The 243,980-nt window shown below is 36.6% G+C and overlaps 29 protein-coding genes and 2 long non-coding RNA genes across 53 annotated transcripts; 13 read left to right on the plus strand and 18 right to left on the minus strand.

Annotated features, from left to right (window-relative positions):
* The first annotated feature begins 4,002 nt into the window (after positions 1–4,002).
* On the plus strand, positions 4,003–25,036 carry LOC140777559 (subtilisin-like protease SBT6.1). The gene is made up of 10 exons (XM_073121751.1): positions 4,003–4,703; positions 7,032–7,160; positions 7,431–7,583; positions 8,688–8,804; positions 14,559–14,743; positions 18,000–18,263; positions 18,356–19,424; positions 19,708–20,232; positions 24,227–24,287; positions 24,379–25,036. Exons 1-10 carry the CDS (start codon positions 4,176–4,178, stop codon positions 24,468–24,470), a joined length of 3,123 nt encoding a protein of 1,040 aa, XP_072977852.1. The 5' UTR covers positions 4,003–4,175; the 3' UTR covers positions 24,471–25,036.
* Positions 25,037–26,266: 1,230 nt separating this feature from the next.
* Positions 26,267–29,259, minus strand: LOC140778221 (ras-related protein Rab7). The gene is made up of 7 exons (XM_073122828.1): positions 29,034–29,259; positions 28,909–28,935; positions 28,695–28,794; positions 27,405–27,551; positions 27,238–27,318; positions 26,970–27,115; positions 26,267–26,563 (listed from the first exon to the last, which is right to left on the minus strand). Exons 1-7 carry the CDS (start codon positions 29,084–29,086, stop codon positions 26,494–26,496), a joined length of 624 nt encoding a protein of 207 aa, XP_072978929.1. The 5' UTR covers positions 29,087–29,259; the 3' UTR covers positions 26,267–26,493.
* A 1,872-nt stretch (positions 29,260–31,131) lies between these two features.
* Positions 31,132–36,278, minus strand: LOC140779710 (uncharacterized). The gene is made up of 5 exons (XM_073124940.1): positions 36,002–36,278; positions 32,704–32,956; positions 32,394–32,593; positions 32,109–32,296; positions 31,132–31,697 (listed from the first exon to the last, which is right to left on the minus strand). The coding sequence occupies exons 1-5, from the start codon at positions 36,094–36,096 to the stop codon at positions 31,411–31,413; spliced, it is 1,023 nt and encodes a 340-aa protein (XP_072981041.1). The 5' UTR covers positions 36,097–36,278; the 3' UTR covers positions 31,132–31,410.
* Positions 36,279–38,047: 1,769 nt separating this feature from the next.
* On the plus strand, positions 38,048–43,592 carry LOC140777296 (serine/threonine-protein phosphatase PP1-like). The gene is made up of 4 exons (XM_073121317.1): positions 38,048–38,486; positions 41,572–42,131; positions 42,475–42,687; positions 43,362–43,592. Exons 1-4 carry the CDS (start codon positions 38,309–38,311, stop codon positions 43,374–43,376), a joined length of 966 nt encoding a protein of 321 aa, XP_072977418.1. The 5' UTR covers positions 38,048–38,308; the 3' UTR covers positions 43,377–43,592.
* Positions 43,593–44,541: 949 nt separating this feature from the next.
* Positions 44,542–52,455, minus strand: LOC140777295 (uncharacterized). The gene is made up of 10 exons (XM_073121316.1): positions 52,064–52,455; positions 50,467–50,603; positions 49,944–50,117; positions 48,986–49,222; positions 48,811–48,911; positions 48,665–48,737; positions 48,441–48,509; positions 48,253–48,360; positions 46,936–47,061; positions 44,542–44,817 (listed from the first exon to the last, which is right to left on the minus strand). The coding sequence occupies exons 1-10, from the start codon at positions 52,365–52,367 to the stop codon at positions 44,623–44,625; spliced, it is 1,524 nt and encodes a 507-aa protein (XP_072977417.1). The 5' UTR covers positions 52,368–52,455; the 3' UTR covers positions 44,542–44,622.
* Positions 52,456–53,267: 812 nt separating this feature from the next.
* Positions 53,268–55,396, plus strand: LOC140778163 (3-methyl-2-oxobutanoate hydroxymethyltransferase 1, mitochondrial-like). The gene is made up of 5 exons (XM_073122744.1): positions 53,268–53,691; positions 53,782–53,988; positions 54,070–54,216; positions 54,730–54,783; positions 54,869–55,396. The coding sequence occupies exons 1-5, from the start codon at positions 53,317–53,319 to the stop codon at positions 55,121–55,123; spliced, it is 1,038 nt and encodes a 345-aa protein (XP_072978845.1). The 5' UTR covers positions 53,268–53,316; the 3' UTR covers positions 55,124–55,396.
* Positions 55,397–56,022: 626 nt separating this feature from the next.
* On the minus strand, positions 56,023–79,064 carry LOC140777266 (helicase and polymerase-containing protein TEBICHI). Of its 4 annotated transcripts, XM_073121270.1 has the most exons (28): positions 78,955–79,064; positions 78,520–78,851; positions 77,132–78,395; positions 74,399–74,463; positions 72,888–72,993; positions 72,596–72,796; positions 71,414–71,614; positions 70,564–70,725; positions 70,216–70,455; positions 69,550–69,762; positions 69,030–69,380; positions 68,753–68,905; positions 67,456–67,677; positions 65,321–65,539; positions 65,092–65,209; positions 62,706–63,745; positions 62,341–62,538; positions 61,975–62,234; positions 60,338–60,527; positions 60,140–60,253; positions 59,698–60,050; positions 59,428–59,536; positions 59,218–59,355; positions 58,259–58,355; positions 58,048–58,184; positions 57,853–57,959; positions 57,299–57,683; positions 56,023–57,211 (listed from the first exon to the last, which is right to left on the minus strand). In XM_073121270.1, exons 1-25 carry the CDS (start codon positions 78,988–78,990, stop codon positions 58,114–58,116), a joined length of 6,453 nt encoding a protein of 2,150 aa, XP_072977371.1. In that variant the 5' UTR covers positions 78,991–79,064; the 3' UTR covers positions 56,023–57,211; positions 57,299–57,683; positions 57,853–57,959; positions 58,048–58,113. The 4 variants fall into 4 exon arrangements, with proteins under 4 accessions (XP_072977371.1, XP_072977373.1, XP_072977372.1 ...); XM_073121272.1 differs by having other exon boundaries at positions 56,023–57,683; positions 78,553–78,851; XM_073121271.1 differs by having other exon boundaries at positions 56,023–57,662.
* A 700-nt stretch (positions 79,065–79,764) lies between these two features.
* LOC140779384 (putative L-ascorbate peroxidase 6) lies at positions 79,765–87,602 on the plus strand. Of its 5 annotated transcripts, none has more exons than XM_073124416.1 (11): positions 79,765–80,022; positions 80,786–80,879; positions 82,791–82,918; positions 83,069–83,139; positions 83,309–83,351; positions 83,437–83,533; positions 83,706–83,789; positions 85,799–85,920; positions 86,271–86,337; positions 86,429–86,530; positions 87,232–87,602. In XM_073124416.1, the coding sequence occupies exons 1-11, from the start codon at positions 79,848–79,850 to the stop codon at positions 87,233–87,235; spliced, it is 987 nt and encodes a 328-aa protein (XP_072980517.1). In that variant the 5' UTR covers positions 79,765–79,847; the 3' UTR covers positions 87,236–87,602. The 5 variants fall into 5 exon arrangements, with proteins under 5 accessions (XP_072980517.1, XP_072980515.1, XP_072980516.1 ...); XM_073124414.1 differs by having other exon boundaries at positions 87,300–87,602; XM_073124415.1 differs by lacking the exon at positions 87,232–87,602 and adding an exon at positions 86,632–87,210.
* A 635-nt stretch (positions 87,603–88,237) lies between these two features.
* On the minus strand, positions 88,238–90,848 carry LOC140778416 (EIN3-binding F-box protein 2-like). Its single transcript, XM_073123116.1, has 2 exons — positions 90,713–90,848; positions 88,238–90,628 (listed from the first exon to the last, which is right to left on the minus strand). The coding sequence occupies exons 1-2, from the start codon at positions 90,735–90,737 to the stop codon at positions 88,791–88,793; spliced, it is 1,863 nt and encodes a 620-aa protein (XP_072979217.1). The 5' UTR covers positions 90,738–90,848; the 3' UTR covers positions 88,238–88,790.
* Positions 90,849–99,970: 9,122 nt separating this feature from the next.
* On the minus strand, positions 99,971–106,942 carry LOC140779599 (uncharacterized). Of its 2 annotated transcripts, none has more exons than XM_073124755.1 (6): positions 106,805–106,942; positions 106,553–106,698; positions 103,025–103,278; positions 102,249–102,339; positions 100,298–100,364; positions 99,971–100,207 (listed from the first exon to the last, which is right to left on the minus strand). In XM_073124755.1, the coding sequence occupies exons 2-6, from the start codon at positions 106,609–106,611 to the stop codon at positions 100,154–100,156; spliced, it is 525 nt and encodes a 174-aa protein (XP_072980856.1). In that variant the 5' UTR covers positions 106,612–106,698; positions 106,805–106,942; the 3' UTR covers positions 99,971–100,153. The 2 variants fall into 2 exon arrangements, with proteins under 2 accessions (XP_072980856.1, XP_072980855.1); XM_073124754.1 differs by having other exon boundaries at positions 103,025–103,283.
* Positions 106,943–108,816: 1,874 nt separating this feature from the next.
* On the minus strand, positions 108,817–113,808 carry LOC140777272 (phospholipase D alpha 1). 2 transcript variants are annotated; one of them, XM_073121280.1, is made up of 4 exons: positions 113,654–113,808; positions 113,273–113,372; positions 110,432–112,331; positions 108,817–109,509 (listed from the first exon to the last, which is right to left on the minus strand). In XM_073121280.1, the coding sequence occupies exons 2-4, from the start codon at positions 113,363–113,365 to the stop codon at positions 109,076–109,078; spliced, it is 2,427 nt and encodes an 808-aa protein (XP_072977381.1). In that variant the 5' UTR covers positions 113,366–113,372; positions 113,654–113,808; the 3' UTR covers positions 108,817–109,075. The 2 variants fall into 2 exon arrangements, with proteins under 2 accessions (XP_072977381.1, XP_072977380.1); XM_073121279.1 differs by having other exon boundaries at positions 113,273–113,378.
* Positions 113,809–119,098: 5,290 nt separating this feature from the next.
* LOC140779851 (DEAD-box ATP-dependent RNA helicase 41) lies at positions 119,099–123,550 on the minus strand. Its single transcript, XM_073125147.1, has 3 exons — positions 123,517–123,550; positions 122,294–122,379; positions 119,099–121,750 (listed from the first exon to the last, which is right to left on the minus strand). The coding sequence occupies exons 2-3, from the start codon at positions 122,334–122,336 to the stop codon at positions 120,210–120,212; spliced, it is 1,584 nt and encodes a 527-aa protein (XP_072981248.1). The 5' UTR covers positions 122,337–122,379; positions 123,517–123,550; the 3' UTR covers positions 119,099–120,209.
* Positions 123,551–124,304: 754 nt separating this feature from the next.
* On the plus strand, positions 124,305–127,580 carry LOC140779767 (uncharacterized). Of its 4 annotated transcripts, XM_073125021.1 has the most exons (4): positions 124,305–125,158; positions 126,219–126,358; positions 126,427–126,515; positions 127,200–127,580. In XM_073125021.1, the coding sequence occupies exon 1, from the start codon at positions 124,378–124,380 to the stop codon at positions 125,092–125,094; it is 717 nt and encodes a 238-aa protein (XP_072981122.1). In that variant the 5' UTR covers positions 124,305–124,377; the 3' UTR covers positions 125,095–125,158; positions 126,219–126,358; positions 126,427–126,515; positions 127,200–127,580. The 4 variants fall into 4 exon arrangements, with proteins under 4 accessions (XP_072981122.1, XP_072981121.1, XP_072981123.1 ...); XM_073125020.1 differs by having other exon boundaries at positions 126,219–126,515; XM_073125022.1 differs by lacking the exon at positions 126,219–126,358.
* Positions 127,581–128,901: 1,321 nt separating this feature from the next.
* On the plus strand, positions 128,902–131,163 carry LOC140777000 (polygalacturonase QRT2-like). Its single transcript, XM_073120899.1, has 10 exons — positions 128,902–128,928; positions 128,991–129,152; positions 129,243–129,380; positions 129,614–129,784; positions 129,893–129,916; positions 130,041–130,248; positions 130,383–130,464; positions 130,529–130,637; positions 130,741–130,857; positions 130,930–131,163. The coding sequence occupies exons 1-10, from the start codon at positions 128,902–128,904 to the stop codon at positions 131,161–131,163; spliced, it is 1,272 nt and encodes a 423-aa protein (XP_072977000.1).
* Positions 131,164–131,495: 332 nt separating this feature from the next.
* LOC140778002 (uncharacterized protein At2g34160-like) lies at positions 131,496–134,262 on the minus strand. Its single transcript, XM_073122501.1, has 5 exons — positions 134,047–134,262; positions 133,703–133,751; positions 132,110–132,172; positions 131,895–131,959; positions 131,496–131,777 (listed from the first exon to the last, which is right to left on the minus strand). Exons 1-5 carry the CDS (start codon positions 134,161–134,163, stop codon positions 131,682–131,684), a joined length of 390 nt encoding a protein of 129 aa, XP_072978602.1. The 5' UTR covers positions 134,164–134,262; the 3' UTR covers positions 131,496–131,681.
* A 5,171-nt stretch (positions 134,263–139,433) lies between these two features.
* On the plus strand, positions 139,434–140,868 carry LOC140779280 (glyoxylase I 4-like). The gene is made up of 3 exons (XM_073124293.1): positions 139,434–139,814; positions 139,906–140,014; positions 140,100–140,868. Exons 1-3 carry the CDS (start codon positions 139,666–139,668, stop codon positions 140,382–140,384), a joined length of 543 nt encoding a protein of 180 aa, XP_072980394.1. The 5' UTR covers positions 139,434–139,665; the 3' UTR covers positions 140,385–140,868.
* A 1,951-nt stretch (positions 140,869–142,819) lies between these two features.
* Positions 142,820–144,616, minus strand: LOC140778643 (RNA-binding protein involved in heterochromatin assembly dri1-like). The gene is made up of 4 exons (XM_073123450.1): positions 144,579–144,616; positions 143,586–144,000; positions 143,257–143,327; positions 142,820–143,167 (listed from the first exon to the last, which is right to left on the minus strand). Exons 2-4 carry the CDS (start codon positions 143,984–143,986, stop codon positions 143,154–143,156), a joined length of 486 nt encoding a protein of 161 aa, XP_072979551.1. The 5' UTR covers positions 143,987–144,000; positions 144,579–144,616; the 3' UTR covers positions 142,820–143,153.
* Positions 144,617–151,638: 7,022 nt separating this feature from the next.
* LOC140778978 (protein kinase PINOID 2-like) lies at positions 151,639–153,527 on the minus strand. Its single transcript, XM_073123903.1, has 2 exons — positions 152,937–153,527; positions 151,639–152,625 (listed from the first exon to the last, which is right to left on the minus strand). The coding sequence occupies exons 1-2, from the start codon at positions 153,485–153,487 to the stop codon at positions 151,767–151,769; spliced, it is 1,410 nt and encodes a 469-aa protein (XP_072980004.1). The 5' UTR covers positions 153,488–153,527; the 3' UTR covers positions 151,639–151,766.
* Positions 153,528–161,944: 8,417 nt separating this feature from the next.
* On the minus strand, positions 161,945–164,153 carry LOC140777001 (probable receptor-like protein kinase At5g20050). The gene is made up of 2 exons (XM_073120900.1): positions 163,702–164,153; positions 161,945–162,650 (listed from the first exon to the last, which is right to left on the minus strand). The coding sequence occupies exons 1-2, from the start codon at positions 164,151–164,153 to the stop codon at positions 161,945–161,947; spliced, it is 1,158 nt and encodes a 385-aa protein (XP_072977001.1).
* Positions 164,154–165,310: 1,157 nt separating this feature from the next.
* On the plus strand, positions 165,311–171,582 carry LOC140779940 (protein arginine N-methyltransferase PRMT10). The gene is made up of 8 exons (XM_073125284.1): positions 165,311–165,604; positions 165,690–165,882; positions 165,980–166,085; positions 167,439–167,628; positions 169,036–169,221; positions 169,306–169,389; positions 170,682–170,887; positions 171,336–171,582. The coding sequence occupies exons 1-7, from the start codon at positions 165,413–165,415 to the stop codon at positions 170,856–170,858; spliced, it is 1,128 nt and encodes a 375-aa protein (XP_072981385.1). The 5' UTR covers positions 165,311–165,412; the 3' UTR covers positions 170,859–170,887; positions 171,336–171,582.
* Positions 171,583–172,729: 1,147 nt separating this feature from the next.
* LOC140777688 (GTP-binding nuclear protein Ran1B-like) lies at positions 172,730–176,759 on the minus strand. The gene is made up of 8 exons (XM_073121976.1): positions 176,629–176,759; positions 176,455–176,524; positions 176,265–176,321; positions 176,059–176,176; positions 174,090–174,179; positions 173,819–173,998; positions 173,640–173,717; positions 172,730–173,105 (listed from the first exon to the last, which is right to left on the minus strand). Exons 1-8 carry the CDS (start codon positions 176,629–176,631, stop codon positions 173,036–173,038), a joined length of 666 nt encoding a protein of 221 aa, XP_072978077.1. The 5' UTR covers positions 176,632–176,759; the 3' UTR covers positions 172,730–173,035.
* A 1,002-nt stretch (positions 176,760–177,761) lies between these two features.
* On the minus strand, positions 177,762–181,908 carry LOC140777687 (3-ketoacyl-CoA synthase 11-like). The gene is made up of 3 exons (XM_073121975.1): positions 181,890–181,908; positions 180,163–180,235; positions 177,762–179,822 (listed from the first exon to the last, which is right to left on the minus strand). The coding sequence occupies exon 3, from the start codon at positions 179,631–179,633 to the stop codon at positions 178,098–178,100; it is 1,536 nt and encodes a 511-aa protein (XP_072978076.1). The 5' UTR covers positions 179,634–179,822; positions 180,163–180,235; positions 181,890–181,908; the 3' UTR covers positions 177,762–178,097.
* A 1,300-nt stretch (positions 181,909–183,208) lies between these two features.
* On the minus strand, positions 183,209–187,423 carry LOC140777689 (V-type proton ATPase subunit c''2-like). The gene is made up of 4 exons (XM_073121977.1): positions 187,204–187,423; positions 187,035–187,112; positions 184,193–184,363; positions 183,209–184,066 (listed from the first exon to the last, which is right to left on the minus strand). The coding sequence occupies exons 1-4, from the start codon at positions 187,311–187,313 to the stop codon at positions 183,895–183,897; spliced, it is 531 nt and encodes a 176-aa protein (XP_072978078.1). The 5' UTR covers positions 187,314–187,423; the 3' UTR covers positions 183,209–183,894.
* Positions 187,424–194,968: 7,545 nt separating this feature from the next.
* On the plus strand, positions 194,969–202,997 carry LOC140777951 (ABC transporter G family member 39). The gene is made up of 24 exons (XM_073122400.1): positions 194,969–196,021; positions 196,097–196,217; positions 196,311–196,399; positions 196,491–196,575; positions 196,738–196,897; positions 196,979–197,055; positions 197,372–197,422; positions 197,502–197,592; positions 197,697–197,998; positions 198,117–198,398; positions 198,487–198,803; positions 198,895–199,055; positions 199,148–199,251; positions 199,330–199,492; positions 199,567–199,692; positions 199,770–199,882; positions 199,963–200,295; positions 200,382–200,672; positions 200,763–200,846; positions 200,942–201,075; positions 201,185–201,412; positions 201,515–201,686; positions 201,803–202,057; positions 202,148–202,997. The coding sequence occupies exons 1-24, from the start codon at positions 195,696–195,698 to the stop codon at positions 202,403–202,405; spliced, it is 4,323 nt and encodes a 1,440-aa protein (XP_072978501.1). The 5' UTR covers positions 194,969–195,695; the 3' UTR covers positions 202,406–202,997.
* LOC140777952 (uncharacterized) lies at positions 196,062–197,825 on the minus strand. Its single transcript, XR_012107126.1, has 4 exons — positions 197,685–197,825; positions 196,759–196,864; positions 196,326–196,597; positions 196,062–196,201 (listed from the first exon to the last, which is right to left on the minus strand). It is a non-coding gene; the product is annotated as an uncharacterized lncRNA (long non-coding RNA).
* On the minus strand, positions 201,917–203,327 carry LOC140777953 (uncharacterized). The gene is made up of 3 exons (XR_012107127.1): positions 203,248–203,327; positions 203,054–203,173; positions 201,917–202,055 (listed from the first exon to the last, which is right to left on the minus strand). It is a non-coding gene; the product is annotated as an uncharacterized lncRNA (long non-coding RNA).
* A 1,026-nt stretch (positions 203,328–204,353) lies between these two features.
* Positions 204,354–209,047, plus strand: LOC140778382 (superoxide dismutase [Fe] 2, chloroplastic). 2 transcript variants are annotated; one of them, XM_073123062.1, is made up of 9 exons: positions 204,354–204,480; positions 206,064–206,141; positions 206,292–206,480; positions 206,787–206,958; positions 207,451–207,524; positions 207,616–207,642; positions 207,733–207,756; positions 207,974–208,147; positions 208,639–209,047. In XM_073123062.1, exons 1-8 carry the CDS (start codon positions 204,370–204,372, stop codon positions 208,097–208,099), a joined length of 801 nt encoding a protein of 266 aa, XP_072979163.1. In that variant the 5' UTR covers positions 204,354–204,369; the 3' UTR covers positions 208,100–208,147; positions 208,639–209,047. The 2 variants fall into 2 exon arrangements, with proteins under 2 accessions (XP_072979163.1, XP_072979164.1); XM_073123063.1 differs by having other exon boundaries at positions 207,974–208,135.
* A 793-nt stretch (positions 209,048–209,840) lies between these two features.
* On the plus strand, positions 209,841–215,162 carry LOC140776927 (uncharacterized). Of its 2 annotated transcripts, XM_073120779.1 has the most exons (6): positions 209,842–210,187; positions 211,554–211,724; positions 212,510–212,753; positions 214,187–214,354; positions 214,443–214,714; positions 214,815–215,161. In XM_073120779.1, exons 1-6 carry the CDS (start codon positions 209,897–209,899, stop codon positions 214,959–214,961), a joined length of 1,293 nt encoding a protein of 430 aa, XP_072976880.1. In that variant the 5' UTR covers positions 209,842–209,896; the 3' UTR covers positions 214,962–215,161. The 2 variants fall into 2 exon arrangements, with proteins under 2 accessions (XP_072976881.1, XP_072976880.1); XM_073120780.1 differs by lacking the exon at positions 211,554–211,724 and having other exon boundaries at positions 209,841–210,187; positions 214,815–215,162.
* A 1,248-nt stretch (positions 215,163–216,410) lies between these two features.
* LOC140778368 (protein PGR-like) lies at positions 216,411–219,214 on the plus strand. The gene is made up of 5 exons (XM_073123042.1): positions 216,411–216,712; positions 216,796–216,909; positions 217,509–217,731; positions 218,571–218,819; positions 218,957–219,214. The coding sequence occupies exons 1-5, from the start codon at positions 216,564–216,566 to the stop codon at positions 219,086–219,088; spliced, it is 867 nt and encodes a 288-aa protein (XP_072979143.1). The 5' UTR covers positions 216,411–216,563; the 3' UTR covers positions 219,089–219,214.
* A 1,857-nt stretch (positions 219,215–221,071) lies between these two features.
* Positions 221,072–227,702, plus strand: LOC140777918 (pre-mRNA splicing factor SR-like 1). Of its 7 annotated transcripts, XM_073122343.1 has the most exons (7): positions 221,080–221,227; positions 221,467–221,580; positions 221,998–222,049; positions 222,151–222,407; positions 224,772–224,852; positions 225,456–225,527; positions 226,524–227,702. In XM_073122343.1, exons 4-7 carry the CDS (start codon positions 222,177–222,179, stop codon positions 227,331–227,333), a joined length of 1,194 nt encoding a protein of 397 aa, XP_072978444.1. In that variant the 5' UTR covers positions 221,080–221,227; positions 221,467–221,580; positions 221,998–222,049; positions 222,151–222,176; the 3' UTR covers positions 227,334–227,702. The 7 variants fall into 7 exon arrangements, 4 of the variants coding, with proteins under 4 accessions (XP_072978443.1, XP_072978441.1, XP_072978444.1 ...); XR_012107115.1 differs by lacking the exon at positions 221,467–221,580 and adding an exon at positions 225,677–225,783 and having other exon boundaries at positions 221,073–221,227; positions 221,998–222,407; positions 226,524–226,663; XR_012107116.1 differs by lacking the exon at positions 221,467–221,580 and adding an exon at positions 225,650–225,783 and having other exon boundaries at positions 221,073–221,227; positions 221,998–222,407; positions 226,524–226,565.
* Positions 227,703–234,923: 7,221 nt separating this feature from the next.
* Positions 234,924–239,750, minus strand: LOC140779470 (palmitoyl-acyl carrier protein thioesterase, chloroplastic-like). 3 transcript variants are annotated; one of them, XM_073124545.1, is made up of 7 exons: positions 239,531–239,750; positions 238,425–238,944; positions 238,217–238,350; positions 236,764–236,877; positions 236,448–236,646; positions 236,283–236,351; positions 234,924–235,463 (listed from the first exon to the last, which is right to left on the minus strand). In XM_073124545.1, the coding sequence occupies exons 2-7, from the start codon at positions 238,935–238,937 to the stop codon at positions 235,200–235,202; spliced, it is 1,293 nt and encodes a 430-aa protein (XP_072980646.1). In that variant the 5' UTR covers positions 238,938–238,944; positions 239,531–239,750; the 3' UTR covers positions 234,924–235,199. The 3 variants fall into 3 exon arrangements, with proteins under 3 accessions (XP_072980646.1, XP_072980644.1, XP_072980645.1); XM_073124543.1 differs by having other exon boundaries at positions 238,425–238,989; XM_073124544.1 differs by lacking the exon at positions 239,531–239,750 and adding an exon at positions 239,456–239,478 and having other exon boundaries at positions 238,425–238,989.
* Between the last annotated feature and the right edge of the window lie 4,230 nt (positions 239,751–243,980).

Genomic DNA, 243,980 nt, shown 5'->3' on the forward strand with positions numbered 1-243,980 from the left:
TAGAGAAACTTGTATATAAAAAAAAAGATTAAGAAATAAAAAATATATATATCAACAACAAATGAAGAAAACGAAGATGAAGAAAAGGAATCACCAACAAGCACAAGCATACGAGGAAGAGAAGAAGGTATGAATCATTAATCTCTTACACTCTAGCATTGTTCCATTAATATTTAATAATCACTAAATAAAGAAGGATAAATTTAGAAGAAATAAAGGAAAAAAAAAACCTCATCTGCGATGGAACCACGTGGCTCATAAAAATAAAAACCAAGTGACTTTTTGATGCAAAAAACTCCTTTTTTTTCTATTATGTGTCTAATTTATCTCAAAACTTAAATACGAGATTAGATAAGCTATAACATATTTATATCCTCCCAAATGCATCTATCTAATCAAAATGAAAATTGCCTTATGAATTTTTAGAAACTTGACAACTAAACCCATATAGTTTGCTTAACATAAGCTAATTTGATACAAATATTATATACCAAACACATGAATAGTAAGTTATCATCATATAAAGTGAATTACTCCCATGAAACTAGAGAAAAATCTTTTGTCATTATTTCCTCTCAAGCTAACCTAAAAAAGGGATTGTCTTCATGTTATACATCCCATATATCTTACCTTGTATGCTTTCCCATGCCTCTTAACAGAAGAACAGTATCACTATATGTGCTATCTTACCATTGTAGATTAAGAGCTGTTCTTAAGACCTACATTGAAATAAACTCAGGGAGGAGATTTATAGGCTCCTATCGCTCTTCAACATCTTTCAAAGTTAAGAGAGGAGTTAAGGAAATATCACTGTTTTAATGGGTTATGAAGAGATGCAATATACATTTGTCTAATTAATTGCAAAATAAAGAGGTAAGTTTAATTAAAATTTTGACTAAACTTAAATACAAAACTAGATATGTTTGGAAATCGCTAATTTAGTTAACGACTTGCCAAATATAAATTGTGAATCAACGAGAAGTCGCCGACTAAATTTGTCACGACCCAAAATCACAATTGTAACTAGCTGTGTACTTTATGTACTTGAAATTACGAAACCTAAATTAACTATCTAAGTCCACAATGATAAAAAAATTAATGTGAAAATCTAACTTCTATAAATTTAGTTTGATAATAATGGAAATAACCAACATCACCACTAATGTGTCTCTAATCAAACTAAATTGACAGGTAGTTTTAAAAAATAAAGACCAAAAGAACTAAAAAGGTAAAAAACAAGTGTAGGTTCTAAGTAGAGGTGGGTTCCCGGAGTATCCGCTCAGTCTCCACGTTAATTAGTACCTGAAATGTTAAAAATGGATCCCAATAGCTAACAATTATAGCTCACTAAGTGGAATCCAATCAAAAGCCAAATAGGTATGAAATTCATAACTTTTAAATAAATATAAGCCCAGTGATAAAAATGACAATTTCACTAAGCATGTTATAACAGTAATAGCAACAATATAGGTAATAATAATATAAATTATAACTCATAACACACTTCGTACTAATATACTGAATTTATCTCAATATTAATATTGCCATATATCTCAATTGTGTCAATGCACTGTGAATCCACATCAACTAGAAGTTACCTCGACATAATGCTTGGGTCTTTTTCTCATAGCTAATCCGGTTAGAGTCACGAGGAGGTGTTATAGTGTGATAAACGCACCATCTTATATTTTCCCTTAATCTTCCTTTAAGGGTAGGGGGTGAAAATGGGTCAAATTAATTTGAATCGGATTTGGATAAAAAAATTTATCCGATTTAGGTGCGAATTTGGATAGAATTTTTAAAAAAATCGTGGATATGTGTTTGGATACGAGTCGAATATAATTTTTACATTTGGATACGAATATCGAATATCCATTTACCCGCATACTTTTTTGAATGATTTATAGTTTTTAATTTGTTTATTTAAATAATGAATATTGATATTGTTACTAATGATATGTTATATATTATTTATAGAGATTAATTTCTCTAATTTTATTATATATATATATATATATATATATTTGACATAAAAAAATTATTTTTTATGTTAATTATGTCTAAATAAAATATCATAATTCGTTTTAAATTTGATCAACATCTGTTTAAGATCTGATTCTTTATCCGAAAATTATCCGTATTCGTTTAAGTAGGATATGGTTTTAAATATTGCTATCCATCTAATATCCGTATCTGAATCCGTATCCAGACTTAAAATATAGATCCGGATATGGGTTAAGCACTATCCAGTCCATATTCGATCTATTTTTAGCCCTACTTAAGGGTCACTAAGAGGGTCACTATATGATAAACTCACCCTATTTCTTTCACTGACCTTTGAGAGAGATTGGAGTTATTGTAGGAAGTCTATCGATCTAATCTAGAACTGTCATTAACCTCGCTAGAGTCACCTAAGAAAGTCACTATAATAATCTTAAATATGTTTTCCGCTGGACTTTTAAGTAGACTTGAGTCATCGTAGAAAGTCGCAAGCGATTTATGCCATGAATGTGCTCTAAGTCATATTATATATTATGTATGTTTTTCCATTAATATTCTTGATTATTAGAATTGCTAATTTGTAGGAAGTATAGCAAAGCACCGACTCATATCTTTTGCACATAGAAATATGATAATTAAATTGCACATAAAAGTATGATTTTTTATTTGTATATATAGAGAAATACGTGATTTGATAAAAAAACACAAAGTATAAGACAAATAAATATGTAAGTAAAATCACTCACCTAAGTCTAAGTAAAATAATTGAAATCTTTAATCTTTAGTTCACATGCTAAACAAGCCCAAAATGATTGGGCAAGGTTGTAGTTAGCCCGTAATCTGCCCAAAAATCCACTAAAATGGATTGGGCTAAGGCCCAATCTATTAAAACTAATCAAGTTGAGCCCAATATATTAAAATTAATCGAATTGGGTTCGTTGGATTTGAAATCTAGACTCGAACCCAAAATTTAGGTCGGTTGACTCAGGCTAAGCCCGAGCCCAACTTCATCTCCTTTATCGAGGAGATCGATGAGAGAGAGAGAGAGAGAGAGAACCATCAATGATCATCGCCAACGGAGGTCCCCTTCGCTACCGTGATGATCTTGCAGCCTCATGGGGTGGAGGAAGGTTGTTGGGGGTAATCATTGCTAATGAACTTTCTCTCTCCACAGTCGACGTCGATCTAAGCCACGAATGCTCTAAAGAGAGTATCCACAGCATGAGGCTGAGGACGCGAAGTTCTATGAAGCAGCAATAGTGACCTGAAGTTACTGATCAGCACGATTCGCTGATGAAGCCACGAGTACCAAATTTAGGTATTTTTAAACTACTTCATTAAGTTTAAATTAAATTTGTGGGTGGAAGAGGGTGAAGGGTGTGGACTCTAAGGTTCTTTTTTTTTTGGGTTCTTTCAAAATCAATGACTTACATAGAAATTTCAAATCCTCTAAAAACATTGTATTAACTAATTTGTAAACATATATCTTTTTTGCGGTCGACAACTACTTATAAGCAAATTTATAAAAAAGTTATTTAGAAAATTATAAACAAACTTTTAAACAAAATCTAAGAAAGAAATTTTTATATAAATCATTGATCCAGTTAGAAACTACTTAAATTTTTTGTAAAAAATTTAAATTTTTTATATAAATTATTGATCTTAAAAGTGGCTTACTGTATAAACGATATCTAAACACAGTCTCATATATTAACTTTTGAAATAAGACCTCTAAACAAAATATAGAGGAAGATTTAAAATAGTCTAAAATTCAATTTAATTACTCAACTACTCTAACTTAAAAACATATTATTTTGTTCTCCAATTATTGAGGGTAATTTTATGGTCAAACTATAAGCGTGTATGATTAATTAAGCGATATTCATATAACCGTGCCTTGCTACTCGTGTTCTCCAACTATAGTGGGTAATTTTACGGTCAAACTATATGCGTATGATTAATTAAGCTCTATATTCATATAACCGTGCCTTGCTACTCGTAAGCATTCATTCTCCTCTTCCTTCCTCTCCTTCCTCTCGTATGTCCTCCTACAGGACCTACACTCCTCTTCAAGAACCAAGAGCAAAAATCTGGTGGGCAATACCATCATCGGCTAATGGGTCGATCTCCCTTTAAAGATTCAACCTCTTGATTCGATCCCTCACCACCTCCAGATGATCTCCAAAGGCCGCGTCTTTACCTCCTCCTTCGTTCTGCTCCTCGCTTTCTCTCTCCTCCGCCCTCCGATCTCCGAAGACGACGAAATCCCAACCCTAGCCCCAGTCCGGAACTACGTGGTGCGGTTCTTGGAGTACCGGCTCGCTGAGGACCACCGCGCGTACCTCGAGGAGAGGATCAAATCCTCCCCCGAGGTCTGGCGGTGGATCGAGCGGAGGAACCCGGCGTCCTCGTTTCCGACCGATTTCGGGCTCATTGGGATCCGAGATTCGCATCGGGCGGCGGTGATCGGGGAGCTCGAGAAGTTGGGAAGGGTGAAGGACGTGTACGCCGATTCGAGCTATTCAAGGAGCTTGTTTGTGTATGAGGGTGGGGAAGATGGGATCCTTTTTGATTCCAAGAAACGGCCGGGTAAGTTGTTCACTTCCATGTCGTTTGAGGGAGAAGAAGAGGAGGAACTGAAGACAGGTTATAGTCCAATAAGCAATGCTTCAATTAGCTGGAGGAGAAAGATTATGATGCAGGTATGTGTTCTTGTTCAAGCTTTGCCTCAAATTTTGCTGTCATTTCTTGGTGAATTTGATCCTGATACTTGAAATTTGCATGAAAGATTAAATCTTTGTGAGGGCCCTTGCCTTTTTGCAAATGATGCCCAAAACACTGAAATTACGCATCTGTAAAGTTAGTTGAGAACTATTGGGCAATTGATGTGGTTTTAAGTAATCAACTGTCATTGGAGTTTCTTAAAAGCAACTGCACGAAGATATATACAAGCTTGCCAGATAACTGATCTAATAGTGTAGAAGATGTATACATAATTTTGCCGGATAACTGATATAATTACTATCTTCATTTTTCCAGTGGACTAATTTAAACATAGAGACGTAGAATGAGGGATGAGCTGAGGGCAGCAAATGCAAAGTTGTAATGCTGTGTGTTATAAAGGCTGATGGTTTTTTTAATGGTGATCAGTTTAATTAATAAAGGACAAGATGGGGGAAACAAGGCACAAAAGTAGAAGAATTGTGCAATCCATGATAGATTGTGTAGCATCATTAAATGAGTATATGATTTTATGAGTTGAGGGCCTCAATTCAAGAGATGAAGGGTAGTGTAGCGCTAAAGTTATGCAGGCAAGAATGTAAATAAATGACTTACTTTTGGAACTTATTTTATGATTGCGATCATTCTTCTTTGTGTGTTTTTGACTTTTTTCTTTTTTTCATTTACATTGTATAACTGATTTTGGGATGTAAATTCTGGATGAAGCAATATAATATGACTGATCAAAGGGGAGCTATTGTCAGCAACATGTGGATTTGATGCCAAACTTTATTGCAGACATGTTCATCCATTATAAATATTTTATCTCTTCCATGTGTTTTGAGTAGTCCTGCTCCTTTCCCTAGGCTGGGAATTGGCTGTGGAGATGCGAAATTAGGCAAGACAAATTTTCGGTGAAATGATTTTATTTTAGTGCTAGATGTCTTGGAAGAAATAGATAGCCAAAACGAGATTGGAATTAATAGTAAGAAAATTATGTTGACACTTAGTATAATGGGGAATTTTACCTGAGGCAGAGCTTAAAGTTAAAGGCTCTATATAATTGTTGGAATTGAAGGTCTGTTTGCTGCTCATAGGTGCTCAGCTGGTGCCAAGGCTAGGTCCATTGATGTAGAACCAATACTCTAAATTAAACTATGGATGGAGAATGTATATGATGTTTATCCAATTAACTTCATTAGTAATGTTCCTGATATTTGAAGATGTATCAAGATCAGAATGTGGAACCTGCCATAGATAAAATTAACTGAACAGATTGTTTTCTTCTATTTTCTCATATCATCTTAACAGACAAACAGTTTAAATGAAACACATTTTTTATTTTACTCTAGTCTTTTATTAGATCTAAACTAATTTATGTTTTCACATAAGCGAAGTAATATTTATTTCAAATGCCTTCTTTATTTTCTGGAAAATAGGAGATTGAATAGAAGAAACTTAGAAAGAAAAAGCAAAAAATAATGAGATTTTGATGGTGAATCATTTTCATTCTTTTCTCTTGGTTTTGGACTTCCTATGATGTGGCTATACTTGCTTTTAGTGAAATTATGGCTATTTATGCTCTTGACTTTCACAACTAAGGTATCTTTCATTTACTAGACAATGGGAAAAAAGAAGTTTATGGGACAATTGCAAACTGTTAGAATCTCAGATAGAGTACCAATATTTGCATGGAGTTCTAGTATAAAACATGACAACTGAAATTTCCAAATTATGCTTTTACAAAAGAGAAGTGTTAACTCGCCAACTACCTTAACAACTTAAATTATTAGAGAAACTTTTATATTTTATATTCTGACATTTCTCTCACTTTTGGGCTTTAAATATTTTGATAGGTTCAAGAAGTGGACTTCATAGCTTATTTTGAGTAACGGATAGGTCTGGCGGTATTCGAATTTAGGACCTCTGCTTTGATATTATATTAACTCACTAATTCTCTAAAACTTAGGTTGTTGGAGAAATGTGTTTTTATTTATATTCTGACAAGAAAATTAACTTACCTTACCAAGACAAGGAAGATTGAACAATAAAACCAGTGAAATTGGTAGCATAGAAAGTTAGAAACAATTAATCAACTTGTAATGTGCACTTTGCTGAACAGCAAATATTACTATTGTTTGGTTGCTTTTGTTCAACTCATCTAGGTGGAACACAGCAGTCACATATTATTGTTTTATATACTACATGAATAAAGTGCATCTTGGTTATAGCTGTAAGTTTTTTTGTCAGAAACTTAGAATTGTTACTTTGCTGGCTCTAGAATTGTGACACCCACTATATTATTGCAGAGATCCCAAGTTACATCTCTTTTTGGTGCTGAAAGACTTTGGGCAAAAGGGTTTACAGGTACAAAAGTCAAAATGGCAATTTTTGACACTGGTATTCGAGCAGATCATCCCCATTTTCGTAATATCAAGGTACACACTATTATATTAGATGTGTTGGGCTTTTGATCTTATCATCTTTTCCTTGATTCATTTCTAGCTGGACTAACATTGCATGTGCAATCAGTGGACAAAGATTCCTTCTGACTATCAACCATTTGTTTTGGTATATCAAGAAATCATGAGGATTATTTATCTAGAATAATGTTTGAAAAGATGAGCTTGGCATGAATTTTCTTTTAGAAATTTTTTCAAAGAATGTGTTGTGTGAGAAAGACAGTAATTCTCAACATGACTTGTTAGGAGCGCACAAATTGGACAAATGAGGACACATTAAACGATAATCTTGGTCATGGGACATTTGTAGCTGGAGTTATTGCGGGTGAAGATGCAGAATGCCTGGGTTTTGCTCCAGAAACTGAGATATATGCTTTTCGAGTATTTACAGATGCTCAGGTAAAGCTGAATTGAGCTGTTGTCTTGTCAAGTTTTATACTAGTAATGTTCCTTTGCATTTTAGTTTTTGACATGTCCCATATTGTTCTATCTGTTTCTTCTATTTTGCTTATTTTAGAACATGTTGTTAGAACAAGTTCCTTTTCATGAAGTTCAAAAACCAATTACGGGCTAATTATCATCGCGATGTTGCTGCAAGCTATGCTTTAGCAAGTGCTCCTGGTTTTCTTTACAGGGGATGTTCTTACCATGTGTTCTGTCTCCATATCATTTTTGACATGAAGAACCACATTCTTATGTTTGTATTTTTGACCTCTGGGCATGCACTTCTTATATCACTTCTTGGATTTATAAAATATCTGGTAACAAATGAGCCAGTAAAGTACCACTGTTATAGCCATTATGGTGGGTAGGGGTGTAATCGAGCCAAACTCTGTCCAAGCTTTATTTGAAGTTTGAATTGGTTAGATTCAATTCGAGCTTATTCCGAGCCTCTCTCGAGTCGCTTGATAAGTAGATTCCAGCCTATTTCAAATCAAGCATAAATGCATAATTTAAACTCGAATCAAGCTTAAAATTAAATCAAACATATAACCCAATTGAATTGAATTTATTATATACAGTGTATTAGAAAGTGGCTGCGAGTGGTGGGCCATCACCCCAACGTCTAGTGCCAAGGCGGGCGCCAAGACGGGGTAACATTTTAATATTTAAAAAATAAAAAATAATTATATATGATATATAATTTATGCTAATATAGTATATTATGTGTAAATATAAAAATATTAATAGTGTAATTTACAACCATAACAATATATGTATAGATGGGGCCAGCATTGTTCTGGCTGGCTATCAGCATGATGTCTAGCGGCATGGTACCGTGTCAGGCACATAATTTCCTTTACAGTCTGGTATGCCATGTATGTCAAACTTCAATGAATCCTCTATTCTGCACCTGCAAAATTGCATATTTTCTTTCTTCGTCTTTAAGTTCTTATGAAGTTTGTCTCCTTGTAATCATTCTTTGTCAAAATCACCATTTACACCTTTTTTTTTTCTTTTGTTTGCAAGATTTTGAGAATTTCTTGTTCATCCTCAGTGCAGATATCTTACACATCATGGTTCCTTGATGCATTTAATTATGCTATTGCGACCGATATGGATGTGCTGAATTTGAGTATTGGTGGGCCTGATTACCTAGATCTCCCATTTGTGGAAAAGGTACATGACACTCTGCTTGATAATTGCCATTTAATAGTATGTTTGTTTCTTATGCATTGCTGAATTCTCTTCCAGTTCATGATTATATGAACATCACTCATTCACTGCCATTTAAATTCTAGGCAGTTTTATTGTAGTTATCAATTATCAAGTTTACAAATCTTCAATTTTCTAAAAAGCACGTAGGTTTAACTTTAATCATGTGTGATGGATGGTAGGCGGCGTGGTGGGTGAAATGAGCCCAAGGGGGGTCTTAAATAAAAATGTTACAAATATATTTTTCCTGGGCTATCTAACCAATATATAATTAAGTAAAAAGGACAGATTTGATAAGTGATAAACATGATATATATAATCAACAAATAAACATTTGGAAACATTTGCAAATAGCATTTGTGTCACGACCTTAAATTGAAATCATAATTGGCTATGTATTTTAATACGCTTGAGATACATGAAACCTTACTAATACTTTTTAAATACATAATGATATTAAAATTTTAATTTTATATAATTTAACTCTATATGAAAATAACCAATGTCATCACTAATGTGTCTTTAAGCAAATTGAATTAACAAATATTTTAAAACATAAAAACCAAAAAAATGGAAAGGTAAATGGGTAGGTCCTAAGTGGAGGTTGGGTTCCGGTGTATTCCGCTCAGTTGCCACATTGACCATTACCTAAAATATTAAAAGGGAAAAAAAATCTATGAGCAAACGACTAAACTCACTGAGTGGAATCCACTCGAAAGCCAATTAAATTCTAAATTTATAACTTAAATAAAATTTAAATCCAACGATATAGAATGAATATTCCATTAAGCATGTTTTTAAAGTAACAATAATAATGACAATAATAATAATAGAAAGTCATATCTCATAACATACTCAGTTTCAACATATTAAAATATTTCTCAATAATAAAAATAATGCTAGGTCTTATTTGGGTCTATACCCTGTGGATGCAGATCAACTAGAAGTCACTTTGAGATGATGCTCGAGTTTTTTTCTCATAGCTGATCCAATTAGGGTTGTTAGGAGGTGTCACTAACCATCGAGAGATTAGAATTACCTCAGAAAGTTTTTTGATTTAACCTAGGACTGTTTTTTAATCCCACCAGAGTCATCTAAGAAAGTTACCACAGTGATCTAAAATAAGACTTTCCCTTAGACTTCCAGTTAGATTTGAGTTATGACGAAAAATTGTAAATAATATATATCGGGATTGTTCTCTAAGTCATACCAAATAGTAGTTATATTTTTTCCCACTAAAATTTCGCAATCTGCATGAAGTATCGCGATGTATTGAATCATATATTTTGCACACATAATTACAATGATTAAATTGCACTTAGGAAATATAATAATTAAACTTATAGACAGAAAAATATGTGGTCTGATAAAAAATATAAAATACAGTACGAATAAATATGTGAGTGAGCCCACTCACTTGAGTCTAGATAAAATAACTGAAATATTTAATCCCTATTCCACATGCTAAAAATCACCACTTTTAATAATAAATAATAATAAAATTTTAAATTAAATAATATCATGATTTATAAAATTTAAAGCTAAATAAATTGTTCAAATGTGCCAAGGCCCAATCAAATATTTAAAAAGGATTGGGCTGCGAGCTAACTTGCAGCCCATGACCCAATACTAAGGATCGGGTCAGGTCCGAAACCCATACCCGAACTCGATAGGAGAAAAGGTTGGCTGAGTTAAACTCGAGGGAGAAAAAGAAAAATAGAGGTAGAGAGAAGGAAGGAAAATTGCCAATAGTCCACCTACCTCGCCAAAGCCCTCCTTGCGACCATGCCGACTACGCGAGGTGGAGGAGAAGCCACCAGTGATGACCCAAGCCTTAACCCTTGGCCGAGGGCGATTCGAGCCACAAAAGCTCTCCTAGAAGGCAACCATGGAACGAGGCCAACGACGTGGGGCTCCTAAGCACGAGCGGCAGCGAACCAAAGCGGTCGACTTGATTTGCCGACGAAATTGCGAGCACCAAATTTAGGTATTTTTAATCTATCCTATCAAATTAAATTTGAGAGGTGGGAGAGGGCTTACCGATGAGTCGCGTGGTGGTCTCCAATTGCTTAAGCAGTGCTCCAGTAGTTCGTTTTCACGGTGATAACTCCGACGGTAAAGAAAGAAGAAGAAGATGATGAAAAGAGGAAATAAGGAGGTTGGGTGGGTGGATAATAGAGGATTTAGAGTTTTTATAGGTAAGGTTTTAAATTCTAATCCGAATTTGATTCGGAGTGGCCAGAAATCCCGCAGCCACCCTTTGACTGCGTGACGGAGAACGAGAAGAAGGGAGGGAGGTTGCATGTACATGTGCTCTCTTCTCTCTCAATTTCTTTTTTCAGTTCTTACAATTTGGTAATGCTTTTACAATTTTGAAATTAAAACTGTGAATGTACTAGTTTTTATCTTCTATATCTCGGTCAAAAGTGAAAGGAAAAAGAATAAAAAAGAAGTGTCAGCTATAGGAAACTTTTATGGTCATCTACAGTCCTGAGTGTAACAATTTTCCGAACTTGTTACCACTACTAGGATAAGCTTATATTCCAATCACAAGTTTCAACGAATTTATTATCAAATTTAGATAAAAATCTTTCTAGTGCAAATTGATTTTTTTTTTACTAAAGATTCAAGAGAGTACAAACTGAAAAAATGAGTAAAATAATCATGGTTCGTCAGATCGGCCGATCTCGATCCTAATCTAGGACTGATCTGAACCCCTCTCTCTCTTTCTTTCTTGCACTCTTTTTTCTTTTTTTCTCTCTTTACCATATAATAATTGTTTTTTCTTACGGAGAGATCTAGCTCTGGTGAACTTTGATGAACTCTACTATATAATTTTTTAATTAATTTCTTTATTTCTCTCTAGGTTTTTTTTTTCATTTCTTCCACTCAATCCCTCTTCTCTTTTCTTTCTTTCTTTCTTTCTTTCTTTCTTCTTCTTTTTTACTGCACCATGGTTTTTCTTTTTTTTTTGTTTGATTTTCTTTCACTCACTCTCTTTCTAATCTATTTTTCTTTTCAATTTTTATTGCATCATAATTTTTTTTATTTATTTTTATCTTTGGTAAATTCTTTTTTAAATTTTTACAAATTTTTCTGCATTTTTGAATAATATTTATAATTTTACATAATAAAAAATTCAATCCGATTTGATCTAATCCAAGCGATCGATACGGTCGATTCGGCTGATACATATCGTTTTTCTGGAAGGCCGATCCCGATCTTGACCTTTTGGACCTTGAAAATAATTTAATTTGGCTGTGCTTAAAGTGGTAAGATGAGTCGCCATTTAGTCCACCATGATGAGCCTCTACTTGCTCAGGCAGTCTCCAAGTCCCCAAATGCCCTTTTAATCTTGCAAGTATAGCGTCGTGCTTAGAGTGCGAATCTGCCATGACGGCCATTGCAACTTTGTTTTAGAATACTGCAAGTCTTACTATTTTTATCTGTTAATTGCTGTGAAGTTCCTTGTCGTTAAGAAGACACTATTTGTTGGCCTTGATTAATTAATAATTATGCACTTTCTTGGTAGGATTGAAACATCTGTTACAAACTTGCTTCAACTTGAAAGTGGCCACTTGTAGGAGAGGGGAAAGACTCTTCTTATGTGGTACACTGACACTATGGATGCACTCATAGCCTATTTGGTAGGGATCATGAAAGTTTGTTGACTAGCACTTGAAGTCCTAGTCAGAAAAATTTTAGGCAAAAATTTAATGTATAATTGAATTAGAGGAGACTCTTTGATTTATTTGTGTGTTCTATCTACATTTATATAATTGGAAAACAATGGTTTCAGTTGTACGCTTAAAACAAGCTGTCATTATATGTCCTTTTCTCCTTACAGTTCCAATTACAGAGAAGTGTATCTCACTTCGCTTCACTTCACTTCTCTTTTTTCCTTTTTTTTCCTCTTATTTCCCTACATTGGGCGAGATATTACAGTGTGTTTCAATCAATTAAACTAATTAAATTTTGCTTGTCTAGATTAGGAAGAAGAAGAACAAATTTATACGGGGAGGGGAAAAAACATTTTTGCTAATATAATTAGAACCAGATGCTTAACACGTGTATCTGGGAACAGTAATGTGATTATTACCATCATGATCATTCAACGCTTCTAAGTTACCACCCATCCATATAAATTGGCTTAGACACAATCCAAACTTGAGAAGTCTTTACAAGAGAATTGACAAAGTCGTATAACCAGTTATAAGAGCGATGCTCTCTGGAAATTGGTTTAAATTCCTGTCAAAGCAAAATCAGGCATATATGTGATAAACTTATTGATGTAGTTTTCTCAAGGTTGGTCAGTTTATTAATCTATCATGCAGATTATATGACTAAATGAAAGATTAAGCTCTGGATATTGTTGTGGTAGGCTGGTAGATATTTGGGATATCTCAAGAGATAAATTTCTGTCTCTGAACTATAGAAATTGGTATCATTTCCAGCCAAAGTGAAGTCGGGCAATATTGATTAATTTGTGGTGAATAGCTTATGAATATAGTCCGTTCTGAAGTGGTTAGTATGTGAATCTATGATGCATATGAGATGACTATAGGAAAGGTACAACTTTGTGATGGGTGGTGGATATCTGGGATATCTTGAGAGATATATGTGTAAAATAATTTGGTAGGAGATGATTGGCAGTTGAATAGTTATCTATTATTTGAATATTAATGGAGCTGAAATGGTTGTGTGCCATCTAGGGGTTATATGGCTAAAGAATCAAGAACTTCCTTGATCTCAATTAGTTAGTCATTGAATGTGGCTAGTTTATCCAAAAAATTAAAATATTGCAGATAAGACTACTTCTAGGAAAATGCAAGTCTTTGGACATAGCATATTGGGAGTTTTGAAGGCAGAGAGCTCTTTCATAGTCACTAAAGAAGGTTTGGTTGTTATATAGTTACTGGATGCAGGGGAGCTGATCTATGTGCATTTACAGTGTAAAATGTTGCATTGATTAATAATTATGCCAAGTGTTGTAGATTATGGTTGTGCAATAACTTCTTCATTTAATATGTTGGAAATTCTTTCAGCAAAAAGAAAAATAAGTATGGAAGTGCTCATATTCTTATCATCACTTTTATCTGTGAATGTAAGGATCTCAAGCTTTATTCTTTTATGCCTGATCATTTGCTAGGTGGCTTAATTTCCTTTACTTAATTGCTTGAAACTGCACAAAACTAAATCTTTGCTGCCTCTGGTTATCTATCATTGTCTAATATTCCTGTTTTATGTAGATTAAATTTTTATCCTAATCGTAATTATCTACATTGTTTGGGGTTGCAGTCATATCTAGTGCTTCAAACTTTACCTTTTGTTTTGTTAAACCATTAGCGCATGTAACTAACTTGATGTATTTAATCATCATATCATTTCTAGACTTCTAGTGCATAAAAATGTTTATCTTTTAGACTGTAATTGTATAAGTTTAGATAATCAGGAATTGTTTGACATACCTTTCCTTTAGTAACAACAGAAGATGGTACATATAAGTATTGTTCCTAACTTCATACTACCTTTTCCTTCATACAACTTCCCTCATGCGAAGTTGTTTAATTGCATCGACAGTTTCCATATTTGATCCATAAGTGAGATTATTGTTAATAAAGCTCAGATTGTACAAAATGTGTTTTTGATTCAATATTAAGACAAATAACTTTTTAAAATTGATACTAAAGGTTTTATGAAACTGAATTGCTTATCCAGGTCTGGGAGCTCACAGCCAATAATATTATTATGGTATCAGCTATTGGAAATGATGGGCCTCTTTATGGCACTTTAAATAATCCTGCTGATCAGAGTGATGTTATTGGTGTTGGTGGTATTGATTACAATGATCATATTGCTTCATTCTCCTCGCGTGGCATGAGTACTTGGGAGATTCCTCATGGGTTAGTTATTTATTCATCTAACATGTGGACTTGCTTTAAATTTCTTTTGGACTGAACCTTTAGCATTTCTAAGAAAAGGTTGTTGCTAAAGGCTTTTGCTTATATAATAAACTTCAAGAAACATATTTCTCTTTAGTTATTATTCAAGAGGATCTATGATTAATGATAAGAGTAACCTAATTAACTTACTCCTTTGCTATAGAATAGTGTTGACAATGCCCTTGTTACCTGTGATTTAGTATGTCATGACCTGAAGCATACAACCTAAACTATTGAAAACCACTGGTTTTGCTTTGAGCTGGAGTTGCAGTGTTATATTCTGATGACGCCATCAAATTTCATGTTATTCACATCAAAAGAAAATTTACATTCTAGTTACAATTTTCACCTTCTTTCTAGGTTTTCTTGTAATCTTTTGTCCTCTCTCCGTTATTGAGTCATTCATTTTTTGAAAAATTGTATCCCATGGAGATGCTTCAAAATTATAGTTCAAATGATGAGATTCTCCAGAACAGTTTGCACTTTGCATGCAATTTTATTTGTTTATAAAAAAGTCAGCATCAAAGTTAGTTTTGAGGCTCGGTAAATGACTAATTGAGGTTCGCATTAAAGTCAATTTCATGGATCCAAAAATAGGCCAATCTTGATCTGGCTGGTATTGGTCGTATCTACCGATCTGGGTTGGGATCAACCTAATTTGATGTCCTTGTATAAGACCTAACAAGTAACAACTTGTTCCATTTCCTTGTATTTCTTCTCATTTTTCTTTTCTTCTCCTTATCTTCTTATGCTTATGCTTCTACTTCTCTTCTTTTTTCTCATCTTTTTTTCTCTTTCTCTGCCTTGGGAACCTAATACTAGTGAGTGGGTGCATGTCACATCGCACTTCTGTGTCGTGCTCTCTCTTTATATATGTAGATACATATATACATACATACATATACACATATATATAGTTAATTTGTGATTTTTTGTTGTTATGGAGGTAAATTATTATTAACAATTTTATATATGCTATATTAGTTTCTTGATTTTTTTATTTTGAGTAAGTGAATACTTTTTTTAGGCTTCATATGTTAGTGATTGTTATTTTCTTATTTTACTATCAATATTTCTAAATTTTTAGAATTTATTTTGTATTTTAAATAATATTTAGAATTTATGTAATTAAAAAATAGTTCGATTTGATTTGAGCGGCCGATACGGGTGAAATGGATTATTTTTTTTAGGCTGATCCGGATTTTCAGAACCTTGGTCAATTTGTGTGGTATGTCATTCAAGTGGCTCAGACGAGTTGAGTTTGAGCATTTGGATTGACGCTTTAGAGCTTGTTGTCACCCCTTTGAAATTTTGGCTCAAATTCAGGTGTCGAGGTATCCAAGGACCTAAACTATATTGTGATTAAATTATAGCCTAGAGGGACACCAATATAGCTTTGAGGGACACTCCATCATCTATTGTTAGATTGCTTTTGCGGTGATATGGGAAGAGCGACTTGCTTAAGCTTTCTTTGACCTTAGGGAAAGCTAATTACCCACTTATAGCTCTCTTTGACCGAGGAAGTGACCTTGTTGCTAGGTTCAATGAGACCTTGCCTTGATCACGGGTTGCAAGAAAAAGAGGATCTCATTGCATCTTTGGTGTTTTTTGGGCAACAGACCAGCAAGGCAAACACCTTGTCTTGAACCATCCATCACTCATTTTACACTTGTGTTCCTTTTGTCTCTATATAAAGGGCTAACCCCTCTGTATGTAATACATCCAATTTTAGTGTAATTGAGTTTTTACAATAGGAGATAATATCTTTACAATTCCTGCAAACTTGCAAATCCCTGCAACTTTTTTTTTTTTTTTTGTCTCTAAACACTGCTGCACTCTAATTGGGAGAAGATTGGCTCTACCTTGCGAAGTAGGTAAAGCGCTGCACGGACTCGTGAGCCTAGCAATTAGGGGGTGGCAATCGGGTTGTATTAAGCGGGTTTGTGTCAGGTCAGATTTGGATTCGGTCAACTTCATCCTAACAGGAATATGATTCGATTATTAAACATGTTGCATTTGGTGGACATGCCACTTTTGAGTCCTTAGTGCTCACCACCTGTTCGAACTTTGCTCTCATAAAAAATCATCTCGCCTTCTCCACTGCCATAGTCTCTTGGAATCACCTTGGCTCCTACGGAGATCGGCTCCATCGCTTTGAGAACACTCCAATTCACGGTCGAGCACTCATGTTGCACGGAGAAGCCACACTTGATCTCATTGCAATACGCGCGCCAGAGTAGTCCTTCGAGGAGTCTTTGAGGAGATGATTTCTTATCATACGCGAGAGCGATAGAGACTAACCCGAAGGCCATTTTAGCTTAGTAAGGTGCTAGACGGCATTGCGAGCTTGAGGGGGAGAACCGAGCCCCATGCCAGGGTCGACTTGGAAGGCGAAGTGCACGTGGTCATGCCAGTGGCGGAAGAGGGTGCCAGTCACGCACAAGCCAAGTTTGGATGCCGGCTATTTCGGTTGGTAGCCTCTCTTCTAGGCACGGCCTACCCAGGCCTAGTGGTTGCGGCGGGTAGCGAATTGGAGGAGGTTGGCATGGATGTCCTCCTGAGGGATGGGGTCAATGACGAATATTTGAGGAGGGAGAGTGAGAGAAATGTGTTAGCTGATGCTTGAGGGAGAGTGGGAGAAAGTGAATGAGGGTTTAAGGTTAGGTTAGAAATTTAGTATAAATATGGTGAGTTGGTGGTTAGCGGGTTGACCAGACCCAACTCGACCCGCATATTTAAACGGGTCCAATAGGGTTGGTGATATAAACCTGAACATGATTCGATTATTAAATGGGTTAGATACGTTGATCCGTTTATGGTCCGAACCCGATTAGACTAAACTCAAACTTGATTAAGAGGTGGGTTATCGAGTAAGGTTATTGGGTCGGGTTAATTTTTGCCACCCCTACTAGCAATGGTTAAGTATGTGACATCGTGCTGGCATTGAACAAACGCATATGCATATACTAGACCTAGCCTTGTGAGCACATTATTAGACTTGACTTGGTCTTCTATTTATGTGCAGATGATATCTGTGAATCTGTTTTTCTTTTCCCTTATTTTGGTTAGATATAACAACTGTTCAACATAGTGACCCTCTTGTGCTAAAGTGAATGCTGAGATGTTGACGTGTGCAGTAATCGTGCTGTTCCATTTATTTTTGAGATCTTTCTCCATGAATATTGTTGAATGGATTTCACCATGTACATCTTGACAGATATGGTCGCGTGAAACCTGATGTGGTTGCATATGGTCGTGATATAATTGGTTCAAAGATCAGCACAGGTTGTAAGAGCCTCTCAGGCACTAGCGTTGCAAGTCCAGTTGTCGCAGGCGTTGTGTGTTTGCTTGTCAGTGTCATACCAGAAAATAAGCGGAAAGCTCTCCTAAATCCTGCAAGCATGAAACAAGCTCTGGTTGAGGGCGCCACCAAACTTTCTGGTCCCAATATATATGAGCAAGGTGCAGGCAAACTCAATCTGTAAGTTTGACTTCCACTGTGATCCCTGAGATAGTTGCGCTAAAGTTAAACATACATGACTGATGAAGTGCCTTCTCATTTTTCTTCTCCAGGTGGGAGTCATATGAAATCCTGAAAAGCTATCAACCTCGTGCCAGCATCTTCCCTAGTGTTCTTGATTATACAGATTGCCCCTATAGCTGGCCTTTTTGTCGCCAACCTTTGTATGCTGGAGCAATGCCAGTTATCTTCAATGCCACAATCCTCAACGGTATGGGTGTCATTGGTTATGTGAAGACTCCACCTATATGGCAGCCTTTAGATGAGGTGGGCAATCTTCTCAGTGTTCATTTCACCTACTCAGATGTCATCTGGCCCTGGACTGGGTACCTTGCACTTCACATGCAGATTAGGGATGAAGGTGCTCAATTCTCAGGCACAATCGAGGGCAATGTGACTGTCAGAGTGTACAGTCCTGCACCTGCTGGAGAGAGAGGGCCAAGAAGCAGTACGTGTGTGCTTTACTTGAAACTAAAGGTGGTTCCAACCCCCCCAAGGTCAAGAAGAATTTTGTGGGATCAGTATCACAATATTAAGTATCCACCTGGGTATATTCCAAGAGATTCTCTTGATGTCCGTAATGACATTCTTGATTGGCATGGTGATCACTTGCACACGAATTTCCATATAATGTACAACATGCTAAGGGATGCAGGGTACTATGTTGAGACACTTGGGTCTCCACTTACATGCTTTGAAGCTAGCCGTTATGGAACTCTGCTTATGGTGGATCTTGAGGATGATTATTTTGAAGAGGAGATTCAAAAGATTAGGGATGATGTTGTAAATGGAGGGTTGGGTCTTGCTGTCTTTGCTGAGTGGTACAATGTTGATTCAATGGTAAAGATGAAATTTTTCGATGACAATACCCGAAGCTGGTGGACTCCAGTTACTGGAGGTGCAAACGTCCCTGCTCTTAATGAGCTTTTGGCCCCTCTTGGTATTGCTTTTGGGGACAAAATTTTGAGTGGCGATTTCTCTATTAATGGTGAGCACAGCCACTATGCCTCTGGAACTGATATAGTTAAATTCCCAGGTGGAGGTTATGTGCATAGCTTCCAATTCCAGGATAACTCAGAAAGTGCTACACAAAACATACTGCAGAATACTGGGATGACCAAGGTTAGCAGCCAAGGTTCTTTTACCTGAATTTCTGGTGATGTTTTTTCTTCTCTAGTATAAGTAAAAACATGAATGATTCTCTTATTTGCATTGTACTTTGGGTCTTTGCCTAGTTTTACTTGCTAAGAACACAAAATTAACTCAACTGGCTGCAATTCTAAAGTTGATTTCAGTACCTGAACCTTAAAGATTGTCAACCTTAAGAAAAATGCCTGATTACCTCTCTCCTACAAGCGGTATTTTATGACTTCATTCCCATTTATTTATTTATTTTTAATTGCAGCTCTCCTCGATTCTTGGTCTGGTGGAGGTGGGACGGGGTCGCATTGCAGTTTATGGGGATTCAAATTGCCTTGACAGTAGTCACATGGTAACCAACTGCTACTGGCTCCTGAGGAAGATTTTGGACTTCACTAACAGTAATACTAAAGATCCTGTCCTATTCTCAGAAGCAGCTAAAATAAAAAACCCAATCTATGAGGAAGATGGCCGGTTACCATCTAGGAGAACTGATGTGAACTTCTCGACATATTCTGCTGTAGTGGCCAAGGATTTAATTTGTCACCATGATTCTAGGTTTGAGGTATGGGGGACAAAAGGCTATGGTATTCAACTTGTAGGAAGAAATAGGAAATTGCCAGGATATCCTAGCATGGAGCTGGTTAGCAATTTCAGCACCACAAGGGAAGTATCTGATCTGAGATTGGATGAAGCTACAGCACAGAAGGCTGGTGGAAATTCTTTTGCAGTCACTGGTAGTAAATTTGGCAATACCCTGAATTTCTTGGATTTGCTCAACCATGATGAGGTATGCGGATGATTATTTGCTTCTGGTTTCCTTTCCATCTTTTCCTTTTTTATTTATTTATAATTTGTGATCAGACATAAACAACTTCTAAATTGTATGGCCATTTAAAAGTGAAGTAGCATAAAACACCTAGATAGATAGTAAATTTTCTGGAGATTAATTATAAACAGGCTTGGCTTATGACTTGGTTCTCCACTAATTTTACCTTCTACAGTCATTTGTACCTTCTATAAACAATTAACCTGAGCCTGCTATAAAGGATAGTAAATATGTGGACAATCTTGAAAATATTTTTATACCTGCTACAGTCTTTATTTTGTCTATCTACAAGGGAACTGCCGGTGCATAATATTCTGTTGCTTGGTCTCTTATTTATGCTCAGTTGCTCTACGTATCCATATGCCAGACCTCTAAGAAAAATTTGTTGTTTGGTAGGAAAAGATCTTTTGTGTTAACTTAGTCCAACAATGATTATCAAACTGTGCTTCTTTCATAAAAGACCTTATATCTAGTGCTTGGTGGGCCCATGGTTGCTGAGGTTTCATGGCTGGTGGATGTCATGAACACAAATCAAGACTCGAGGAAAATTTCAAATTTTATATTTCTAGATAGCTATCTACATAAAACTAAATCGCAGCTATGCTATAGTAACCACAAAATTCAAGCAAAATACAAGATTTAGGGAACAAGAAGTCAAAAGTTAAAAGAACAGTGTTAAAAAGAGTCAGTTTGAATAGCATCATCAAGAGAAAGTAATATCTCCTATTCTATGGTTCTTACAACTTTAACCTACGCACAACTTAATTAAATTAAACTTCATTATATAGTATTCTCTCCTCCTACTTGATCATAATAACTAGACGATTGAAGCCATCCATCACAACATTCACATCCACTTCCTCTTGATCTCTCTTTAAATGAAACTCAACTTTTATAATGTTTTTAGCCTTTCTTTCCTGCAGTCCTCTCTAAGTCTTTGCTACAGTCATGATCAAAGATCCCCTAAGGCACGGAGAGTGTCGACCTTGGTTTGGCATGGTACACATCATTGGCATGTGTCGTGCTGAACGAGTGTGCCTTTATCCCATTGAATAGTCTTGACTTGTCGAGAAAATAATCTTTAAACCTTTCTAGAGCCTTAATGTAGGTTTTAATGTTTAATATAAAGTCCTTAAATAATAGATATTAGTGTAGCATATGTATATAAGACTTTAAGCTCATCATTTTCCTTTACTTTTCTCTGATCTTCTAAGTTCAGTTAATTTTTGGGAAACAAAAAATTTTCCTTTGATATCTAAAATTTGAAGTATAAAATATACAAAATCAAGCACAACAATGCGAAGAGGTATCAAAAAGGGATGAAAGATAACAATAGATTAGGATGTCAAAAGGAAGATATGTTTAATTCCTAGTAGCATATGTAACCACTGGCAGCCATGTGAGAGTCCCCCACCCATTGGTGCCGATAATTTCTTGGTATGATACGTACTGCTCTGTGCTGATCATGCTGATTGGCAGGACAATCTATGGTTGTGATACTTCAGCAGCATGTAATTGGCAACCAAATTAGTCAAAGAATTCTCTAGCCTTAGTTGCTGCATGGTTAACTAGGAATTCCCTCTTTTTTCTTCCCCTTCCTTTTTCCCCTTCCTCTGGTTTATTCTCTTTCTCAAATTCTCTGGTCATTGCATCAATAAATCTTCAAAAAAGAGAAAAAAGAAATACTGAAACTATATAGCTATGTGGGTGACCGTTATATTAGGCCTTAATTTGATCATAGGATATAGGTTATCTAAATGGACTAAAAATCTTTGCATATGCTGCAATAGGCCACAATCTGCCATGCTTCCACCATACTCCTGTCCACCATTTCCTACCATGACAATAATACCGTGGCCGTGGGAAGGCAAACCCATTATGGTGGCCACTGCATTTCAGAAAAGTGGCGGAGATATGGTGGATTTTTTTAAAAAAAATCTTCTTTTCTCTCTTTTTCTCTCATCAATCATCAAAGGAGCCAGAGTAATTGCCTTGTTAAATTTAAAATATTCTTCTCTTAGCCTCTTAGGAAGTAGGAACTAGGAACACAATTACAGATAGGTCCTACATTCTAGGCTTCTAGCACACCAGATCCATCTAATATGCTAAATCTACTAATATTTATCACCTCAGCATCATGTGTGATGGTAAGTTATATTGGCCTTTGGTGTATCACCTAATTGTTTCACACATATGCAATCCACTTTTTTCGTCAATGTTTCATATAAAGACATCATATTAATTCATAAAGGTAGTTCTATTATCTACAATGTTTTGAAAGGCGGTCGTGGATAACGCACGATCACTCCACCATCTAGTGCCAAGGTGGAAGGGTATAAGAAAAATAAAAAAACTTATATATGATATATTTATAATTTTTAATAGTGATATATATCAATGATTTACATATCAAAGCATGCTTGTCGTGATATAAACTAATATAGCAAATTTATCAATGATTTACCTATTGTTGTTAGTAATTAGAGAAGGAACATATTGTTACTGTAGTAGTGAAGAAAGCCAACAGTGAAAGGGAGAAAGAGAAGGAGAAAGGGAAAAGGAAAAGGAAAACTGGGAGTAACCTATTATTATGGTGGCGGCCTTTCACTATCGGCGGCCAAACTGGGAGGTGGCCACTGAGAGTGAAAAGGGAAGAAGAGAAGAGTTTGAGGGGTACCTCGCTCGTTGCCACCGACTTCTCGCTGCTGCTCGGAGATGATTGAGAAAGGAAGAGTTTTTACTTTTTAGGGCTCATATCGAGAGAGTGAGGGAGAACAATGATTGCTTTTTTTCAAATGGTTAATGGGTTAGGCGGTTAGCGAATAGTGAAGGAGTCAATTTGCAAATCAGTAATGAATGCTTTTTTTTGTGTGAATATATTTGAAAAGGAGTCAATTTGCAATTATATCAAAAGGAGGAGGTGTTTTCACTTTGCAAGAAATACCTAATATATTTTTGTGTGGCTATCACATTATGAAAAATGTCACCCTTTTATCCCTTAGTTATGTATGGGGCATGTTTGTTGCTGGAAAATGAGGGAAGTGAAGTGAGTATTTTTATGATCTACACCAACTTTGTATTGTTTAGTTGTAGAAAGTAAATTGGGAAGTGATTTTTGTGGCTTTTCCTACATCACCAGAGTTCCTTATTTTCGGTCCTATCTAGTTTCTCTCCAGAGGGGAAAATGCACTTCCTGACTCTAGTTAACAATCACTTATAAAAAATGTGACTATTAAGTTCCTAAAACACTTCAAATCTCAATCTATAATATTTAATTTTTAGTTTGTTTTTTCCTTCATGAATATCCTTCTAAATTCTCTTATTTATATGTACACTCCTCTAAAATAATTTTTATGTTTATCTCCTTTAAAACTCTTGGTTTTTGCATTGATACCTTTTAAACTTTCTTTGGATACCCCTCAAACCTAAATAACTATTAAAATTTCATCAATTTGACATTAAAAATACAAAAATACCCCTAATTCTTGTGTTTACATGTTCTTTTAGTTAATGATATTTATGTCTTTTTATATTTTAAGTACTTCAATTTTAACTTATAGTTGTAAAAAAAAAAAACTTAAAAGGGTATCCATGCAAAAATTATAGTTTTTAAATGATACACACAAATATATGATAAGTAATTTTGGAGGTGTATAGATGTAAACAAATTCTTTTAGTTTTTAAAAATTTTAAAAAAATTCACAGTTCCAATCTTAGACTCTCTTTCTGACCAAATATCAGGAAGTGATTAACTTTTATTAGAAAGTAAAGTTTCCTAAGAACTTTCCCTTCCAAGATCACGTCATTTTCCTTCACTTCCCAACAACAAAACTCGCTTGTAAGCAATTAAGCATCCATCAAAAGTGCATTGTCACGTAGATCACCCACCTCTTGAGTTCTACATGGATAATGCTAATACATATTCATTTTACATCTTAGTTTCTACTGTTTGCAGGTTGACATACCAATGTTAGTGGCAGGTCAATGGATCATACCTCTTTTTGTTGCTGCTACTTGTAAGTACTGGATTCCTTAATCAAGTTGCAGTGAAAAGTTATTGAAACTTACCAAGTTCCTTCCTCATACATTGCCTTGTCCAACTGTCAGGTCTTGCATTATTCCTTAGCTGGCGAGCACGACAGAAACGACGACGGCGAAGGAAAGGATCAGTATCAGCCCGCTTGACGAATTTAGTGTAATAGAAGCTTACACTATATACAGAGAAAGATTATAGGGAAAGATTTTTTTCTGGCTGTGTTGCTGCCACTACAACATATAGAGAAACTTTCACCATTTGCCCTGCTACTTCTCATTACGAGGCCAATGTGTTTCAGCAGGAAACGATTTGTAGTCCTCCTGGCTGCATTTGAGAGTTTAGGCTATAAGCAGGTCTCATGGCTAGGGCTACTAATGCTTCTGACCCTAGGAGAGCTAAGTAAGAAGCTCTTGTTGTAACATCATTCTCAAGCCATCCTGTGCCGCTGGCTGTTCGTCTCCATTTATTGGAAATTTTTTTGCGGGCTATTGGGAATTCTGTGACTAACGAATGACAACAACATCCTAATTGCCTTTGGCATGGACAATGATTTGAAGTGTTTTCTTCTGAGTAGATGTGTATCAAGATACAAATTTATTAAGGACCAAGAGATTGAACTCTCTTTTTGTGTACAGGAGCCACTCTCCTTTTCATGTTAAAAGAATCTTCTCATCCTGATCAAATTACTGTAACAGATCCTACAAAAGAGCAGGGATTTTTCATATACCAGCTTGGTTATTGGCTCTTGCAAAACTTTCTTTTCTTCATATATGCAAATGAATATTCCTTTTTCAGAAATTTCAGGGGCAATCCTATATCTTAATTGCTGTTTTTAAATAAGGAGTAAATGTTTAGGAGCATTTGGGTTCATGTGTTTTAAGATGCAGCATTTGTAATGTAAAATGAGAAACCAGTGTGCCTTATTTTTCTTCCCAGTTAAAGGGCTGAGAGAATACATTCTAATATCTACTTAATTAAAGGGAATGCCAAGATGCAGCATGTAAGAGTCTATTTTAGCTCTTTAGAAAAAAATATTTCATGAGACTCATAAACTAAAAACTAATTTTTGTATGCACTTTATATTTCATAGATGCATTTCTTCTTCTTCTTCTTCTTCTTTTGTATTTTCAAATTTACGAAGATAAATGACCCCTCAATGATTTTCTACTAAAGTACTCTTCTTTCACTGTAATAAGCTTGTACTGACCAAAGAAGGAAAACTAATATTGAAATGTTTCTTCTTATTCCCAGCAGCGAATTCCTAGTGGGTTCTCCAGATAATACTTAAATTGAGAAGAGCCTGTCTGCAAATATGATAACGGACGTTTAATTTTTGTTAGTAATTCATTTTTTTTTTTTTTTTGATCCTCATGGATTACACGCTAATAATACAGCCTATGTCACCTAGCATGGGAGGCCCAAAAATTAACCATTGGGGCGACGAACATTGATGGATACTTATTTACAATAATTCACAAAACATCTTAAAAAATATATAATATCTAGACTAGTCCTGTTTTTCAGGCACCTTATGAGCTGGTGTTATCTCAGCATCTAAAAGGTGGAGAGAGGTAGAACTACCAAGTAAGTGATGCGTTCAACCTCATTCTTGCTCCTCTTCTGATGCTCGTCTCCCATCTCATCTTTTCTTTTCTTACACAGGTTTAAAATTGTATCTCTAGAATGCTTGCATGTTAAACTGAAAATAAAACCTCAGCAAAGAACAACAAGCAGTTTCTCCCAACTATTTGTGATTGTTACATGGATCCTTCTCCTGGTAGCCTTGATTAAGTTATGTGCAATCTCTAATGAACGTTCTTTTTTCAAGGATTTATCTCAATTTCTTGACAAAGATCTATGCAGATGTCGAGCTACCTCAATCAACCCTCCTTTACCATGTTTGAGAACTACTTGGAGACATAACACGAAGACACCAGGATCTGAGCTCAACAAGCAAAGTTTTAACAAAACAAACAACTCAAAAGTTATATTCATATAGCACAAGAAGATAGAAAGCAATTCATATGAGTTACTCAAATTACAAGGAAACAAAGAGGGAGACAACAAAACAACTGGGACCTTTTAAACATGGTGTGCTGAATATTGAACAAGGAGTAATCTAGCCTCCAACTGAATAACTATGTCAAACAGAACAAATCTGAGAAGTACAGTGGGCTGATATCATACTAGCATTCACAACCTGATGACCGTTGCTGCCGTCCACCACCAGCCACATCAATGGTGTCTGGAAGATATCTGACATAAGTAAATCAAACCATCAGTCTTAAGTTATCCACAGTTAAAAGGTTAGTTGAAAAATATGCTCCCTCTCAACAGTGTTCCGGGAATTATATCTGTGTCAACTTGCACGATACTACTAACCCTTATCTTCAAGAAGCCACTTAGCTGGTACAAAAAGTACTTATAGAACTGAAAGGATACATCTCTTTGATGTGTCCACACTTTATTGTAGAGGTAGTGATATTGACAGAGCAAAAAACACTATTGACAGATCACTTCTCCAAGAACACAAAAAGTTAAAAGGTGTGGAGTTGGAAAGTGGGTTGTGAAAATCAATTCCCTTGACAAGGATATTCTAAAGAATAAAAAAAAAATTTAATTAACAAAAAATGAACTTTTTGGCAACTAGAGAGGCACTCACATCTCTTCCTCTGGTTCGTTCTTCAAAGCATTCTTAGCTATGCACTCAAAAGCAGCTTCAACATTGAATCCTTCTTTAGCAGATGTCTCAAAGTAGGGAATGTTCCCCTTAGATGCACACCATGCCCTAGCTTTCTTCTCAGAAACCTGAAAACCCATGAAAGAAGGCCAAATCAATGTTCATAAAGATAACAAGAATAAAATGATTATTAAGAGTAATTTCCAATAGTTTAGCTATGATGTATGTAATATCACAGCAAAGTTCTCACCACTCGGCTATTACCACCATCAACATCTATTTTGTTTCCCAGCACTACAAAGGGGAAATTCTCGGGGTCGGATGGGCTAGCCTGAAATTAGACAATGCAAGCAAGTGTTCAATCAGCATGTTCTCATTAAATTTAGTTCAGAATGATGTCCTTGGAAGGTTAGTCACCTGTAGCAGAAATTCCTCACGCCAATTATTTAGGTTATCAAATGACTTCATTACATTAACATCATACACAAGGACACAACAATCAGCTCCACGATAGAATGCAACACCAAGACTCTGAAATCTTTCCTGCCCTGCTGTATCCCAGATCTGGATTCAACGAAAGCGCACAGACAATGAGCCTAAATCAAGGAGGTTATCCAGACATTTAAGCATAATTGAACAAGAAGAAGAAACTTCAAGGAGAAATAGGGGATAAGGAGACGAGGATTTAAAATAAGTTGTCCAAATATCCAGTATGGACGGGTTCTAGGATAGCAATTACACTTCATGCCTTTAAAGCACATTGAACAATACAACAGTGTAAATTAGCACAATGAAAGGCAGTATCCAAGCAAGCAAGAACCTAATTATTATCACGAGCTTCCTTAGTGCCTCATTCAAATGGTCTAGAAAAGGAAGATGTGATGGAGTTGCCTGGAGGTCCTCAATGTATAATCTAGCTTAGTAGCTTTACCATGATCTGCATCTATTACATCAGCTGCTACAACATGAATGTGCTATGGTGGGATGATTCCAATCAATATTTTTTTCCTGTTCACTTAAATTTCCAAATTTAGAATTTTCATTACGGGGTAGATCCTCTTTCTTGTCAATAGTAACACCTATATGTCCTAGGATACAGACTTCTGTTCATCCGAAGTAAAAGTAAATCCACATGACACTGAAGAACAAGAACAATAACAAAACCCTTTATAAAGTCTCACAGATAGAAACAAAACTCACTCTAACTGATATTGACCAAGTCTGTAAACAATGATCAATCCAATACTTGTAAGGGAAAAAGGAAAATCTTGTGCCTTTGTTGTTATTTTCCAAACTTTCTAGAGCTGCAAACACTAAAAAAAAGGAGACCTTTCCAAAGGGGGTGCAAACATAGATCAACATTCCAGTAAACAAAAAGTTCAAAATAAATTAAGAAAAATTATACTCTTCCATTTCAATTTTTATGAATGCATGGCCTCCAAAATGACAATAAGAGTAAGTGAATAACAATCCTAGATGCCTCAACAATTCCAAACTTCATGCTGAACAAATCAATACAAAACAAACACGTCCATGATCCAACTACTTACTTCTTCCACAACATCTTGAAGTATTGCTACCTAGTCAAAAACAGAATTCAGAGCTTTTCTTTTTTCTGCTAATTAAGTAATAATACAGAAACCAATCATGCAGAAATGCTTCTACAATTCTATAATCAACTTTTCAATACCCACAAATCAAACTCACTTGCAAAGTGAACAGCCTGTCCTCAAACTGGATTTCTTTTGTCAAAAAATCAGCTCCAATCGTTGCCTTGTACTGATTACTAAACCTCTTGTTCACATACCTAAACTCATCAAGCAAACAACACCAAGTCACACACGATAAACACTATAAATCTCAATTACTTCTAAAAAAAACCAAAAGGAATTTTAAAAGGTTTCCAGGGATTCGAAGATACTGGTTCATCAGAGACGTCTTCCCAACCCTGGAAAAAAGAGGAGAAAGGAAACGGGAGTTAGACATATAAGAAAAGAGGTAATGGGATCGAGATCGAGATCGAGCTGAAGCCGAATTGGGATTCACCCGCTGTCTCCGAGGATGATGACTTTGAGGAGCATCCGACGCCGGGAAGCCATGGATTCGAAGCCGCAGAGTGATCGAAGCAAGGAGTGATTCGATTGGGATCCCTCGAGCAACGCAGTCGTTGGTGTTGTTGGCGTTCTTCTGGGACTCCGACAGCGAGATCGAGTCCTAGAATAATCCCCAAATCGACCTGGATGGCTGGATCAGGGGGGGGGATATTCCTTATTATTGGTTTGTTTTTAAGACTTTACAGCAATGATGAATGAGAATATGAAATAGTTTACTACGATCAACCAAAAATATTGACGTTAATTAGTATTTAAAAAGTGGTTCTCTAAAAATAGAAAATTTAGCTTATTTCTTTGTTTTTAAATTTACAAACTTTAAGTTTTTTTTTTATATTTTTAAATAACCGAAGAGCCTGGAAGTCGGAAATGGGCTGAATATATGACTAACACTCCTTTGATACAAAGACACTTAAGTCTTACTAAGCTTTTAGCCAACAAATATAGTTATCAAATCTAAGCTCTAAGTTATTATACCGCCGAGCCACTGTTTCTAGCTGCTACGTTGTCGAGCTGTTCTTCTAAGTCAATACATAACTGAGCTATTAAACTGAGCCAAATCGAACTGTTAAATTAAGCCACCAATATCTAAACTATTTACCCGTAACAAATTTCTTAGAGGTGGACTTGCCCTCGTGACTTCCTAAAGATTACAAACTTTGGAAACTACCGTCAAAACCAAAGCACCGGAGATGGTAGAAATTATTTATCCATTCGGATGGATTTCATGCAACACTAAGTTTGAACATTTTTTTTTCCTAAAAATATTGGAAGCTCTTTTAATTTTCTTCCACCTTTCATCTACTATGCCTAACACTCTTTTTTTTGTTATTATTATTATTAGCTACTACAAAATAATATGTATTTATTTAAATTACATCAAAGAACACAAAAATATATTAAATATTAAGACTGATATCCTGAGTATCCATCCATACACAAAATTCCTAGTAAATCAAAAGGATGACGACTTCGTATATAAAAAAGTTAAAAAGTCTTACCTTTGGGATGAACTTCTTCTGCATGGAAAGAGAACCCTGAACAGAAATAAAAGGAGAGGAGATCATCTTCCTCACTAAGATAGAGCGGCAACGTGAAGGTTTTAGAGGCAGAGTTACTCATGCGCATCAATGGCTCAAGAGTAGAAGCGGATGATTGAGGCGAGGGCTTTCGAAGTAGATAAAAATTCTAGCAGAGTAGGTGATCCAGAGAGACTGGTGTTTGCGTTACAGAAATTTGGAGGTGTACATCAAACTATCAAAGCTCATTCCCTCCTTCATCATGGGCAATGTTTTGAACAGCGTCCACAAAATCATCTTGAGTCCATTGAATCCTTCCTTGGTTGATGAATGTCTCTTCTTCCTCTCAACCCTCTAAAATCATCAAGTATCTCACAACTCGTTCTTTGGGTTACAAATGTACCTGAGATGGAGCCCATCTGGTTCCCAAGAGAGTCGAGCTTCTTCTCAAATTTATGATATCTTAGGAGAGACGTCTACCTTCGGATGCTGGTTTGTGCACACACTGTAGGTAAGCATGTATGTTCAATTGTTTGCCCATGCTGGAGGTTATGTCTACTTAGATCTTTTAGTCCTCTTTCTTTTCTTTTTGTGTTATATTAAAATTGATCTTATATAATTATGCTTGGGTTGTTGTCATTTGATACATTAGATGTTACCATGCTAAGTTCCTCTCTTTTAGAAGGGCTTCAAATGCAAGATGTGAGAAGAAATGTGAATCAAATTATACAATTTCTTTTTTTTAGAGAGAAGCAAGAGTTTAATAATTTAAACTCAAGAAACTTTTATACAACATAAGCTCTTAAGCTCTTTTAACCAAAGGAACACTATTATCATATTGACAATCAGCATATACAATCACACTACTCTTTATTGGGTGAAGAGAAAACTGCTTTAGGAGAAACAAAAACCTGCTTGAGAAGAAATATATCTTGAACTTTTCCAGCCTTGCAAGTGTTACTACTGATGACCATCCAATTTTGCTCTGTCGTACAAGAATTTTAAGTCAGAAGATCTATGAAACTCCATCTCATTAGTTCATGCAAAGATACAACAATGGGTCTATGGTTTTGAACTAGCAAAGTAGCACTATTCTCAAATATAAAATTCACAAGAGATGAAAAGGGATGACAATTTTCATCTCAAAATGTGGAGAAACAGAAACAAATGATAAAAAATAGGCTAACTTGGACGATTTTGTTGGTATGATAGATGACTGACTATTCTCCCTCGACAAGAAATGGGAAGTTGATATCTGGAGTTTCTCGCCCATGATCTTCACCAATGCTAACATTACTTGACCTTCTTAAGAAGAGTTGAGGTACGGAATTCAGCATCATCCTTGATGAAGCTCCAGAAGAGAAAGGTGAGTGGAATCGTGCTCGCATGCCACAATGCATGGGCATCAACATATCCTTTGTATGGAGGGAAGTCATATATCTCAAGAAGCATCGCAAGAGCTCCTCCAAATACTACAGTCCAAAGCTTGAATCGTGAAGGGTGATGAGTAATACCGGCCCAGATTGCCCATGTAAGAAGTTGAACTACACCCATCAGCACGCAAACTTTCATGTTCCAACCTGATGGACAATCTCACAAAATTAAACAGATGGAGTATTTGCACCTAAATAACTTGACTGTGGAAGGATAACACCAGAATTTTTGCATTATTTGGGAACCGAACTGCAGAAATTTCTCCATACAAGTAAAACAAGTATGAAGATCAGGTAAGTAAGAGAAAAAAAAGAGTATATAAGCTTCTCTGGAAATGTAATAAAGGTACAGTTTGGTATACTATGTTCACCTGGAAGCTGTACATACAGCTTACGAATTAAAGAACGAAATATATAAACACTATTTAAAGAATGAATCTAGCAATTTAAAAGGATGTAGAAATGCTACCAGTTGTGGGCAAATTAGATATCATTGCATCAGCAAATTTAGATAGGTAAACCATGGCAATTCCCAAAGATAAGGAGGAGAAAGCGCACCATAGTCAAGTTCATAGAAGTTGAGATATAAAATGTGTGTCGTAACAAAGGCTAAAAGTGGGGCTGCAAACATGACCCTTGAAGCTTCAGTTTTCACATTAAATGTCCTCAGTAATGACAGGATTAAGGAATATCCAAGTAAAGCTACAGCTGACGAATAATCCAATTTTTCAGTCAGGTCAAAATCCCTGTGAAATTAAACAATGGTCATCATCACCAGAGTGGGGAAAACCTTACATTTTCACAAGTAGATATAATCAGCTGGAAGGGGAGTTGAAGACTTACCTAGTATGGAATATAGAACTCCAAAACCAAGCATTCATAGATAAGACCCCATATATATGCCACAAGCCAGTGTACTCATAGTATGTCCCCTTACTCTGAGGCCTAAGAGGCAATTTGTAATTCACTAACAAGAAGAAAGATAGCCACCCAGTGAAATGCATTATTAGATTGAGTGCAGAAAGGGCAGCAGAAAGAGGCTCCTGGTTGAAGCAGCATGACCATGAGAACAAAACCTTACCAATGAGAACTTGCTCTAGAATCAAATACGTGTAACTAATACAAGATACTACCAGCAAACAAAATGATAAACCTGGAAGACAGAGGCACGTTTGAAGGGCCATTTCCCATGATATTTAATAGGACTGAGGCCAAGTAATTGGTGTTCCTTTTCTCTTTGCATCATGCAATGGTAACGGCAGTCACTTCTGCAGTTTAATTGCTTCCACTGCAAGTAAAGTGGCTCTTGCAAATACCAGAAACCATTGACAGAGGTGTCATTGTCACAGTGCTGGATGGAGGTCTCCCCAATAACCCCTGTCTGCTCGCATTCCTCAACACAAGTTCTGGCAGGAAATAAAAAATTCTTGAGAGTCTAATTTTTTAAGCCAGCACAGGCAAAATCAGGTTTTCAGTACATCCTGAAGATCCCACTTTAACAATAAACAGAAAAAAGAAAATCTTGAGAGCATAGTACCGTTACAAATTCAAGCATGCTCGTCAAATCCCAAAGAAAGAAGAATTTGAATATTATAACCTACTCAAACATATATTCTTCTGCATATAACTGATTGTGCATATAGAAATTGATCTTTCAATGAACTAAATGGAGAATCTTGGCACGAGAGATCTAGTGTGATAGCTGATTTGATGGATAGAGTTGAGAATGAAGAGCTCTTATGAGCAATAGCTTTTCCAATCAGATGTTTCACATTTATAAAAGCTTTGAATCATCTGACCCAAAAGTTCCATGCTCAATAAAGGTCTCTTATCTTATTCTGGTGAGACTATGCTTGTCATGCTAAATGTAAGCAACACTTTAGATGGTCTTACATGAAGTCAACTTTTCATGCAGCGAGAACTCACATTAGGCTTTTGAGGGAAGGTATGTGTGCTTTTAGAAATTTTACCAAGTATAACTCAAAGCCTGTATGAAATTTACTTGTGAGTAATTGAAAATAAAGTCATTGTATGCAGCAAATCAGTAAGCGGAGGACTTATATGTTAATAAAAGGATGTGGGTTGAATGTTTGATTAGTAAGTGTAGGAGTCTATCTTTTCTTTTCTTTTCCTTTTCTATATTCTTTGTCTGACTACTAGTTCAAGATGCTTGATTAGAAGTGCCCTTTTACACTTCAAATTTCAAACACCAATCTATTTTATACCATAACTTGATAGTTTGGATTAAACATGGGTTAGAATTTATGATAATGTATCACATATGTAGGAAACAAAGCTTTCCTTAATTCCAGCCAGAAGCTGCAAACTCGGACTGAGGCTGCCATTATATATTGGACCAGGCTCCAAGCAATCATTTGCTTTTCAGCCAAAATCTTGGCCTGATCATGGCTAAGCTGAGGTGGCCTCAAGACTACAAGACTTTTTAGGCACTGGATCTTACTAAGAAATATTTAAATATTTCAAGTCTTCTTTGCCTATAAAGGTTTTTTCTTCTATGACGATATATATGAGTAGAAAAGATAGGTATTAAAAACTTGGACATCAGTTTGGTTAGTGAGTTCCAAAAATTCTCCTTGTTTCTCCTTGTAAGGTTCTCACACTTTTTTTCAGCCTTTTATTTGTATTTGGCCAACAATTTTCACCCTTATATTCTAGCATAATGTTAATAGCATTTGGCCAAATTTCTGTTATCAAACAAAAAATTACAAGGATGTTGACTTCCATACCTTCCTTTCTATTACTCAACCTTATCAAACTTCAAGATCCTCCTTATGGTGGTAATTGAACAACATTTAAACAAGAAATCGGAGTTGGGAAGGGAATATGTTGACCTTCTTAGGGACATTTTGGAACCTAGAATATATCTAAGAAGTAAAAGATGTATTATCCTAGGCTCCTAACATTTAGATACTATGGTAATAATATGAAAATATCCTAAATTCTTAATGTCATTACCTAACCCATTCCATCTTCAAAAGAATTAAAGAACAGTTATCTTCCAATGTTCTAAGGCTATAATAATTTCCTATAGACAATATACCTGTATGAGTTTTTGATAACCTGATGAAAGACTAGAGCATGCAGCCGATCCTTATATCAAAGTACTCCCTATATGTTAGTATTAACGATTTGTTATAAATGGTTAGCATTATTGATGAATATGTCAGAGATGTGTTTATTTACACACGGATTATATATATATAGAAGACCGGGAAGTGCAACTCAGATGCAGAATAATGGTAGATTAAAGGTAATTTGGCAATTACCAAATAATTTACCAAAGTTTCCAAGCTGGTAGAAAATGTTATATGAAGTTTCTTAGTTATCAAAATAGAATCACATATTAACAGGACAGGAAGATATCGACCTTCAACCAAAAGAGAAAAATGTTTTGAGAACATTAGATACTAATCACAGTACAATGGGAGAAGAGCGTTTCAGAGATGTTTTGTAGAATAACAGTACATTGGAGGCATACTGTGTGAACGGTTTTCAAAGAGAAGCAGCAATAGCTGGGTAGGCAAAAAAAGTCTAGTGCGTAGGTACTGATCAGTAATCTAGGGGAATCAAAAAGGAAGAAATATTATTTGAACTAAGAGTTTAAAAGGAGTACATAGCCCAAAATTAAAGAATTATATCTCAACTAAAAACATTGTTAATAATCTCGAATCCATCAATATAGGAACATCTACACTAAATATGAAGTTCAAGAACATCCTACATTGGACTACATAGAATATAATGTTAAGGCAAATGCACAGGCGAGGCCTAGGCATCCTAGCTTAGTTCCATTGAATCCAGGTGCTTATGCGACCAAGAAGGTTGCTCCTTTAAATGACAATCTTGTAACATTCAGAAGAGACGGAGACCTAACATTTAGTTACTCTATATATCAAGAAAGAAACGGTTACAATAAGGGACAAAATATTGATAATTGCGAATAATAACATCTACTGTATCTGCTGTAATCAGAAATATGCAGACAGCAACAATCAGAAAAGCCACTGGACCAACCAAGGGCACCTTCTCTCAGTTACTCACTTTAGAAATGCAGAATCAGAGCAGAAAGCATGTTCAACCAGTTAAAGTTCCACTTTTCTCCAAAGCTTACGGAATTGAAAATTTCCATCCACGGATTATTTTTGGAGTATTCTAATTGACTCATCTCATTTACCGTACTATCCCTAAATCTGTACGTCCATCTAGCAAACCATCTTGTCAGCTCACCAAATCAATGTCTTACGCCTTTAGTGTTAATTTTAATTGCTTTAGGAAGATCAGAAACAACCTAAACAGCATATAGAATGAATCAAACTCATATATGGACCATAGAGACTTTCCCTCTCTTGTACTTTTTCTTCCTTAGTTCGGAAGATCCTATCTTTAGGGGTTTGGAAGAGATTTCACACGGATCGGGAAAAGAAGAGTACCTATACAGCGGATTGGCGTCGCCAGGGCTTGCATCGAGGGCTTGGAAGAGGCATCCGAAAGCCACGACGAGAGCGATCCAGGAAAATCCTTGCATCTCAGCTCACGAGGAAGAAATCCTAGGAGACGGAGACGATATATCCAGAGCCAGATGAAAAGATCGAGGAGAAACCTCTTCCACGGCTCTCGATCTACTTCCTTTGTACCGAGGCCATCGGATCTGCGAACCGAGTTATAAAATTGTGAGCGAGAGCAGTCGACTCGAGTAGGGTCAACAATGTTGAATTATCGTTACAAAGTCACAGTAATAGGGTTTTATTGTCACTGAAAACTTTCAAAATATTATAATCGTCATTGCATTCTTTAGATTATTATAATTTTTAATAATTCTTTCATAATTGTCGTTGCAATTAACTTTTTAGTATATTCCTAACTGATTATTATTAAAATTAATAAACACATAAAAATGGCAAAAATATAGTATCTTTTTTTTAAGCTTACAATGTAAAAATATTTATATAAGATAGAGATATAAATAAGGAAGAGAGATAGTAAGAAAAGAGTGGAGGGGCTTCAAAAAGTACCCGCACTATTAGTGTTCGAATGTCCCTCCTTAGCGAAGCAAGGAGGTTGATAAGATTCGACGTGAGGAAGCTTGAAGGGCTTGACCAATTATAAGAGTAAAGCATCAACCAACTCTAGTAGAATTGGTAGATAATTTTTCTATGATCAAGGAGGTCATGGCTTTAACTTCAACTCTAAATAATATTGTGGAGAAATTATTCAGTGGTTTGGTGGGTTGGCTCGATTCGGTTGATGGCTCGGCAATACGGTTAGCTTGAAGGAATAGCTTGGCAACGCAACGGCTTAAAGCAGATCTCGACGGTATTTGGTTCGAAGTAATTGTTCAGCAATACATATACTTGAAGCCTAGAGTAGGCAGTTAAAAGCTCAGTGCGTCCTAAGTGACTCTATATCTAAGAAGGGTTGGCCCTTTTTGTCTAGCCCATATTTAACCTTCAGGCTCGTGAATAATAAAAAAAAAACTATAAGAGTAAACTATAAGAAAATTTTAATTAATACAAAGTATTTGTATATTCAACCGGTCATTCTTTTTAGCTAGAGAAAGGAGGAATTTTCTTAATATTATTAGAATACCAGCATGTCTAATTAGGTGCAAGATACATTTTGTGCATCTAATAAATAACTCATACAACTCTATCTCTTCTTTTCATCTAGCTGTTTGAAAAGAGAATAGTAAAAAAAAAAGGGGGGGAAATTATATATTAACTCTTTTTGATTTAGGCAAAAATTTACTTCACATGCTGTAGTTTTATTTATGTCATTTTATTTTTTTTATTATATAGACAAAAGTGTATTTATTACTTTTTCTAATATATTTAACTAAACCACAGATCGAATTTAAAGATACTCATTAGTTACAGAAATTATAGAGGATTGGATAAAGTTTTTGAATATATAAATATATGTTTGCTATCTTAAAACCCGAAAAGTATTATTTTATATGCACTATAATATCTTCAATTCGACTTGTGATTTGTCCAAATATAATAGAAATAATAGTTTTAATTTAAATATAACCGTAAGTTAATTACACAAATAAAATTATACTAGAGTAAATATAAATTTAGCCGGACCACGAGGATTAAATGATAGTGTTAGAACAAGAAGTAGATATCTCTTTACCAAAAAAAATGCGTTGTATTTTCCTTGCAAATTATCTCTATGTATTTTTCACTTTATATTTGACCGTGAGAAATTAGGTAAAGAAAGTATTCACTTTCTAAAAAAATTTAAATTTAAATTTAAATTTAAATTTTAGATTAAAAAAATAAATTGAGAAAGTGACTTCCTTACCTATCAAAAATAAATTCACTTTCTCTTTTTAATTTTTTTTTAATTTAAAAAACGCTTATTCGAATAGAGGTTTCATGAGACCGCTACTCCGAGGGCTGTTGTTATCTCAATACGACTACTCTTTATAAACCCTAATTTTCCCCTTTTTTTTTATTCTCTTTCCCTTTTGACGGAGGCGGGAAGTGACGCGCAAAGTGACTTCCCCCTCTCATCCCTTCTTCTCCACTTGACTTCCCCGTCTTCTCCTCAGTAAATTTCTTCTTCCACGAGAAAAAGGAGCCACTTTCCTTATTTTCCAATACCGGAAGTAGAGAGTGAATCAAAGTGCTTTCTTTTCTTCTTCTTTCTTTCTGAGGAGAGGAACAGTTAGGGTTACGGTTTTCTAGGCCTTTCAAGAGGAGGAGGGGGAGGGGGAGGGGGAGGGGACGGCGATGGATCAAAGAGTGTTGGATGAGATCATCCGGCGGCTGCACGACGCGAGGAATGGGAGGACGACGAAGCAAGTACAGCTGGCGGACGCGGAGATCCGACAACTGTGCCTAGCGTCGAAGGAGATATTTCTCAACCAGCCAAATCTATTGGAGCTCGAGGCTCCCATCAAGATCTGCGGTGAAATCATTGTTTTTTCAATTTTTGTGCGGTTTAGTTTTGGTTACTGACTGCAATGAATTTAATTTGGTTGAGGAATTTAAGGTTAGGAAGTTGTATTCCGAAATGGACTGACTTAATTTTTAGGGAAAGATATATGCAGAATTAAAACTTGGATATTGATAGCTCAATGCAAAAGGGAGCATTTAGACGACCTTGTAATATCTGAAACCAAGTTCTTATCAGTGCATCATTGAAGTCTGTCTGTTCAGACTTTTATTTTTTCCATTTTAGTATTGTTGTTAGTTGAGAAAGATTTTATTGTGGTATACCTAGCTTTTCTTTTTGAGTGTTACAATCTATGTATTGTACTTTTTATCTATTTACTATTGTGTCATAACTAATTATTGAAGGAAGCTATTCAGGAACAGATCGAACTGTTTCTACTGCAGGAACAAACATAAATTTATTATGTTTATTCTTAGTATAAGAGTAACCATTGAGAAATATTTTTCATTTGAATCATTCAAAAAAGGTTTATTAGTATAGCCATTTATAAAAATCACTGGAAAAAATTGCGAGGAAAATTTACTTTTATATCTGAAATAAGGACATTCCATTAGTAATTTACTTGTGTGGCTTGGCGGTACATTTGTCATTTCAAAAGAAAGGTTGGTTTCATGTCATACATTTCTATGGGAAGGTCATGAGGTAGTCAATTATGTTAGATTCCTGAATGTTTCACATATTCCTGAACAGACAGCTACATCAATCTCTGACTCTTTAAAAATTTAATATTCTTATTCATGGTAGTGATTCTTACAAAAGCTTTAACAAAATTAATTCAAGAAGGGGATCGGACTCCATATTCATGGAGCTTGTATTGAAAATTTTGGCGTAGTGAGGTCCTATAAGATCAGAACATTTAAGATAATGAGGTCTTACAATTCTTGAACTTAAGAGTAAAAGCCATTAAAGCCTTGTGTCATAGCCCAAATATTTGCCAAATGAGTCTGTAAGAACTTTTTTAAACACTTTGTAGGAGAAAAGGACCAGGGAAGAAGAAATGGGAGCAAAAAGAGCAACAATTTTAATGTAGAATAGATTAAATAATGGAGTTAGCTGATGTGTTTTAGCTGAATATCCTCATACATGTGCCTGCCTGCAAACTAAAGTACATTACTGACACAACACTTTTTGTATGGTTTTAAGCATATGACTAAGTTGAGCTTAAACACACTAAACAATAACAATTAGGTACAATATCTAATCTAGAATATTCGGCAGATGATAAGAGGACAAAAATCATAGCTTAGAATTCTTCTTATTTAATTACTTGTTGTCTTTGACTGTTTTCCTGGTTTGGAATGTTCTAGGTTATGTTACATGTATGCTTTACATTAGCCTTTTGTCTGTTTAGCATAGTAAAATGTGAAGCTGACAAAGGGACATCTTTGATAGTTCGAAAAGTGATAGTTGTAACAGTCAGATAAAAAATGTGAGATTTAACTCGTGGCATCTTATATCTAAGATGAAAAAGAAATCACTAATAGGATTATAGGAAGGAGTGTTAATTGAAGATCTAACAATTACAATGTGTTGGTAATTATCATAGGCTTCTTTTAGTAGTATTTTGGTACTTTTAGAAAGTCTTGCACAAGCATTAAGTATTGATTAAGGTTCACAGTTTCAACCAATCTCGACGTAATGCGATCTCAGTCGAGGATCAGTTAGATCTCTGCTGAAATTGGGTGAAATTGAGCGTGGATCGGTGGGATTGGTTGAAACAAGTTAATGGTTTGGATCGGTTTACGTAGACTTGATTTGACCTGATCTAACTGAGGACCGATTTCTCTTCTTTCTCCTACCTTTTCCCTCTCTCTCTTCCACTTGTGTTTCCCATGATAGTAATCAATAGATCCGGTGACATCCGGGGATTGTCTCCAATGGTTTTTGCAACCTTTAGCAACTCCAATGAGTTTGTTTCTCCCTTTTTTAATGATTTTTTAGCCTTTCTTCTCTCTCTCTCACCGGCAACCTCTTTTCCCTCTCTCTCCCCTCTCTTAGATGACCACCCTCTTTATAGTGATCTCTCTCTTGTTCTCTCATTTGGTCTCTCTATCCTTCTCTCAGTAGAGAGAGAGAGAGAGAGAGAGAGAGAGAGAGAGAGAGAGAGAGAAGGAAGACTAGAGAGAAGGATAGAGAGAGTTGGCAATAAGAGAAGAGGAAGGGACAAAGTGAAAGAAGGGAGGAGATAGTGAGAGAGGAGAGAGACTAGAGAGAGTGCTGACATACTTGAGGGAGGGGGAGTAGAGAGAGGGAGAATAAACTAGAGAGTTGCAAAACTCTAGAAAAGCAGGGAAATTATTTTCTTTTTTTTAGTTTTCAGAGTCTTTTTTGGAGTATGATGAAAATCCCATTGAATTCACATAGAGTAATTTTATATTATCTATTTTCTATTATTTAAAAAAAATTAGGAATTTTCTTATATCTTATAATATATTTTAGAATCCTATGTAATTAAAAATTAGTCGATATTGAAGTGGCTGATACGCATGGGCTATATGGGCATACTGCTAATCAATATCATTTTTCTGGGCAATCGATCCCAGTCTTGATTTTCAAGACCGTGGTATTAACATTAATGTATTCTCATTTAGGTAAAAAGAACATGTCTGGTCACTTGTGGGTCCTATTTTCATGTTATACATGTGCAGAATGGTCTTTTTAACAGTTTGTTACTCTCTTGCACACACCCTAATAATTGCCCCCTTTTTATTGATGTGGATTTGTTATGATGCACGATCAATAAAGGGGGAGACTTGTTTTGTTAATTCTGTATGGCTGCTTTACCTATTAGTAATTTTGGCAATCAAATATAAGTGGCATATAACAACACTTGGAGCTTGAGTAGAATTATAACTCAGCCGTAGTATCATCTTCGATGAAATTGTGTCTGTCTGACTTTTCACATCGACAAATTTTAATAGTATTTACTGGTTTACATATGCCCAAAGCACAAAAGTTCTTTTGTTAATATATATTGTGCATGTGATGCTAAGTGATCTGGACCATATAGAGCATTTGACCTTTCCTTTACTGGCAGGAGATATCCATGGCCAATACTCAGATCTTCTTCGATTATTTGAATATGGTGGTTTACCACCAAAAGCTAATTACTTGTTCCTTGGGGACTATGTTGATCGTGGTAAGCAAAGCATAGAAACGATATGCCTTCTCCTTGCCTATAAGATAAAGTACCCAGAGAACTTCTTTCTTCTAAGGGGAAACCATGAATGTGCTTCCATCAACCGAATCTATGGGTTCTATGATGAGTGCAAGAGGAGGTTTAATGTCCGCCTGTGGAAGGTTTTCACTGATTGTTTTAACTGCCTTCCGGTGGCTGCACTTATTGATGAGAAGATCCTCTGCATGCATGGAGGTTTATCTCCATATTTGAATGACTTGAATCAGATCCGGTATATTGCTCGCCCCGTGGATGTTCCAGACCAAGGTCTCCTGTGTGATCTGCTATGGTCAGATCCTGACAAAGATATTGAGGGATGGGGAGAGAATGACAGAGGTGTTTCTTATACCTTTGGACCTGACAAAGTTTCTGAGTTCCTCCAGAAGCATGATATAGATCTAATCTGCCGAGCCCACCAGGTAGTGGCTGCTTAATTAAAGCATCATAATTCTTGGTTGAAAGTACTATACAAAGTTGCAAGCTTTAATTTTAAAGTACCGAGTATGATATGGATTGAATCCTTTCAGATAGAATCACCTACTTTTTTTTGGAGTCTTAGGAACTGAACAGGCTAAGCTACTAGATGAATTTTGTGCTATCTATAGTAAACAAGTTGACTATTTCTTCTGACTCTACTCTGATTTTATTAGTTCTCTGGAGGCAATGGATTATTTGGAGTTGTTCTTACTGATCACCTTTTCCCTAATAAACCATTATCTTTCTTCCTTTTAGTGCATTCCATTGAATAATTTTCTTGCACAGGTTGTGGAAGATGGCTATGAATTTTTCTCCAAGCGTCAACTTGTGACTGTATTTTCTGCCCCTAACTATTGTGGCGAGTTTGACAATGCTGGCGCTATGATGAGTGTGGATGATTCCCTAACATGTTCATTTCAGATTCTTAAACCATCTGATAAGAAGGGGAAGATGGGATTTGGGAACAATTTGTTGAAACCAGGAACACCTCCTAGAAAGGTAATAATCTAGCAAATCACCTGATGTAAGATCTTGTTTTGCAGACTATCCATTTATTATTTTCATTGTTAAATCACTGTGTTCATGCTGCTTCATTCATTAGAACTTGTCGCAGTGTTTAGTTGTAATTATGGAGCTTTCATTAAAAGCATTTTAGTGCTTTTACTCCATGGCATAGAATTGGCCTATGCGGCCACTTCTGACACTGGATAAACTGTCCTTCATGGTTCTTGTATATGGCCGTGTTATGAGGACCACATTAATATGTAACCATATATGCATGCATATTCTTCCTGCATATACTTTTAAAAAAAATAACTTGAGCATGCACATCAATGTGCATATAATATCTATTTATAAGTTGTATTGTTGATTGTTATGCTCCTTTGCTAAGATTTTTGGTGTTTATTATTTGTAGTTATCAACTTATAATATTTGTTGGAAATAGTTGTTTGTTTATTTAAGTAATCATATGATGACAAAATACAATAGAAAACTTGGTATGATTGAAAGTTTTATCCCTTCCATCCAAGAGGTGATGGGCTTAAGTTATAGTAGAAGCTTAATAGCTTTATGCAATAATAAGGGTAAGTTTTGCCCCTCTCAAAATTTGCCTTCATCTATCTGATTATTATCGATCTTGCTGATGTTCGGTGATCTTTTGATTTCATCAGGGCGGGAAAGGTTAAGATAAAGTCAGGCACGCGCTCTTTTCCCAGGATCTCGCCCTTGGGAGAATTTCTAGTGAGCAGCTTTAAGCCTTTAATCTCATCCAATCTGTAGCTCCCCATTGTGGGTTCAAGATAAGCGACATATGTTTCTTTATTGCCTGACTATCTGTAAACAAAATCATAAATGTGTAAAGCTTATTGTGGAAGGTGATCTTGTTCTCCGGATTGTGATTATTGTGTAACAGAAATTTTAGCAAGACAGCTTTCATCCGTCAGGTAAAATTTACTACTCATACTTATTCCTTTGGCCAAGTACAAATAAAGGAGATAGCTGTGGATAAAATAGAACCATCTTTTGGTCGGAGCTATTTACTCCATAATAGGTACATTTGGTACATTAACAGAAGTAATTTGGGAGAAAGTTAGTCCTTTCCAAATGGAGCCTAAGATGCAATTCAAGTTCCTATAGCAATCTTGAGAGGTGCATTTGTTCTTACATAATGCATGACATGGTTTATAAATAGGGGAAATTGAATTGCTTGGGTTGAGCTGTGCATTAGAAAGAGAATGTAATTTATCAGTGAATTAACTTTTCAGCTGTTCCTTGAGCACTTGAATGTAATAATTTGAGAAATTTACCTAGATAATTACACCTTGGGAAACTTATTTTACTTCAGAAAAAGAAAACGTTATTATAGATTTTGAATTGATTAAGGATTTGTTTGGTTGCTAGAAAGTGAATGAAAAAGAATACTTATTTTTAATAATTTCTTAACTTTTTGATGTTTGATTGTAAAAATAAAATAAAGAAATGACTTTCTTACCAACTAGTTTCACCTCCTTTTTTTTTTCTTTTTTTAAAAGAAGTCTTTTTTTTTCAGGTGAGACACTTTAAAAGGAATAGGCAGAGTAGCATATTAGCAGATTAGAATGTAGATGCCATGTCTCTTTTTATCCCTTTGATAGGTCTGCACCTGCTTTCATAACTCAAAACCATAAGCAGAAACAGAGGATAGGGAGGAATGGGTGCAGAAAAAAGCAGCTACTCCAATTACTATTAGGTATTTCTACTTTCTTAGTCCAATTTTTTCCTATTACAAAGACATAGATTGACTGTCAGATACGTTAGTACTCTCATGCCAACAGATTTGAATCTGATCTATTTTGTGTAAGTCACGAAAGATGAAACTTGGATTTCTTTTTGTTAATTATTGCAGATGAATTCATTCACATTACTAGATGAAATCAGTGTTGATATCTGCAACTAAAACCAAGGCTTTTTGCCTTGCAACATCGCCATCAGCTGCTCAAAAACTTGAGAACCACTATCACGGAGCCCAGAATGCATATATTCATTGGTCACCCATAGCCTGATTCCTGCAATCTGTGAGGCCGTTTCCATGGCAAGTTTAAAGTTAACATACATATCTTCATAATAAACAGCAGCAGCAACTGGAACCTGCACGATGGAATGGACAATCTTTGTCAGGAGATGGCGATCAATATACAGGAGTAGAACCAGCAACAGAATCTTTGTATCGTATCTATTGTTGCATATGCTATAACAGGCACTAATATGACTGCAATGTTCTCCAGCTGCCAGAATTCAACAAAATTCGCAACAATGTTTACCAATTTATGATGCCCATCTAACACGTGAAAGTATCATTGAGGAACCAACAAGCAATATTAGAACATATTTCATCTCCTGCAAACCTAGAGGTACAAATCTACTTCTACATGTAACAAAACACTATGAAACCCAATAGTCGTATCCCTGGGAAGAAGGGCAATCGACATCCCACAAGGGGATGCGAAGCAGGGGGGTTAAATTTCTGCTAAAAGGCAAGAGGGCAATGCCAAGCATGTGAACAGAAGAGAAAAGCTCATGTGTTCGAATCACCTGTGATTCCAATGGTTGAAAAGTATATGCAATAGTCATTAATAAACATTTGAAACTACTAGTTCTGGACAGTTCGAGACAGTAGCTGTAGCTATAGATCTCTGATAACAATGGAGATGGAAAATTCTTTTGATCTGACTAGTGCTGCAAAAATTGTCGTTACAGAAAGTACCAGTTACACAGAGATTCTGACTTACCAGCAAGAATGCCTTGCAATATGCGCATTCCACACCTTTTAAGACATTTATTCATCCCCTGAATGTGGGGGTTCGAGCAACAAAATGCCTTTTTAAGTTATTGCAAACTGAATCTTAAGTGCGCAAACACCCAGAACTTCCGTTGGCAATTATTATGTTCGAACAACATTAAGCCACAGTACTCAAATACATCCTGAGTTTAAAATAGACTTAGCAAGATAAAAAATGTGGAGGTCAAGCCAATCAATTTTAACGGTCTACAGTAACATTGAGTGTGCAAACACCCAGAACCTCTGTTGGCAATTATTATGTTCGAACAACATTGAGCCACAGTACTCAAATATATCCTGAGTTTAAAAATAGACTTGGCAAGATAAAAAATGTGGAGGCCAAAGCCAATCAATTTTAATGGTCTACAGTAACATTGAGGCGAACAAACACAAAAGCCATGTTATACCCACCAAATCAAAGGTGTGCTTGTACTCACCAATGCAGGGTGAAAAGTTCAACTACTTTGTCCTCACACAAAGGTACAAAGATGGACCAATTCACTCTAGGTGGTGACAGTCTGCATCTATGTAATTACTCATGCAGTCCATTTTTATCAGCCCAAAATGTATAAGGTAGCTAGCGATGATGGTCACCAAATCTGACACAACCACTTTATAAGAATCAGTAGGTCAAATAAGGCATTGGTCCTAAATTGGTCTTGTCTTCCATATATCAGGAGGGGAGAACGCAGTTGGCAAGCTGACACCTCTAGACATGAACAAATCCTAAGTGACAGATGAAAAGGCATGGGTCGAAGATAAGAGTGAATTCTCAGAGTTGTGTTAATCACAGATTCTTATAGCTCTTCACAACATAGCTAACAGTCAAGTGTCATTGCAGTCAGAACAAATAGCCAGGGTAGCATATGGGTTGAGCCTGGCTTTGTGTTGATGGGGTGTGTCCAGCCAAGTCTTTTCTAGACTGAGATACACTTGCTGCAGCTCTCCCACCTACTTTTCACAGGTGTTCATTTCCCTGTGGGCCTAAGTAGCCCGCAAATTTTCTCCTGCCCGGGTTTAACCAGTGGTAGATAAGCTGTCCAATGTGATATATTCTCATCCATGAAAACTAGCCATCTGGCAGGTTGACTTACTCAGAATCCCAATACATGAGTAGAGAGCAATGTTTAACTCTGGAGGTAATATAATAAGGTTCAGATAGGAGAGGGACCATCTGCTGGATCAACAATATCAATAGCCCCATGTGAGCACTATGGGAATGAAACATCAGTAATAACTTATTATGTGCATTCATGCCAAATCAATGGATGTTATATGCTAGCACCTTACAAAGCTTGAAGTCCATTGATGAAGAGTTGTGGATTATGATATGAAATGACCAGCAATATGGTGAGAAGAAATAACGAAGGTCTACTCAGTAGTTTATAAGAAATTATTATATAATTCTAGCATGTAAAATGTAATACCTGGTTATTATTTAGCCTGTCAACATCATACAGGGGGGGCCAGTCCTCTTTCTCAGCCAACAGATGAGCAGCTTCTTTAAATTGTCTTAAAGCATTGATCTCGTCAAACATCCATGGAAATATCATCTGATAACAAAATAATACATACATCAGTATTTTAAAGCAGAAAAACACAATTCAAAGCAAAACTTGTGAGGCTCAAAATCTGATTATACATCAGATATAAGATAATTGCCTGAAAAATTCAGAAAACAAATACGAAAGCTTGAAATGTAACACAAATGATTAGATGTGGCTGCCAATTGGTGCTCTTCCATACCCATTACATAATGATTATCTGAAAAAAGATGTTCTTCTCAGAAAAAGAATCAGTTGCTTCCAAGCCATGGTCTAAGAGAAGCAATTGCGATACGTCTCAGGCATATTTTAGTACTATAATCATCCACGTGGAGCCATTAGATTCTGTGTCAAATACATGCTAACTAGGAAAGGTCAAATATGAGAACATAGGTTCTAAATCATTTTTCTTTGATTAATAAAGCTACCGATTATTTCTACCAATCATTACATTTTTTTACCTTTCAGTTTGGCAGGCTAATTAGAAAGTCAGAAAACTATAGTTTCATCACAGCATTGTATGAGGCAAGCTTCGAATTCCTGGATCTTTTCACATTATCACTGGAGTATGATAACCACATGATGTATTTCCTTAACATATACTGTGTAACAATGTTCCAATAAATAAGCTCGCAGGCTAACATTTGTCAACTTTAATCTACCAAAGGCATCAGTTTAATTAAAGCTGGCGGGCCCAACAATAAATGTGCAGATCATTGTCCTTATTCCCTCTCAAGTTATTTCTTTTTCTGTGGCTGAAATTTAGCAGTGCAAAGAAGACTGATGATCACCTGAGCACTTATCCAATATCCCATTAGGATCACAAAAGGAAAACAGAAGAAGGAAACACTCAAGCAGAACAAGTGCTACAGTGTGTTTTCCATTGGAATAAGCCTAAAAGCATATAGATTTTGGTTTGAACAAATAATGCCCTTAAGGAATACTAGAATGTTATCCATTCTACAGCAGAGCTTTTCAGTTGTTCTTGTGGTATAGTACCCAATCAACCTGCCAGCTAATGGATCGCCTCAGAATGTTCTATAAATGAACATTAAAAAGAAAAGTATTCGATAAATTTATATAAGACATGATGCTAAAAGATCAATAATTGTGTGTTAGTGCCTCTTGTTGTAAACTTCTCACAGTTGGTTCTAATTGTGTGGCTAAGTCACCAATTTAACCTTCTAATACCTAACTTACCTCCCCAGTAAAATATACAGGACGACCTTCTTTTGCAGCTTCAATTGGATCAAATAAGCTCTCATGCTCACCCCTGATCCTGTGTGCTGACCATTGTGATGGAGCACCCTTCACTCAGATGTGAAAATTATTAGAATAAAATGTAGTAGTGCTTTACATGAATATTGCTATCTAGAGTCATGAGTTACCTGACAATAAATGGCTTCATGCAAAAGTGCATATAGGGGATTCGAATCAAACTCAATCCAACTCTCAATCTGCACAAAAGTACTCAACTATTATTAAGTCAATCAAGTGGGAAGCAAATAGTAGATAATATACAGGATACACAGAAAAAATTAAGCTTGTCCCATAAACTCTCTTGTGATTGCCTTAAAAAAAGTAAAAGGAGATGAAAGGCAAAGAGGGTTACCGCTTTCAAGAAGGAATAACTCATACACTTTTGTGCACCTGGAACTAATACAGGATCCCAGACTCTCTCAAACCTGTAGTCAACCATGTCAAATACATCCAAAAGTTGGAATATATAAAATCTTATTAATGGTACCATTCTCTTACATGTAATGTAGACGTTCAAACCCACTACCAGAGCCTAAACCAACAAGTCCAAGACATTGCAACCCTTTGGGTGTTAAAATACCTCCAGATGGAAGACGCACCTATTCAGATGACATAAATGTAAATACTACATGGATAGAACAGGAATTTTTGTTTAAAAAAGAAGATGACTAACCCCTCCACCTTCAACTTCAGTCAAGTAATTTACAACTTCACAAACAACTGGAATATCTTGAGGAAACCTTTTATAGTACTTCTCGTTTTGATGGACAACCTGCTCAAAGCAGGCTCTGTACACAGAATTTGCAGTACAGTTGCTCCCAATTGGCGGAAGCCCTCCCGTTAAAAGAACAGATTTAAGGCCTTGTGGAGCAAAACTCAAATAGGTCACTGCACAAAACCCACCGTAGCTCTACAGAAATATTGGAGTAAAATCAAAAGTCTTATCAGACAAAAGTAATAAACAGGAAAGTATGTTAAGATGGATAAATGGTTCAATTGAGCTACTGTTCCATAACATTAATAAAAACTAAGATAAAAAGAGTTAGAAACAGTTTGATTAATATCAAGTGGACCTAAGAAAATCTTTTATTGTAGTAAAATACAGCTACAAAGAGATAGGTTTTATAGTCCTTAACGGGTGCATGCAATGACAAAGGTACACCAAAAAATGTCAATGAAAAAAATCAAAATGTTGCACTGTTGGATTAATTTATATTAATTTCAATAACTGGGGCCACATATGTAAATAATTAGAGTGTGTGCGCTATTATTTAATTAAGCCTAAAGTTAAATAATCTAATTAATTATTAACTAATTGGCTTAAGGGTATATTTGTCATACAATTTCTGTATAGATACCATTAAGTAATTTCTTTTTTCTACAAGGGCACATACAATTTTTACCATTAAGTAATTAATTTCAATAATTGGGGCCACATACAATTTTTACATATGAGTCAATATATATTTCAGAGCTGGGTGGGCATCCAGTAAATTAGGTGCGCACCCTACCAGTCTGATCAGAAACAAAAACTTATGAATCTATTTCAAATTTGGTGTTTCTTTTTGGGATTCTCCTAGAATGAATAATGGACGTTGTTATCTACATAGAGATTAAGCCAGAAGTCATACTTGCCCTAACACTGTCCATGATCCAGCATCTGGTACAAGATGTATGCGGATAAACTCAGCATCTTTGACTATGTTATCAGCTCGGAAATGTTTCAAGTAGTCAACTAGCTCCGAAGCAGATGTCATTTGTGAAAGAGAAGAGACTGTTAAAGGAGTTGATAAACCAGTTCCTCGCTGACAAGAGGAGATTTAATACATGTGAGAAATATTATTCAAGACAGTAAAGAAAGGAAAATGATATTTATAGATGAGAAAGCACTATTTACAGCGCAACAACAACTCAATTTATCTTAAAGATAAATATACCCATCAACACCTTTTTATGAGGGTACTTTCATCATTTCAAAGTTTTGCTCTAATATATCACTTCTTTATTAATCGACATTTTCCAACTCCAACAATTCTTTATAGTTTATTTATGCTATTACTGGAAATTTGCTGTCTAAATAGTGATTTTTTGCTTTAAAGAAATGATCACTCTTGAAGATGATATAGAGGATTTTGCTAAAGGTCTGGAACATACCTGATCTAGCAAGATAACACGGTAATCTTCGCATGCTTTCTTCAGCCATCCACTAGCATCAACTGGACGAGGGCTTTCGAATCCGGGCCCACCTTGTAGGTATAATAAATATGGCAAAGGTAGCTCTTCCTTTCCAGCTGCAAGAATAAAGAGTAGACATACAAATTAAGACAGCAGATTTAGGTAATCCTTTTTCAGATAGCATATCTTCTCATAATGGAGATCTCAACACATATGGACATTCTACAAAAATAACCAAAAGTGAAATTATTTGAAAAATTCAAGCATGTTCTACACTTCTACTAATGTTGGACAATTAAGAAATGTTCTTTTGGAAGATGAAAGATCCTGTAAAGAGAGTAAAGCAAGTCTTGTAAAAGGAATAAAGCAACTCATTCAGCAGCAGCATCACTAGATGGAGGCAACCACCTAACATGAGACTCCCTCCTCAATGCTAGTATAATATGATATGTAAGTGACCAGATAGAAGAATAAACTCTAGAATGAAACATGGAAGGCCTCCAAAAAATCAATTCTTATTGTGTGTACATGCTTAATGATGGGTGACCATACAGTAACCGAGAAATGTAGGGTGCTAGTGTAGTACTCTTTAATGTTTTGGCGTGCCATAATTGCACATAGTTACCTTAAAAGGTAGCCTAGAAGAATCCTCTAATTTTGATGTAGCATACATGATGAAAGATTGCACTTGGGTATAAGTCTCTCCCCAGTAACTGACCAAAAGCAGCTATAACAAATTAAAACAACATTGGGATTCTTTTATCTTAGAAAGGATAGTTATCTCATTCCTTTTCACCATATCCAGTCTTTGGCCATTCTAAGTTTCTAACAAAAAGCGAACCTCCTTTTAATGCATACTTTAATAGAGAAAATAATTAAAAGTAATTTCTGATCAATGCATACTAATCTCTATTCAAACATTATGAGTCTGTCACCATTCTAAATAGATATTTAAACATATCTGTTATGTTCACATCAAAATCAATAGTAATATTTCAGCTGAAGATAATGATAAGTTCCCCCACATTGGCTGATGTTATGCACATGGTACAACTTCCTGCTGCTTTGAGAAGAAATTAACCACCATTGATCAATTCCTTGCATGCCGCGAACTTAAATGGCAATCATGAGCTTTCATCATCCCACATCTCGTGGGAAAAAGTTCTGCATTTTATGTTGCTCCATCCTGAAATTGGCATTTCTAGTACACAAGGTAGCAAACGATATTGAAGGATTATGGTGTTCCCAATCCTGCACATAGAACCACACCAAGCATTGCACTTTCCAAGAACTTTGCATCTTTTATTACACCCAAAAGGACGATTTTGAAGTATTACCACTCAAACATTAGTATAGCTATAGAGCCAAAGAAATAGGTAACAAAATAGAGGATCACGCATTACAATCAAAACCCTCCTAATCAATCCATTTTAATTTAACCTCCAAAGTCTGAAATTCATGAAACAGAAAAGAGGAAAAGATTCGATCTTTAGACGAACCAAGATATGCACATGACCCATTCGTTTAAATTCCACAGAGGACGAACGCAAGCGATTCAGAGGGAAAGGATGCTCACCAGCGACGACCTCGCGAGCGAACACGGTGATCTTAACCGTAGAGGCGTCCTTGCTGGAGTGGTCGAGGGGCACCGTGAAGCGATGGTCGCAAAGGCTCAGATCCGGCACGGAGTACCACGCGCCGGCCACGTGCGGATCCGAGGCGGCGGCAGAGGCCATGACTAGGCTCCGGATTCGCGGGCGCAGGCGCGCGTGTAGGTGGGGACGGCGGCGGAGAAGTGGAGATGGCACAAGTGGGTTTGCGAGCGACGACGAGAATAACCCACTTACTATCCCGCGGATAGCGACGGAGGCGGATATCATATCCACGTCGTCAGCACCCACTGCGGAGTAGCGGCGGCAATCGAGCTCGCTCGTGTTCGACTCGAAGTAAAAATTTATGGAGCTGAGCTGCTGAAATCATAGCTTGTGTTCATCTCGAACAAATTTCGAGCCAGCTACTGTTTGCCTCTGTTGACTTAATGCCCCAAGTCAACCTTCTTCAAAATATTACTCATTTAATTCATTTATACAGCTCAACTAGCTCCTCTGTTCACTTAGTAAATAATTAAACAAATTAGATGCTATAGAAGTCATAATTCCGAACTAAATTTAAAACCCATAGCAATCTAATACATATATTATATATAGCTATTTTATTAAATGTACGAGTAGATTTGGTATAAACTTGTGGCCAACTCCCAACGAGCTAGATCGATTGGTGTTATTGTGGAGTAGGTAAGTTGTTGCCGAATAAGTTATCCATGAATCGAATATTATGACAGTAATCTTTGGATAGACACCCGGATAACCATATCCACTTGATTCGTAATTAAAATTAATTATAATTGTTTTTTTAATTTTAAGATATTTTGTTTAGTTATGAAAAAAAAGCAGGATATTATTCAAATCTATAAATAATTAATTAAATATATAAAACATTGATTACAAAAGGACTCCATTACATTGTGTGTATTTTATTATAAAAAATGAATGTATTTAATTTTAAGAGCCTAATCTTATAATTATTAAAATATATTATGATTAAAGAATCTTATAAAGGAACCAAACTAACATAATAAATGTCTTTATAAGAATAAGGCAAGTAAAGTAGTATAGAATGCTAAGCTGCATATATACTAAAATAAGTTTAGATGGCGAATAAGGTCCAAGTACAACGTATCCTTATCCGTCTCCTCTGCATAAATACTAAATAAGGGTTGTTTGGTATCTCCGCTTGTCCGCGGCCCACTTTTTTCCTAACCTCTCCAAGATGCGAGCTCTCCGTTGCATGGCGACTCGTCTCATGAGCAACGTCCCCGAGAACACAGTCTACGGCGGGCCCAAGCCGCAAATCGCGACTCGCCGAGTCACGCTGACCCACCTCCGCCAGAAGCACCTCCGCGGCGAGCCCATCACCATGGTCACCGCCTACGACTACCCCTCCGCCGTCCACATTGACGAAGCAGGGATTGACATCTGCCTCGTCGGGGACTCAGCCGCCATGGTCGTCCACGGCCATGACACCACCCTACCCATCACCCTCGACGTCATGCTTGCACACTGCCGCGCCGTAGCGCGTGGCGCTTCTCGCCCGCTTCTCGTCGGTGACCTGCCTTTCGGGTCCTACGAGTCCTCTCCTTCGCAGGTTTGGACCTGATTTGGCGTTTTCGATTTGATTCCTAATTTTTGAGAGATGCCAAGTTGAGATTTTTATTGGGCGCGTTTCGTCGAACAGGCAGTGGACACGGCGGTGAGGGTGTTAAAGGAAGGTGGGATGGATGCAATTAAGCTGGAAGGGGCGGCACCGTCGAGGATCACGGCGGCGAAGTCGATCGTTGAGGCCGGGATTGCCGTCATGGGCCACGTAGGGTTGACGCCGCAGGCTATTAGCGTGCTCGGTGGATTCCGGCCTCAAGGGAAGACGATCACCAGCGCCGTCAAGGTTGCTCCTTTATCCCCAAATTTCTCTTCTCAGTTATGTGTTTGATGATTTGATTTAGAACAAAGTTGGGTTTTTTTACAGGTAGTGGAGACAGCCCTCGCGCTGCAAGAGGCTGGTTGCTTCGCGGTAGTGTTGGAATGTGTGCCAGCCCCGGTGGCGGCTGCTGCTACTTCCGCTCTGCAGATCCCGACCATCGGCATCGGCGCCGGGCCATTCTGCAGCGGTCAGGTTAGTTTGTCTTCTGTCCAGAACTTGGGCACTTAAATTGAGTTGAAATTAGAATTATTTTGCTTTCATTCTGGTCTGAGCATAAGGTTGTATTTGGTCAATCTTTGCATATCTGCTGTGAGGTTGGTGTAAAGGAAATCTTGAATTGGAGTTTCAGATGATTCCTCAGCTCCAACTTAGTCAGTGAACTTATCCTTTATGCTACCTCTCGAATGTATCATCAGTAGATTTGCATGTCTTTGGTTAGAGTTCTCATTGACTGTTTTCCTGCCTTATGCATTAATGGCCTTTGATGCTTCATATGGATCATTCCCTGACAGTTAGTATTTTATTTCTTTTACTTGTTCATGGATTATGCCTTATGTACTTAATGTTCCTACTGAAGACATGATAAATATGCCTCACAGATGGTTTCTTCCTCCTTGAGAGTTTGTGCTGCATAACAGAAATATGCAAGCAAGTGAGTGGGAAGTATATTATAGATCAACCATTTAACATATTTTTTTCCTGCAGGTGTTGGTGTATCATGATTTGTTGGGAATGTTGCAACATCCACATCATGCGAAGGTTTAACTGAATGCCCAATTCTCTTCCATATGCACTTTCTATTCACCTTCTGAGAAGTTCGGATTGTCTATTCACCGTTAAACAGGTCACGCCAAAATTCTGTAAACAGTATGGACGTATTGGTGATGCCATTAATCAAGCTCTCTCGGAGTACAAGCAAGAAGTAGAGAACCGATCCTTTCCAGGTCCAGCTCACACACCATACAGAATTAGCGAAGCAGATGTTGATGGGTTTCTGGATGAGTTACAGAAGATGGGTTTAAGTGAGGCTGCCGCTGCGGCTGCTGCTGCTGCTCAAAATGTTGACACATCTGGGAGGACAGTAGACGAAAAGTGCTGATAGAGCAACGGCCTGTTTTCAACAGCCTTGCTGTTCTTTGCTTTTACTATACCATTTATTTTTCCTCGGTAAGGATGTTCTTTTAACAATAAAGATTTGAGAGAAGAGTTATAGTAAACATCTTTCCCAAAATAAATCCCTCCTTAGTGGAGATGAATTTTATCTTGTCACAGTGAATTTTGTTTGAGAATAAATTGACTATTTTTGTGTCTCTCACTTCTAGTTATTCTCTCTTTGTAAAAATTTGGCTTGATATGAGAAGAAATTACATATTGACGAACAATCTTCTTTCTTATAGACCTTCACATATTGTTCCTGAAGATCCTTTTAGGACCTTGTTGATGATTTGCAATGACAAATTTGACGAGCATTCCTATATAGACATGCGCATACCTAGCTAGATCCTATTACCTGTAGTTCAACTGTCATTCTATGTTCCATAGGCTACTTCATATATTCATTTAGATAGTGATTGGTGCTTTTAGCTGCGTGAAGCAAAAGTAGTGTGATGCACTAGAGAATTCCATTGTGGGCAAAAGAAGCTGCTAGGGAAATTTGAGAGAGATGTTCCCTATATCTCTTCTTATTTTTTAGAATGCTGTTAATACGATGAGATGATGAGATTCTAGCAGAAACTACCGGTTTGTGTACATTGGCATAACATGTGACAATCAAGGGCAAATATTACCTTTTTAAACTTTCAGTACCCTAACAAGCTAAATGGTAACATCTATTACTCTGATCATATTTGTTGTAATGCTGACCATGTTCTTAGTCAGTCCTACAAACTTCAAGCATACATATATAAACATATTTGAAGTTTCTTCATAAGATCAGGGGTTAAATCTGCTTGCCTGTTTGATGAGAATTAAAATCAATTTCAGAATCTAGACAACAGATTGATGACACTAGAAGACATTACAGTTTTATTTTGCATCGGGAGCAATAAATAAGAATCAGCTTGATTCTGTAATACAAGAACGTACAAGGACGGGCACTCCAAAAATTGGCTGGGAAAGTATTTAGAATGAAATGAACATTGAGGACTAAATGGGAAATTGATTAGTTACAATAGGAGTCAGTTGAACCTCTTTGCTTCGATTATGGTGCTTGATACATAAAATGGGCAACTTGTAACCTGGCTTCTAGCCTTCTGATCTGCTACATTATTATTTCGATAACTTGTAGATAAAATGCATTCTTCTAGAGATGCAATTTTAATCCTATAATATGCTAGGCTATACCACTAGCCATCCACAACAGTTTCACTCTGCAACACTGATTCTTGAGGCATAAATTGGAGAATCTGTGACCTGGCTTGTAGCCTTCAAATCTGCTACATGATTCTTCAGATGACTCCTACTCAGAATGATGATAAACTGGTACGAGTGGAACATAAAGTTCCCTTCACAGGTAAACTGTTTTTATTTCTACAGATCACTATTTTCATCCTATAAAATGCTAGCCTAACCATCAACCATCCACAAAAGTTTCTCTGCAACTGCAAGGATGGATCATGAACTTTGCGAATCTTTTGCAAGAGAGATTTCCATCACCTTCCATTCCTTTTCCACATGATCATTGTTTTCCTTTTATGGTGCGTGCTCTTTCATCCAGCATTACCATCAGACAAGCATAACGCTGCATGTAATAGTCCACAATCTGAGCATCCTGATAAGTGAACAAGCTTTAATATTCTGCGCTGTCATATGGATGATAGATATAAAAGAACATTTTTCATGCGTATGTCATATGATTGACTCAGCTACTGGAGTTTGAAAGTCAAACTGCGAAGAACAAATTTGTGAATGAGGATTCTAATTTCCTTGTAGCATTCCCATCACAAGTATATGATACCTTGCCTACAAGGTCCAAGATCTTTGATGTGGCTAGTCAAAACCTATCTTTTTGAATTCAATGCTTTCTGATGTCAAACTCAAAGAAAATTTGAAGCAAAACAAGTGATGGAAGCACATGTTGCATCTGAGATAATCCATGAGCAGCATAGAGCCTGTCGTTTCTTTTGCTTTTTTACTTCTTTTAATCCACATCTATAGCTCAAAGCCATCTCCACAATGTACTCACCACCTGTTCATATAAAGTAACATGTATTTCCAACAAGGATTTACTGAATTCCCAGTAGAAATACCCACAATCATGTTATCTAAATATTACCTTACAACTGTTTCTAGCAGGCAAACAATTCACTGAAGCCTTCTCGTATCTCCTTGTGGAAAGCATTAGATTAAGTATCAGCTTTAGCTCATTGGCTCATGATATCTATAATTAAAATTGCTGCAGATCGGACCAATGAATCATGCTTATATTTCTTCTGCCAAGTCTAAATTTGGAGGGTCGCTTTATGATTGCATGAGCTTCATTTATGGCAAAAATGATTGATCATCTTACAATCCAACTTTTCACTAGGTTTAACAACAGATTCCCGCTGTACCTCCTTGGTCATGAATTGGGAACTCATTGCCACTTCTGAACTTAAGAATTGACCTGCCCTTTAGAGATAATGGTGTCTCCATCCAAGCTTAAAAGCAACCACATTCACCTATTAATATTATAAATGACAATTACCAAAAAATGGAAGAAACATTTAATAACAATTAAGTATGAAGAACGCATATAAATGTTTCAGATATATATACATAAGAGCATCAAAAAAATTTTAAAATTAAAAATAAGGGGAAGTTTCTGAAGGTTTAATGACCAAGATATACCTGAAAGTAATGGCCATATGCAAAATCTTTTCATTTGTTGCAAGTTGGAGCCCCACTTGACAACCTATGAGTCCTTGAGTAAAAAGATAGTTGGACACCTTATGGCTCTGACAACACAAGAAAAATAAATAAGGCAAAATGAAGTATAACATTGATTGTGGAAGTTTATTCTGAACACCTGGAAGCCAGAGATACCTCATTGATGCTTGCTGTCTCATAGTATGGAAAGCCAATGAACCTTCCCATCCAGAGACCAATGTATCAAGGTTCTGGCTGAAATGCCTCCAGAGAACCCCAGCTTTTCCCAACCTTCAATTTTACATGCAATGGAACTGGAAAAGGAAATAACTCTAAATGGAATTGCATTGTCAACTGATTATGTAATGAATTCAAAGTCAATTGGTACCCAAAAGTGAAGCGGCTGTCTCCATGCTTATTTGTAGCAACTTTGCAGCCTCTGATACCACACATGGATCAGCTTCCAGCACTAATTCATCATGTACCTGATAAGCTCAGAGAAAGAACCATGTCATTGACTTGTTAAGCCTCACAAAAGAGGCATGTAGGCACTATGTATATGTAAAGATACAAAAAATACATGGTGCTTTTGTTTCATGTTTGTATGTCTCCCTTTATATAATTCAAATTCCATGCAATATTTTGTTCAGAAATCAAAAGCGATTGGTTCATGTACTTGGTAAGTGCACATAACTAGTCAACAGCTGAGTCAATATTCTAGAGAATAAGTTATATGCACACTACATGAATATAATATTCATACATCTATACATGCCTGTGTGCATGTTTGATATCTTTGGGATCCAATCATTCCTAGTTACAACAGTATGAAATGTCCTTAAACCAACTTGATTTACAGTCACATTAATGAGCATAACTTGTTATAGCATCACCTAGTGTGATGTAAGGCTTAAGCCGTGCATTTAAGATGCCATGGGTTCAAGTAATGGAAACAACCTATTCAGGATAAAGGGTAAGGCTGCATACACATGGGCAAAAGCCTCATGCGCTGAGACCTTTACTTTTAGCAAATGAGACATAATTTTGATAAAGTTGAAGCCAGATTTGATGGTTCAGTTCACGGTTAAGCAACAATGGACCCGATTTCTCAAGCTAAAGGTCATTTGATAAAGACTAAACCAAGACACATGACATGAGCATAATACTCCATTCTTCTAGGATGGTGGTAACCGGTAATAGAGTACTAATGTTTGGAGCTCTGAATGTTGTATCATGATGCTAGGAATGATTTTACGAGATTCTATAGAATGGAAAATAGCAAACAAAACATTTAGTACTAGTCTGAGTGACAATAGACATTCATATAACCCTTCAAATAATAATGACCTGCAAAATAATACGACAACGGCATCTAACTGCAGAAAATTTCCTTGCAAGTTCAATATGCTGAACAGGCTCACTATTATCAACAATTACAGAGTGAACAGTTATCATAGCCATCTTGATAATATCAGCAGCAGAGCCCTGAAAGCATGTAGTAAGAGTCAATAGAAATTAGTAAATAATCATTTAAACAAGAAAAAGTGCAATTATTACCTGGCAGATAGAATTAACGGCTTGTCTTTGAGCTTTAGCCTTCTCTTTGCTGTTTCCAAACTGTATTTTTGGTAGAAAGCGCTTTCGACCCATCAAGGTTTCCACATACCTGTACATTGATGAAAATTTATTCAGTTTCTACTTTCTAGTAAAAGTAAAACAACAAGCATAAAGGGCATTCTTGAAGATATAAAACAAATGACAAAGCAAAATAAACTATGTATCATCTAAAAGATGCTTTGCTTGCACTGAGAGTAAAGATAAGATGACCCTTTATGCCGGCAAGACTCAACAGCTTCACGGAGCCAAGAAGAAACAGCAGGGAACAAAGTTTTGAAGCTTCGAATTTTCTCTACAGCTTCCTCTGAGCTGCATTCCAGTTGCTCTGCAAGGGAGTTGGCACCCATGCCATAAAGGATGCCATAAATCAATCTTTTAGTATGGTCTCTCTCCTGAGAGCTGATTATAGACTCCATTTTACCAGTCCATCTTGCAGCTATTAAGGTAAAAACATCGCCGCCTGGTTTACTTAGAAGTTCAATCAATTCAGAATCTTTGGAAAAATGAGCCATCAGACGTAATTCTATCTGAGAATAATCAGCTGTTATCATCAACCAATTGTCCTGCAATGGCAGACAAGGAAGCAGTGCGCAGGTTATTGCAGAAAACAATACCAAAAATATTATCTCGTACAAGTAACAAGAACTATTACTTGCGTTGGGAGAAAGAAATCACGAGCATTGATTTGATGATGCTCGACACTTGATGAGCTTGAGGCATCCTTGTCAGTACCACTGGTTGTAAAAACAACCAAGTGTTCAACACACTGCACGAAATCAACAAGATTGCAGAATATTCAATTATTCAAGTAGAAATGCAAATAAGCATAACAGGAGAAAAACAAAATAACCTGGAGATTTGGCTCCTCCACTGAAAGACGTCCTGTGGCTGTTGAGGTTTGAAGCCAATGTCCCTGTATTGTATATTTTTGGGACTTCACACACAAGCGAGCCCGTGAACATATTGATCCCAATGTGCTATTTAAGAGCTTTGCCAATGTTCTGTGTTCTTTAATTACCGCTATTATAGGATGTTGACCTCTATTTTTTTTTCCAAAAAAAAAAAGAAAGAAATTAACAAACTTGAAATCAATAAGTGAACCATTTCAAATTTAAGAGATTACACAAAATTATCTAAAAGTATCAATAATATTTTAACATCAATCTTTCATCATCATTTTATAATACACAAGTTAAATGACAAATAGATTCCACATTTCTCAGGTATCATGCAGACAATCAAGCCCTAAGGATCAAATAAATGACAAAATAAAAATATCTAACTCATTATAAGCATTTAAAAGAATGATCTCTGAGAACCTCTATTTCCATAAACAAACAAACAGATCTAGAAACAAATAATAATACCATAATTGGAATGAGAGTGAGGTAGAACATATAAATAGACCGTAGAACTTTGCAAATAATTGAACATATGAATAAACCTCCAAATAGGTTTTACCAAGACCATGACTAGTAATGTACTCGGGCAAGTTGACATCACCCATCCGATCTTTTTTAAGAAAAAATTGAGAGTCTTATAAGAAACGGAAAAAGAAATATAGAGTTTGATTAAATCAAATGTTGAAGTTAATGGACAACTCTTCAAACCAGACTATAAAGTTCACATATTTTCTTTTCCATTGTGGCAAAAGCAGTCTGTGGAACTAATGATACTGATAGAAAATACTACTTGACTACTTGAGTGAGTGGTTGATGTTGGAATTACACAGATATTTTCTAACTTGTACTATGTCAACGGGTTATGACTATCAAGCCAAAAGAAATGCAAATATCACATTTTCAACAGTTGACATAAACATTAAACATTGCTTAGCTACAATACAGCTTATGTTTATATCATAGGCTCAGACTATACCTAGTTTGAATTGGAAAGTAGAATGTATATCTTTCCTAGCTATGTATTTGGGTGAGACAAACTCAAGAAGCTGAACCATGATCTTGAATAAAGTACTTTGATACAAGATTCTGTAAGACTAATCTCACATAGATGAGCCCACACATAGGGGAAAAGCCAGTTATTGAAGACTACAACTAACCCATATGCAGCAGCCATCTTAGTGTGAAATAGCAATGTGGTCTTCAAAAAAGTTATAAAGACAATCTGCACTCTGCAGTTTGTATAGTAACCATGAGTTTTTACACTACAAGGGTAAGTCCAAGAAGATATGAAGCTGCTACCAAGCCGTATTTCTAACACCTGCATAAACTATAACAACTACGTTAGCAGTAATCTGTTTTAACTCAGGTCACAGAATCCTGTCCATTTTACAACCTATTTCATGCAGTATAAATTGCAGTTTCTCAGATATAATTAGTATAAAACTTTAAAGATGCGCACAACCATAGCGCACCTGTCAGTGTGAAAGTTAAAATGACTGAATAAATTTAATAAAAGGTACCAATAAAGGGAGTAAAGCTATCCACAATAGATAAAACATAGAAAAGAAAAGTAGAAATATTTTACCTTAATAAGTCTAAAGAATGCTTATCCGTACTAGGATGCAACTTCCCTTTATCGCAACCCTGCGGAACCGGCAGTTTTAAGTAGTTGTAAAGAACATTAGCTATGTCTGCAGTTGTATACAGTGAAAATGGCCTTCCGGCAAGTGTATAAGCTTCCTTCTCAAGTTCCCTAAGCTTTCTAATTAAAAGATGCCTTGCACGAAGGCATGCTTCCATATCAACACCAATACCCCACAGTTCCATATCAGCAAGGACATTGACCTATAATGAAAGTACAAACGCTTATTGAGTATTAATTAAATTACATGAATAAATAGATGCTTAACAGACTTAATTTTAACATGATACATTCAATTATCGAACATACCAACGGACTCTCAATTTTGGAAAAAACTTCAGTGAGGTTCTCAGAAACAAGTATTTTCCCCAAAACAGAACCCAGTGCCCGTGTCTGTGCAACTCGCCGACAGCAACCATTGTGTGCAGCTTTATGCATTTGATTTCGCCATCTACCGTCACGATTGGCCGCTGCTGCAGCCTCACTGGACAGTCGTTTTTTGACTACCTACTCATTTAATGGAAAAAGAAACTCCAGTAATGATAAACTGCATAAAGCTTCATAACTTATAGTGCATGTTGTTAAGCAATAGTCCATACTATTTTGACTAGCCAAGAAAATAGAGAGACAATCCATGAGCACCAAATGGAAACAGAAACATTACACCTGCATACCTTATCAAGATTCGGTGTGGTTTTGCTTTCCTCGTCAGGCCAAAGGACCCATACTGCTAAGCATATGTCCATTCCATTATGCACAGAGATAGATGGTAATAAAATATATGAACTGTCAACAAGTACAAAGTCATTCAACTTTTTATGCTCGAGACCGAGCCTCCCAAACCTCTGAATAGAAATACAAGGATATTTAAGAGCCTGAATCTGAACCTTCAAATTCCATGTTATTTTTCTAACACCATTCTGACTCATAATTCCAGCTATCCTTCTCCATCTAGTTTTCGCAACTTCCCACATGTCACATGTACTAAGCTTCTCAGTGGACATCAGATCTTTTGAGAGGTTGCAATAGTAAACTGGTGAGTTTTCCCAACAGATGGCTAGGCCAATAACTTCAAATAGGACTGGAGATTGCAAGTCTGATCGTTTCAGGAAATGAACATCAAAAGAAAATTCACTAACAGCGCACCATTGATCCAGAAAGGGATCAAATCCACCTGGAAAGTTACATGCATTTATTGGACCTTTATCAATTACACTACGGATGCTAGGGCTGGCATCATTCACTATATCAACCTTTCCATTTCGATCATGTGCTGTTAACTCAGTAAAACAAGATGTCCCTGGAGTTATTCCAGCAGCATTGGTGATATTAAATTTACATGGCTTTACTCCAGATGATTTTACTTCTCTAGAAGACTCAAAAATCAGGTCATCCTCTGGTAACTTTTCTCCACATGCCTTTCCAGAAGTACCACCACAATTAGTGATTCTATCTTCTGTTCTAGTCAAAGCAGAAGGTTGAAAGCTCTTCTCAGCTCCATCTTCTTTGGGAACGAATGTATTCCCTTCTGTGAGAGAATCCTTAACTTTAGAGAGTAAGGGTTGTGAAAACTGAGGAACATGTATACCAAGTGACTTGAAAGCAGAAATTGCAGCAACCCTAGCTTCTTCTGCTTGGTCAAGGACAATTTTGCGAGCCCCATTTTTTATCTTCTTTGCTATGCCCAATCGCATGCGTTGTAGTGAAGAATCATCTAGACATCCATTGGTTAAATAAGAATTAGAAAGGAACATTCCAAAGGTAATTAATAAAGGAAGAAAAACTAAAACCTAAAGAAAAAATAATACTATCACAATAACTAGCAACTCTTTAGTCCCAAGTAATTGAATTGGCAATAATATATGATTTGTGACAAAATTTTGAAATCTGAATAACATGCACTAAACTGAATTCCAAATTTATTTTATTAAATAAATGCTTTACAAAAAGGGAAAAAAAAGAAAAGTTGTACGTCACCATTGACTAAAAATGATTAGGCCTTATAATTTAAAGAAATTATATTGGATCAGTCAAAACTAAAGAGGCACATAACTGCTAGTGAAATATAACATTCAATAAACTTTCGTTTGAGAAGTATGCATATCTTTAGGCTGATACATATACATCAAGGCACACAAGAAACTTTAAACTAACATGCCATTAAACAGATTTAGAATATGCTATCATGCCTTAAGATTAGGGGTGAAAATAGATCGGATATGGCTCAACCCACGTTCTGATCCATATTTCTGTTCCGGATGCGGATTTGAATACGAATATTAGATGGATAGTAAAATTTAAAACAATATTTTAACTAAACGGATATGAAATTTTTTCGAATAAAGGATCAAATCTTAGACAAAGGTGGATTGAATTTTAAACGACTTATGACCTTTGACAATTAACACAAGATATTTAGAGTTTAAAAAAAATTGCATGTCAAATACATATAAAATTAACAAAATCAATCTCTAGAAATCATATAGCACACATCATTGTAACAATATCATTCATTATTTAAATAAGCAAACTCAAAACTGTAAATGGATATTTGATACGCATATCCATATAGAATTATATCCAACACGTATTCGTCATCCATATCCGCATTTTTTTTAAAAAAAAAATACCCATATCTGAATTCGTATCGACGTTTTTTCCCAAAAATCCTACCTGTATCTGAATCCATATCCGAGTCGGGTAGAAATTTTTTATCCGAATCCAGTTTGAATTAGGTCGGGTTAGAATTAACCTAAACCGTTTTCAACCCTACTTATGATACATAACAATAGGAATGATCTTTGTGATGAGGAAGTGAAGTCTAAAGGTTTCATCTCTCGCTGGGCTACAACCATTTTCTGATTTAAGGGCAGCAGCAATATAGCAGGTATTATTCATAAAAATGAACTCCAAACTATAAGAGCTTCAAAAAAACAAAAACAAAAAAAATCCAACTGTTTAGATTAGCTTTATTGTTTTAACTTTTAGCTTATCAAAAGAGACCTATTTTGAGTATTCTTGATGAAATTGACAAGATTACAACTGAATCATGAATCTCACCTTGACCAGACCATGCAGAAGACTCAAAAAGAGCTTTTGCTATCTCAGGAACAGGTGCTTCGGCAATGGCACTAGGAGTACGTAAACCAGCCTTATAGAGAGCCCTTGCTCGTGAGCCCTAATAGAAAATAAAAATTGTAATACTTTTCTAATAAATAGCACTCAAATTGTAAAAGTATACCGAAGATCACAGCCCAAGTCATATAACAAGTTCATCAGGTAATAAGACCTTAACGAAAGGAATTGTTGTAAGTTCTACAATCTCAGCCCTGACTCCAAATGAAACCCGATTCTGGAACTTGGCAACAAGACCTTCTAAGTCATGCCAACCAAGTCTCTCACAAAATACAGAGACCATCATAGCAAATCTTCCAGCATTTTCTTGTAGAGCCTGAATCATGCCTCTGGCAACCTTAAAGGCCTCGCAAACATCAGCAATTGGAACCTCCTAAGAAAATAAGATTTAATAAATAAGAACAACCTTTATAAAGAAACATGGAAAAAGCATCGTGGTTCTAGGAAACATCAAATGATGGGACGACGACCAAGTAAAAGCGAGCTGACATAAATTGACCAATTATCTTCGTCAATTCCTAAGGTGAAATGTTGAAGCAGATAGTTTTGACAAAAGTCCATGAGATCGTTCTATCATTAGACTCAAAATTTTACATCTGCATTTATCCAGTAATCCCAAAAGGAGAGAATGCACTCAATGCAGAACTTATGCCTAGTTAAGTGATTGCTTCATTGTTTCCAGAATTCAATAGAATTAAATCTACAGAAGCTCCTTTTTACGTGGAAAGATGTAAGAGAATGAACCATCTAGAGAATGTATATCTAAATTTATGTTTGAGCAGATTTTTACGATAAAAAGTATGTCTTTGGCTCTTCATTTTTGTCCCTCTGGCTCTTTGTTTTGTCCCTTGAAACATGAGACCTTCTAGAAAGGCTTTCCTTGGTTTGCTGGATACATGTGTACTAACTTTTTCTTAAATTCAGATTGTGATAAGCTATTTCAAACTAATGCAGTAGTCAACTAGTAGTCCATCAGAAGCATACATATGTCACTAGACTCACTACCTTGCTTGCCTTTACAGGAGCAGTGATTTATGTGAAAATAGTAAAATTGCTATGCCAGTAGAACAAAAAAAATGTTGAGGTGAAATATAAGAATGGTGGCATCTCTCTATGGGTGCAGTGCAAGGAAATGTATATTGGTGCTTAACAGTGTCAATTTCAAAGGTTATCATTGAACCCCTGGAACAAGATAATAGTCAGCTGCAGGTTGCACATTGATAGACATTTAACAGTTTAAGTTTTGTTATACAACCAAAGCTCAATTAAAAAATAGAAATGAAATTTCAACTGCAATTGTTTAAAGCACTTACACACTTGTAAAACGGCTGCAGGTTGCACATTGATAGACATTTTACAGTTTATTGTTATGCACAACCAAAGCTCAATTAAAAAAGTGACTTGAAATTTCAACTGCAACTGTTTGAAGCATTTACACACACGGAAAGAGGGCATGGTCATGTACTTAAGACTGCAATATTGGAACATTACAGTACTCACATACTTCTACCTTTTTCTCCTTCTAGTTAGGCTCAATGTCATAAGTTCACCCTATTTCCAATAAAATATAAATACCCTTGTTATTTGAAAGTGTTGATAAGGTGCATCTCCTTACTTTCTGCTGATATACCTTATCTCTCAGTGTCTTAAAACATTACCAAGAGTCAAGTGGATTGTTCTACTAGCCTTAATTCACACTTTAGAAGTGGAAAACCATCCACTGAAGGGTAAAACCAAATGCTAAATGTGAAATGTGAAAGAAAAAAGGTGAAATATTCTAACAAAAGAAAAGATTATAGAATCACCAAGCAACTTAGCATATCAATCATTCAGCGAATAAGTAATATAATAGAAGTAAGAACAAAGAACAGACCAGGGGCCAGGCCTTTTTTGCTTAATCTAGATTGTAAACTGAAAGAATAAAATTATATCTATATTTAGTGTTAAGTAGAGATACATAAAAGGCAGCAAACAATATAGAACACACACACACACACATATATATCTATATATGAATACATAAATACATAAAATACCATTTGCATTATATATCAAGTCAGTGTCAATGGAGGTGTAAAAACTGATCAACACTCTAAAATTGTTCTTGCTAGAAATGTGTACACGTGGACGTCCCTAAAATGTATAGGGTGGAAGAGTAGTATGTATAATAGTGTAGGAAACTGCTGTTCAATACTAGCGATTCTCCTCTCACATAGATGGTTGGAGAAATGGCACCAAAGCAAAACTGGGTATATATTCATATATCTAGCCAAAAAAAAAGGACATCACCTGCACAAGTCTTGATAACATCAGTGCTACATAAAAGCGTTTGGACACCCGAAGCGCTTGATCATTGAAAATTGCACCATTGCTGATGGCTACACTCCGAGTTTGCAACCTATTATGAAGGCCACTACTCTTTCTCTGCAGCTTTCCTTGTACAGGTAAAGGTACCCCATGGGCCATGTGCATCAAGAAAGGCTCCATTACTCCAATGCGATTGCCAACTGACTACAATCCTCAGATATTCAAAAAAATGTATGCATCCATAGAACAGAAAGAGCTTAGCAGTTATGGCATATAAAGCAAGAGAAAAAAGACATGCAGAAACATGCTTCAGTATAACTAAGTATTCTAGCATATACATGGACACAGACATGGACATGGGCACACACATGCAGCCAAACATGTATGCACATACACGTGCATACACATACACATACACACACACATGAATATGTGGAGAACAGAAAAGCAGCATTTTGCCATCCTGATACAGTAGTGTAGCCACCAAGTTAGGCATGTCAATAGCCTAACAGATATATGATAGATAAATCAGACAGGTAAAAATTGCTCATGGGCTGGAGCCACAAACATGAAGCTTCATTAGATAAGCAAGACATGAAGAAACCAACAAATAGATCTTAGTAAGACTGACTAACTACACTTTTATGCCAACCAAGTATAACCCAACGAGCAGCAACAAACTTGGGTGGCATAAGATGTGTTTTCAGGCCAGTATCATGGTCAAGCAGGAGCCAAGGGCCCAACCCATAGACCGGCTTTACCCTGCCATAACCTACAAAAAGCAAATTGCTAGGTTGACTTCTTAATTAAACTAAATCCAACTCTAGCTGCACATGAATCAGCCACAGCTTTGGGCAATTCAGAAATGCTAGCTACATCATGGTCAAGCAGGAGCCAAGGGCCCAAACAATCGACCAACTTTACCCTACCCATAACCTACAAAATGCAAATTGCTAGGTTAACTTCTCAACTGAACTAAATCCAACTCTAGCAAAACATGAACCAGCCACAGCTTTGTGCAATTCAAAAATTCACTACATTATATCAAAAGCTTTCAAGTTGCATCCTAGAGATAAGTCAGAAAAACAAGAAATATATTGCAATAACTTGTAATATAATATATAACTCATGCAGAATTTATGTACAGATTAAGAATCAACAGATGGATTAAAGCTTGAACGAGAAAAGGTATACCAATATAGCATTGTAGCATACTAGCATGTATTGAACCAACTTCAAAAATTAGAGTTAAGTTACAAAGATGTAAAGGAAAGTCTACCTGGTCAAGGATTGATAGTTCCATAAACCTCTCATAATACAGTTCCCAATCTGGTTCCACCTCAACATTAATGGGTGTCACTAGGTAAACTAAATGCAGATCAGATGCCAGAACGAAGCCTTCTCTTGCTCTTGAAAGATCATCTAAAACGATCTACAGTACAAAAAATGTAGCAATATAAAAAAAGGTGATAATGAGAATGACACACTATAACAATGACAATAGTAAGCAGAAAGTTTTGGCAAAACATTGCATCGTCAAAATGCTCAATCCCTACAAGTGATTCCTCGGGAGTAAGTGAACTGCCAAAAGCCGCATGCCCTAGAGGAGTCACGTTGTACAACTTGGCCTCCTCATTCCATTTGAGAAACTTTTGGTGGCATAACCATCGAAGTGAATCTTGAGCTGATTTTACAACATCTTGGAATGGTTTAATAGAATTGAGAAGAGTACATCTAACATATCGATGAATGTCACTTGCAGTTTGAACTATTCCACCAGCAACAACTTCCATTATTGCATGAGTCATGCCATTTTTATCTTCTGAAAGGCAAGACTGCAATGGTGGACAGCTACTATTGAGGATACCAACAATCCTTTTGACCTCATCAGGCTTACATATAAGTATCTGGTCATGTAAAATATGACAGTTATCAGAAAACCAATCCTTCCACAACACGCCAGCTCCAAGAGGAGTAAAAAGAAAACTAAATACTTCTGGATTAGAATAATTAGATAATCAGATTAGTTAATCTTGGAAGTAGTACAGCATATGGAGTTAAGCCATAGTAACTTACACTTTCCCCTCTTGTATCTATTCCAGTTCGACCAGCACGACCAGACATCTGTTTATATCGTGTTCCATCAATAAAATCACGACCAACTCTAGGTTGTCTAAATATCACTCGTCTAGCAGGCAAATTAACTCCAGCAGCTAAAGTAGATGTAGCAGTCAAAACACGTACAAGTCCTTTACGATAGCATGTTTCAATAATTTCCCTCTCCTCCACCTGTAAGCTATGACAAAACAACTTTTACCATGGATGCAACAAATTTACTTCCTCTTCTATACATGCATAGGACAAAATCATAAATGTTGCACTGCAAAGACCTAACATCTACAAAAGAAAGGAATGTGTGTACATATGTGTATCATTTCTCAGGTGGAGCAGGATAGGAAGATGAATGCGGGGGCATGGAGGTGATGGTATCAGCGTCTTACCAAAACAATGGCCAAGATTTTTATGTAATATTACCAAGGAAGTCACATCAGAGTATCAGACTAGCTGTTTTTCACTATTTAATGCAACTTCGCAGATTTAAGCAGCAGAACTATCCAACTATTCTCAACTCTTGAATATACAGGATGGAACAAAAATAGCAAATGCATGAACACGACAGCTAAATGCAGCAAGAGAAATAAACACAAAATTAAACCATAAATAACCCATAAATAACTCTACCGTGAGGCCAGCATGATGATAGGCTACACCAGAAGGCAGTGTCTGTTCTAATATAAGGTCTAATCCGGCAGGACACCTTCGCAAGGCTTCAACAGCAGAGGAAACATCACTGAATTCAGAACCAGGTCCACTTGTTCTAAGAGAAAATTTCTGCAGAAACCTAGAGATATGCCTTGCAGTTGACTCACATCCTTTTCGACTAGAACAAAATATAAGCACTGAGTGACCTTTTATAACAACCTGCAATGTGAATATGAAACAGCAGAAGACTATTTAATCTACCAAAAAGGTAAAGTAATCATTCTTATGTTTGTACAATCGTAGGAAAGGTGCAAAGGTGCAAAATACCTCGTTACACAGTTCAACAATGTGTTCTGGATCTTTGCCCCCCAAATCAGCTGCTTTTGTAATCTTTCGGACCACATTCATTTTTTTGTCAAAGATGGTATCTCCAACTTTAATGTATTCCTCCAAAGGAACAGGCCGAAAATCAGTTTGATAAAGTGCTGCCTGGGAGCATATAACATAAAATGTCAAGTCAGAAGTTCAGATGCATCCGGTAAACTGTTTGAGATGTGTAATATCTCCTCCTGCAGAAATGTAACTTACAAATTGTAGGACAGCAAATAATTCATTCCACCTAGCATTTTGGCAATCAAAACATATATGCCAATTTTCATCATTCATTGCAATTGAAGAAACATCGATTAAAAACTTAAAATTTAGTTTGTAAATATCAAGTAAAGGAAAACAAGCAGAGCAGCTAAAGAGAGTGAGGAAGCATAATCCTCCTTGGATGCGATTGTCTATGTCCATTCACTAATTCAGTGTGACACAATAACTCTAGCTAGACAGTCAACACCCAGTAGCTACTAGCTAGTATCAAACTGAGCAACAATATTATGTCCTTTTCTCTCATGGAAGAGGATGATAGTCCTAGTACAAACCAAGAGGAAAAGAGCAAAAAACAAGCTGATGTCCCAAAGCCATATCTATTATAGTGAAGAATTAATTAGTCATATGGGCCACAATTTGCTGATGAGAATAATAGTGTGGTTGTCATTTACTACAAGTCTTTTTTTTTCAAAAATTGCACTAGTAAAGAATTGCATTGGATGTTTACATAAATTTTCGAGAGCTTGAGTTTTCAGAAAAAAAAAAGTACTTGGAAAGAGACCAAGTAGTAAGTCATACTCACTCGAAGCCAATCAGCTACAGCTGCAACATTTGGCATAGTGGCACTCATACCAACAATCTGTAGACCATGGGTTGCATTAGCCTTCCCACTACTAGAACCTGAACTTTCCCCGCTGGATGATTCTGAGTTTCCTTCCCCGGCTGCATACCGAAGTTTAGTCAGCAGTAGCTCCAAGAGATACCCTCTATGCTGGTCACCAACCTATAGTAGCATAGGATAGTCCAACTATCAGAAATGAAAAAGAAAAAGGAATATGAGAATGCACAACAGCCAAAAACACGATACAAGAAATTAGCAAGGTTTTGGGATCGGGATCGGGATCGATTGTTGATACGTATCGGTTGTACGGATCGTATCGGCTGCCTATATCTGATCATACTATTTTTAATTTCGTAAAATTTTAAATATTATTTAAAATACAGAAAAAATAAAAATAAAAATTTATAAAAATAACATAAATAAAAGAAATAAAAATTAGTCACATATGAACTTTAAAAACCAAAGAAAAAACTCAATCAAAACTATAATGAATTTCGACTTCAATTAAACAAATTTTTATACTCGTAAATTATTACTGCAGAACAACATGAAGAGAGACATCTCTCTTCATTGTTGTTCTATAGTAATCAGAAAAGAGGAGTTAAAATATAGGTGAGAAAGAAGAAATTTTTTTAAAAAAAAACTCATATGAGTTCACCAAAGTCTGGACTAGCCAGAGAGGCTCACTGGAACAGCCGCCAAATAAACTCGATGAACATATCTTAAATTAGAACTGCATGCAACATACAGCTCATCAAGTTTTATGTTAATATAACTCTTTTCAATATGAGGACATGTAGACCCGTGCTGATAAATATAATGATATACAATGATATGATCATCAACATGTGCATAACAAGACGACTAATCATAACAGAATACAACAAGGTATACTCCAACCATGCAGACCCAAGTTGGAAAAAGCACAGTAAGCAAAATCAAATATTTGATCTCCCCAATGACTTGATGCACAAAAGTAAATGCAATTTATGCACAATTGCGTAAGATGATATATCAGGCAAAATAAATTTCATATGAATAGTGAAAAGTGCAACATAGTAAAAAAAAGGCATAAACAAGAATAAATAATCCCCAAAACAAAAGAATGAAAGGTGGAACGCCAACATAGAAGAGATAATGTACCATATGAAGTTCATCTATTACAATAATTCCAAGTTCAGAAAGGCGACCATCCTCTAGCAACCTGTTAACTAGAGAATTTGCCTTCTCTATAGTACATACAGCTACTGATGTATCTTTAGGGAGTGACCCTCCCCCCTGATTTCCATAGAAGCTGCGAACATGTTTACCAAGTGGCTCAAGAAGCAGCTCTAGGTGCTCAGCCTGTACCACAAAAAAAGGAAGAAGTATTCAATATTGCAAGAGTTAATGGAGCCACTCTAACAATCACTAGAGTCAACATATCACAAAGAACCTTTTCAGCACAAATTGATACATAAGGGAGGACAAGCAGCGCCATCTTTCCAGTTGATATAATTCGCCTCAACATCAAAATTTCAGCTACAAAACTTTTTCCAGCACTGAAATGTAGACGAATAGAACCGACATAACCATCAAGACATAAAAAGAAATGAAAAATGATCCCAATATATAGATACTAACTACAAGCGAGCTTAATCGATCACCCAAGTTAGAAATCTTTCTGGCTACTAATAATACTTCATATATGGTACAAAGCCAATACTTGGCAAACAAAATCAACTCAAACTTGATGCTGCATGCTCTTGTCTACTAGAAATCTAGAATATAGAGGTGATGCAACCATAAAAGTGGAAGGTTTAGTCCACTTGTTTCTTATTCAATTCTCTCTTGATCTAACTATGTGAGTTTCCTCTCTGAACCAATCTGTCTAGCCATATGATCATTCTTATGGCATAGGAAAAAGAAGATGGAAATGATAGATAAAAGGGGACCTTACAATGAAAAGAATAGTATCAGGGTCATAACTTCCTGCACAAAATAATCTTACTTATATGAAAACTTTTAAATATAGTCCATGCAATAAAAATGTCATACCCAGTGTAACGGCAATTAAGTTAACTTCATCTGCAACCAAAATAGTAAGATGCAATAAAAAAGTTATACACAGCATAAACACAATGAAGTCAAACTTCATTGACAACCAAACTTCATGCAATAAAATAGTTATACATATCACCTAATTATTCATGTTTTAGAAGATATAGCTCGGTCAAACTTCTATCAATATAGTAATATCAGGTTCAACCGAGCAGTTACAAGGCCTAAATGAACTCAAATCACCTTGATTCATGAGTTTGCCAACCAAAAGGTTACTAAAATGTTTTTGATCTCATTGAGAAGTGGATTTTGGCTCTTGAAACATCAAAACAAAGTATCATATGACAAAGTTAGTACTTTCAGTTTCAGGCTTCACAGGTTTAGGCTGGCAATTTGGGCTAATATACATTGATATTGCTCCTGAACCCTATCAAAGACCATCCTAATGTGGCCAAATTGGACCACAATGTCTAGCTCCTCTTGACCAAATAAATGCTGAGGCCCAAATTGGTCTTCTCCTGGACCACTCCAGCATTATTTGTGAAACATGTGCTGCTACTCTTTGATGTCAACAATCAATATCTAGTAGATGTGAAGTAATAATAAGATCCAACAGGTCTCTGCGATAAATAACACAGTGACAAAAGATTGCTTGCTGACCTTCAAAGAAATTAGTTAGGCACAGCCCTTCATAATAATGTTTCAAGACCTTGAATTTTTCCAACAATACTTAATTCCACTCATTATACGAAATATAACGACAATATGTCAAGCAATTATGAAAAACATTTACAAACAAGACCATACCACCAAAATTCTGGATATATTTCATTGTTAAACAAGGAAATTATATTGAATATGTCAGATCATCTATTATGAACCATAAAAGCTGATGTGGGTAAGTACCTAGTAGATGCACAATAAACAAGATTCCTTTTCTCCAAGACACCCTCCACAAGCAGGCACTCCACCTAAATTTCAACAGATCAAAGTTATAACTCTGTTTATTAGAGGCCAGCAATAAAATAAGTTGTAAGTGATATCTTAAGGAATGCAACACTGTAACTGAAAATTAAAAATATAACACCAGTAGTAAGATGATTCCCATATTATAAGTTGGCCAAAATAATCATGTCAATAAAAAATCCTGACAAGTGAAGAATATAAAACAAGTACAAAGACGACATACATATAAGCAGAAGATAATATATCAAGAATCAACTTCAAAAGTATATCAAAGAACAGAAAGTGTTCAGTTGACACGCCTTCAAGCATGATGCAGAATGGTGCAGGTTCCTTATTTAAAAGAAAAGTCTAAGAAAAGCCACATTGTAAATCAATAAACACATAACAGTATATCCAACCAAAGCATAGTACAAACATTGTGATACATGAGCATGAGTAGGCATCTCAAATTGATTCTGAGACACTCAATCGGGAAAAAAAAAGGTCTAAAAATATTATTTTACTGATAAATCTTGGTGAATCAATTTTAGACTAATGATAAACAGCAAAGGAGAAGATGGGCTTACGGATCAAGCAAATCATATTTTTAATAGTATTGCTTAGGACACCAAAGAAATTCTGTAAAATGTCTGAAATAAAGTATTTTAAGGCTAGATACCATCTAATTAGCTTCTTCAAACTTGCTTACTTTTGACAACATATGTTTCAATTTCAGATTTGAATGTTTAGATCTTATGATGATGATAGAAAATAGATAGTGTTTGCTTTCAGAATTAGCACTAACGGTTGATTAATCAGAAAGTTCCAATAATTACTGGACTTCTATTTAGTCTTTTCTATACCTTTTCTCTCCAAAATATTCATCTAGCATAGTTTACACTGAATTGGCAAGCACGCATAACATTGAGTGACCTCGTCAACATCAATAAGGACTAAAAGCTCAAGACCAATTCGAAATGAGGCATGAATTCCCTTTATCTAGTTACTTGAAAATATATGAAAAGCTTAAATAGTAAATTTCAAATGGCAGAACCAAGTAAATAAATCTAGAGAGCATTTAGCATAACCCTTTGATATTATATCTCTTGTCGTTATTTAATTATGGTTCTGAGGCAGACAACATGCTTTCGGTTTGTTTAAATTTCTGTGTAAAGCTTAATGTCTTACAGTTCTTCCAATTCATTTATTTGGCTTCTGCACGGAAAAATAATTTCAACTTTTTGACAAGTAACAAAATCTTTAGTGAATTCCCTACTCCCTCCCTCTGTCTTTTTCCACCAAATTAAAAACACATTAGGAAACATGTTAATCTTCTCCATTTTTCAAGGTTAGAACTTAGAAGTAGCAAGTAGCAAAATACCGAAGATGTCTAATTAGATGACTCAAGCACACACAATTGAGTCAATGCCAATTAGTAGGAAGAGTAAGACTGCAAAGTCTTCCTTTACATTAAATTGAACCTGCGCACTCAACTAAGAGCCCACTACATCAAGTTAACTAATTGAGGTTACCATCAGATACTTTAACTCTCAAATCTAGATTAAAATTTTATGTTAGCATCTTGTTCCTATGAAAAGAACAAAAAGGGAATAATTTTTACTCCTGTAAAAACCACCCTACCAATGAGCTATATCCTTGAAAACTACCTAAATATCAACCCAAATCTGGTACAGTAACAAAGGAATAATGAGATAAAATAGCAAAAGAAACAGGTCATTGTTGTAACATTGTTTCATGTACATAAAGTCCAAACTGTGTGGATATCCTGATAATGATAGCCTACCATGATAAAAAGTCTGATAAAATAATTTAGGCTGCTAGTAGGAGTGGTTAGGAACAAAGAAAGTGCAGTATGACAAGCACATCATGGATCCACATTCGATATGAACCAAAACAGTGAAACACCACAACAAGATAACACAAGATAAGGCTACATTATTATCCATAAGACTATAAGTAATCAAATTATAGGAAGAAAATCTAAACAAGGAAAGTAGTTGGTACTTGGTACTTGGTAGCCACATGAATGAAAAAGCATATATGAACAGCAAAAGTATGGGCAACAGAGCTATAATTAGTACATTAGTAGAAAATAAGATTGCAATAGCGACAAAATGAATAATGACTTGGAAACAGACACAGTGATATGTATGCCTGAAAATGATCTGACCAGCAGTTTCTAATCATTTCAAACTTTCAATGTCAGTTTTCAACTATCAAGGAAGAGGAGAGAAGACTTCATGTTTGAGAAAGTATTTGAAGTTATAGAACTGCAAATAATGGTTCAGACTTACATTCTTGGGCTCACTTAGTTCGACAATATGTTCTTAAAGGTAACCTCTGAGGAACTATTTTCTACAGTAGATAAGAAAGCCTTATTGCACACATTCCCACCCCCATTCTAACCGATGGCTTTAAGACTTATGAGATTACAAAGTCCCCTAGGTAATGAAACATCAATTAAGAAGTTGCCCCTAGATAATGGGACATCAATTAAAAGTTCTCCAAATCTAATGGTGACACCTCCCAAATCTTGCAGAAAGAGAAGCAATCAGGTAACAAAATATCCAAACAGTCCAGTGAATCTAAATATTAGGTTTATTACACGTCTTCTCTGCAGCTGTATGCAAGAAAAAGAAGTTCAGAAAGACAGATAGAAAAAAGAAAAGTAACCTGCCAAGGATATAGTTCTAATATGCCTTTTTTCATGTATATGCTACAAAGTTCCAATGGAAGCCAACTGGTAAGCTTCAATTGATTCATCAAAGGCATAAAACTGGTAGGAGTGCTGGCTTCCGCTCCTTGAGATGTTGATTTACTATCAATTTCCTTCCCTGTGTTAGCAGCGTTACAAACATGATTCTGCAAACCAACACATAAAGTTCCCTCATTATGATTGAACTTAATGGCATTTCCCTGAGCTAACAAGCCACCTTTCTTTTCATGTTTGACTAACTCAGAACCACTGTCATTTGCTTGATTTGGCAAACTATCTTCCCCTTGGGATACAGCTAAAGCAGTACCATTTTCAGAATGACACCAATTTCCAACAGAGCTGCAAGAATCCTTGTCCAAAACATCTAACGAAGATTTAGGTTTTCCACTTAAAATAGAACTTTTAATCTTATCTATACAGTTCATCAGATCTTCTGAGCCCTGAAGGCTCTTGACCTTTGATGAACCTTTATCTGCACATTCGACAGAACTTGCAACCCTTGTCCGACTGTCATCTTTTCTTGAAACACAATTGCAGGAGCTATCCTCCTCGTGAGAAAAATCTAAATGCTTTACTGGCAAAGGGGAGGCTTCCTCGTTCAGCATAATTTTCCTTCCTTCAGCAAGTTCCTCTGTTGGCTTAACGCAATTACTGGCCACCATATTTTGCCCATCTAAATCATCAATTCCTGGTCCAGGAAAACTTTTAGAACACTGAGAATCTTCACAGGATGACTTTTCTTCCTGTAACTTGGTGCAAGAGTTTCCACTTTTTAAAAGGCACAAGCTTCCCTGGACCTTCTCAACGGGAGCGAATATACCATCAGCAACTTGAATCGCTGCATTCCAGAATTCCTCTCCTGGGGAGATCACGAGGTTCCTGAATGCTGATTTTGGGGTCTCACTAGAAACCACGGCACACACAGATAACTCAGGTAGACAGACTCCTGTCTTCATAACACTAGAACAAGGGGTATTACTGCATCTTCTCAAGCTTACGAATCCATCACAAGTGGGTTCATTTGCAGCAACATGATGCCCACTGGTTCCCGCTCCTATCGCATCCCCAACAACCTCTGGTTTAAACTCCGGCTTCACATCTACAAAACATTGCTTCTTCCCAGAAGTTTTATCACACGCGGCCAGGAGGGACGGACTACCATTTCTCTTCTGCCCCTTAACCTCATTCTCCTCATGTAGATTAACAGCGGACGGGAGATCACTAATTAATAAATAGAAGAACTGACATTAAAAATAAAAAATAAAAAAGGAAACAAAAAAAGAGAACTTTAACTCACCCAAAATAAAATCTTGACACTAAGAACAGAACAGAACACAACCGTTACCTGCAATACAGAGACAGGAAATCGGTAGCAAACCTCTTAAGCTCCAAATTGCCACCAATGGTTTCGGAACCCAAAGAGCATGCTCTCACGGCAGGCTCCGGTGCCACATCGGACACACAACCGATCTCGTTCGAAAGATTTAGACCTCTCCTAACGGCTTCATGATTCGACGATTCGTCACGGCCGGCGCACGGGGCGGCATCGGGGGACTTTACCAAGAAGTTGTCTAGGGTTCCTTTCGCGCTCGGCGACGCAGCGTTCGGGCTCTTGGGATGCTCCTCGTGCTTCTCGTCCTTCACCAGCGGGGGTTTCCGCTTTCTTGAAGCAAAGAACTGGATATTGGATCAAGAAGAGAGAGTATTAGTAGTCGAATTAAGAGGAAGAAGATGCTACGGATCTACGAATACATAAGATAGGATTTTGAGAAAGAGAAACCTGATCAATGCGAGCTCTTGGGGAGCCCGACGCCATTGGAGACGAGGAGGCAAATAGGGCGAAGAATTTGGTCTCGTTTGAACGGGGAAATAAAGGAAATTAAAGCGCCAATGGCTACACAGTACGGAGTACAGCAATACGGAGCCTCCCAAACTTACTGAAGAGATTTACTTGACTTTAGACACGTCAGATATAATAGTTTAAAATTCTTCAGTATTTTTTATATAAAAAGATAAAATATAATTTGATTTGTACCTATCTTATCCAAATCTTTATCTTTTTTTATATATATATTGCTAATAAGAATAACATTTTGGATAAATTCAATTTACGTTTAGAATAATAAACTACTCAATTTTTAAGCGTTTTATAACACACGTAAAAATCTTCAGTATTTTTGGATTGAAATTATGAGTATGTATCCAAAATACACCTAATTTTATTCTTTTGAGATGGCATACATTGCCTAACATTGTTTATGTAACGCATTAGCCTTATATATATATAATATATTAATTTATTTATCATCTATTTCATCGTTATATTTTAAATCAAACTAAAAGCAATTTAGTATTTTTTTTTTAATTTTAATCATATAAAATATAATTATTACATGTTTATTTGAGAATATAAATAAATATAGATATAACGATTCCTAAAATAAAATTATTATTTTAAAAATAATAAATTAGGTTTTGCTATTCCGATAGAAAAAAGAAAATGTGGGGGTGTTTTCATAAATTTCCCAATAGTATAACGGGAATACATTTACAATCCGATCCGTTATCATCTCTATCCGTTTGTGCGACTGGCAGGAAAACCGGGAAGGGGGGAGAGAGAGAGAGAGAGAGAGAGAGAGAGTCCGAAAAGAAGAGGAAGGTGGAGTCATCACGATGCTCCAGTTAAGTTGCATTCCATCACCATCGTCGAGCTTCTTCTCCCTGGCTCTCAGTAGGAGGAGAGCAGCAACCAGAGGAAGAGAGAACTCTTTCACCTATCCCGTTCCTTGCCAATGCCTGCGGCAGCCCGATGTCGACGATAGAGAAACCACGAAGCAATCGAATATATGTAAGCCACACTTTTTCTGTCCTTGTAGGTGTTATCTTTTCTTTGGCTCGAATCACAACCTAATTTTTAAGTATCTCTAATTGGAAGATTGCATGAATTTACAGACCGAAGACAAATTAGCAGTCAAATGATTGGATTGGTAGATCTTTTACTGAGATTATCAAGATTTGTGTCAATACGATAACTCCTTGTGAATCGAAAAGCATCAGCTAATTCATATCTGAGCTTGTGATAGTTCATGTTTAGGTTCTCAAGCTACTGCGTTTTTTAAAATTGATTTTTTTTTTTGAAAAAAAAAAGTCCGTAGACTTTTCAATGCACACTTGGAATTACATTCAAATCTGGCAGTGGATTAGTCTACATAATTGATCTCGAAAGGCTAGACTGGCTAGGTTGTGAGGTGCGAAAATTGTTTAGTCTGCTCATGAAGGAAACATCGATATTGGGATATAAGTTCATCTACCTAATACTATCAGCAAACTAGCGAGGATATGGACCAGTCAACCATCTCATTCAGCTCGTTTACTTCTTTTACTACTATTGTGAGCAAGTCACTGAAGAGCCATGCATTCTGGGAGTTGCATCTGGAGGAGAGGTCTTTCAGGCCAGCCAAGATTGCCTTTTCTTCACAAATTTGAGCTTTTTGAAAGATGGTTATCACAACAAATATTGGCCAGCCTCTTATGCTTCTAAATACAGAGCTTTTTCATTCTCAAGAACTTGTCTAGATTGGTAACAGCGTTTGCCTGATGTCTGACCACAGGTAGTGACATATCTTCCCACTTTTATGGAAGGAGAAGCCTTGCATCTATAGCAGCACTTACTTTTTTGGTTCCCCAGCTTCACACAGCACAAGCGTAATTTCCTGTTTTCTTCTTCTTTTCAGTGTCTTAGCCTTGCATTTGCTTTCCTCGTACATCTGTTTATATTCCTATTTGTTTCCTCTGCAGGCAGTATCTTTTGTAAGTGGTAGTCCATTAAATCGTTATTGTCATGCATTTGATGTATCTCAGGAAAATACAACAAAAACAAACTATATCCTCGTCACTGCACAAACATATGAATACTTTCTCTTTAATCTCTTAACTTGAACAAGCTTAGTTGTATTTATAGAGGCTTCTTTAGTGGATTGACATATATGGATAAAATGAATCCATTGTGCTGTATACTTATTCAGTTGGACAAACATTACATTTTAATCCTCATACATGTTACTTTCTTGGAGTTCCCTAGCTTCCGATAAACATAATGGCAACCTTAAATTTAGTAATTTATTAGATGATAATCTGGTTAGTAGTATGATTGATCTGATTTATGGCAGCTGAAACAAAATCAAAGTTCTCCTGAAAGGACTTGAGAAACTAATTACAAGGTAAGATTTATAGGATCAGAAGACTAAGGAACATAAAGCTGATCGATGAAAAAATTTGGATTATCTTTATGGTCACAGCGGAAATTCCAAGGAGCATTGTATCCCACGCGCATTGTAACTCATAAAAGGAAGCTAGATTAATTCCAAAATGATCCCAGCTGGTAATGAAAGTCAATGGCCTTTAATTCAGTTTGAGGGTGAAAGTGAATCTTCAGTTACATCCTGCTTCTTTTCCCATTGTATCAGGGTCCTTATCCATCTGATCAACAGACAGAAGAAGCTGGGTTGAGGGGGCATTGTATCCTGTTACAAGTCCTAGTTATATGACAAGTTCTTTTAAATTTAATAGTTTCAACACTATCATGAGCAATGATGAAAGGTTAGTAGGGAAGAAGCTTAAGTGAAATCCTCTTTATTTTAACATTTTATCATGCATGCTCCTTATCATCTTATTGAAAGTATTAGAGACACCCAAAAGTGGACACCTTAAGAGTTAAATCCTTGTCCTTTTATCATCATCCCATATTAAGTAAAATAGACCAAAGAGGAAGTCCTCACCTATCTAATACTTTTTCAGCCTTGCCTGCAGTTGTGATGGATGTTAAGTTCGGTATGTATCCAGGTTTTAAGTCTTTGAGACAGACATCTTCAAATGCCTTGTGATGTCCTTCAGCCATCTGATGACTCTAGCACTGACAACTGAGTCCATAAATACTGCCAAGCGTGGAAGATAGACAAAATGGTTCCCATGCAAAAAGGGAAAAAGGAAAGCTTATGCAAAGCTGAATAGATCCTTGCTGAAGATAAGCTCATCCTAATTTTGTCCCCAAAGTTGACTTATCCAAACAATACATACTTGAACAACTAGTTTTGCTACTCCACAGAACATACTCTTGCCAAGCTAGACAGCACTTCTGAACAAGCTTGTTCTACCCTAACTACTTTCGAGTAAATCGTATCAAAGTGTTAATTACTTAAGTATGATAGGTATAACTCATTCCTGACTGGAACCAACAGGAATCTAAACTTAGTTTAACAAAGCTTTCTATGGAAATGGTTGTGATTTCGCCATTACATTGATTTAGAAACACTAAAAATAAAATATGATTGAGTATAGGTTGATCAAAACATTAGAGTTGATTTAGAACCATCTATTCCATGACAATACTTCGTCAAAAAGACATATGTAGAGTTTATGACAGATTGAAAGATGTATGATTTGACCTTCTTGGTGTCTGCCTCTTTACCGGGCCTTCTTTCTTTTAAAACATGAACTGATGGAAATAATCTTCTAAAATTCTTGCTTAGAAAGTTGCTGTGTCTATATGGCTCCAAAAGCATCTAGAATTTTTAAATGTTTTCCCTTCTTTTAAGATCTATTATTGTTAATTTGTAGGGATACATCATATGAAGAATCAGTTATTCGAAATGGTGTAAAGAATGTCATATCCAAGGCCAAGGCTGCTGGCATACTTCGTTTGGCTTTCCATGATGCAGGGACGTTTGACATGGAGGATAATTCAGGTTCTTGTTTCACAGAGTATTATTAAGAAGGTTTTAGTACGACACAAATTGTCTATATCAACTGAAATGATAAATTTTGCTTGAGATTATTAGATCAACTTCTGCAATTTTGTGTAAATTATAATGATTCTCCTTGGTAATCATTTGCAGGCGGTATGAATGGCTCTATAGTTTATGAACTTGACAGACCTGAAAATTCTGGTCTTAGTAAATCTGTAAAGGTACTTTGTCAGTTTCTTGCATTTGTTGGATCCTTCTGTTTTGTCTTAACAAGAATTGTAATTATGAATTCCTAGCAATAAGGCCTTGATTATTTGTTAATGATGATGGTGCCAACTATCTAATTCTACTTATTTTGCCAATTTACAAACTTGGTTTAACATTTAATAGGTATTAGAGAAAGCAAAGAGGGAAATTGACAACGTTCAGCAAGGTATGGTGTACACCATTAAAGGACAGGGTTCTTGGTTTTGGTCAATTTTGTCTCTTTTCTAATTGTTATGGATTTTAACTGCTAGTTTCTTGGGCCGACTTAATTGCTGTGGCTGGTGCTGAGGCAGTTTCACTATGTGGAGGGCCTACCATCCCAATTAGACTAGGCAGACATGATGCAAGGTGCAAGACTGCTTTTGTATTGTTGCTGTCTTAGAGATGCTATCTGTTAGCTTTAGTTGAGCTTTTGACATTTCAATCATGCTTCTTGTTCCTTGACTTGTTGGGATCTTTAAGTTTAGCAGATAACTGTTTACTTGCTCTCTTCTCATAGATGACAAAACTTGCCTTGTAGAAATGCTGATCCTGAAGGAAAACTTCCCCAGGAATCACTGGATGCCTCTGGCTTAAAAAGATGCTTTCAAAAGAAAGGCTTCTCGTGAGTTCCCCATTTTAACAACAGGCGTACCTGGTATTTCCATCAGTATATAATTAGTTGTTACATCTTGCAATGAATAATACTTGTTGATCTTATTTCTTGTATTTATGGAGGAATTCATTTCCTTGAATTGTTCTCCAATGCCACTTTCTTGATATGCAGTTCCATAGCTCTTATGCAGTCCATGTTCCTTAATTCATTTCATGTGTGTTCTATTTGGTTACCCACCTCCTACAGTCCCTAGAGCCTAGGGTACTCTTCCATTTCATGAAAAAGGTACATTTAATCAAGAATGGCCATGTTGGTTGGCACGACCCAATGCCAAGCCGTGCTGGTCTCTCTACCGATGCTGAGCTTTTTTTTTCTTAAATTAAAAAAAGTTATTACCTTCTCTCACACCAACTCTCTCTCTCTCTCTCTCTATCTTATCAAACTCTCTTCTACTAACTGATACGGACATTAGTGATATATTACACAAGCACATATAGAAAATTAGTCTTAAGTCAATTATTTTTATTATATATTTGTTATTTATGGCATTTAGAGTTATATTTGTTTTTTCACAATTGTTTAGGGTGTTATTTGTTTATTGTCATTTGTAGATCTATATATAGACCAATTCTATTTTCTTTCGAGGTTAATAAAGGAATATTTTTTTTAAAAAAAATCTCCAGAGGTGTGAAACCCCCATTTTTTTTTCTTTCTTTCACCATCATCGATCCTAGAATCCTAACGATCTAATTATTTTACATCACTAACTCTTTCTCTTATTAAACTTTTTCCCACTTTCTCTCTCTCCTACTAACTCTCTCTTATTAACTCTCCCTGAAAGAAAAAAAAAAAAAACTCTCATTCTCTTCCTGCCCCTCTCCTTCACCGACTACCACCTCTCCCCCTCTCCAACATTATTTTTTATCTTTTATTTTTCTCCACGTCTCTCTCTCTCCTTCTCTTCCTCTCTCTTCTTCCCTCCCCCTCTTATTGTCGTAACCCACAAACTCTCTCTTCCTCCCTCTCTTTCTCTCTCTCTCTTTCTCTCTTACCCATACCTGTCTCGAGCGGGATCAGCCAAAACTAGGATCCATGAGAAGAATACAGAAGGGCCTTTTTTTTTAAAAAAAATTTGTTCAAATTGAGGAAGTTTGTAACTAATGGTGCTTACAAGAGAAAAGCACAATTAATCAACTCATGCATTGATTTTGATTTTGGCTGTAATATGCTTCTGCTGTAGCTTAACAATATTAATAATGTCTTCTTTTTTAATATTTATTACCAAATCCTAGACAAAAGATGTCTCAGGTTCTCAAATCTGTGTTCATTTATCTATTATGTTCTGGACACCTGCAGTGAGGTCTGATTGTAACCTGTATAAATGATATGGAAAGCTTTCATTATAGTAGCTTAGTTTTGTCTTACAGAATTTCTTATTTGTGATTTTGGAAATTACATTTTAGTTCCTTCTCCCTAGTGTAGCTAATTAGATTTTTCTCTCCAGTGTTTCAGCATTCAGAGTATGGTTACCAATAAGTTAAGTTACAGGTTACCAGTTAAGACAAACTGTATCAGATTTAGCATTATGTTCTACCGTAAGAGCTGATAATTGCAGCTATATGGTCAACTTCATAGAGGCTTTCCATGTGCTGACTGAACTGCAACTAGAAACTTATCTTTTGCTCTTGAAGAAATAGATTCTGTTGTATTAGCTTATCTGGTGGTGCTGGCTAATTGTGGCATGTGTTGTTCCAAAATGATTTTCCCAGCACCATTCCAAGATGAAGTTATTTCTTTCCTGGTCCCATAAATGAGATTTTAACAAAAAGTATTAGTTCCATTAGAACTGTAGAGTACCATTATTACACAATAATAGAAAGATATATTGTGTTAACCATCTAGGGAGGGGAAAGAACAAGAGCAATCATATGATTATATGTCCCAAAAGATACATACCATCAACTTACTGAATATATATTTCACATTGCTAGCAAATTTTGACTATCCATATTATTCAGGGCACAGGAGTTGGTTGTATTATCGGGAGCACACACAATTGGTGGTAAAGGTTTTGGAAGCCCCACTACTTTTGACAATGCCTACTTCAAAATACTTCTTGACAAACCATGGACCTCTTCAGGTGAGCGGTTGAACTACATGTTTTTGTTGTTTTCATATGTTGCTACTGTAAAGCTTACTGCATTCTGATAATCCATATGTTGGATATGATATAGTTGCTTGAAACACAGTAATTGTTATTTTGGTGTTTGGATCCATGCACATTATCACTATCTAGTATTCTAGTATAGGAGAACGAGTGCACTAATTGCATGAACTATGACTGTATTTAAAACTTTTGTTGTAATTAGTCCTTTACCTTTTAGACTTTTAGTTTAGTCTTTTCTTTTATATTTCACTCTTATGGTATCACTGGTGACTCGTTCGAAGTTTTCTGAGAGCTAACATAATTTTCCATTGTTTTCCACAAAGCTGGCATGTCAAGCATGATAGGGCTGCCATCGGACCGGGCACTTATCGAAGATGATGAGTGTTTAAGGTTTTTCTGCACATCACCAGCTTTCTTTTGTTTTATCTATTACAGAGATAGATAAGAAGTAATTGATGAAAGGGATACTCATCATTTGCAGGTGGATCAAAATTTATGCAGGTGACCAAGTCAAATTTTATGACGACTTTATGACTGCCTACATCAAACTCGTAAACTCCGGTGCTTCATGGGAACCACTTAGGTAAGGAGTTTGTTACGATAAACCTATCTCCATAGCAAGAGCATGTTTTATTCTGTTTCTCTATCGTTATCATCATAACAAGAGCACTTTGTTATGTATAGGTCCACATGAGGTTACTGTTGAATTGGATCAGTTATCTTCTTATCCTAGTTGATTTGTCGTCTGTTACTACTGTCAAATAATGATAGAGGACCAATTTCTCTTCACTTGATGTGCCTGTTGAGAAACATGTAGCCTCTTCGTTATAAGCAATGAATTTGGACAGCATCTCTATACTAGTCGTTTTCATATCTTCTTATTGATGTTAGATTAAGTAGCACTAACTATACTTATCTGACACATTTATTATACGTATAATTGTGTATCACAATATTCCTGACAAGTAGGCATTGTAGAGTTTTGTTTTATTTTTTATGACAAAGAGTGTTTGGTGGGATTCGAAATTAAGAGAGTGACCTGCTATGATACCATTGGAGAAAAACTTTTTTATTTTTTATGACAAGGAGGTTTTGGTGGGTTCTGAAATTAAGAGAGTGATCTGCTATGATACCATGGAGAAAAACTTTTAAGTTACAAGAGAGTGGAGAATGGTTGATTTGAACTTTTGTGTCTAGTATCCAATGTATGTGCCATAGTCTAGAATGTCCTGCAGCTAACCTTGACACCTTTACGCTTTTCTTTTTTTTTCTTTATCAATACAGGTAACCTTGATTATTGCCAATATTAAGATGAAGTGCTGGTAAAACGATGCATGATTTCATAAGTGCAGTTTACAAGTGAAGGGAGCTTGGAAATAGAAACAACTTCCCAGAAGTATATGTCAAAAGAGCATATGGGAAAGGAAGTTGAAAGAACTCCAAATGCCAACAACTGCTTCACCACAACCCTCAATAAAATTTCTCATCCAAATTTTGTGACCCTTTTACCAGCAATGCTCAACTTTGCAATGGAAGGGCAAACATGGGATCTTTTAGCAATCAAATTGTATGAATGGAGATGTTGATATTAGGGTTTTTATGATATTACAGTAAAATTCACATGCAGAATGCATTTTGATAGTGCATTTCTCTTACTTTCTATGATCATTAACGACTCTAGAAAACAAAGTTGTTCACCAGCAAACCCCTAATAAGATAAAACTATTATATGGTGTGTCACATATTGTCTAATTTATATTAACATTTTATAAATTTTTAAGGTCCTTATTTGGAGTTTCATCTGGAGGCTTAGGAGTAGCCACAGTAGATTCCAATAAAGCTCTCCATTCAACTTTAAAGATCCAATCTAATTTATATCAAAACGATAAAAAGATCCAATCAACCACAAAATTAGGAATTATAATGCCTTGATGATGAGAAATTTGAATTTGAACGTACCAACTTCTAAAGTAGCATAAAATTTAGTCCTCTCTTTAATTCATTCTAGTGGGAATCTAATATATGCTCTCTTTTTCCTTTACCTGTGTATCATTAAAAGTACTCCCAGTGAGCTATAATTCTCCTCACATATATCCAGTTAGATGGCAAACCTACTCAATTGTTCATATGTCGTCTACATGGACAACAAGTAGAGAGAACAAACAAAGCTCCAGAAAATTTCAAATCATTCTTCCAGCAACAACAAAACATAGAAAGGAGGTATAATCAAACAGTCTCCCAAATAAGAACAACCCATAAGAACATTCTCAAAAAGAGAACCACCCACCTATAAGAAGAAACAGTAATTTATTTATAAAGAAGGTTGCAAAGATTACAGTCAGCCATCAGCCTGCAAAAGAGGGGGGGCTAAAGGGAGGGAAAAAAAAGGCAAACCAACTAAGGTTGTCCTGCCTGGCATGCTCAAGAATGTGCTGCCATAACCCCCCCAAGCCCCCATGAATCCCAGGCATACAGACTGCCAAAAGCAAACCAACCATACAAGAAGACCCACACAGACCCACTGACTCCTACAAACATTAAAAGTAAATAACCAAGAACCTTATACCAATAGAAACCACTCAAGATATGGATAGGAGACAACCAGGACAAGGTGTAAAAGTAGTGTAATCACAAGGACCAAGGCCAAGATGAGAGGAAAGGAAGCTTAGCCAAATTCAATGGCAAGCCAACAACCTCAAACAGATCCTCCCATAGTCCCATGCAAGGGAGAGATCTGCCAAAAAGCGAAATAGAAATTGGCCATTGGAGCTTGGAAAACTAGGCTCTCAGCTATGCCAAGAGCCAAAAACCAAGTCATATGTACTGTAACAATCTTCTTCTCCTCAGGAGAGGATATCACACCACCAGAGCTTCTCCTCCAGCAATCCTATGTCTTGTGCACTGATGAGGTTGCAGAACTGAAGGTTGAGCCCCTCCAAGGATCGCCCCATGTTGCCCAACAGTGGCACGCTCTTCTGGGTCACCTTGCAACAACCTGCAAGAGAAAGGATGCGAAGGAGGCTAAGCTGCCTCGCAGAGGCCAAGATCGCGACACCGTAGTCGGTGATCGCGCTTCTCGACATGTCGAGTTCCTCAAGGACACAACAACGATCTGAGATTTCCAAGACGCTGTTATCTGTTACATTCTTACAGCCATCGAGATTAAGTAACTTCAGAGTAGCTCCATGTTTCTCGGCCAGAGTAGTGATGGTCGTATCCGTGAGATTAATGCAGCCGCTGAGGTTGACTTCCACGAGCCCCGCCGCAGAATTCCCGATCAGAGGAAGAAGCCCGTCGTCGGAGAGACTAATAAAACCACTCAGGTCAATGGCCTCTAATTGAGGACACAGCTTGCCGACCAGAGCTAAGCTGTCGTTAGTAAAACCTGGGCAAGAACAAATCTTGAGCGATCGAAGAGACTTGCAAGAGGGGAGTTGAGTTGCAGGATGATTTATTGTGTCCTTGACGCCCAAGCATTTCACCAGTGATAGCTTCTTGATCTTTGTAACAACGAGGACGGCGAGAACGCCGATAAGAGTGACTCGGTCGCATTCTTCCAGTTGAAGAGACTCGAGTTCCGTCGCTTCTCCGGCGAAAGCTCTCATACCAGCATCCGTTATATAACAACACCTTCGTAGGCGAAGGTGCTTCAAGCTCGGGCAGCACTTGGCAATCGATCCGAGGGCCAAATCCGTAACCCCGCCGCAAGAATTGATCGCCAAAGACTTGAGCTTTTGCAACCGGAGGGCGTTCGCCATGACCCAGAAGCCCCTCTCGCCGACGTTCTCGAGGCGGCTAAGGGTTAGGTCGACGACGGCGTTGCCGTAGTAGCCGATGAAGCCGAGAGAAGCGTCGCCGATGGGCAGGCCTTGGAGAGTGATCCTGGCCAAGGTGGAAGACGAAGAGGAAACGAGACCGGCGATACCTTGGTCACCAACGAGAGGGCAATCCTTGATGGTTAAAGATCTCAACTTTCGGCAGTGACGACCTATGGCTTGCAAACCTTCGTTTCCCACATTAGCACACGACTCAATCGTCAGCGACGTCAAGTTAAGGCAATTCTGCGCGACGGCGATCAAGCCCTTGTCGGAGATCAGGGGGCATTGGCTGAGATCAAGCTTCTCCAACATCCGGCATCCCTTGGCGATCTCCGACAAGCCGGCGTCCGTGACCAACGGAACGCTCCAAACCGAGAGAACCCGAAGGGAGGGACAACCACTGGCGACGGCAGCGAGTCCGCAATCCGTGACGCCGCGTCTCAGGTTACTCCCCTCGACCGAAAGCTTGCGCAGACACCCGCGAGTAGCGATAGCCATGGCGGCGAGGCTAACATCGGTAGCCACCTCACCTTCAAAATCCCGGGTAAGAAATCCATCGCTCTCGACTTGCTCCTCTCCACCCTCTTCATCTTTAACGATGTCGGAAGCACGGATGGTAGTCAGAACCGCAAGCCACCGCTTGGACACGCAAGCGGAGGCGCTGCGCTCGCGGCTACCGGGGAGTCGTCGGAGGATTTCAAAAAGGATCTCGTTTGGAAGAGAATCCAAAGAAGAAGGCTTCTCCTCCTCCTCCTCCTCCTCCTCCTCCTCTGCAAAGAGGGCGAATCGAGGTTTCTTGTGAGCCGGGTGGTAGAATCCACGGAGCTTGGGAGCGGCAAGGAAGAAGGGAAGAACATCATTTCCTGAGGAAAAAGAAAAAAAGAAACACGATTTATCGAACGTCAGTATTATACACATATATAATAAAAGGAATCTAATTTCTTTACCTCCATAGTTGAGGAGAGCCGCCATGAGTGTAAACTCAGAAGGAAACACCAGCGGCGACGACGAAGACGAAGGTGGTTGTGAAGGAGAACAGAGGAGATGGGATGGATAGATATAGGAGCGAGGAAGGATTCATTATGGGATACAATGTCATGATGATATGTGGAGGTATATAAGTAGTACTTTTGTTGTGGGGACCACGAGGACTAGTACAAGTACCTATCCGCACCCACGTGATCGTTTCTCCCAGTTTGGCCAGGTGCGTTGCATTTGGCCCCACACCCCACACCCCTCCCACCGTCCCCCTTCCCCCCTGCCGGATTCCTTCCTTAATAGAGGAATTATGATACTCTTCTCTTCCTAGGCGCTCATCGGGTTTACGCGCACCTTTCTCTTTCTTTCTCTTTCTTTCTCTTTCTTTCATTTTCCACCCTATGTTATTAGAGAATTCACGACTCGCCTTTTACCTTGCAAATTTCCTTGACAAATTTTCGATTAGTACCCTATATCTTCTTTTATTTTCTTCTTTTTTCTTCCGATTAATAGTTTTATCTTTAGGAATTTTTATTATAGTCCAAAAGCGTACTTTTTTAAGACGTGTCCTGTCTTAACCCACATATCTAATATTTATAAAATTAACTCTAGTATTCTAATATTATATTTTTCTTAGTTAATGTCCTTTTATTTTATATATAAACCCAATATTTTCTACAATATGAATAAATAAAATTATTTTGTATCATTATTTGGCTTCCATTGGAGTAACAGTGATAAAATAAACAAGCGGCTCGGACTCGGCTCGACTGAAGCTTAAGCTAAATCTAAATTTTAAGCTTAAAATTTATTTCGAGTCGAGATTGAGCCGGAGCCGACTCACTCAGGCTCGACTCTATAAGTTCACTATAAAATTCAAAGTGTAAATCCCTAAACCCTAATTCCCCCAAATTCTCAAATCTTAATTTACGCGATCATGCTCTCCTCAAATCGCTGCCTTATTGTCCTCCCCCTTCACTGTCGGCAACAACGATAAGCTCAATTTCTCCTCCTCCAATTGTTAGCAAGCCTCGTCCTCCTTCTCCATCATCACAAGCTTGGCATCCTTTGGTCCTTCTCCTCCACTATCGACAAGCTCAGCTCCTCCTCCTCCTCCAACCATCAGCAAGCTCGACAAGCCTCCTCCTTTTCCACCAACGGCAAGCTTGGCCTCCTCCTCCCCCAACTGTCGACAAGCCTCCTTCTCCACCGTCGGCAAGCTCGACCTCCTTCGATCCTCCTCCTCCAATCGTCGACAAGCCTCCTCCTCCGTTGGACCCTCAATTTGATTGTCCTTTGTTCTAACTACACGGGTTAAAATTTAAACTTCAACTTAGGTTATGGCTTGGCTCGAGCTCGATTTGGCTCGGTTTGAATATTAATAATATGTTCATTTTATACTCGAGCTCAACTCAAGCTCGGTCTGGCTCGACTCAAGTTGAGCTCAACCGAGCCTGAGTACAGTTTGAAGGCTCGAAATTAATTTCGAGCTATATCATAGTATTTATAAAGAAAACCTTTTAATTTTTAAAATAGTAAAATTAGCTTACGTAAATTATGCATATTCACTATAAAAAAGCTGTGCATTTAGTATAGAAAATAAAAGTATTCAGGTTCAAAAGCCCAACCTTGCTATTATTAAAATCTAAGAGTTTCTTTTTCAAATAGTCTGCTCCTACCATGTAAAATTACTTCTAAATATGCTTGGTTCTCTCGATATTGAGAACCTATTTCAATTCCCAAAATAGTTTCAATACAATATAATATAATAAAAAATATCAAATTATAAAACTTCTTATCGTATAAATATTTAATACAATACGTACCTTTAAATAATACTAAGTTCTAAATTGGGCTATACCTTATAAGTGCCACAAATATATATACGTTTCTACGAACAATTTAATGTATTTATTGTCATAGTAAAGTTGGATCGAAACTATAGGTCAAATTCTTTGTCAAAAATTGGCTCGAGATCGTATCCTAACCATTTCTGATAAGATTGGTCCAGAGTAGCTCCAAATGAATTGGAAGGAGAATAGTGATCGAAACCAACGCATACAGTCTATCATGTCCGTTTTGTTGGTACTGTGGAAATAACATAAAAGTGTGGTGTTTGGTGGAGTAACCCATCGTGCTGTGTATATGGCGAAGGAATATGGGTTGCATACCGCACTGCCACCTCCGAGGACAAAAATCTAGGTGAAGTGAACAGCTCCTTTCCCGCCTTGTTACAATAATCTAAGATAAAGTGGAGAGCTCCAACCTTGGTGTGGTTAAAACTTAATACTAATAGGGCATTAATTCCTGCGTGGGAGTTTCAACGTCAAGTAGGTGCTGTAATAAGGTCAGATTCAAATCCCACGGACGCCATTGCTTGGGAATTGAAACCCTAGTATTTCTGCTCTATTGACTGAAACATGCATGGATTGTTAGACTATCACAAACTAATTGTTGATCCAGCTTTTTTAAATTCCACATATGTTGAGTGTGGGTCTTTGGCGAATCATGATAATTGTGGAAATATGCTTTATTTTTTTCTAGAAGTTTTTAAAAAAGTAAAAAATAATTTATAAAGAAGATAATCGGGTGACTGATTGGGCGGCCCAAGAATACTAGATTTGTATCCCAGGGTTGTGTTTTAGGGTCTACAAATTGTTCTCTCCCCCCACCCCACCCCACCCCCACTAACTTTGTAACATCCTTGTGTTTTGACACTTGTGGTGCCACCTTGTTTCCTCTTTAATCCAAAATTGGCTCACTTTGTCCTTCCTCTTTTCCTCACACGTCCAGACATACACCTAAGGGAAGAAAAGGGGCCAAAACTCAAAAGTGGAGGTGGGAGTAAGGAGTGGTACTACGTGCGACTACGTGGTGGAAACTGGAATCAGGAGTTTTATCTTCTCTTTATTCGTTCAAACAGAGACAATTTTGATCAATGTGGGCCATCAAATAGTATCCACCAATTCCTTTTTGTTGTTGTTGTTGTTGTTGTTGTTGTTGTTGTTGTTGTTTTATTCCACTGGCTGTTGTTGAACTAAGGATGAACAGTTCCAGACGTGATGGAAATTGGAATACTACTGTGTGGCTACGCAGTAGTAATACTTAAACATAAATAATAGATTGATGCTAATAAGAGCCGGTGACAATGAGAGGAGGAAAAAGTTTATGTTTATCCTTACATTGCCAATATCACATGAGAAAAGCTCTTATTTTGACTAACTTCTCCTTTAATAAATATAAACTAAGAGAAACATTTTGGGTCTCTTTATAGTGTCCTTGTTCAACGTTCCCAATGAATTGGATATCCCAATCATGGCAAATATTTAATTAGCTATTTAGTTTAAACAGTAAGTGCCACTGTTTTCTTAATGATACAACTATTTAATTAGCTATGTATGGTATCATATAAAGGGATTAAAGTTTAAAGACCACCACACTTTTTACTAGTTACAAGTTTTTTTAGTGTAAGCTTAATTTGATTAAAATTAGAGATAGTTGTTTATTTTACCCTCTCATTACTAAATTCACTATCAATAAAGTAGAGAATAATGAAGACTAATTTTTTTAATTAAAGGGAGGGAAATAGACATAAATAAAAGGATAGAACAAAAAAATACTTTGCACTACTGTAGTAAATTAAGATTATATTATGTTTGATTGCTAGAAAGTTAAAGAAAAAAAAGTTATATTTAGTAGGTAAGAAAATTACTTCTTTAATTTATTTTAACGATCAAATATCAAAAGTAATCTTTTTTTTTTTAAAAAAAAGTGAATAATTTAGTCTTTGTTCATTAAGAAATATTAAATATATATGCATATATAATATTCTATTAAGGAACAAAGAAAAAGAATATTCAGGTCCCCTGGCCTGAAATCCTATTCCAGTATCTTGCATGTATGTGGATGGGTGCTGCTATTAATTTAGTCAATGCATTGGATTTTCTAGAATCCCTTGTCTGCTTGTGTGTGTATATCCCTTAAAATCTTTAATTGTGCATAAAATATTAATAAAAGTATTGTTGGGCTATCTCATCTAGTATTGTTGGGTCAATTTAATCAATTTAATAAAGTAAAGATAATCTGGTTATCTAACATCAAATATTGTTGGGTCATCTCATCTAGTATCTAATAAAAGATTAAAGTAAGGAAAATCTAAGTACTGAGTATATAAAGTAGAATCCATATTACAATCAAAATTGAGGAGTGGATTAGAACTTGGGCAATGATGTTGTTATACATGCTTCATGGAGTACATTCTTTGTGAGCTAACAATGCTCTTGCTTTCCCAAAACAAATGATTTGGCATTAGCTAATGCAAAATTATGCAACCCTGACACCTCCAACAAAATTGAGAAAATAGTTTAAACAACTCAATAAAGGAAGAGAAGCTAAAAGAAAGCACTTTTAATGAAGTCCACTGCACTTTAAGACCTTTGTCATTTGTATATCTCCAAATGCTCCACCCCACATTGAAGCAATGGGCCTGCAGTCATGAGGGATGATAAAAGCTAGTGAGTTGATCCATTCATCGAGCAGTGCAATAGTAACTTGTCCATAGATTTTGAAGCCTCATGTCAAAAAAGACTCAAGTGAGATCAATAATTGATTGTCAATGGTGCAGTGCAATCTTGATAGGGGGGAGCTCCTGCAACAAACCTCCAGATAAATATGTTCAATCCTAGGCTATGAAGCTTTATAGCTCCAGAAAGTATGAGAAGTCATTGATCGCATTATAACAAAATAGCCTAAGCTTCACTATAGAATACATTCTACCTATGCTATAAAAAAGAATGTCTTTTTCCAAAACAAATGATGAAAGGGTGCTCACAGAAAAAGAGATCGCTAAAGAAGGAGAAGCTGAAGAAAGCAAAGCACTTTAGTGAAGTCCACCTGCCACCTTAAGGAGTTGAATTTATATCTCTGAAGGCTTTGTCATTTATATATCTACAAATGCTCTACCCCACATTGAAGCAATGGGCAAGTCAGGATAGATGATAGAAGACAAGGAGCCAATCTATTCATTGAACTGGTTATTGTCTTGCTTCAGGCCAAGGCTGCAGTGAAACCAAACAACTCTAGCAAATGGGCAGTGCAATAGTAAATGGTCCCACATATTTCAGAGCCTCAAAAGATGAGTGGGATCATTGGGTGATTGCTGGTGATGTAGCAATGAAGATTTCTAGAGCGTGCAGTAAGCTAATTTAGTTGAGAAATTGCTAGATCGTCTAGGGAATAAACTCTTGATAAGATCTTGATTCCAGTCATGCCTTAGAGAATGAGGTCTTTTACACTATTAATGCTGGGAATCTCCAAGAATGGTAGGGAGAGGCAGCCGAGGATCATGTACCGAAAGAATGAGAGCAGCGTTGCCTACCATGCATTTGACATTAGATCTTAAGGACTCCCTCAGACTTAAGATTAAAGCCCATACCCACAAGGGGTGATGCCTAAGTTTGGCTTCCCAGAAAGAGGTAAGAGGAAAGTGTTTTGCTTCTAAGAAATTGGTACGTGGGTTTGGCTTAGTTATTAGAGAGGAGTCTTCATGCTAACTTCATATTCAAACTCTTATTTTACCAACTCCGTCTTAACGGATTCTAAACCCTTCGTTAGTAAGAGGACGGCAAAGAAGGCCCCAACTTCTTTTAAGTAGATGGGAGATGATCAGGAGTTGCCTCTCCACCCCCAGTGCCTCTCATCAACTAGGTGGTTGAGAAAGATAGATGCCTTTATGAAGTAGTTGTTGTGCAAATACTCAAATGGGTCAAATATCACAAATATGAATAGTGAAGGAAACCTAATGCAATGTTGGGGAAAAACTCTAAAGAGGTGTTAATGGTAATAGAATACACTAAATAAGTTCTAATCACTGATTAAATACCTTAATATAAGCAATCACCAAAATGAAAGTAATAGAGACAATAAAGAGAGAGACAATATTTATGTGGTTCGGCGATGTGCCTACATCTACGGGCGAAGCAATCTTTTTTATTTTACAAATCCCTCACTTACAAAGAGTTTAATAACTCTAATCACTTTCAATACAATGGTGGCTCAACCCTCATAAATATTCTTCCAACTACCAAACCTTAAAAACACATTTTAGTATTTATAGGCAGGTTCAAATTTGGGGTTTTTCTGCATCATGTTCGAACGCCCTCGGGGGCGCGTTCGAATGCGCCTAATATCAATGCAGCAGAACCAAAGGGGCGTTTGAATACAGGAGGGGTTGTTCGAACGCCTGCATCACAGACTGCTCTCGGGTTGGATTCGCATTCGAACACGGTTGGGCCGTTCGAACGCCTATATCAAAGGTCGCTCTCGGGTTGGTGTTTGCGTTTGCACGCTACTATGCCATTCGAACACCTGCATCACTGCCATCTATTTGGAACCCGTGCTCGAACGCCCCTAGGGCCCGTTTGAACGCACTGGCACAGAAAAAAAAAAAAGTAATGTTTTAGACACCAAGGAACCAAAAAGCAGTAATTGAGGTTAACATATAAGAAAAAAAAAACCTCATTTGACTTTAAATTCTAGTCTCCTTAACCTAAAAACTACTAATTTAAGATTATTACAATCTTTTGACTTCATAGTTATTTTAACTCATAAAGTAAAAAGACAATGGCATCGATTTAATTGGAACACCGTTAAATTTTTATTATATTAAACATGCAAGCAAAATGCATGGCATTTTTTATAAATTTTCCAAAAATTTTATACACATCTATAGGAAAGAAGTCTAGCATTTTTTAAAAAAAATTTAGCACTTTATGGTTTAGTATTAGGAGTTTTGCAATTTAATTATATTTAAATTTCTAATTGTCAATAATGAGTTCATCTGACAATATATGTATATATATATATATATATATATATATATATATATATATATATATATATATATATATATATATATATAGCATAGAAAACATGGTAGCATTTTGCAAAACTATTGCCTATCTATCCAAGCACTATCCTGTTTCCATTGGAATTAGTTTAGCAAACTGAAAAAGGTCTTCAAATAGTGAGTTAATGCCCCCCAACAATCTATTTTTTCCCCCCCAACAATCTATTTTTTCTCTCTTTATTTTCTTTATCTTCTTTATTTTCCCACATTAACATAGAAGTATATGCTCCCAAATTATATATATAGGTAATAATTATATGGATGAAATGCATCTGTACAGAGTTGCACCTACAACAAAGTTTATATATATTTTTTATAAATATAGTGGGCATAAAGGTCTGACTATGTATGCATGCACCTAAACTAGCCTCCTTCAGAACTCCCTCCTCATCTGCATCTAGTCCACTAGCAAGTTCTTGTAACTAAGGTTCCAAGTATACACCGTTGGAAATTAATATGTAGACGTGCCACTGACAAAGCCCATCATGAGATTTATTTCTTCTCACTTGGTTGTTTGATTCTTAAACAAAAAAATTATTTCTCTCTTTTATAGATCCTAAGTCCGAGTTTGTAAGCTAATTATATGTTTAACAACAACTAAGCAAAATATAAGCCCCCCAGAGTATCTGTGAAGGATTCCAAGACCATGGTCTCTATAATGAGATGGTAGGAATTGGTTGATGTAATCTTCTCTTTTTTTTTAAAATAAAAAAAGGCAATTAAATTACCTCAAAATGCATGAGGTATCTAAAGGTGATACTTATTGTGTTCCTAACAATAAGTTAACCCCATATTGATGAGAAACTCTCTTTTTTCCTACCTAAATTAGCCAACCAATTTTCTGGCTGGTTAATTAAAATAGTGGGTAATAAGGGCAACCGAGAAACGTGAAATAAGATGGAGAAGATTTTTTTTTTTATTTTAAAAATAGTGTTTTGGACGCCAAGGAACAAAGAAGCGGTAATTGAGGATGTTAATAAGAACTTCATAATCCATTTTGATTGCAATCTTAAAAAGATTGAGGTTTCTCTAGCTTTGAGTAAGGCTAATTTGAGTCCTCTACATAGGAATGACCCTAAGAAATAGAGGAGAACCATCTCTAGCTCTACCGAGGAATCTAACCCTAGCTTTAGAATCTCGAATAGAAAAGGAGCCATCAAAATTGATCTTGATGATATCGTCGATAGGAGCCTTTGATCTTGCCACCGCACAAGTAGGCTTGGGTTTTTTGGTGTTCTTTTGATCATACTAAGAGAAGTCGAGACCGTAGTAGATGATCTATAGAGGATTTGCTTCGAGTTGCTTTATTTTTTCTTTGGGAAATATGGTCATTTCTATTATCATTAGCTCCTTCAAGGATCTCGGAGCCCTCATAACCGAAGTGCTAAATTTTGAACTAAATATCTAGATATTGTTCAATTCCCTTCCACATCTTACAAACCCTACCACAAGTGAATGATAGATGGCAAAGGAGAGGATGTGCAACCAGACTCAAAATTAGTATTAAGCCCAAAAAGGGAGGTAAAACACTAATTTGCTACGATTAGCACGTTGATTTGTAAGTATAAAATACTTACCCAAAACATAATTCAAAGCATCACAACTAAAGGAGTTAGCTTTAATAACAACTTGAATATCATCAACAAACATAAGATGTCATCATTTAACTGAAACCCATCAATTAAGCCACTGTTCATCTCTTCATTAAGCACGGCAAGATAGAATTATAGGAGTATATTATCACTACTACAATACAAGCTAGACCTTAGACCCTTGGGCACAGTAACTACAACCTCAGATAACTCTTCATATAGTGGGTATAAGTAGGAAACCCAAATCTGGCCTTATCATATCATGAAATAATAGTCTATCTTGGGGAATACTGTCCTGATTCATGCAACAAGCAATCCTCCAAAAAGTTTAATATAGAACTACAATGTGTACAGAGGAAGAAAAGGACACAAGTTGTCCAAATCCAGCTGGTGGATTACAGAGGAAGAAAAGGAGACAATGTGTACAGAGGAAGATTACAGTGCACCAATCTGTGGTTAGGCTATCTTTGTCTGTTACTTTTGAATCATTATATAGATATACTGAAGGGAAATAAAATTTAAAAAGTATATCCTAGATGTCATATTCAAGTAGTTTAACTACACATGCAGCTTTGAAAGGTCAAGCCAATATCATAAATCAGAATAGGTAATCTATCTGCAATTGAGCAGATAAAAGGTCACTACCTGAATCTCCAACCAAGATCACTTCACATTTTTCCCAAGATCACTAATGCCAGTGATCCACAATTTGCTAATCCATAACAATATAAAATGAAAATTCTCTTCTACCAGATGAGATAAGGTTAACAAGCCAATAACATAATGAGATGATTTGATATTTGATGTATGAACTACATAAGGATTTTGAGAATAGCATAAAAATTACAATTGCTCCTGAAATTCCCCATCCAGTCTGCAGTAACACAAATTTAAGAAAATCTTTCACCTAGTCAATCATACATCCCCTCCTGCTCCCAGACATCCACAAGAAAATCGACCATTTCCTGCAACATGAGAAGCCAACCTAAGCAACAACCTGATATTGAAAATGGCGACTTAAATTATAGTAAAACAATCTATTCATAAGGTCTTACAGATAGAGGGATCGGCTGAGGAAATGGCTTGCTGGTCCCAAGCAAACTCTCATAAGTCGCATTCCAACTGCACCCACAAATGCCAAGTAAATTGCATCTCAATATATGGGAGCATGGCTTGCGCAAGATAAAATATCTCTTGATTTTAATCGAACCAAATGATGAAGTAGTTTGACATACTATTACAGGTAGCCCCTCTACTAGCACAAAGGAAATAAAAGAGTAAAAAAAAACAACAATTGTTGGTGGTGGCTGAAGGTATTCCAAAAAGGATGAGACCATTGACAAACTATAAATGCCTGAAGGCTTCAAAATTGCTCCAACTTGAACACAAGGTTTCAGTGTTACATCTCATATCAATATACTTGTCAGGCAAGCTTACATATCAGTAAATTAAAAACTGGAATACAACCTGGTTCACTACTAGTCAAAGATCCCTCTCTCAAGGGTTCAATCATTGGTGGATCAATAAATGTGAGCAGCCTGAATTTTCTCTCAATAGGTTGGTCTTTAATGGGTTTCCAAGTCTTATGGATTCATCCAAGGTTCAATCTAAACTGGTGTGGAAATTCCAATGTTTGCTCATACTATTAGTTGGTTAAGAAACAGAAACTTGAACCAAGCTAATCCAAATTGAACAAAGGACTGAAAATAATAATAGTATGGAATTAACATTTAATTGGGGCTGATGGCTGCATCAATATTTCATTTCCTTCTATAAAAATGCAAATGACAAATCTGTGAGCTTCAATCACTCGTTAATACTTCATGAAGCATAATGGCATCTTGCTTAGTTTGCACAAGTATTAATGTTACCAGACAACTATAGTAAGTTAGTACCTTCATGTTCCTCATTTGATTTTTATAACTTTTGTTATGCGGCCACTTCTCAAAACTACGAAGCCATGTTTGCTTTAAGTTTAGGGACCTCCCATAAACTAGTTTAGGGACCTCTGAACTAGTTTAGGGACTCCTAAACTAGTTCAGTAACTAAATAATTTTTTATCTTTTCCACATCTAAATAAGTTTACTCTCAAAAAATCAGGACTAAAAAATGAAACTATCTAATCAAGTTTGGGACTTAGTCTCAAACCAAATAAGACCTAATATAATAGTATATTCCTCGTTTAATTCTCATAACTCAACAGAAGAGAGCTTTCATCATGCTCAAAATCAGAAAGTGAATTATAAAAAGGGTCTACAAAAACCTAACTATAAGCCTTGTGCAAGGTGACCAGATTAACTGAACTCCAAACTTAAGTCTCAAAATAGACAAGATAGCTTAAAATTTCATTGTTATATTAGCATTCTTTCCTTCAATTTCTTGCTTATAAATGATAGTCCAATAAATGTTCAAAAGCTTCAATTTTTGATTGAATTGATAAATACACTAAATCAATTAATGTGCATGAAGACCACATTTTCGTGACATAAAAGATAACAAATTATTAATGTGAATTCCCTAAGCCTCTTCTTTCATATCTTCCATAGATATGCAAATGTTACAAAGGTTCAAATGTTGCACACCTTGTGATAAATCTAATTACAAACAAAAGCAACATTAAACAGTATATCTTTGTATTGTTTATGTATTTTAGGCTTTCTTGAGAGAAAATCTCTTAAAGTAATCTCCTATTTGTCCAGTTCAGCTTTTCAAGTCATAAGTCAAATACTCACATAAGTCTCACTACATAAGGGTTTAACATCATTGGCTACATGATAGCAACATAATTTTAATATCTAATGAAACAATATGAAGTATATATCTGCTTGCTTGTATAAGAGGTATACATTCATGGTTTCTTTTGGTGCTGCTAACATATATAGTCTATGTCTGATGAAAATGTGCTGCACTTTATACAGATTTATTACAGGTAATGAAGTTTCAAAAAGCCTGTTGACTTACTCTTTCTCAGGTCAAAACCATATTACTATTTTCTAATAGACATACCTTAACCTCGGCTCCTGAACTTGTTGTGACCTAGTGTCAGGCCTTCTGTTTCCAATCCATTGCTGTCTAGTGTGATTCCAGAGAAGAAGACCTACAGTTCAAATTAAAAGTGGTTAGAAATTCTAGATCAGCAAAAATTTCTTTTCTAATAAACCAGTAAATTTTCCTTTTCTACTCCTTCTCGTGCTAATCAAATAGAGAAAGCAGACCAATCTAACATAATTATGTCAAAGAAGAGAAATACATTTGTAGCAGATTTGAGAAATATTTCCCAAAAGTATTCAAAGATTCTTTGTATCATTGTCCCCATTTACACAAAATTAAGTGATTAACTGAATATTTCTAACCAGGGAAGAGAGAGAGAGAGAGAGCTCCCTGGATAATGAAAAATGGAAAAAGATAATTGTAGGCACTTAACTTACTGGGTTCTGTAAGCAAACAATCATCTCTATAGGGATATAACAAGAGCAATAGTAAAGAGTGATAATAAGGAAAAGTTTGTTATCCCTTTCTTATCGAATGTAGATAAACCAACTGTGAAACAATTTAAATAAGTGCCAAAGCCAGAAAACAAATATCAAATTAGAATAAGAAATTAGCTCTAGAATTTGTTCTTCAAGAAGGTAAGGCAGACAACCCTCTTTTTGTGTTCATATATATGTCAACAAAAAGAACATAAAGTATGCAAACAAGTAAATAAAAAAATAATGAAGACTGCGCCATTGTTAACCTTAAGGAGATTGACAATATTCAATGGATAGTTAAAAAGCAATTACCATGGTTTACAAATTCTGGAGGGTTACTGCTGCTTGCTGCTCCATGTTGGTCAAGGGGTTGTGCCGATGTACTAATTGAAGAAATACTCCGTTGAGATTGAACTGCACTGTTTTCCATCTCATAAGTGCTCGTACTCCAGAAGTCCTCAGAAACACTGGGCTTTTTTACTGTTCGACCTTGAATTTTTAAACCCTTTGAAGGCTCATCTACTGCAGTTACTGGAGTGGGCTTAGTACAACATCCAAGACAACCTCTGCTCTGTTACAAACCAGGTTTAACCATGTAAACGATTAGCATCCGCTTCCTCAGATAAGATCCAGTGATTAGTGACATACTAACGGAATGAAGAGAAACTTGTTTGAAGATATCTACTAGCTCAGTTTGCTAAAAAGGCTGAGGCACCTATATTAAAGTATTAAACATTTGCTTCATATGGCAAGTTTTCATATATTGAGAGTTTGACATAAAATAATTTACACGTTAATATATAAATTGCCATCAGATTACATAAAAAATTTCCCTATCAGTATATCCGTTAACCTTCAGCTGGTTAAGAATAGTTTCCCCAAAATATAATCTAGCAAAACAGAAGGAAAAGAATGGAACACCAGAGAGGCACTGTCTTCCAGAAAGGGAGCTTCATTAACTATTATTAATCAAATGACCATATAATCTTAGCCTTGAAACAATGGAAGTAAAGTGGTCCTTGCAAAACTTGCCTACTGCATACTGCAAGTCAACATGATGAATGATAATTTCCAGTTCACCAAGAGAACTTTGACAAGTACACAAATAGTGAGAGAAAACAACAAATAAATAGCATGACAGCATATCTGTCATTGTTTTCACTAAAACGACAAGGCCAGTACTTTCCACAATCTACATAATAACATTTTTATTTTTATATTCTATGTAACTTCAACAACTAGGCTCATCAGTAATATATTGTAGCCAATAGTAATACACAAAGTAAACAGACAAATGAAGAACAACCAACAAAAGAAATAAGCTAACATATCTGTCGTACACTTTATGAGAAGCCAATGTATCTGTTGTGCACTTTACACAAACAAGAGCAATTTCCTAGACTACAAGTCAAAGCCAAAATGTGTATAAGAGTTAGTTTTCTGGAGTCCATTAAATATCAAACTGCTCCAAAAAGTCCCTCTGTCCCTAAAAATTCTCTATTTATTTGAACTAACTCATATGACCACCACAAAGTAATGTTCACTAGATGGATAGGCTGCAGCATATCTTTTATCTATTATAATTTGTCAACTTTGATATTGTTTCCTGATGCATTATTACATGATTTGACTTATCTTTATGGCAAACGAGCAACTATAGCTAAGTTTCAGCGGAAGCATTTCCTACTTGACACATTTGGATGATTTGCGAAAACACTGAAGCCTATGGAGTAACCACCACTACCCATGGCAACAAATATCTGCATGCAAGTATATGTTGACTACACATTTCATGTTAGACAAAGATTAACATATCTAGCATTATGAAGATAGTTAGATACTCCATAATCTACCACAAACAATCAAATAGAAGATGCTAATGGAGCTATGGAAGTACACAAAATGTCTTCAGTTATACATCTAAAGTACACAAAATCTTTCTTCCTCCTCGTCATCTAGGGCATGCCGGCAGCAGAGATGGCATGGCCAGGTGTGTGGCCACAATATTGGTGAGCAATGGAGGCTCAATGATAATGGCTTGAAATGCAGTTAAGTCTCCCTTCTCTCTTTGTATTTCCCCTCTTTAGGATTTTCTTGGTTGTCAAAGTAAAAACATCAACGTAAATAAAAAAATATCTTAAATTGGAAAATTCCAACAAAAAAAATGAACAGGCCCAAGTAAATCTTGGATCAGATCTACGGAAAGAAAATAACAGCACGGTGCATCAGCACACTACATGCTGCAATATGTGTCATGTCAGCTGCGAAACCTGTGCCAACAGCAAAAAAGATCCTTGTATCCAATAGCCACTTTACCTTACAAGAGCAATTGTTCCTGTTTCTTACTAAAAGGTTTCAATATGATGTTATGCAAAGAAATCCTTGTATCCAATAGCTACTTTACCTTACAAGAGCAATTGTTCTTGTTTCTTACTAGAAGGTTTCAATATGATGTTATCCACATAAAAAATAAGGAACCTATACTTGCCAAGACAAAATAAAAAAAATTGAAATAATGCAGAGCAGTAGCATCCTTCTACTTTTTGTCATTGAAACAAGTAAATTTAAGACCGTAGCACGTGTGGGTCTATTGCATGGATAACCCAATAAAGCCCTTATTTATGTGTATATCCCTCTAATCAAGTTATTTTTTGCTAAACAATAGTTAAAGACCTAACAATTAGAAGTACAATGACATTTGTACATATACATCTCCCCAAGGAGTATGTTGCATGCATCTTTTTACTTTTAATGGTTCAGTTTAACTAATAATTGACAACTAATAATATGCAACAACAAACTATGTGACAACAAAAAATATGCAGGCTATGCATACAAGAAAAAAAACCTAAGGATTTTGAGAGTATATACAAATAGTTATCAGAATTAGGCAGGCATTCATCCTGCTTAGTGGTCGAGTCATTCGGTTACTGGTTCAACTAGTGGGTCACCCGATCAAAATCCTAGTTTATTTATAATTAGATATTTAATAGAAATTTAATTCTCAAAACTAAAAGATATCCATAAAAGCAATCGAATTGTATTTCTTCCATTATTTAACTAATATTTAGGTTTAGGTATATCAAATCATATGACTTGTTTCAAATTGTATCTTAATTACACTTTTAATTTTTAAAAATATAATTACTTTTATTAAACTAAATTACCCTTAGGATAATAATAGAATAGTTCAATATTAAGGACAATAAGGTAATTTAAAAAAAGAAGAGCAATCCAGTCAATTCGCAAAAACTCATCCAGTTGCACGGTTTGCTGGTTGAACCGTCGGGTCAACCGATTTTTACTAGATCAATTGTATTTCTGGTCCGATAATAAAACCAAACCAACTTATTGGTCAGATCACCGATCCGACCGCTTGGACAGGTCAGGTCCAGTTATGATAACTATGACATAAAGCAATATCATTTAGATGCGTATACATGTAATAAGAAATTTAGAGAGGTATAATGCAAAAAAAGGTTCCTAGATTTTTATGACATCCTACTCAGGAAAGACCAAATTTTTTGATCTTACACCAGGGAAGGAACGCCATCTTGCCCTGACAATCTCCATCAACGGTCTCTTTGCTATTTGCAGATATCTCACAGCCAACCCCATTAATGAGAAAATTGATCTAATCGGCAAGCAATACCTCATCCTCACCAGTAACTATAAAATCCTACCAACCAAATTCCACTGGGGAAAATAGCAACAAGAGAGAACGCCAGAGAGAGAAATCTAACAAGTTGGAATCTTGGGATGGTTTGCTTAGAACCAAAGCAATCCCCAAAAGCAACAAGAGGAAGAACACGGAAGGAAGAGATCTGAAGGAATGATTACCCCATGCAAACCAGAAGCTGGCCGATCCAGGCAGAGAAAGATGTGATTCTGAGGTGCATCTAGCATCTAACCCCTCATCCAATCCACCCCCACCGCCACTGCAACCGCTCGAGCCCCTCAGGAAGAGAAAGGCTCAAACTTGAATCCTGGAAGCAACAAAAAGGCAAATAAATATGGAAGGATTCATATAATAAGGCATCAAATGGATTATTAAGGAACCCTAGAGAAGGATTGGAGAAAGAGGTATCTAACCTTTCCCTCCCTTCCCGAATCGATCAGGCCACGAGAGCTCGAATTGAGGAAGAAATGGAGTAAATGGGGAAGAGAGAGGGGGGGTGGAATGGGAAAGGGCTTTTTCACTTTGTCCTTTGGGCTTCTATTTGTCCCTTTGGATGGTTGGTAGGGTTGATTGGTTTATTATTATTTTTTATTATTTATTTATTTATTTACCAGCCAGTGATATAATTTACATAGTAACGGTAAGAGGACATTTTTGTAGGAAATTTTCTAAAAATAAGAGAAATATTTTATGAATTTTTTTTAAAATTTTCCTAATTTTAAACTTTTTTTGCAGTAATTTCTCATTTACTTAAAATGAATTTATAGTTGCTCCAATAATAATGTCTTTTTTAATTAGGTAAAAATCAATTATTTTGTGTCTCATTTTGAAATAATGATATTAATGAGATAGTACTCGAAGCCTCAATTAGCTAAATAGACGCATATTGTACGAATATTTTCGGGTTCAAATCTAAGCTATGGATTTAAGTATCGACTTATCTCGATCTATATCGTTGAGACAGAATATTTGTCTTTATAGTTTGTATTATCTCATCGAGCATCATTGGAACCTAAACCTACTTTAACGAATCGATCAATATGGCTGATTTGATCGATCCCCAATTTTAATCATCTAAAACGTACTATTTTTTTTTGGGCACTCTGAAACTCATATTTAGAACCTTGATCTCAACACTGTCAATTTAATTGAGACATCGCTTAAGTTAACACATCTCATTATGAATTCATTAGGAAAAAAAAGGCAAAATTTCAAGATTAATTGTTTTGATTATAGTGTATCAAGAATAGAATAATTAGAGAATGAAACCATTTTAATCTATCAACCAAAGCCTTTGATACAAACCCTACTACATGTCATTTTCCTCCCTATAATGAAAAGGTGTGAACTGCTGATCCAAAATAATTAAAATTATTGTTTTTTATATGGTACATTGTCAGTTAAAGATAACTATTTCTCCATAATAATATATAAAATGAGTAACAATTATAGCTTTATTGGTACTCATTCCAAATTATAATCTCCATAATTGTACGTTGACGCAATCATATTGTCATAGAAAGGAGGCTATGGATGACCGTATCTAGTAGTCAATCAGCCTGCGAATAAATTTATATATATAATAAAATATCCAAGGATTAGAGGAGCATATAAGTGTTAGACTATTTAGTAGACTAGGTGAATGGTGGTGGTTTGCCAAGTTTTAGGTGACAATAGAAACTCATTAATTGTTTCAATTAGTTTCCTGGGCCATCTATTTCTCTAATTATCTTTGAAAATAAAGAATTAATTATGCTTAAACCCCAAACAATTGTCATATCTTATATAGTCTCCCTCTGGGGTTTTTTTTTTTTTTTGGGTGATATTTTGATTCTCTTAACTATTTAATATCTATCACTCTTTTAACATCATTGATGAAAAATATTAAACCATCATTTTACTCTTAATTTTTTTTTCAAATAAGAGTCAAATGGCACAAAAGAGAACAGAGAACTAATAGAATAGACCATTTAGAGAGTTTACATAGTTGAGAGATTAAAATGTCACAAAGAATAAATAAGGTCTATAATGAGGAATAATTTAGAAGATCTAAGTGTAATTATGCCAAAAATAAATATATTTTGTGCAAAGATAGCGGCGCAACTGTATGATCATGAGTAAAACTAATATGCAAATCTTTTATTTGCATTAAAAAAAGTGTTCTTTGCAAACACCTGGTTAAATGCCAGTGAAAAGATATAACATTAGCATAATACTCAATATGATTAGATGCATCCTTCAAGAACAAGATTATATATGTATCTGTGTGTGTGTGTAAACTGTAAAGGGATGAACATAAATACAACACGGTTAAATGAATATTCAAAGCGACAATGCAGCACCAGAGTAAGTTGAGAAAGATATTGTCCTTCACCAAATCTTATCATATCAAAGCAAGAAGAGTCTCAAAAGTATAAAACATGAATGCCAGAATGAAGCACATAAGATCTTTCACTACAATCATATTACATAATCAACGATACCCAGACCTCACAGAGCATGGCTTGAACTGGATACTTCTAAGAGATGCAAAACACATAAGAGTTCTCTAGCTCCTATCAGGTCAAGCCTTACCATTATTTCTGAACCCCTTATGTCTGTTATTAAGAAAGAAACAAACAAACAAAAAAGCAAAACAACAAAATAGAAAGTAAGGGTTCCTGAGGAGAGTGCACAGATCACTACTAGGTGGTGAGGATGGGAGGAAGGTAATCAGACTTGGTGCCGAGTACACGAGCCCGGGTGTCAGGGAAGAACTCCATCCCAGGCAATTCTGTCACCACACCTTCATTAGTGATTGTGATTGGGTAGCTGAGTAGGTGTCCAGGGAGATCGCGATCAAGGTTATCACTTGAGTAAAGGTCCCAGTACTTATCTGCAATCTTGTTCACCTTCTGAATGCACTCCTGACTCTCTGGGTCTAGGAAGAGATCATCAAGCATCCCGAGGTGCTCATACCACAAAGCCATACGGAAACCATGAATCTGTCCCCTAGCTGGTTGCCGGGTTGCTAGATGGAATGGCTGGTAAGCACCCATGGCAATCTCTGAGTCCCTGGCTCCATCCATTGACCTCTGATTGATGTTGGCAGACCCAATGATGATGTACTCGTCGTCAACTGAAACCAAAAATATGAAATTAGCACAATAATGCAGAAAGCCAGAAACTTATCACAAGGAGAAATCAACCAATGGCCTAATCAAGTTAATTGCTTTCACATAAATACTAAAAACACAAGTACTAAACTGTCGAAAGCCAAGATGGAGACTGTCAGACCAAAGTAGGAGCATAATACAATAACCATATAATTGTGCAATAAGAGTATTTCAGAAAAAGGTATCTCTAGCATGTAAGACATAAATTAGGGGACAAAAAGATTATGTTAAAAGAAATGATCTCATATCCTTCTAACAAACTTTGATAATAGAAATTAGCTCAGCAAGTGTCTTGGAAACTTCATTTTATATGATACATTATATCAGTATTGTAAATAACTAAAAGTAGCCTAGAATAATATAGATAGTATAGAACTAAATAATAAAATCATGCATTGAATGATGAAGTTTAGCAACCTTGACTTAGCTTATTAGGCTGAATAAAACTATTGAAGAAAATATAGCAGTAATGTGAAGTTCTTTCTACTACAGTAGCACAATAATCATGCAAAAGAGATGCTTAATTATGCAAGAAATTATTAAAAAACATACCGCTACTGAATCATGAATTCAGACTTAATGCAGAATTTCTGCACATGCTCATATTCTCCTGTTTTCTTAACTTATTCCTCCCTATAAAGGATCCGTAAATCCTGGATTATCTTCTTCTCGGTAGGAGCACTTTAATCAGATTTTTATTTTTAAATTTTTTACTTATTTATTTGGCTACAAAAAATAGATATAAAAAAAAAAAAACTACAGTTCGTTAAGACTGAACCTGAAGTCCGGCCGCAGATTATTACAGGGCACAAACCAAATTCAGCCTAAGGTTATATCAAAATCAGGTGGCTATTTGCTCAGTATAATGCTATAGTGAACAAGTACCTATCATCATCTTGGTGTGAACATAGATCATGAATCGCCTAGCCTCTTGAGCTCTGATATAATCAGTGTCTGGTTCTGGGTGCTCCTCATGTTCATATTCTCCACTCTTGTGCACCTCCCGGTTACCCAAGCAAAAGAAGGTGAGATAGTCCTTGGGGTTAGCTTCAATCCCTTTAGCTTGAAGGGCTTGTATAATGTCGGTATACATCATCTCTAATGTCCTTCTTTGCCAATCAAGAATTGCTTGAACAGAGCCACTTTCCGGAACACCCTCTGGCCACATTGGGACAACAACATAAACAGTAAACCTTTCCCCAGCTTCAATCTTACTGACAATCTTCAAAGATAGCTCCTTAGGGATCAGATGCAATGCTCCGATGTCTTCAGGTTTGATGTCATCAGCTTTCCAACCATATGAACTACCAAGGAAGTACTGATTCTCAATATAGATAAAATTCTTTGCTCTCCGAATGGCGTTTATGTAAGCATCCTGAATGCTTCTATCAATGATGTTATCTTTACCACTTACAAGTCCAGCTCTTGCAGCACCTTCTGGAGTATCAGGGAAGCCAAAGGCAGCACCTTCATCAATGGATCTGAAAAGCTGAACATGCCATGATTCTTTGTCCTCCGGGAACATCACAGGAGAGGGTGGAATGATGATGTCAGAAAGATCCCTCAGCTGTACAAGAAGATCCCTTCCTCCCTGCTTTCTCCATCTCTGCTCAAAGTTGTAAAGAACATCCCAAGCAATGGGCCCCTCTAGCCGGGAATGAATATCATGCCATGGCTCTCTTGGTCCACCTTTTGTGATAGATCCATCTGCAAAGTTTGGCTGATGGAAGTCATCATGATGAACTGTATCCAAGGTCCTGAATAGAGAATGGAACTGTGTGTCATATCTACCATCACAGAGGTCAATTCCCCCGACAAAGCTAACGATTCTCCGCTGTTGAGAACCATCGTTGGGCATCTCATGATCAACAACAACTATTTTCTGATGGTGAGTGAACATAGTTGATATCTGCAGATCCTGAACAATGCTACCTCCATCATCAGGATTTCGAGGGCACAAAACACAGTGAACATCTGTGTCACGGAAGTATATTTCAGTTTCTTGATCATGTGTTGCCATGAGACCATCTTTCTTTAGCAAACTCACTGAAGTTCTATCATCCCACACTAGCATAAGGACTCGAACACCTTCACTAGCCTTCTTCTTGAGCAGCTCACCAAGAGTAATATCTCCTCCTGGCTTTTGCCGCTGAGAGTCCCTAATCAATTTAATCTCTGTATATACTGACCAACCAGTGATGTAAATCAAATGTTGGGCATTACTGATGGCATCAAAGATGTCCTCCCAACATCTGTGAGGTTCATAGTATTTGCCATCAGCCAAAGGAATCTTAGGAATGAAATTGTCAGGGACATGTGCATCTTGGTAGAGTGTAACTTTGCATCCTTGTCTTTGTGAGAAAAAGGTATAAGGGACACCAGGGTATTTTCCACTCCGTATTCCTCTTGCCCAGTTACGGTCTTTTGTAATATCAAAGAATTGAAGTTTCACATGGATCTTAGCCCCTCCATCGAGAGGATTGCGGTCCCCATCACAGATTTCAAGCCATCTATCCACTTCCTCACCATCTAAAATCTCTCCAACAGGCAAATACGCTCTTCCAATTAGAGATGCCCCAATAGCATTAGCAATCTTGACAGTGAATATGACATTGGAAGCCATGTGCGCACAGTAAATGTGAAAGGATTCATACCAACGAGGGTTAGCAGGTTCTTTTTTTAGCTTTCTAGTCCGACCAACTCGGGCCTTCTCTAAGTCGATAGTTGCATAAAGTGCGGTGGCACCTTTGCCAAGACCCACGGTATCCCCAATTCCTTCAACAAGCTATGAGGAAGAATTAAGCATGGAAATACAAGTTAAATGAGGAAAATGAAAGAAAGAACTGGTGCAATATATCAGAAAGGAAGTTGATGCACTGACACAATGTCAAAACTCTTTGAGATTTCTAGCATGAAAAACTTCTTTAGTACTGCTTATCTACAAATTATTAGTTAAGAGAAACTAAGAACATGTAGAATTCACAGAAAAAGGATTCTCATATGTGCTAGGCTAATGTCAACTAATTAGATTTTTATGCAAACTTCCAGAGAACAGTTGACAAAATTCAAAAGAAGAATCGCATAAGCTCAAGAGCAGGAAATATAACCGCAGATTTTTAGATAGAAGAGGGGACTAGGCCAGCATTGCAACTGCAGAGAACAGAATCTGGATTCACCTAAAATCACATTGGGTTATGAACAGAAATCACCTAAAGTAATGTTGCAAAATTTGGCCTTTCCTATATCCAAGTATCAAAAGCCTAGCCCAACTAAGGACTTGTAGATTTTAACTATGCTCTAGATGGTTTTCACTATAGTGTTGCATTGGAGGATGGAACAAGTATAAAGATGACAGTAAATTAGAAGACAAACAATAAGCCAGACAAAAAAGATGCAGCAATAACCAAAGAAATTTCTGATCCTTACTACAAACTACCATAACTATGTAAAATAACAAATTCTCCACCGTCAGAGAATTAAACTATGAACTTACCATGCTAAGGCCATATTCGTCAAATTTATCTAGAAATCCATCAAATAGTAGGAATGTACACACAGATCGCTTTCATATTACAAAACAGAAATAGCTTTTGTTTTCTTTTTTTTTTTTAAGAAAACAAACTTTTTTTTTGTCTAGATTTCTTTGTGCGGATCAAAAATCTTTTTATTACCTAGATCAGTTACGACTATTAGAATATTAGACAAAAGACTATGCAAGCGGGATACCTTGCGAAAGAATTTTGGACCTCCAGCGTGAGGAAGGGAATCCGCCTCAAAGATGGTAGCATGAAGCGTTCCATGGAGAAGAATCTGAGCCATCCCTTAGCTGTAACTAAGAAAACAACACAAAATAAGACACCAAAACAATAACCAAAGAGAGCATCGACTCGTTAATCTAATCATGCAACCGCACTGAAACCAGCAGATCTGGCTTATCCAACAATAATGATACGACCAAAGAAGCCATGATCCGTAAAAATTCACTACAGAAGGACATCTATTGCTCCAAGAAGGATCTCCACTCGAATCATAGAAATAGCTACAAGAGGACCACGGAAGCATTTCCAAATCGAATCTCTAGGAGAAGATCGGAAGAAGAAGACTTACCAAGAGGCGATCGGAGATCGTAGTAAGGAAAAAAGATCTAACAAAGCTTGTGAGGTTGAGAGATGGAGACTGAGCAAATGGGCTTTTAAAGAAGAGCAAGAGGATGACACCAGATCCGAAAGAGGAGGAGAAGAGACACGGGCAACGAAATTGAGTAATAAGCTATTTGCCTTTTACCCCCTCCATTTCAGGCTTATTGTAAATTTTGAATATATAATATTTACAAAGAACACCCTGGTATGGTATGTTTAATGAAGCATATCATATCATTATTTAGGGTAAATTATAAATGGCCCCTCCCCTCGTTTGGTCTTAAATCATACTACCCCTAATCTTTCATTTGTATAGTTTATATACTAATTTAATATGAAACGATTTTCCATATAAAAATTTAATAATAAAAGTATAAAAAATTAAAAAGGAAATACTGACGGATTTAACGCTAATTTAATCATAATTTTATGCGTGGCATAAAAGAATATACTAAGAAACCATGTTTATCTTTTTTTTAATATTTAATTAATTTTATTTTTAAGAATAATTAAGACTAACTAATTAAGTTCGGATTAAAAAATACTAGATAAATCACTGATAAATTTAATATTTTACATAAATATGTTGATTAGATTAGTGTATTATTTCATTAACTTATACATGTTACTTTGAATTTATTTGATATTTCTATCTAAAAGTAAAACATTAATTTTGTCAGTATTTTAGTGGCATCTCAGCAAGATGTTATTCATTCATTAGTTTATGATTCTTTGGTTGATTGAATTTTAGGGAAAAATACAAAATAAGTACTTGTTTGTTTTATCCTTTTGTTTTATTCTTCTTAAAACTACTTTATATAGTTTGATATTTTTTTTTATAAGTATAATCTATATGGTTTGTAACTTTATATAGGGTAATTATGTCTGCACCTTCTGAACTATATCCCATTTTTATGGGACCCCTAAACGTTTTAAGGTTATAATGTCCCTTTTAAACTTTAGATCTAAATGAAAAAGGCAAACGCAAGTGACAAAATATACCTAATGACAATTATACCCTAACATATCATAATTTTTATTAAGTTTTAAATTAAAATATCAAATAAACTTATTCTCTTCTCTTTGTCTCCACTTGTCTTAGACCTCTGTAGGCATCGGGCAACAGGGCGACAGCAGCGAGCTTGTCAAGACCTCTCATCACATGTGGCGCGGCAGCAAGCTCACTCATGGTGGAGACCTACCAACGCCCTCACTTGGAGAGGGAGAGAATGGAAGCGAGGGAGAAAATAGAAGGTAGAGGAGAATGAAAATGAGGGTCGTGACGGTGAAGGAGAGGGGAGAAAGAAGATTAAAAATAATAAGAAGAAAATTTAAATTTTCATTAAAATATTTTTATCATAATTTAATTAATGGGTCATATAAAGATTACAAGAGCATTTATGTCATTCGAAATTAATTACGTCTGATATAGCTACCACGTAAGCTGACTCACCCAATTTTTTTCACGCTATACTAACAAAAGGGTGACATTAAAAAATTTCTAAATTTCAAATGGAACATTATAACCCCAAAAAATATTCGGAGACCATAAAAACCGGATATAATTTAGGAGTTCAGACATAATTAACTCTTCTATATAATCGCTCGTTTTGATTTTACTTTTATAATTGTTCTATTAAAAAAATAGAACAATTTTTTAAAAGGTAATAAACTAAAAGGAGGGATTATTTCTCATGAAAATTAAGCCCTCATTTACTTATAATATAAGAAAAAAAAATTATTATGGTATAAATCTCTTAACTAAGCAACCACTTATCTCAATATTAGTATAGTAATATCCTTTTTCTCTTTCCTCATCCTTTATTCAATATTTTTATATTTGTCAATTACTATCTTACCCTTAATGTTATCAGTAGGTATCAACCATCATTTCAATCGCTATTTTCTGAACTATTATTTCAACTTTATATCACATCAAATTTAATTATTATATATTATATAATTTAAAAATAAATAAATTAATATTTTATATTAATATTAAAAATTAGTATAACTGTAATTGATATTAAACTTATTTTAGAAAATATATTCTTTATAGCATCTTTTATAATGTTATTAGTGATTAGAGTATGGTTAGTACTAGTATTTAGTCCCTAAATTATTATTATCTTTTAATTTTGTTTTTAAAACGTAGATTCTTTGACTTATTAGTTATAAAGGGTTTATATAAATATTTTTCTTAGTTCAAGGTTGAATATGAATAATAAAACAGATTAAAAAGGGTGTACGCGTAAAGTTTAATTAAAGTCGCGTAGTTTAGGGGGGGTAAATGTAATTATCATAAAGTTTTAATTAAAGTGATCGATCCAAATATCCAATGTCGGCAGGAAGGGGAAGAGATAAAGGCATGCTTATTTAATGACTAAAGATAAGGGGGGCCCACATGTGGTCCCCACCATTTCTCGCTTTTCTTATTGGAAGAAGGGGAAAGGCCATGTCCCTGTATTTGTTTCAATTACATTTCCAACCCTGCATTACGTGTTTATTATGTTTGCTCAAAAAACACCCGATATTTAACTATTATTATCGTTCACATCTTACTATAAGAAAAGCAAAGCAAAACTTTTTTACATGATAGGATGTCGACGATAATAAGAGTAAAACTAGGGTGTAAGTTGTAAAGTTCCGGAGATACAAAGAAAAAAAGAAGAAGAGAGAGGGTGTGAATTAAATAAAGTTATCCAGGAGTTCATTTGCTGTGAGAAGGGTACAGACGGAGACGTGGTCACGTGGACGGGAAAAGGTCTCGATCGGAGACAAATTGAACTAAGAGGAAAGACGTGCGGCTGCCGTCGTGCCAACCCATCGATTTCTAGTTTAATTCCTATTTTTGACTTTTGGATAACGCCAATCCCTCATCCACTCATTTTACCTTTGGATATTTTACATAATTACCACTAAAAACTTGTAGAATATCATACCAACCCTTAATCCAAGAAGATGTAACATGGACTCAGATCGGAGGAGCAGTTCGATAGTGCGACTATATGGAGCAATGTCTCAACGATATCTAGTTCGGAATGATATATATAATTTGAATACTAGACTGAACGGCTTAGTATATTGGTTAAACTTTAATAGAACCAAAATACATCTGTATCGTTGTAATTTTTAGGTCAATTTGGATATAACTAATCAAGATTATAAAAAAGGGAGATCTAACTAATATAGTAATGTTATGTTTTAAGTGATGGGTCATGGCATAGAGAATTAAAGTATAATTTAGTTAACAGTCAATTGATAGGGCTATCTAGTCTTAGTCTTAGACAGGTGACACTAGGATGCCTTAGAATATTTTAGTACTTAGTCAGATAAGAGTGTAGTATATAAAAATATACAGACTATGGAATAGTAACGTATGATATCCTACACGTGGTTAGGATGCCTTGGGTGAAAGGTAAAATATAATTCATAGAAAGATGGTAATTATTAATAATGATAATAATGCATTACGTAAAATATACAGTGGGTTTTAGTAAGCTATTTCTCTAGATATAATATCAGGCAAATTACAATTTATTCCTCATTGATTTTAACACTAATATATTTTTACTATGAATAAATAGCAAAATGATTCAACTACCTCTCTATCTACAAATAGGGGTGTAAGCGAGCTTAGCTTGAAAGTAATTTCGAGCCTTAGAATTGGTCTCAAGCTCGGCTTAGCTCAACTTTGAGCCGAGCCCGAGCTGAACCAGATTGAGCTCAAGCTGAGCTCGAGCTTGAAATGAGTCTATTATTAAGTCTTATTCAAATTGAGCCAGACCAAGCTAGATTAAGTCCAAATCGAGCCAAAGAAGAAAGGAGGAGGAGGAGGCGGTGGCATCGCGGTGGCTTGCCACTTCTGAAGGAGAAGAAGAAGAAGGAGGGGGATGAGGAGGAGGCGGGGCACAGCGACGGCTTGCCACTATCGAAGGAGATGGAGGTGGAATTGCTATTATAGAAAAAGAAGGAGGAGGAGGAGGTGCAACACAGCGGAGGATAAGACGGCACCCTTTATATTGAGCCAATCAAGCTGAACCTGAGTGAGCCGGTTCCAGCTCAGACTTGGCTCGATATTAATTTTGAACCGGTTTTAGTGACTCGGGCTCGACTTAGCTTTGACTGAGTTAAGCCGAACTTGAGTTTCAACCGAGTTGAGCTCAAGCCAAGCTCAAGCCACTGGTTGAGCTTGATAGCCCTATCTACAAATCAAACTATATTTCTATTAAAATAATTAAGTTTTTATTTTAATGTCCCAGTTAACTGTTGATCAAACTTGAACAAAAGGCTGAGAGAAACTAATCAAACTACGGAAGAGATGAGCTCGTAGGCGATGACAAAGTTGTCAAGAATATATTGACCGTTCATTTGCTATCCCATCATTTCAATGCCGACAATGGGTCGGTAGTAGAATTACAATGTGATTATTTGGTAAGTAGAATGAATGCCTTCTAGATGATGAAATGATGAAGATGATGATGATGATGATGATGGTGGGGTTTTGACAAACTTTATAATTTATATAGGAATATTTTAGTCCAAGTAGAAGCAGTCGATGAGATCGCATTCACATCAGGAGCAGGAGCAAAGTAATTGGATGGATTTATGGCGGGAAGTCCAATTCAAAGTTGCAGCTCCAGGCCGGCAAATGGCTGATGTTCTCACCTTCATTCTTTTTTCTTTGGGTTCTTATAATTCCTTTTATTTGACTGTTTCTTTCTCTTATGTATTGGCTGAGTACTGCTCCAAACTCCATAACTTTCATGTCAATTTTTCCTTTGTTTTTGTTTGATGGGGAAAGCTACAGGTGAAGATCGAAGTATAGTAGTAAACAAGTCGTAAAGACAGGAGAGGTTACATGTTTATCTGTTGGTTTGGCTTAATTGTATTAAATTTCATGTAGTTTCAAACTTAAATATTTTAAATTAAAGTTTAACTATTAATTTGTCATAATCTGGGGTATGTTGACGCAAATAATTTCTATATGGATCTGATTAGATTATTGAACTTAAATCATTGAACAATTCTCCCCCCCTAAAGAAGCCCCTTATTTTATTCTCCTGTCCCATCATTGAGCTCTCTGTTTTTCTTACCAAGGATCGAGAAGCAAAAAACTAAGTCTTGGATTGCAGCTGAGGAATAAAACAGTGGGGTAATACGATCTGCAAAGAAGATATCAAATAATAACAGTAGTATAGAGAATTAATAACTTGATGACATGAACATCTACCTAACATTGACTCATGCATGATAGCCTTTCAGTTTATTTTGCCGACAAAGTTAAGAGTTACGATGCACCAAACAACTTGACCAATAAACTTCTGATTTAGCAGTGACACAAGGCATTATAGATTAAAAAGGGAAAAAAAATGCAACATTATGCTATGAATAATTAAATAATGAGAAAAGAAACATACAAATCCAAGATTTATATCTCATAGTCACTTTTCCTGTTAGTTTCCTAGATTCTACCTGAAAGAAAATGAGGGTTGATATTTCAAGGTAGCATTCCCATGCATACCCTTTCTACAATCAAGTGTTCAGGAGCATTAAGCGATAACATTCCACATCATACATCAACTCTTATCCTCCAAAAAGTTCACAATCACCTACATGATCCTTTAAGTTCATCTGTTACATTTGGAAGAATGAAAAAATAAAACCTGCAACTTCTAATATATACACGTGTGATGTGTCACATAGCTCACTTCATTCATCAAAAGTACTACCGAGTTGCTAACTGTCAGAAGGCATCTTGAGCTACCGATCCCAAAATGAACTTGTTACCCATGATTCCAAATTGCTTAAATCATCATTCCGGGTTAGAATTGGCACAATTAGGTAAAATCCTTGAATTGCTGCATTGGCAAAAAGTCGCCAAAGTGAATAACATTTTTCTTCTCAAATGGTTCAAAAGAAAGTTCGATTCCAAATATCCACTCAAGCATACTTTCTATTCTTTCCATTACTAACCAGTTAAGGACCGGGTAAGTACTTCGAACTCATGGGCTCCCATAGAACAGCAGCCCCAACAGAGAACAGCTTCTTGTTCCCTCATTCACGAAAGGTAATTGTTATTAAATCTTCCATTCTAGATGCCCTTCCAACCTGACGCGCATACTCATCCATAAAATTTGCCATGTCAAAGATTATCCCTTGCTTCTCATTCTAGCAACTGCAACAACATATGATAAAAAATGGACAGAGCCACCTTTCCGCCAGAGCAAGAATCCCCATAAACCAAACTCACTCTTCTTTCTATTACTGACCAGGTAAATATCAAATAGTTTTGAATTTGCATGCTCCTGCATACTTAAGATATTGCATGAGGTCCCAGGACAGCTTCCTGTCCCATCTTTGACAAAGACAACTACTTGTTCCTTCAATTTCCAGATTCACATCCAAGTTGACGAGTACACTCAATCATGATATTCTGCAAGCCAAAGATTATCTATCACCTGACAATTCCTTATGATAACATGTAGAGTTACCTTAGTTACATTTCTCCAATAGCAAGAACCCTATAAACCATACTTTCTCTTATTTCTATTATTGACAGTGTATGTACTGGCTAAGTACTTTGAGTTTGCAAGTTCCCGTGGAACAACAGTTCCTGCAGATTTTAGATTCTGCACAAGCTCCCTGAACAGCTTCTTGTCCCCCTCATTCACAAAGACAATTGCTGTTCCTTCTTGTCCCATTCTAGATGCCCTTCCAACCTGATGAACATATTCATCCATAGAATTCGGCATGTCAAAGATTATCACCTGGCGTACCTTCAAAAGATCTACTCCACGTCCCAGAACTCCAGTAGAAACAATCACTGGGATTTCTCCCATCAAGAACATTCTCAAAATGTCCCTCCTATCCTTCATTGTCTTCTCTCCATGAATAGAAAGAGCTCTCAACCCAGTAGCAACATTAATTGCTTCAGATAAAAGATCAGCTCCTACTCTTGAACCCACAAACACTACAACAGGAGGCTTATAGTGCTGCTTGCTCATCAATATCTCGAAGAGCTTTTGCTTCTTCTGTTTAGATTCTACCCAAATGGCAATCTGCTTCACGGACTTGCTTGATCTACTTGGCTTCCCACAAGATATGTATATCAAATCTTTAGCAATTGTGTTTGCCATCTTCTCAACCTCTCGAGAAATCGTTGCTGAGAACATCAATACTTGAGGATGTGAAAGTGCTTGAAAGATTTGCATAACCTGATCTTGGAATTCTTTCTGCAACATACAATCCACTTCATCCAATACTAGGAGAGAAACCTCGCTAAGTTCAACATCGTATTTGGAAAGGAGATCAATCAATCTGCCTGGTGTGCCCACAATTAACTCGACACCATTCTGTATACGGTAGATTTGCCCAGCTAAGGCTTCTCCACCAACAACAAGGGCAGTCTTAAAAGGCAGACCCTTTCCAAGCACCTTTGCTTGCTCTTCCACCTGCACACATAGCTCTCTAGTTGGAGCAAGAACCATTGCCAAAGGGTTCTTCTCCTCTGTGAGACACTTTGAACGAATTCGTGTACAATGAGAAACAATAGGAACTAGAAAAGAAGCTGTTTTCCCAGAACCAGTGTCAGCAGAAACAAGCAAGTTTTTATTAAGCAGTGCAGCAGGGATGGATTGCATTTGAACTGGAGTTGGAATAATATACCCTGCAGTTTCAAGATTTTGTTCAAGCTTTTGAGGGAGATCACATGAAGTGAAAGACAACACAGGATCAGGAACGAACTGTCCCTTCACACAGATGTCAATCTTGCTTCTCAAAGATTCAATCTGGGCCCTGTTTAAGCCCTGCGAGATAGTTATATTGTCATCTCTGACATAAAAACACTCATCACTCATGGGAATATTTACACGGCGGGGAGGTCTCAAAGCTGGCTTTGTAGTATCAGCATGCCTGGAAAGGAGAATGTTTTTGCATTCCATGCTGCAAATGTCATCATCAGTCTTATCACATATGTACTCCCCATAACGTCCACAAATAGCACAACGTGGCTCCCCAGGAAGGGCTTCTCTCTGTTCACAGCTTCTCTCCTTCACAGGTAATTCTGAATGAGAAACTTCACAGTTAATCGATGCTTTAAATTCTGCATTTCATATACAATGCAGGTATAAAAATGCTTTCTACTTGGGATTTATGGGCCAGCAACTAATGCAGTAAATTCACAACTCTACGGGTAATGTTGAAGTTCAGTTGTTGGACATGAAAGGATGATAGAAATATCATTGGTGAATAACCCTATCCAAAACGACAACGCAATTAGAACTTGTAGGACAAATTACAGTGAGCACTTCTTATGAAAGTCCCAGGTCTATTTCCTTCAAATTACATATTCTAGCAACCGGAAGCATTAATTTTCTTTCAGTAAAAGTTTCATGACCTAAAAGAAAATATTTATGAAAAGCATATAAAATGATGCACATGATTATTCTACGTTATGCTTATAAGATGAATAAAGTTGATGTAAGTTCAACTAGATACATTTACAGAATCCTGAGATGGGATGTGAAACCAACAAACTCTAGGCACCACACACAATGGAGGCAGTGAAAGGAAACAAACAAGATCATAGTATCATACTAGTTATTACCTGCAGCAGAAGAATCAGTCAAATTATTCTCATTGCTCTCCATTCCGGTGCTAGCAAGACTCCCAAGAAATGATGAAACAAGTGAACTGTGTAAACGACAAATAGTTATGTTAACAGGGTTCAATTATTAGTTTCAATCTCTCCTCTTAGATATTAGTGTATTACCCTTGAAATTAAATATGAATAAAAGAAAATAGTCAAGAAAAGAAACAATATAGTCACTTACAAAAGTTCATGCACAGGAAAATGGTAGTCACTCACAAAATTTATGCACAGAAAAATTATAGATAATGACACCTTATCCAGAAGATCAAGCAGGAACAGGAAAGAAAAAACCCCTGGAATGTATAACCAGAGTGTTGACAATGCAAATATAAATGTTCAAGGAAATTGAACAATAAAAATAGAGTTCTAAATCAACTGCAGCTCCAAAATAGTCAAATTACTAGATATCCAAAATAGCATTTTAAGGGTATCGATTTTGCTGATTAATTTGTATATAACCAAAATGGCTCTGTAAAATATTCACAAGAGTTCTAAGGGTTAGAAATTTACCTTCCTGTTGTGAGAGGAAAGATATAATCCATCATATAAAATACTTTTACATAGTCAAATACAAAATTTAAGACCATCAATATAGATCGACAAACAATATATATTTCTTATTTTTCATTAAAACCATACCAATCTTAAGGCCTGCCATCAATGTTGTGAAAAGAAATTATGCGAGCACCTATGTAGTTTAGCAGTAAATTTATTAAAAACAATCTATATTATATATATAATTTCAAAAACATAGCAAATTGAGCATTTTACAGGTTATTAAACTAATAAATAGGTATATGTAGCTACAATGTATACATAGACAATCATCTTTATAAAAAAAAAAATTTTAAAAAAAAACTCTCCTCGAACAAGATTAAACTTCACAATCATGCGATTTTTTCTCGAGTAAACCAACAAGTAGACATCTTTGACAAAAAAAGATGAGTTGATTACTCCCCCCACCACCATATTAATCAGTAAATAGGTATCAGCAATGTTATATGCATCATTTGCATCCAGTATGTAAATGATTAGTATTCAGTTAAACAATCTCATTCACACGGTCTCAAATCGGCCTTTAAATCCTCAAGAATTGCCCCCCGCGAGAAGCGGAAGAGGACGAGAGGATTTAAGAGAAAATAGAGCGAGTTAAAGAGAGAGAAGAATTGGGATCGTACCTGTGGAGGTCTTGTTAAAGGAGAAGAAGGCGAGGATAGTAATGGGACTTACTTGTTCCTCTTAGAAATAGGGGTTTACCGGGTTGGGCATAGTCAAAACGGATCGGATTGTGGAAAGCTTATATCCGTATCCACTTATATTTTCTATTTTCCTTATAGCATAATTAGTATATATTTATGAAAACATATTTCAGATTCACATAAAAAAATAAAAATGATGTCATATTCTTCTCTTATTTTAATATTTTATAATATTTTAAATTATAAATAAATAAATAAATCAGATAATATACTTTATTTTGTAACAATTCTCTAATTACTGCTACTATGAAATTAAAAATATCATTAATAGGATACCTAATTACCAAAATGCACTATTTTGTTAGAAATAATAAGAGAGTATGAGTACTCCCTTGAAGCTATGTTACTGTAGTTAGAAAAGATTTCAATGACATTTTCAGAATATTTTATTTTATTTTATTTCCTAGTTTATATATGATCATTATTAATGGATATTTTACTCTGTAAAATATTAAGAATGACTGAATTATAATCCGCTATAAATGCTACTATTTTTTAGAAATTTTAGGGCGATGTTTGAGCCTTAACATTTTGTATCGATTTGCTAGTCTGCGTGACACTCTACCTTCTTCACAAGATAAAATAAATTTTAAAGTAAAGATAATATAAAAATAAAAATAATATTTTAATAAGAGAAAAACAAAATTTATTGAAATATATTTCAATGAATTTGGATCCAATTTCACAATCTACTCGGTTGGATCCGATCCACTTACACCCTGACCTTCAACTTCGACCCTTCTCCTCTGGTGCTATCCGCGTTCTTCGTCGAACTCAACCATGAGCGGCCGCTCCCCTATGCTACCCCAGAAGCGTCCCCGGCCACCCTCCTCCGCCTCCTCTACCCCATCCCTCCCGGAGCCGGAGCGCCTCATCTACGGCCTCATCAAGCCCCGGGAGAACATGGGGATACTGATCGCCGACATCAGGAAGGAGACCAACCTCCCCTCCGCCATCGTCCGCAAAGCCCTCAAATCCCTTCAGTCAAAGAACCTCGTCAAGGACGTCGTCAACGTCCACAACAAGATCCAGAAGATTTACATGGCCGTCGAGTTCGAGCCCTCTAGGGAGATCACCGGCGGCACCTGGTACTCCGACGGCAACCTCAACATGGATTTCATCAGCGATGTGCGAAACAAGTGCTTGGCGCAGATCACGAAGCTTAGGGTTACCACCATCGAGGGCATTTGGAAGGGGATTCAGAGATCGGAGGGTAGTAAGATGGAGATTACTCTCCAGCAGATCGTGGAGATCGTTCAGGCCTTGGTTTTGGATAAGGAGGTGGATGAGGTGAAGAGCAGCGGGGTGGGAGAGTTCGCGGCGGTGCCTGCCGGGAAGATTTGCTATAAGAAGTCGGAGCGAGCGGCTAGTAGCGTCGGGGCTTTGGCTATGTTGCCGTGCGGCGTGTGCCCGCGGATAAGTGAGTGCACGCCGGATGGGGTTATCTCGCCGAAGACTTGCGTCTACTACAACAAATGGCTTCAATTGGAGTTTTAGATTTGAAGTGGTGAGTTCAGGGGAGAAGAAGTCATGGTCTCTTTCTGATGAATGATATGCAAAGGTATAATTTTGTTTCTTTCTTCTGCTATTTATTTTGATTCCACTGCATTTCTCACTGAAAACGGTAACTGTATGTTGTATACACTCTATGTAAGCTTTAGTGGTAGAACAAGTAGAAACATCTGAACAAGATTAAATTAAAGAAATAATGTAATCACTTATCACTTGTCACTTGATCACACCTGCCATCATGGCATATAAAATTGTGTTATGGAGAAATACAAACAACAAATGTTTTCATATATAGCACACAGTAGAAACCATACACGCAACTTTATTTGTCTTAAATTGTAATAGTTTTATCTATGGACTACTAACTACTAGATGCACTTGCCTACTGCTTATTCATCTTATGGTTCTTTCACTTGATACGTTATTGATTTGTGCACTACTTTTGGTAGTTGAATGCCATAAATCTATTTTGCTGATGATGTTTGATAGAACTTTTCATTTATATTTGTATATCATGGTTAATTATGGGAGTTAGAACATATAGTCCAATATGACAGTCTTGTTCTAATCTATTTAGCTACAAATTACAAACTTCTATGACTTACTATCAAGAGACTTTGTTAAGGTTGGAGTCTGTCAGAAGACTAGCATTATTCTGTTACTTGGAAATTTCTAGGGAGAGGCAGTTTTGATTTAAAATGCCAGGAAGGCAAGGTTTGAAAATAATTTAATAATGTAGGATGCGAGGTGGAAATTTCCCTATTGGATATTTATTTTGTCAAAATCTATTATGAGGTTCTTGTGATAGCTGAAATGATAATGTTTTCTCTACGTCAATCAAAAGGATGAAAGCGTAAGCTTTGCAACTTTTATTTGTGTAGTAAATCTGACAGAATCATTAGGTACTGGGGTGATCCCCGAAGTGAAAACTTAGATGGACTCAGATGGAGTAGTCTTTTCTTCCTCTAGGAGAATCTTCCATCAAACCCTGTTTCTTTTGGATAATGGGGAAGTAAGAAACTGCTCCAAGTTATAACCTGAATGAATCAACTACTTGTAATAGTTTGAAGCAAATATATTTACAAAAATATGGTCATAAAATGAACCAGTCTGCTGCTTCAAAACCAGAACATTGGAGTTGGAGATTTTGGAATCTTACATGCTTACTGCTTGTTTATCTGATGCGAGTTGTTAAGAGGAATTGTCAGGTTTATAATGCTCATCCTTCTAGGAAAGCCTGATTGTGAAGGTACTACATCTTTTTTGTTTTTACATCTAGATTTGGTGGAAGAAGTCATGAGTAAGTGTAATATACAGGTATTTCTGTCATGAAGCTGAGAAGCTTGGACAACCACAACTAAGATGATTAACCCTAGTGGGATACACAAAAGTTCATGTGCTTGCAGGTTCAGACAGTATACGCCTAGCTTGTAGCAAGTTTTTATATAATGTATTGATTTTGTTGTGTATCTCTTTTTTGCTTGCAGCTACATGATAGGAATTAACATATTTGAAATTTAATTTATGGCTCCTTGGATGCCATCCATTTCAACTTGATTTTGCATATTTTAAGCACTAAAGATAATTCCAGTAGTGTCCTTCTTTTGATTGATGATATTACTGCATGCCGGTATATTGAGTTGTCAAATTCTCTCTCCCTGTTTGTACGAATTGTCGTCATTGTATACCTCTATGGTGTCACTTAAATTATACATTTGATTTTTGGCATACTGCCGCATCTGAGCATGATGTCAGACATCTTTCTCTTTATAGTGCATCTATCCATGTGAATATAATATTGGTGATGCATTACTCACGACTGCAGCTTCTAGGATATATATCAAGTATCAACTGTTTACTTATATTCTGCAGCATTTTCGCAATAACAATTCTGAGTGTGATAATCCCTGTCATTATATTCATAGCTTTATAAGTAGTCATGCTGCATGTTGTATAGTTTTTATTGTTAGGATATTTTTTTTTGCAGTTCGCTTCATAAATTGCATGTGAATTTTCTCGTCCAAAATTATTCTGACTTAAGAGTTTGTATTTGCATATTTCATATATAACTCAAATCTCTGACACTGCAGAATTATCGTTCTGAGCATGCTCCCCTCCCAAACACTGAAAGGGGCATCCATCCTAAGCTTGTGGATCCACTTTTATGCACTGAAAGTGAATTAGTTTTCTTCTACAAAGGTGGACTTCTGCAATGAAGTTCTATTTGCAGTAATCCATGGTGAAACAAGGCGACATGATCAAACTGTTCCTGTAATTTGCCCATCAACAGAGTAGTTGCTATTGCTATGTGGATAAACAACTTTTCACATACTTAAACTGGTTCATTCATGTTTCTTCTTGTTGTATGAGTATACTCTTTTAAGTAGCTTGTTCTTGTATTCTGTTGGCTAAGATTTGTATTGCCTTTATTTTTCAAGTGAATAAGAAGTTATACTACTTGAAGCCAAAAATGAGCAAAATCTATTTCTCGCAGTTACTTGATCCATTTTCACAGGATCTCTTTTTGGGGATATCTGGGTGATTCGAACAAGAATTATCCCAAGGATCTAACACTTGTAATAGAGCTTATGACTGGCTTAGTGAGCAATAACCATCCTAATAAAGACCTCAATTATAACATCTCTAAAACAAAAACAAGAAAGAAATAATAATAAAGCTTGTCCGAGCGGAGAATGAACAGTAAAATGGGTTCGAAATTAATTTATCTATTATACTAATATATATTATGTATAGATCTAATAGTTCTTAACACCGCATAATTATTATTTAAAATTTTAATAAACCTTGGTCCAATTCAAGCTTAAATCAAACTTGAACCTACTGACTTGATTAAGGATTAATTTAAGATTGAATTGGACTTGCGTTTAGCTCATCTAAAGCTCGAGCTCTGATCAAACTCAAATTCGACTCGAATTGAGCTCGGTTTGATAGAATCAAATCTGAGCATGAACATAATTTTAGAGCCTAAAATCTAATTTCGAGCTAAATTTAATCATACCCAGGCTCCCATAGACCCTAGCTATATCAGATTTCAAGCCAAGATTAAAGATAAATGCAAGGGGAAAGATAGGTCGTAATTTTTGCATGCATGTTTTCTGCCACTTTTCTACTTGATTTATAGTTGTTGAATTAAAATGTAATTAAAGTTTCTCAAGGACTTGTGTAATAATTATAACTCGATTACACTTGAGGACTAAACCCTTTTAGGTTAATCCTAGCTGAGACTATAGTTGCACTTAAGGAGAGTAGAAAACCATTATGGCAAGCATTAGACAACCCTAATCAACAATGTATAAAAGGGAGGCCAGAGAAGGAGGAGGTAATTAATGAGCCATTGTTTTGGAAAGAAATGAAGCAAATAAGGAAGCATCTAAAACGCTCCGGAAGGCGAATAATATATCCGGGAAACTCTCGTTATCCTAGCCGGATAACTTGGTACTATAATTAATTAGTTTGAACTTTATCCCGAATAAGTTTAAGAATATATGACTAGTTTGGAAAGGAGGACTTCCATTAATACACAATGTAAGTCCATATTAGCTCGTAATGGAGATCCAATTAATGGCACGAAATTTTCCTACGTAAAATAAGAAGATTAATGGAGAAATCTCCGGAGTAGTAACCGTTAGTCTTTAGTCTTAATTAGTCTCCAAGAACGTTTCAATTCACCTTCGCAGTTAATATATATATGAGACGAGAACACCTAGTGTTGATGTCAAAGAGTTAATTACTACTACTCTCTTCATCTTCTTCTCAGTTTAAGCTACAAAAATGGCGAGTGTTCTCTCTAGCTTCCTGGTAGTAGTTTTCACGTATAAAACTAATGAAGTTTTTATTTAAAGTTCCTTCTTCTAGTGCAGGATTTGTGCTACTTTGCGATCAAATTCCTGTGGGTAGTTTGTTCTTTGATGGCTGGAGTGATCAATGATGAATACGAAACTCCAACACCAACACCAACACCAAAGGTCTTTGATGTGATAAAATTTGGAGCAGTGGGTGATGGGAAGAATGATGACACTAAAGTAAGGGCTATTTCTCTTATAAACATCTCTTTGTAGTGGTACTTTTGGCTTGAATTTTGTTCTGATACATAGTTTTTTTTTCTTTGCCAGGCCTTTGCATATGCATGGGCAGCTGCATGTACTGCAAGTAGTTGCTTGCCTACACTGTTTGTTCCTGGAAACAAGAAATATTATGTTGAGCAAATTGTATTTGATGGTCCATGCTCTTCCAACAATGTCACTGTTCAGGTCTGAGTCTTTTCTTTCTCATTTCTTTGGCAAATGGCTGATGTACACTGAAGGGCTGTTGATTGATGACTAGGATTTTTTATGTGTAACATATAATACTGTATTATAACTTTATAGAAGAGTACTCTAGAGTGTTACATTTTAAATAGGGTAACAAGTAAATAGTATAGTCAAAGAATTATTTCTTTAGTTTAATTATAAATGATACTAGTTATCTCCCTTTACTCGGATAGATTGAGGGAACTATTGTTGCACCTGAGAAACCTAGTGCATGGAATGGAAAGAAGGCAGATATGTGGTTGAAATTTGACTCAGTGAATGGTCTCACTTTCCATGGTTCTGGTCTAATTGATGGGCGAGGATCCAACTGGTGGAACCAATCATGCAAGCGTAACCCTAAAATGGTACGCCTACAAGGGATTCGAACTCATAACTTCTATCATAGGCTGGTAGAACTCGTCTACCAAATCCCATCAATTTCCTTACAGTCTCTCTACTTTCTTTTAATACAGGGATGCACCACTACAGCTCCTACGGTATGTAATGTAATATTTTATTTATATATATCTTATAAATGTTTGAACTTTTGCTTTGTTATCTACTACTACCACTGCATACAATTTTGGTGTTTATTTATTTTTAATCTATGAGCAATGGCAGGCAATTAGATTTGTTCACTGCAATGACTTGGTAGTGAGGAATATGATGTTTATGAATAGCCCACAAACTCATGTAACGATTGAAAACAGCGATAGAGTTAGAGTCAGTAGCCTCAACATCACTGCCAATGCCACCAGCCCTAACACTGATGGCATTCACATCCAAGCTTCTCAAAATGTCGTCGTTTTCAACACTACTATTGCTACAGGTAATGGCAGTAACACACTTCATGGTAATTAATCTTATCCACATTCTTTTGAGAGAAGTGAAAATTTAATGGTGATAGTGATAAGATTCAAACCTGTGAACACTCATATACTATGAGACCTTTTCTTTTCGCAGGTGATGACTGCATTTCCATTGGAGATCGTTCTTCCAACTTACTGGTTAAGAATTGCACCTGTGGACCTGGTCATGGCATGAGGTGAGCTACTTAATTGATTAAGTCCCAAAATGAATGAATCATGATGGTAATGGTAGTGTTCTAGTATTGGAAGCTTAGGGAAGGGAGGATCAAATGCTTCAGTTGAAAACATTCACATTTCATACACCACTATCTTCAACACAACTAATGGTGCAAGAATCAAAACATGGCAGGTATGCATGGATCCATAACACAGAAGATTAATTAGTTCAAAGTTAAAAAAAAAAAACCATTTCAACCAAGATAATGCTATGATCTCCAATGATTTATATGTAGGGAGCTACAGGATTTGCAAGATCTATAACATTTGATCATATTACTCTCACCAATGTGAAGAATCCAATCATAATTAATCAATATTACTGTGATTCCCACAGCAAGTGCCCTATTCAGGTGATATATTTTTTGCTCTTCTTTTTCCCACCTCCTTTCTTTAATTTTTCCTGGTTTTCTTGCATTGTGTAGAAGGATGCAGTGCAAATCAGCAATGTGACATTTTCTAATTTCTGGGGGACCTCAATGTCAAAAGTTGCAGTTGCCCTAAATTGTAGCACAACTGTGCCTTGCACTGGGATCAAGATTGAGGAGGTTAACATCACATCGACAGACACAGGGGATAGCACGGAAGCTGCTTGTATTAATGCCCATGGCTGGGCTCAGGGTTGTGTCAACCCTAAGGTCTCATGTCTGTCCAGGTAAACAGAAAAAGGAATGCTTTGTTTAGGGTTGTTAATTGGTAAAATTTAGAGAGAATCTTGGGTCCAGTATGATTAGGTCATTAAGTGACGTATTATGCCCAAATATTATTTTATTTTGTGGGCTCGTCCTTCTTGTAGTTCGGATGTTACCATGCACATCCTATTGGAATAAGATTAGTATATGTTTTGAGGCCTTCTTTTTCTATGTGCAAGTGATGACTCATGCAAAGCTCAGGATATTCAACATGAGGCAAACTGGCATCAAGTAACACCTCTTGGAGGAGGATAGGTACATAACTTACATACAAACCACAAGCATCAAATATCAAGATAGATATTAAACGAAAACAAATTTCATTTAGACTAAGAAGATTTAATTTTTCAGCCTAGATCATAGGAGTTCCACTGAATTTATAGAATTCTACTATCCTTTAAACAAAGAAATACTCTCAGAGCTACAAATAAAACTACAAAATTAAATGACGAGAGATGCAAAGCAATAGTGGCGTTCTCGACTCTTTAGCTCTGCTCCTCACCATCACCCACATCCTTCTCTTCTGCAGCAGCAGCCATCAATTCATCAAAGTTCTCTGTCTTGCCAAGCAGTATCTCAATCTGCACATTAATATCAAATTAGTATATGAGGAACCTACTTGCATCTTTTTTCCAAGAAAGATCAAGCAAAGACGAAAAAACCCCTTGCATAAAGTTAGTAGTGCAATCAGATCTAACCTTGGCTTTCTGGATTGATCGCCCTCTTGATTCATCTTTCATATCCACAGTAGATGTCATGATCTCTATTCATATCAAGAAAAGAACATAAGAGTGGAATCCTCACTTCAGAATAACAACATAAGACACAGAAGCTGCAGGGTATTATCAAAACTAACTAATGCAGCTCAAGACAGAGTTTTAGCATATGCTACATATAGAAGCACGAAACTTACTTTTCTCAACAGCAAGGCCATTGTTTTTCAGAATCTCTGCAATGGTTACCACAGTAGCAATGGCTGCAAATTTTTAATCAAGCAGCTTAGATCTTTAAAAAAAAGAAAACATTAATCAACAGCATTCATTCAAAAGAATCTTGAACCATCTTCATGCAAATTTTTGTTCCCCCTAAAAATGTGAGATTGCTGCAGACAAAGCTATACAACTATGAAACACTGCATTCCATAGAAAAGAAAAACAGCACAAGAAATAAAAGACTAATCATCCTAGTGGAGTGTCTGACAATGGAATAAAAAGAAAAAAAGAGGAAAAGTAATCTATGCAAACAGGCAAAGAGAAGAAACAGATGTGTATGTAGAGAAAACTGAACTGAACTTCTTTAAAATATCTAGCTCTACTGCTCTTCCCAGTCTGAAAATAATTCAAATACTAACCCCAATTCCAGTAGTACACAAACTATTTAAGACTGTAACCTGGAGTGAAGGGAACAAAACTATTGAGAAAGTCAAATACTAAGGATCAAAAGAGGAAGAAGAAAAGGAGAAAAAATCCAATATTTTTTCACCTCTGTTAGTCCAGAGTTCACTTCAAGATGATTATAGATTCTCTAACCTTTACCATGTCAGTTAAAAATACATACTTAACATCACATCCTTGATTAGCCTTAAAAAAAGAGTATATGCAAGCTATTCCAGAACCTTCAACATCAACTGTGAAGAAAAGCATCAGATTCAAGTGATTTTATGTATATTCTTGGTCTGATCCCATATAATTATTGAACATGTACAACCTTGTCTAATAAGAAACCTTTAGCATAACAAAACTAGCATAAAAGCCGACCACTCAAGTAGTTAACCACAATCTAAGCATAGGAGGAAAAGGAACAGATCATATCCCTCTATATGCAGAGCAATACCACACTAAGAAGCAGACAACATAAGCAGAGTTTAAAAGGAAACAATTTAAAATGATACTAGAATAAAGTAACCAAGTGATTATTTATGGTGGAAAGACCATATATGGAACGGCAAGGTAAACACAATGGCATAAACAGATTCAGTTTACTAGCAAATAAAAGAACCAAATATATAAGCAGAAAGAGAAATCTCTACATATGCATGTACCACCTCCCTCAGAATCTACAACAAGCATAGAGATTCCCTGAAAAATTCAGATAAGAGCCCGAAAAAACAACAAGAAGATAAACCATTAAATTGGTCATAACATCCTTGCATCACATGTTGCAACAGTCATAGTTATTAATGATATGGCAGCATAGGTAGCTCCGGCTCAAGAATCCTTGACATAACTGGACTTCATTAGTTACATAAAAAGCAATGAATTAACATTCTCAGATCAGCAAAAACTCCTCATTATAATCATTTCAACTGTCAGGAAAATTGCATGCAGATATTGCAATAACCTGTTGAAATATCTAAGCTTATATTTATTGGTATTAGCTCTCGGTTTGCCAATATTAATTTCAAAATGTGCTCTTGGCAACAGTACACCAGTAACAAGGTTTTTAAGCCTAAGTAGAAGCCAAACAGTAAAAGTAGATGGACAAAGTGAGGTTAAAGAAACAATACCCATTCCAAGAGCTGAAAGCTCAACTTCATTATGTTGCTGCATATACCTCTGCAATGGAAAGAGAAAGCATCCATCAGCGACAATCCAGATAACATATTAAGACGAGAAACTACAAATATTTTGCCATCTAATCCACAAGCTCTACACCGCATACAGTTATAACTTATAACAAAGCAAAGTAGGTCAAAGAAGCAATTTTTAGGGCACAACTTTAAAAAATAGAAAAAGAAAAAGATTACACCATTCAAATCCAAATTCCCGACGCCAATAGAATCAACGCAGGGCGTAATACAAAACGAATACTCCAGAACGTGTAAAGAAAAAAACAATCCAAATTTCTTACCTTGGCAAGATTGACGTAGAAGAAGAGGGGCTTCTTGGTATTGGAGACCTGGATTCGGTTCTTCTTGTGGGTTTCCGTAACGTTGAGATTGTTGACTCCCTCGGTTATCTCCTCCATGGCTAGATCACGGGGAGAAGCAAGGGCAACCAAAAACCCTAACCCTAGGTAAGGAGAAGGCCGCGAACAGAAGCGAAGCGGATAATTATAATGCTTTCCTCTTTCTCGACTCAGCACGCTTACGCTTATTAAGTTCCGAAAGGGTTCGAGTCTAACTCCGAATCGGAGTAGCGTCCTCGGATCTTGGACAACCCGAACTGGTTTTGGACTGGGTTTAAGGTTTAGTTTATTCCTATGTTGTTGGCGGGCTAGCGGATCAGGTCCACCCGCAAGAGACCCGTTAGGGTGCCATTCCAAATAAAAGATAAAAAGAATATGAGAGGATCTTTGCTAGCTATTGCCCTAATATCATACAAATTTCTTTTGATGATAATCGCACTTTATCCCATGTGGATTGGCTTAATTATATGAAATATTTGTGTAATTTCAATTTAAGTACTTAATCTCCCTGCCTCCGGACCAAAGTGTAATTGTTTTTTTTTCCACATCTTTGACGATAATAATCATTAACCAATATTGATATGTCATAAGGCCATATTTATATCAGAAAAATACTTCTCTTGTCAAAAGAAAAATATTGTTCACTGTCAGTTAACACATAGGATGCAAAAATTATCATTATATCTTCTCGTAAATGATAGACTAACAATTGCACTTTAGTTTAGACCATAGAGGAGGTCAAATACTAGGGTTGGGGAAGAAATATAGAATTTCCCTAATTTACTTTTTTTATAAAAATCTAAATTGTTGGACCTACTAACACTTCTAATTGAGATTTAAGAAAATTAAGGAAGTAAAGATTTTTCATCAAATTGAAACGGGGTTTGACAAATTAAAATTGTTTCACTGCCCAATTATTGGAGGACGAGCTAGGCATTAATATGTGGGTAATTATCTAGGGGCTATAATAGACAAACTAAGCACCACAGGCCCAGATTAGATTGAGTATTAGTCTCTTAACCCAAGCTAGTATAGTAGACTTCTGAGTCAAGTTGGGCTAGACTTAAATTGGGCTTTGGGCTGATATTTGTAGGTTGGACATTGATGCGTATTAGGCTCACGGGCTTTTGATGCAACATCTAAAGAAAAGAAGGGGTTGGCGAGTGTAGTACCTCCCCTCCCTAGTTGTCCACAAGAGGATATGGTCCTCTATTGGGGGTGGCATGCCTGATGACCTCCCTGCACACGCCACTAGTGACATGTAGGGTTGCTTGCCTTGGGAAGAGAGTTGTCTTCCTATTTTCCTTCTCCTTCCTTACCTCTATTTTTTTTTCTTTCCTTTGCCGTGTCGTGGCATGAGTTGGTGAACCCCCCATTCATTTCAATTCTAGTTGGGTTCTTGGTGCTTTGGGTACTCGTTGTCACCAAGAGGATGTGGTGCATGGGTTGCTCAGATAGCCGACGCTAGTCGATTTGCCAATCTTCATGGTTGGTGAACTCAACGATGTAGTAGGCTTTTTTGGCTTAGACCCCTCCCCCTCCTCTAATGAGGCTTGGGTGGTCCAGACACTAGGTGCCCTACTCGGTGTAGTAGGCTGTTTTTGGCTTAGACCCCTCCCCTTCCTCTAATAAGGCTTGGGTGGTCTAGACGCTGGGCGCCCTACTCGGTGCTTGCTAGACCGCCTAAGAGCTTGTCATAGACGTCGATGGGCCGCATCAAGCCATGGTGAAGTTTCTCGTGTCTTCGCCACACTCGCCATGGTGATTAGCCCTTCTCTTCTTCCTCCTCGCATTGTCGTTTGGTGATCGATGTTTGTTGGTGGTCGTCATGGTCTAGGGCTCCTTCATGGCAACCCGGTGATGGTTGGTTGTTGACATGAATCCTTTCCCTCATGGTGGTGGTCACGAGAGAGGGAAGAGGGTGGCCCTCATTTTCTCTATTTGAGTAGGGTCTCCTAAGTTCCAACAAACTTATGTATGATAGTATGATAAAGATGCTTTTTCATTGTGTTTACTTATGTTGTATAATATCATACCACTAGCACAAGTGTGCTACTATAAAAGAAGTGATTTCTATGTCTGAATAGTACCAGATGAATACATTTTGTCATCCCTAGATATACATCTTGTCATACATTTGTACATATATATAAATATATAAAAATTGAGGAACATTTTTTTTTTGTTGAAAGGATGAGTTGTAATGTAGCTATACTGATCTGCCCCTCAAAATGAGGCAGGTTCAATTCTCAAAATATTACAAAGTTTGGATTGGAGTGTTATCATTCGGACCAACTGAAAAGGTGACTGATGACTTTACTCCCTACTGCCCAATCGGCCACCTTGTTACACTCACGGAATATACAGACGACTCTACATTCGTTAAGCATTTTAACTAAGCTAATACATTCACCATCCAAAAAATCCTTGTCCGTCAGGGACTTGAGGTCTCTTGACTGACTACATTTATAGCCTCTAAGTAGTCCATCTCGACAATCACCCTAATTTCCTCCTCCACCATATTAAGTCCTAGCCCAATCAGGAGGATGAAGTCGCTTGGGCGCCGCCTATAACATGAGCCCTCGATCATTCTATAGGACCACTCCTGCTCCTCCTTGGTACGTGTTCGGCATCTAAGCACCATCCATGTTTAGTTTAACTCATCTTTGTGCTGGAGGACACCACCTAGTAGTGCAGCGAACACCAGGCTTAGTTACTCCGACAACTTTCCTGCCGTATTTCTTAGCCATGAGTTCGGCCCTCCAAACAACCATTCTTGGGACTAAATTGAGGACCTACATCTTTGGAAAGAGAAACAAAGTGGCAATGCGGAGAGGGATTGATTCAAAGCTGAGCATCATCGAATCACTCCTACAGTCCTACATATATCATCTTGACATGGATATATAAAATAATAAGGAATGAAGAAGAGTATGGGAGGGGTGTCAGATATAAATATTTAGGGCCATTCTATATTATGCTAGTAGTACAACTGGAATACTTAGCTAAAAAATTTGAGATCAAGATTAGCATAGATCCAATAAGAAGATATGAATGCTTCCATTGTAAATGTACTATCGTACGTACAAAGGAAGGAGAAAGATTTTAAGGTTTACAAGAGACGTGAACCACGATGATAACAACCATAATAAATAATAAAGTTAGTGCAACTAATTATATTAGTGACAAAAGATTATGATTATATTGATCAGCATGCTGCTAATGATTTCTATACTATATGCAGCATGTTTGCATAAAAATTATAATACATTTAAGAAGATGGTGATATTCAAATAGTATAACCTTAGCTGCAATAAATTTGGCCTATAGTGATATTTATTATTTACTGTCGGTATAAGTATTTGTTTAAGTGATATTTTATTAAATATTATTAATTAGTCATAAAATGTCATACCAGTATAAGTATTGTTTAGGTTTTAAAGATATATGTTGTTTGACATGGCAAAGACTTAACTAAATACCTAAAAGGTGAATTAGTGCTACTTTTTTCATATATATATATATATATATGATTTTTTAAAAATTATATTTTATATTTTATCTATTTTGTGATCATTTACACTCCGTCTTTAAGATTTTATAACTATACTTCTTATTTTCTCGTATAATTCTTATTTAACATCGTAACGTTATATTGAGTAATTAACATCGACTGAATTACTAAAATGCTTCCACCATTTACTCTTATTTTGTATATCTCTCCACTATCTTTCTCACCTATTTTCTCCACAGTCATCGCTACCGATCTGTCACCAACTTTCCTTATCTTCCCCCCTCCCTCTCCTCATTTTCCTTATTTAGGGGAGGGGGAAAAGAGAAAAATAGGGTGAAGAAAATATTAATAATTTAGTTATTTATAAATTATTCTGTATATCATATTGAAAGATTGATTTTCTAATAAGTAAAATGTAGAGTGTAATTTATAAAAATCCTAGATGTAAAAGTATCCAATTATATTTTTATGATGGGTTCAGAAATCTTATCCAATGGATAGATGCTTAGCAAAGAGGCTATAACAAATTAAATGATAATATACTTTAATAGGTCATCATCTCAAGAAGTCAGCCATTGGAGCTTCTTGGCCATTAAGGCATGAGTGCATGATTCACAACTGCAATACTATTGATTTATGGGGGTAACAAACCTTGCAGTACTTGGACACTATCCATACTTTAATTTCCTCCTAGACTTAAAAAGTATCATGAATCCCACTATCCATTCACATCAATATATGAGAAAAATGTGGCCAAAGTGTGGCCGTCTTCTCCGGCTCACACTCTTACAGTATTGTTTGCGTTATGATCCAAGTTGTCGATTAGAAAGTGAGCCATTAACTTTCTCTTGGCAAAATAATATTAAGTTAAATTATATTTATGCCTCTTAAACTATGACCCAGTGTCATTTGTATTCCTTTAGGATCTCTTAAATAGAAACGTGTTGAGTTTATAAAATTACCTCCATCTTTATATATGCACAATTGGGCTATAAAATAATAATAAAGAGAGCTTGGTAGAGATTGGAAGAGAGAAATGTGGGAAGGAGGTTGACTGTTTGAGAGGGAGGAGAACAACAAAAACCATGAAAGTCACTGTTAGTAGATGGAAAGTGTTGGAAGAAAATGAAAGAGAAATGATTGAACAGATTGGGAAAGAAAAGAATATAAAATATATTAGTATAAATAAGACCAATTTCGACATAAATGAATGCAAAAATTAGTAGTACATGTAAATTCCAAATGGAGAAATAAACCGTAGACTAACAAAATTGTCATCTTGAAACATTTAAATAATCCAAGAGGTCTTAATATCATAGTTTTTAGTGGTATAAATGATACCATATTAGAAAAAGTTTGAGTGTAATTTAGCCTAATTAATCTTAATTAGGTATAGTACTAGAATATGGAGGTCAATTCTCGGTGATCAATAAGGTGTAAGGCTTGGAGAAAAAATGATCTTTAGTTCGTGCAACACGTAGATGAGTAATTACGGCAAGTTGACTTCTCTATAAACTCCCTATAATAAATCTTCTTGGCTTCTTAATTTCTAGTTCTCATTCACATGGTAGGAAAATTAAGCAGTCAACCACTCATAATATTAAATTATAAAACCAATAAAGAAGGCATCATATATACATTTGGCTTTGGATTTAATTCTTTTTCATGTAGAAATCTTTAACAAGGTTGATTACGTTTGAGAATTATATACGCAAAAATGGGGGAAAAAAGAGAGAGTTTTATAAGAAATTTTGCATCTACATATAAATAAGAGATTTTAGAATGATATACAATAAAAATGGATTAATCACCTTGATCATGGTAGGAACATGAACCCATGGAGCACCTTGGAATCCTCATGAACGTGGCTTCACATGTCCACATGTGATATGGCTCCGCGTACTACATGCATCTCATTGGTACACAATACCTTGGCCTTAATCCTGTTAATGTATATATATTTATGATCCTAAATCGATCCCTTCACCAGTCGCCACAATCTCAAATTACACTAAGATTAGACTGCAGTGTTGGAGACAAGCAAGGCCATGGGTGGTGGGGCTTTGCCACTGATCACCTCATTGAACCATGTCTCTATTGTGTGCAGATCACTTAACACCTCTCTTGATTTCTACCAGAATGTGCTTGGATTCATCCCAGTGAGGAGGCCAAGGTCCTTGGATTTTGATGGTGCATGGTGGGTTAAACATATCTTATGCGTTCTAGTTTGTATTGTCTTAATTGATCATCGCTTGACTTGGTTTCCTTTTGAATCATGCAACATTAAGGCTGTTCAACTACGGCATTGGCATCCATTTGTTGCAGTCGGAAGATCCCGAGAGCATGCCGGCAAAGAAGAAGAAGATCAATCCTAAGGATAACCATATATCCTTCCAGGTAGAGTAAGACATTTGATTATTAGGTTGCTCCAAACAAATTAAGTGCAGTGTGACATTTGAAGTAGACCATGCCATATGTGCAGTGTGAGAGCATGGCCAACCTGGAGAAGAAGCTGAAGGAGATGGCGATGCCGTACATCAAGCAGCATCTCGAGGAGGGCGGCATCAACGTCGATCAGGTGTTCTTCCATGACCCAGATGGATTCATGATCGAAATATGCAACTGCGACAACCTTCCGGTGATCCCTCTTGCCGTCGGCGAGCCCATCGGGGCTTGTAAGAGAGTAAATCAGCAGCAGCAGCAGATGGTGCAGTGTCTTCCAACATCCATTGCTGTCAGTGAGGAGCCAGACATCCCTTGTGCATGAAATTAAGGAGAGATCACAAATTGATCAGAGATTAATAACTTCTATTGGAGAGTACTCTGATAGCTAGATTCGTTATGTTTGACTTAGTGTGGTCACATCATCATCTCACTTTTTGATTTGTCGTGTGGAAGATTCAAGCTGTGTATGCTTTGTTTCTTTATTATATTTAACTAATAATGCAAGACTTATACTTATGATCTTAGATGCAAAATTGAAAGTGCATGACTTGTACCTTTAATTCTCCTTCACACAAACTCAAGCTAGTCTCAGAGCTTTAATCTCAGACACAAAATAAAATCTAGGGATTAATGCCTCCTAACAAATAATATTTCAAAAGCCTAAGCTATCATAAAGTAGGCCAAATGGAACAAAAGGTGGTTATTATAAGAATACTAACAATATTATGTGTGGCTTAATAAAGTCTTGGGTAACTTTAGATGAACAATTATTGCTTAGCTTCAATTTCTCCTACCAAGTAGTGAGAATTGACCAACATAACATACCCATAAAATCAAACTCAAAATCGAGATAACCATGCGCGATAATAGCTGGAACATCAAACATAACAAGAATAAAAAAAATAAAAAACAGCGGAACTAGGAGCTCCCTTCAGTCCAAAGCAATCAATAAGAAATTTGTATTGATGCTTTAGGCTGAAAAGAGCTCCCATTTCTGATGTCTTACACAATATCGTCAAGAAGATGGAAGGAAGGAAGGAAGGAAGGAAGGAAGAAGATTTGCAAAGTGGGCAGAGAAAGAAAAGAAGAGATGGACTGCACTAGTCTGATGAGCTTAAAAAGCTTAATTTCCATCCCTTTCATGTTACCCTTTTCTGCTCCATTCCTTGCCTCATCTATGTTTAACCTCAGTTGGCTCTCTAGTAGCTCTTGTAGAATCCTTGCGTGCCATAGCAGCATACTTTTTTAAGCACTTGGACAGAGCCTGCATGTTATAGTGACATTACTACAACTTTAACGTTAGATAATTAATCAAGCCAACAGTCAATTGGGAGCTAATAAAGGTACCCTAAGTACCACATTTTGCTGCTGTCAGAAGAGTGGTTTAATCTGGGAAATTTTATACTTCACACTCTAAGTTGTCTCTTATTATTATTGTTATATTATTATAGAACGATAGTTCTCTTATTATCATTAGCACTCTACCACATGAGTGTTTATCAAGGCAACAAAAATACAGGACAGCAGTTTGTTAATAACAATTATAATAAAAGTAAAAGATAGGATGTGCAAAGTATAAAATTCCCTAAACTTAGTTCTTAAACTTGAGATTATGTAGTCAAACTCGTGCATCAGTGGTCCCCAGTGAGATTTATCAGAACCATTACTATGCTTTCCCATTGACATGTCTTGTTGCTTTCCTTCTTTCTACTTTGAAGCATGAAATATTGCAGCAACTATGAAAGGCACTGCATCATATATAATTTCTTCTGTTGGTCTCCCATTGCCTCCCTATTCCTCTTTAAAGTTTTCATCAGTTAGCATGGCCTCCTTGTTTTATTCTTCTCTGAATCTGATTCCCTTCTTTGCTTGCCTTACCTCAACCATAAGACATGTGACATGCATCATGTTTGGGGTCTTTCATTATGCACCAATCAAATAAATGAAAACTCTTCAACTTTTACAAAAAGTTAGAGCTATAGAATAATAACAATCCAAACACACAATTAGTACACTAGAAAGTAGTTCATAATGGTCGAACCATTTATGACACGATTCGTTAAGATGATGTGTGACCCTAATGATAGTTAGATATAGGCATTAATATGAGACCACCATTGTAGCTCAGTGATTCTATCAATCTATGATCTGATAGAGTTTGTGAGTTGTTGGAATGCAACTAAAATTATAGGAACCTAAGAATATTCTCCCATGCAGCATTTATTTCATAAAATGTATGTAAAAATATTCGAAAATGTTGTCGACGATTAGAATTTTTTTAGAAAGAGTCTTCTAATATACGAGAGGTGATTTGATTGGCCAGGTTAGAATAGCAATGTTCATTTATGTTTTCCCTACCAAATCAAGTAGGAAAATTAAGAAAAGTTGTGATATATATGATAGAAATTCTGATAGTTTCTGTACTGCAATTAACTATTTAGTGGGTCACAAATGTTTGAAAGGGGGGCCCAACTAAAGACAAGCCCAATCTCTATGTGGCCTATAAGAGTTGGAGGGGTTTCATGCTATCTTTCCCAGCCAGCTAACCTTGGACTTGAAAAGAAATGGCAGCCATAATTAATTAAGTTCTGTCCACTTTGCAGTTTTTGATTTCTTTTGCTTAATGGAATTATACTCATATGGTTTACACTGTGCACATATTCTTATATTCGAATCTCAATGACATCAGTTTAACTGTGACGTTATTCAGTGCTCATTTTTCTATGATATCTCCATGAGGAAGACACAGTAGCTTAATGAAGAGGGACACCAAGACATTGTTATACTTCTAAAGCAAGGGAAGGAAGGGATACATGACTTCAAAAGCAAAAGGTGAAAAAAAAAAGAGACTACTTCCAAGTGGAGGGTGTGATTAAACAACCACGCTCCCATTGGAAGGCCTTGAAAACAGTGGAAAAAGAGGTAAAAGTAAAAGAAAAAATAAAGGTAAAAAGAAAAATACAAAGTTGGAGAAGAGGCAAAACTAGTAATAGCTTAGATATACTAACTATATCATATCATATCATATCATATCATAATCATTTATCTCTTCTCATGGTCTCTCTTCTTCTTCCTTCTTCTGCTCTTTTATTTAGACTTCAGTGCCTGCATGCCATGAAAATGAAAAGAAATTAATTAATACACTAATGAATAATTTGAAGAAGAGTTAATTAATTAGAGGACTAATTAGTTACCAGATTCCCGAGGTGCATTGCACCTAAAGCATTCCATCCTGCTTGCAAAGTTGTGCTCGTTGCAACCCGACCTATGTGAAGACACGTCAGCGCGATTAATTATTAATCAAACATAACATTCGAAGAATATATCACATCACGTCTATCACATTATCGTAGTATATATATATATATATATATCCGGACAAGATACCATGCATTATTTTTCTAAAATATATCTATCAACTTTTTACTCCTATGTAGTGAGTTCAAACTTAAATAGATGGATCTCCGTTCTAATAATGGAACAAGAAAAAGAGATAATTAAAGGCATTAAGTAAAGGCAAGACCTAGTGCAAATCCAATCCCCGGACTTCCACCCTGTGCGGCCGCCGCCGCCGAAGCCGAAACCACGGGAAGAGCGCATCATATCGCCGTCGAAGGCTCCTCCAACTCCGGCGCCGAGGCCGACGGCGGTGTCCTCCTTGAAGGCGCCGCACTTGAAGCAGCTGGAGCGGCTGGCGAAGTTGTGGGCGCCGCAGGAGCAGTACCAGTCGCCGGGGCGGACGTCGGAGCCGCTGAAGCCAAACGACGAGCCGCCGCGGGCTCCGCCGCCACCGGCGCCGAAGCTGGCGTAGTCGGAGCGGTCGGCGCTCGAGCGCGGCTCACTGCAGCGCTGGCAGGAGTCGCGGCGGCTGAAGTTGAGGTGCTGGCATGTCCTGCAGTTCCAGTCTCCTGGTTTCCTGTTCATCTTGATCTCAATCCCTATCACATAATTAACCATAATGATATATATATTAATAATCCTAATCAGCAAAATTCAGCAGTGCTCTAATATTAGTAATTAACCCATAAGACATATATAATTAGTTACAAATTTGTGATGTGGGAAATCCTATACCTATCAGTAGCATTGACAAGAACAGTAAACATACCCTCCTGAAACATATCCTACAAGTTTCACAAAAAGGTCACAGAAGTACACACTCAAAGGTGTGATAAGACTATCGCACTTCGTGCCATATCGTATTCTGTGTATAAAACCTTTTACCCTTATTTCGAACATATGCACCAACCAAACGCCGCCAAATCAAGAGCTATGCTAAAACTTAGCTAGCTACTAATTGATACAAGGAGCATCATGCACTATGCTAAAAAGCCCCAAGAGAAAAAGAGAGAAGGGGAGGTCCATAATCTATGCTATACTACTTAGTTCATGGCATAGTCTTTTCACTCTAAAGCGTGTGTGTATGTGTGTGTGTGTGTGTGTGTGTGTGAGAGAGAGAGAGAGAGAGAGAGAGAGAGAGAGAGAGAAGGAGAAAGAAGGTGGTGAAGAGAGTTACCTAAGTATGAGAGAGTAGAGAGAGGGGGGTGGGGGGGAAGGGAATAGGATGAGTTTAAGGGGATGTGTTTGGAAGTGTGGGAGGGGTGTGAGGTGGGTTTTATACTTGCGTGGGGACTCAATAATTGCGAATCAAGTTGGGGGATGTTGTCTCTTTTTTTGTTTTTGGTTTTGGTTTTGCTGAGCAATGGAATCACAGAAAACCAAAAGAAGCAAAAGAAGAGAAAGGGCTTTGAGATGGATGCCAATTAAAGATAGCAACTACTCCATTGTGGGGAATTTCAAACTAACCTCTCTCTCTCTCTCTCTCTCTCTCTCCTTTAACCAGCAACATCTTTTTAGACTACTCCCCCTCTTGGGAAGAGAGAGAGAAAGACAGATCTCTCATTCCAGTTACTGCATGCATGTGTGTGCATTATTATCCATATGTGCTTTTAATCTTTACAATCATTCTTGCATTCCCTAATTATCTATATATATATATATATATATATCCTTGAGATCAAATTAATTACTATAATGCATCTTATAACCATGATCACCTTTGATCATATTGAGCAACTTATAAAAGCTTAAATGGTTGAGACTGCAGTTAAAACGCAAGCACTGTCTGCCACATCCATTGTCCACATTATATATTATTATTTGGTTTTTTTTTGTTGCATAATTAGGAGTGGCTACAATACTCTTCTTTCTTAAAGTTTAAAGCGTAAATTATTTATTAATAAATAATTTTCTTACAAAAAATAAAAAATAAAACAAAAAAGTTTCTTTTCATGTACTATGATATGATAAACTATTATTTCAATCCATTATTATCATGCAATAAAATGGAGCCTTAGCTTTATATATCTTGGGTGTCACTGCGTTACTGGGAAGCTTCGGATCCAGCTTACCAATAGAAGCATTAATTACGTACTGGCATTGCTAATCTTTTGAAGATGATCTTGTATTATTGGTGTAGAAAAATTATCCACCCGCACGAACAAGAATTTATTCCGATAGAGATAGTATAAAGCCTATATATCCCCATCTCTTATTCGATCATGATCTCCCTCCCTCTCCCTCTCCCTCTCCCTCTCCCTCTCCTTCTCCCTCACTCTCACCTTTAGCAATAATTCGAATGATATATATATAAATATATTCAACCCTAGAAGCTATTTATCCTTATCACCACATCGTCCTCCAATATATATTTATTCCACTTCCTTATTCCAATTCCAAGCCATAATAATGCAGGTGCCGGAGCCCATATGAGGGGGCATCAAGTGGACACTCATGTCGAGATGGGCTCCACGGCATGTAGTCCACGTGGACTAATAAAAATGGGGGGTTGTGCTCTCGTGTCGACGTGGTATTGGGTGGACAAGTACTCCTACGCGTTCATATATATGAGCAGACCAAGTGAATATTCTGCACAAAATTTACTCCTTTCAATGGAAAAAGACCCACGTCTTATCCCTCCCTCCTCCTTTCTCAAATTAACCCCACTTGCTACTAGCCGTTGCTTAATTAGCTACTACTACTACTTCCAAAATATAATCTTAGGAAGTCACTATTCTATTGGCATCACAATAATACTATAATTGCCATGAAATTGTTTGACTTCTTTCAAAAATTATATCATTTCGTCAATTAAATCTAACTAAAACTTAGATTTGAAAAATTACTATTTCAAAAACTAACCATATCTAATGGCATTTTCCAAAGGGTCAGAAAAAAAAAAATGGTGGCCAGCAATAATTGAATTTTGGACAAACTATATATATATATATATGTATGTATGAGGATGAGGAAGAGAAAGTGAAAAAGGAAGATAAGCTCAAAATGGAGGAATTTCGAAGCTTGGATAAGTAAGAATAATAGCGGGGGTATGAGTTGTGTTCTCCATTGGAGCTTTATCTTTTACCCATAGTTGAGAGAGACTGAAGGAATTTTTGAAGGGGGAGAAAGCACCCTTTAATTAGTTTTCATGCATGCATCAATCATCAAGCTAATTTTTTTTCTTCTTCTTCTAAAAAGAAAGGAAGGTAAAGGATAACTTGTGAGTTTCGATAAAGAAAGGCAAAGGAAAGTGGTCTTGGAGGGTGGTGTGTTTGACCATCTTTTTTTTTTCTTTATTTTCTTTGTTTTTTTTGTTTTTGTTTTCCTCCCTCCCAGATCCCTTCTTCTCCTCTATGATGTTTCTTTTTCTGACCACCCCCTGTGTTTTATTTGGGTTGGAGGAGTACTTTTGCTTTTATTTTTCAAAACCATAGGATGATTTGCCCTCCATTCTCTTGGGGGAAGTTAAAGGGGAGGAGGGAGGGAGAGGGGGGGAAGTGGTGAAGTGTGAAGAAAGAGAAAGAAAGGGAAAGAGAGATCGAGATGGTGGGCTGACTCGATTCTTCTTGGGAAATGGAGCCATGCAGAGGAGTCATGACCATGATCAAACCCTAACCCTAACCCTAACGAGGGGGAAAGCTTCAATGACACTATGACATAACATGAATGCTTTGAGTTCCTTTTAGACCACCAACGACTATCTTTTTGCAGTACTGTAATGACAATCTTCCATTCATCTTTTCTTTTCTTTTCTTTTTTATACTGTTTTACTTAGGAAAAACCTGTGCATGATGCAAATCATATTATTACCGTCATGATACACAAATAGAGAAAATGGAGATAAAACCACGACTCTAAACGTATATACTCAACGGGACAAAAAGATACAGAGCGATAACCCTCAAAAATTAGATTTTTACTTAGCCATCATTGGCAACACCGTATATCTATACAACATCTAAATATTTTATGTACATGTATGGACACGTGTTAACCCAAATAATCTTCTATTAGATTGCACTATATATCTAATCTCAATATAAAAAAAAAAAAGTCGGGTAGCTTGTAACACCCTTATTTTACTGCATCCTTAATCAATTAATGCTAGCAAATTTTTTATACCAAGTTAAAACCGTCAGACCTAACACAACATCTACATTAATAATCAACGAGCAAAGATAGTCCACTTGCTTAGAATTACCGGATGGTCTTGTCCAACGGCTAGGCTTGCTCAGTTAGGCCATATATCATATCTAGTTCATGAGAGGCTTGACTAAGAAATTAAGATAAATTACTTATCCGCCAATAAATAGAAAAAGAAAAGAAAAACTAAAGAATCTTTAATCAGACTACATATACATATATAGAAAAGGGAGATTCCAAATTCGACAATGCATGAACGCCGCCAGACAGGTAGGCAACATTTGGTAGTGGCTATATGCATAGTTATCAGTTAGGCTTTCAAGTGGCCAGCAATCCACCGTCGACAAGCCGCTAATTTTTTCTCAACGGTCTTTGATGCCCAAATCTAGTACTCGTTTATGTTCTCATCTGTACTTACTCTTTCTTTTTCTTCTTCTTTTTTTAATTGAATTAGAAAGCTGACATTGTGGTGAAAAAAATAGCTTTATTTTTGTTTTTATTTTTCCTCACTGTTTATATGGTTTTTTTTACATATGGGGTAGATGATGGATAAGAATAAAATTAAGCTGACTATTGAGCTATTAATCACAGAATTTAAGTTGTTAGGCGATGAAAATAATGTTTAACTTTAATATTATCAAACAAGATGATCATATGATAAACCATGGAATAGATTGGTTGGATAAATGGCCCTCCAAATAGAAAATGGACAGAGAAGTAGTAACAGTGACAGGCCTGCAATTTGGGCCGGCCCTGGGCCTCAATACTAAGGATTTATGGTTTCATATTTAACTTGAAGGAGTAATTTTTGAAGAGAAATGTGATATTTTAAACATTACACTCTGATATTGTACATAGAGTCAATATGATATATTCCTTAAACATTACACTTTGGGATATTTAGGAGCGTAAATGACTCACTCAGGCCGGCTCAGGCTCAGGCTCAGGCTCAGGCTCAGGCTTAGGCTCAAAACATTTAATAAATAAGTCTTATCTTTTCTTTTTATTTAGACTCATGTATAGAGCTCAAGCATTACTGGTGTCCAATTTAAAAATGAATCCAAATCATAAATGGCTTTGCTTGGTTTGATGTTAAGCTCTGAACGAACACTCTTAGTTAGTCTTATTTATTTAGTTTTAATTTTTAAAAGGTAAACTTAGTTAGATATAAAAGAAATAAAAAAAAATATTAAGTTATTGAACCAGTTTAGATGGAATCTCTAAACTCAAAAGTAAATAAAGCCGTTTAACAAGTTTGAGCCTTAAACAACAGTTCTTAGGATTAAATAACAAGTTTCGTCTTAGACTTAGCTCAAATTAAATAGAGCCGAGTTTAAGCCGCTCATTTATTTTAGCAGTCCAGTGTATCTTATTTAAAAAAAAAAACTCTATTATACTCGTTACCATCCGACCTTACATAATCATCTAAGCTAAGGTGGGAACTCGGGAGGAATCATGCATCATGATACCACATTATCTCCTTCACACCCTCAAAAAATGGGCTTAATTCATTGACCCAAATAAACTAATGGATGCAAGAGCAACGAGAGGATTCGCACTCACTCTCTGGATTAATCTTCATACAAACTTCCTTCTTCTTCTTCTTCTTTTACCTATCAGCGTGATGTTTAATTGAGATAGTCACAGGTTTTCCGAGAGATCGACCAGCGAGAGCATCAACGAAATAAAAACGAAATGGCTTAGAATTCATTATAAAATACCCCAAAATTAATAACAAGTACTGGATGGTCCCAGCTCCTAGCTGAGAATCATATTTGCTAGGTTTGAAGATTAATCTCTCTCTCTCTCTCTCTCCTTTTTTTTTTCTCTTCTTTTTTTTCAGCCGACAAGATGAGTGCATGGGATTGATTTTGATTATTTTTTCTCCCTTCAAATAATAACGTCGCCACCTTTCTAAGAAGTCATGAATAAAGATCTGCTACATGAAAGTTAGGGCAAAGGGGGAGTTCTTTTAACCCTTATGTTTGTTTGCATGTAGAGTTCCATGATTCCCATATATATAGATAGATATTGCATGTAGAGTTCCATGAAGTTCTGTTCTTATGTAACAAATATATAACTTCAGCTGAAATTAAATAAAATATTAATAAAGAACTATGATATTCTGATTTGAGTCAATTTTAATTTACATATATCTTGATTCTGAGGATAGAAATTAAGCTATAATTTTTGGTCAACAGCTAACTGGAATGAGAAAAGGATTTAATTATCGTCACAAGTATCGTCTGACTTAAAAGATGGTATGACCCATAGAGAGATTAAATACTAGAAGGACAAGTACAATAAGGTAATTAAGTTAAAATCAAGCTAAACAATTAGAGGGTGAAGTATAATTTGTTTTAATAATAAAGTTATCGAGTGCAAGGATGCACACAAAATATCCACCGATTTAATTTGAATTTTATTCGAATTTTTCTTGTTGGGCCTATTAAAATATATCAAATCCAAAAGTAAAATTAAAATATCGATCATAATCAACTTAAAACTTTTATGGTAGAAGGTGATATAACAATTCTCATGGTATATTACTACGGATTAAAAAAACAAACATTTTTTAGTTCATATAATATTTTTTTCTTTTCCAATATAATATTTGAATGATATATTTATTTACATAGAGTCTCTATATAATAATATAAAATAATACATTATATTTTGAAAGAGAGTGTTATGTAATTCTTCACAAGATAAAGTAAGTCTCAAAATAAAGATAATATGAAAGTAAGAAAAAAGAAAGAGACTTCAATAATATTTAAAGAAGACTAGCTTCATCGGTCAAGTTCTCACTTCTAGCTAATTTACTCATTAAAAACTTTATATTATTACAAGTAAAGAGTTCATGCTCTTATATAAGTAAAAGAAAACTTAGCTACTAAGTTTTATAAATATATTTCCTAAATATTTATGAGGTGAAAGATAATATATATCAAAAAAAAACTATCCCTTATTTTTACCTATCCACATAATTGATAAACTCAAGACTTGGCCAGCAACAAGTAAGTTTAAGTCTTACCTAATTATTGTAATGTCTTTCAAGTCAAACTTTACCGTTACATAATTTAAGTCTTCCGACTGTTATGATACTTCTGTTTCGACCAAAAATTTTATTGATTTCATTTTTAAATATACAACATCTATAAATACATCCAACCCAATGGCCCCATTATTATTTTGCCAAAGAAGAAAACTAAGAAGATAATATTTCAAAATAAACACGCGTGCCGGCAAAATGACAGGAGGCAACAACCCCACCATGAAATCACCGCCCAAACTATATATACCTTGCCACCTCCTCTTGATCAGCATGCATGTCTTGTTGTCCCACTGTATATAATTCTCCACCTTGACTATATATATATATATATTCTTCTGTTCCATCACATGATTCACATCATATATATCCTTCTCATTCAATCACTTCATTATGACCCCATGCATGCATCCCTCTAATTAACTATCTAAAGCATATTACATTCTATAATAATAATAATAATAATAATAATAATAATAATAATAATAATAATAATAATAATAATAATAATAATAATAATAGTTGTTGTTGTTGTTGTAATAATTAGTATTAACTATTTGAAGAAATGATATAGCTCAACTAACTTCGATTCCAATAAAAACCTAACAAAGAATAGTCTATAAAGGAAATTGTACTTTATATTTTGACATTGGTATCATTCACACTTTACTGTATCATATTTATCAGTCAATATTTATAATTTATTTTTAATGTTTTAAAAATATCTTGGTGTTGGGTTTAATTTTTTTTATTGGGCTTTTACTATATATAATTGAATATATTAAATTAGTTATAGATTTAAAATAATCTTAATACTCGATCTTAAAACAGTTCTTAATGCAAGTCAAACTAAGGGTATTCTAAATATTTTAACGTTTTATGTTTAGAAATATGAGTATTCTCCATCACGTTAGGTACTGTTAGGTAACAATTAGATTAAGGTTCTTTTGAGACATTGCAAGTAAAATATGAAGGTCAAATAATAAATATTTATGTAGAATGGTAAATAATAATTTATAAAGACAAAACCAGTTTAGCCCACTCTACTCCATCTTGATCATTAATTGGATTAGCCCAAGTTGCATGATAAGATATGAAAAAAGATACGAATATATACAAAGAAATTAACGAGCTATAAAGGTTATATAACAAATGGAATGGATTAGAAATTTAGAAGTAATCAAAATGGTGAGGGATTTGGTAGGGTTCTTCCTTCTTCTTCTTGCTCATGGGCTTCATGATCATCTGAGCCGCCGGCACTACTCCTCTGCTCCTCAGCACCTCATCTCTCGGCACCTCCGGCGGCCTCACCGACCTTATGAGCGCCCAGTTCACCCCCTTGAAGAACTCGTGCCTCTTGATCTCGACCGAACCCTTCAAGCTCCCAATCCTCATCTTTGGATCCTTCACCAGCAACCTCTTTATCAGATCTCGAGCTGACCTCCCGGCCACCTCCTCCTCCTCGTCCTCCGCCGCCGCCTCCTTACGATGATTCGGAAAGCTAAGTGACTGCTGCTTCAAGATGTTAACCAGCGTCCTCTCGTTATTCTCGCCCTTGAACGGCGTGAACCCGTACAACATCTCGTACAGGAACACCCCGAGAGTCCACCAGTCCACCGCGCTCCCGTGGCCGGTGCCGGATATCACCTCCGGCGCCAGGTACTCGTGGGTGCCCACGAACGACTTGGACCGGGCCGCGCTGGGCTCGGCGACGAGCTCCCTCGTGGTCGGAGGACAGGTGGCGCGCGATGGTTGGTGGGGCTTGGTTTTGTAGAAGCATGAGAGGACCGGTTGGAGTTGCACGGGAGGGACGCAGGAGGATGAGGAGGAGGAGGAGGAGGAGGAGGAGTCGGTGTGGGTTTGGGTGAGGAGTTTGGGCTCGACGGCACATTTGAGGGAGAGGTCGAAGTCGGAGAGCATGACGTGGCCGTCGTGGCGGATTAAGACGTTCTCGGGTTTTAAGTCTCGGTAGACGACGCCCATCATGTGGAGATATTCCAGAGCTAAGAGGATCTCCGCCGCATAAAATCTGATACAAAAATTAAGCTAATTATATGTTATTAATTATCCACACAAATCATTAATATTGGTGCTAATTAATTAAAGACAGACCCTTCGGACTATTGTTTAACGACGCTAATTATTTAATTAATTAATCTCGAAAATACTGCTGAGATATAACGGCATGTATATAATGTGGTAAGAATAAAAACGTCAAAATTCATGAATAAATACGGTCCCTATTCACATGATTTATATATCTATCTCATGCATAAACTAAGAAGAAAATTATATATATATATATAATTATATATATATATATATGAGAAAAAGAAAGACCTTGTAGAAGATAGAGTGAACCGCCTCCCCGGCTGCCGTTGCCGAGCAACATGCAGGTCTCCACCGGGGCAAAACTCCATGACGAGGCACGAGTAATGCCTCGCCTCGAAATCCGCGTACAGCGTGGGCAAGAAGGGGTGGTCGAGTCCACGTAGGATCTCCTTCTCCGTCTCCGCCCTCTCCAGCTTCTTCTTGTCGTTCTTCCGCAGCGCGAGCGCCTCCTTGTCCACCACCTTCATGGCGTAGAGCTGCGGCATCCCGGCGCCCCGGAGCTGGCACAGGTACACGTGGCCGAGGTCTCCACTGCCGAGCCGCCGCAAGAGCCGGAAGTGGTCCAGCCCCACGCGGCCGGAGGTGGCGGCGCGGAGGGCTTGCATGGCTCGCCACTCGGGTTGGCTGGACTTGTGGGGCTTCGTTTGGTGTTGGGTTTTGGTGCAGTGGTGGTCGGAGCCGAGCGAGATCGAACTCGAGATAGAGAGGGTGGTGGTGGTGTCGTCGTAGTCGGATTCGTGATCTTGGGGAGGAGGAGGTACAGGAGGAGGAGTCGCCATGGTTGTTTCCTTGTAGTTTTGCTCAAATGGTAGCTCTCTTTCTCTCTCTCTCTTAAATATATGGGAGGCATGGGTTGGTAGGGAATTAATAGACATTGTTAAGGAGAATTTATATGAATAATTATGTCATCACATGTTGCTCTCTCTCTCTCTCTCTCTCTACTTAACTACGTATTGCTTGAGTCGTACTGCCTGCATTATTGCGTATCCGGAAATTATATTTTCCAAAGGTTAATTACAAATTACCTCCTAAAATATCTTTCTATCACAGTTTGATCCCTTAAAAAGTACTATTAGACTGAGAGCAAATGACTATTTTACCCACAAAAATTAATGATGGGATATAACTTTAACATAGGAATCAAATATGTTTCATATAGTTCGGAGGGCCTATATACCACGAAAACTAAAATAAAATAATTTATATAAAAAAAGAGCACTAATTCAGAGAGTTTCCTGTCTATCGTTGACTTTTTATTTTGTTGCATACTCTTCTGGAACTAAAGAGCATTTAATTCTTGCGAAGCTACTACTAAATTTTAACGGTTCAGATTTGAACTTTTGTGTTAATAATCCTTGTGAAGATACTTGCTGGTCCTTCCTCTAGATAAATACATAAATGTCTCATTTAGGGGCAAGAAAATGGATCATATGACGTGGATCTTTTAGAGGCTATTGGTCACATGAGCAATGCCAATTTGGGTCACTTGGAAAAGGGAAGACATAAAGACATATGAAGTGTGAGTTTGTGACAATATAAAGGCCTCAAGGTTTGCAGCAAGGCTGTAGCTTATGGGTGGCAAGATGGATGGGGATTGGGGAGTAGTTCATGTAGCACCCGTGCCACATTAAAGATTTCCCACCCCTTCCTCTTTCCAATTTCCTTGATGCTATGCCTGCTTGCTAGGAAGAGAGTAGTACTACTTTAGGCATATATATATATATATATATAATTTAGACTCGTTGTCTTATGATTAGATTAGCTAAAGAACATTCATACATACATGTAGGAGGAATTCAATAATGCGTAATTTGGCTGGTGTTTTTCAGTGTGGGGGTCACAGCAATCAAGTGCTTCCGAACCCCAAATCTTGACCATTTAGCATTTTGAGAAGAAAACTGTTGAAGTATTAGATAATTTTATGCATAGAAAGATATATAGCTGAAAGTATGGAGAATGTTGGAAAGGGAGGCATCCAGCAGCATGAGTAACATATGCATCCAAACCACATAACATGGCAAACATTGTAGCTAGCCTTCTTTGCCATACCTTTTCGTGTGGGTGGATATGAAAGCTGGGGATTTTTGAAGGTATGTGCCTGGCTCCTAGTGCTGCTCCTCTTCCTCAGATAACATATTCTTGGTTCCAGCTTTGGCTTCTCAGGTCCTTTTCCAATCTCACTCTTCTTTAGCAGCTAGATCTTAGCATCCCCCTTTTTGGTTACAATTCTCTGGCAGTAGGACCATTAGATGTCGCAGCCGGCAAGAGAAGAGAAGCAAGCATCTTGGATGACCCAAAAAAGACCATTACCTGGAGGCAGACTCTGCTACACTACCATCTCTCTCTCCCTAACAACCATACACTTTGTCCCCAATCCTTTCCAATTTCAATTTAACAATCACTAGAAACAAGCAGTCAAATGCCCAGAATCTATTATTGACGCCCACCTAAGTTTGATCACTCTGCATACAAATCATACAGGAAAGAAACATGCTGTAGTCCTAGTCCTGCGGCTTATGAAAAAGAAAAATATCACAATGAGAAGTCACGTGAAAACATATCAGCATACTGGAAAACCATCACAAAAGATACTCATCCATAATAAGGAAACAGCTTATCATTGTATGATTTTCGACTACTTCTGATGTTGAGCTGCAATGGTTATTATAGACTAACTGTAGAGTTAACCTGTCATACAACGAGGTAGCAAATGTGTTCCATAGTCCATAAAATAATTGCTCTAGTTGTATTGGTGCAAATTCTGCTGTAATATGCAATTTTTACCTGACAATCACAGCGTGGCCAAGAACTGCGAGATACTCCATAGCGGAATCTAAGTAAAGATTACTTTTTAATGGCATATCAGCAGCTTAACCTGGCACATATCATGTGTTGTGTCTACAAGGACCATGAATTGGGCCAGAACTAGGAGAAGGTTCACTCCGATACACAACAAATTTGCATCATAGATCAAAGAATCCAACAAGAAGGACCTCAGGTCAGTTGAAAACTTTGGTTCCGACAATAATGTCAACTGCTGAAATCTAGACAGGCATGGCCCGCAATGACAACCAGAGAAAAAGTTCAAATTTAAAAAAGAAAAGCATAAAAGAGCGTATCTGGAGAAACATGATAAATATTTCCACAGAAATAGCCTACTAGATGATTCAAAAGGAACTGACTGAAGAACTGTGTATAGATTGCCTGCCTCATGCGCTGCTCCATAATATTGTAGGATTCCTTGATAAGGCCTATCATAATGAGCAGTTTCAAGTGATGGGCTCCCAGACAATTATGTCTGAAAGAACTTTTCCACTCAAAAGCTTCAGATACTATGGATGTGTGGTCTTCTCTGCATTAGCAGCCTCATGCCGTCTAACTGTTGAACCAACAACAAGAGATTAATTGAAGGTCGTAGCGCATTGCTCACAGCCTTGGCTGCTTACAAGAAAGGACTTCTAGACATTAGTAAAACAAAATCAAAGTAACAAAATCCTAAACATAATAAAACCAAACAAGGGAAAGTACAAGGGGAACAAAGATGTTTAAGTTGCAGATACAAATCAACAATACCATATAGGCATATACCACCAACTACTTTATACTGTAACAATAATCATCATTTTCTTTACGACTTCTTGCCTGATATGCAGGAAGTACTGAAAGGTTTAGGGGTGTCAAACTAGTTTGTTGACTCGTGAGCCGCTCGAGGTCACCTTGATATTGAATAATGAAAGATCAAGCTTGAAATTTTGGACTCCTTATTCAATCGAGCGGATGTCAAGCTGACCTTGGCTCACTGAAGCACGGCTTGATTTTGCTCAATTTAAATATTATATATCGATAATTTCTTAGACTTAAAAAACTATATATGGTTCTAATGGTACATCACATCTCTTTAATATATTAGGTCGTGGATTTGACTCCTCTTAGATCATCTCCAACCGATGGCTCTATATGTGGAACCCAAAGTAGCCCATTAAGTCAAAGAAGCTGCATAGCTCTTAAACTGTCCTTGATCATGACTAGCCGAGCATGCAAGCAATCTTGCCTGAGTCAGTTGCCACCCTCTCAGCTATGATGTGGCTGAGGTACTCCACCGAGCACTCTCCCCACAGCCACTTGCTATGCTTCACTTTCATGGAATGCTCAACTAATAGGTTAAGCATGATGTGCAAGTGCTTTATGTGGTCCGACCAGATCCTTTTGCACACAAGAATGTCATTAAAGAACACTATCACATACCACTTGAGGAGTGGTCAGAATATATCGTTCATCAGGCCCTGGAATGGTGTATTTATTAATTCGAACGACATGACTCAGAACTTGTGGTACCTATCATGAGTCTAAAATGATGTCTTATGAACATCCTCCACCCGAACTCAAATATAATGATACCCTGTGTAGAGGTCTAGCTTGTTGTAGTTGGATGCCCCCGTCAGCTCATCCAGCAGCTTCTCAATAACTGGTATGGGTTACTAGTCATTGACGGTGATGGCATTTAGCACATTGTAGTCCACACATAAATGCCAACTCTCCTCCTTCCTCATCAGTAGTATTGGTGAAAAATATGCGCTCTGACTCGGCTATATGATGCATTGCTCCAACATCTAGATGATCAACCTCAAGATCTCCTCCTCCTACGCATGTGGGTACCGGTAGGATCAAACTTTGGTTGTTTTAGCCCTTGACACAATCTCAATCTAGTGGTCGACATGCCTAGCAAAGAATAGCCCCTTTGGGGCCACAAATAGTTAAGAAAAATCAGTCAACAATTAAACCAAATCAGCAGGTTTACTTAAGCTTGGAGTGGGCTCAAGTACAGTCAAGGCCAATTGTAGGAAGTAGAAGATATCTATGGCACCTGATACACCAATCAATGGTTGCATCCTCATCGAGGCCCTCATCCACGACCTCTACCATATCCTTGACAGTCACGTCATCCTCCATCACCTACTCGCCTCCATCATCATGGCCATCTATTAGCATCACACTCTTAGTGGCTCTAGTGCAATAGTGGCCTAGAATGAATCTCTTGTTGCACCTAAAACACAAACCCTTAGTTGACGGCTCTTCCACTCGTGCGGGTGTGAAAGTGCGAACTACGAGCCATCCCCTCCTCCCCTAGGACTCACGACTAGTCTAGGTGCTATTGCGCCCGGTGTACGTGGGGTAATTCTGCCATCCCAGCTAGTCCATGAAGTTCTCAAAGCATTCCTCAAGGCTGCATGCTTCTATCCTAGTGGTGTCCTTAAAAGCTTCGCTCCAAGTTCGAGACCACAAGAAAATGATATCAACCTTAATCTCCTCGCATAGCCCTGAGATGAATGTACTAGTCAGCAGCTGTTGCGACCAACATGGTCGGCATCAGCTTCTCACGCGCTCAAACATTTCTTTGTATTCGACCATAGATGTTTGATGAACGAATCTAGAGAGGTTAGCATGATAGTCCTCGAAGCCGGAGGTACCAAGCTGCCTCGAGAGTCCCTTGATGAACTTGATCTACGACCTAAACAGTTGGTGGGCACTCAACAACTAGTACCAATATAGAGCAGCCTCTTATAAATGGAAGCTCGCCAATAACACACATCTTCTATTGTGCCTTGGTACTCAAAAATTGCTCAACTCGAAAGATCAAATCTAATGGTTTATCTTCTTGGAACTTTAGAAAGTCGAGCCATGTAGTGTGCTCGTGAATACCATTATCGTAATTTAATTTGGGTCATACGTCATTTCAAGCCTGACCATGGGTGAATGGAGGAGCTACATGCTCTAGTCACACTACCTCCGATCTTCTCTACCCGAGATAACCTGAAGTCCTCTTGGTTCAACCATCGGGCAGCGATAGTGACTTCCCTTCCTTGGTTCTAGCCAGATATGTGGTCAATTTCCTCCTTATCTGATCCATAGGGAGCTTAAGGATGGACCCTAGGATTTGGTGGAGGTGATGGAGGGCCTCTCGACCTCACGGCAGCAAGCCAAGCCAATATGGAAGGTGGTAGTTGACCGATGATTGTTTGACTGATGATTGTTTATAGTTCTATTGTGTGTCCTCACTCGCAAAGTGGTGGCCCATAGGTGGGCTCACCGTATTCTAGTCCTGTGGAAACTGTGAAAGAGGGTCTTAGGCCTATGGGCTGCAGAAAGAGCGACTCCCCATGTCTGATGGTTGCCTAAGATAGGGTTAGCTTCAATGAGAAGTTGACTAGTCCGAACTGGTGTAGCTACAGCCCTACAGGTCTGCCGGCTCCCTTGCTCAGACCGTGTGTGTGTGTTGTGTGGGGGGTGGAGGGCTTGTTAAGTTCATAGGCCAAGTGGGTGAGGAAGGAAAGGGCTAATTGAGGGAGGAGCAACCTGGAACGATGATGACTCTGGTGATAGACGCTAATCCTACAAGTGTCCACCAAGGACCATCGATTTTAGATCTACCCTTAGTCCTCTCATCTCTTCTTGGGATTTTTTTTGTAGCTCTTGTAATCTCTGGAGAAGGAGGTGAGAGGCTCCTGCTGTGGAGCTCCTCCCGCCAGTGGCATGTTCGACACACTTGAGAAGGCCTCAGCCTTCATCGGAACAGCAACACCTAGTGGGAGTTCTCCCTCAGGTGGTGTCTTTGTTGTAGCCCTTTTATTCACTACCAATCTTGTGGTTGTCATGGTCTAAGGAAGGGCTCAGCTTTGATGCCACTTTTGTGGTGGTTGGTGGAGATGGGCAGATAAGGCTCGATGCAAGGGAGGCTTGCGGCTGAAGCTGGTGGACTAAAGCTTGAGGAGGTGGAGCTTGGAAATGGAAGGCTAGTTTCAAGGTGAGCTCAGTAGAAGGATGCTATAGTTGATGAGGGTTGGAGGCGTTAGGGTGGTGTTGTAGGCCTGCGGTAGTGAGAGGATGTTGTGGGCTGCGAGGGAAGGCTGTGGGGGAATGAGGGAATGACTCCAATGAGGAGGTTGTAGCCTAGGCTAGGGATGAGTTGGGTTAGGAGCTAAGTTAGGTACTAGGGGTGAGGTGGGAGAGAGAGAGAGTATAAAGGAAGAAGTAGTGGAGAGGAGGAAAGAGTTTCATTGAGGAGGAGAAAGAGGTGTAGCTACCTCGGTCTATGGGCGTCGTCGGTTGCTAGAGGAGATGCGAGAGAGAGAGGAAAGTTAGGGCAGTTTTCTTTTTTCCTTCACTTGGGTGCTCATCACATCTCATATAGTAGCTACTTATGACTCAAGTGACTCCTCGTCCAAGTAAAGCTGAAATACACTAACTCAATCCAAGTGCATGAATAGAAATAGACTTAATGACTAAACCAACTCGACCCCTTCCAAGCTGGACCATAATAGAAGTATATGACGAGTTAATAAAGCCCTAGCCTTTAGGTGTATATTAGGATCTAGATAAAACACGACATCAGCTTACTGGGGTTGATATTCGATAGAGCTGTGTCATGTATCTGATATTTAGATGTATATATTGCACCTACACATAACATTTGCATATCAAAGTTTACAATAAAAAGTGTTTATTATTAGGTACCTAACTTCGAATTGATAGTCTTTGAAATAATTTTTTTATCGTGCTACTAAACTAAAACACAAACACACACTTGTTCTTTTTGTATATATTCTACAGAAGGTGTTTTGCTGGTAGACTAATATATCATAGTACTGATCATCTATATTAACCTACTCTATTACACCATAGAAATAGAGTTAAGGGGCCTTCAAATTGTCTTTTCCTCGGATATTTACATTATCTCATCAATTTGTTTTGATTTCTTAATATAAAATTTTGGTAACATACCAGGACTGAGAATATTTTGGGTGTATTGTCTTATTTACAAAATTAGTCCTAAATTCGTGTGACCATGTGAATGAATGATTGTGATTAATCCCACGGGAACATAAATTTTGGAGAATTCAAGGTCACAATTTCATCAACTTCTTTCCAAGCTTATTTTCTAAAGTTACATTCTTTCCATTTTCTGCAGTAACTGGCCAAAATTTCCACAATGTCTAAGGGAGAATCTGTTGGTGGATCTGATATTGTCCTTAATATGCACCAGGTAAATGAATTCATCTTTGTGGATAATGCCATGATCTTGTGTTTTCTTTTTATCTAGCTAAATATTTTGGTTTTGCTTTCTTTTCAGACGGGCGAACTTAAGGATTTGCTCACAGACACAACAAGTGACAGCAATCAGGATGGTGCATGACTGAAACAGTAAGGATAGTTTCAATGACATTTCTCTTGTCTTATAGATCAAGTTGGCAGACATTAGTGCTGTTTCTCCATCATCCACCATCAAATTAAGCTCAAGAACGTCAGGCACTTAGAGATGTTTTGGCCAGAGCTGTTGTATGTGAAGAGTAGTATATTCTTGTCAATAGGAAACAAGTGAACAAGTTTTGTTTTGCATGGCAAAATAAAATGGACAGTGCAATGAGGATAGTTGATGCCTGTAAGTTGCTGTCTGTAACTTTCTTGAGCTTCAAGTTCTGTAATAATAGCATTTCGTGTTTCTCTTTTTCCGTGTCGATCGAATCATGGTAATGTTTTACCAAGACCTACAAACGTGATGATGATAAGTTAGATTATGAGCTTAATTCTAAGTAATTCATTAGGCATGCTGTAGTCTATCATAACGTTATTGCACAACAGCACAAGCTTTTTTTATAGATAGTGAGAGTGCACCAATGCATTAGACTGTTCAAACTAATCAGTTGTCATATATTTGTCATATTATTTGACAAGCCAAGTTGCCCTCCCTTCTCTGGAGGCTAGAAACGTTCAATTTGTCAATAGAAGTATGCTCATGGCCATGGCCACAATTGTCTTGTTAATTAGACTTTGAAACTATACTACCTCTCTTATTTGTTTCATTTTATTCTATCTCCATGACCAAAGTCGTCTTGAGCGAAATATACCTGTAAATGCCAGCCATAGGTATCAAGGAGAGATCTATTTTAGTGTAAAGATCTACTACCAAACTTCTTCAGGAAAAGACTACTCGTTAACACCTCTTTCTTTTATCGCTCTTACCACTTCTCTCAGCTTTCATATGACTGGAAGATAGTAAGCACTGTAAGCATATGCATGATTTCCACCACCACCGGTTAAAAGGAGTAGACTCAAATACCTTCCACCATTGTAAACTTCAACAAATTTAGTAAGAACAAATCCAACAATTTAGCACACAATCACACTGTTAGTTTCAACTTCTACCCTCTCCTTGTCTTCAGCACCAAAGGCGGCCGCTGCTACCGGCCGGATATCGTAGACATCGCAAACGTGTAGCCCGACGACAATGCCGCTGGCAACTTCGCTGGCGAGCTGCCACGATGCACTCCAAACGGGCCATCGTCACCATCTGTTTGATCAATTGACAGCAAGTCCAGAAGAGTCATCTCGGGCTTTGGCGGCGCGTCGACGGCCATCCGCCCCTCGAGCATGTCGACGACTCTCGCCATGCTCGGCCTCAAGCAAGCATTCTCTTGAATACACCACATAGCCACAAAAGTAATACTCATCAGTTGCTTCTCTTCCACTGTGCCTTCTGTCATCAACCTCTCATCCACCACCTCCATAACCTTCCCTTCCTTCACCTTATCCGCCATGATTCTTGGAAGATAAGACCACTCACCATTTCCTATCAAACAAAAGCTACGACGACCAGCGACTAACTCGAACAAGACCATTCCATAGCTATATATGTCGGACTTCTCCGTTACACCAACACCTAATAGCCATTCCGGCGCCAAGTAGCCTTTGGTTCCCCTTACAGTCGTGATCACTCTACTCTCGTCCCTCTTCATCAACTTCGACAACCCAAAATCCGATACTACGGCGCGGAAGCCCTCGTCGAGTAGTATGTTCTCCGGCTTGACGTCGAGGTGGAGCACCCTTGAACGGCAGTCATGGTGCAAATATGCAAGAGCTTTGGCTACGTCTATGGCAACTTGATACCTGTTTAGAATATAAAAGATTGGGGAATTCTATAAATTATACTATTACCACTCTTCCATATGAGTAGTTAGTAGTAACAAGGCGATCATTTTGCTTTTATTATCTCAAAAATACCTCTAAGTCATGTAGGATATTTTTTTAAGAAGATAAGCAGAAATCTAGTACTGTCCCATTTGAACTAATACTGATATGATTCAAATTCCAAAATTCTTATACAATATAAGCCTCTTTTTCTTGGTCGACAAAGATAAAATTGCATAGGGGACTAGTCTTGATATCGAAGGAGTAATTAGAAAGGTGATTTCTTCTTCTTCTTCTTCTTCTTCTTTTTGAAAGGGACATAATCTGTTGGTTGTTGTTAGGTTAGAATTAATGATGGTGTTAACTATAATACGAGCAAAAGATAGGAGATATTGAGTTTGAATTCTTCAGAAATTTACCATTTAATTCAATATCCATGTCATTGGGCAATTAACTAATTCTGGGGACCAATTTTATATGAATTTCCATTTTGATTTGGATTGTGCTAATTAGAAGATAATGGAATTGAAATCTACATAATATTAGAAGCAAAATTTCATTTTATTAGGTCTTACTTTCATGTTTTATGAATTTTGAGATTTGAAAAATTAGCTTAACTAGGAAATATATTTCATCGACCTCAAAATTATCGAATTTCATTATACTTATTGAAATCTTTTCAAATCTACTGAACTCAATTGAAATAATGGTAGACTTGAAGAACTAGGGCCATGTTTGAATAGCGTGTATAAGTCTTCTTAAATGCGAATCAGAAATTTATGTCTATTTTGGTTAGAAAATGGGTGTGTGATAATATTATCACAATCTCTCATCCATCTAAGTTATGCACCTTGACCATAATTATGCATATTTCTAGAGATAAAGTGGTGTCTGAGTATTATCTATTAATAAAAGAGAGTTAGCTACGCACCAGCCAAACGAACCCAGAATTCCAAATCAAATAAATCTACTTCACATAATTAACCTGTTATAGAAGAAGATAAGATAGAGATTGAATTAAAGAATATACCTATATCTCCATGGCAAGCATCTGCTATCATCACCATTACCATCCGCAAATATCCATTTGTCCAACGACCCATTATGGATATACTCATAAACAAGATAGTTCGGCCCCCCGGAGACGAGGCAATAGCCGAGGAGCCGCACGAGGTTGATATGCTGCGCTCCGGCGATGGCGGCCACCTCGGTCCGGAACTCCTCCTCGCCGTGCTCGGCGCACTCGATGCACTTCACGGCCACCGGAGTCCCGTCGTCCAGTATCCCCTTAAACACCATCCCGGACGCGCCGCGGCCGAGCAAGGACTGGAAGCCGTCGGTGGCGGCGGCGAGGGCCTTGTACGAGAACCTCTCCGGCAGGCCGGCGACCTTTCGGAGGAAGCTATACTGGAAACGGAGCTGCATGGAGTCAAGAGATGAAACGGTACGTACTCTTGTCGTGTACGTGTCGCGGCGTAACATCCATGCTATTAGAAAGATGATGGAGATGAAGACGATGGACGTAGATATGATGAAGAAAGTTTTAGATGGACCCAAGCACGAGAAGAGGATTACTAATAAGATGAAGAGGATGGAGAGAGATGAGATAGCTAAGATTTTGGTTGCTTTGGATTCTTCTATTAATGGAGGAGGGTCATCGAAGGTGGAAGATTGCTGTTCATTTCTCATGGTGAGTTTAAATTCTTTGTGTTCTTGGAGAGGAGGAGGAGACAAGAAGAGAAGAGAGAACTCCTCTTGGTGTTGTTGTATTTGACTTTTGGGATCGTCGAACTTTATTACAAAATGGTACGTTCTCTGTTGGCGATCCACGTGGTTTTAAGTTTTTTAACAAGAGAAGACTTATTACGAGTTATTAAAGAGGATTTATTAATTATCGTATTTAGAGATGTTTGATTGGACTATTTCCAATGATTAGTTGTGGACAGATGATAGATTCTCACATACATCATCTTAGTTTTATTTAAGCATAATTACACCTTGAGTCTCTAAACTGTTGCTCATTTATATATATATTTTTCGTGACATGTTAACCCTCCTAATTATATTAATTATTTCTGTTAGGTTTTATTATTTTTTTTGGGTAAGAATAATATATGAGTAAAGTTAGATTTTTACCTTTATTATAGAGAAAAGAAAAGGAGTTAAGCTTAGGATAAAATAATTATTTAATATTTTTCTATATGGGTACTAAAAAAAATTAAGAGGGTGGATATGAATGTTTGAATAAGAGAAGAATTGAAGCTCAAGTTGGTCGTTGGAAAGACTTGCAATGGTTTCTTAACATATAATAAATATTTATTATATGCTTAAATTAGAAAGATAGTGTCACTTCTAAAACAGGGTGTTAATGGTACTTTTTTTAATTAAGGAAAATTAAACCAGTATTAAATGTAAAATAAAACAATTAAATTTTCTTAGAAAGAAAATTAAGACTTAAATAGTTTTGGAAAATAGAACAATAGTTATTTTAAATTAATTTTAATTGCATCGCTTTCCAATCACCATCTTCTCTTAGAGTCCTCGAACTAATAAATATACCGTTCGATTCAGATCAGACGGTGGTAGAAAAACCCAGTAGACTCGAATCAATTCCCAATTCGCGCCCCCAACGAAGCCCTAAAGTAGTAACAAAACCCCCTCTGCATCACCTCCTTCCTCTTTCCCTCCGCACCCCACTTCTTCTCCCTCTTCTTCTTCCTCCTCCTCCGCCTTCGTCTTCCATGGGGAGCAGAGGGAACGGCAACGCCACTGGCCCCGGCGGCGGACCTGCCGTTGACAAGGGTGTCGACTTCGCCAACTACTTCTGCACATACGCGTACCTCTACCACCAGAAGGAGATGCTCTCCGACCGCGTCCGCATGGACGCCTACTACAACGCCGTGTTCCAGAACAAGCACCATTTCCGTGACAAGGTCCAACTTTTATCTCTTCATCCTCCTTAGAGTCCTGATTTTAAGCGGGATTCATGGTTTAATTTTGTTGGGTTTGTGGGAAAAGGTTGTGTTGGATGTGGGGACGGGTAGCGGCATTCTCGCGATTTGGTCTGCACAAGCTGGTGCGAAGAAGGTGTACGCCGTCGAAGCTACCAAGATGGCGGAACACGCCCGCGAGCTCGTCAAGGGGAATAGTGTTGAAGATGTTGTTGAAGTCATTGAGGGCTCGATTGAGGACATCACCTTGCCTGAGAAAGGCTAGTGTAGACATGTATTAACTTATGGGTACCTTTATTTTTGCGTTTGAAAGATGAGATTTTCATTTGTTGATTGGGGTTTTGCTTTTGTTTGCAGTTGACGTTATAATCTCAGAATGGATGGGATATTTTCTTTTAAGAGAGTCGATGTTTGATTCGGTGATATGTGCACGAGATCGCTGGTTGAAGCCAAATGGCGTAATGTAAGTCAGTTGATGTTTTCTACTTTCTTTTGGTTTATTGCATTTAGATTTATTTTATAGTTTGATGTCTGCATTTATATGCCTTTTGGTCAGGTGTAAATTTGTAATTTTCTTGTAAGAAACTTAACGAATGGCTTATCTTGTATCCCTAGCAATGGTTGGTAAACCTGGAAATAGTATACTAGAGCGTCAATAATTAATATGCCCCTATGTGGGCTAAGCCCTATGCATGGCGGCAATGAACTGCATTTTACAACGTTTGTGTTGCTTTATAAACTCAACATATGTTGCCCACTCAGCTGAAAAGGTTAGACTCTCTTTCTCTCTCTCTCTGCTTTGTTCCCCTTTAATTTTCCTTTGGAACAGAGGCTATCAACTCAGCATGGTTATTGAGGATGAGTTCTTTGTGTTGTACTAGTTCATTGACACATAATGTGCCGCTCAACATCACAATTGTTGATCACTTGAGCACTTAGTCAATCATAAATTCAATAGAATGTGAATTTATCTGATGGTCAGCATGGATCTGATTCACTTGCCCTTTTTCATCTTATTAAATTTTTTAGCTAGCTTTAGCTTCAGCTCTTAGTGGCAGGTTGCCCTGCCCAGATGGAAAAATTTAACCAGATTTGCATGCACCTCAAGTTTGATAATGTGATTGAGAATTGCTGATATACGGTTTTGTTGTTAGTAATCCACTTTAATCATGCGAGTTCATAGTAGGAGAGATGCCAACGATTAGCATGAGTGTTACATCACTTGTTTGAAGTTTTGTCCTAAACCAAGACTTTTTGCCCAAACTTTGCATTTCAATCCTATCCGATACGAAACTCTCCTCTGAAAGTAGCATCCAACCAGAAGTACCATAATAATATTTTTTTTAATGTACGATTTAATAGATATGACTTGAATCCAACTTATATCTGACTCAATATCAAATCCCATTGGTTAAATATTGTTAGATTTTGTGTGATGCATTAAAAATAAAATAAGAAAATAAAATAAAGAAGACTATTTATCGAAAGAAGTTTGAAACTGATACAACAATACTAGAGTCGAAACCAACCGAAATTGACTAAAACATTTTGTTTTTTAACTAAGTTGAAACCCAAGCTGAGACTTCAAACTATGCTTATGTTCCATTGTTCTTAAAGTTGTTGTTAATTAGGTTTTTGGGACATTTTAGTTTTACATCCTTGAGGTTGAAGTATCTTTGCATGTGTCTTCATACTTTCTCTCCTAAGTTCTAGTTCGGACTATGCTTTTCCTGCTTTGCTAGATGAAAAATTGGTTGTTTACCTCATAACAATCTCAGCTAGTAGACATGTAACTGACAGACATTTGGTTTTGCAGGTATCCTAGTCATGCTCGCATGTGGGTAGCACCTATCAGAACTGGTTTAGGTGATCAGAAAATGGATGATTTTGAACATGCAATGAGTGATTGGTATAACTTTATTGATGAGACTGAATCTCACTATGGGGTCAACATGAATGTGCTGACAAAGGCCTATCGTGAAGAACATGAGAAATACTATTTGAAGGTATGCAGGAAGTTTATTTAGGAATTACAAATACATACTTGTTCTTGAATAATGCTTTGATAGCTGATGTGATCTATGTGCAAAATCATTTGTGTAACAGTTCTATTTCTTGAAAGGCTATACTATAACCTACACCATCAATGTTTCTTTTCATGTTTTAGTAAAATATCTCTCGATATCTCCAGAGAATGACTGAATTATTGTTCTACTAATGATCAGATTAGAGCTGTCAAAAAAGCCCGTGGGCTTGGGAGGTTCGCTGGCTCGGCTTGTTAAGGGCCCAGCTCGATTAGGCTCAAATATATTTATATATATATAAAGTTAAAGAATTGTTGGATCTTAGATTCAACAGTTAATATGATTCTATAAATAAAAAAACCCTAATCCAACTCCATCTACCAAAACCCATCGGTGCTATCTCCCTACACCCAAAACCGTCACCATTGAAACCCCAAAACCCCAAACCCTTTTCACTGCCTCATAGGTCACCACTCATCACTGAAACTCATCTTCACGCTCAAGCGTCTTCACCGGGCGTCGTCACCGGAGCCACACCGAGTGTCCTCATTGAAGCTGTGGCGGGGCGTGATCGGTGCAGTCGAGGATGGTGGTTTGAGAGCTCTGCTCCGGCCACGGCGGAAGTTTTGCGAGGCCGTGGTGCAATTCTCCCCACCACCGGCGAGGGCTTCTTCCGACGAGGCCGTGGCGACAATGTTGATGCCCTCTCCCTACCCCGCTGCCTCATCGATGATCGGCCCATACCCAAAAGCATCATCGCACCATTTGATGGTGTTTTGGGGTGGATGGCCGGAGGATGTATCTTGCCCTCAAAAGTTCACGTCTTTTTGACTCAAGCGGGAATAGTCTAAGAAAAGCAAGAATGCCATCTTATTACTCAAATTTCTGCATATAAGCTGAAGCAATAAGTACTTTTACTAATCCTTATGTCTATAACAGTACTCAATACCTTTACTGACTATAACAGTACTCAATACCTTTACTGATGAAAAATTCATATCATATATATATATATATATGTATATAAAATAAAATTGTGAATATGTACATCCACCCAAATGATTGGTATTTTTTTGTATGCTTGCAATTTTTTCTTTCTATAGTTTATGACTTCCTTTGGATATCACTTCATTCCTTTTATTCTTTCTGTGGTATCAAATAGTTACTGGTGAAAAGATCAGCATACATTCTGAACTTTTTGGTATTTGTTTCGAAGAAAATGTCAGGAATACTTTCCCTTGTCTATTGTTATACTTCTTTGATAATGTGGCTCTCTAGTCTCTAGTTCCTTTTGTTTTATAGGCTAGAGAATTAACATTTCTTTTTGAGATTATCCTTCAATTCATGGTATATGAACTTGTAAACGTGCATGTAATTGCTTTTTTGCAGACATCATTGTGGAGTAACCTTCATCCAGATCAAGTGATAGGGACTGCTGCTATCATAAAAGAAATTGATTGTTTGACAGCCACAATAGAGGAAATCCGTAATGTTGCTGCACAATTTACTATACCGATCAATATGGACCGGACGAGACTCTCTGGATATGCTGGGTGGTTTGATGTTCATTTTCGAGTATGTTTGCCCTGTTAAGTTTATGGAGGACTATTTTGTGAAACGATTAGTTGCATTTACTCGTATGTTTGTTGTTTGTTCTAGGGTAGCACACATAACCCGGCGATGCAAGAAATTGAATTGACTACTGCTCCCAGTACCAATGGTGGTACTCATTGGGGACAACAGGTGACTTTTCTTAGCATACAGTATTGCTTGTTGTTGTTTGGCGTTGCTTAGGCTGTTGGCACCCTTTTTGTTGTCACTTGGACATGGAACTAGACTTTTATTTAAGTATCATGTTTCCATATAACAGTAATCCACTGTGATCTTCCTCTTCATTGCAACTTTAAGTTTCTACAATTATTTTTCCATCTTCTTGAAGAAAACTAATGGAGGTCAAGCAATAAATGGCCTTGAGCATACAGTGCATCGCTTCTAAGATGAATGTTTCATTTGGGCACTGAACTTTTTTTTTTCTACCTTTTTATAGTTGTCAATAGTTATTTTACCTCATTAATACAAGAACACCTTAGTTTGACAGGAAGGCTTGCCATCATGCACCTTGTAATGGCAGGCAGTCGCTGGAACAACCTCTTAATCTATGAGGGTAGCCTGTCTGTTCATCTTTCTCTCCCTACGCACTACATTGTTGGGAGTCTTGTGCTTGTTTACTCGATCCACTATCAAATCGATCAGTTAGTATACTGGTACACTAGAATAGATGTTTCAAGTACTAGATAATGATGTTTGAGTAGCAACCTCTGGTTTACAATCTGAAGGATAAAATCATGCTAGTTTTGGAGCATGAATCTTATTTCTTTAGATAGAGCTGCTACCAGAGGGAGTTTTTCTATTAGTGGTTTAGGTCCAAATTTATAAGAAGCTCATTAGAGTTTGTTCTACAAGAATATAGTGAGGCCAGAACATGTTTATAAGCTGGATGTTTTATTTACAAAGATTATCAACAGGGAGACTGTAACATTCCAGAGCTGATCCTACAGTCTTAATATTATAAGGAATAGAAGCACGAGCATTGCATGTGGCATACTCTAGTCATTTACAATAATAACCAAAAGAGGCATACCTTGTGGACATAATTATTGTCATAAGGTATGTTCAGTATTAGATCTGAAGACTATCTACGTGCCACAAGTTGTAGCTAAACTATTTTGTTCTTTTTTCTTTTTGAGAAATTTGTAGCTAAGTTCTATAAGAACATAACGTGTTAAAAAAGTTCATTTTGGAGGAATTAATTGTGTTAAAGTTTCCAAGTGAAAGTATCAATGTTTTTCAGGTTTGGTTTGCAAAGCACTACATTCTTGCAATATTATTGCAAGAGGAAGTGTCAATATTCATGTAGTAATACCCATGCCCAACTATGAAATCCTGAGTTTGCTAGAGTTCCATGGAAGAGTTATAGGTGATAAATTTACTTGTAAAATGCAGCATACATTAACATTCTACAACATTTTGAGCAGGTTTTCATGCTGCATCCTCCTTTTAGAGTTAATGAAGGGGATAAAGTTATGATCTCTTTCACGATGAGTCGCTCTAAAGAAAATCATCGTCTGATGGATGTGGAGTTCACCTGTGAATTACAGCAGTCATCTGGCAAGCGGTTTCCACCTGTCACATCCAAGATCTCTATAGAGTAGGAAAAGTTAGTTTCAGTGCAGTAAGACAGGTATGTTTCAGTATATATAGTTTTCACCCTTTCGCGATGAATCACTGGTCCTTGAATTTAGTAACTGAAGAATCTCTTTTTCAATAGAAACTTGGAACTTCATTTTTTTTTTGGACTTCCTGTTGTCTTCATGAAACGACTTCATTGTGAAGCTAGAAAGTTTGTCTTTAGATTTATGCATTATCACATGAGATAAAATGATATTATTTATTCCATACCGAGTAACTTGAGAATTTTTTCAATCAATGTTTCTTTTCTCTTTCTCTGACACCTTTTTCTGGGAATGCCAAAATGCAATAGTTAAGCCTACTTTAATGTTTCTTTTTTCTCCATTATTGGCATGCTTTCATCAACTTCCAATTTTCCCTTTCAAATATATTCTGCAATCAAAATTTTCACTTAGACGACAAGTTTGTGTAACATGGTTTGTTTGTTGGTTGTGCAACAGGGAACTTGGATTCCAGGTAATCCACCCCCAACCAGAAAAGTGTATTTGTCTACTAGTGTGCACTATGTCTTCTATTGAAACTATTTCATCTCAACATGTCGGCAACGGTGATCCCTTCCGCTTCCAGTTTTGCTATTTTGTTCTCTTTTTTCTGTATTTTACCACCTCTTGAGGTGCTCGGAAATTTGCCTCCTACTGTGAATTTAATGTATTCTTAAGATGGCTTAGCCTGGGAAATTGTTGATGATTCTTGATTTTGCAATGCACACTATTTCAACTAATATTCAGGGCTGTCAAAATAATGAGTTCTGCTCGATTGGATCAAGCTCGAAACTAATTTTAAGTGAAGCTTAAGCACAAACCCAACCTGTTCGATCAGGATAATAATAGCTATAATAATAACAATAATAATAAGATCTAATTCCGTTGTTTGTTTGATTTGATTTTATAGCTGTAGACCATTTAAGATTCTATTTAAGCTTGATTTAGATTTCAATTATGATTGATTTGAAATAAATTTGAATTAGTTTATCGGCTCGAAATAGAATAGAAATAGGATTGAATTGGATCTAATTAATTCAAGCTTGATTATTTGGGTTAGGTTTGAAGCTTAATTTCAAGGCAAGCTTGAACGAAGCCTGGATTGATTAAGTACAACCCTATTTATATATTGTAATCTGTAGAAATTTAAATTTGTCGTATTCAAACCCTTGAACATTTTTCTGAAGCTTTTATATTCTTCCCCTTTTTAATTTAAATCTATTTCTAAAATATCCTGGCCTTAAAGGCTTATCAAACATATCCATCAAAATACACCTAGCATTCTCAAAAACCGAAAAAATAAAGAACAAAGAAGAGAATGAAATCCCCACTGTTTCACTGGAAATTGGTTAACCTATACTAATTCTGGACCTCATGTGACTAGAAGATGAACTGTAATAAAGGAAAATTAAAATATCTATGAAAGATTAATGCCTAATTTCTGAAAGAAATTCTCTGTTGTGAGCACCGAATCCCTTTCACTGTCTAGTTATTGTTCCCTTCTAGTGTGGAGGTGGAATTTCAGGCCATTGTGGTTTAATAATGTGAAGAGATTGAGAGATTATCTTGGATTTAAATGGGGCAGAATATGTATAAAAGGTTATTACATTCTTCAAATGGGCTTTTGAGTGATCTCATCTCCAGATGGAAAATCCCAATAACAGATCAAATCCTTCTCTTATTACAGAACTCTATCCCATAACTTCTTTCTTTTCTTCTGAACCAGGAGGTGGTCATTTCCAGAGTTTGCGTAGACGAACTGAATTAGTTTAGACTTCTGTAACACTCACCATCAGGGGAAGTTACACAAGAAAGCAACACTCCAAACAGTTGCTGGAATATATGCATAAAAGTTAGGCTAACAAAAGATGAGAATATGATTTCATAACTAGCTAAATGCTAGATTTAGGGATGACAATTTCAGCAATCTAATACTTTTGACGCATTCTTAGCTTAGGAAGTGACATTACCATGACAAGAAAATTGAACGAAAACAAATTAAAACACAGAAGACAATCACATACAGCAGTCCCAAGTCGAAACTACTATTTGCTAACCGAGGTACTCAGCACCGGGTAAGAGATAAACAAGCAAAATGGAGAGAGATCGACAGTACTATTTTCCATTGAGCTTGAGATGACTCTTTAGACAATGCCTACTCAATCAAAGGCTTCATCATCATCATCTGGAAGAGGCTGTGCTGCTGCAGCTGCTATCTCAGCTTCATACCTGGAGGAAAGGGTTTAATAATTTAGCTCAATTTTACAAAACGGAGCAAGATAATTTGATGAAGGAAAAAGAGGAGGATTGAAATACACTTTTATATAACTAGAAGTGTGCATTGGAAGTTTCCTACGAAGTCCATTTCTTTTACTGTTTTCAGCTTAAAAAGTAAAACATTACGGGCGTGAAAATTTTCAATGATATCACAGATGTATCCCAAGTTCCCAACTAGCTATATAAAACTATTATCTCATGATTGCCCAATGCCTCTATCATATGTATTGTTCACTAACCATATTTCCACCTCATATCAGCTAGGATTTGGAGCATAATCCTATTACTCTACAACAGAAATTCAGACCTTATTTGCAAATTATTTCAAAAATCTGACTGTTTGCTTCATTCATCCATTCCCAAAAGTTCAGAAATACTATCTTTACTTCAATAGTATTTAATTATCATCTCTATCTTAGTTGTATATGTTAACTACATTATTAATATACATTTCTAGAAAAGTACAGTCTAGTCTGTTTCACTTACTGTTGTTGTGCAGCAAGGTCAATATGGACCTCAGGAGGAGCAAGAGCTGGTGACTCAACAAAGTGAAGACTTGGATCCCTGCATAAGGCATATCAGCTTACACCAAAGTTTCTAGCACTGGCAAGTTGCAACAAATTGAATATGTAAAATTAATTTAGAAAACTAATTTACTAAATTACCCTGCAAGCTTTCTGGCTAAATAGAGAAAGGGCTTCTCAAAATTGTAGTTGCTCTTGGCAGATATCTCATAGTACTGAAGATTCTTCTTCCTGTGAAATGTGACCATCTTCGCTTTTACCTGCCTGTTCTTCACATCAACTTTGTTTCCACATAGAACAATGGGAATATTCTCACAGACCCTGTCATTTTGAACCGCATAAAAATATCACATATGAACAGGAAAGTGTGCTATTATGGAAAAATAAGAAAGAGAAGACAAACAAGACTGACCGACATAGATCTCTGTGCCATGTAGGAACATTTTTGTATGTAAGCCTTGCAGTAACATCAAACATGATAATTGCACATTGACCATGGATGCTGGAAAAGGAGAAATTTAAGTTACCATCATAGCATAAACATGCAGACAGAAGTAATGTTCCAGAAAAATGCAAGAGCAACCAAATGATGGAATATATTTACTAATTTATAAAAAGTCGAGCATGCAAATACAAACAAAAGACAGTTCAGAAAACATCCAGTTGTCCTTGACTTAAGAACGAATCTAAATCAGAACTCTCTAATCTTCAAACACCGGATATGGGATCTCTAATAAAGGAGCATAGAAATCATAAAACAAATACTGGTTGAAACCAAATAAAACATATATGACAAGACCAAGCAGATCATTGAGTGCCAAAATACATTAACTTCTGATGGCATAAGCAAGAAATGATTAATTAATTTTTTTTTAATAAGCAGTGTTTATCTCATAAATGGAAGTAACAGATCTAGCACTGTGCAGTAGGGCCAAGAATGGAAAGTGAGCATGCATATACACCAGAAGTACTAATGGAACTCATGTTACAACTTACAAGCCAATCACATAAAAACATTGCCTAAAATTATATATAACAGCTACTAGGCTGTCTATGATTCGGCATGAAGACAAAGAAAATGTGACTTTAAGAGCAGATCACCAAACATTGGTATGTGTATAACGTCAGAAAATGCAGTTGGCCAGAACAAAACTAAGAAGACTCCAAGTAAAAAAAATGTACTATATCACTTGACATCTACCCAAGAATTTGCTTGAATCCTTATGAAATGTTAAGGGCCATTTGACAAGTAAAAATAATTAATCCTATTGGCTCTACTGACAAGGTAATGCATGATTACACTCAAATCCAGTGTGCTATTCTAGCAATTTAGTTCAGTCATAGGGCCACCACCCACAGACCAAAGTATGTATAATATCACATTGCATAGCCTATTGCATTCTGAAATTAGTGGAGTTGTTAACCAAAATGCAGTACTGTGCGTACTACGAATAACAATAAGAACGAAAAAAATATGGGTACGATTGAATTAAAACCCTAGGTTTTCCTCAAATCACACTCTCCTGGAAAATGCAATCACAAGGGAAAAAAAAACAAATGAACAGGAAGTTCATGGATGCCGTGGATTAGAGAAAAATAGTTAGGGCAAAACAAGAAATCCTGTCCAGCTTAAAGAATGTAGTTGTCAACATTAACCAAACAAAGTGGATAATAAACTAAAATAGTTCATAAAAAAATGTCAAAATCCACCTCTTTCTGTGAGATGGAATAATATAGGCTGCAAAACTGTCAGGACCGCACAGTATAAATAGATTTATATACCAGAATTCCCTTTTCTAAACAATTCTTTTGGCTGTTTTTAGTGTGAGCTACAAATTCAGCTCCAAAATGCTTCCATAGCAAAGGAAATTAAGACTCAAAGATCACCATGACAATGCACACTAGAGATATAACCCATTATACTTCAGCATAAAATAAATCTAAGTCAGCTGACAACACATGAATCAAGTACATCAAATTATAACAATCCGCTACTCGTGATCAACAGAACTTAGGCCGTTTATGCTCAATGATAAAAAGTGTAAATGCATTTCATCCACAACCTATCAGTGTAAAAGAGATAAGAGCAGCGTAGCAATCCCATTATAGGAGAACTGCTGTAACTTGAGATGTTCCTTTTTGCTTCTGAGTTCCAAACCATACAAAGGACATTTAAGTAACTTAACGTAATTCTTTTTCATTCCAAAAAAGCGAGCTAAGGTTATAAGATTGAGCAACTAAGCCCAAAAAGAAAAGAATAAGATCCACCCAAGGTAACTTTTTTAAATGAAATTACGACACTTCTAGCCCTCCAACTTAGATGCAAATTTACCATGAAAAAGATAAACTTTTAGGCAACAAGAAAAAGAAAATATGCTCACTAGTATCCATCACGAAGCCCGCCAAACTTCTCCTGCCCAGCGGTATCCCAGCAGTAGAAGCGGATCTTCCCACAGTTTGTGTGGAAATCCAACGGATGCACTTCAACACCAATAGTAGCTGCCACATTCAAATAAACAAGTAAAAATCAAAACACCCATAAGTAACAAGACATAGCTCGACATCAAGGAATGGATCAGATTCTTACGTTCGTACTTCTTCTCGAACTCTCCCGTAAGATGCCTCTTGACGAATGTGGTCTTCCCTGTACGAAACACACAACACATCATGAAACCAACAAAAACCCTAACCCTAGAAATCTACCTGAAACCTGAAACCCTACAAAGTCGCCAATTTGAAGAACAAGAAGAAAAAAAAAAGGAGTCAAATGGCGTCACCTGTCCCACCATCCCCAACGATCACGAGCTTAAAGCTAGGGTAATCCACGGTCTGCTGGTTGGGGAGAGCCTGGAGCACGGATCATAAGGCAGCAAGAAGACATCAGAGACCAACCCCAAAACCCAAAGCCCAGAGATTTCTACCAAACTGAGATCAAGAGGAAGGAAACTTACCATCGCTGTCTCGCTTCTTCGATTCGATTCGATCCGATTCGATTCAGGAATCCAAGGGTTTTGAAATGGAGGCGAGGCGAGGCGAGGCGAGAAGGTTTCGGAGTAAAATATTTATAGGTGGGGTTCTGGGCTTCGATCCCACGCGATGTGTCCTTAGCTTAAGCTTGACGCGATCGTCTCAACCGTTGGATTTAGGCCCCCGGTTTCCGCGTTGCTTCAACCGGAGCGGTACACGTGGATCCTGGGACCCGCTACACGTAATTGGGCTTCTCTCCTGGGCCCTCTTATCTCTCCAGCCCAAACACTTAAAATGACTCTTAGCTTTGTCGAGAACCTATAATAGTTTATATTGACTCCCTAAGTAGTTCTCTATAGTTTATATCGACTCCCTAAGAGTAAGAGGTTTTTTCTCCTAACCATTTTAATTAAATTATAGCTAATTTAGCAGCTCCTTTTTAATTTTATATTAAAAAAAGGAAAAATATTCGTTCTACTTTTTCTTAAATTGGGCCATTTGCACTAATTTTTTTAATTATATTTTATAATAATAGCATTAGACCCCAATAGCAAGATTAAACACCTGAAAGTTAAAAACTGAGTGCATTCATTTTCAACATAGATGACCAATTTTAATGAATGGTTCTTTGTTTTTTTCTTTAGCAAATAAATTTATAGAAGAAAATACAATTTAATCCCTCATTGTTAGGCCTAGTTTTATAGTGCCTTCGTGAGCTTTTATTTAGTGTACTTATCATTTATAGTACTACTGTATGCTAAATCATTAATTTTTCCATCAAAATTAAAAGTGAAAATAATTTTATGTTTAAATTATTGAACTAGTCTTTCATATTATCCCTAGTTTGAACTTTTGTGATGTCCAAACTATAAAAAGATATTCACAAACAAATACTTGTCTAATTAGTTGATATAAAATAAAAGTGCATTTTAGCCATTATATATATATAATGATGTATTGATGCAGGAGATTTTCTTGACAAAAATAAATGCACTATGATAATGATGTATTGATGCAGGAGAACATACTGAAGATCTCTTCATAGGGTCACATTTTCTCCGTAGGATGTCTTGAATGGTGGTTGGTAAAACATTTCAGCACATATAATGACATGGAATGGTCCACATACTGCAGGCTTGCTATAGATCAATATCAATGACAGTACACAGAATCATCATATGAAAATAGTTAGAGTGCATACAGACTGCAGTGCAAACAGATTAAAACATTAGAGCAGATTGCATGCCCAAGCCTGAGGAGCTACACAAATTGATATCATATGACTCATCCACCCTTCTCTCCAGGCAATTAGGTCCATGCTTTTGTTATTTGATCATCATATGCTAACCAAAACAAAGCAACTTCCCTACTCTATTTCTGGACACAAACTGCAATGCAAGCAATCAGATCAAAGGCAAAATCCACCTCCACCAACAGAAAGGAGGAAGATTTTTCAAATAGCAGAAACCTTAGGAACTGCAACTGGGAAGTTGTTTATCTCATCCATCCAGGGGTTCTTCTCCTTTGCAGGATTGACTGTCTTCAGTGCTCTCCAGACTGCACTGTTACACTTGAAGCCAGACCCAAATGCTATCTGCCAGATCCTATCCCTCTTCTTAACCCTTCCTTTGCCTTCAGTGTAAGCCAATTCGTACCAGAGCGAGCTGCTTGATGTATTGCCAAATCTGTAAAGTGTCATCCTTGATGGCTCCATATGCCACTCTGAGAGCTGCAAGTTCTTCTCCAATTCGTCGAGGACAGCCCTTCCCCCAGCATGAATGCAGAAATGCTCGAATGCCAACTTGAAGTCAGGAATGTAAGGCTTGATCTTCATCTTAAAGAATCTCTTTGCCACCAATGTAGCCAAGAAAATCAGTTGCTCCGAAACAGGGAGGACGAGAGGGCCCAATGTGGTAATGTTGGTCTTCAAGGCATCAGCAGCCACAACCATCAGATCCTTGGACAGGGAAACACCAATTTTACCATCAGCATCCTCCTCCTGAGTGACACAGGAGAAACACTTATCATCAGCACCTTTGTTGGTTCGAACAGTATGGACTAATTCATACTTAGAACGACTGCGATCTGATCTCTTGTTTGAAAGGAGGATGGCAGCACCACCCATTCGGAACAAGCAATTGGACACCAGCATCGACCGGTTGTTGCCAAAATACCAATTCAAAGTGATGTTCTCCATGCTAATAACCAAGGCATATGAATTAGGGTGGACTTGGAGAAGATTCTTAGCAAGATCTATTGAGATTAGACCAGCACTGCAACCCATGCCACCAAGATTGTAGCTAACAATGTTACCCCGGAGTTTGTAATGGTTTACAACCATGGCAGAAAGAGATGGAGTCGGATTAAATAAGCTGCAATTTACAACCAAGATCCCAATGTCCTTTGGCTTCACATTAGTCTTGGCAAAGAGCTCATCAATGGCACCGAACATGACAGTCCTTGCCTCTTTCCGTGCCTCAGCCATTGAGGGATTGGGCGGAATATTGAGGACAGCCTCAGGGAGGTAGGTGTCTTCACCAAGGCCAGACCTTTCAAGGATCTTACGCTGGAATTCAAGGTTCTCATTTGTGAATGAGCCCGTCAACGTTGACCGCTCCATAAAGGTTTGCCTAGTGCATTTGCGGGCCTCTTCCGGCTTGTAGCACGAGAAGTTGACGAGATAGACTGGGCGCGGCCTGGTAAGGAAGTAGACAGTGGACAGGAAGACGAGAAGCGTGGAGCAGAGAACGACGGATATGAGGTTGAAGCGGAGATGGTCCCAGAGGTCATGGAGGTCATGGAGGGAGAAGGTGGAGATTTGGGCGGCGACGATGACCATGAGTGGGGAGAGAAAGAGGTACATGCCATGGGTGATGAGGTAGTGGTAGCCAAGCTTAACGTACTTGAGCCTCACAGATTGCAGGAAGTCAGGGAGCCTCCTTGAGGAGGAGGAGGTGGGATTTGGGGCTGTTGGGCTTGATTCAACCATGGTAAAGCTTATAAAAGGAGGAAGCTTTGAGCTTTTCGAGTAGGGAAAAAGGGTGGAACAGGTAAGGGATGAAGATGGTTCTTTTTTCTTCTCCTTCTTCTCTTTCCTGAGAGGAGAAGGAGAAGAGGTGGTTCTTCTTCCCTTTTGTTACTATCAAAAGGTTATGTATTCGGTGAAAGATGGATCTCCCTGAGAATAGAAGCAGAAATTTATCTTTAGAAAAATTGATGAAAGGAAAACTGAATGATCCACAGATCCAAATCTCATAGAAAGTAAAATAAATACATAAATAAATAAATCGATTTATTCTGCAAGAAACTAAGATGAACAGGATCGCAATGTAGCAAGTGGAAACGATCTTGCCAAAGAACAAACAGAAGGGAAAAATCAAGGGAAAATAACAAAAGCGAAAACCCAAAACGAGAAGGGATTATATAAAATAGATCGAATGAACCCCGCATTCACAACGATTTCACCGTAAAATCCTGATAAAAACAAAAAAAAACGATACCCAGATCGACATACTGACCTCCAACCTCGATCCCGCTCTCAGATCGTCCAGATCCCGATAGAAAAGGCCGCCTCCTCTCCTGCACCGGAGTCTACGAGAGCACAGGAGATATATAAGGGTAGGGCGACACAAGAGAAAGAAGTATTATTAAAGAAGACAGCTCTCTCTCTCTCTCTCTCTCCTCTAAATCTTTGTGGCGCAGCGGGGTACAACGTGTGCGTTCCACGTTGTGGGAAGAGAGAGAAGCTTCGGAGAAGAGGAGAAGGGAAAATTCCGATCAAATTTCGAAAAAGATTTTGGCGGAAAAGACAGGGAACGCGGTGGTTTGGAGCCGGCGGCGCGGACGGCGTTGACCGATCGCTCTCTTCTCCAATCTCTATAGAAGAGCTTTTGGAAGTAACGGGCATTCGAACTTTGACGGATACTTATAGGCCACAATTCTAATACCAAAATTTGATTCAAATTTCGAAACGTCATCACAATGCTTAACAAGTAATTAAGCATATTATCCACCAACTGTAGAATAATTGACCTATTCCTAAACTTCATGCTCGAATTAATGCTTAAATAATTAAGTCCAACTTAATCATATAAAACCTATAGAGCAAGCACACCAGAGAGAGGCATCGTGTTTGATTTAATATCGTTTTACTGACAAAACTATTATTTTAATGGTGAATCCAAACTATTTACAGTTGTATTATTTCTGATTACTGGAGCAAATGTTTTCCGGTTGTTGTTTTGCTGCTCTATAGCTTTGAGCCTTTCCGCGTCTTTCTAGCCAACGACCGCTTCCTATTTTGGTAATTGCATTTGTATGCATAAATATATTTATATTTCTCTCAAAAATGTCTTTATATTTTTTTCCATTCGGTCCTACTTATTTTTTTTCCAAATTATGAAGGAAATTAATCAGATCTTCCCAATAACATATCATAAGATTAAAATAAATAAATTAATACAAAATTATACAATATTAAATTAAAAAATTGATAAAAAAAATTAAACTGGTTTGTGATTACGATTATATATATATATATATGTTTGTTTGAAATCTGATTAAGTTCTGGTGCGAACAATTATATTCGTTTCTTTTTCATCGTCACAGCGTTGTTTCATACAAACTTAACAACTTAGCATTCTTAATAACTTAACAACTTAGCATTCTAATAAGATTTTAGAGACGCATCTTGTTTTGAAGCCACTAAGATGAGAGACTCAGCTACCAGAGAAGACGCTAAACATTTAAGCGATTTTAGCGTTATACAGAGAGTGCTGGTAATTTTTGTAGGCCATATAAAGGCTAAAAGTTGAAACATTTCTTAGCTGTCAGCCAGTTTGGACAATCAATCTCTCTCTCCTGTAACTTAAAAACTAGCAAGAGTAAAATAATATTAAAAAAATAAATGAAGGTCGACTGGCGACGTCTTTAATGTAGTCAGCCGCTTGTGTATGAACATGATTACGCAGTCCCTTACGTCCACGGGACCTTTTTTCTTTATCTAGGATGAACCGGGATAGGGACGATTAGGTTGAATAAGGTTGGGATTATCCAGTTATTCCGTCATAAGAGTGGACAAGGGGCGGGGCCTATCCGGGTGGTCAGGTTCGTAGGTGACAGATGTGGTCCATTGGGAGTGAACCGGACATTGCCCTTTATTCGTGCATCTTATTCTAATGAGCTGTGTGTGTGTGGGGTGTGTGTGTGGTGTGTGTGCGTGTGCGAAATGGACGGGGTTACTCACATGGGGGGACTCACATTGGGGCTCCACTGTTCTCCTCCTGTTCTCGGCCGGGTCTCTCTTGCCAAGTTGCAACTTTGTCCCTCACCCTCTGACTCTGAGTCTGAGGCATGAACTGGCTAATCACATGGCCGTGTGGGGTCCTAGACCTCACGAAACCCCATGTCTGTACAAAGATGAGGCTTTTAGATTACCCTCAGATAGTATGTTTATATACACAGAAGTTGATGCGGCATGTTACCTTATAACCATAGTGGATGCTGGATTGAGATCTTGAGATCATTGATGGCCATGGCAACTTCTTAATGAGGTGGTGGCTTCTCTTGTGTGGGATCTCTGCCAGGAAAGAAGAAGATGCTTGCAGTTTTTATAAATGCAATTCATCTAAACATTGCCTTTCTTCAGAGAACATTTAAAATAAAAATTGTACAATTGCCTGGGTGCATGCATCTAGAGGAGATTGAAGAGAGCAAGTGATGATGTTATTCAAGAAAGAAATAAATTGGCATATAAAAGTTGGGGAAACAAAAACATGGAGCAATATTTTAGGCAGATAATTATCAGGATTACTGACTCCAGTAGTATAGGCACATGCCAGAGAATCTGGATTAGTTGGTATATGCTAACTCTTTTATGTCATGTTGGACTAAACTCTAAAAGAATTCCCCACTTTGCATGTGATGAACTAACCGGCGAAATAGCCGATAAATAAGTTCCTTGGATTCGAATATGAAGCAAAGCATGCTCTGTCAAAGGTACAAATTTGAAGGAATAAAAGGCCAGCCAACAAATTAGGCTTAACATGTTATAATACAGAAAGCCACCAAATATGGCCTAAACGAGCCAACTAATTTATATTTAGATGGCTAACTCCACGTCAAATTAGAGCTTTTGAAATAATTATCGTATCAGGAGCTTAACTCTGAACCAGGTGATCTAAACAAAAAAGATAACCGGCAGTGACTGGCACTAGTATTTTATCTCAATAAAAGTCCTGTAGCTTGTAGGCTTATATTGTCATATATTAACCCTTGCTCGTCTCTTTGCTTAATGCTTACTCAGTGTAGAGATAAACCTCACATCTGACTACTCAAAGAAAGTCAGAAACAACAGAGAATAACGCAAAGAATGTCCAGCTGTGAACAGAGAATGTAAATAAAGAAAATGCAACAAGAATGGTCAACATTTGCAACAAAGAAGCAAGAGCAAGATGACTAAGAAAACAAAGTGCCTTAATCTATAGCACCAACCTTTATTTTTTGTAGAGATAAGAGATAAAGTAGGAAACCTGAATAAGATGCACTTTTGAGAAGAACTTGGAGTTAAAGAAGAAGAAGGTATACTTGGCTTGGCTTTCAGCAAATTACAGACAAACAGAGGTACAACACCACCAAAGTAGGGGTACCCAACAAGTCAGCTTCAAGTCTCTAAACCTGATGAAAGAAAAGTTGGCATCACATTCAAGCACATTTATATATCTAGGTAAACAAAAGTGCCTTCCAATGGCACAGATGAGTTTCTACTTTCTACAATATAAAATATATTTTCTGTCAACTCTTCTGTAGGTAAGAATGCATTCTCGCAAAATCTTCAAAGTGTTGGCTGTAAAGTAGATTTCTTCACTGACTTCAACACGGGAAACTTCTGACAACCTTCAGTTTTACAGTTAACCATTGAAAAGAAGTAGAGCACCCAAATAAACCAAACAAAAATTGCAGTTACAACTAATGAAAGCAAATATGTCTGACCCCCTTTAGGTTTATAATGCATGCATTAAAACCCCAAAATATTGAACAACTTTATTTTATGGCACAAGGGGATTCTATCTGCAACGGCAGATGTCATTACACGTGGCATACTATAAGCCTTATGTGGAGAGGACAGTAGAGGGTTTAAGAGGAACGTAAGATCCTAGATGATTGCAGACTCCTCTGGAGAGACAAAACTTGCACAGAACTTCATACGGCCACAAAAATAAGGAACTATGTTTTCCTCGAACTGTAAGAGCTCATGCTGTCTTTACAGGCCATGATGCTTGAGCTGACATAATTATACCAACGATCACACCAAATAACCCAAGTGCACTGCCAAAGATTTCAATCACTAGAATCTTCACAAAGAGGGAGGAGTTCTGAGCATCAGACAACGCACAGCTGCTTCCAATTATTCCAACGCAAAGCCTGTTTTTCAAGAAACATCCAACTAAGCTTAGTCCACCATCATGATAACACCAGCATACACTTTTATATTGAGGAAAGTAATGAGCATTTTCTAAGGAGAATTGAGTTGAGGTCAAATAGACATACCCACAGTAGAGATTTGCAAACCCCACAATGATCCCAGAGGCAAAAATTGCATATCCAGCTCTCAGAGATTCTGGATGGTATATCAGCGATGCCGGCACACTTTCCAACTTAGTTTGTAAGATGATTGCAACAATGACACCATATATAGCAACAGCCTCACAGAAGATGACACTGGAAAAGTTCAATAAGAAAAATTTAATGAAAAGAATTCCATGCACAAAGAAACATGTATTACACACACACACACACAAACAAAAAAAAAATGAAATATGAAGAAATAACAAGGATTGTTGTTGCCGATTAGCACGGGGCACGCTGATCAATACATGCCGTGCCGACACAATACCGTCACATGGCAAAGTGATCCATTGATGCAAAGCGGCTGGAGGAGGCGACTAATAGTAGAGAGCATCAGTGTGAAGCCGTTGCCCTCCTATCTCCCTCGTCATGCACTAGCTGAGGTTGAAAAAATTATGGAAAACTGCAAGCTGGTCGTGAATAAAAAGGATTTGTTTTGCGGATCTAACTTAAAAGTAGAAGGCAAGGGATTAACATGGAGAGTGTTGTCATGGGAGAGGCCCTCTCCCGATCTCACTTATATTTCTCTCCCTCTCTTGCATGGGGCCAACACAGGAGCCTTGTGGCACAGTCGGCAAATGCCGCAACATATGCCATGCCGGCCAATCCTTAAAATTAACCTCTATGCTCCTAACTTGATAAATATTTAATTGATGAAGCTGCCATGAGTAAGTTAAAGTCCAATGCGGCAAAATAAGGAATACGAAATATAAGCTAATTCTATATTTAAACAGCCTAATGTGAAATGTATAAGCAAAACTAGTGCAACCATGCGTATCAGCATGTGCCCATAGTTCAAATTGATACGCAAGTGCCCGTCAAATAACTAGTTTAACACTGGGAAATGCATGTAGGTATCGGTGCCAGACATACTGGATCTATCTGGAATGGAAGAATTCCATTTACATACCCAATAGAATGACTTGCAACCATCAAACAAACCATGGTATTCTGTAATTCATCCTTTTCCTACTATGTCTTGACTCAGACAGGTAAACTATGAATATGAAGAAAGAGATATTCAATAATTCTTCTGTAATCACATGAACTAAGTCAAAATGATAAAGACAGCTTTGATGAAGCCATCTTTCAAATAGTAACTCATGACAATACCGAGAATGATTGTCTTGTGCTAATGCTAATAATGTTATTGGTAATTACAAGATTCAAATTTTTTGCAGGGCATCATGTGAAACTAAAGAGGGAACTCATGCTATTATCTATACAAGCCAATATGAAACTGCAGTTAAAATATAGCTTGGAAGATATTGTTATTTCTCAGGCAAACACTTAAAATAGATTTAGACTTTAGAGTGCTTAAATTTCATCAAACATTTCCTAAATCACAACAAGACAACAAGAAAATGACTAAATTGATTTCAGTAATCGTTTCTTAGATAACAGTAGACTATAAGAAAACCAGCAAGACTAAATGGAAGTAGTTTAGTTGATATTAATATTTTCTTAGGGCATAACTATCTAAAACCATGCCAATCTTGTGATAATAAAAAAAAACCATGTGAAACAGTGGTTATTGTATTTGTAAAAGCTATCAGCAAACCACAAGGGTAAAAAAGATTTGGGTACAAGCAACATTTGGACAGTAATGTAAAAGTGAAAACAAGTTGGTATGAACAAACTTTAATAGCATACACCATTTGACAGGACTATTTGGAGATCTACCAGACCTTTGATTACTTTATAACTAGGCCAACCTGCAGAGGCTTCACCATGACACAAAGTACATTTTCTTAGGCTCTCGTTTCACAATGAAAGTTAATTGCAAGGAGTGACTAATATTTCTTGTCTTTGAAAAGGAGAAGACCAAACTATTATTTTCAGATTTTTGCAAGATACTTATAGAAATATTACTATCTATAGAAAAGTCCAGTCCAAGTATTTCTATTAGCAGCCAACAAAGATAACTTGGAAAATTGACCAAAAAAACATTTTTGTCCCTTGGTAAGATTTTTACATCCAAAACTGGAAGGTTTAAATATTTCCAGATATATTTGTTTAAATTAAAACAGTGATAGGAACTAAAGGAATAAATAAAAAGAATATACATATAGAAACTAAAGGAGTTATCAGTCAATTACGATATACCTGAAAATTTAATATGAAATATATGAAAATGGGAAAACACAATCCTTTTAGCCAAATCCAGGGTTTGGGTTATATCAAAATGCGAAGGAAAAGCACTACCCCCTATTTGCTGCTAAAAAACAGACTCTAGAGGTAGTTTTAGCTAGGGAGTGCTATTGCAAATAGCAGATCCTTAGCATCTTTCTCAGATGAGGGATAATGCCTTTTGACAAGTAATATTTCAAAAGTTCTCCCTTTCCTTGTAATTTACTCTGCTCAATATGAACTTATGCATCCATTCAACAATTTACCCAATTTAATGGAAATTTGTGCCTCCTTGTGATTTTATTTATCGGTACTAAACTCAATCTTAACTTGCTGAAGTTAAGATCAGCCTCTCCTAGACTGGTAAAGATTTACTAAAATCTAGCAGCACAGCCCATGACTAGTAGTGATTGCAAGGACGGATTTAATATGTGAATTTTTAATCCGTGACAATTAACGTTGAAAAATTCCCATAACAAAAGGGACAGCAAGCTTGGCGCTAGCATCCTTCTTTAGCCATTGATGATTCAATGTTATATACTTTCTATCACAGGATGCGACATGAAAAAATTAGTATCATGGAAAAACTTCTTTCAGATGGAAACTAAAAAATTCTAGTTCAGTAAAGACATACCTAATGAGATTCTTCGAGGTAATCCTTGGAGCTTTGATGGCCGCGCCAATCAAACTACTCCCTGTGATATAGATTCCCCTAAGAGAGTACAGTAAAACAGTGAAAGATAAGGAAAAGAAACGAAGAAGAAGGAAACAATGAGATGTAAAATTAGAATCCAAATGATCACCAGGCGGCACCAAGCACGGAAACGCCGATGGAGATCGCGATCCCGATGGAGGCGAAGGTGTAGGGCGAGATCTGAGTCAGAGCTCGTGACCAGGTGCTTGATCCCGCCATGGCGAGGAGAAGGAACGAGATGAGATATTTTTTAGGGTTTTCCGCGAGATTTGGGCGAAGACGAAGGAAGATTAAGATAGATGGTACGTGGTTGATCGGAAGTTCGGAACCATTGCCACGAGCAGAGGGTGTAGATGGGTCGGGTCTAATCACAGGACTCGACCCGATAATTCGTACCATTTTAATTTTTTCATTTTATAAACTATAATCAGATACTATTGACTGGATCGGGTCGGGTCCAACTCTTCTGAGCCCGATTAGTTCTAGTGGGCTTGAGCCCAATATGGCCCAAAATAACTATTCTTAGTACAAACCCAAACTCAAGCCCACTCTATGCACTTATCAATGCATAGCTTCTTACTAAATTATGCATACTTCTTATAGAAAGGTGTACATCTAATATATAAAATATTTAACTTCATTTTTAAGAGCCCAATTTTGCTATTATGAGAACTTGACTAATTTTTGTAGGGATATTTGCACTAAAAAAAATCATTATTAGATTTTTAAAATAGGCACTTATGCTTATTTATATAAATATGTGCATCTAGTATAGAAAATAAATGTGCTCAATTGTTAAGAGCCAATCTTATTATTACTAGAAACTTAATGCAAATGACACTAAGCAAGTCACTGTATGTCAAGAGGACTCTAGGTAGTCTTCTTCATTTTGTGTCATCTTAGAAAGCAAGAGAAGAGAAGAGGATCCATCTTAGAGTTTTGCTAAGTAGAAGGTGGGTGACTTTCTAGTTTACTTTCTACCTCTTTTGTGATTGTCTTGTAAATTTGATTTTTTATCAATTGTAAAGGCTTAGTATTTTAGATTTATATTTTAGTTATTATCTCTTGATATGAAGATTATGATCTATATGTATTGTAATTATTTATGTGCTTTATTGTGAGGTTATATTCTCCATTCTTATTCTATTTATGGTTGTGCAATTTTGAGTGTGTATGAAACATTTGATTTCTACACTAGGAGGAAAGAAGATTAGAGGGATTAGAGGATGCCAGTTTTCTCTTCATAGTGTCATAGTACTAGAGCTACAAGGGTTTTTGTAGTGGGTTAGAGATCTTACATCCTTGGGAAACAAGAGGAAGGTATTTCAAGTTGTGCACCCAAGGTGTTTGTTAAATTGTTTCTATGATGGATTTGATGAGAAACTTCAATTATCTTGGAATAGAAAAACTCACAAGTTCAAATTACCTAATATGGAATTCATGCATGGAGGCATAACTTTAAAGCCAAGAGCTATGAGAGATTGTTTACGGGAGTTACATCAAAATGTTGGATGATACACCAGGAAATGAAAAGGGAAGAAAGAGATAGCTTGCTAGAAGTGGCAAGACAATATTTGTTTTTAAAGACATCTATCCGTAGGATATGCTTGATCATATTTGAGAGGCAAAGATACTAAAAGATGTTTGAGATACCTTTGAGAAGTGTTGACAAAAAGAAGTGAGGCCCAATTGTAATTTCTAGATAATAAATTATTAAATACGATTCAAGGAAATATAAGCATTGGAGAGTACTTTTGAACGTAACAAAATTGTTGAGAGATCTTAGATTTGGATGAACCAATTAGTGAAGTAAAGATGAAGTAGTATCTTATTTAAGGGTGTTGAGAGGAATATCATATTTTTGTCTTGTCACTACAAGGTTGGGCTAGAGAACCAAGTATAATAGAGTTTGAGAATTTGCTTAGCAACTAAGAAAAATTGGTGAAACAAATGGCAGAGTATTCAGTCTCCAATAGAAATGATAAAGAAGAGGTTTTGTTCACTAAAGTAAGAAAGGTGATTTAAGTAGAGGCAAGACAAATATAAAAACATATGAATGTGAAAGCTCAAGATATAGAAATGAAACTCCAAGGAGAAAAATGTTAAATGCTATCAATATGGCAAAATATGATATATTAAAAGAGACTGTTTAAGCTCAAAGATGAAAATGTTGGCTCTAGTAAATCTTAAAGAGAGCAACGTCAAGATCAAGACTCTTATTTTATATCCGGATATACTTTAGAAAGTGGCTTAAATATGTTCAAGTATTGACAAATGTTAACTATCATAATGATTAGATAGTTGACTCGGGGTGCTCTTATCATTTGATTAGTGACAAGTCTAAATTCAATGAGTTCATACACTATGGAGAAAAGAATGCTATTGTTACGACGAACAACACAGTTCATCCGGTGGTGAATGAAGATGTTGTAAAGGTGGATATAGTCACTTTAAAAAGTGTTCAATGTGCCTAGTATGATTAAAACTTTTATTTTCATTTCTCATGTAGCATATTCTAGTCATTATATTCTCTTTAGGCCTAATAATGTGCGAATTATACAGAATGTTAGGATTGATGTGGATGTTATCCATTGTTGAAAGAGAGTGAAATCTCTATATGTTCTTTCGATCCAGCTTTTATACGTGGAGAAAACTAGCAAGAATGTCAACGCTAGTTTGTGACATGCAAGATTGGCACATAATAAAATAAAGTATATATTCTTAAAAAAGTTGGTGTATAGAATACCTTATCTAGATAATATCACAGTTAGTGGCATATGTAAAAGATGCCAACTTGGAAAGCTTCATCGTTTACCATTTGAAGACTCTAAGTCAAGATGCATGAAACCGCTTGATTTTCTCCATACGAATATCTTGGTATCAGATAGTACATCAAGTTATTTTGGGTTTAAATACATGCTTCTCTTTGTAGATGATTATTCAAGCTTTTCTTAAGTGTATTTTCTTAAAGAGAACCCAAAAGTCTTTTTCAAATCAAGCTCTTCAAAGTAATGGTGGAATGTGAGTAAATAATCAAATGCTTAAGAAGCATGGTGGTGCCGAATACATTTCAAAGGAGTTTGATGGATTTTATAGAGAGTATGAAATTCTTAGTAATTGACTTGTGCTCATACTTCACAACAAAATAGTGTGGCGAAGCACAACTTGTGGAATCTTTTGGAAGCATGTTGATATTGGTTATATTTCAATAATTTGCTAAAGGAATTATATGTGGAGGCAATGATGTGTGCGCTTATGTCATCAATTGGATGCCATTGAGCTCTTGCGATATGAAATCTCCTTTTGAGTTATTATATAAAATGAAGCTTTTTAATTCATATTTTTGAGTGTTTGGTTATATTTGTTATGTGCATGTATCTAATGCAAAGTTGACCAAATTTGATGCTAAGACGAAGAAATATGTTTTCCTTGGCTATGATACTCAAAAGAAATGATGAAAATGTATGGATCTAAAAACGCACAAGTATATCATTTCTAGAGATGTTGTGTTTAATGAAATGTCTTTATATTATGATCGGCTGGTCATCGTGCCAAATGAGATGAGTGTAGCAAAATCATCTTCTATACAATTATTTTTTGATGCACCTAATTCATCAACTTTTTTTCCAACAAGGGAGATTAGTGGAAGGGAGAGCTTAAGCTCCTCGGTGGAAAGCTCTAGTCCAACCCAAATTAAGGAAGTACAATCTGCAAGAAGATTAACTCAGCAACACATGAAGAACTCAAGGTATTTTGGACTAGAGTGGAACTCGGGTGCAAATTTGGTGTTTGTTGTTTTATGCTTCTTTACGAGTCTTGTTGATGTGGATGAGCTATTATGCTATGTTGATGCAAAAGGAGTTTATGTATGAGAAAATACCATAGAAGAAAAAATTAGTGCACTCGGGAAAAATAAAACTTGGGATTTGGTGCCAAAGTTAAAGGATGTTGAACCGGTTTTATGCAAATAGGTGTACAAATTTTTTTTAAAAAAGGTTGATACGGATCTGTAGATAGGTACAAGACAAGATTGGTTCTTCGTGGGTTCACAAAATAATGTGGTGTAGACTACGAAGAAACTTTTAGTCCAATGGCTAAGATTACATCGGTTCGTATTCTTATCTCATTAGCTACTAGCTTAGAATGAAAAATATGACAACTTAATCTAAAAAATACATTCTTGTATGGTAAGGTAGATCGAAAAATTTATATGAGCGAATTCTCGAGTTTCATATCGAGGACTTCTCTGAACCATATGCATAAATTGAAGAAGGTAATTTATGGTCTTAAGCAAGCACATAGAGCTTGATATGGTAAAATTATTCATTATCTTATATTATGTGGCTTTCATGTTTCAAATTCTGATCTAAGCATATTTGTGTAAAAGCATAGTGATATGCATATCATTGTTTTACTTTATGTGAATGGCATGATTGTTACCTATGATAATGACAAAAAAATTAATAAGCTTCTTGATGAGCTTGCTATTCGATTCAAAATAAAGAATTTGGAGGAGCTAAGCCATTTTCTTGGGTTGGAGATAGAGAAAATTGTTGATGGCATTTTTATTTCTCAAAAGAACTCTGTATCAAAGCTCATTGAAAAATTTGGATTGCAAGGAAGTAAATCATGTTCTACTCCTATGAATATCAAATTGAGAAAAGGTGATGACAATTTTCTTGAAGATCCAAGACTTTTTTGAACACTTATAGGTAGCTTGTTGTAACTCACAATTGCAAGGTCGAACATTGAATTTCTAATAGAAATAATAAGCCGATATATACAAGCACCTAGAAAGTCTTATTTGGATGTCGTCAAGAGAAATTCTTTGGTTTGTCAATTCCTTTCTTCATGTTAGTTTAATCAACAAAAATATTGCAAATTGTGAACTTATAAGTTTCACCGATGATCTTGATAAGAGAAAGTCAAGATCAAGTCATTTTTTAGCTTAGGTTTGTCTTATGTATCATGGTGTAGCAAAAAAAAAAAAAGATACGGTAATACTTTTTAGTACGAAGGCAGAGTATAAAACGGTGACTCTTGTGACATAAGAATGTGTATTGTGCGGACTTTGGTTAGTGATGTTCAAAGAGAGATTGACTATTCGGTGAAGATTAATTACGACAATCAAAGTACAATTAAATTAGCGACAAATGTAATTTTTTCATACAAGAACAAAGCACATTAAAATGGAACACCACTTCATTCAAGATAAAGTGTTTTAGAAAAAATCGAGCTTATTGATGTCCACTCACAAGACAACTTGGCAAATATATTTATTAAAGCTCTTCCTAAAACTAAGTGTGAAGAGAAAGCTCAATTTGGTCACTCATAAATTTGCACTATGCAAGAGTGTTGAAAATTACTGCTAAACTTGTTATCATTTTGTGATGCTATTTCATCTAGCTAGTTAGTATATAACTATTAAGGTCATTTTGATAGTCCTCATACTTATATCTTGAAAATAATTTTTATCTTACAATTTATGACTCTTGTTTGGTCATACGATACTAAGCAAGTCATTTTATGTCAAGAGGACTTTAGTTCATCTTTTTTCATTTGGTGTGATTTTAGAGAGCAAGAGAAGGAAAGATGATCAATCTCAGAGTTTTGTTAAATACAAGGTGGGTGACCTTCTATTCGACCTTTTATCTCTCTTGTCAGCTTGTCTTGTATATATATATATATATATATTGTTTTTTCAATTGTGAAGATATTATATTTTAGGTTTATACTTGGGTTATTATTTCTTGCGGTGAATATTACGATCTATATACATTGTGACTATTTGTACGCTTTGTTGTAAAGTTGTCTTCTCCATTCTTGTTTCTATTTATAGTTGTGAGATTTTGGGCATGTAGAAAACATTGAGTTTTTATGCTTAGACAAAAGGAGGTTCTCGAATTAAAGAACACCGGTTATCTTTTTTATATATATAAATTAAGAGTATCGTTAGGTAGGTTATCTTTTTCATGTATATATTTTCACAACCAAACGGTGAAAACTAATTAAAAAGAAAAACACACATCACTTGATAAGGAAGGCAAAAGTCCAAATTAATTCAAGATATATGTGAGCCAAAGGAGCTGTGCCATTAATGGCCTTATCTACCAAACCTAACTCGTGGGCTAAATACAATCAGAATTGTTTGAGTAGTTGAAACTTTTTAATGTCTTAGACTGGAATACAATTATTCCAGGCATCTAGAAAAGCATATACCTTAAATAATTGAGTAACTGGAATACATTAAAGGGTAGACTTAGGAAAATTAAAAGGGTATAAGAAAGCCCGGGTCGGATTAAAAATTCAACAAGGACCGCAGGCCACAAACTACCGACGTATAGAAAGAAAGATATACTTACGGATTAACAAACTTTACTCGCTAGGATTTTTATAATTCAGTTATATTTAATTTTTTTTAATTTAGCGTATAAAACTGAGTGCCAAATTTAGCATATAACTACAATTAATGTGTCAATATTAAGTATTACATATAAAACTTTAACATATATTACTGTAACAAAATGTAAACTAGAGTCTATTATTATAAATCAAATATAATTAAATCACAAAGGTCACTCTCACACTACCAATCTTTTTGACTCTAACAACAAAAGGTTTTGAGACTACAAGGGTCTTGAAGTCCCAATGTTTGACCAAACCAAGGTGCAGCAAAATTTATTACCTGGTTGACTTCTGTGATCTTGGTCAAAATCTCTCGAAAGTGAATGGGAAATTCAAATGGGAAAGAGTTGATTAAATGGATGGGAGCTAAATGTATTAGTTGATAAAAGTCTTGCTCTGCCCCCAAAGAAGACTTTTTTTTTGTCTAGTGTACAGTTGTGGTCTTCATTGCATATCACTCAAATTATTGAAGACTATTTGGCAAGTTTGGCTTGTTAATGAGTGGATGGAAAAGTAGTCCCAATGATAGATACCTATGAGAAACTAATTAGAGAGTGATTGGTATTAAATTTTTTTAGCATCATTTATAGGTTAACTTAGCATGGAGCAACTAAAGCCTTAATAAAGGTCTCAAGGCTAAGTGTATTAAGGGTTAAGTAGTCCCAATGATACTTATGTTTCTCTAATTCCTTTTAATTTATTCTCTAAAAATTTATAAGTATACTCTATTTTATGTTTATTGATATTTATATTATGTACTGCTTTTGGACCTTCACTTTCTTTTTCTTTTTTTTTTCTTTTTTTTTTTTTGGAGGAGTAAAGGAATTATATGCTCTGGTGCTATAGAGGTATAGAGAGATCAAAATGTTAAAAAAAAAGAGTAAAAAATATTATTATCTAATTATTTGAGTTTTTAGAGTAGTCGATGAATTAACATATAATTACGTTGATTTAAATTTTATTACGTGAAAGATATCCGTCCCATGAATTAAAGTTAAATTTTACTTATCAAATAAAGAAAACATAATAATCGACTTTTATAATGTTAAATTAACTTACAAAGCCATCAAGGAATAAAAGAAAAGGACAATAATAAGATCATAGAGGTCCAAAATGCATGACGTAAACAGTCATACATGTCTTTTATGGAATTTTTTTTAGATTAAATACATTTTATTCAAACAAAATTATTTTTTTAATAAGAGTAAGTTAGGGGAAAGATTCATATAATAATTTTATTTTATCATATTTAATAAATCTGCGGATCAAATTTAAAAATATTTATTAAAAATATAGTTATAGATAATTAGATAAGCTTTTCAGCTTATTTAAAATAATACCTATTAAATTTTATACGATAAAAATATAACAAAATATACATATGATCGGCCTGTAAATTTGTTATATATGAAAAGTAATTTTAATTTAAATATATATATATATATATATATATATAGTTTCTTTGGCCGTATTTATTGTTATCGCTGAGTAACTTTCGTCTAAAGTACACGTGGCGGAACGTACGTAACACGTTCATGCAACGGTCTCGTACCCCTAAAGTACAAAAATCCCATACGTCGGCGGGCCCCACTCGACCTGACCAAGCCGGCAACCGGGCTCCCTTCTTCCACACAATAAGACAACGACTCAATAGGATCAAGACGGGACCGTAACGGCCTTTGTCAGTTGTCACATCCCGTACCCAAAGAGATGTCGCCACGTAGACCAGACCACGATTTCGTCCACGCCAACTTGCAGCAGACCACCGGCATACAGACCGTGAAGCGGGTCGGTTAAAAACCGAGCCCTACGGCTTGACCTTGACCTAGCTATCGTTATCCGTCCCAAAAAGTCAAAACCCACAATTTGGTCAAACGAACCATGCACGCACAATCACACACTTGAAGTTGGAGGTCATGAAGCCCGAGGCCACTGTTCTCTTTCCCGTCACTTCCCAGTATTTAAAGCTCATCCGTCCCCCTCCTCCTAACTCTCCATTCTGGCCAAAACCACATCAAAAATTCAGTAACAAGGGAGAGGAGAAGAAAGCACAAGCCCACTTCTATCTCTGAGATCTCTTGGGTACAGCACCACGAATTCATTTAGCTGTTCATGTGTTCTTGATACTTGAACAACATACAACAACCCGGAATTGCTCCAAGTGAAGGTTTGGTGTGGTGTTGGTAGAATTAGACGATGGAAGGAGGGTCCAGAATAGGAAGCATCACAGGAGGTTTGGGCGAAAGCATGCGGCGTACTGCTTCCTCATGGGGAGCATCCACCGCGCGGTCTGGCAGGGAGGAAGATGATGAAGAGGCACTGAAATGGGCTGCCATCGAGAAGTTGCCGACATACGATCGGATGAGGAAGGGCATACTAATTTCAATGGAAGGTGAGCCGCAAGAAGTAAGTGTCGAGGAACTTGGCCTTCGAGAGAGGAAGAATTTGTTGGAGAGGTTGGTTCGGACGGCGGAGGAGGACAACGAGAGGTTCCTTCTGAAGCTGAGGGATCGAATGGATCGGTAGCTTCTCAATAAATTCGCAATAGATTACTCATTTGTTGCTATGTTTGCTTCAATTATCAATATTTCTTGCAGAGTTGGGATTGATAATCCGACCATCGAAGTCCGGTTTGAGCATCTGAATATTGACGCAGAAGCTTATGTCGGTAACCGCGGTGTTCCTACATTCACCAACTTCTTCTACAACAAAATAATGGTAATTCCAGGTTAACAACAGATCCAGAAAAAGAGAAATAGCTTCATGTTTTATGTGTTCCAGTATATAATGTGTTCTGCTTCAATTATTTAGGATGTCTTGAGTTACCTTCATATAGTTCCAAGTGGAAAGAGACCGATCTCAATTCTTCATGACATCAGTGGAATCATCAGACCTTGCAGGTAACAACTGGAACACTCTGGCCAGATAACAGATTTCAGTCCCGAATCAAGTTTCACCATCTTGATAGAGTTCTCTTCTTGTATTTCACAGAATGACCCTACTTCTTGGTCCACCGGGCTCCGGCAAAACCACCTTATTGTTAGCTTTGGCAGGAAAGCTTGATTCAACTCTAAAGGTAATGCTTGCAAATTAGTAAGCTGTTGTGTCAAATAACAGAGAGTTACTTTAGCCTGAAGTATAGAACACTACAAGGAATTTGTTATAACATATTGGTTACACAATTTATTTATCATGTAAAATCGTGAATCTCATACTTTGAAGGATTTGAAAATGCCAGGTATCTGGAAGAGTAACTTACAATGGCCATGACATGGATGACTTTGTTCCTCAAAGGACTTCTGCGTACATCAGTCAGCATGACCTTCATGTAGGGGAAATGACAGTGAGAGAGACCTTGAATTTCTCTGCCAGATGTCAAGGAGTTGGAACACGTTATGGTAGGCAAAAGTATTAATTTTGTTTACAGATGTAACCCAATTCTAAGAAAGTGTTATTAATATGTCTGTGATGAAATGCAGACATGCTGACAGAGCTATCCAGAAGGGAAAAGGCAGCAAACATCAAGCCAGATCCTGATATTGATATGTACATGAAGGTAAGAAGTAAGAACAAGCAGTAAAACTATTTTATATAGACTTCAAGTTAATGTTGAAAAAGTACTTTACTGAAAGACAAAAAGGAACTTGTATTTGCCAATTTCTCTTTTATCGTGCATTAATATTTCATGAAGACACTCTGCTTAGATTGAACCACAAGTAAGGAAATTGTAATAACTGTAGTTTCTAGCACCATTTGCTGGTCTATCAATAAGAACGCTTGGAATTGTCTCCTCTGCAATTAGCAGCATATGAACTTCATATAAGAATGTTCCTTTTGTTTAATTAGTTAATAAATTATTGGCACTTATACAGGCTATCTCTGTGGAAGGTCAGGAGAGTGTTGTTACAGATTACATTCTCAAAGTAAGTCCTGTAACTTTATTTACAGCTTAGTAACTAGTGCAAACGCAAAAAAATGATCCACTTGTGAACTTCATTGCAGATTTTGGGACTAGAAATATGTGCTGATACAATGGTAGGAGATGCAATGATAAGGGGAATCTCTGGAGGACAGAAGAAGCGTGTTACTACGGGTAGATCTTGAAGAAAAAAGAAATATGACTTGATGATTAAAAATGAATATGGCTCTTTGATCTGGTGATACCATATAGTAATCATAACTTACTGATTTATGCAGGTGAGATGCTTGTTGGACCAGCCAAGGCACTTTTCATGGATGAGATCTCTACTGGCCTTGATAGCTCCACCACCTTCCAGATTGTCAACTCACTCAGGCAATCAGTTCACATCCTTGATGGCACTGCAGTCATTTCACTACTACAGCCAGCTCCAGAGACTTATGATCTCTTTGATGACATTATTCTCCTCTCGGACGGAAAGATTGTGTATCAAGGTCCTCGAGAAGATGTCCTCGAATTCTTTGACGCAATGGGATTTAAATGTCCTGAGAGAAAAGGCGTTGCAGATTTCTTACAAGAGGTGAGTAACAAAGCTGACCGGATAAGAATCAAAACAGCAGCATCTTCCTTTTTTTCATGATTGCACCACTTTGAATCCAAAATTGCCATTTAAACATGGATTTTCTCTTCAATAATAGGTAACATCAAGGAAGGATCAGCATCAGTACTGGACACACAAAGATGAGCCATATAGATATGTTTCAGCCAATGAGTTTGCAGAAGCTTTCCAGTCATTCCACATAGGCCGTAAACTAGGAGAGGAGCTAAGAATCCCATTTGATAGGAGCAGAAACCATCCTGCTGCATTGTCAACATCAAAGTATGGTATTAGCAAGATGGAGCTATTAAAAGCTTGCATCTCGAGGGAATGGTTGCTAATGAAGAGGAATTCTTTTGTTTACATCTTTAAAGTAGTCCAGGTGAGTAGTCAGGAAACTTATTAATGCTCCTTCAGCATTGAAAATTCACAACTCTGCTTCTTAACACACTTCTTGCTATTTCTTTCAGCTCATAATTCTTGGAAGTATTGCAATGACCATCTTCTTGCGCACAAAAATGCACCGCAATTCAGTAGAAGATGGAGTCATCTTCTTGGGTGCCATGTTTCTTGGTCTAGTCACTCATCTATTTAACGGATTTGCAGAGCTTGCAATGAGCATTGCAAAGCTACCCATATTCTACAAACAGAGAGACCTCCTCTTTTATCCTTCATGGGCATATGCTTTGCCTACATGGATTCTCAAAATCCCGATATCGTTTCTGGAGTGTGCTGTCTGGATACTCATGACTTACTATGTCATTGGATTTGATCCAAATATTGAGAGGTTTGATAGACTAAAAACACATTGGCACATCAGATATGCGTTACTCGTTGTGGTTTCTTCTCAATACCTACAAATTGTTATTGTCATGCAGGTTTTTCAGGCACTATCTGCTGCTAGTATTGGTAAGTCAGATGGCATCTGGACTTTTTCGGTTTCTTGCTGCACTGGGAAGGGAGATGGTAGTCGCAGATACATTTGGATCCTTTGCACAACTTATTATGTTGATTCTTGGTGGTTTCCTTATATCACGAGGTATAAGAATTCATGGGAACAAATCTATACTCTTCAAAGAGATGCTTCCTAATGTCATCAAGTCAATAATATATGAATCTAAATTTCTGCAGATGATATAAAAAAATGGTGGATCTGGGGATACTGGTCCTCTCCTATGATGTATGTGCAGAATGCAGTTGCTGTGAATGAATTCCTTGGACATAGTTGGCAGAAGGTAATGTATCACTTCTAAACTGAACCATCTTTATTGCTCACCAAACAGGATAGTTTTGAAAATCGCTCCATTCCACAGGTTGTTAATGCAACAATGAGCACGGACACACTCGGAGACCAGGTCCTGAAAGCACGCGGGATATTTGTTGACCCCAACTGGTACTGGATTGGTGTGGGTGCATTGCTTGGATATATCCTCCTGTTCAACATCCTCTTTGTTCTCTTTCTTGACTGGCTAGACCGTAAGTATTTCTCCAGTCGGCTACATAGCTTCACCTTGCTTAAGCTTGACTAATTCATGATATGATAACTGCAGCACTCAGTAAAGGTCAGGCTGTAATTTCTAAAGATACACTGAAGGAGAAACATGCAAACAGAAGAGGAGAAACTATTGAATTGTTGCCTGCAAGAACTGACTCTTCTAAACCAACATCACATGAAGGTCTGTCTCAAGCAACCAATACTTTCTTTTACAGCAATTATTTTGTGTGACACCTGACTCAAGTGAAACAAATGCAGGAAGAGGTGGTGAAATTAGGAAAACTGAGAGCAAGAAAAAGGGCATGGTGCTTCCATTTGCTCCGCTATCAATCACATTTGATAACATTAGATATTCAGTGGACATGCCTCAGGTACAATAATGTTCTGAAGAGAACTCTGTCAAAGGTGTCCTATATAATCTAAGATCTTTACATGTAATCTTTGATCACAGGAAATGAAAGATAACGGGGTTACGGAGGACCGTCTATTGCTTTTAAAGGGTGTGAGTGGAGCTTTCAGGCCGGGAGTTCTAACAGCCTTGATGGGTGTTAGCGGAGCTGGAAAGACTACTTTAATGGATGTATTGGCAGGAAGAAAGACTGGTGGATATATAGATGGAAACATCTGTATCTCAGGCTATCCTAAAAAACAAGAAACATTTGCTAGAATCTCTGGCTACTGTGAACAAAATGATATCCACTCTCCACATGTCACAGTCTATGAATCTCTTCTCTACTCGGCCTGGCTTCGCTTGCCTCCTGAAGTCGACTCTGACACAAGAAAGGTGTGTGGAGCATGTCATGGTCAACTGTTTTGTATGAATGACTTGTTACTTCCATTCTGTCTCAACTAATTTATATATCGCTGCAGATGTTCATTGAAGAAGTCATGGAACTAGTAGAGCTGAATTCACTGAGGGGTGCAATAGTAGGCTTGCCAGGAGTAAACGGTCTGTCAACTGAACAGCGAAAGAGGCTTACAATTGCTGTTGAACTTGTTGCCAATCCCTCTATCATATTCATGGATGAGCCAACCTCTGGGCTAGATGCAAGGGCAGCAGCAATTGTGATGAGAACAGTGAGAAATACTGTAGACACAGGAAGAACTGTCGTCTGCACTATCCACCAACCCAGCATTGACATCTTTGAAGCTTTCGATGAGGTGGAGCATTGATGCAATAGTAATTCTCAAGTCCACCGAGTTTTAATACGTTTGTATTGACATTGACATCTCTTTCTTGCGCCATTACAGCTATTCCTTATGCAAAGAGGAGGAGAAGAAATATATGTTGGCCCCTTGGGACGTAATTCATGCCATTTGATTAGTTACTTTGAGGTGAGACTCCCTGACAAGTTGATCATTTTGAAATGCCTTCGTTTCTATCTACTTAACATTCAACATCTAATATCATTAACATTTCATTGCACCAGGGTATTAAAGGAGTTAAGAAAATAAAAGATGGCTATAATCCTGCAACATGGATGTTGGAGGTGACCACTGCGGCACAAGAAGAAATTTTGCAGGTCAACTTTGTGGAGATATACAAAAGCTCTGATGTCTTCAGGTATACATTTCTACTCCATGTGTTTTAGTTTCATGCTTAAAAAGTTGAACACCAAATGGCCATCATTACCTCTTTTCTCTAGCTCTTCCTCATCAGCTGATTACTGCAGGAGAAACAAAGCGTTGATCAGCGAACTTAGTAGTCCTCCGCCTGCTTCGACAGACCTCTTTTTTCCAACCAAGTATTCGCAGCCCTTCCTCACGCAGTGCAATGCCTGCCTGTGGAAGCAGCACAAGTCATACTGGCGTAACCCATCCTATACTGCCACTAGGATTTTCTTCACCACTGTAATTGCCTTAATATTTGGTACCATCTTCTGGAGATTGGGTAAAAAAGTGTATGTACTCATCCTTACAATAGTATGAAGCTATTGAACCATTGTTATATTTCATCTTCTACAATTTCCGGTAACCAAATACATTTGCTCTAAATCTTTTAGGAGCACAAGGCAAGACCTGTTCAATTCCTTAGGATGCATGTATGCTGCAGTTATATTCATCGGGATACAGAATGGCCAGACCGTGCAGCCAATTGTAGATGTTGAGCGAATGGTTTTCTACAGAGAAAAAGCTGCTGGAATGTACTCTGCTCTACCATATGCATTTGCACAGGTAATTTACATTTCTGATATAACCCAAGTTCATGTGAATGGAAGCTTTAATTCTTGTCCAAATGCAGTAAATTTTCCTCGTAAAGCCATTACTTAAATCTAGTCTATCATGTGCAGGTTTTAATTGAGATTCCACATATTTTCCTTCAAACTGTTATATATGGACTCGTAGTCTATAGTCTTATCGGCTTTGACTGGACAGCTGGGAAGTTCTTCTGGTATCTGTTCTTCATGTTCTTCACTTTCATGTACTTCACATACTATGGGATGATGGTGGCTGCAATGACGCCCAACAGCGACATTGCTGCCATAGTCGCTACTGCCTTCTATGCCATATGGAACATCTTTGCTGGTTATCTTATTCCTCGACCTGTAAGTGTCAATCGACCATTAACTGAACCTGAAGTTACTTAAATTTCTTGATAGAATCATGGTTCTAAATCTGTTTGTGGCTGATAACAGAGGATTCCAATTTGGTGGCGGTGGTATTCATGGGCATGTCCAGTTGCATGGACCTTATATGGACTAGTTACCTCACAATATGGAGACTACACAAACTTGATGGACAATGGGGAAACAGTGGAAGAATTCATCAGAAGGTTTTTTGGGTTCAGACACGATTTCTTAGGGGTGGTAGCAGTCGCAGTTGTCGGCTTCACCGTGCTCTTTGCTTTGGTATTTGCCATTTCAATCAAGGTGCTCAACTTTCAAAGAAGATGAGAAGGTGGAGACAACCACATGATTATTGCATGCAGTTTGCTTCTAGAGATACTAACTGCTAAACTTCATATATGCTGAAGAATCAAAGTACTAATCCTCAGTTTTTTGCATTATCTCCAAGTTTTGATTAAACATAGTGAATGTGTATAATAGTTTGATGATAGTTGGGACAAGCGGCTTGTTGTTGTAGTAGATGTATGAAAAAGTTTTTTTTTTTTTCCTTTTCTTCACCTATTTACTTGCTTTAGGCTATCCTTCCATATCAGCAGTAAAAAGCCTATGATGTTTTGTAACTTCTTTCATCTCAACAAACAGAAAATAGTCTTTTGGTGAGATCATTGACTGTTATAATTAGGACAAACATGATCACATATAGCGGAGAAAGATCACAAGCTTTGCACCTAACAATTACTGGTCTAATATGAAAAAAGTTACATCAAAAGAAGTGATCTTTTGTGTGACCTACATGAAATAATGAGAAATTGATGCAGTAATTTGGTAAACTGGATCAAAAAATCAAGCAAAAACAAAACAGATAGGATGATTTAACAACTGGCATGAATCTTTTTGAAAAGAACAAACAACCAAACAAACAGTCAAAAGGACAAACCCAGGAGCAGTATTTGAATGCAATATCAAACTCACTACCTTGATTGCAGTTGGATTTAAGTAGATGGGAGAAGGAACAGTTTGAAGGTTGATGTGGAGTGTTGTAGTGCTGCCCACCAGAACGAGGCGACTATCAGAAATCTCGGATCTTTTCATTTGCTGAAGCAATATTACACACTGCATTTAATCACACAAAAAAGAAAAGAAAAGAAAAAAAAGGATGCTGCACGAACCTTTTGATCCATTTAATGGTAGCTTTTGCCAAGTTTCTACGCGGATTTACTGGACTTTTAATCCCTCCATTGTTTCGGAGACAAGTAAATGAGTATGTTTTCGGTTATCCCTAGGTGGTCGCGGATTAGACAAAGGGCTTTTTACATAATTACCACCGAAAAGTTTCAAAAATATCATATTTGCCATTATATCATATTTGTCACAAAGAATGTTACGAATCTTTTATAATTACCATTTCGGTTAGTTTTTAATGAATTATTCCTAACAAATTATTGTCGAAGTTAATAAATATATCTAATTGACTAAAATAAATACCCTTCTTTCTATAAATGAATATATTTTAGTATGATATTAGGTATTAAGTATTTGATAGCTTTTATTCATGGTGGCAATTTTGACCCAATTTGAGATTTATTTATATTTATTATATTAATTTGTTTAACATATTTATGACTCAACCCGCCAATCTTATATAACTAAGTTCGATAACTCGACTATGACTCGGATAATCCATTTATCACCGGAATAATCTATATATAAGATTATTTGTATGTTAACCCATTTATAACTTTTATAACCAATTTAATAAATATTTATTTTATATATTTATATATTTTTATTACCTTATTCTTATTCTATCCAAACAGAGCTCCATTGCTACTGTTAATTTTGAATCTCTTATTCATAATTTATAGCTAAATATCACTAAATCTAGTATAAATAAAACCATGATGAATATTCCTTTACTATTACTAATACCACGAATGTCAAACCCCTTATCCTTATTTTCTTATTCCAATTAATGTTGAATAAGGGTGAGGATAACTCTATCCTAATATTGCAACTAAATACAAAAAAAACATAGCTTTTTCTCTAAGCTATGAATAAAAAATAAGTGTAACATTATCCGTGAATTATCTTATGAACGAAGGCCTATAAGATAAATTTAGGCAAGATATAAATTTGCATATAAGAATGGATTAGATAAATTTATTCATATTACAAAACTTGGATAAGGGATAACGGTAATACCCGAAACCTGAGAAGCGGATCCGACCCGAATTCCGTTTATCCAGTCTATAGATGCGAAGAACGCCGCTTCAAAAGAGAGAGTGGGAGAGATGGGATTTCAGCTTCTATCTTCGAGCTGCTACTGCGGCTCCCAACTCCCTTCTCAAACTTCTAATGGCATCCTTCGCTTGTCCACTGTTACCCTGCCGAAGCCTTATCAGGTTCGTTCCATAGGCTCCGATTCTTTTGTTTTTTGGGCTCTAGTTTCTTAGTCTGCTGTGGGCATTTGTGACCACTATGTTTCCGAAATGGCTTCTGCTGGCTGGAATTGCTTAAGTGCAATGTCGTTGTTTTTTTGAAGTGGGTAATTTGTGTTGTTGCCTGTGGAGAATTGCTTGTTTCTTGAAACGTTTTCTTTCAAGTACGAAAGGAGTGGAAATAAATGAACTCTCTGAGTATATTTGTCGAACAGATAGTTTGCGTGGCGCATATCATTTGTTGAACAATTGGTATGCATATGGATAGATGTGTTAGCCGGAAAAGCAATGTCTTTTAGGCTTTTATGGCTATTCGAGATCTTTGAGTACTAATGTTCAAAGAGCTTGTGTTAGGCCCTTTAGAAGTTTGAGGTATTGAGCTTGATTTTGCGTTTGCCGCAGTCTGGGGTTAATTACTAATTCTTTTTTTTAATTATTTGACCTCTTGCATCAAGAATGGCAGATTGAGTATCTAAATAAACATAAATTTAAGGAAATGCAACCAGTAGGAATCAAGAGGATCAGAAGATTTATTGGCATATTTTGTGTGAGTAATGCAAATAGTATGACATCTTATAACTTGCTGTAACCATTGATTAATGGTATATAAATGTACCTTTGTTTTCTAGGCTTGGGTTGGAGGGGCACGGCAAGTTCTGCTTGGTGGTTTATTATTTTGAGCCATTTGTACTTGGACGAGCAACCTTGAATTACTGTCAGAAGTATTTCAACATTAAGTGATATATTTTTGCTGTCTTTTTAATAAGCTATCAAACGTGCTATATCTAACCGTGCGCATAAAGTTCTGTGCTTCTGTTACATCATGTTGGTTATTAAATGGCTAACTGTTAGCTGAAAACTGTTAGGAGAAACTGAAAAACTACAATTCTGACTTCAATCCTGCTTTTCATTTAAGCAGTGGGAATTGACCACGTGGTGCTTTATGAAATGACGATGACGAAAAACTGAAATACGATCCAAAGGGCAATAAGTTTGGAATCTGAACGTCCCAACACAACCTCTTGCTCCATTGTGATTTAAAAGGTCAACCAACTAGGTATAAGAGCCGAGTAGCAATAGGTATTTATGTATCGGTAGTATAAGATTCATATTCATGTAAACTAAAAACTGTCAGAGCATCTAATCAAGTAGAACTACAATATCTTCTGAAAGGGGCCGAAATTAGTTGGTCTATTTAGTCTCTTACTCTACCACAAGTTGGTGCAAAATTTGTAGATATGTCTAATTTCTCTAGCAATATAGTTTGAGATGAGCTAAGAATATATAGCAAATATATTTTTATGTATTCTTAATATATGTTATTGTATATCTCATCTTTACTTATAGTTATGTTAATGTGACAAAGGCAGTTATATATATGCTAAGTTCTCACAAACTTGCTTATAGTTCAAATTATCATGTAAATTCTAAAATCCCATCCATGATTATTGTTTACGCTGCTATAAACCTGTATCATCTTTCCTTTTGAGCCTTTAGTATTTGATTGTAACTCTGTACACTATCTTTATGTCAAATGTTCATGGCAGAAAAGGCAGTTTTCTCAGAGTCGAAGAGCTTCTAAAATTCTGGCTTATTATGGTCTTACTACTCCTCCATATGAACTTGTAAGTAAATCTGATATATTTATTTTCTTTATTGAAAGCAGATTTCTTCATATACGCGTCAAATCTGTTCTCACTTGTCAGCTGTCATAAATTTTTTTAAGTTTACTTTTACTAATCCATCGAACATCATTTTTCTTGTCTTGTTACTAGGATGCTCTGGAACCCTACATGAGCAAAAGAACACTTGAACTCCACTGGGGTAAACATCATCAAAATTATGTAGATTCCTTGAATAAGCAGCTCGTTAACAGCCCATTATATGGCTGCACTATGGAGGAACTGATAAAAGTAACATATAACAATGGCAACCCATTACCAGAATTCAATAATGCTGCTCAGGTTATTCTAGATTCATTTTTTTATCCTGTCCTTTTTTCTCTCTATACAGCAGTAGAAGATGATTAGGTCAAATTGCACTCAATCACCTGCTGATTGTATCTTTATCGGCTACATAATTTGTTAACTCAGATTTGTCATTCATTTGTTGTCAAGAACATGATATCCACTAATCTTTTATGACAGCTGGAAAAATTTAAGGGAAGCTAAATTTAAATACTCCATTCTCAGGAGACCAATTTATTTTCATCTGATAAATTCCTAGCCCTTAGGTACAATGCTGGAACCTTACAATCCCACAATGTGCAGATCTGGAACCATGATTTCTTCTGGGAATCAATACAACCAGATGGTGGAAACTTGCCTTGGGGAGGTGTTCTGCAGCAAATTGAAAAGGATTTCGGCTCATTTACTAATTTTAGAGATGAGTTTGTTCAGTCAGCCATGGCACTCTTTGGATCTGGCTGGGTGTGGCTTATATGTGAGTCATGCTTGGCCTTCTTGCCACACGATGTTTTTTACATATATAAAAATTCATAATTTCAGATACTGCATGACATTAAAAAGAGCTCATAGTACTATTGAATAATTTAATCAAATTTTGTGTTATACTAAATAGACTCCCATTTCTTGTTTACATATGCCAGCGAGCTTCAGTAGATCAAATTTGAAAGTCTGTTTTGGTTCTATCGTCTCTTTTTCTTAGCATGTCAAATCCTTGTTTGGATAATTTACCTGTCTCTTTGACTCTTGCCAAATAGCTGGAGGCAAGTTTAACTTCGGTTGCAAACTTTGCAAAAGACCATAAACCAACGTACAACCAATGTTGCAAAGGCTAGCTGATCTCTGTCAAGAAAAGAAAAAGAGAGATCCTGCTCTCAAGCCTACTTCTGTCTTGTATATTGTCTGGCTGAACTATTATATCTTCAAAAAGATTGCTTTCATGATTTGCTCTATTTCTGTTTTGTTTCAGTGAGGGCCGATGAGAAAAGGCTTTCGGTAGTTAGAACCTCAAATGCTATCTGCCCACTTGTTTGGAGTGACATTGTATGTTAGGCTTTGGTTCAAGCATGATCCTTTCTCCTATAATTTGTCCTTGATATCCTGCTAATATACTTTATCCATTTCTGTTGAGCAGCCAATCATCTGTCTTGACATGTGGGAGGTAAGGAAATCTGTTTTTTTTTCTTGTTTAGTTTCACCTATTGTGCAATTGGTACTGATGATCCTTATTTTCTCCTTCTAATTGGCGCAGCATGCATACTACCTAGACTACAAGGTACTCTTTTAGTCCCTTTTGTGATTGATATGTGATTTTTTACTTCTCATAATTAATTACTCTAATAAAAAATCCAAATTTCTTATCGTTGAAGCAATTCTTGTAGTTTAGCTTACTCTAGGTCAAGCTAGATATATATATAACAAATTAGTATGCATTAAAGTACATTCCATGTTGTCCATATTGAATAGCTGATTCTGAATGTACTTTTGTTCAGGATGACAGAAGTACATATGTGAACACCTTCCTGGATCATCTTGTGTCTTGGCATGCAGCCACATCACGCATGATGCGTGCTGAGGCTTTTTTGAACCTTGGGGAACCAAAGATTCCAGTGGCTTGAGATGCTAGCAAATGAACGTCCCGTTGCACATCACAGGTAACTGAAAAGGTATCCATTTCTCAGCCACACGAAAGGTTTAGATGGTAGAGAACCTGATATGTTTATTATGTATCCTAAGGCCAGTTCCCTGGTAGTTCATTAGGAGAAGAAACAATTTAAGCATCATTAAAATCAGAGCAATGTAGTAGAAGAGGCTTTCTCCCATTTGGCAACACAAGAACCTCTGGCTTTACAATTTCTATTGGAGAACCTAACTTCGAAAGAAAATGAGTAGTTACCATACACTTGATATAATGTAATGTCATACTACTTTCAGAGCCACAGATCACAATTACTTTTTCAAGGGATGCTTATAAAAGATTTCATCTCAACTCAGACACTAAGCTGAATTTTGTTAGACAGATAAGAATGAACAAGATGGATGATGCACTGGATGCTTCACCATCCAAACTTTCCAAATAACATAGAGCGAAGTTCCTAACGCCTTTAGATTAGAATTCACTGTTTTACTCTGATTACAATCAGGTGATATTTGACAGGGCAAGTGCATAATTGGAGCGGGCAGAATGACCATGCACCACAAGAGTATGGCAAACTCATATCCTGTTTCATGATCCATACCAGTGTTGGTGCTACTTTGACCTACTATTATTATGGATGAGAGTACGTAAGAAAGCACTTCTAAAACAAGTATTGGACACCAAAACATTTTTGCTCCTTGACCTTTGAGCAGTATTGGCAGGAGCAATCTTTTGTGGTTTATTAAATCCAAACTTTCTTATCTATCCCGAGTTGTAAGCTGCAAAATGGGTAAAGGGAATTTTTTTTTTCCAAAGCAGCTAATTGTTATTTAGATCGCAGGTTAGCAGTTTTCTGATCTGAATTGCAATGTGATTTCAGAAAGTGAGTTTTGCTTATTAAATTTTGCCAAATGTTTTCCAAGACAGCAACCTCCATGTCTTGCTTGCTTTGAGTTTAAGGATCCACATTAAATTGATTTAGAGATCTATAAACTTGTTTAGTAACTAAATATTTTTTATTTTTTATTTTTTTATTTATATCTAATTGAGTTTATTTTTAAAAAAATTAAGACTAATTAATTAAGTTCAGAGCTTAATCTTAAACTAAACAAAGCCTTAGTTCTTTTCTGGCTTTTATGTATCTTTAAGCTTATGGCACATATCCGGCAATTTAAATAGGCATATATTCGCGTAGCCATATTCCGTAATACGATGCTTGTATTTATAATATTTCAAATGTAAATCATTGTATTAAATCCTTGCGTCAATCTACTTTATATTAAATTAAAATTAAAATTATATTAATTTTATAATTAAAATTGGTAGGTATCTTGAAAATAATATCGTAGAGAAATTGTTTGGTGGTCAGTGATTTAGTAGCTTGGTTTGATTCGGTTGATGACTCAGTAGTACGATTAATTTAGAAGAACAGCTTAGCAACGCAATGACTTAGGGTGAGTCTCGGCAGCATTTGATTCGAAGCAATTGTTTGGCGACACATATAACTTGAAGTCTAGACTAGACAGCTAAAAGCTCGGTGAGACCTAAAATGTCTCTGTATCTAGGGAGGGTTGGCCATTTATCCAACCCATATGTAGCCTTTAGGCTCATGAATGATAAAAAAAAAATTATAATTTATAAAAAAATAAAAGATATTTTTCTCTTTTTTTTTAATACCTTATATCGTATAAAATAATTATTACATCCTTAAAACTAGTCTCAAAACAAAGGCGTCATTTTGAGTTCTCCAGTACTTCCGTTGTAAGTTCAAAGGAGCATGGAGAGAGAGAGCACGAAGGTTTCAGTGGAATCGATGGTTTTAGAAAACCTAATCTCGCGGGGGTGGCGCTTCCGAGACCCCGACGAGATACGAGCCCTGATCCGTACGCACGATACCCTTCCTTCTGCCTCCACGTCGTCGTCGCCGTCCTCCTCCTCATCGCCGTCGGTAGATGCTATCGAATCGGAGCTCTTGAACATGGACTTGAGGTCCTTTGGTGGAAAATCTCTTCTGGATCCCTCATCTATAAGGAAATCCTCCTACCTCCAAGGTCCCAAGGTCTTACAGGTACTAAACCGATTAATCCTTCTGTCCTTTTGAAATGAAAGCAATAATCTGTCAATATGTGATTAATTTTTTGCTTCAGTTTGCTTACAAATGCTTGTTTAGTGGTGTCGATAGATTCATTTGCCTTTTTTGTGAAGATATTGGATAAAAAAGCTTGGACTTTTAATCAATAAATATGACTTGACTTTGTCTGGTATGGATATGATTGTTGAGAATCGTATTGAAACAAAGATTTGAATATTGGGTGAGTTAGATGGTCTTTTGTGCAAGAGATGGAAGCTATGTTGATGTGAAGTGAACAAAGTATATAGGAAGATGAAATTTTGTTCCAATCAAGGGCTAGCTGGATATTGCCGATTAGACTGAATGTACTTTAGTACAATGGAGATAAAGGGCATCCCTTTGTGCGAGGTCCTGGCAATGCAGGTCTTGGGGAGGGCCGGTACCCTTAGTTCAAGATAGGTTGTTTTCATGGCTCTAGTTCATGAAATAGCTGGCTCTAACCAATGGACAACTCTTCTGAGGCATCCTAGGAATTAAAGAAGTTGTGATACAAATGGATAGCTTCATTTTCTACTAATGCTTACTAGAGATTTTAAGCAGGATTGAATTTAAGTTGTTCTAGCAAGAGGAGGAAAAATATAATTGATAAAGGACAAAGGACTGACATTTTTTGTCCTTTCCTTTTTTTATCTTTGGTGTAATCAGTCCTTAAGGTTTCAACAGAGAGACTCGCTACCTCTTATATCTGAAGCTATACAGTCCTTAGGGTTTTACCCTAAACAGCAACCAAACACCATCTAATAATTTAAGGCGGGAGGGAACACCAACCGTAAGGATCATTTTGGTCAAGTGGCCGGTAATTCTATTTCCCATGGGAAATATCCAAAGAACTATTATGAACTAGCCGACTTGTAATTTAGAGAAGAACCAAGTCTCTCTATTGATACTCAGTTCCAGTTTTGGATGAAATACCTATATGTACATAGATATGGAGTAGTGAGCAATACATACAGAAGAACATCCTAATGTATGGACCTCCTACCAATGAGGAGCTTGAGGAGGGCAAAATTTATGCAAGTATGCAACTCATGCCCATTATTAAAAAGCTATTTTGATATTCTAATCCATCAGTTAATATTGCTTGATTGAGGTAAACCTTATTGTCACCCAAGTTGGCACCTTGTAACATTGGCCTAATGTATTGTAAAACTAATTTAGTTGATGCCCTCAAACATTTCCCATCATTTGTTGATTATGATTCCTTATTAATGTTCATCTTGCCTAAGCTCTTTTTTCTCATGTCTTAACCTTTTATGAGCTTTTTATCCTTGTGTATACTAAAGGAAATTTCAACTTTGTGCAGCTAGTGTCCATAAGGGATATATACCAAAACAGCATTGATGCTTCATTTAGAAATTCACAATGTCAACGTCGCCTTCTTAGATTCGTTCTTACTGATGGTATTTCTGAAATAACTGCTGTAGAGTACATTCCAATTCCATCTATCACAGAAGAGATAATTCCTGGCACCAAGGTTTGTTGATTTCTATAATTTTATGGTAGTGATGTAGCTAACTAGTTCTGAAAAGACTCAAGGTTGTGGTGCCATGTTTACTATAGATGCACTCTAGATGAAGTTCCATAGCTTTGATCCACGTGATAGATAAAATCTCAATCTTGTTCTTCATTTTGTAGGAGCAAGGTTTGATAGATAAAATCTCAATCATGTTCTTTTTGTAGGAGCAAGCTTACTTAAAGCATGCTCCTTTTGAACACAATGAGCTATGTCAGAACAGTATATATTCAATATCAAAATTTCTTTATTATATTTTTTGAGAACTAATACATTTGTCTATCAGGTGACAGTTAAAATAGCCACGCAATCATTGTCAATGATGATAACGATGTCCAAGAAATGATCAGGATTGTTCTGCTTTCTACCAATATCAAATAGCTCAATTTCCAGTTTATTTCTTGTCTATCAAAGCTATCGTTATTCTCATTTAATTTAGTAATGGCATGTTATAGTAATGCTTATTTAGTGTATGGAGACTTTTTAGCGGATAATCTATTGGAATATATCTTGAAGATAAAAAGTTCACCCAGAAATTCAATATTAGATGCTCTTTTCCCTTTTCTTGTTCATTTGTGTTTCTTCACATTTTTATTAATAACTTTTCCTTTCACACCAAGTTTTTAATTCTGTCTTGTTTTTTCTATATTGGTTCAAGAGTTTCGGATGTGTTGATTTATACTACTACAACTAATTTCATTTTTTTTTCTCTTTTGCTTTTTTACCTTTGCTTATACTTTTTTTAGGTTCGCTTGGAAGACAAAGTTCCAATGCACAGTGGCATACTGTGTTTAAATCCTAAAGTTGTTACTATATTGGGAGGTCTTGTCCAATCTCTCAATGAAGAGTGGCGGATGAGTCAGAAATATTCAGGCTTCTCTCGTTTATCATTGAGGTTATCTCAAAATGATGACGGTGTTGGTCCGCCACAATTTGAGAAATTACAAATTGGAGATCATCCATACAAGGTTTCCCAGCAACATGGTCATGGTAACCAATCTCCTCTATTTCATATTTCTTCTCTAAATATTAATTGAAAGGTAATTCAACATTTAGATAAATTTAGTATTCCATTCCTGAAGGAAATTTTATTATAAAATATGTTTTACTATGATGAGGGGGATACAAATTTAAGGTTGACCAATATCGATAAGTTGATTGACATCTAGCACAGGTCCTTGTTTTCATGTTAGAGAAGTGAGAAATATTACTAGTTGAATTAGGATATGGAAATAGTTTATTTTTTAAATTGTTTTGTGATGTACCATCTTATCTATGTCTCTCATCTGGAAACTTCATTATAAAGAATAAGGTGTGAGCTTATAAGGCCTTCTTTCAAAGGTCTAATGTTAAACCACTTGCTTAACTCTTAAAAATGAAGAGAAGAGGCCTTTTGATGTCAATCTTCATATCAAAGAAAATGAGTTCTTTATCGTTTGGATGCCCTATAGTAGCTAGCATTATAAAAAAATATTTTGGCACCATCTGCCTGTTTTATTACCATCTATTTTTGATCCTGTATCTTGAGCTTTCCATCTATATCACCACTTTAGTGCACTCAAATAACACAAACACACTAAAGCTTATATAATATCTTGTACCCTTTCTCCTTATCATCATTATACTTGTGTCGAAGAAGTAGATACCTATTAAATATATATCCATATCTTAATCTTGAGCTCTAAGTTTTATATTGTATAGTATTCATGTTTAGAGTTTACATAAGAAATTCTCTTTTGTCAATTCACCAACTATTCTAAAAGCCTAACCTATTAGAGAATGATAGTTTCCTTTTATTTTACACTCCCAACCCCTATATTTTGATTAGCCCAAAAAGTGGAATTGACTTAAATGGGATAGAAGTTTTATATTTTTAAATAGCATATAAGCCTAGTAGGATTGGAATTCAGGACTCTGTTCTGATACTATATTAATTCAATAACTACTTTAAAAATTTAAACCATTAGAGAATCATAGTTTTTATATTTCATATTCTATTTAGATTTTTGTGAAATCAATATTTGTCCTAGTCATAAGTATATCTGTATTTGTTTAAGTAAGTATTCTGGTCAAATTCAAATAGGATTTTTAAGGATGTGAGACATATCAGAGTATAAAGGATCCTATTTGTCTATTTCATGATTTCATCTATGTTTTGTCTAGCAGTACTGGCTTACTACTAATGAGATAGGGAAAGATACAGTTATGATTATTAGGTTGGATTGCATGCATATTATATTTTGTATAAAGCTTTTCATAAGTAGTTCGGATTGATGTCCTGAACATAGTTTAATGTTTATCCTGGATTACATTTATCAGTTTGATGCTGTCTTGCATTTTTGCCTGCATTCTTGTGAAATGTCATTAGGCATCTAGCTGTTATGTGTTGCCAGAATTGAAAGTTCCTTTGGTCCGAATTGCAGTTTCTACCATTAGAAAAATGGAAAGCAGTCAGGGTCATCAGGTACTTGATAAGAGATACCATTCTAGTCATACAAAAGCAGAAAAGGTGGTCAATGAGCCGAAAATGGACTCTGTGGCTGGTAAGATTGAAGATAAAGATTCTAGTTTGGAGACCAGACCGAAGGAAGGTTTGCGCATATCCTTGTTTTTGCTGCTCTCAATTGTAGATGTAAGTATGTGAAGTTTGTCAAATAATTTCTTTTCTTCACTTTACAGTCAGTGAAGCTGTTCCTGTTCAAAACCAAGCTGCTGCTCAGAAGCTTCTGCAGAAAATGACCCAGCCCATGCGCGAAGATAAGCATGGTAGGGGTCACAGGTACAGAGACAGAAGCAAGCAAGAAGAGACTCATGTTTTCACTTTGGATGAATGGGAAAAGAGAAAAGGTGTTAGCTCAAATTCAATAGCAACTGGTAATCTCCAAGATACCAGTCGGGATGAGGAGCTCGCAAGGCAGATACAGAACCAGTTAGATTTAGAAGATTTTCCTGTTGGTTTCTCTTTCTAACCTATCATTCCTTTAATTCAGCATCCAAATTTAGTGACCGAGTTATTATGTTCTCATGCTATAACTTCTGCAATATTTTCAGGGACCGACAGGAAATTCAGAGGCAGATCGCATACGAATGAGCATGTTCAGCTTTGGTGGAACTGGAGAGAATGACGACGGAGGAAGAGATTTCAGAGGAAGGGGTAGAGGAAGGGGAAGGGGAAGGGGAAGGGGCAGAAGAAGATGACTGTTTACTATCATCTTTGTAAATTTTTTTTTTTGTAGCCTTACTTTCTCGGTTATGTTGTTGAACCCTCTGGTGTTCATGCATGCTTTTAGCTGGTTCTGATGGTATTATTTATTGGGAAGCCAAGTTATCATCCCGTTGCTGAAAGAATATAAATTAACCAGTTGAGGAACACTATCTTCTCTCTTTCATGCTGAAAGTATTACATCTAGCGCAGTGATTAATTAGTTCATGATAGAGATTATGAGTTCAATTTCTTTTATAAATTTACGTTGAGAGTGATCTTTGTTTGTTGTTCAACAAATATTAATCTTTTTGTCTAATTTATAATTAATCTGAGACTTGTGGATCTTAACAAAGCGTATCACTTTACAATCATGCACCATTAATTTCCTAAGAAAATTAAGCCCTTTGAGGGGCTACAAATATTTCTAAATGCAACTCAGCACATAGAGATATTCAATAATGCAAGATGTGACTGCGTATCCTACTGTTGGTGGAATTTTATATACAAGAAAAATGGAAAAATTGTGATCGTCTCAGTTGCATGCGTTTGTTGCCAATGGACTAATAAAAGTTGATTTATTCCCCCATTTTGTTCTCTAATAGGGGGGTTTATTTGTCCATAAACCCTCCAAATGGGGCTGAATGAGGATAAGTAATGATAAAAGGATCCCTTGATATCTCTACTCAAAACCTAAATATTTCACAGAGGTGTCCTAAATCTTTGCTAGATAATAAACCTGAAATATAATATCTATAATTCCTTCAATTTATTTTTATTTTTCAACCTTATTGTTAGAGAAATAGGTTGAATAAATTTTAGGTTTAAATACATTATACCTTCCATGTACTTATATCCAAAATCACTTTATCATTCTATACTTCAAAAAGTCTTAAAGTAATCTTTATACTTATGACTAAGTGATGACTAAGTGAGAGAGTTGATTCTTCTGTTAAATTTAACCAAATACTATGACTATTTTGATAATTTGTTACATTATATAAAAATCTACATATCTTCTCTAACAAACACGATAGAAGTATTTTGGTTATTTTGACGTCATTTAATTAAGTTTAACGAAAAATTTAACAGTTTTACTTTAGTCATAAGTTTAGTGACTGATTTACTTTTTAAAATACAGAGAGAGAGAATAATTTTAAGCATAATTACATAACGTAAAATTCATTTAATCCTAAATTTTATGAATATGAATGTAAAATTTACTATGCAAAGAAAAGTATACAAAGTTTGATAAACTATTATTGTTTAAATAAATTTTAAAAATTTGACTCAGTTTGAAAAAAATATAATATATATATATATATATTTATCTTCATCATCTTATTAACCAATAAGACGGCGCTAATGAGTGTGGAGCCCACATAGTGAATCTTTTTCTCTTTATCTAGAAAAGAAAAGTAAACATTAGGGAATCTCTTGGAACTGCTAACTAATAGGTTTTCCTAGTCCTCCTCGTTTACATCTAGGAGGCGATTTAAAACGGATGGGCGGAAGTACCCCGCTTCGTCCCGTTCGAATCGAATCCTCTCTGTCTTCCTCTCCGATACCCTAGTCGCATAATCGATCATATACGGAAGATGGACGATAGCCTTAAGATTCGATTCGCCGTCTCGCTCCTGACCTCCTTCTCGATGGCGGCCAGATCCTTCAAGCGTAAATCGGTCGATCTCTCAGCAGTTTTCGTTGGGATTCCCGTCATGGTGATCCATATGCTTGCCGGCTATAGGTCAGATATCTAACTCTTGTTTTTCTTCTCCTCCTCTCCTTTTTTTTTGTGTGTAAATTGGGATTGTATTCTCTCTTCTGTAGGTTTGCGGCTCTATTGCTGGTGTTCTTCTTCACGTCTTCGAAGCTGACGAGGGTAGGGGAAGAGAGGAAACGAGCCATCGATTCGGAGTTCAAGGAAGGAGGGCAGCGTGATTGGTTAGATATAAAATTACCTCTTTTAGTTGTCTGTTGAAATATCTTGGGATAAAGTTAGTGCTTGTTTGCTTCTCTTGTTGCAATCCTGTTTATCATAGTTGTGATTATTTTAGCTTAAATTCTGCCCTTTTAGTTTCTGGAGACAAAAATTAGTCTTAAATTATTGCTGAAATGTTTGTACTTTGATTTCGTGTTAGATATCTTCTTTTTTGGGTTAAAGATTCTGCTTCTATTATAAGTTTGTAATTATATACAGGAGATTTGCTGCCGTTTGGGTCCATTTTGCTGCTCTGGTTTGCCTTAATGCTAATCCCTAGTCTACTTTTGATTCAATGTCTAGGTCACTTTCTTTTTGGCAAAATATGTTTCTAAACTGTATGCCAATACTTTTGTTGAAGAAATAGCTAAAATGACCTAGTGTGTATTTTGACTAGTCTAGTTTGCTTCCGCAAAATGATCGAGAGAGTTTGCCATAGATGAATGGATTTGATTTTAAAAAGTTGTGAAATAATTTGTCTTGCTGTTGGTTCAGTATCGGTGTTTTCAGCAAGTATTTTGCCACATTTCCTAATGCAGGTGTGCACCATTGTGATTCACAGGAAGCAAGTTCTGTCAAATAGTGGTATTGCGACCCTCTTGGTGATTACAATAGCATCCTTAACTGGGGGGCAAGATAGGTGCTTGGACACAATGGAATCAAACCTTATCACTGGCCTTCTTGGTGGTGTTATTGGACATTATGCTTGCTGCAATGGTGATACCTGGTCTTCAGAGCTTGGTATACTTAGCAATGCTCAACCACGGCTAATCACAACTTTCAAGGTATAACTCTTCAATTTTTCTGGTAATCACAATCTTAACTAATCTGACCAGTTATTGATTTCCAAGGTTCTGCATTTTTTTAATTGCTTCTACATAGAAAATGGTAGTGTTCTGCTTTACTCGTCATCTCAATGGGTTCCTATCATCCATCTTACTAGTAGTTGCTAGTACAAGTTACAGTCAAACATCTATATTTGGTCATCTAGGCTCAAATCCAAGTATAACTACTGGTAATTCCCGTTGGGTATTCATTTTCTGGGTGTAAGCATTCAAATTGTTGCACAGTATTTGACCAAGGTTGGGATTAGTAGTTCCATCCCTTCATGGAATTAGAATCCCTGGGTTTTGATGGCAATATCCCTGATCCTTTTAGACAATTTTAGGACACCTCTTTTATAGTCTGACTTTTTTAATGGGATTTGGGAAAGCTCCTCTCAATCTTATTCCCATACCAAACAAGATATTGATGTTCTTTCTTTTTTTTGGACTTTATTATTTCAACATTTCATCTTACATATATATGAGATGTTCAGTTTCCTTTCCTGATCCGATCATGTTGTAGGGTTGAAATAGCTTATGTTGAATTGCTTTTTACATTCTGTGTTAAGAATGCTTATGGGCCACATACAGGACCGGAACTGCATTCTTCCAACCTGTGCTATAACATGGTTTGCCCATCACATTAATATGATTAAAGAAGTCTTGCATTCTCACTAAAGATGCCATTTGCCCCTTACTAGATAGTAAACCAACTACACAAAACTGAAAAGTATCTGTAATTTTTTATGGATGTGACCATTTGAAGCTGTTAATTGCTTTCTCAATCTTGTATCTATCAGAGAGTTCGGAAGGGCACAAATGGTGGAGTAACTCTAGATGGACTTCTTGCAGCTGCAGCAGCAGGCTTTATCATTGGGCTCACTTTTGTCCTTGTTGGATTCGTTACATCAGAATGTTCTCGTGATGTAGCTTGGAGGCAGCTGCTGGTTATACCTATTGCCACAGCAGCTGGGGTATGTGGAAGCTTGATTGACTCCTTATTGGGTGCAACAGTTCAGTATAGTGGATATTGCAATTTGCGCAAGAAGGTAAGAAATTTTCTTCTCTAGGCCAATGTGCCATTGGCCATTGCACCTAAAGTATTCTGCTCTCTGTTTAACCACAATATGAAGCTCTGCATGTTTGTGAAACTTGTCTTTACTGTGCTTATATTTGTTCTTTTGAGGTGGTTGGAAAGCAAGGACCTACTGTCACGAGGATTTCTGGAATGGATATACTAGATAACAATGGCGTCAACGTAGTTGCGGTGCTGATAACAACAATTCTTACCTCTACTATGTGCTTGTACATCTTCTAAGGATATTGTTTGTGTGTCCTCTTTGTCTGCAGGATCATTTTGGGCATTAAGTAGTTGTAGGTTTGTAACATTATAAGAGGATTAGCATCTACAGCTGTGTCATATGAGAAACAAGCTATTTATTTACCATTACACGTTATTTTTGACAGTTGATACATGTGATTTATCTTTGTACTGACCAAGATTATTGATGGTACCTCTGGATCTGCATGTGTAGAAACATTGTGGAATTATACAACAATTTTTCACATATATATGGGCAGAATTTATTGTGACTCATGAGTAGCTCGTTTGAAGTATTGCTCAAGAAACATGCCCATCAAGTTACCTTGGAATTTATAGGATATATTCTAGTGGTTGGGGCCTTTATTGAATTAGCTTGTTTACAATTCCAATATGCAGTTCATGACTACAAAAGTGTTAAACCTTTTCTTTTTGTCAAAATTTAAACATTAAGTTTCTAATCAAATTTATGATGAGATATATCTATTTGCTACACTTTATCTTACTCTTTACTTCTGTTTAAGCTTAATCTCAACATTTATTCGCTCAGTAATCAAGAAAATTAAGCAACTAATGCTCGACTAACCTTTTCATTCTAGAGCTCCAATTAGATTTCGATACAATAACTAAGAAAAATATAAATTCACTTCTTTCCGTAACAAAGCTTGCTTGACGTATTTCTTTTTGACAAATATACTATTCTTGTCAAAACTTATTATTTGCCAACTATTGTTTTTGAATTATTTCGTAAATTACTGCAACTTTTACTCTGAGCTAAGATGATTTATTTGATACGATGATGGGCGTGATTTGATGGTAGAACTAATAGAGATTGTGAGATCTATGGGATGAGAGTGAAAAGGATAATGGAGATGATGATAGAGTAAGATAAATCTATAATTTAGAAAGAAAGAAAGCTAGGAAGATGATCAATCCTAAAGAAGAAGGGTGATCGACGAATAAGATGGAAGGAGTTAGCCAACGACTAAGGTTTGAATAAAAAAGGAGAAGATGGCTGATCCTATTGGACTAAGGGGATTGGCAGTCGAGGAGGAAGAGAATGCTGTCGATTTGATAGCGTGATCTTGGATTGAAGGAGAAGATTGAGAGAGATGAGGTAGGAGAAGATAGAATTATTAATATTCTTCCATAATCTTAAATGACTATTTTACACATATTTAAAGGCTAATCAAAATTTAAAATAATTCAAATTAATTATAGCACAACAATCTTGGCGTTAGGGCATTTGGACATCATTGAATGTCGTTGGACGGACTAAACTCCTAGGTTCGAATTTTGAATGACAGGTGACGGCTTTTGGCGTTCGAACAACGACATTAATTGGTATGTTTTGATGTTCAAACTTGACTACCATCTCGAGAGCATTTATTCTTTATGAGGTTGTGGCGTTCAAATGCCAGTAGTTTGAACACCAAAATCTGAGAACACTTATTTTTTAATGGGCATGTGGCGTTTGAACGTTAGATTGTAACTCTTTGAACGTCGTAGATTGAAATTGTTACTGTTGAAAAGAAAATTTCGATGATAATCTGATTCGTCCTAATAAACCCAATATAATGAGGTGACTTGTTAAAATTGGATCACATCAATAGATTATTTTAGTAAATGATTCTCTTCATACTATTCATTTATGACAATTTTGTTTCAGGATGATAAATGCTTTCAACTAGAGCAACTCTTTTCTAAGATATATTATTACATAAATTGTCTTTTATTTAATTTTCCTCAGTGATGTGGGTAGCAGCTATTAGTTTGTAAATAATTCCTGAACTAATCTCAGAATGGAATTTCCTTTTGCTAGAAATAGATCGGTCAAGTTTGTGGTATCTCTTTCGTCTCGACGCTTGATTAGTGTTTGGACGGCTACGATTAAACCCCTCTTCCATCTTAATCTAATACGCGAGCCTTCGCACCTCTCTCTTTCTTGCTCTGGGACCGATCCGGAGGACAAATTCGTCATTCCAGCCTTGAGATCCGCTTGCTTCCGCTCCATTTGGACTCGCTCTTTGTTTGTTTGGTCTTTTCTCTCTATCGCGATTAGGGTTTAGTTCTGACAAGGGTGCGCCTTTCTATCCTCGGCATCAAGGAAATTTCTTCGAATACTTCATCTATATGGTTAGAATTCAGATTATTATCTGAGTTGCTTCGCTTTAATTTCTACGCAATCTTTGATTCGATTATTGTAGTGTTTGGAGAATATTAACATATCGTCCTTTTCCGTTTCGGAAAGGGGGTTAGGGTTGCAATATACTATGTGATTGTTTAAGCCTCAAATCTATTATCTTGTCGAATAATGATACTATATTTTAGTTTACGGCGATTGATTTGGTCTACTATATGACTTATTTACTCAGCTCAAGCAAACTTCTTCATGTGATATTTTGGGGGAATATCGTGCAATTGCAAATGAGCAGACTGATATGGGAGAATGATGGATTAGAAAAGTTTAAAGTTTGTCTTAGCTAGAGGTTCGTGTTTGCAATCTAACCGGTTACTGGAAACTGTACTTTTAAATCTTGAAAGAATAGTTATGAATTACGCATTCCATTACTTTCCCAGAGGCTTTTACAGTTACATGGTTTAGATGCCATCTTGTTAAGGTTAATAGTAAAGTAGAAAGCTTTTAGATGCAAAGTTATGCTGATTTCATTTTCTGTTAGCATTTGGCAAAATTGGTCTATGTGTTTCTGTAGTTTCTTTTCTTTTTTGTTTTTGTTCAAGAATATGTGTTTCTCTAGTTGATAAAGCTGATCTTACATCTGATCAATCTTTGGCATTGCATCACAGTTGCTTTCTTTTGAATCTCTTGCATAATATGTGAAGTGAATTTGGTTGTTTTTTAAGGATGAAATAATTTAAATTGACTTCTAGCTTTTCACTTGCAGGTTTTGTCGACATTATTAAAGATGGCAAATATTTCTTGATAAGCGGCTGAAGGTTCTTAGTTGTTGTGTATCTTTATTTATAAGAAGTGAAGTTATTAACCTAGCTACTATTTATTGAGATAATGGAGATACAATCTTCTGGAAAACCTATAGATACTTTGCTGGAGAAGGTGCTCTGCATGAACATCCTTTCTTCAGATTATTTTAAAGAACTTTATAGACTGAAGACTTACCATGAAGTTATAGATGAGATATACAATCAAGTTGATCATGTGGAACCATGGATGACTGGCAACTGCAGAGGTCCTTCAACAGCATTTTGTCTTCTCTATAAGTTTTTCACAATGAAGCTCACCGTCAAACAAATGCATGGATTGTTGAAGCACCCAGATTCTCCATATATTAGAGCTGTAAGTTTCACTGAGAAATAAACTAAAGGAACTGTCTTGCTTAACAACTTGACATTCGTAATTATCACATTTTCTTTTCTGGAATATTTTTAGATACCAAAATATCTGTTGTTAAACTTAACACTTTGAAATTGTTAACTTAGATTCAAAATTCAAAAGGGATTCTAAAGTCTTGTAGTACCTTTAGTAGAAATTTTTGGTTATCTACTTGCATTTGATGGTAAATAGTGAAGGTTCGCTCGATGTGTTACATGTGAAACTTTCTTATCATTTCATGATTTAAAGACTAAAAAGTGCTAAGTCTTGTGATACTTGGAGCATTAAATTTAAGTACATACTAATGCTTGTTTACCGGTTTGTTATGGTGTAGCATGTTTATGTGATATTGGCATGGTACTATTTTCATGCAAACTTGATTGTCCGCATTCACCCACTAAATGTAGTGCAGTCTTGTACTTTGATCTCAATATCCTTTTTCCATTTAGAATTAATGAATAAGCCTTGCATTAGCAATTTGACTTGGGAATATACTATTAAATAATATAAATGCTTGCTTCTTCACTCCTATGTTCATTCTTCCGAAATAGTAAATTCATGTTTTCAATTTAATTCTAAATTTTACATGAACTAAGATGGAGTTTGGATGAGATCAACTCATGTGTATCTACGAGATCTTCAAGGGTCACTTTTTTCCTTTATATTTTTTAAGTTTTGGTGAACAAATTGGAAGTCCAATTTAACAGAGATTTGGTACAAATTTTTATTTTCATTAGATGAATTTGTATGGCATAACCTACTAATTGTAGATCTAGCTGATCGATTTTTCAATAGTTAACAATTTCTCACATTTATATTATATTCTTTAGATTTCCATTTTTTAGGTACAAAAATTAATGGAACTTGTTTTCCTTTTTTTTTTTGTGGCAATTTACTGGAAATTTTACCTTAAATATTTATGAAGATTTCCCCATACTCAAGAGGATGGGTTTGTAAGTCTATCTTTCTTCAACCAAAACATCAAAAATATCATTATTTGGAGTCAATTATAAGTGTCTTTCCCTCTGTTTAACAATATTTAAAAGAAGTCCTGCTATAGCTTTTCTTGTTACTACCTCCCGTGTCATTTTTCTCTTCTCCTTTCCACAAGATGCCAATTTCTTCAAGGAAATACTCCTCCATACTGGTGATTAATATCTCCTTTGAACATTTCTAAATTGTCTCAAATGATTCGTACATAATTAATCCTCTATGGGTACTTTTTTCATTTACTTTTTTCTTTTAGAATTTAAGTCATCCACCTCAACATTCTCACCATGGTGGCAATTTAACTTTTTGTATTATTATTTACCAGTTGCCCAACATTATCTTCTATAAAGCATTCCTAGAATTATCTATTTCCACATACAGCATGTTAGAATCATGCTCCATTTTAACCTTCTTATAATCAGACATGCAATATTCTTATCAATCTCCTTTGTTGTTGGACTATAGCCTAAGACGATGAAAGTACTCCCTCTTCACTTTTAGTGTTTAACTTATTTCTCAAATTCTTAAGTCAAAATGATGTCATCAACAAATATGGAATGTCATTCTGATTTTCTTTTAGTTCATTAACAACCAGTGCAAACCGTAAAACATAATTACTAAACCTTAGTGCAAGCTTATTTTTATAGTAAATTCATTCTTCTCTTGTCTGACTGCTGACTTTCCTTTCACTAGTCGAGTTATGTCATACATATGTACTAATAAAATTACTAGGCACCTCATAAAGATGTCATGATAATGGATTGGGCCTAATACTTAGTGATTTTATGTAAATTGAATATTTATTTGTTGTTTATATTTGGCCTTTCCCAACCATCAATTGAAGGTAACATTGCAATACAAGTTGATTATAGCCATGCTCAGTATGTGTATCATAACAGTGAAGCATTAGTAAAGCTGCCTTAACATGGTTATTGGAATAATATCAAGGCTCCTCAGCGTTTTTAAGACAAATGAATCATCTGAGTAGTCAAACTCCATAATACTTTAATGAAGGTTCTGAATCTTCTGATATTTTAGCTTGTCCCATCTATTCAAATATCAATTTTTTTCTACAGGACTGAATTCAAAACTGGTACTTACCTGGCTAATGGACAAGCATATTACGCTCATTTTTATGAATATTATTGCTGCTATATTGTTCTTACGACATACTCTTTTTTTAATTATGTCTGGACAGAATGTATTTTGTTTGATGTGTATCATAGGACAGGCTAGCGGGCAAAATTTGTTACCATGCAAGTAATTTGCACTATATCTGTGTATGCATGAGCATGTGAGCATTCAATAGCTCATTCAAATGACTGTACTGGTTCACAGGTTGGCTTCTTGTACCTGCGGTATGTTGCAGAACCAAAGACATTATGGACTTGGTATGAGCCCTACATCAAAGATGATGAGGTACTGACCTGTGTTAGACCCTGGTCATCTATTGTTTTGTATGATGTAATTGAAGATCCTAAACTTAAGGCTTGACAATGTAAGCTAAAATTATAAGGTGTCCCGTGACATCAGAGCCCAGCAGGGCAAGCTGTATATAGAGCCATTACAAATAGCCTTTGGACCTAAGTGAGGATTAATTTCTGACCTAAAATGCTTTTAATTAGTTATTGTGTTAAATCATAGTCTGGTTAGATTTTCTCGAAAAAAGTTGAAAAGAAAAAGTAATATAGATCTCCAAATCTGTGCCTCTGAAATAACAATCTAATTGGAGTATGGGGCAACACATGGTATTCCTGCCACTTGGAAGTTCTATGAAACTTGTATTAGCTTGACACAATTCTGAGTTGGATTTTGCAGCTCAGTAAATGTTATCATGCAACAAGCATAACTCCTTATTTGTTCAGTTCTTGGTTTTTGAATATGTCATGTAATTCTGGGAAAGTCTGGTAAAATTTTACTGAGATCTAGCCCAACCATTGTGGGAAATGGTTCTTTTCTTATGACATTTTTCTTTTGCTAGAGCCGATACCTCAGATTCAACAGAATATTATTCTTTTACAGGAATTTTCTCCGGGGTCCAATGGTAAAATGTCAACCATGGGTGCATATGTGCGTGATCTTCTCCTTGGGCAGGTACACTTTGTGATCTTTCTTCTATGTCATCATACACTCTGCATAATTTATTCATTTTCCCTTATCTTTAAAATGCTACTTACTTTAGTCATCTTAGTGCATAAACTATTTGTATTTTTAAGCTAATTGCTTGTCAACGGAGCTGAAAGGTAATTGATTTGGTACACGACTCATCTTTTGATGTGAGATTCTGAGCTTGCGTTTCCATTGTGGAGTTTGCTTTGGAGGAGATCGTACCTCTTCAATTTTGTAAAAGGTTTGTGGTGTTGATCTGTTATCCAGACTAATAGTTTGCTAGTTGCAATAGTTCCTTTGAGTGAGCTATCCTGTTTTTAATTTCGTAAATATGCTTTTTGCACATAAACTATTGCTTGGATTTTAAATACTTGTTTAGTCAAATTAATTAAAGTTACTCAAAGAATTCTCAGTCGTTCTTCGATGTCCCTGGCTATGTTGAAAATTCTTGAATCTTCCCAGCTGATGCTGGGAAAATAAATAGAATGGTACAGGGAGAGAGAGTTAAATAACGCGAGTGAAGTCCTTATGGATGAATTTGAAATGTGTTGGTGCTTATTCTTGACTTTGGTTTGCAATCATTTAATAATCTAATTAGCACCTGGAGATACTTTAAAAATATTTTATTTGTCATGTCATATCAATCTACCCTTCGTTCTTTATTTTTGAACTCTTGGTTTTTCTTCGTTCCTGTCTGAAGTTTGTTGATACCCACTATTATAGCTAAATACTGTTCTATGACATTCATAAAGTAGGACTATGCTACACTTGCTCTATGGTTTACTACTACATGAGACAACTTTTACCCTTTGTTTTATACTTTTATGATGCATAAATATTAACTTCCATATCCTTGTGTGAAGACACTGAATTATTCGTTATGTTACTCATTCGAGTAGCATTTATTGCATTTGACATACTTTTCAGAGAACAATTTTGGTCTAAGGGCTTGAGATTTTTGTTTTGTTTTTTGTTGTGCAGTATTACTTTGATACTCTGTTTCCTCGTGTGCCCGTTCCAATCATGCGCCAAATAGTTGCTAATCTTGAGAAGATGAAACTCCCCACCAAGCATGCTGGAGTGACTGGAGAATCTAATCGTCATGGCTCAGAAGATACTGCCCGACGCCCTCCTTCTGTGAAAGCTTCCTTATCAGTATCTTTTGGTCAGCGTGCCCCTCACCGTGCATCCACCAGGGACTCATCTCCAGTTCGAAGAACATTACCTCCACTGAGGGAAAGAAGTGACCCTGATGAACTTAGAAGAACATCGCCTAGCAACCGTCGCAGTCAAAGTCATGAACGACCTGATCAAGATCGACTTGGACGTGAGCGTGAACATGATCGGGATAGAGATCATTCAGGGCGGGATCGTGATCGGTCCTCAGACAGAGAGAGGAGACGTGAGCTTGACCGACGTGATCGGGATAGCAGAGAGCGAGACTACCATCGTTCCAAACACTCTGAGAGGGACAGAGGGAGCCAAGACCATGGAAGGAGCCAGCGGGACAGTGATCGATATAGACACTCTCGTTCTCCTCAGAGGCGGAGCCGGAGCCGCAGTCGCAGCAGGAGCAGGAGTAGAGTTGTGCATGGTGGTTCAACATCCGATCGTCCTAGCCCATTTAGAGATCCAAGTAAAGACAAGGCAACTGTCTCAAGCAATCTAGCTAAGTTGAAGGATCTATATGGTGACACAAATGATAACAAAGGAGAAGGAAGTGCTGACAGACTTAACAGGGATTCTGGAACTGAAGAGGTAATCCGATTGGGGGCTTCTCGTTGGAGGTGAAGCAAGAAAATAAATGTAGTACCAACTGAAGATCGTTGGAAATGCGGTGGTTCTTCATTCTGTCCATCATTTCCGATATGTTAAGCTTGCTGCATAGAAAGTGCAAAGGGCGAGAGACTAAGACTTGTTACATTTGCCTTGGGTTTTGGCTTGCTTGGTAAGGTTTACACCATAAAGACCTTGTTGACATATTCTCTATCTGATGGAAATGATGGTTCAGTAGATGGCCTGGAAGCGGATACATCTGCCTGCCTGTATCTTAATATTTTCTTATTTGATACATTTAGCAGTCCTTAAGATTGGGGGGCTTCAATCCAAACTTGGTGATCGAGCAAATGCCCTTCTTTAATCGCTATTCCACTGCTGCTACTTCTAGAATTAATTGGTTTTGGTTGCTACTTTTAATGTCCATTAGGTCCGTCACCTTGATGTTCAATCTGTAGACAAACAGTAGATTAGGCAGCTTTTGCAATTTAATTATAATTATTATTTTAATTGATAAAAATGGGCTTTTGGAAACTAAACGCATATAGTTAGAGGCATATTTATCATAGCCAAACTTCCATGAATTGATATATAAGTTATAGAAACAGCCATGTGTCAACTTATTGTCCACAATGTCAATAAACTCTAGTTCTAAATAATTATTATAATTTTTTTAATAATTTAATAATTTGGTTCAACAGTTTGGCTGTTCAGTTAGTTTGAAGGAGGTTTTGATAGCGTTTATTTCAGAGAATAGTTTAACGGTGTATATTACTTAGAGCTTAGACTAGATGACTTAGAATATTAGTTAAAATTTGATGGAGGCTAAACTAATATCTTTATATTTAAAGATAGTTGATCGTTTATTCAGTACATATCTAGTTTTTAAACTTTTAAATAATTTAAAAATAAAAAGCTTATTGTCCACCTACATGTCTAGTATTTGTTTGTCTAGTTGCAAATCAAGTAGTAGGAGGACAAGTGCTTTACCTCTAATTATATATATATATATATATAGGACACAAAGATTCTGTTATTTATTGCGTCAAACAAAAGAAATTAAAACGAAGTCTCCATCGAGTTCTCTCAACTGGAAGAACTTGGAGTTGATCAATAAATTGGTCTACAGCAATTACATTTTCGACATTTATTATCAAAATTTCGGTTGTCTGAATTGACTCGGTGGACCTTTTGGCATCTGTAATAATGATAAAAAAAAATTAAATACTTCAATCTTTTGAGTGAAATTTTATGAAAACGATGGCTCAAAAATGAGACAAGCAATGCTGGGTTTGAATCTCCCAGTCACTCTCTCTGCCCAATTCCCAGATCGCCATCTTTTTCCTCAGCACTTAAAACATCGCTGGCTTTGCATCGTGGTGGGGTCCCCACTTTATTGAGTAGCCTTTGTTTATGAGCTATCAGGTGGACCCAAAACCGACAGCTCGGGACGAACTCTACGGAAGAACAAGGGACATAAGAAAACAGAAGCGTCACCAATAAATATCGGTGAATTTTACTGTTGTATTTTTGTTTGTTTGTTTGTTTGTTTGTTTGTTTGTTTTGGCAAATAGGATGGGCCCCCTTATATTTAAGTGGGAGAGACATGTTACAGCAAAGAGAGAGTAAGAAAGTAAATTCCTCACTTGCTTTAGCCTATTTGCAACAATATTGGCTTCGGGGTAGATGAAAAAGGCATTGATGACATTCAAACTAGCTAGAAGAGTTTTGAATATCCTCAGTAAGGTAGCTGAGGCACCAATGAGGACGAGGTTGGCTGTCGATCGAGTTCAACAGTTAGATTAGAGAAAGCTCGTTCACATAGTCTAATTTGGGCAAATTTTTAGTACGACGACTTCAGTAGCGAGAGCATATTCAATGAAGAGGTTTATGCATCAGAGATGATAGAACTCGACCTCACAGTTGTAGATAATGGAAGTAAATTCCACTCGAGTGGTCAACAATGGAGAAAGCCTTATCTGCGTTCAACTTTAGTAAAAGATGAGACTGAGAGGTCCATTAGGCCATAGTCGGCTTGGCTCGAGGCAGACGGGGTAGGTCAAAGAACTATGGGAATCGACTCGAGCGTTGAGGCTGTAGACCTAAAAACGATCAAATTCGGAGTTTCCATCCTTCCCTTAAAGAAACTAGAGTTGCATGCTTTCTAGAGATTTCGAAGGCCGCAAACAATTAAAAATTTAAGTGTTGATGAGATTCAAAATTTAATAATTAGATCGTGTTCAGGTTTATATAGCTAACCCATTTTAATTCGTTTGACCCATTTAATTTTACGTGTCTGGTCAACCCGCCAACTTGCTAACCCATATATATGTACACACAGTTAGTCTAAAACCTATATCATTCACCCAAATACCCAATCACCCTCTGGTTCTCTCCACTCTCCAACACAACCGCAGCCGCCTCATCTCACTGCAAAAAAAATTCATCGCCCTTCCTCTCTCTCCGATCTCTCTGGTCACCGTCTACCACCTACCGTAGTGCCTCCCGCTTAGTCGCCGCCTATCGTCTGCCCCGAGAGTTCGCTAGCGTCTGTCCGCAATGCCTCCTCTCTCTCCAACTACCTCCGTCCGTAGTGTCTCCCGGCTCCTCCATCTCCTCCTCTGTCCAGGTGCCTCCCACCTCCTCTCCCTCCGAATCTCGTCAACCCCATCACCCTCATCGAATCTCTTCCACATCTATCCTAACCCTTATCACCTTTGCCTACCGCCTTCACCACTATTGCTGTCCTTCACTACAACCACTACATGTCACCTTCATCATCGCTACTGTCCTTTACCACAATCGTTGCGCGCCACCATCATCACCGCTCCTATCCCAGCTCGCACCATCACCGTCTACCGCCTACCGTAGTGCCTCCCACTTAGTCGCCACCTATCGTCTGCCCCGAGAGTTTGCTAGCGTCTGTCCGCAATGCCTCCTCTCTCTCCAACTACCTCCGTCCGCAGTGTCTCCCGGCTCCTCCATCTCCTCCTCTGTCCAGGTGCCTCCCACCTCCTCTCTCTCCAAATCTCGCCAACCCCCTCACCCTCATCGAATCTCTTCCACATCTGCCCTAACCCTTATCACCTTTGCCTACCGCCTTCACCACTGTTGCTGTCCTTCACTACAATCGCTGCATGTCGCCTTCATCATCGCTACTGTCCTTCACCACAATCGTTGCCTGCCGCCATCATCACTGCTCCTATCCCAGCTCGCACCACCCTCGCCCCCCCCAATGCCCCATCTACAACAGTACAATCTTTGCTGATCACGTTGCCCTCTCTGATGTATCTTATATGTTCATTTGTTGTTGTTGTTGGATGGTTTGATGCTTTGATTTGTAAAGCATATCGGCTTTCAAGCGGGTCATCTAGCTTAAGAAGTCATCCTCATTCTGATATTTGTAGCTTGATAATTTGTTTGACCCATTGATTTGATCAAATCTAATTTTGTTCTTTGGAGAGTATTGTATTGGATTGCCTATTCTGTGCTAATTGTGCACCGGTTATTCTGCTCTTTGATATTGCCCTTTCTGGTTAAACTAAATACAAGTGGTTAAATTAAAGACAAGCATATTCTTTTTGTATTGGATTTATATTAAACAAGTTAGACGGGTAGTGTTAATGTATCGAGTTAACACGACCCATTTAAGTATACGGGTTAAACGGGTCATGTTAGCGTATCATGTTAATTTGACCTGTTTATTAATCGAGTCATGTTTATGTCAAAGTAAAGTTGACCCGACCTGAACCCGCTTAAACCCAACCTAATTGCCACCCATAAGTACGGATTTGATTAAGGTGGAACAAGCAATCTGGGAAAGAGTGGACCACTTCCAATCATTCAGTATGTATTTAGCACAAGTTAAGTAACTTCAAAATGACGAGGGATTGGGTTTAGACAAAATGACGAGGGATTGGGTTTAGAAGAAGAGATGTGGACCCAAGGTACAAAAATCAAGTAGGAACCCTGATGGATATTTAACCACCACTCTAGTTACGACCTAATATTAGGCTGGCCCATTTAGGAAGAAAGAAAGCCAATTTGGCCCTGTTAACATTCTGATTCATTATAGCATAATAGTCCTCAAAGATCTTGTTTAAGATACTACAAAATTCTCTAGTAGTTTTAGTAACTAGCAAAACATCATCATCAAATATTAAGTGACAAATTTTAGAGATTCATCTAAAGAAAAATCATCTAGGCAACCAACGGTTATACTATTATTCAGAACTATAATAGCCTTGGTGATTAAGGCAACATTCAGGTGGGTCTTCATCCATTGGTGTAGCATTAGGGAAAACCTTATCAAAGTGTGAATCCATTGGGCCCAGAGGGCATCCATCACGATGTGATGATAAGTAGATTTTCATTAGGACAAACAAGAGACCGTTCTAGTCAAGAAGGAAGGGGCATGCAAGTTAAATTTTCAATGAGAAGATATGGCTCATACTAGAAGGGGGAGAGCTAGCAAATGAAGGCACAATAAGGGAATAAGAGGAGTCTTTGGGAAATGGGATGTGAAAGGACATAATTTGGGATATGAAATGAAAATGTCAAACTATTCAATGGTTTTAGTTTGAGCGAAGGGCAAATATAAGGAAGACAATAAGATGGGTGAGGAAGCCAAACCAATGATATGACAGATTAGGTAACAGAAAAATTATAATAATGATTTACTCTTAATTTAAGAGGATGAGGGTCATGAGGGGTCACCCTCACTCTCCGAGGGCATAAATGACAGCAATCGTAGTGATGTTTGGGGTATAAATTAAGACTCGAAATGATAGTCTTTCAACGCAAGTCAAAGATAGTAGGAAGTGAAAATGTGTCAATTAAGGATTTTAATAGGCATAGAGACATCTACTTCACAGCTTAGATTGTGGCAACAATCTACTTGAGGATCTTGACCTAGTACTCTAGTGGGCACCAATATGATGCAATAATTGATGAGTGGGCAGTGAAGCAAAAAATTTAGCAAGAGTTGGGGACCAAGCCAACATGTACCTCACATGAGTAGTGAGCCAATAGGAGTGCCCACCTGAGTGGTGACTCGCTTGGATACCAAGTTCGAGTGCACCTCGTCTCGGCTCCGCAATAGAGCTTGAGCTAATGCACTAGACCCATCTCCACCTACTCCAATTATGCTGCTCAACACGCAACCTAGGCCGAAAACGGGGATCACTATCATCCATTATGAGTTTATTAACAGCCATACCGAGGCTTGCAGTAGAGGCGTCTGCTCCAATAAAGGTACCAAAGTAGATACCACCTAGGTGGAGGTAACGGCACTAGCAAGGAAGAATCATCCTACAAGATGACAGCAGGGCATTAATACACAAGGTGATGACTGACCTTACCGTATCCAAAGAAGAATTTTGAAAGATCTTCATACTCCAATTTAATATGGAGCTTCTTATTTTCCAATCCGACAAATAGGTCTTCCTCACAGGCTTAGAGAAGTTAATTTCGATGCACATGCACATGTATTGACACTAACCCTTAGTAAGGGTAATGTCATCAACCTGAAGGGGGAATACCTACCATGGCGCCAATATCCACTAGGAATTCCAATTTCCAATACTTTGAGTGGAGATCAAGAAATCACACTCATGTCACCGCCATCTGGATAGTCCCCTTCGCTAGACAAAAATTTAGCTTTTGTCGAATGAGATTAAGCACTTGTCCTCTGATAGTCCACAAGCACTTTGTTAAAACACGGTAGCATCTTTCTCGGAAGATAGCCTAGAAAAAGATAAAATCCATATAGCATGAGTCTCTTAACCATTTAAGCATTATCCCTTTGTCATTGTCTAATATATATAGATGTTTTATTCTTCATAGGTTTGATATGGTAATGAGTCATAGTTAACCAAATACAATGTGGTAGATCGTTGTTATGATATGAACTCAATCGTATTGGATTCATTCCCGACTCGATAGATTGAGTTTAATTATCTTTTAATTAATTTATATTTATCTCTTATGTAAGTTTTTAAGATAAATTATAATTAAGTCATGTAAAGTTTTAAGGCAAATTTTTGTTATATAAGCTTTAAGATTAGTCCTTAAGTTATATATGGATTGCAACTCTACTATTCATTAATCAAGAAAATATTTCCTAGAAACCATAGCATCTTTATTCTCATCTTGGCCACTGGCCCCTACTACCTCTTCTCTCTTCACCAACCATCATTGTCTCTCTAGTAGACACAACCTCATCCCCTTTTAGGCTGCCATCCTTGGTTGCCAAAACCCTCTTCGTCTGGCCGCACCACTCATGGCCCCAAGGGCCATCCTCCTCTCCCCCTTCCTCTACTTCACGATTACTACTTCACTTACAATTAACCCAACCATTGGATCTCAATCATATTTGATCTAATTATATTGTGAATCTATTAAGAGCCTGAATATCAAAGATAGAGATCGAAGTCACGATGTTTATTTCAATTGGTTTTGTAATTTTTCAGCATCTAAAAAATATTTAAAAAATATTCACCATAGACTACACAGAATTAATCGTGATTCGTATCAATTTGATATCAGAAATCAAATACTACCTAGGTCGGTTCATATCATCTTATGCACTAGATTTGGTTCTTATAATATTCATATCACATCCCATATATTTATAAAATAAAGCAATTATGGACTTCTCTCACATACTTCTTTCATTCTCTCTCCTATTTGCATTACTCGGCAACAACAAGATAACGGCCAATACTGCTCTTCTTCTCGCAGCAATCTTATGACATCACCTGGAACCACCAAAAGTGAAATAACAACTGCCTTATTCTAACGAGATTTTGGCCAAACTAGACATCTCTTTTATCAATTAAATTTATTGTCAAATAAAATCTAATTCACTGTGGTCATAACAAAAGTGCTAAATTAATCAACATTTTTAGAACTCTAATCACTTCAATATCTTTATCACCAGATAATTTTTTTCTTTAATTAAGTTAAAAATATTTATATACATAAAATGATGATCAATTCAGTATTTTAAAACCAGACAAAAGTACTGATACTGAATTAATTATCATTTTGCTTAGAGATAAAATACTAAATAGTTTAATATTTTTACTATAATTACAGTAAATTAGACTCCATTTGATAATAAATTTGAGAAGTAAAATTTATTTTGATAAAAATAAATTGAAACAAATCTAGCTTAGATAAAAATTCTCTTCTTACAGCTCTGAAAGCATTCAGTGCTTCATTCTCCAATGAGAACCGTCACGTCTCCTATACTGGAAATTTCTCTAAGGTTATAAGAGATTAGAAAGAGAAGAGAACCAAATCAACCATATTTTATTGAGAAATATTTATGCATCCTTCAAAATCCACCTACTCTTGACGGGGAAAAAAATGGTACCAAAGAAGAAGATGATACCAACCAAAAGATCGACAAATATAATGAGAAAGAAAGGAGTAAACCAATGAATTTCTATTGAGGGACAACAAATGAAGCAGCAGAAGTTGACCGCACATGGTCCAATTTCCTGCTCCCAAATGAGGGACAAAGATATTAAACAAAATTTCATACCATTATGAAAACTCTACTTGCCATTCTTGACAAGATTCCAATACAATCCAAGCACCTAAACAATGGAATACTTACATATATAATAGCCATAGGTTCAGAGAGTATTAAAAAAGATGTTGAAAGGAAAAAAAGAAAAGAAAAGAAAAGAAAAAGAAAAGAAAAGACAAGGAGGAAACAAGATAAACTGGCACACAGGCAATATGGTCCCCCCTCTCCCATCTACAGAAATCGCTAGGCAGTTTACAGCAGAGTGAACACTTCACCCTTTCATCGTCGAATCCATCCCGCTGTGGGGGACCAGAAGCTCAGAACTTTCACAGGAGGAGACTAGCTTAAGCATTTCCATCTGAGATTGCACCCATGTTTCCTAGACTGTGGGTTTGCTTCGGCCTCCACTCAGTCCATGCCTTTAAAATATCACCTCCAGACTCAAGCTGGAGCAGATGCTCACATTGAATCGAAGCATCAGGAGAGCCATCAATGCAATCAGAAACAGCAGTGAGAGACTGCAGCACGCTGTCTCGCCCACACTCTCTCCTGTATTCAAGAGTCATGCTTGCAAGCTCATATTTTTCCAGGATTGAGATTGGGGCACTCTGCAAACGTGAAAGTATAGGCAGGCATGTAAATTTATTACCCCAAGACTTGCATTAAAAAATAAGCATTAAATAGATTGCAGACTCAGACAGAGCAGACCTCGCAAGTGATGTCCACATAATAAAGAAAAGCAGCAACTGCAATAATATACTGAATGGGTCCTAAACCATGTGTGGCTCACCATTTAACTGGGAGCACATCTAACATTTAACCACTAATAGAAATAACCAAGTTGGTGGACGTGTTCATTTATATGTATTTCAGAGCTTACAAGCAAAGCATGGAGGTCCAAAGCCGATTGCAAGATTTTCTATAATAAAAGACATTTGACATTAAATTCAAAAAACCATATTTTGGTCCTGTAGATGTGGTTCCATGGAATGAGAGTACAAGAAATGCAGAACATGCTGCACATGCATATAATTATAGTTAAGGAAGCAAATGTTCCTGCAAAACTAAAGTTTCTTCTGATATTTCTGCTTCTGTATGGCAAACATTTAGTTGCATACTGACAGGATAGTTTATTTCTTTGTAAGGAAAACAAAAAGAACACTATATTACAAAAGAATGTAGAAACCACCGCCTTGATAGAAAAGAGCATTTAATAGAAAAGAATAAAAATGCAAACTTGCTGATAAACTTTGGCGGATTATTTAGATCCAAATGGAGTCTTGCTCAAGCTTTTTTATGTGAAAAAGCGAAGTGTTGATTAAGAGAAGTACACGAAGATGCTCTGGCAAAACTACATAAAACTTTCCAGCTAAGAGCAAGTAAATAAATTAAGAAACACTCGACTACTTAAAGGGGAAAAATAATACCTCAAGAATCCACCCAATATATTTGACATTGTTCACATGCTGATTGACATCCAGATCACTCCATCTAGGCTGTAGAACATAAATGTATTTGTGGTGAATTACACATGTTGTCAGAAGAAGATTGTAGCAACTAGTGGAAGAACAGTGTGTCTACATGAAACTTACAGTCAAACCCTTTCGAACATAGTGTGCAGTAGAATCACTATCAAGCTTCTTCCCAAGCTTTGACAGAAGCTTTGGCAGTTTTCTGCTATCCTCCTCCAGAATAGCAGAATGCTCCATAAAGTATGGTCCTATCTCAGCTCTAACTTCTTCTGGCATTTTAGCGAGTTTCCGAGTCAGCTTGTTCATCATCACCCACATGCTGCATGGGGAGATCAAGAATTATATAAGCATAAAAGTGGAAAAGAACAATAAACTCTGATGAAATTTATATGAAAACATAGATTGTAAAAACAATCGGTGCAAATTTAGTCCTGACCTTGTAGCTTTCAAGATTGTTTGGCCAGAGCTATAGTCACGGATATGCCAATCTCGACGCATTCCATTTTTCCCAGATGGGCCAACCCATGTATCTACTTCAACAAAATCTCCCCTATAAGAAAAGAAACATATGGAAAACATCATGATAAAATAGAAGATTGACAATAGATCATAATATCTGTATCATCAATAAGCCTATATTTTAGAAAGAACAAAAAAACATTTTTCGTCAAGCAATAACACTAAACTGCTCTATGTTAAGTAGTAATTTATAAAGCATGAACATGGAAACAGAACACCAATATGACATGATGCGGACACGAGGATACAGAAGATCTTTAAATAATAGAGCACGACACATTTAACACATAGCAAAATAAATAAATAAATAAAAACATTATATATATATATATATATATATATTATTGATACATCTAAAAAAAATATTTTGCTGACTTATTATAATGTATAAATACAGGTATGCATAATCTACTCATGAGAGAGTATACACAATACCATAAAGATACCGTAACTAGTCACAAATGATACAACTAATACATGTCCCAAGAGTCTCCAAAAGTGCCCAATAAGTGTTCAAAAATATTTTATAGTTTCAAAATATATGAAACTTATTAGAAGTGTTTGACGCATGTCTAAGCAGTGTCCCATGAGTGTTGAACACTTACTCAACATGCAATTTGAAATGTCCGTGCTTCCTACTTGTAACTCAAGCCAGAAATTCTTTGATCCAGAAAAGCATATAACATTCACAACCTAAAGAGGTCCAATATTAATGAACACCAGACTCAAAGAGCTAGTTTGATCAAGTTTGACCAGATAGAGTTGATTGTCTACTTAGAATTACGGCAGCCAAGAAAGTGTATAAGCACCGCACCATTGACCTTTCTTTTCTTTTCATTATTGACCAGGAAAGGTATTAATAATGCAGATGTGGTTAGGTACAGCAGCTGCACCTAAAAACAGCAATGGTATCAAGACCATTTTATCTTTAAAGGCCTCCAACGGATAGAATAGCTACAATTGGGATACACGAGCTATAATGGGCTACATAATGTATAACAGCTTGGCCTACATCAAATTTACATTTACACTGGCAGAATCCCTTGGTGGGAAAATTTTGTTCCATCATAGCAAAAAATAAATTGCAACCTACAAGTATAAATCTAGATCAAGATCTAGCTCGCACCTTGGGATGTTAATATGTTTATAGGGCACTGAAGTAAATCGTCAACCTGATAATCATTGGTGGTTATGCACGTGAAGCACAGTAAAAAAAAAAGAGAGAGAATAGAAATACAGATTTACTCATAGCAATAAGCTCTCCAAAGCAAATCAAAAGAATTTGACACAAAGAAGACATTTAAAGCCACAAAAGATTTGCATTCCATCATGAGAAACAGAAAGAAAAGTAGCATTTTGGCATACTATACCAGGATGGATAGTGTTCAACCAGGACCTGCATTTTACTGACAACCCAGATCAAGTTTCTTTTACTCATCTCTGGTGTAGCACCAAAACCATCTCCCAGGAGTCCAGCACTCCTCACATGATTAAGTGCAGTTTCCTGGAAAAGACAACTTATAAGATAAACAATGACTGACGACCACTTTACAATTGAGCCGAAATTCATTATTCTACCTGCAAATGATTCATTAATGTCTCTATAGAAGCTGTCCGATCTGCCCCAATCTCATACGATCTAATAGAGAAATTCTGCCTAAAGACAAGTCCATCTTGGATGATCCTCCCAAAGCCAAATGCATCGGCAAGCATGTCAGGTCGCTTAGGTTTCCAATCTAGCAGTGTCCATTGCTTCTCAGCAGCCAAGAAAATAGTTGTAATGGCGGCAAGAAGCATGCTCCAATCAGGTAACTGGTTGTAGAATGTCCTAGGCGCTGGAGAAGTAACTTCCCCCTCGGCCTTTTGGTTTTCAGTTTTCAGGCCAACCTTAGTGCCATTGATCTTAGGAAGGGCCTGGGCTTGCGCCTTAACCTGCATGGCTCCAGAAGAGGAGTTGGGTTTAGCTACGATGCCACGGACATCCAAACTATCTGGGCCTTCTCCAATGGTGTTCTTCGAAGCCTTTATCAAGGATGCAGAGGAGGAGGAGGATGTGGGGAAGAAGGCCGAGGCAGCAATAGAAGCAGCCATTGTTGATCTATAAAAAAGCTATCGACTTGAATTACAGATCGCAAATCCCAAGCTGAAAAAAACAAACGCGAGTAGCCATTATCGGAATAATGTTGCAAAATCTACGACTACAAAAGATGATAGCAAAAATCTCATCAATTCATCGGCATAAAGAGAGTTTGCTTTCTTCGCCAAAGTAATAGACGAATCTTACGCAGGTAATAATATGAACAAAATAGACAAATCTCAGACAAAAAAATTAAGAATTACCGCAGCTTATAATTAATGCAGTCCATGAAACCAGTCACTACCGCAATTAATCGATCTCAACAAAGAAAAAATAAATAAATACAGACCCTTTACAACATATTAGGCACAAAAAAAAAGTCACTAAAAAAACAAGAACTTTTCTCGTGATACAGCCATTATTGAGCAAGACACACTGGATCCATCTGTCAACGGTAACTTTTCTTAAATAAAAGAAAGTTAAAAAGCAATCCCAAAACAAAAAGGGATAAGAATTAAAACAAAGCTCGCACCCGATCAACCCTAGATCCATTCGAGAAATGAGACGCAAAAGAAATCCTAAATGCAGGAAGAGATCGCCAACGAACCTGAGATTACCCCTCGGAAGATGAATGCTATCTCAATGGCTAGGGTTTGTTTCCCTTTCCCAGAGAGAGACAGAGAGAGACAGAGAGAGACCTCAAAAAGCGGAGAAGCTTTGGTTCCGAGCCACGAAGTGGAGGCGGTTATTTTAACGAAGGTGCCGATACCGCGACCTCTTCTCTCCCCTCTCTCTCCCACTCCCTCTGCTGCCCCGTATTCGATTCCTTTCGCCCAGCGCGTCTTTTTAAAGGACGCCCGAGATTAACTTAGTTAAGCGGGACGGGCGGTACAATGACTAAATCGCCCTCGATTCTGGTGCCGCACTCTCGAGGGGTATTTTCGGAAGACGAGGTGGTGAAGAACAGCTAGCGTCTACCGAGCCATTGGACGTCGCCGATGGTTCGAGAACCCACGGAACTTTGGGCCGGTGAATTCTTTTTACCGAATCCGAATACGACCCGACCCGACCCGATAACGCCTGCCTATTGGACTATTGGTCCAATTTCGGCGACTATATAAAATTCAAAGAAAGTAAATATTTAAGACGACTTTTTAGAAGTCGTCTATCAAAATATATTTATTCTATCATCCTAAGGACATAAATACTAACGCACAGTTTGATGCATGAAGAAGAGAGAAAACTAATGTCAATAGCATTAATAAATGGTTGACGTTTCTGTGGAGTAAGCTCTCAAAGGGCATTGGTCCAAGTAGGAGGGCTTTACTAGTTTTTGTTTTCAACTTAGATCCTGACAACTGAAGAAGAAGTCAGAACTCAGAAGGTTTGATTCCAGAGTTCAAAGAGCAACAGCTCTATCTTACTATATTTTCCTAGTTAGGGTTTCAGCTGGGTGGATAACAGAACCCAGGTTTGAATCATAGCGCTACCTGGAAGAATAATTTAGAGGTTTTGTCCCTTGACTTGTATGGCATAAGTTCTAGGTTTGCATCGTATGCCCATAGTTTTGTTCTCAGTTCTTATTGGATAATTGGGTCTAAGTTGCTTGTACATTTGTTTACTATTATTATTATTATTATTATTATTTATTGCTACGGAGATCGTTGGCATAAATTCATTCATTTATAAAAGACAATTCTGATACAAATTTAGTGGGGATATAAAGTGACGGTCCATCGGCACAAGCCTTCAATTTCGCTACAATAATAGCGGTAAGTATTACAACAAGGAAAAACATATATCATGTTCATGCGAGCCTAAAGTGAAAAAATAACACAGCAAACACAATCTAGATAAATACACAAGACTCAAAAAGCTCCATTAAAATCCAATAATTATAGATACATAGCCGTATGCAATACTAAGAGGCAGCAGAGAGATCCTCAACCCATCAACAGAATAGACCATTATTATTACAAAATAGAGAAACATAGAAAACAAAAGCCAAATAATAGAAAAGGTCAATTTATAAAATCTAGTTATTTTATTAAATTTCACTTTCTAGCAACTAAATATATTCCTAACCCAACTAACGGTGATAATAAACTGGGCCCAACTTGGTGCTCTCTGAACTGAGGCAACATGCATACCCCTAGTTACAGTCGAAAACAACCGAAGAAAAGAAAAGAAAATAAGAAAGAACAAAGGGAAGCAGTAGTAGAAGAGGACCAATTCTCACTTTAAAAACGAATAGTATCAACTCATGGAGCATGTGTTTGAAATGTTTGGAATCTTCATTCTGTGGACATCTTTATAGGCAAACAATTTTTTCGGCTAAAGCATTATAATAATGAAGTAGTAGTTAATTTTATTCAAATGGAGCCTTAAATTTTTCTTTGTTTCCAGGTTGAGTCCAGCTTTGGATAAGAAAGAAGCAACCCATGATTCAATTAATGCGTCATTTAAATAAGCTTTGAGAGCTTTGAATGCTCTTCAATTGATGGATGGAATTGTTTGTTATTTCAAGGCTGTTTGGAGATACGTTGGCATGTTAAAAAATTTATCCACTTCCATTTAATTTCTTTCTTCAAGCAGCTAAGACAATTAGTGGGTGGGCCATCCATCCACATGCTAGCTTTATAACAACTATGAACTATGTCTCTCTCTCTCTCTCTCTCATACTTGAAAAAGCTATTTTTTAATTAATTAGCCAATAAATTATAGGTCGAACAAAAGAGCTATTCGTTCTTAATATATATATATATATATATTGGACAATTATATTATTCTTCTAAGAAATTAATTTATAGATATATAATATTTTGATAGAAAATCTCCTGCATATCAACTCTATTATATTCGATATAGATAATTTTTATTTTAAAAATAATATCTATCAAATAGTTGCATATAAACTCTGATCAAAATAATATTTCATATATTTTTCTAATATAAATTACGAGTTCATAGACTAACTATGGATTAGACAAAATAACTAACTTTCTCGCAATGTAAGTGGGACCTGATCAGACAAAATCTCATCAAAAGGGAATGCACTATATTACCTAACAATTTAAATTTTATGTTTAATGTAGTTATCTAACATGATATTATATTTTCCAAAGTTGTACTAATCTAAAATAATATGTAATTTAATATGCACATAGATTCCATATTTTGTTGCTTGTGTCTATGAAGAATTGCCAACCATTCAACTTCTTGTTGTGTCCACATCTACTTTGTGATAAGTTGATGGATTTAAATGTTATCTAAAAGTACCACAATGAGGTACCACCCTTGGGGATCTATTTATAGGTAACGGTAGATCTTGCAAAGATGAGTTAAATTTGTGATTAGTGTGGATGGTCCTCAATGGCCTACGATATGGAGAGCTTGTACTTCTTCTTCTTCCCTTTTTTTTCTTTTCCTTTAAGAGAGAGTGATGGTGTCGGATCTCAATAGTAGAGACTTATTAGGATAGGCTCATGAGTTTGCATTTCATTATGAATATTTATCGGAGCTAGCATTATACATGCATATATAGGGATGGCATAATCTGACCCGACTCGATGACTCAATATGATAATTCAACTTTTGAACAAATTTGAGTTTAATCTAATCGAATTCAAATTGTAAACAAAGTCGACTCGTCTAGCTCTATTAATGATCGAGTCGTGTTTATGTTTATTATCTTAACTCGTTTGTGAACTAGCCCCACTAACATGTTTTATGACGATAACCCTTTTTTTGACACGATAATCTGATTATGATCTAAATAACTCGTTTATCGAGCACTAAAACTTACTCAAGGATATTAAGATCATTTAACCATCCAAAGGCAAGCCCATTAGCAAAGAGTGATCTTGTGATATCACAAAAAACTCAATCACTAAGCTCTCGTAGTAGTATAACTTATCTTTTATTTTAACTTTAGAAAACTTGCTCAAGGATATTAAGATCATTTAAATCTATCATTAATTTAATTCACTCATATGGTGGTGCATTTTAAGACATTACATGTAAAATACTGGGGCAAAATAATAAATATCGATATGGTAGGATGTGAACAATAATAAAGTCACAAATATAAGGTGTATTTAATAACTTTTCCTGATTTTTGTTTCGGTGTGATTTAGCTCATCAAAACAACAGTTTATTCCAAAACTAATTGTGGGCAACCTAATTAAACCTATTCTTCTCTCACCTTTACTCTTTCATCTAATATTTTATATTTGTCAATAAAATCTAATTATAACTTCAATCAGTTAAAAATTGAGTTCCCATTTCTCTCTCTTTCTCTGTACATCCATTCACAATAAAAGATATTTTAATCATTTGATGAAATATTTATTTTATTTATTATTTTTTATGTCATATCAGATATAATTATAACATCATTAAACTATTTTATTTAAATTAAAATAATTAATGTAGTTAACTAGATTTAGGAGTTAAACCCCCATCCAAAACACACCTTACTTACTTTTTAGTGTGCATTAGTTTGCATCTTCTTCACCTTGCAGTTGCTGCTGTTTGAATAATAATAATTATAGCAGAGGGGCTATTAATTATGGGTAGCAATTCCTAAACCCAACAACACCATCCAACTTAAATCCGAGATCTAACCAAGTTTCCAACTTGCCCCAAATGAGTTGATCTACCTAGCCTAAACATTGGGAGGTTTAAAATTTATATGTATATATATATATTTAAACCACATTAGGTTCTTGTCATGTAAGCATGTTATCAGGTTCATCTATTTAAAATATAACATTATTCTTTCACATTATGGGCATATATATATATATATGTGGGTTAGTTGAGTACCACTTGTGACCACTTAGACGTACATTGTGTTTTAAAAGGCTAGCATGTTCATTAATTGTCGTTTGTTTGTTTGATATGTTAGGTCTATTATTATTGTCAATTTTAATATTATTGTCTTACTTGGGCAATTTACTCCCTTGTAATTTGGCATGATTTTAACTTATATTATTGAATTTCAAATTTAACTACATTTTTTTCATGGGTGTTGTATATATATATATATATATATA

The sequence above is a fragment of the Typha angustifolia genome, chromosome 15, assembly GCF_048772165.1.
Source record: "Typha angustifolia cultivar Huaian chromosome 15, ASM4877216v1, whole genome shotgun sequence".
Classification (NCBI taxonomy): Eukaryota; Viridiplantae; Streptophyta; class Magnoliopsida; order Poales; family Typhaceae; genus Typha; species Typha angustifolia.

Excerpts from the sequence above, each read along its gene's own strand:
- LOC140777000 (XM_073120899.1), top strand. The coding sequence starts at position 128,902 with ATGGCGAGTGTTCTCTCTAGCTTCCTG. Across the intron at positions 129,381-129,613 it reads CCAACAATGTCACTGTTCAG|ATTGAGGGAACTATTGTTGC; the intron begins GTCTGAGTCTTT and ends TTACTCGGATAG. Across the intron at positions 129,917-130,040 it reads GCACCACTACAGCTCCTACG|GCAATTAGATTTGTTCACTG; the intron begins GTATGTAATGTA and ends GAGCAATGGCAG.
- LOC140777688 (XM_073121976.1), bottom strand. Across the intron at positions 176,322-176,454 it reads CGTTGGGGATGGTGGGACAG|GGAAGACCACATTCGTCAAG; the intron begins GTGACGCCATTT and ends TGTTTCGTACAG. Across the intron at positions 173,999-174,089 it reads TGGCACAGAGATCTATGTCG|GGTCTGTGAGAATATTCCCA; the intron begins GTCAGTCTTGTT and ends TCAAAATGACAG.
- LOC140777689 (XM_073121977.1), bottom strand. The coding sequence starts at position 187,313 with ATGGCGGGATCAAGCACCTGGTCACGAGCTCTGACTCAGATCTCGCCC. Across the intron at positions 187,113-187,203 it reads TCCGTGCTTGGTGCCGCCTG|GGGAATCTATATCACAGGGA; the intron begins GTGATCATTTGG and ends GTACTCTCTTAG. Across the intron at positions 184,067-184,192 it reads TTTGCAAATCTCTACTGTGG|GCTTTGCGTTGGAATAATTG; the intron begins GTATGTCTATTT and ends CTTGAAAAACAG.
- LOC140779851 (XM_073125147.1), bottom strand. The coding sequence starts at position 122,336 with ATGGAGAGCAATGAGAATAATTTGACTGATTCTTCTGCTGCAG. Across the intron at positions 121,751-122,293 it reads GACTGATTCTTCTGCTGCAG|AATTACCTGTGAAGGAGAGA; the intron begins GTAATAACTAGT and ends TTTCTCATTCAG.
- LOC140779280 (XM_073124293.1), top strand. The coding sequence starts at position 139,666 with ATGGGTGGTGGGGCTTTGCCACTGATCACCTCATTGAACCATGTCTCT. Across the intron at positions 139,815-139,905 it reads TTGGATTTTGATGGTGCATG|GCTGTTCAACTACGGCATTG; the intron begins GTGGGTTAAACA and ends TGCAACATTAAG. Across the intron at positions 140,015-140,099 it reads ATAACCATATATCCTTCCAG|TGTGAGAGCATGGCCAACCT; the intron begins GTAGAGTAAGAC and ends CCATATGTGCAG.
- LOC140778221 (XM_073122828.1), bottom strand. The coding sequence starts at position 29,086 with ATGGCTTCCCGGCGTCGGATGCTCCTCAAAGTCATCATCCTCGGAGAC. Across the intron at positions 28,936-29,033 it reads ATCATCCTCGGAGACAGCGG|GGTTGGGAAGACGTCTCTGA; the intron begins GTGAATCCCAAT and ends TCTTTTTTCCAG. Across the intron at positions 27,116-27,237 it reads ATGGTGGTAATAGCCGAGTG|GTTTCTGAGAAGAAAGCTAG; the intron begins GTGAGAACTTTG and ends ATGGGTTTTCAG.
- LOC140778416 (XM_073123116.1), bottom strand. The coding sequence starts at position 90,737 with ATGGCGGCTCTCCTCAACTATGGAG. Across the intron at positions 90,629-90,712 it reads GGCTCTCCTCAACTATGGAG|GAAATGATGTTCTTCCCTTC; the intron begins GTAAAGAAATTA and ends CTTTTTCCTCAG.
- LOC140778382 (XM_073123062.1), top strand. The coding sequence starts at position 204,370 with ATGGGATTTCAGCTTCTATCTTCGAGCTGCTACTGCGGCTCCCAACTC. Across the intron at positions 204,481-206,063 it reads CCCTGCCGAAGCCTTATCAG|AAAAGGCAGTTTTCTCAGAG; the intron begins GTTCGTTCCATA and ends TGTTCATGGCAG. Across the intron at positions 206,481-206,786 it reads AATTCAATAATGCTGCTCAG|ATCTGGAACCATGATTTCTT; the intron begins GTTATTCTAGAT and ends CACAATGTGCAG.
- LOC140778002 (XM_073122501.1), bottom strand. The coding sequence starts at position 134,163 with ATGGAGGAGATAACCGAGGGAGTCAACAATCTCAACGTTACGGAAACC. Across the intron at positions 132,173-133,702 it reads GCTTTCAGCTCTTGGAATGG|CCATTGCTACTGTGGTAACC; the intron begins GTATTGTTTCTT and ends AAAAATTTGCAG. Across the intron at positions 131,778-131,894 it reads GATCAATCCAGAAAGCCAAG|ATTGAGATACTGCTTGGCAA; the intron begins GTTAGATCTGAT and ends ATTAATGTGCAG.
- LOC140777918 (XM_073122340.1), top strand. The coding sequence starts at position 222,120 with ATGGAGATACAATCTTCTGGAAAACCTATAGATACTTTGCTGGAGAAG. Across the intron at positions 222,408-224,771 it reads ATTCTCCATATATTAGAGCT|GTTGGCTTCTTGTACCTGCG; the intron begins GTAAGTTTCACT and ends ACTGGTTCACAG. Across the intron at positions 225,528-226,523 it reads GTGATCTTCTCCTTGGGCAG|TATTACTTTGATACTCTGTT; the intron begins GTACACTTTGTG and ends TTTGTTGTGCAG.
- LOC140776927 (XM_073120779.1), top strand. The coding sequence starts at position 209,897 with ATGGAGAGAGAGAGCACGAAGGTTTCAGTGGAATCGATGGTTTTAGAA. Across the intron at positions 211,725-212,509 it reads AGATAATTCCTGGCACCAAG|GTTCGCTTGGAAGACAAAGT; the intron begins GTTTGTTGATTT and ends TACTTTTTTTAG. Across the intron at positions 214,715-214,814 it reads TAGATTTAGAAGATTTTCCT|GGACCGACAGGAAATTCAGA; the intron begins GTTGGTTTCTCT and ends CAATATTTTCAG.
- LOC140777272 (XM_073121280.1), bottom strand. The coding sequence starts at position 113,365 with ATGGCTCAGATTCTTCTCCATGGAACGCTTCATGCTACCATCTTTGAG. Across the intron at positions 112,332-113,272 it reads GTCCAAAATTCTTTCGCAAG|CTTGTTGAAGGAATTGGGGA; the intron begins GTATCCCGCTTG and ends TCTTCCTCATAG. Across the intron at positions 109,510-110,431 it reads TCACACCAAGATGATGATAG|TTGACGACGAGTACATCATC; the intron begins GTACTTGTTCAC and ends TTTTGGTTTCAG.
- LOC140779940 (XM_073125284.1), top strand. The coding sequence starts at position 165,413 with ATGGGGAGCAGAGGGAACGGCAACGCCACTGGCCCCGGCGGCGGACCT. Across the intron at positions 166,086-167,438 it reads TTGAAGCCAAATGGCGTAAT|GTATCCTAGTCATGCTCGCA; the intron begins GTAAGTCAGTTG and ends TTGGTTTTGCAG. Across the intron at positions 169,390-170,681 it reads GTACTCATTGGGGACAACAG|GTTTTCATGCTGCATCCTCC; the intron begins GTGACTTTTCTT and ends CATTTTGAGCAG.
- LOC140777951 (XM_073122400.1), top strand. The coding sequence starts at position 195,696 with ATGGAAGGAGGGTCCAGAATAGGAAGCATCACAGGAGGTTTGGGCGAA. Across the intron at positions 197,999-198,116 it reads TTGCAGATTTCTTACAAGAG|GTAACATCAAGGAAGGATCA; the intron begins GTGAGTAACAAA and ends CTTCAATAATAG. Across the intron at positions 200,296-200,381 it reads TCGACTCTGACACAAGAAAG|ATGTTCATTGAAGAAGTCAT; the intron begins GTGTGTGGAGCA and ends ATATCGCTGCAG.
- LOC140777001 (XM_073120900.1), bottom strand. The coding sequence starts at position 164,153 with ATGTTACGCCGCGACACGTACACGACAAGAGTACGTACCGTTTCATCT. Across the intron at positions 162,651-163,701 it reads TGCTTGCCATGGAGATATAG|GTATCAAGTTGCCATAGACG; the intron begins GTATATTCTTTA and ends TATTCTAAACAG.
- LOC140777559 (XM_073121751.1), top strand. The coding sequence starts at position 4,176 with ATGATCTCCAAAGGCCGCGTCTTTACCTCCTCCTTCGTTCTGCTCCTC. Across the intron at positions 7,584-8,687 it reads GAGTATTTACAGATGCTCAG|ATATCTTACACATCATGGTT; the intron begins GTAAAGCTGAAT and ends TCCTCAGTGCAG. Across the intron at positions 14,744-17,999 it reads ACTTGGGAGATTCCTCATGG|ATATGGTCGCGTGAAACCTG; the intron begins GTTAGTTATTTA and ends ACATCTTGACAG.
- LOC140779767 (XM_073125020.1), top strand. The coding sequence starts at position 124,378 with ATGAGCGGCCGCTCCCCTATGCTACCCCAGAAGCGTCCCCGGCCACCC.
- LOC140778643 (XM_073123450.1), bottom strand. The coding sequence starts at position 143,986 with ATGAACAGGAAACCAGGAGACTGGAACTGCAGGACATGCCAGCACCTC. Across the intron at positions 143,328-143,585 it reads GGGGATTGGATTTGCACTAG|GTCGGGTTGCAACGAGCACA; the intron begins GTCTTGCCTTTA and ends GTCTTCACATAG.
- LOC140777295 (XM_073121316.1), bottom strand. The coding sequence starts at position 52,367 with ATGATATCCGCCTCCGTCGCTATCCGCGGGATAGTAAGTGGGTTATTC. Across the intron at positions 50,118-50,466 it reads GTGTTATCTTGCTAGATCAG|CGAGGAACTGGTTTATCAAC; the intron begins GTATGTTCCAGA and ends TCCTCTTGTCAG. Across the intron at positions 48,510-48,664 it reads GTTATTCCTTCTTGAAAGCG|ATTGAGAGTTGGATTGAGTT; the intron begins GTAACCCTCTTT and ends ACTTTTGTGCAG.
- LOC140777687 (XM_073121975.1), bottom strand. The coding sequence starts at position 179,633 with ATGGTTGAATCAAGCCCAACAGCCCCAAATCCCACCTCCTCCTCCTCA.
- LOC140779710 (XM_073124940.1), bottom strand. The coding sequence starts at position 36,096 with ATGCAAGGATTTTCCTGGATCGCTCTCGTCGTGGCTTTCGGATGCCTC. Across the intron at positions 32,957-36,001 it reads GACGCCAATCCGCTGTATAG|AACTTGTGTTGAGGAATGCG; the intron begins GTACTCTTCTTT and ends ATTTCCTGCCAG. Across the intron at positions 31,698-32,108 it reads CTTCTATGAACTTGACTATG|GTTGGAACATGAAAGTTTGC; the intron begins GTGCGCTTTCTC and ends ATTGTCCATCAG.
- LOC140777296 (XM_073121317.1), top strand. The coding sequence starts at position 38,309 with ATGGATCAAAGAGTGTTGGATGAGATCATCCGGCGGCTGCACGACGCG. Across the intron at positions 38,487-41,571 it reads GGCTCCCATCAAGATCTGCG|GAGATATCCATGGCCAATAC; the intron begins GTGAAATCATTG and ends CTTTACTGGCAG. Across the intron at positions 42,132-42,474 it reads TAATCTGCCGAGCCCACCAG|GTTGTGGAAGATGGCTATGA; the intron begins GTAGTGGCTGCT and ends TTTCTTGCACAG.
- LOC140779599 (XM_073124754.1), bottom strand. The coding sequence starts at position 106,618 with ATGCTAGATGCACCTCAGAATCACATCTTTCTCTGCCTGGATCGGCCA. Across the intron at positions 102,340-103,024 it reads TCCAGAATTTGTAAACCATG|GTCTTCTTCTCTGGAATCAC; the intron begins GTAATTGCTTTT and ends TTTGAACTGTAG. Across the intron at positions 100,208-100,297 it reads CTCAGCCGATCCCTCTATCT|GAAATGGTCGATTTTCTTGT; the intron begins GTAAGACCTTAT and ends CTCATGTTGCAG.
- LOC140779470 (XM_073124545.1), bottom strand. The coding sequence starts at position 238,937 with ATGGCTGCTTCTATTGCTGCCTCGGCCTTCTTCCCCACATCCTCCTCC. Across the intron at positions 236,878-238,216 it reads GTTGAACACTATCCATCCTG|GGGAGATTTTGTTGAAGTAG; the intron begins GTATAGTATGCC and ends CTTTTCTTATAG. Across the intron at positions 236,352-236,447 it reads ATGTTCGAAAGGGTTTGACT|CCTAGATGGAGTGATCTGGA; the intron begins GTAAGTTTCATG and ends TATGTTCTACAG.
- LOC140778163 (XM_073122744.1), top strand. The coding sequence starts at position 53,317 with ATGCGAGCTCTCCGTTGCATGGCGACTCGTCTCATGAGCAACGTCCCC. Across the intron at positions 53,989-54,069 it reads CGATCACCAGCGCCGTCAAG|GTAGTGGAGACAGCCCTCGC; the intron begins GTTGCTCCTTTA and ends GTTTTTTTACAG. Across the intron at positions 54,217-54,729 it reads GGCCATTCTGCAGCGGTCAG|GTGTTGGTGTATCATGATTT; the intron begins GTTAGTTTGTCT and ends TTTTTCCTGCAG.
- LOC140777266 (XM_073121271.1), bottom strand. The coding sequence starts at position 78,990 with ATGGCGTCGGGCTCCCCAAGAGCTCGCATTGATCAG. Across the intron at positions 67,678-68,752 it reads AACTATCAATCCTTGACCAG|TCAGTTGGCAATCGCATTGG; the intron begins GTAGACTTTCCT and ends TGAGGATTGTAG. Across the intron at positions 62,235-62,340 it reads CCAAAATTGAGAGTCCGTTG|GTCAATGTCCTTGCTGATAT; the intron begins GTATGTTCGATA and ends CTTTCATTATAG.
- LOC140779384 (XM_073124414.1), top strand. The coding sequence starts at position 79,848 with ATGCTCCAGTTAAGTTGCATTCCATCACCATCGTCGAGCTTCTTCTCC. Across the intron at positions 80,023-80,785 it reads CACGAAGCAATCGAATATAT|GTAGTGACATATCTTCCCAC; the intron begins GTAAGCCACACT and ends GTCTGACCACAG. Across the intron at positions 83,790-85,798 it reads TTTCAAAAGAAAGGCTTCTC|GGCACAGGAGTTGGTTGTAT; the intron begins GTGAGTTCCCCA and ends CATATTATTCAG.
- LOC140778368 (XM_073123042.1), top strand. The coding sequence starts at position 216,564 with ATGGACGATAGCCTTAAGATTCGATTCGCCGTCTCGCTCCTGACCTCC. Across the intron at positions 217,732-218,570 it reads GGCTAATCACAACTTTCAAG|AGAGTTCGGAAGGGCACAAA; the intron begins GTATAACTCTTC and ends TGTATCTATCAG. Across the intron at positions 218,820-218,956 it reads ATTGCAATTTGCGCAAGAAG|GTGGTTGGAAAGCAAGGACC; the intron begins GTAAGAAATTTT and ends TGTTCTTTTGAG.
- LOC140778978 (XM_073123903.1), bottom strand. The coding sequence starts at position 153,487 with ATGGCGACTCCTCCTCCTGTACCTCCTCCTCCCCAAGATCACGAATCC. Across the intron at positions 152,626-152,936 it reads TTCACTCTATCTTCTACAAG|ATTTTATGCGGCGGAGATCC; the intron begins GTCTTTCTTTTT and ends TTTTTGTATCAG.